The 272,762-nt window shown below is 43.5% G+C and overlaps 4 protein-coding genes and 1 long non-coding RNA gene across 15 annotated transcripts; 4 read left to right on the forward strand and 1 right to left on the reverse strand.

Moving 5' to 3' along the window:
- Positions 1–329: 329 nt before the first annotated feature.
- Positions 330–91,942, forward strand: RASA2 (RAS p21 protein activator 2). Its single transcript, XM_053313179.1, has 24 exons — positions 330–662; positions 7,317–7,434; positions 10,985–11,088; positions 12,994–13,088; positions 17,564–17,640; positions 22,351–22,434; positions 23,471–23,543; positions 33,029–33,105; positions 34,349–34,447; positions 41,517–41,673; positions 44,691–44,839; positions 47,278–47,392; positions 49,500–49,574; positions 53,165–53,288; positions 54,074–54,180; positions 57,622–57,708; positions 58,820–58,897; positions 72,447–72,520; positions 73,332–73,438; positions 73,973–74,055; positions 75,670–75,878; positions 78,263–78,366; positions 79,269–79,455; positions 80,687–91,942. Exons 1-24 carry the CDS (start codon positions 365–367, stop codon positions 80,715–80,717), a joined length of 2,712 nt encoding a protein of 903 aa, XP_053169154.1. The 5' UTR covers positions 330–364; the 3' UTR covers positions 80,718–91,942.
- Positions 91,943–94,960: 3,018 nt separating this feature from the next.
- On the forward strand, positions 94,961–136,635 carry LOC128352189 (uncharacterized). 9 transcript variants are annotated; one of them, XM_053312521.1, is made up of 11 exons: positions 94,961–95,125; positions 101,612–101,825; positions 102,399–102,551; positions 105,986–106,134; positions 109,054–109,194; positions 110,597–110,742; positions 113,641–113,733; positions 114,285–114,417; positions 129,772–129,878; positions 130,432–130,544; positions 131,530–133,384. In XM_053312521.1, the coding sequence occupies exons 2-11, from the start codon at positions 101,655–101,657 to the stop codon at positions 131,785–131,787; spliced, it is 1,464 nt and encodes a 487-aa protein (XP_053168496.1). In that variant the 5' UTR covers positions 94,961–95,125; positions 101,612–101,654; the 3' UTR covers positions 131,788–133,384. The 9 variants fall into 9 exon arrangements, 6 of the variants coding, with proteins under 6 accessions (XP_053168496.1, XP_053168494.1, XP_053168497.1 ...); XM_053312519.1 differs by having other exon boundaries at positions 94,962–95,125; positions 113,638–113,733; XM_053312522.1 differs by lacking the exon at positions 131,530–133,384 and adding an exon at positions 135,819–136,484 and having other exon boundaries at positions 94,965–95,125; positions 113,638–113,733.
- Positions 136,636–141,530: 4,895 nt separating this feature from the next.
- RNF7 (ring finger protein 7) lies at positions 141,531–147,795 on the forward strand. 2 transcript variants are annotated; one of them, XM_053309185.1, is made up of 3 exons: positions 141,531–142,081; positions 145,052–145,099; positions 147,285–147,341. In XM_053309185.1, exons 1-3 carry the CDS (start codon positions 141,911–141,913, stop codon positions 147,339–147,341), a joined length of 276 nt encoding a protein of 91 aa, XP_053165160.1. In that variant the 5' UTR covers positions 141,531–141,910. The 2 variants fall into 2 exon arrangements, with proteins under 2 accessions (XP_053165160.1, XP_053165159.1); XM_053309184.1 differs by having other exon boundaries at positions 141,726–142,088; positions 147,285–147,795.
- A 6,756-nt stretch (positions 147,796–154,551) lies between these two features.
- On the forward strand, positions 154,552–237,504 carry GRK7 (G protein-coupled receptor kinase 7). Of its 2 annotated transcripts, XM_053309183.1 has the most exons (5): positions 154,552–155,573; positions 156,576–157,013; positions 206,654–206,928; positions 210,366–210,455; positions 216,325–216,457. In XM_053309183.1, the coding sequence occupies exons 1-4, from the start codon at positions 154,971–154,973 to the stop codon at positions 210,439–210,441; spliced, it is 1,392 nt and encodes a 463-aa protein (XP_053165158.1). In that variant the 5' UTR covers positions 154,552–154,970; the 3' UTR covers positions 210,442–210,455; positions 216,325–216,457. The 2 variants fall into 2 exon arrangements, with proteins under 2 accessions (XP_053165158.1, XP_053165157.1); XM_053309182.1 differs by lacking the exons at positions 210,366–210,455; positions 216,325–216,457 and adding an exon at positions 235,677–237,504.
- LOC128350681 (uncharacterized) lies at positions 221,895–231,179 on the reverse strand. Its single transcript, XR_008319386.1, has 3 exons — positions 231,084–231,179; positions 223,257–223,410; positions 221,895–222,021 (listed from the first exon to the last, which is right to left on the reverse strand). It is a non-coding gene; the product is annotated as an uncharacterized LOC128350681 (long non-coding RNA).
- Positions 237,505–272,762: the final 35,258 nt, after the last annotated feature.

Consider the following 272,762-nt stretch of genomic DNA (forward strand, 5'->3'; position numbering starts at 1 on the left):
AAAGTTACGTCTTGAATACACGTTGCAAGCAAAAAGGGGGGTGATTAAGGCTACCCGGCATCTATGCTTGTTTATTGGCTATTGATATTGCCTTATTGCTGCTAGAGTGGATAAAAAGTGCGTGGGGCACACACTGATCGTACCGACAGACAGCGACAGGACCATCACCATCATCCCCCATGCTTAGACGGTTCCACTTCGGCGGCAGCGGTTTCCCCCGCGTCAGTTTCACTCAATGGAAGGCGAGGCGGATGATGCCACCCAAAGTGGGCGGGGCGACGAACTTCACTGAAGACGACTCGGCGCCACAGAGCAAGCGTCGTTCGTTCCTCTCAGAGACGAAAACGCAGAGATAGGAGAACGCATGCGCGCTGCTTCCTACCGCGGTCTCACTTTTCCGCCCACTCGCGGTTCTGAGCCTGTGATTGGAGGGAAATGGGAGGAGCCCCGAGTGATGGGCGGGGCGGCGAGGCTCAGGCCTTTGCCGTCGCCTGTTGTAGCCGGGAAGGGGCAGCCGTCGCTGCCGCCGCCACTGGCTGCACAGTTGCGCGAGGGAAAGCGCGTGCGGGAGACGCTTGGCCCCGGTGTCGCCCCCACCATGGCCGCTGGCGAAGGGGGCGACGAAGAGGTGCGGGTGCTCCAGACTCTCCGCGGGAAGATCTGTGAGTCATTGGGACGGGTCGGGTGAACGAGAGCCCGGGGAGGGAGAAGGAGGAGGAGAGGGGGGGTCCGGACGGGGAGGGCAGAGCCGGAAGGAAGGGCCTTTGCCTCGGGGCGGCATCTCCTCTGACTCACCCGCCGCGGCAGTCCAGCCCCGGCTGTGTTGTTCCTTGGAGATGCTGCTGCTGCGCCTTGCCTTTTCACTCTCTCGCGGGCGCCGAGGGGAGGTCTGCACCCCCTCCTCCCCCGGCGAAGGGCCGTGGGCTGGGCAGGGCAAGGCAAGAGGGTCTTGGGAGGAGTTGGTGGCTCATGTGGATTGGGAAGCACACCTGCTGCCGCCGCCGCCGCCTTAGTGGAGGGTGGGGAAACCGAGAGGGGCTTGAAGTGAGCAGGAAAAGCCTGAGCGACTTCTAGAGGGAAGGCGGTGCTGTGTGGATGTGGGCATGCATGGCGATGCCAGTAAGGGGGTGGCAAAAGCATGCGAGGTAGGCGATGGAGTATTTGCGCAAGGAGGGTCCTGGGGAGTGTATCGCGGGAAGTCGTTCTGCGTTGGACAGCAACGAGCACAAGGGATTCAGGCACCCAGCAAGGCAACTGCTGGCTCGGAGTGAGCAGAAATCGGACTTGGCTTCACCTATCACTAGGAGTGAGTCACTCCTAGTGATAAGTGAAGCGAAGTCCGATTTCTCCCACCCTTACCTCTATCCTTGTTTCACACATTAGAGGTTGGCAAATGCGTGTTTGTCACTCAGTCTACACTTGACAGAGAGCCCCTGCCAATCTTGGCTACCTGATGAGCCTTGGTGCGTAATATACACATTTGAAAATACTTGCTATCTTGTTGCACTAATATATTTAGATGTATGCTGTGCTCATTCTGTGTGTACAACTAAGATTGTACCCTGTTTCCCCGAAAGTAAGACCTAGCAGTAATTTCTGATGTAGCGCTAATTGCCCTAGTGCATTTTTTTGGGCTAAAATTAATATAAGACACTGTCTTATTTTCGGGGAAACACGGTATGTGTCAAGTAGCCTATAGATATAGATATAGATAGATAGATAATATATTCTTTCACTTCATGCTGGGCATTTGTGTAATATTTTGTTATGTTCAATGCACTTCACATATGCAATCAGTATATTGGGAGCATTCGTATATGTTGGCCGTGCCAGAAAAAGGTCTAAAAATTGAATTGCCTGAAGGAGGATGGTATACTGGAGGATTTTTTTGTTTGTTTAGGATGTGAAGAATATGGGCAGTGTGTGCTTAAGAAGAGAGGGAGGCTTGTGAAGAGCATGAGACATAGAAAGCAATAGTAAGATAGAAGATCTAGTTCTGTGTATGTTTCCTTGGGACAGATGGCATAATAATCACTTGCAGAATTATTTTCTAGATAAGCGATGTGTAGGTTTAGATATGTACAATGAGAGAGCAGAAATGGCATCATGCTGCATGACTACATGCAAATGATCTGGAATGAACTGATAAACAATGTGCTGAAGTCTAAACACCAAGCATGAGAATTGTGCACCTCTCTGGTGATGTGAAATCATCTGCAGTTTCTGGGAGATATACTAAGGATCTGTTATTCTCTGTGTTAATCTCTAGGCCAGGTTTTCTTAGCCTTGGGCCCCCAAATGATGTTGGACTACAACTCCCAGAACCCCCAGACATGGTCTTTGTGGCTGGGGATTCTGGGAGTTGTAGTCCAACAACATATGGGGCCCCAAGGTTAAGAAACCCTGCTCCAGGCCATGTCATGGTAAAATATTAGGGCTGTATTGGACTGCAAGCCACCAAATGGCACAGCGGGGAAATGGCTTGACTACCAAGCCAAAGGTTGTAGGTTCGAATCCCCGCTGGTGTGCTGCCCACCTATATCAGGCAGTAGCGATATAGGAAGATGCTGAAAGGCATAATCTCATACTGTGCAGGAGAAGGCAATGGTAAACCCCTTCTGTAGTCTACCAAAAACAACCACAGGGCTCTGTGGTCACCAGGAATTGACACCGACTCAATGGTACACTTTACTTTACCTTTTTTGGACTGCAGGTGTGTAATTTCATTGGATGTTGAAACATACCTACATTATGGTAGGAAGCATAGTGGAGATTTGGATGTGTGCCTTAGCTGGTGGGCTGGACTGACCTTAGGGCTGTGGCTGTAATTGGCATAGTGGCTGGGCGACCAACTAACATGCTTTTAGTAGCAAGGGAATGCAGTAATGCAGATGAAAAGACTGGCTGCAGTTTAGGTGGTAAATATTGTGCTTTTAGTACCTTGATTTGGAGAAGCATTGCACTATTATTGAAGTGACCTTACTTGGAATGAAAATGTCATCCTTTGAAGGTATAGAACATAAAATCAAATTGTGTATACAGAGTGTGGTGTATCATTCAAAACCAACTGATGGACAGAAACTGAAAAGCATAGGATTGTTGTGAAATGTATCATGTAACAGGAAGTTTGTACAGGATGTTCTGTAAGTGGTCACTTGTTACTCTTTTGGGTACCTTGATGGGTTGAAGATGTAGTAGCATCTTTATTAGCAAGGACAAATGTGGGCAAGGAAACTTACAGATCTGAGAAGCTTGAAAACCCAAAACTGAGTGATGGAAGATATGCTAAGGAGCAAGAAAGTGATGTTGTTATGAGATTGATACAGATTTCAGGCAGCTAGGACAAACAGGATGTAGTGGTTTTCTGAAGGTGGGAGGGATCGAAATACATTCATGTAAGTCAGACATTTACCCACTTCCTTTCTCACGCCTTTATTCAATCTTCTCAAGAATGACTTGGTTAACTTCCATTTTGATACGGAACTCTGTTTCATAACGTTTCAGTTGAACAGCGTTGACTATAGAGATGTTCTTGCAGATAGCTTATGTATTCAGTGTCAAATCTACATGTTAAATCATAATTCTTTGATGAATTCACTGTAACTTAATTTTCTCAGGATAAATGTATTCTCTGAAAACTTTCTCTGAGAAGCTGCATATGTTAAAGATTTCATATATGCTTTTAGGATTGGGGTCAACAAAACAAAATCTGTTTTGTAAACTTTGTGATAATATTGTTCTTGAAATGATTCCTAAGGTCATCAGTCAATTAATATTGATTTGTCTATTCAATCTAAATACCTTTTGCATCTTATCCCAAACCTCAATATTAGTGCTTTGATATAGTGAAGGAATTCACAGTCGAATAAACAAAAGCCACTAGTTGCCAATGGAAGGAAAGACTTTCTTTGATTCCCCCCCGCCCCGCCATTCCTTATTAGAGTAACACAGCAGAACTAAGAGAGCTTTTAACAGAACTATAAGTACAGGTACTACACTGAGCCATAGACATTCCCAATATCATATGGCCATGAACTTAATTTGATCTTTCTTACCTGTTGCAGTAATTCTTATTAGAACTGCTTTTAATTGTGCAGAATACATATGCTCCTGTTAGTCCTTACAACATCTTTGTATAGTATGTCAGTGTTCTCCCATATTTTGGGTACTTCTGGGAATGGCTGAAGCTCAGAGGGACTGTGTTCTCTAAGACTGTAGTACTGTGCATGCCTCACAGTAAATCTCAGTGAGCTCAGTAAAGCTTCTTTCTGAGTAAACATGCATAGTAATAGGCTATATGGCCATCCCAGGAGTTCATCGCTAAGCTGAGAACTTGATCTGGGGACTTGGCAATTCAAAACTCACTTTCTTAGTGAGCACTTTATGTTGTATTTTAACTACAGTTCATATTTTAATTATTGTTGATTTAAATAACAGCCCAACTTTCTATACACACTCCTCTACTTCCAGAGAAAATGAGAAAAGAAGTTTTACTTTGGGGGGATTTACTGAGTGTGGAATGATACATCTGTGGTAGTGGATGGGATAGTGACTTTCTTGGTGTATGTCTTGTACACTTCTTGGTTGTGACCTATCTTTTAAAGATACAATAAAAAGCTGCCTAATATTCAGCAGGGGTTCAATCAAGTTCTTAGGGTTCTGGGAATTTGCGTGGTTGGCTACATATGCATATATGGTAAACCCCTCCTGTATTCTACCAAATAAAACCACAGGGTTCTGTGGGCTCCAGGAGTCGAAATCGACTTGACCCACACTTTACCTTTACATATGCATATACTGCCCATAGGGGGAAGAGAGCAATCTACCCCTTATCCACCAACCAGTGTTCTCTCTAATGTTTTTCATGTGTGTGTGGAATTAGTTTTGTTCTGGGCAGCAGTATCAACACATGCATTCAAAGTGGGACCTTCCTGATCTAAAATTAACTGAAGAAGCATGAGTGCATATATGTGCACGCCTTAGAAAAAACACTGCCACCAACCAGTATGAAGCTGTAGGAGGGTACAAGTGAAAGTTTACTTTACTTGATTATCCCTTCCATCTGCTGAAAAAAGGACTGGTGAGTTAGTAAGGGCTTGTGGAACCCTATCTATCTTAAGATGCCACCTCTCCCTCCTCCCATTCCCCTCCTTCCTCCTTACCTGGACTTAGGCAGTAGAAACCAGCAAGCTTGGCTGACATTAGCTTGAGCTGCTGGCTGCCTTCTTGAAAGGCATGGCCAGCTGTGAAGAAAAAGAACTGAAATATCTGTAGCATGTCAGGAGCATATGGAGGTGAATGCCTTTTAGATAACTTGGGAAACAGTGACCTGTTTACCTGGCCTCTGAAACCTCTTTGCATTTCTGGAGATCTTGGTGCTCTGTCCAGTGTTCCCTGTAAGAGGGATTCCCAGACCTTGTTGAGTATAATTCCTATATTCCCCAGCCGAAGGCTATTGCAGCTGTGGATTGTGGGAGTTGTAGTCATCAACATCTGGGAATCCCTCTTACAGGGAACACTGACTTTGTCTTCTATGTGTGCAACTAGTTTTGAACCAGTTTAGATACATTTCATTCAGAATGATGGCAGACTCTTTGGTTTGCAAGAGAACTCCATAAAAATATCTTTTCCTCAAGTTAAATAGATATTTAAACTTTCAATGTTATTATAAACAATAAATTCAGCAGTTCAAGAAACGGGAAAATTAAACAATACAGTTGAAAGCTGTGTTGAATTAGTGAACCACTTATTTTGAACCTGTTACCTTTTTTGTTTTATGTTTTTGTCTTGTAAGGTTTTATTCATATTCAAGACAGCCAAGAGATGTTAGGTCCAGGTTCAGCTCCGTTTCAGTGGAAGAACTCTCTCTGAACTATGTTCTGGGTTTGGGTTCAGCTCAAGGTGGAGACAGGGCTAGACAATGCCTTAACTGTTTCAAAGAAAAACTGAAGTGTGCTGGAAAGCTCATTTTCTTCCCAGCTGTCAAGAGAATGCAACTCAAATTGAGAACTGGTACTTTAATCAGTCAAGCACAATACCTGCAATGCTGCTCAAGTGCAGTATTTAGTTAGAATGTACTGTTTAGCAATGGTTATTGTAAAAATAATTATTTTATATGAAACAACTATTTTCAAACTTCAGGCAACCCTTCCTGCATTAGCTTGTCTGCCAAGGAACAGCAGTGCATTGCAGAGGATGCTGGGATATGCTCTATTGAGCACACTTGGTTTATGTACATCACTAGTCAGGCTTGTTGGGACTCCCTCTTGCCCCATTTGAGCTGGGAGTATGACCACAAACACACGTAGTGCTCTTGTGCAGCTGCACGCTACATGGCAAGTTCAATGGTGGTGCATCAGCTGTCCTCAGGGAAGCTTGTTTGCCATTTTTGTCTTCTCATTGAGAAATATCTGATAAACTTCTTTCTGTCAAAACCCAGGGTTCCACAGTTTGAAAACTACTAATGTAAAATACTTAGACCATGCTAAATGATTTACTTTCCTTAAAAAAAAAAAACAAAAAAACACAGAACTTAGAAAAGCTATCTAGTTTTAAAGCTGCTTTATTTTATCTCCTAAAGAAAACAATATAGTGTCTTTTTTAAAAAAAAGTTAAGAAATTAGGTGATCCTCATGGTAATATGTGAACAACTCAAGGATCTGATTATTCACTAGTACAGTTCAGATAATCCTATAGCTTCTCACTGAACACACCAATTAAATAATCATGGACATATGGTAAGCGAAGCTTCAGTTATCAAGATCTTTATAATAGACTAAAATGGATAATATTTGGGGGGAAATAGTAGGAGAGGGTTAGCACCTAAGTTAGACTGTATGTTTGTGTTATGACTTGCAGCCATGTTGCTTTGGGATGCAAGCATGTCTGATTTGACAAGCTGTGTCAAGCCTAACCGGTTACCAAGATGGGATTCCTTTCTAAGGAAAGTGCAGGTGTTGCAGGAAGTGATGTTAATGAGGCTGTGGGAGGAAGCCTTCCCTTTAGGTCAGTAGTGAACCTGTTCTTAGCATGCTGTGCTATGCTGGAGGAGTGGTTCCTGCCCGAAAAAGAAAGCTCCTGACTATGATGAAATATAATAAAGGAAATCTGCTATAACTACATTTCCTCAGTTTTTGTAATATTGTAACTTGTTGCACTGGTGCTTTTTGTTTTATCCACTTAAATTGGAAAAGAATGAATGATAGAATGATAGAGCTTTTCTTTCTGAACAAAAATGCTATTGTAGCTATAGACAATGTTGTTAATGGAACGCATTATGTTTCTTCACATTCTTCCTAATTATTGTGTGTCATTAGGTCAAGCCAAAAACTTAGTGCCATATTCTGGACCAAACAAAATGAGAGACTGTTTTTGTACAATCAATTTGGATCAAGAAGAGGTTTTCCGCACTCAGGTAGTGGAGAAGTCTTTAAGGTAAGTTGTGAGGAAGAAACCCTTGCTGAAAATGGGATACATAAGAACAGCCCTGCTGGATCAGGCCCAAGGCCCATCTAGTCCAGCATCCTGTTCTACACAGTGGCCCACCAGATGCTGCTGGAAGCCACAGGCAGGAGTTGAGGGCATGCCCTCTCTCCTGCTGTTACTCCCTTGCAACTGGTACTCAGAGGCATCCTGCTAACCAATCCATAACATCTAAATTATAGTGCTGTATTCTAACTTCTAATTTTTTCTTGCCTGTCCATTTTGCCTTAACTTTTGACATGTTGATGTTAGTTGCAGAAATGGCTCAGTAAATTAAACATTAGTAATGCTATGAAACAATAATCACAGGAATTGTGGTTGAATGCTGGTTATACCCACATTGGTATGATAACATGAACCCATGCCACACCAGGAATCTCAGGTCTGTCCTGGGGTGAAAGCCACTATTGCTCATCTAGGATCTGAAGTCAGGTGGCAGGATGCTCCAGATCAAGATCAACTGATTGTGTGAACCCACACATTTCACCTATCTTGATTACTTGCATGTGACACACCCTCACCTGTACATCTACTATATACATTTCTGGATAGAACAGATGCCACACACTGGCATACTAGCATCACAACTCTACTCCATGGTTCCCAGGTTCAAACACCTTCAGCTACACTCTGCCTGGCAACACACCATGTTGTACTTATCTGCAACACCCACTCACACATGCCTCACTGCCCATACTCCCATCCCTTCAAGTTACAGTACAGAATGCCATACCTGGCAGCCCCATACCCTGCCAGCAGAAGCTGGTGGGGGACCTAGCCACTTGCAGCCAGCTCTACAGCCTGTGGAACCAGTGGCATGGGATGCTTCTCACCCACTTGGGGGGATATGAGGATGTTATGTGACTGTTCAGCATGTGACCAGGGAGGGAAAGTCCTGGAATGTGTTGGACAGGTGGCTCTTGGCCCTGCTTCTCTGAGGATGCCCAGAAACTGTTGACTTATATCCATACACCAATGAAGCTGGGGACCAAAGCCCCTTTCCAAAAGCTGTGTATGGTGCCGGGGAACATGCAAGTCGGGTAGAGGGCAATTAATGTGTGCTGATGTAGGGAGGAGATGCCAAATAGATGGGGTGGGGGAAATGGATGAGAGGGCATACTCTTCCCTTCTAAGCCAGCCAGAGAGCGATGTGTCCTTGAAGAAGATGCTCTCTCCTTGCCTCTGACCAGCCATGGCCGGCAGCTGGGGTGGTGTCACTCCACAACCTCCCCTTCCAGGTAGCACCCCTGCCCATCCTGCCTAATAGCAGTGCCCCCATAGAATGGCAGACACACGGCAAGATGCTGCCCAGGATACCCCAGGGCCATTGGATTTGCCCAGTTCAACTCTGAGGTTCAGGTGGGGCTTGCTTTCTGCACAGCTTGCCAGCTTGTATTATCTTGAACAGCCATCGGTACATAAGAAGCTGCCTTCTACTGAGTCAGACCACAGGTCCATCCAGCCCTGTATTATCCGCAGTGACTCACATCAGCTCTTGAAGGTTTCAGGTAGAAGTCTTTCCCAGTCCTACCTGCAGATGCCAGGAATTGAATCTAGGACCTTCTGCATGCAAAGCAGTTGCTCTACCATTGAGCTACTGCCCCACCTGAACTGCTTTCTGATTGATTGACTGACTTCCCTCCCCTCCCTCCCTGCTGGGTGATCACCAGATCAGCAGGGTTACGACCTGGTTGAGCAACAGGCAGCAAGGAAGGGGTCAAGGTGCCTGCTGCTCACTCAGATGCTTTCCCCACCTCCCTGTATAGGTCAAGAGTTCTGAAGCACTCATGAAGGTCCTGCGGGCACCCAAGAGTTCTTAGAAGTGCTTTGGCTGCCCACTGTGTCTTCAAGGCCAATAGAATTGGGACTGGTGATGTTATGAGCCCATGCCTGACTGAGGCCAGGGCGGAGGTTGCTGGGAAGGCATCCAGGCCCTGGGAGGTCCAGGCGGGGCCTACAACTATGTGGATCCACCACCCAGCCTAGAGAAGCAATTGTGTGTGGAGTGGTGGAGGGCTCCAGCTGGGATGGTGCTCTTGGATTGAGTCCTCCTACCTTCCCAACAATTGTGTGAACTAGCCTAATATGTGATTTGGTTGGAGCATGACCTCCGCACTAACCTTGCTAATGGATTCTGACATTTCCACCCGCATACATTAAAGGAATTATATCAAAACATTATGCCATCAACACTAACATAAAAAAAACCCAACCTTCTGCTTTTATTTTATTGTAATTCCTGCATATCAACTGAAGATGTTATCTTAGGATCTTTCAGTGTAAAATCTGATACTGAACAGGAGCTTTTAAGTGCATAGATAGTAAGAGGCAGGATATCCTTGAACAGGCTTTCCTCTTTGAGGCATAAGTCACTTGCAGGGGAAGGAGTGTGTATTTTGGCCGGGATGCCCTCACAATATGCCAAATGTCAATCAGAATAATCCCTACCCTGGTTGATCCCACTTCCTTCACTGCACATGGAGGGCTGAGAAAGTAGGTAAGAGCCAACCTCATCAACTCCAGCCAGGCTTCCTGCACACTGAAACTTAACTCGACCAAGAGAAGATTACCATGCTTTCTCTGTGATATGAGTAAAAATAGAATCATTTATGCTTAATCTGGAAAAAAACCCAACTTTATTACATTTCCTTTCTTGTGAAACATATTTTGGGTGCAGTCTATAAATATGAGATTGTTACTGTATTGGCATTGAGCAGGAATAACATTGCGAAGATAGAAGCAAAGTACTGAATTGCTCTCTTTAAAGATGCTAGAAGTACTGGTGTTGGCACCTGAGAGAGAGGGAGAAACTCAAAGCCTCCTCTTACATGGGCTTCCATCTAAGGGACAGACTGAGTTCATACCTGCTTAGTTCAACGGTGTTACTGTATCAGGTAGTTTATAATCAGACCATTTTTTAAAAGGCTAAAGCTTAACCATGTTTAGAATTGTGACAGATATGAATGAAAACAATGGGAGAAGGAAGCCTTTTGATTTATTTACTTGCAGAGCTACTACTTATTGACTTACTAAAGTTATTTTACAACTGAGTAGTTTGGATGCTAATCAAAGCACTGATGATCGTATTACACTTGGCCATGTTTTGCCCAGTGTTTGTATTTATGGAGTTAGGCATTCATGGGAATAACTTACATGAACTCTTGAGCCCCAAAATGATGATGTAGGTTGCAAGAGTTGCTGGAATTGAGAATGATGAGCCACCAGATATGAATAGAGCACAGAACCCATGAGGACAAAATAGACAGTGCACAGCATTTCAAAGAGTCCTAACAAAAGTAGTTCATCATATTAAAATCTAATGAGATTACCCCAGACTAAGATGGAAGAAATACGTATTTGTTTGTCTGTTACATGTTCAAGATCAGTCATTTTTACCAACTTTTAAAAGTTTGTATTGTAAACTAGAATTCTAGAAGTTATAACTATGGTATGTTTCAGGGTAATCTGTTTTGCTGAGCTGCTCTTTGTCTTTGTTTTCCAGCCCATTTTTTGGAGAAGAGTTCTACTTTGAGATACCACGGACGTTCCAGTGTTTATCATTTTATATTTATGACAAGAATGTTTTACAGAGGGACTTGAGAATAGGTATTTAACTGTATCCCCACCCCCACCCCAATCTCTCTCTATCTCTCTCAAAATTCTCTAAGACATACCCATTGCTAATTGCATGCATGGCAGCTCTTGTGAGAGTTCACGAATGAGGGGAGGGGAAGGGGAAAGTGACAGCAGCAGGGAACATAAGGCCAATGGACAGGCCAGCGAATGGGTGGGCAGGTGGAGGGGAGAAGAGGCGGCGGGGGGGGGAGAAAGCGGTGGGCGGGGGGGAGAAAGCAGCGGGTGGCCCAAAAAAGTGGCTGGCCAGGTGGCCGGCCAGAGAGAACAAAATTGGAAGGGGATGAGGAGGGGGGAAGGGCTGAGAACGAGGAGCTGAGAATGAGGAAGGGGGACCGAGAACTAGAGGCACAGATGCTCTGTGCCTGGGCCAGCTAGTTTAAATTAAAAATAACGTTCTTCATTATTTATCTTATTTATATACTGCCTGTTGTGTATCCCTAGGTGGCGTACATAATTTAAAATAGAAGTATAAAACAAGAGAAGAATGATTAAAATAATACGGTATTGCAAAATAAGCTAGATTTAAAAATAAACTAAAGCCTGAGAGATATGTCTTAAGCACCTCTCTAGAATTGTGATTTTATTGAGGGTGGAATAGGTTTAAAACCATACTAAGCTGTCTTATTCTAAAGCTTTTCTATTACCCTGTTTCAAAGACGGTGTGAGCACACACTATTATTGTGACTGCATTAAAGGAAAGATGCTTAGAATGCAAAGGCCTGGTACAGACATACAAGCAAACCTTGTTAATCATGGACTGGACAGCCACAGTTTTGTGTATCCGCAGTCAGGTAGTTGCCACCTGACCCCGGTATACGCATGAAAAAAATTGGCAACTAAAGGGTTAAGATACATGTATCCATGGGTCAGGGAGGGTGGGTAGAAATGACCTTCTGCCCACCATTTTAATTAAAGGGAACAATGTTCTGGCTGTTTTAAAGTGATTTTTTGTGGGGAAAACCCAGCATTTTCAATGTTTTGGAGAGGGGAGGCATTTGGAGGCATTACTGGACAGCTGGGGCACACAGAGCATGGTAGGGCACTTCCCTCACAATTTCCCCCACTTTCTGCCCTTTATTTCTCTCCGGCTAGGGAATCTAACCACCCAGTTCCTATTGCCCTAATGCCCAGTTTTCCTTGGTTTTGCTCTCCGCACCCCACCCCCGCATGGAACTGAACCCCTGCAGATAATGGTGTTATCCCTTATAATGCTAAATCATGGCTTATTGCTATGTGAATGAGCCTTAGGGAGCTGCTGGCTTCCATGCTCCCCTCTCCTCTTGTGTGCAAGAGGAAGAGAGGTAAAGTTGTTGCTTTAAGTACTGTAAAAGAACAAGTTGCAGCTCTGCATTGTATGTGAGCTTGGGAAATATGGTTTGTTCTTTAAGCAGAAACTTTCATTCTTGTATGTCATGGGGGAGAGGGAGCCTGCAGCTCCTGTAGGCTTGTTCATGTAGGACTAAACCATGGCTAATGTTATAACTGGGTCACAATATAATTAAGATCATAAGAGTAGCTCTGCTGGATCAGGCCAAAGGCCTATCCAGTACAATATCCTGCCTTGCACTGTGGCCAACCAGCTGCATCTAAGAAGCCTACAAGTGGGGGAAAGAGGGTAACCACCACCTCCTGTTGTTCCCTAGAACCTGGTGTTCAGGGACATGCCACCTCTGATCCTGATGGAAATATATAGCTACCAAGGCTAGTAGCTGTTAATGCTTTTGGAATCTTCTCTACGAAACTCTGATGAGTGTTAAATTCTTTTTTAATTGACAATTTCATCATGTTATCACAACCAAAACTTATAGCTCGCACTTGTTTAACTGTATGAGAAAGGTGATTGTATTCACATCTAATTTGTATCTTTTCCTTTAGGAAAAGTAGCTATCAAAAAAGAAGACTTGAGTGGACACTCTGGGAAGGAAACATGGTTTACACTTCAGCCTGTTGATTGTAATTCAGAAGTTCAGGTAAAATTAAACAAATATATGAAAGTTAATGCTGTATGGGGTAAATTGAAAGTTGTTGTGTTAAGCATTCCAAAGTCTAGTAATATATGTTTTGCAAGTTAGGAGACAAGACTCTTCCTTTTAGAACTGCAACTGTTTCAAACAACCATCGCTTGGTCACCTTCACCGGCTGAATAGCTAAACATTTTGGAAGCAATCTGTAGTACATTAATAGCAGTTAATTATAGAGTTTCTCAGTGTCTGAATCCGGAAGTGTTCTGACAGTGACTTATTTATTGCTTCCTAAATAACAAGTCTGTCTCACTTAGGGTGTGTGCATTCATGCACATAAAGATACTAGCAATTTATTTCTTAGGTTTTGTATGAAGCTCCTTTTTTTTAAAAAAAGTAAGGGTTATGAATTTATTACATAGTAGGCTCTTTGCCTGGAGACATTCTGAGGCTAAAGATTTGGATCTTAAAATGCATTGATATAAAAGCATAAGATCCTCCTTGACTATTTTATAGGAGGAGTTCTTCACTTTAAGGATAGCACACACGCTCATCTTCTGTTTTTAAAAACTTGCTGGCATATAGAAACATAAGACATAACCCGGCAATCCTTATAACAAAAATGATGTAAAAATTGAGCATAAAACCTTGAATAGAAGTAAAGCCCAAATTAATCTTGTAAGTCAGATTTGACATTTAAAACTTTTGTAATGGTTCCATACTTGAAGGTAACTATCTGTGTAAGACTGTAAAATAAATGCAAAAGTCTAGAACTTGTCTGATACCTGCCAGGTTCATAACAATGGTATATAAAATCTATTTGCATACAGCTGTCATCATCAGTCTGGTGGCTGGTGCTAAACAGGTTGTTCAATGCTCACCCTTTGCTTGATTATAAAACGGATGTTAGGTTTAGTGTAATGAATCATAGTTTGTCTGGAGAGGCAGGGTTAGCTATAACAACTTTCCACCCTTAGCTGTAGGACACATCCGCCACTACATTTAAAGCTATGATAGCTATGACTGTGTGACAAGGTAGTCACTTAGCCCCCTAGGCGTGCAGTAAGCTTTTAATTATAATGTTTCCAGGATGAGGTGAGGCTATGTGTGAACAAGATAGGGACTGACATGTACCACAGCATAATGTATACAGTGCAAACCTGCCTGTGCCACTGTGGGACTCTTAACATATAAACAAACAAACAGCAGCCCTGTTGTGAAAGAGGACTGTTCCAGTATAGCTTACCATTGTGCAATCACAGATTGCATGCTACTTGCACTGGGAAGAATACAATCCTATACTGAACAGCTATCTTTTGCAGCAGCATCACCATGTGTGCTAGAGCCTGTAGTGGGGCAGGTAGGTCTGCACTGCTTGCGTCATGCTGCAGGACATGTCAGTCAGTGCTAGTGTAGGCCAGCCATGTCTAGTTTAACGTTGATTTTTAGGTATCCTGTGGGTAACCTTTTAGAAGGCTATTTGCTAGGTCTGTGCAGTCAGATCGCATGTTGGCACTGTTGGCAAAAATTCTGCAACCAATAGGAAGGATCCCCCAAAGTTCAGAACTCCCAACCAAATTATCTCCTATCACTGTGGAATTGTAGTTATGACATGCTTATTGGAATTAGCCCCCATCCTTATCTTTTTAAAGTTAAGAGAGTCGCCACCACTGTTCAGGGTTACTACCTCTGCTGCTTGGTGCTCCTGGGCTGCATTGCCAGGTCTCTAGCAGAGGCCTCCAGCATTCATGCAGCAGCACCAGCATTGGAGGCTTCCAGTGGAGGCCTGGCTGCTGGCAGTAGCAGCGCCAGTGCTGGAGGCCTCCAGTGGAGGCCTGGTGGCAGCAGCAGCAATGGTGACTCTAAACTTTAAAATTGGGGTGGGGATCTGTCAGTAAATTGTTGGGTCAATTCCAACCCAACGCTGGTGTTGGGGAGGCCTCCCCAGCACTTTGGGGGTAGGGAGATCAGATTGGGTCAGAATGAATCCAACATTTTTGATGGTGCACAAGCCTACTAATTGCAATTTTCCCAGTTGCCATTTTCCACCCTAAATGATAGTGTTTGGGTTTGGTGTGTATTGGAATGAACCTATCGATGGGTGGGGGAAACTGCTTCTTTTGCAAAGGGAGTATGTGTAGTTTTGTCAGCTAGTAGTTGCTGTAGTATGTCACAACACTGTCATATATCCTAGTGTAAGATTTATTTCAAAAAATATAGCAACGCTCTGTTTACTAAGAACACAGCAATCATCTTGCCAGATCCTACCAAAGATCTATCTGTTCCAGCATGCCGCCTTTAACTGGCCAGCTCCTTGTAGGAAACTTGGAAACTTGCAAGCTTCCTGTTACTCCCAAGGACTGGACTAGAACCAATGGATTGAACAATCTGTCTTGCATGGTGCGGCTCTCTGTTGCTAGAGGTTTTCAGGTAGAGGCTGGATGACCATCTTTTAGGAATGCCATAGCAGATTCCTATACTAAGCAGAAGATAGGGCTAGAATTTTCTCCATGTTCTCTTTCAACTTAAAGTTCTTTGCAGAGTGTAATTGTGGTAGCTGTCCCTTATTACTCCCCCCACCCTGACCCCTTTGTTTGGCATAGGTGATAAACTGGCATAGGAGATAAACTGCCTCTGCACGTGGAGGTTACGTCTACTCATATTGGTTATTGGTTACCAGCCATTGATAGACTTATCCTTAAACCTTCCGGAGGTATCTGATTGATTGATTGATTGATTGATTGATTTTGTGAGTGAGTTAGTCCATTTTTATACAGATTTATTGATTTGATTTCTATACTGCGCTTTCAAAAATGGCTCAGGGATTAAAACACTAAAACATTAAAACACTAAGATCACCATGAGGAGCCAGCGTGGTGTAGTGGCTAGAGTGCTGGACTAGGACCGGGGAGACCCGAGTTCAAATCCCCATTCAGCTATGAAACTAGCTGGGTGACTTGGGGCCAGTCACTTCTTTCTCAGCCTAATCTACTTCACAGGGTTGTTGTGAAAGAGAAACTCAAGTATGTAGTATACTGCTCTGGGCTCCTTGGAGGAAGAGCGAGATATAAATGTTAAAAATAAAATAAAATAATTAACTGTTAAAATCGAAAAATGCAGAAACATAAAACCATTATTTAAACAGTTTTTAAAACCCTGGCAAACCAGGCCAAACCTTTACAGTTTTACAAACCCTGGAAGGCCAGGCCAAACAGATAGGTCTTAAGGACTCTCCTGAAGGCCAAGAATGAACTCAGATTGGAGATTTCTGCTGGGAGGGCATTCCACAGGCGAGGAGCAGCCACAGAGAAGGCCTGCCTCCTGAGTCTCCACCAGATGTGTTGGTGGTAACTGAAGACGGACCTCCTCAGATGACCTTAATGTGTGGTGGGGATTGTACTGATTACATTTTTATACTGCCCCATCCAGAAGGCTCTGGGCGGTGCACAGCAGCAACAACAAAACACTTCACACTTTTGTGACCATTTTATTTATTGAAAATATTTATACCCTGGCCCTCCACTGCAATAATGCTCAGGGCAGCTCACAAAATTAGTAGCCTTTTTGGTGTAATGTTAGTGGGGAGCCTTAAGGCACATCCATGGATACTTATTTGCAGTTATGCCTGCTTAGTTCATTCCTGTTTCTGAATATTTTTTAGATGTCAAATAGCCCCAGTCCTAGTTTGTATTAAAACCAAGTGGTTGTTTTTTACTCCATTGTAAAAATGGAGTAAATGGTTTCTGCTTTCCACTTTCTGTATCTCTGCCAGGTACTGATCCATGATGAGACACACACACACCCCCATCATTTATCCTTTGGATATGTTTCCTTGGACTTTGAAGCTAGACACATTTCAACATGTCAACACATTTTTGAACATTCAAACCACCTGGATCAATCCTATCTAGTGCTGCTTGACACTCTTAATGTCTCTTGTATGTGGGTTTTGCTACTGGTAGTAGTAGGGCCTTTTCAGCACCACCATCTTTATCAGAGTGGCAAAACCAAATGGGTGAAGATCACTCCAAGAAGATGAATTATATATAACATTGAACTTTGGGGAAATGGGGCTATCATGTACTGAGCAATACAGCTTAGTATTGCTAATTAGCTCTTTGTGTGTTGATTGTGAATTTCCATGTCATGAGTCATTACACACACAAGGTAGAAGGCATAACTAAGGTACAGGGTAAGAGTTCTACATTGAAATGTTGCAGTGTTTGGTCTCGTGAATAGTGGGAAAACCACTATACACCTCTATTCTTGTTAGCCACAGTTCACTAAGAATTTGCAGAACGCAAATTGCAATGGTATTTTGGTTTTCGTTCCTATTTAAGAATATTATTTACGTTGTGTGACACTTCTGTAATCTGATAATAGTGACCAAGGAACCTTTTGAAAGCCCACAGAACATTTGTATGACAGATGATATGATTTGACTGATTTTTTTTCAGCTGAAACTCTTTCCTCTTAATTTGCAGGGGAAAGTTCACCTTGAGTTGAAACTGAATGAACTGATTACAGATAATGGATCAGTGTGCCAGCAGCTAGTAGTACAGTAAGAATATTTTTCTATTCTAGTTTTGCTTGTTTATGAAAAGGGGATAAAACAATTTCAGCAACAAATGGTTTTGTGGAGCTTGTCTAAAAGACTTGTATCTTTCAAGAGTTCTCCCAAACGAATCCTTTGTGTTTACTGACAAACTGTTAGCAATATCACTGGCCTTGAATTATTTCAGTTATCTGGGATCCCAGCTTCAAATCCTGGTTTATTTTGAAACTTATCTAGACTAAGCCAGGGTCACTTTATTCATATGTAACAAGAGATCCTGGCTTATTCTAATGTTAGGATTAGAAATAAAATTCTTTCCCCCCCTTCTACACAAAGGTGAGGAGGGAAAGCACATACCCAAGGCTAGGGGATGTCATGCAAATCCAAGATTCAATTCTGACCAGTGTTCCCTCTAAGGCATGTGCATGCGCTCACAAGTTTTTGGATGTCCACTCAGTTAGTTTTAGATCCCGCACAGATTGAATCAGGAAAGCCCCATTCTAAACGCACATGCACGCACACTGCCTTGATAATGCCACCAAGAACAAAACTCATTCCACATACACATGAAAAAAATTAGAGAGAACGTTGATCCTGACTTTGCATTGCATCTGAACTGGGCCAAAGGATTTCAGATTTGTTGAGAGATTATCTTGACACTACCTGATTGGAGAGCCATGTCCTCAGTTTATAATATTTGAAGCACCTTGGATCCTGAAATAGATGGCGGGTGGGGCAGGGTGGGGGAGAACTGGATATTTTTTGTGTCTCCTTTAGTAGTTGATTGACCCTGGTCCTCCCCTTTGTTCAGCCTGAGCTATGAAAAAACAAAAACAGAGATGAGAAGCAGCCCCTGCTTCCCTTGGTGACTCTGATCCATGTCTTTGAGGGTGCTTCAGAACTCTCGGTAGTCTGAGCCTGGCTTATATATAGCTCTTGAACGTAATGAATGTAACATGTAGCGAAGCTCTAAGGATGGGACAGTGGCCACATACTTGTTAATGTTTAGTGAAAGATGATGCCCCACTGGTGTGTGTGTGTGTGTCTGTCTTGTTATATTCCCTTTACTGGTAAATGTATACATGTCAAATTTTCAACTGCTTGCTCAACTTTTCTATGCATTCGGCTAACTGATTTTGCACTATGTGGGCCTAGCCTTGTTTTCGGTGAATACATTGATTTCTGTGCTTTCTTCATGGTTTTTAAAAACTTTCTGATTGACTTCTTGTTTAAAACTTTGAGAACTATGAGCACAGGAGAGGATTATCTATTGCAGAAAGTTCTTGGACTTTTTCTGTGAATCTGATGGTACTATATATAGAGCTGCTGCATTCTTTTCTTTTTAAATGCTGCTCTTTCTACAAGGAACTCAGGGCAATATACATGGTTCTCTCATCCTCCCTTCCTATCTTCTATAGTCCTCACTATAGAGCTGTAAGATAACTTAGGCTGAGCGGTCAGGGTAGCCCAGTGGTCCAGCGCTCTAACCACTGCTGCACTATGCTGGCTATGACCTGTGTTCCCTCTAAGAAGGATTCCCAGATGTTGTTGACTACAACTCTCAGAATCCCCAGCTGCAATGGCTTTTGCTCACACAAGCATCTATTTCCAATTTAGGTTAGAATAAACTAAGAGTGGGTGTGCTGTCCAGCTGATCTTGGTTTTCTTCTAACCTGCTTACTTGAAATAAACCATAATCTGTAACTTGCTTCGAACCTTGATTTCAGGTGTAGGTTAGAATAACCAAGATTGATCAGTTAAGATGCTGATCTTATGTTCTAATTTAAATTAGAAGTAGATGCACAGGTTGGAGAGGGCAGTGCACATGCTACCAAGGTTTAGAGACGTCACATAGCACCAGGCTTTAACTGTGGCTCTGCATGACATCTGAACCAGCCCATAGGCTTTGGATTTTTAAAAAATCAATAGTTAAGCTGTATTAAAAAGTGCAGTTACAAGTCTGCTTTGTAATGGCGAAAAATATTTGCCGTATACGTACACATATTCTTAATCTACTAAATACTGATTTTGATTCTCTGCCTTAGAATTCGGGTCAATAATTAAGAAAAAATTGTCCAAAAAATCTTCAGGAAGCTCCTCTCTGTCAGTTTCCCCAAAATATATATAACTAATCAGTGTATTCATAGAAAGTGTTCCAGGTTTTTTATTTGGACTATAATGGGATTGAGCCAATTCCTGATATTGTCTTTGTAGGGGAAAAGGAAAGGTTGTGCCATAGAGTCGGTGTCAACTCCTGGAGACCACAGAGCCGTGTAGTTTTCTTGGTAGAATGCAGGAGTGGTTTACCATTGCCTTCTTCCAATTGTCTTTGTACTTGCTGCTAATGTAGAGTGGTTAGGACCTGCTTACTGATTATAAGACTCTAAAAGCACAATGGGGAAATACAAGGCAAAATCAAAGCTCCACAAATTGTTGCTGAGTTCAGTAGCAACTGCTACTAGCCAATTGTAATGTCCAATCCCACCAAAGTACTTCCTGGAACTGATAATCTTATTCATTTATTGAGTCTTGCATGTAAACTTAGCGAGGCAGCAACTACAACACCCTGTAAATACCCTGACAATTTTCTAGCCACCCATCCCTGCATCACACACACACACAGGCAGTAGAGTCAGTGGTGGCAGCATGGTGCACTTGTAAAGGGAATGATGGGCTAAGCAGAACAAGCTCTTTCATCCCCCAACTCCTGACTTTACATGTATGGGAAACGTTCAGTTGTTCAGGGATTCCCAACTTGTGGTATTCCAGATTTAGCTGAACTACAGCTCCCATCATCCCCAGCCACAATAAATTATGTATGTATTATAATTTATAATATTATATATAATATAATGTATAATAATATAACTTAACTTATTATGTATAACTTAATTTATTGCATAAACTATAATTTATGTAATTATAGTTGGGGATGATGGGAGTTGTAGTTCAGCAACATCTGGAGTACCACAAGTTGGGAACGCCTGAGGTCACTCCTCTTACATCCAGCTGCTTGCCACCAGCGGTGCTGAGCTAAGCAGCACAAGCATCCTCCCAGCCCAGCTTCCAGTGTTGCACATACCTGGGGAAAAGCTGTTTTGAAGGGCCCGCTCTCTTGCCTGATGTTGCAGTGGCATGGAGTCCAGTTTTGTGCATGCCTAATTTGCATAGGAAAAGGGACATTAGCCCCTCAAAACAATGGCCCTGGTTGAGACATAATGGGAAACCATGGTTTTCTGCTACATGAATAAGTCCTGGAAAGCCGTGGGATCTCTGTTTCCCTCTTCTCCACTTGTAGTGCTCAAAGAGGAGCCTGAAAGCAGAAGCTTTCAGTTTTATACTAACCACAGCTCTGCCTGTTGTTTGAACTTGAGGAACTGTGACTAGTTTTAACTGTTTTGTTCAAGCAATCCAGATTCAAACTCTGGTGCCAGATCTGGTTTGTGAACAAAACATAGTTAAAAGTATCCAGAATTCCCTGAGCTTCGATAACATGCAGAACTGTAGTTGGTCTAAAAGTGAAAGCAGATGCTTTCTGTCTTTTCCTTTTGGCATGCTGAGGAGGGGAAATTATGAACTCATGGCACTCAGGATTGCTCACACCAGGCCCTCTTCATCTGACCCTTTAGTCTTGTGTGTGAGGTTTGAAAAATATACTTGCTGTTAAGTGAATCACTGGGCAAGTCATAATCGGTTACCATGATAAGCATTTTTAAGCTGACACAAACAGAATGTTTTATTTTTAGCCACACCTGCAGATACATCCCCATTCTTTCTCAGTCATTGAAAGTTGATGGTTTCCATTATGATTAAGTTCTGCTGCAATTTTTGCAAAAATTGGTAGATCATTGCTAATGCCCAGTTAAGTTGATGTAACTGATGGAATACATCTGACTTGACTTTCTTTGAACCTGGTGCAGAATACAGTTTGAGTGTATTCAGAGGCCTGGACCTTGCATCTGCAAAAACAGTTACTTGTCCTCTGTCGAACACTGTTGTAATCCTCCCCAGTTATGGTAGTGTGCCACTGAGAGACCTGTGCCCCCAATACTGTATTGGCTGTGCTGCTCAAAGAATCAGATACCAAGTTTTACACATTATTTTTGTCAGTTTCTTTACCAAGCATATCATCAATGTATTGATTGCCTTCAGAGGTGCTGTGGTTCTTGTAAAACTTCAGTCTTGAGGTCCGAGCTACATGTTAGATTCTCACAGGTTTTGGAATCCCCGTTGTGAGCTATGAAACAAAGTTGATATAGAGAGGTCTATTATCAGGTGGTATAGAAATATAATTTTAAAAATACTCCAAATTTTAGCTTTCTTGCTAGGGCAACCACTAATGTGGAATTGGTGCAGGGAAACTCACTATGGCACTAAATCACACCTTGGCTAACTTTTACAACCAGAGGGTGGGGAATTCACCATGGGGATATTGAGCTCTGTGATAGATGTAAATAACCTGAGCCTGAATATTCAGCCAGCTGGTATTAGGATTACCAGTGCAATGAAAACTAGAGATATGAAAGGCATCTACTCTTGTAATTTTTTCTTTTTAAAATTTTGTGGATGTGAGTCTCATCAGAGCAAACATTGCACAGATTCTTCTGTATTTTAATTTTCTTAAAGCAGTGTGCCTTTGTCCATCAGAACTGGAACATTTTAAACAAGCTGCAGCTGAACTAATTTTGTCACTGTGTTGTTGTTTTTTATTTGTAGCTTGAAGGAATGTCATGGGCTGCCTCTTATCAATGGACAAAATTGTGATCCTTATGCTACAGTTTCTGTTGTGGGCCCTTCAAGGTAACTTTTAAAAATTAATGAAGCTGTCAGAGTGTAATAGATTAAAATAAGACTGAAACACAAATCAGTGATATATAGATGAAACCAAGCTGAGGTAGAGAGGCTATATCAGTTTTCACTTAAGCGATGAATCTATAGAAACTTCATTGAAAAAGGGAATATAGAGTTAATACTACTTTGAGAGAGGATTTATTTACTGATTCATTTCTTTGTGTATAACGTACCTTCTATTTAGGTTTTTTTAAATATTCAAATATTAAATATTCAGGATTTTATTAAAATATTAATACTTATGATTAATATAAAATCCTAATATAAAAAGAATATAAAATATTAAATATTTTTATTATTAAATAAAAATAATATTAAATATTCAGGATTTTTTAATATCCAACAATTTTGTTTAAGTACATAAGGATATATTGGACTGAGAAATACTATCATTGCTGCTTTAAAAATATATGAAATTGGCAGGGGGTGAGTGGGGACATGTGTAGAGAATGCCAGCAGATGAGGATACATGCTTTGTATGTTCAGGCAGATGGGCAAAAGCTGACTCCTACATCTTGTGCTAGTATTTCAAATCCACTTCATATTGTAGTATAGATGGCATATATGGATGCTCTAAGGCCCTCACTTTAGAACATAATAGAAGCCTTTTGTGTATGAATTGGGGCTTTAAACTCCCACCCCCGATCAGCATCCCACAAAAACATTATAAGTCATTTTTAAAAGCCTCACTACACAAAGCTGTATGTGACCAAAATCTACAGATAAGTTGGCAGCAGCATTGGGGCATAAATTGTACTCTGATGTACAGGTAGATCTGCCAGTTCTAAATTCTTATCACTTGCATTGACTTTAGTGAGGCTAAGAAGTTCAAGTGGTCAGTAATACACTCTGATTACCAAAAAAATACCTCTTGTTTTTTCACAAAAACAGATCTTTAACTGCATGGTTCATTTGTGTCAATACAGTATTTTTATAATTGTGTTTTAAAAGTTCTGTATGGTAAAACTGTACCATATTGGAACAGGAATGACCAAAAGAAGACAAAAGTAAAGAAGAAAACAAGCAATCCGCAATTTAATGAAACATTTTATTTTGAGGTAACTAATTTCCTATCAAAATAACCTGTTGGTGTGTTGGCTGCCTATTTGTGCTATCAAGCTTTTCCTTTAACTGCATATCTCTTATGAAGCAAAAAACATTTTATTATCAGTTATATAGGAATCTGGCACCCCAGTTTCATGACCCTATTCCCAAGGAGTTTATAATTTAAAACAAACAATGAAGAAAACAGGGTAGAGAGGGAAAGGGAAAAGATGGGTAATAAATATGGGCAGATGCAATTCTGCATACTTAAAATCTGGTTATAGTTGGGAATGAGGATTAACTGGTTAAGCCAAAGGTCTCCCAGAAAAGGTGTGTTTTGACGGAAGAAAGGTAGCCCTATGTTCAGGGAGGGTGTTCCAAGCATAAGAGATAGTAAGGGAGAATGGGCAAATATATGATAGAGAATAGGAGTGTTCTGGGTGGCTGAGGGTGGTGGACTTGGAGGAATGGAAGTCATGGGTAGGAATATAATGAGAAATAAGTTCTAAAAGAGTATGGGAAGGCGATGGAGAGCTTTTAAGTGTAAGCACAAGGAGTTTGTGCTAGATTCTGAAGAGGATGAGAAGCCACTGAATAGGCTTAAGAAGTATTGCATTTGACATTGGGAAGCCAGTGATGAGATTTGAGGGGTATCTGAATGACAAGATATAAATAATTTTGAAAAGAGGCGAGAGGAGAAGGTTGTAGTAGCCAAGGCAGGAGAACTTGAATCTAGACATGAACCAGATTTTTGGCTGAGGAGATGGAGGAAAATGAGTTTGGGTTTTTGTAATATTACTAGTAAATGAAGCGAAAGAGAGAAAAATCAAAGGTTGGTTCCTTGTTAATATGGTGGATGGCAATATTGACGGATATGGAGAGAGATCAAGGAAAGGAATGCTTAGGAATAAAGATGAGTAGTTTGGTGTTAGACTAGTTGAATTTGAGATGTATGAGTGGATGTATCAGGTAGACCAGGTAGACAGGTAGACCAAGATGCAAGACTTGACAAAGAGGGGAAAGGTTTGTGGCAGAGTGGTACAGTTAGATGGTATGGGCATATAGGTGGGACTGAAAGCTATGGGATTTTATGCAGTCATCCAATGAGATGGTGTAGAGATAGAATAGCAGAGGACAAGAACAGAATCCTGAGATACTTCAAGAAAGAGAAAAGACCAAGGAGGAGCTCCCCGCCCTACTGGAAACATTGAGCAAGTAATCTGACTGATAGGCACAGAAATCTGAGGTATACAGGGATTCATGAAGAGAGGATTCTCCCTCAGAAGAGGGTTGTATCCGTGGATCATGGGATCGCTTACGACCTCCTGCTCCAAGACAGGGCCAATCAGAGACTTCTCCTCCCCTAGGAGGGTGGGGCGATCCCCTCAGTCTCCAGTTCTTGCCCCGTCTCGCTCCGAGCAGGGTTGAATCGTGTCGCTCCATTTCCTTTCTCTCTGTCTTCTGCTGGCTTCCTTTTTCTGATTGCTTGGCAGGGAAGCCCATATCTAAAGTTTTTTTGGGGAGGCAGAAAGAGGCGGGAGCACAAGGAAGGCTCCTTAAAAAGGGGAAGTCTTCTTTACAACGCGCCCTCCAGCTCGCCCTGCGCATGGTGATGGAGTCTCCTAGTGGAGAGAGGGAGCTTTCCCTCTCCCTCTCTGAAGATTCCGTGGCGCACTCTGTGTGCCATGCCAAGTGGGCTGCGGCGACCTCTCTCGCACCCGTGACTTGGGCAGGCAAAGCTGCAAAGGCAGCTAAGGCTGCAAAGCACAAGAAGAAGGGCTCAAAGAAGAAAGAGTCCGGATCCCATGCAGGCTCCAAGACTTCCCCGAGGAGGCACGGGGTCAGAGACAGAGGCCACGGCAGAGGGAACAGCAGAGCTGGCCGCGCAGGAGGGTGAGTCTGTTCATGGGGTCTTGGGTGCGGGTGCTTCCCTCCCCCCCCGCCGACAAGCGCTTCTGCGCGTCAGCCCTTCCCTCCTCTGCTGCTGCTGTTCAGGGCGACAAGAACACTGACGGCGAGGAGCAGATTCCTCCCGCTTTCGCCGCCCTCCTCCGCTGGGTGATGGCAGAGGAGTTCAAAAAGCTCCCAAGGCTACCCGTTCCCCTCTTCGCGCTGGGCCCTTCTGCCTCCCCTGAGGTGACCACCATTCTGGAGGCTGCCCCAAGCACGTCTGGCCCAGCAGCGGCGGCCATTTTGGCAGCGTCCAGGGCACTGGCGGCTCCTTGGCCGCTTCTGACAATTGGCCCCCCCCCCAGCTCTCTCTCCCTGCCGCCCGATCACCCTGATATCAGGTGCAGAGCCTCCCTGACTCCCCTTGCCGCCCACTCACCACCACAGCAGGCTCTGTGCTCCACCCACAGGGTGACTCGTCGGAGTCCTCTGACTCACACCACTAGGAGGGGAGCTTTCCGGGGACGATGAAGACTCCCACTCATCTCAGCAGCCCCAATACCTCCTCTTCTCACAGACGGACTTTCCAGTGCTACTGCACAAGGTGCGAAAGGCGCTGAGGCTGCAAGAGGATCCTCTACCCGATACCAGCAGGCCTGAAGGGGACCCTGCAGTGCTTCCCTTGTTGCAAACGCAGGAGGTGACTGTGCCCTGCCCACAGCTTTTCTTGGATATTTTTCAAAAGGAATGAGACAGGCCCACCAAGAGTAAGGGGCCCCCTCCGACAGTGAAGCGCCAGTACACTTCCACTAAGGCCCTCATGGAAAAACTGCAGGTCCCACTGGTGGATGCCAAAGTGGCCTCCCTTGTCACAGGCACCGTACTCCCTAAGGATGGGGATAAGACCCTAAGAAACATTGACGACAAGAAGTGTGACGCTGCCCTACACAGATCACATCAGGCTACCGCCTTGTCTATTTGAGCCTCCACTGCCAAGTCCATGTTTGCCAGAGCCGCTGTCCTCTGGGTCAGGGAACTCCTCCCCTTGGTCCTCCGAGACTCAACTGCCTTAAGGCAGGGCCTCAGTAAATTGGGCAAAGCAGCAGAGTTTATGGCCAATTCTTCCCTTTACGCGGCACAACTGTCCGCTAGGGCGCTGGTGTCAGATATCACAGTCAGACGTCAGCTATGGCTCAAGAACTGGAAGGTGGACCAGAAGTCCTGGGCGAACCTAGCCAACTCAGCCTTCAAAGGGGGCAAGCTGTTCAGGGAGATCCTTGACCCCATCTTGATAGACACCAAGGACAAAAAGAAGGCTATGCTTTCGGGAACCCAGCAGCAGGAGCACCACTCCTTTACCTCTTTCTCTTATAACTTCAAAGACTACAGGTCGCCCTTTCGCTCGTGCCAGAGCAGGCAGGACAGGTTTGCCAGCTCTAGATCCCAACCCTCCTTTCGGGACCACCAACCATGCCGTGCTCAACAACATGCACAGCAGGCCAAGCCCGCCTTCAAGCGCAACCCCGCCCAGTGACTATCTTCCGCAGACCCAGGTATCCCAGGTGGGGGGCAGGTTGCAGGGCTTCGCCGAGGCCTGGGCGCAGACCTGCTTGGACACATGGGTCCTCCAAGCCATGTCCCTTGCGTACTCCCTGGAATTCACCAGCCAGCCCCCAGATTGCCTCCTCCCCTAAATCCCACAAAGGGCCAAAGCACCTCCTGATGAAGGAGGCCATCCAACATCTGGCCAACATCAGGGCAATCGAGCCCATTCCGCTGGGGGAACAGGGCCAAGGAGCCTACTCAATCCTCTTCCTGGTCCCCAAAAAGAACAGCGAGTGGAGGGCAATCCTAAACCTAAAGTATGTCAACAAGTTCCTGCGGAAGAGGAGATTCCGCATGGAGACCCTACGGTCCATTCTCCAGGCCTTTCAGAAAGGCAATTTTCCTGGCATCAGTAAGCCTCAAGGAGGCTTAACTCCATGTCCCCATTCATCCCCAGGACAGGCGCTTCCTGCACTTTTCCTATGGCCACCACCAATTCCAGTACTGGGCCCTCCCCTTCGGTCTCTCAACTGCCCACCGGGTGTTCGCCAAGATCATTGTGGCGCACTTCAGGACCAAGGGCGTCCATCTTTATCTGTATTTGGATGATCTGATGGTCCGGTTGCCTTCACTACTCAGGGGTCAGAGGGACATCTGCTCCACCCTGCAGGTCCTGGAGGCACACGGTTTCATGGTAAACCTCCAAAAGATCTCCCTAGTTCCCCAGAACAAAATCCCCCACCTGGGGGCACTCATAGACACAGTCAGAGGGACGGTACGCCTCCCTCCTGAGCGCCAGGCCAAGCTGATCTCCAGGTGCTGGTCCCTGATTGTCCAGCCAAGGTCGGACCTGCTCTCCCTGAGTCAGCTGCAGAGTCTCATGGTGTCCACCATAGGAATAGTGCCTTGGAGTCGGTTCCACTCATGCCCCCTCCAATGGTTCCTTCTGCCCTTCCAGGACCTCATTGCACAGAGGTCCCGGCTGAAGGTTACTCTGCCAGCTCCCGTCCGACGGTCATTGTCCTGGTGGGTCTCACCAGCGATTCGAAAGGGCACAAGGTTCCTCCAGGTCGACCGCATTCAGCTGACCACAGATGCCAGCCTCCTGGGCTGGGGGGGCCACTGCTAGCAGCAGGTGGCGCAGGGCCTGTGGTCAGCAAATGAAAGGGACAACTCCATAAACTGGCTGGAGCTCCGGGCAATCCTGAACTCCCTCAGGGAGTTCTCCCCACTGCTCCAAGGCCGACATGTGCTAGTTCGCACAGACAGCACCACGGCGAAAGCCCACATCAACCGCCAGGGAGGAACCAGGTCTCACTCGCTGATGCAGGAAACCAAACAGCCTGATAGGCTGGGCGGAGGTGAATCTCCTGTCCCTCGAGGCGGACCACATCAGCAGGACCCAAAACACGATAGCAGACTGGCTAAGCCAGTCCCAAATAGACCAGGCTGAGTGGTCACTGGACTCTTGTGCATTCCAGAGGATTGTCCTAAGGTTCGGGGGCCCAGTGATGGACTTATTTGCCTCCCCAGAGAACGCCAAGCTGGACCGCTTCCTTTCCAGATTCAGTGCCCCGAGGGTGGAGGGGGCGGATGCTCTGACTCACCCCTGGCCCGCGGGCCTTCTCTTCGCCTTTCCTCCAGTAGCCATCATTCTGCAAACGGTACGAAGGATTTGCCTGCTCCAGGCGGAGGTCATATTGGTGGCCCCACACTGGCCACGCTGCCCTTGGTTTTCAGACCTAGTGGAGTTGTCCAGTGAACCGCCCCTGCCCCTTGGAAGCCACCCACAGCTCCTCGGACAGAGCCCACTGTTTCACCCGTGACCGGACTGGCTCAGTCTCTGCACCTGGAGGTTGAGCAGGGGGCCCTAGGGGAATGCGGGTACTCCGAGGCAGTCCAGCACACCATACTGCCTTCTAGGCGCCCTTCCACCGTCAGGGTTTACCAGTTGACCTGGGGGACCTTTTCCAAATGGTGTGCCTCCCAGGGGGTGGTTCCGCTATCCGCAGCGTTGCCCCACATCCTGGGCTGTCTGCAGAAAGGACTGGACGAAGGGCTTCGCCCCAACACTGTAGGCAGGCAGGTGTTCTCCATCTCCTCCGTCCTCCAGGTCCCCGGGGTTCCCTCCTTGTCCATGCACCCCCACGTCCAGAGGTTCCTCAAGGGGGCCGCCTTGCTGAAGCACCCTCCAGTGCACAGGTTCTCTACATGGGACTTGAACCTGGTTCTCAGAGTCCTCACGAAACCACCCTTCAAGCCACTGAGGTCGGCACCTCTGAGAATCCTGACCCTTAAGATACTGTTCCTGGTTGCCATCACCTCGGCCAGGCGAGTCTTGGACTTGGGGGCACTCTCCACACACAAGGAACTCTGTCTGGTCTTCCCTGGTCTTCTACTGTGCACGGACCCTTCCTATATCCCCAAGGCAAACTCCGTTTTCCACAGGGCTCAGGAGCTAATGACCTTCCTTTTGTCCCAATCCATCCTCTCCCAGGGAGAAGGAATGGCACTCCCTGGACGTCCGCAGGGCGGTGCAGATATACCTTCGATGTACCAGGCCCCTTAGACAGTCTGATTCCCTTTTTGTCTCGTTCAGGGACTGCTCCCTGGGCAAGAAGGTGTCCTCGTCCGCATTCTCCTGCTGAATTTGTGCCTGCATTCGAATGGCATACGAGGCATCAGGCACACAGACACCGGCAGGAATCATGGCGCCCTCCACTAGGAGCACTGCCACTACCGCTGCCTTCTTCACCCTGGCTCCCCTGGTGGATATCTGCCAAGCTACCACTTGGGCTTCCCTATCCACCTTTGTGAGGCATTATAAGATCCATGACTGGACCTCGGCCGACGGGTGCTACAGCAGGTAGTGCCTTAGTGAGCCTAGACCAGAGGTCCCACCCAGGACAGCAAGGAGCTTTGGCAGGTCCCATGATCCACAGATACAACCCTCTTCTGAGGGAGAATGAAGCGTTGGCACTTTCCTGAAAGGTCATTCTCCTCAGAAGTATGGGTTGTATCCATCCCCACCCTGTCTCTGGTCTGCATCCACGCTCACCCGTAGGGTACACCTTTGGGCACCAGACAGTTTTACGCAGCGCACTGCAATGGCTTGGGTGTGATTTGTTTTTAACCTGTACATGCGTTTTTCTTTCGGAGCGAGTAGTAGCTGGCTACGAACTGGAGACTGAGGGGATCGCCCCGCACTCCTAGGGGAGGAGAAGTCTCTGATTGGCCCTGTCTCGGAGCAGGAGGTCGTAAGCGATCCCATGATCCACAGATACAAACCATACTTCTGAGAATAATCTTTCAGGCAAGTGCCAACACTTCATTATCAATTATCAAAGGAAGCAGAGAGGCCATGGAGAAGGACACCTTTTGGATTTAGCAGCGAGATTGCCTGACTTTTAGTGGGGACAGTGTCAGTTGAGCCTGATTTTAGAGGGTGAAAATTGAAGTCGAAAGAGGAAATGTTTCAGGCGTTTAGAGGAAAGTGAAAAGAAACAAATTCCAACATGATTGAGAATTGAGTGCAAAGGTAAATATCTTCACTTGCTCTCCATTATGTTTTTTGCTTCATGTTTTTTGTGTGCAACCCTCTTGTTGGAATAAATGCTAATTATAAGTTAGTGGAAATCTCCATTGTGGCTTCTGCTGTATGTGGTTGAAATTTCTAGCTTGAAATGCTGCCTATACTATACACATCAGTGATTTGATTCCATGGCTTTCTGCACAACCTAGCTTTGCTTGGGTTTCTCAGGATTGCTTTTGTTATCGAATGCTTGTTGCTAGTGGGGTGGAGAGGATTAAGTTTTACAATAACAAGGATGAATAACTTCCCAAATCTGACTTCCCAATAAAAATGTGCTAGTTATACAGTCAAAAGATTTACTACTTCTAATTAAATATTTTGGTTCTGTAAATTGTATGCTGGATTTTAAGTACAATTTAGTGTTTAGAATTTTAATTCTAAGTTTAATGAGAAAAATGAATAGTCCACAAATCAATGCCTCCCTGAAGCCTTTGGCCAATTTGCAGTACTTGCCTTGTAACTGGTGTATCATCAGTTTGCTCTTCCAGGGTAGAAAACTGTATGTTGAGTATAATAGTTTATACGTGGGTAGCTTTAAAATTGGGGTTTAAATGCAGTTACAAAGGCTGTTTTCTGCACAATATTGACACTGCCTAACATGTTGTACAGCATTATGAGGACGCAGAAAAGCTGCTCAGCCAACGGCTTGTTGCACTTTTCACTGCTCTCCCCTCCCTCCAGAAGTACTACTTGCTTTCCAGGAATAGGTCCCTGGTTGCACAACAAAAATCATTCCTCCTTCCCCCTGCACATGTGATCAACTGTGTGACAAGCTTTTGGCTGAGCTCTACAACAGCCTCTCTGGGAGGGCAGAGCTCTTGCCTCACCCTCATCACATTATAGAACATGTCAGCCACTACTTTGCAACCACTTCCCAATATGATTAGCTTACAATATATATAGGTATAATTTTAACATTTCCTCTTTACTGCTGCTACTACTACAATGAATATTTATATACAGCTCTTCAACCAAAGTTCACAAAGTGGTTTACAAAGAAGAATACATAAATAAAATGGTCCCCTCTCCCCAAAGGGCTCACAGTCTAAAGAGAAATATAAGGCAGATACTAGCAACAGCCACTGGAGGGATGCTGTGCTGGGGCTGGATAGGGCCAGTTGCTCTCCCCCTGATAAATATAAGAGAATCACCACTTTAAAAGGTGTCTCTTTGCTCAGTTACCACAATTTACCTTTATGACCAACTATATCTATGTGTGTCTGTGACTTTCATCTACTATGTTTGGAACATAGGAAGCTGCCATATACTGAGTCAGATCACTGGTCTATGTAGCTCAGTATTGTCTACACAGACTGGCAGTGGCTTCTCCAGGGTTGCAAGCAGGAATCTCTCTCTCAGCAATATCTTGGAGAGGCCAGGGTGGGAACTTGGAACCTTCTGCTCTTCCCAGAGCTCCATCCCCTAAGGGGAATATCTTACAGTGCTCATACATAAAGTCTCCCATTCATATGCAACCAGGGTGGACCTTGCTTATCTAATGGGACAAGTCATGCTTGCTACCATAAGACCAGCTCTTCTCTCTTTATGTAATTTGGCACTATTTGACTCAAGTAGAGAGTCCTTTATCAGTAATGATGGGGGAAACTGATAAATTGCAGGGGGGAGGAAGGAAAGTCAAAAGAAGCCACACCTCATTTCCCCTATCCTTCCTGCCAAAAGTTACTCCAAGGCCTCAGTTTTCTAAGTGGAAGGGATCTGGGCTTGAGCTTATCAATAGCCACTCTGTGAGTACAGTTTTTCTTCGTAGTCCCTGCCATTGCTTAGGCAAGAAAGGAAAGATTCTACCTTCTTTCTCCCTCAAAGCTACCGGTGGGAGGAGGAACTGACTCCACGATTCCCCACACACACCCTATTTCTGCTTATACTGCCCTCTGCTGTACTCATCACCCATTCCTAGAGCTGATTGAGAGCATGAGGAGGCTGGAGACGCTTTGGCTTACTCAGTAATTTCCTACAAGGATAGAAGGCCCCTACCTTGCATGCTGCTCCCTCCACATTTAGGTTCCCAGTGCATCTCTACGTAGATACCTTACTTTAGAAATAAGTAAATAGGGAGACCTACCAAAGTAAATAATACTTTCTAATAATTTCCTGTGATTTGGTGGCAGTGCAGGTCAGATTCTGGGAACATTGTCTCAAGATGTTTCAGAAATTCTTTGCACTAAAACATTTATAATGAGTCACCATGATAACTGGAATGAAATTGAGTTGCTCTTAGTGAAATATGGTAGCCATGGCAACATGTAACAGCAACTAAAGTATAAAACTAAATACTTGTGAAATATGTGGTACCTTGCTTATATTTCATGATATATTGAAATATAATTGTCTTTTTAGTTTAAATGTGTCGCTCCCATTTTCATGACTAGTTTTAGGAAGGCATCATTTTAAATGTGCGGTAAATGGGTATTGCAAAAGGAGAAGCAAATTACTTTGAGTTTTACTTAACAGGTGACCAGGTCAAGTAGTTACACCAAAAAGTCACAGTTTCAGGTGGAAGAAGAGGATATTGAAAAGCTGGAAGTGAGGTATGGTTGTCAGTGTTTTTAGAATATTCATACTATTTTTAAAATAAAAGTAAAAAGTTACTGAATGGCTATTGAAAACTATCAAGCATCTTTAGTTGAGGTGGGGAAGGAGAATCCACTAGTCTAAAACACAAATTCCCCTTAGAAAACTAAAGAATATATATGTATGCTTGTGTTACAGTTGCTTTCAAACACTGAATAGTTCAGTCAGACTAACGCTTTGTTCATAACTTGTCAGCAGCTGTATGGCAATTGTAACATTCAGAGTCACTTGATAAAAAATAAAGTACATTATCTGCATCCTCATTTATGGTTAAATGTAATTAACTTGGCACCTGTAGGCTTCCTTCCCTTTCTCTTTGTTGTGGAGCGAAAGGTAGTTATAAGTTTACTCGGTCATTGACCAGCAAAAGGAGGGAAAGGTACCAAACAGGATCTACCTGTTTGGTTCAGTGTTTCTCCAAGCAGGGAGTGTAACAGAGTGCCTGAATGCAAACCCCATTCCAGTCAAGTAGAATCCTGAGGAGAACATCTGGATAGACCCTAAGTCAAGGGGAAAGGAGTATTTCTCTTGACTGAGGGAGTACTTCTGGGTTTGCCTTCAGCTAAATTTCACAGGTAGAATTCTTTGGAACGCCTCAGTTAATATTGCAATAGATGTATCATTTAGGGAAGCTACATGACATCAATCATGCTACAACACATCTGGATTTTATTTTCTTCTTATATGTGCAGTTCTAACAGAAATGTTGGGTGAGGTAAGAGTCAAGAACTCAGACAGAATGCATGCCTTTGGAAGTCTCTTCTAGGTTTTTAGGTGTTGAGAACTAGAGCTGTTCTAGCAAAAATTAAATTAAAATTCAGTGCATGTGTCAGTGAAGTGTTGCAGTTAAACCAGAATGAGCTATAAAATAGGTATATTTGAAAAAGTAAAAATGAAGTCTAAATGCCTGAGAAGAAGAAAATGTAAGTATTTTTGAATGCATTGGTATCTACCAGTATTCCATTTATCTTACTGATACAAGCCCTACTTTTAACCAGTATGCTAACACGTACCCTTGGTTGTCTCTTATCAGAGATGCTTCCTCTTGGAAATATTGGGTGTGAGATTCTAACTTTTGTTTGTGTGCATGCTGAGTTGGTGTGGTGCTCTACATGATGCCATTAAATAAGATGTCTTAACTTTTCATATACTTTTAAGATGGTTACAGAAGTAAATGACTAACTATGATTTAACTTCTAGGGTTGACTTATGGAACAATGGTAACTTGGTGCAGGATCTTTTCCTCGGAGAAATTAAGATTCCTGTCAAGGTATTAGGAAGTGATTCCTTCCAAGCATGGTAAGATGTGAAGAAAAAGGCAATTTGTCAAAATAAAGCATAACATTTGTAGTGTGCATATGACATTGTAAACATATAAATAATTGGAAAACAAGCAGTCATACTAGCAGTTGTTCACTACAGGAAGCTGTATAGCTTTTTCTTCAGTCCCATATATTGACTTCAGTCCGGCTAAAATTAGTCATGTCCAAATCTCATTAAAACAGCACGAGATGGCTGTGATTAACTTTAAGTCCCATTGCTTCCAACTGAACTTAGTCATGACTAAGTTTAACTGGAATAGGGTCAGTTTTGGAGAAAGGACATCTGTCCATGGCTAACTTAAGCTCTGCCCACTTTGTGTGAAGCAGAGGTACCACAACTGTTAAGTGTTTAAGTGTTTCATAAGCTTGGGATAGATACTTCAAACTGTAAATAGCACACAGCCAACAGTACTATAGTAGTGTATGCAGCTTTCCCTTTCAATAAGCACGTTTCATCTTTGAAGTGATAAAGAGCAGTAAATTGAAGCTAAAAAATTTAATTTCTCTGTTTTATTTTCAGTAATTTCTTCTATGTGGTCTCAGTGCATTCCCATTCTTAGGTCTTGTGCCTGTGCAGAGTCCATGTTAGAATCTTCCAGAGCTTTCCTTTCGGACAGTAGCTAGTGATATTCCCAGCCCCGTGTACAGCTTCACACTTCTCACTTATTCTTCTCAGTCTTTGACTGCCACTCTTAGTGCCTCGTTGGGATCTTCTTCTGCTTCAATCATTTCTAAATTTAAAAAAAGAGGTTATTCTTCTTTATTCCCCTCAGATAAAATGAAAGAATGTGAAGAAACTATCTTCTCATTTTTCACTTACTGTTTTGCATTTTCTCATGTTCCCCTCCCCATTTTCCCTCCCCCGCCCCCAGTTCCTCGTTTTTCATAGGACCGCAGCCTATGGCAGCTAGGGTAACTTTTTTAAAGGGTACTCTATGTGGGGCTAAGATTCCCTCTACTGCGGGCATAATGTTGACATGTAAGCCTGCCTCTGAGAAATCATCAGGACCGAAACAGTCAACATGATCTGGGAAGTCAGAAATTCATCTGAAAAAGAACCAGAAGCACAATCTGGCTTCATCTGACCTGAAATCCTTGGTAACAGGAGGGAAAGCTAAGGGGAAATGAAAACATGTTGAGGAACTTGGCCTTGTCAACTCAGAAGAAAAGAGTGAAGAAGTTTCAGGATGCTTTGTGTTCCTGCTATTTACCCCATACCTTGATTCTGAGGATGCCCAGCCAGGTGCTTTGGAGGTATCTGAACTTCTGCAGCTTTCTTTGGTCTTCAATTATGATGGGCACTCCACTGTGGAATCAACTCTTGTTAGCAACAAGACTGCCTTACACTCCCTTTCAGAGCAGGAGGACTGAGGAGACCCTGTTGTTCTTGGTTCCCGGAGCAAGATTGGCATGAATACTACAAACGAGCCAGGGAATTATATTACCAGGAGCTGAGAAATGATTTCTTCTACCCTTACCCAGCAAGCTGGCTACCACCAGAGGCTTGGGAGAGGGAATTGTGGTTATGGATGGTGCTTTTAGTCCCAGACCCACTCTTCATACTGGTCCTGCCATCAATTCAGATCAAGGTCCTGCTCATAATTTTGAAAAAAATCAATCCAGTTCTTAGAAGTGATCCTGGGCTATAGTCCATAAGGACAAGACTTCTAAGGGGAAACTTCTAAGGCTGTCTCATCGATTCCTACATCAGATACAGGTGTGGGTTGAACATCCTCTACAATCAAGATGCCAGTGCCAAAGGCTGCTACTCAATCAGATGTGGCAAAACCTGTTGGGAAATAAGTGGTCTCCCACAACCCATGATTCTGAGGCTATAGCTGGACCCAATGCATCTGCAGAGTTGCCTTGGATTTTGAAGCTGATAACATTAATCCTTTGGACAGACTGGAAGGTCTTTTGGGATCCTCTCCTTCTAAATGGCTTGTGGATCAAAATCAGGAGTCTCCTTTGGAGGATATTCATTGTATTCTGAGCAGTTACATCATCTGGCCTCAGCCCTGAGTTTGGAGATCCAGCAGCCTTCTCAGTGAATGAATGATCCTATTTTCAGATAGATTCTGAAGCACATACTTGAATTGCTTTATCTCTGGTTTCAACTCTTCTAGAGGTGGTTTATTCATTATGGGGGGGAAATAGCATCTCTAAATGGTTTCTTTTCAAAGTCCTTTATTTCCAAAAGACAGGGAACTCCCGTCTTTCCATAAACCTCAGGGATCTAAACCAAAATGTTACATACAGAAAGTTTCGGATAGTTACAACTTCGATCATCATTCAACTACTCTGCAATGGAGGCCGGTTTTCATTGCTTGACTTAAAGGATGTCTGTATTCAGCTTTCAATTCAGCCTCATTGCAGAAAGTGCTTGAGATTCCAGGTGTGCAATGAAGCATTGCAGTATGCAGCACTCCAGTTTAGTTTGGCATTCACTGCCATCTTTACAGAGGTTATGGCTGTTGTAGCATTCCTTCACTGCCGCACCATAATGGTCTTCCCATACATAGACTACTAACTTCTCGTCTCACCCTCAAGGGAACTCCTAGAGGAACAGATAGACTTGAACCTGTTGGACACACTGGGTCTACAAGTAAATCAGGAAATATCACAGCTTTGTCCCAGAAAGCTGATAGAGTTCATTGGACTACTTTTAGATTGAGAAAGGTCTAGCTTTTCTTCTGTGTGCTGAGACAGCTCCATCCTGACTTGTTCAGTGACTATCTCGAGACATTCATCCTCATCAGCACACAAGATCATGGCTCTTCTAGGGCATATGGCATTCACTGAAACAATCTTGCCCTATACCCGTTTGCTTTTATGCCCACTTCAAAATTGTGAGCAGGCATTCAACTCTTCATAGGATGGTCCTACAATTCTTCTCAATGCTCTTTCATATGTCGACACTTCCCTGATTTGGTATGTCCCTGACCATCTTATGACGGGCTACTCCTTTTCCACTATGCAACCAGAACTTACTATCACATGTAGGATGGGGAGCCCATTGTGGAAGCCAGACCATAGGAGGGCTCTGGTCAAGAAGAGAAAGTTGGTTCCATATCTGTGTTCTTGATATTGTTGCTCTCAAAGTATTTCCCTATTCGTGCAGGACAGGAGATGTTAATGACACTGCTATCGGTGGAATTGGCAAACACCCTTGACAGCTTTGGGGTTTGTGTGGGGAACTAGAAAAATTAGATCGAGCAGCTCATTTTCAGAATAAACTTGTGCAAAGCTTCGGTCTTGGAAGTGATTGACAGAGAATTGAGGTACAACACAGAATCGGGTTTATTTTAGGATTTTAGGGTACAGGAAAGAAATCTTCATTAGCAAGCAAAACAATAATAACTAGCAAAGCTAACCAAGCTGATTATATTAATAGTACTAAACTGAAACACACAAAGAGGCGTTTTGGCTTGAGATCAGAATTAAATCCACTCAAGGCTGACCAGAGAAATTGTCTTAGAGAACAGCTTTGGATTTAAAGAGAGCAGAAGAAGAGGGGAGCCAGATGCTTTAGAGCAGAGATTAGTTATACCTAAGTCTGTCCAGTAGGAGTGTGTGTGGACTCTTGAAACTCGACTGATGTCACAGGACCTCTTTCTTCCGGGACAGGCAGGAGTGGGGACCCAAGTGCCACACACAGCTCAAAGAACCAGGAAAAATCCAAAGAGGATCATGAGACCAGTATCTGGATGCAGCCAAGCACGCTGCACAGATCAGGCTTCGAAGCAGGGCCGATCTGGAAGCAACAAGCTGGATGGGAATGAGAATCCCAACACAGCAAGATGGGGTAGCTAATGCCCAAATGCACAAACACGCAACAGGTGAATACAAGGAAGAGACACACGGTTTGGTGGTCTCAAGGGCTGAAATAGGCAGCATCTTCCCCTGAGGCAGAATGCTGACCACACCTTTCTGCTGGAAAGGGTGATAATGGTGATGAACAAAGGAATACATTGTGTCCGGTTCAAACTTCATTGGGTGTACTCTACCAGCACAATGAGGTGAATAGGTTAAGATATCTGTGTAGGGTGGAATGAAATGGGCACATCAGAGCTTATCTCATGGTCATGAAGGACCTTGGGAATGCCTAAGAATGTTCTAACAAGCTTCCTTCTTGTGCCCAAAGCCAGACATTAACACATTTCTTAAGGAAGGAGATGAACCTATTACCTCTTATCTAGCCCTTCCTGCAAAGGTAATAAGCTTGAGGTGGTCCAATGTGCCAACATAGGGGGAGAGCGTTTGGCTAGTTCCTTAGAAGAATAGCACTTAATTATCTCATGTCTACTTCTGCTTTCTCACCTGAGTTGCAATCAGGAAGGCAAGTAGAGAGAGAGTCTTCCTGCACTCATAAAAGACACTTGACCTAGAGCCACTTTTCCCATGCTACGTGTCAAGTGACATACCCCATGAGTTAGGTCATGTGGACCAAATGATTAATCCCGTGGGTTCAGAGACAAAATGGAAACTACACGCCTGTAACTCCAATTCAGGGGTAGGGGTGCTCCTGGGAGCCACTAAACAGGCTATCTGGATAAGAGTCCAAATACTCACCACCAACACAATGGAGCTTATATACATCATTTGGTGCTCACTCAGAGCCACTACTTTCCTGCAAGATTTGGAAGTGTCCTCCTCCTTCCTCCTGTCTACACATATACCAGACACCAAGAACTCCCTGACAGATGCTCCAAGCAGAATAGCTACCTCTTTCCACAAGTGGACATTGCACCCTGGAGTACTGGCCTCTGTCTTCCACAACTGGTGTTTCCCCAACTGTGGACATCTTTTCCAGCAGGGGAAATGTGTAATGTCCTCACTTTTTTACTGGGGAAGCCAGGATCCAGACTCCTTAGGAGTCTGGGGTTAGGAATTCCTGTATGTTTACGACAGTGCCACTGATACTTTGAGTGTTAGTGAAGATGAAGGAACATGCTGCATCCTCATAGCACCATGGTGGTCCCACCGGGCCAAATTCCTGCCGCCTCCTAATTTTTGTTTTGCTTTGCATTTAAACGAGTGGTTTCAGTATTTCTTTACTATGTGTCAATTTGGCCAGTGGCCACTGTCGCCACCAGTCATGTTATAAAATAATTGTTTACATTGGATGATGTTAAACGTTTCTTTAAGGGACTGTTGCATTTGTATTCTCCATTGCTAAATTATTTACTCCTTGGGATTTGAAATTAGTGCTTGTCAAACCAATGTGTGGACCCTCTGAACCTGTAGCTGCATGTTTGGTACACTAGTTAGCAAACAAGTGTTAGCTTTGAAAGTAGCCTTTTTGGTAGCCATTACATTTGCTCACCGAGTGGTTGAACTCCAAGCCTTGAGAACTGACCAGTCTTATCTGATTTTCAGCCAGACAAGGTGTTCTTCTGCCTGGATATTTCCTTCTTGCCCAAGGTTGTTTCATCTTTCAATTGAGAAAATGGTTGAGAGCCAGCATAGCATAGTGGTAACCATGTTGGACTAAGACTGGGAAGACCCAAGCTCGAATCCCCACTCAGCCATGAAACTCACTGGGTGTCTCTTGGCCAGTCACGTATCTCTCAACCTAACCTATCACACAGGGTGGTTGTGAGGATAAAAATAATCATGTATACTGCTCTGAGCTTCTCGGAGAAAGAGCGGGATATAAATGTAAAAATAAATTAAAATAAAATTTAAAATGTCACTTGTAGCTGTGGTCTTCTAGTGGTTGAATACACATACACATGACCTGCCTTCCTTCCTGCTGCTATTTGCTCAGCAGTGGTTGTCTTGAACTTAGGAGACTAATCAAGAAATGTGAAGCCATACATGGGGGACGGGCCTGTTGTCTGAGGGGAGAGCTCTGGAAGATTCTGACATGGACTCTTGGCAGGCACAAGACCCAGGAGTGGGAATGCTCATTCTGCCACTAGAAGAACCACATTCAGATTAGTAGCTTGAATATCTTGTTACTTGACTTCTTAAGTCAGAATTGCTTTGATCCAATATGTCACAAATGTACAATGCAAGAGTGCATATTCTTAATTATTCTTAGTAATTAAGGCATAACTATCTACATTAAACTATTCTGGTTATGCACAGTTCTGAACACTAGGCATGATTCTAGAAGTCAACCTTGTCTAGCAATCTTTACTAGAATTCCAACAACCAATAGGTATTGGGTAGCTTACCAGAAATTGGCTAGTGGGCTACCAATTTGGTGGCCACATTTGGAGTACTCTGTACAGTTCTAGTCACCGTATCTCAAAAAGGACTCTGTAGAACTGGGAAAAGTGCAGCAGAGGACAACAAAGATTATCATGGGCCTAGATCACCTTCCTTATGAGGCAGAGCTGCAACATCTGGGGCTTTCTAGTTTAGAAAAGAGACAACTGAGGGGAGACATGATAGAGGTCTATAAAATTATACATGGAGTGGATAGTTCTCCCTCTCTTACACTAGAACCAGGAGTCATCTCATGAACTTCCTTTCATGCCAGGAAATTTAGGATCAACAAAAGGAAAAGGGGGGGGAAGGAAATTTATGGAGGACAGGTCTTTTAATGGCTACTAGTCTTGATGGCTGTAGGCTACCTCCAGGCTCAGAGGCAGGATGGCTCTGAATACCAGTTGCAGGAGAGCAACAGCAGGAGATTGAGCATGCCTTCATTTCTTGCCTGTGGGCTTTTCAGTGACATCTGGTGGGCCATTGTGTGAAACAAGATGCTGGACTAGATGGGCCTTGACTGTTACAGCCAGGCTGTAATGTTCAGTAGATTCTAGTCTATCTTGTGTGCATTCCTGATTTTATAGGATAAATGTCAGATAGGCATAGGTATTTCTTAGTAGTGCTTAAAGGACTTATTTGAAACTGACTGTGTTTAATTGGAAATCACCAAGATTTCTTATCTAATAAACAAATTTGCTACAAAAAAGCAATGCTGGTACTTCATTCTAGACCTTACCTTACTTGGTAAGTTGTACACAAACTGTAAACTATACTACGCCACTGAAAACATGCTTTCAGTCTTGTATTGCTTTCCATTTTATTTTTAGGTACCTTCTGCAACCAAAAGATAATGGAAATAAGCCCTCTAAAAGTGATGATCTTGGATCACTTAGACTTAATATATGTTATGCTGAAGACTATGTACTTCCTTCAGAGTACTATGTTTCCCTCAGGAATTTGCTGCTAAAGTCACCGGAAGTTGAGGTACTTTGCTTTTGGGGGGTTCTTTAATAAAGGAAATGAATGCAGAGTGTCAGTTCTTGCAGGGTATCCAGATTAGCAACTGTTGCAATTCAAATATCAATGTGAAGAATACTGCACACCTGCTGGAGGTTTTAACTCTCTTTGAAAAGCAGCCTCTTGTGCACCATGAAAAGGCAGACTTTGAAAAGCCTTTTTGTGGCTGTTCTGGCAGTTGAAATTCAAAGGCAGCCTTCTAGCTGTGCATAAGCCTTTACAGAGCCCTAAACGAGCTCTCTGGATGTTACTGATCACAGGGTTTCTTTATCTCATTCAGGTCTTTGACTAATATAAAGACAAATACAAAGTATATTTCTGTGGATTCTAAACAGCAGCTTCACACTTTTCTGCCTAGGTCTGGTGCAGTAACAACTTAGTCAAGGAGCAAATGCTTTCTCAAGCAGGCAACAAAGAATTAACTTCTGCTCCTCTTGAAGGCAGGGGCAGTAACCTTGATATTTTATTTGGACAGGAGAATAAAGGATGGTCCTAGTTCTAGTTTCTGGCTCTGCCTTCTTCTTGGAGAACAGGGTCTTTCCCAAGTTCTGGTCCAGGAGAACAGCCTTCCTACCTAGAAGGTTTTCAATAGGTGGTATGGGCACAAGCGATCTAGGCCACTTCTGCTTTAGTTCTGGAGAGTGTTTCAGACCGAGCACGCTTGAGACCAACCACAGCTTTGGTATATTCTGATTAGAAGGGATTTTCTGTCACACTATTAAAATATTAAATTTAATTCTCCTGCTTGGGATAGGTCTTTAGTGTTACAGCAATTGTAGGATACTCCCTCCTGCCCCCGCCCCCACACACACTTCAGACCTCTGAGAACCATTCAGATTAGAGAGATTACCTGAAAAGTATTGGTTCTGGTGATGCTTACCTTTGCCAGAAGGAGAAATGAAATTGAGGCATGTTCAGTCATGAAAGATCCACAGTTGTTTCCTAAGGACAGCATTCTTCATACTGACCCCTTCATTCCAAAGATAATCTCCATTTTATACTGCAGCCCAGAGGTTATCCAAATTCTTTCCCTTCCCATCCAAAAGAGCAACTGTGACATAAGCTTAATGTGCCCTGTGACTATAGGACATACAAGAAAACTGAAGGTGTTCATGCACTTTGCCAGTTCGTTTGGTTCCTATAAGAGATTTCATGAGAGCAAAGGCAATGAAATCTGTTCTCAGTAGATGGTCGCAAAAAACATTGACTTACAATTCAAAAGGGCAGTCTCAACCTCCTGGGGCAGTGCCACTTCAGTGTAGGATGACTACTTCAATTGCTTTGAGCATTGTTTCTGTAGAGGATGTTATACAATGGCCATCGGAGGCACACATTTGACATTTGTAAGGTATTGCTTTTATAAGGCCCTGTATCCAGAACACCCATTTGTTTTCTGTGTAAAAAGAAAGGGTGGCAGTAATGATTGGGGCGGGGGCAGGGATACAAAATCTCTCCTCTAGCTGTGAGGAGTCCTAGGTAGGCTGCCACCATCCACCTTTTTATAGGAGCAGATTCACCCTTCCAAGGGAATATTCTGGGAGAGTAAAGTGGAAAACCCCTCCCTACAAGAAAGGCTTGAGCAGTCTTAGGCCTTCAAGAGCATGTGAAGAGGTATTGCTGGGATCTAATAAGGAGTGACTCTTTAACAAGAAGAATTAATAATTGGATGATGGGGGAAACTATAGAGGCATCACAATAACTGCTTCCATTCAAGTAAAACCCTTTCCCGGGAATTATAAGAATGAAGAAGTTGGATCCAAGCACTTAAACAAAAATAAATTACCTGACATATCTAGCTAAACTGGTCCCTCTCCTTCCTATTTACTTCCAGGTAAGGAATTCCCAGTTGATTCCCAGCCCAAGGCTGTTAGATTCCCTTTGCCTTGAAGTAGTTGCTGATCAGATCTCCATTGGAGGCCTCCAAGGAAGAACTGAACTCTAACACACCCTTCCGCTAATTCTCTATAGGTTGTTGTCCAGTAAACCCTTCCCCTCACTCTGGACTGGGCCCCAGGGATTTGATTCTCCCGGGATTTCTTCCTTATTTGGAGAGGCCCAACTTCCAAGCAGTTACTTTAATTGAGGCCTAGTTCTCCCTCAAGCCTGACTATCTCTACAGTTGCTCTTATAAAATGCAGTTCCTAAAAGAGGGGAGGAAGGCTGGTCTTGTGATAGCAACCATGGCTTGTCCCTTTAGCTAAGCAGGGTCTGCTCTGGTTGCATATGAATGGGAGACTACATGTATGAGCACTGTAAGATATTCCCCTTAGGGGATGGAGCCGCTCTGGGAAGAGCATCTAGGTTCCAAGTTCCCTTCCTGGCATCTCCAAGATTGGGCTGAGAGAGATTCCTGCCTGCAACCTTGGAGAAGCTGCTGCCAGTCTGTGAAGACAAAACTGAGCTAGATAGACCAATGGTCTGACTCAGTATATGACAGCTTCCTATGTTCCTATGCGGATTTTGCAGCTGCCCCTTTTTTAAACCCACACTGCTCTGTGATGTCATATCACAGGACATGTGACTGCAGATATATATATTTTGGGGAGGAAGCAGCATGGTGGAATTCCAACCAGCAGCTGCTTATTATATTCCAAACAAAAACCCATATGGAAAATAAACCAAACCATATATGAAAAGTGAGTTATCCTTTCTGGATGAGATGTCAGGTTTATTCCTGTCTGTTAAAGGGGAGTTGACTCTTTGTTTCCTACACTCCTTTCCACTGAACAGAGGGGAAGCTCAGAGTAAGCCCAGCATTCCATTAACAAATAGAACATTAATATCTTTGATGTATTTGGAATGCAGCGATTGAACATGAACACTTAATAAATGTGATGGGTTCTGCTTAAAGAGACTTATCTATCTTTCTGAGTACCAACTTAGAACATTACTTTTCTGCACTTACATTTTGATTTGAATTCTCGTATTTATACTCCATGTTTGTTTCCAACTTGTACTAATTCCATTCATATCTCTTTTTATAGCCTATTTCTGCTTCTTCGGCTTACATTTTGGCTGAAGTGTGTCGAGATAAATTTAATGCGATTTTACCTCTTGTAAGATTATTGGTACATCATCACAAGCTCGTAGAGTTTATCACTGCAGTGGCAGAACTGGAACTGAAGGATACCCAGTAAGTGCTTGGTTGTCTTCTTCTGCTCTTTTTACCCCAATACTCATGTTCGTGGCAAGTGTATATCTGTGTGAAATTTGTCACACAAATGTTTCAGTGATGTTATTCTGTCAGTAGGCATTGTAAATCTTTGGCTGTTTGAGACTACATGCCATCCTTGGCAAAAAGTACAGATCAGATTATTCAGGATCCTTTTTGAGGATTGAGGATTTTTTTTTTTAGGGTTGTATTTATATTTTGCTGGTGCAAAATAAGTACTTGATTGGGTCCACTAACACACTAGCCAGCGGTGACACTGTATTTGTTCTGGCAAGATCTCCCAAGCTTGGAGAAAAGTGAGGGTGGAATATCCCACAAGTTTCCCTTTCAGCCGTATTGGGCCTCGAAGGCAATTAAAACACTACCATGAAGCTCAGTATGACGTTGTAATTGGGATCCACCCCTTGTCTTGGGAGAACAGGGATGGTGGTAAGCACAAATCTGGGTGATCACAAAGAACATCCAAAATGTGCAGACCTCAGGTAAAGTATGGGTGTTCTTTTAAAGACATTCCTCTGGATAAATTTTTCCTGAACCTTCATTATTAATTGCTTATTAACTTGGCTCTGATACACTTCTAGATACATTAAAAATATATATATAAATCACCAAGTTTGGATTGAGCCAGAAAACAGGTCAGGAGTTGTTATTAGGGATGCGCAAACAGGTTTGACTGTTCAGGGTCATGCCAGGTCACACAGAGGCCTATTCTGCAGGCACAGCAGCCTCCAAAATGGCCGCCACACCGAGGGGGGAAGGCCGGAAACTGGTTGAAGAGCAGCTGAACAGCTGATTTCAGGAATGAGGAAGACTGTCTGGGGGAGGGGAAACCTCAATGGACCCCCCCTCGGGCAACTCCCCCTGAGGGAATAAATGTAAAAAACAATTTTAAAAGAAAAAAACACGAACACACACACACCCCGGACCAAACCCAACCGGGGGGGGGTTGTGGGGGTGCTGGACCAAACTGGTCTGGTCCAGTTCGCATCCAGTTTGGACTTGAACCAAACCAGACCAGCCAGTTCCGTGCACACCCCTAGTTGTTACCAAATGTGGACATCCTTGTGTGAAGAATTGCCGTTCCTGGGTGCATTTTTGAAGAAGTTTGTTTTATTTATAGTTCGATTTCTTAAAACAACCAATACAACCATAAAAAACAGAAACAGTGCAGCAGAAAAACAGAGAAAAAAGCACTCCCTGGGGGTCAAAGGTCTAAACAGCCAGGTTTTTACTTTTTAAAAGCAGCAAGTAAAGTCACAGAATGGACATCCACTGAAAGAGCATTCCAAAGCCTCGGGGCAGTAATCAGAGGCCCAGTCCCATGTGCATGACAATCCAGCCTCATTCAGTTTCTGCACATAGAGCAGAGCCCATTGTTACATGTCAGCCAGGCAGGAACCTTTGTGAACAGATGGTCCTTCAGGTATCCAGTTGTCAAACTGTTTGGGGCTTTGAAAGTGCCAACCAATACCTTGAATTGGATCTGGAAGGAAACTGAAAGTCAATGCAGCTCTTTCAAAATGGGTGTAATATGCTCCCAGCTGTAATATGCTCCCAGCTGCTGGCAGCACAACACTTGAAAACTGCAAAAGCACCCCTGGCCACCACCTCACCCAGCTCTTCAAAAGGAGAGCTGGGTCCAGCACTACCCCCAGACTGCATCCCCACCCTTTTAAGGGGGATGCAACCCTTGATTTGCACTCCCCTTGAAATCAGTCATTTGATTTCCATTAAGGGCTGCTCAAATCCCCATATCCTGATAGACTCTCTTGCTGAAGGGCAGCATCTATGTCTTATCTGGATTCGGTCTCTGCTTACTAGCTCGCATCCACCCCGTCATGGCTTCCAACCCCCAATTCAGAACATCCAGTGCCCTAGGACCAGATGATAAAGTGAGGTAGAGCTGAGTGTCATCTGCATATTGATGATACTTCATCCAACTCACCAGACAACTTCTGGTTTTATGTTGACGTTAAGCAGCATAGGAGCATTATGAAAATTCAATGGACAGTCCTGTACAAATAACAGTAAAGAGTGCAGAAATGGTTCAGAAAAGGAAGACATTGGATGTCTGGGTTCTTCTTTTTTGTCAAACTTATGACCTTTGCTAATACATGTTGCTTCATGTCTTGGTGGCTTTTATTTGTGAATAGGATAGATGTTGGCTTAGTTCAGATTTTTTCCCCTTGCAGTTCATAGAGTAGATGTGAAAATTAGCTAGGAACCCAGTAGCGATGGACATCTATTTAATGCTGCTTGAATATAGATTAGCAATATGTTTTTAAAAATCTTGTTTGAACAATATGTGAGTCTTCAAGGAATTTGTTAGCATATTTCTTTTGTGGCTGTGATTGATTTCTTCTTTGTCTAATTTTTGAATTATTTAACTCCTATTGCAGAGAGGCAAATACAATCTTCAGAGGAAACTCCATAACTACTCGATGTCTAGATGAGATGATGAAAATAGTGGGAAAGCACTACCTGAAAGTTACCTTGAAACCAATTCTGGATGAGGTATGATAACACTAATGCATGATAATCTTTGGTATCTTTTGGAAATACTGGAGAAAACCCAGGTGCCAAAAAATGCTTACTAGTACCTAAGAATCTGAAGGGAAAATTCCAGATTCTCAGAGAGGAGAAGTGGTCTTGTGGTAGCAAGCATGACTTGTCCCCTTAGATAAGCAAGGTCTGCCCTGGTTTGCATATGAATGGGAGACTAGAAGTGTTAGCACTGCAAGATATTCCCCTCAGGGGATGGAGCCGCTCTGGGAAGAGCAGAAGGTTTCAAGTTCCCTCCCTGGCTTCTCCAGGATAGGGCTGAGAGAGATTCCTGCCTGCAACCTTGGAGAAGCTGCTGCCAGTCTGTGAAGACAATACAGAGCTAGATAGACCAATGGTCTGACTCAGTATATGGCAGTTTCCTATGTTGCTGTGGGATGGAGCCACTCTGGGAAGAGCATATAGGTTCCAAGTTCCTTCCCTGGCTTCTCCAAGATAGAGCTGAGAGAGATTCCTGCCTGCAACCTTGGAGAAGCCACTGCCAGTCTGTAAAGACAATACAGAGCTAGATAGACCAGTGGTCTGACTCAGCATGTGGCAGCTTCCTATATTCCACATTGTACCAGTCCTAAGTCTGATTATATTACTGTTCACAGATTGGATGTGTGTGTTTAGCTCTGATCAACCAGTAGGCAAAGCTTTTATGTTCTGGATAAGAATTTGCTAATTGGTTTTTCAGAAATTTAGTGATTATATTTATGAATCACCTGATATAGTCACCTCCAGGCGACTTATATACAACTTTTTTTAAAAAAATTAACATTGGCCTGTAACAAACCCCAGCCCACCTGAGAGGAGACTCTAACTGAGCCACGCCTCTCTGAGCCTCATGGGCTGACTGGGTTTAAAGTTAATTAAAAATAATCTCTGGTAGATTATTTCGCTGCCACCAAGTGTTCCTTAAAAGTTACCTCTGACTAGAATGGGAATGCTTAAACTTCCAGTCCCCTCTTTACTTTACTAACAGGCCAATATAAAAACCTGGTTCCACTTATCTATGTTTAAGTGGGGAAGTAGCATGCTTAGAGATCCTCGTTGAGGCTATGTGAACTAGAAGCTTTCCCTCCCACTCTCCCAGAGCCAGTCAAACATTCTGAGAGGGCTTGTAAAAACAAAGAAAACAATTTATTAGTTTACTACAAAAAAATAGTTATCTTATGCTTCAAGCATAACTGTTGCCAATAGGATTAGCTTAGTGGTTACAAGAGTTTTTCAAAATGTTCAGATGGTCTCAGGTGGTACTTAACTTGATCATTTACTAGACTGATGTTGAAGATAGGTAGTTGCAAAAGCAGATACTTGGGTCTTCACGCACACATGAAAATAACTTCTAACGCACATCTGACTAAAATACTTCCTCCTACATCTAATCTTCTGAAGCCATATGCCTTGGCTTCTGTCCCTTAGATCTCACCAGGACTTAGGTGAGATCAAACCCCTGTAGCCCTGACCCCCCAGGGACTTGAAGAACTCATCCTGAAAGAACCTGGCAAGTCTCCATTGCGCCCCTCTCACCTGGGCACACCTTTCTTCTTCCCAAAAGACCCTCAGGAGCCCTCCCCCCCCCACACACACACCCAACTTGTTAACTGATTGGGTCATGACCTAGAGTTTACAGACTGTCACTCAAGGAAACCCCCTTGCAGCATTAAACCTGTAATTGCTGGCTGGTTGCCCACTACACAACCAACCATAAAAAGTTAAAACAATATAAATTTTGAACTAAAAGCCTGATCTTAGTATGTAAGCTGTGTAAAAAGGCTGTTTTGCATATGCTATATTTCCAGACTGTGTATTGAGCTGTCTGTCTATCTACATACTATATAAACTTGCTTCTAACTATTTAAACTTAAACTGGCTACTGCTGCCCTAAAAATATAAATAAAAAGCACCTACAGGCGTGGTTTTTTTTTTTTTTTTTTTGCTGTGATGTGCATTCATGTATGTTCTTAGTGGGTCTTCTTTTTTGCCCCTCTTCTTACCGCTGCCCAATATTGGAACTGAAATTGGTACTCAATATTTATTTATCCTTGACCAAAACTTGTATATCTCATTTCAGATATGTGAGAATCCTAAATCTTGTGAAATTGATCCCCTGAAGCTGAAAGAAGCTGAAAACGTAGACATGCACAAGGTACACTAGTAATGTGTGTTGGTTTCTTGCCCCACCCCTACCTTTCAGTTTAGATTTGGGACATTGGTATCATTTACATTGTATAACCAATTCTTTAGAGTGGTGACATTTGCTGATGGTTAATAGGAGCTAAATGACTGAAAATCCAAACTCATTTCCTTTCACTTGCTGTGTTACCTTCTGGTAACCAGAAGGTTACCAATGTGCTCTGCTTCTTAGCTTCATTATGTAGTGCTCAACACAAATAATTGAGAACCAATGTGATAATAGTAGACAATATTGAACATGGACCTTTTTACTGCTGGAATCATCCAAGTTCTCCAACTTGGGTCTTCAGATGTTATTGGACTACACCTCCCATTATCCTCTGCCACATTGCCCTTTTGTCCTTGTGGCTGGGTATGATGGGAGCTCAACATATGGGGACACAAGTTGGAAAATCCCTGCCATAGACCATATGGCTTTTGAAGTTGCTACAGTCTCAGTTCCTTTTTGATAGAATGGGAATATTAGCAACCTACAATAGAAATGCAAATTGTAGGCCCCACTGTACCTTAAAAATACTCTGGAAATAACGATAAATTATAATATGGCAGTGGTGAAGCATAAGCTTTATTATGATTCACTGATACATCTCAACTGCATGAAAATACAGGCCACTACAAATCTACTTGTCAGTGGTGAGTGCCCCCAGCCCTCTAATGAGCAGGAAACTCAGCACCACACAGATCCCCTCACAAGAGGTCTCCTTTCCACTGCAGTTTTTGCGAAAGTAAAAAAATGGAATCATTTGAGCATTAAGAGGATTCCTACTATTTCTTACCATCTCTATATCCCAATGCAAATGACAGAAGACCCTAAGACCTCTATTTATGTGCCAGAAAACTATCTGAGGGAAGAGAGGGAATTGGTGGCAACTACAAAAAATGGTTGGGAAGCCCCAAAACAGTCCGAGATTATTATCTGATTCCACCTGGAAAATGGGAATTCCACTTTCGTGCCCACTTTATGGCTGTTGCAGATGGTCCCAAAATGATAGATGATACGGTGCATCCTCCCATCCCTGAATGGTCCCCTGTTACTCCTGAGGAGATTAATGAACTGGTTGGGAAACAAAGTTCTGGGAAAGCACCTGGAGGTGGTTTTGTCCCCCATTGAACTGATTAAGTCTAATTTGGAATGGTGAGCTCCAGTATTAGCATCACTCTTTACATCTATTAACCAAACTGCATGTATAACCCATGATTGGGGCTTGTCTATAATTATCCTGATCTTTAAAATAGGAAACAAAACTGATCCCACGAACTATAGACCAATTAGCTTTCTCTCCATAATCTGTCACATTTCTCAAGATAGATTATGGATGAAACTATCAAATTCTTCAATCGATCAAAGGTTGCTTTTGTTAATTAAAAATCTTCACTAGGGCTCCCACTTAAGAGTGTGTTGCAACCCACAGGGCCATTTAACAAGCCCAATTAGTGCTGAGAGGGGGGTCAGGCAGGGTTGTATATTAGCCCCACTACTATTTAATTATTAGTTCAATGACATGGTAGATAGTCTCTCTAATCTAGAATTTCATCCACTAAAATTGGGCAGTAGATATTTATCCATCCTTCTCTATGCAGATGATGCCGTGCTCCTGTCACGGTCTTTGGTGGGGATGAGAAAAATGTTGAGAGCTCTGGCTGACTATTGTCATGAAAACCTGCTTTCCATCACCCATCAGAAGACAAAGGTCATGATGTTTGCCAGGAAACCCATTATGCACAAATGGCAAATAAATGGGGTTAGTATAGCCCAGACAACCCAATATAAATATTTGGGGGTCATTTTCCAGGCGTCAGGTAGCTGGAAGGAGCAAACTAATTACACTGTTACAAATCAGAGATCAACCATTGCAGTTTTGAGATTCTTTTTCTCTTCTGGGGGTAGATACGTCCCAGCTGCCATCAAGGTTTTTCAAGCCAGGGTTATTCCCCAGCTTCTTTATGGCTCTCAGATCTGTATATACAGTGATTTCCGTCCACTTGAGAGAGTCCAGTCTAAATTCCTTAGGGCTATCCTTTCAACCCCCTGCTACGTCTCCAATGCTAAGTTGCGTTTGGAAGCTGACTTGTCAAGCTTGGAGTCCTGTGCCTGGACTTATATCTTCAACTTTTGGCTGAAATTTATTTATCCCCCTCCTGGCCTAGCTCCCCTAATTTTTAAGGATGAACATCCCTCTGATTAGATGCATCACATTTCTGAAAAGCTAAAACCATATGGGTTGTCAATGGAATATCTTCTTCCTCCGGGCTTTGATAACGCTATGGTGGTCCTTAAGAGGTGTATTACTGATATAGAACACCAGACAGATTTAAGCCAGGCACCAAGCCTTGCAAGACTTGGAGCTTCCCGGTCCTCACAAAAACCAGCTAAATACCTGTATGACCTGATCTATCCAGCACACAGAAGAGCCCTGACATTGCAGTACTAGAGGGTAGGTATAAGAGAGTTCCCTATTTGGAGAGACTTTGCCCTTGTGGAGATGGGAATATTGAGACAGTTGGCCATGTGGTTCTGTATTGTTCTATCGTGAGCTGCATTCCAAATATATTGCTCCTTTCATTCTTAGATACCCTGAGAATTCGGATGAATTTTATCTATTATATTTAATTCTCCTGGGTGTGCCTTGGAATGTGCGTCCCAGAGCCCAGCTGATTGGCTGAGGCGCACCCAGGAGGTTTGGTTGCCGCGGTGGCGGCCCGGCCATGGAGGCCAGAGGTGGTGGGCCCGGCCCGGCTGCGGAGGCAAGGCCCAGGAGGTGGGAAAGAAAGGGGGAGCAGAAGTGGCAGTGGGGAAGAGAGGTGGCTGGGCCCGGAAGCAGAGGGGGAGGTAGCCGCCGGCCCCCAAAAGTGCACAGATGCTCTGTGCGGGGTCAGCTAGTATAAACTTATTTCTTTCTGATAAACACACTTATGTCTCTCACTCAGTAGCCAAATTTTGTACGGCTGCGATTAAAATCTGCTCATGGTGTGTCAGAAATGGTCAATTTTAATCGCCCCTCTTTTTTCTTTTTAATTTTGTTTTATCCTATACTTTTTTTATCTCAATCTTCTATGTAACAGATTCTACATGTGTATATGCATGTATGTGTTTATACTGATATCTGTCCTCAAAGTTCCTTTTATTTGATCTGGATTGTGTATTCGATGAAAGATTGCAATAAGCTGAACTGAAATAATGGTTGACTATTGAGCAAACGCTACATTTGTGGATCCCTGAAAATAGAAAACATTGTCAATGACTTGTCTGATCCATATTGTCACTGTTGCTGAATGATGGTTTTAACATGCTTTTGTATTATGTAACTTTCCCCCATCTGTCACACACATGCTGATCTTTTGTTGACCATTACATTTATTTTACAAACCTCTGTGTCAGTATCCCATTTGCATTTGCCGTTGTCCTCAAAGGGCTAGATTATATGGTAGTTTGGAGACTGTGCATGAGAAGCTTCTCCGTGGAAGTAGACTCAAACCCACAAGAGCTTTTTTATATTAATGTAAAGACCATGGCTTTCTGAAATCGTTTGTCTATTCTTGCAGGAAAATTTACGCTACTACGTTGACAAAGTATTCAATACAGTTGTACAATCAAGTATAAGTTGCCCTACGTTAATGTGTGATGTATTCTGTTCTCTAAGGCGCATGGCTGCTGAAAGATTTCCTAGTAAGTATATCAGTTTTTTGGATAGTAACTTCGATAACGTTCAAAGTCCCTTGAAGTCCATGAAAATGTCTCCAAAGAACCAGGTCTGGTGGCATTCACCAGACTGAATGAAAGGACTGAAGCCCTGACCTGCTATTCTGCAGTTTTCCGGGGGGGGGGGGGGTGTACATACACTGTAGATACAGCTTGTCTTCTGTAGATTTTATATAAAGCATATGTCTATGTTAATAACTAGTACTTGGCCTCAGCAAAAAAGGCACACTTGTTACATCAAAGTACCAGTATGAAAGGAATGGCAGAGGCAAAGAGATGATCAAAGATGCACAATGAATTGATCACAAAAAATCAAGCACAGGTGGTGCTTTAGGAGATTTTATTAGGTAATATTTTGAACTGCACCTAGGTGTCTCTTACTGACTTTTTAATATTTTGTGGTTATATGAATAGCAAGTAGTTTTTCCGTGTAAAACAACTTCTACAAATATAATAGATCTCAAAAAAATAGAATTGCCCCCTCTATAGAGGAAATAGTTGCTCTGAAAAATATTAGCATTTTGAATGTATTTAATGAAGAAAATGCATAATAATGGTGCTGGTTTATGCCCCATAACACATAGCAAAGCATTTTTTTTAATCATAACCACACTTTCATTTCATGCTACTTGCTGGTTCTCTATTCTGCAGAAGAATCCTTTCCTACTGACATTGTCCTGCTAAGGTTTTTCACTGTCTTCATTTCCTACTAAGTTGTAGTACATCTTACATTTCATGGTTTTTCTCTGCAGATGACCCTCATGTACAGTATTCTGCAGTGAGCAGCTTTGTGTTTCTTCGTTTCTTTGCTGTAGCTGTAGTATCTCCTCATACTTTCCATTTACGACCTCACCATCCAGTAAGTTTTGATGATGTTCTATTCAAACTTTTTAGGCTAGCTTAGCTAGGAAGATGTATATAGAAGTATGTGTGGCATTTGTAATGTGAATGGTGAGTTGAATCGGTAGCTTGTAGTTTCCCTGGAACTTTTAAAAATTCATTCTAACTAACTAACTACTCTCTAAATGTTGAACTCCTCTGGGTGTCTTTATTTATTTGATTTATATACTGCCCCTCCAAAAATGGCTCAGGGCAGTTTACAACAAATAAAAACAATTAAAATCAATTAACAGTTAAAACTAAATCAATCGAACAATTAAAATTATTTATGTATGAAAGCACTTCTTATTAGACAAGCAAACTGACTAAAAAAAATTAAATGGGAAGGTTTCTGAAACTGACCACTTAATACCGCCTTATCTTTAAGTGCTCACCTGGTCTGGGACCAGGGATTATGTCCGGTGAGTTGCAGTGACAAAAGCTTTTCTTCTTTTACTTGTTTATCTCTGCAGGTAGTGGTGGCTTCAGCATTAATGATATTTCTGGGCTAGTCACCCCCCCTTTTTTGCCATCTAGAATGCACCCAGGAAACTACCTTATAAAGTGATGTTGGGTAATTCCTTCCCCCCCTCCCCTGTGTATTCTAAAAGGGAAAAGGTGATCAGCAAGAGCCAGCCACCAGAACCTTTTTATTAGCTCTTCAAGCCTCTGCTGCAACCACTATCCCAATAGTAAGCCTGACCCACCCACCAAAAAACCCCCCCAAACCTCCTTGGAAGTTCTTAAGCAGGCAAGTAAATGCTTTTTAGACTGCTAACTTTCATGGACTCAATTACAAGACCAACATAATTTGGATGCATTTCACATTTATTTGAAAAGAGTTTTAAAATGACCAAACTAAATCCCATTGAAACAAATGAGATTTTCGTTATGACTAACTTGTCTTATTGATTTCAAGGGTGCTTCATCATGGCTAACTAGTTTAGATCTTACCCAGTGACTGTAAACCCAAAAGGAAATGTTCCGGTTATACTATTTAACGGGTTATACCTGTTGAAAGTATAGAAAGCTTATCTTGATAATATGGTAGAGAATATCAGATGGAGCAGTTATAATTTGATGTCAAAAGCAGCAATTTACATGTTTACACAAATATTTTTTAGTATAGGAAAGACATAACATGAAGTGACCCCAAGGCCTCATTGTCACATGCTTCTTAAATTTTTGCTTTGTTCTGTTCACACCAAAACTGCAAGATTATTCCAATGTGAATTCACTATTACAGTGGTCAAAACAAGCGTGTCATGCTCTTGTTCCCTCTAAGGCTTGCGCACACTCACAAGTTTTTGGATGTCCGCTCAGATAATTTTAGATCCTGCTCAGGTTGAATCAGGAAGGCCCCATTCTGAATGCAGGTGCACACACACACTGCCTTGATACTGCTGCCCAGAACAAAACTCATTCCGCACAGAGATGGAAAAAAACTAGAGTGCCCACTGGTGGTGTTCACTGATAATCTCAGAAAGGGAAATACTCTAGAATTTTAGGGTTTTGTTCCTCAACAATTGGTATACATTTTGTTGGCATAATTCACAACGTGCATGCAGAAGTCTTCAACAGCCGAATACACCTAAGTTGCTTAACATTTTGGCAAGGCTATTATGAATTGATGTTCTTGTTGTGACAATGAACAATTTCCTTTAATTTTGAAAGGTACTTAGTGCTGACTGTGTAATTCCTGGCTCTGTGTTCTTGGAGTAGTGTGCTTTCAGTGCTTTATTACATACACATAAGCACTGTACCTGCAGACTCATTTTTACTGATTGCTCCACTGTCTCTGTTCACACTTGGCCTCTGCTTAGGTTTCTGTCCCCTATTAGCAAAAGAAGTTTGGTGTCTTGAAGTGGCAGTGCAATGTTATTAGGTAGCAATTTGGTTTGTTTACATCAGGGCTGCACAACTTTGGCCCTCTGAAACTCCCATCATCCCTGGCTGCTGGCCACTGTGCCTGGGGATGATGAGAGTTATAATCAACAACTGCTGAAGAGTCAAATTTGTGCAGCCCTGGTTTAGCCCATGGATGTCTACAAGCGGGGTGGGCAGTCCACCCACTGGATTCATAACTAGATTAATATGGAGCATTGAATGCTTTTATTTACCGAAATCAGAGGTAACTGTGAATTTAAGATGACCTCCTTAAAATGTTGAAGTTAAATGCAAGTTATATCTGCATTTACTCAAAAGGAACAGGAATCTGAATTTAAGATGACCTCCTGATTTCTAATATCAAAAAACTGGGTGGAGGGGATTAGTCTTGGTTTCAGTTAAATACTGTATATATCTGTACATCCTTCCACATCCACTGGAAAAATTCCTGCAGGCATGCAGAATTCCCATGGTTTAGGCACTACTCTTACTGCAAAAAAGGCTGAATAAGAGTAGTAGAGTCACTAGCTGGGTGACTCTGGGCCAGTCACTTCTCTCTCAGCCTAACCTACTTCACAGGGTTATTGTGAGAAGAAACTCAAGTATGTAGTACACCGCTCTGGGCTCCTTGGAGGAAGAGTGGGATATAAATGTTAAAAGTAAAAATAAATAAATAAATATTATTCTGCTCTAAATGAAATATTTTTAAATTCTGTGTAAAAAGGAGCAAAATGAAATGTATTCCTCTTTCTTGGTTACAAATATCACATTAAAGTAGAATAAATTTGAAAGTTCAAAGTTGATTAAACTTTTGAAATGTTAAGTACTAGTTCTGTGTGTTGCAAGACTGGTACAAACTCTTAATATTGTCAATACATTTTATTTATTTATTTATTTATTTTACATTTATATCTCGCTCTTCCTCCAAGGAGCCCAGAGCGATGTACTACATACTTGAGTGTCTCCTCATAACAACCCTGTGAAGTAGGTTAGGCTGAGAGAGAAGTGACTGGCCCAGAGTCACCCAGCAAGTCTCATGGCTGAATGGAGATTTGAACTCGGGTCTCCCCGGTCCTAGTCCAGCACTCTAACCACTACACCACGCTGGCTCATACATGTAAGATTATCTCTGTTAGAAAGCTTAACTGCTTTGGAAACAATAATGTGCACACATTTTGACACTTCTTTGCAGGGTGAGGGCACATCAAATGTAAAATGACAGCGTTCTGCTGCTTGAATTGGAATATATAATACAAAATGGTTTCATATAAGATATTATTGATGAACACTAGGCAAAAAGTGAATGTGTAGACTGCATCTATCTCCATCTCAATGAGGCTTATATGAGAGCACCATTTAAGCCCCACTGTCTCGTGGAAGTTGTGCACCAGAATTCTAGGTAGTCTCTCATTGTAACAGTGTGGTACTAGTTAAGACATTTGCTGGCCATGTTCTGCAGTCCAGTTAAATTGTCACCTCCTGTTTAGGAAAAATAAAAAAGCAACTTTACCAACTATGTAAATGTTTCTTTCAGGATGCACAGACATCTAGAACATTGACGCTTATATCAAAAGCCATCCAGACACTGGGGAGCTGGGGAAGTTTGTCCAAAAGCAAGCTAGTAAGTACAGTATTTATTTTTGTATTTGTTTCTAGAGGAACTCCTCGCCCCCTCCCCTTCCTCTCGTCATTCTGCTCGGCAGCATCAAGAGGAAGAGGTGAGACAGTGAGGCCCGCTCCATTGACCTGGAGCGTCAGTGTAGCCACTTGGCTACTCCTCTCCTAAAACTGCTTCTCTCAGGAGCTGTTCCACTTGGTCATATGTAACTTTGAAAGAAATTGCATCTGAATATTTCCTGTCCCCTCACCAACACTTTTAAAAGTATCATTTATATTGATTCATAAGCTTGTAAGCAGCATCAATGTACATTTAATTTTTGTGCAGCACCTAGAAAACTTCACAATTCAAAGTAGGTAATGTTTTGTTAGGATCAATAAAAAAGAAAAGTTTTTGGACAATGTGATTCTTCAGTTTGTCTCCCAGGACTGGAGAAAGACTCTTGGCATGAGTAGAATAGTCCTTTACCACCAGACTTTGAAACTCAAATGTTTGAGGTCCTCCAATACTAGAGAAACACCCAATTTGGCTTTAATTGATTTTCAGCCTAATGCCGCATCGATTGGTTTATCTCTTGCTTTGATAATCAAAAGTCTACCTTATTTTTCTGCTTTTTCATAATCTCTGCCTTAGAAGGATTCTGTGAATTTCAAGTAAACACTGTAGACAGAGACTGGCTTCAATAAACTTCCAGATACGGGGGTTCTGCCAGTTTTTGCTTCCTTTATGCAAGCAGCCTTATATGTGTAATGAGACTGGATTGAAAGACAGTCCAGTCTTTCAGAGGCTGATTCAAGACTGCCTAAGAGTCCTCTAAACGACATCTTTAGACTTGACAAACTGCATCATGTTGGGCCACATTCAGAATGTCCCCTCTCTTTCCTCTCCTCACTCCCCAGCGTCCTCTTTGACGAACATCTGGCCTATTTAAAGTTTCTGTAAAACACAAAGGCTTGCTGACTGGAGGCTTTATTAGTTTTGGGTTGGTCTTGCTAACAATCTTATCTTGGATTGTGGATTTTTCTTCTAAAGTATCAATATAGCCATCTATGATTTTGCAATTTACATAACTTTAGGCACTTTCTAATCACAATAATCCATATTCTTTTTTTAGTCGAGCTTCAAGGAGACATTTATGTGTGAATTTTTCAAAATGTTTCAGGAAGAGGAGTATATTGAAGCAGTCAAAAAGGTATTTTCTTACAATATATACATAATACATGACCTTTTTTTAAAGGATACTTTTTATTTATTGCAACCTTTGTCTAAGACCTCAGGACAGCATTGAGAGTTATTCCATTGGAGTCTCCCAACAGTCCTGAGAGGTAGATTAGGCTAAGAGCATAGCGGCTGGTCAAAAGTCAGCTGGTGAGCTTCATGGCAAGGTAAGGATTGGAATCGATGGTTTCCTCAGCCCAGGCCCTTAATGTGCTGCACCATGCTACCTGGGATGTTATAAATATGCTATGTTCTGTGTGGTGTTTAAATTGCAAAAATGAAGAGAAAATATAGACAGAATTTTACCACTGCGAACTGAGCAAAGAGCCATCTTTTTAAAACAGTGTCTCTATTATATTTGGCAGGTGGAGAGTGTGAAGGAATGAGGCCTGGACCTCCCTCTTTTTGTATATAATATTTCTGTATCGAAATTGCTTTGCTTACTCCCTCTGTTAAAAAGCTGTGCAGGGTCAGAAGTTCATAGCTCCTGTTCTACAGTTTGCTTTGGGAGGGAGAAGAATTGTATTGGTTTAATTTTGGAGGAAAGAGGAGACTTGATTTGATTGGTTATGTTTTTTTAAAAAAAAAATGGAAGGGAGGGAAATTGAGTTGTAGTGTTTGGTTTGTTTGAAAAAGTTTGGAGCGAAAAAAGAATATAAGCAGGCTGCCTTGAGCAGAGTTTTAGTGCAGTGCAAGTTGGAGAGCTGTTCATATGAAGAAGTTGCTGTCACAGTCAGAGAGAAACGGAGCTGGTGCTAGAAAGAGAGCTGAGAAATCACTAAAAGAATGGTGACTCTCTGGAGGACTGAATCAGCAGCTGAAGAAACAGTCTGGGATTGAATCCCCAGAACTGAGAAGGAAGAACAGAACTGAGGCTAAGCAAAGGACAAGCCAGGCTTGCTGCAGAAGCTAACCAGGAGTGAGTGCAAGAGGACTCTTGGTAAGGACTCCGAGCGAGGGCCCAATATTAGTACAGGATAGATTGGATGTCCTCCTCCTACCGCCCCAATTTTAAATAAGGCAGAGGTTTGGAAGGCTGTTTTGATAGACCTAGCCAGGGGGGGGTGGGGCTGTGACACATGGTGGCAGCACAATGGGTCTGTGACTGAGCAACTGTTTGTATTCAGTCCCATCATGCATTCCTCCCAGTGGCTGTTGCTGATGTCTCTTGTGTTCCTTTTTAGATTGTGAGCCCTTTTGGACAGGGAACCATTTTCTTACTTTTTCTATGTATCACTTTGTCAACTCTTTTCTTGAAAAGTAGTGTATAAATATTAATACTTTTTAGAGTAATAGAATTATAGTTCTCTGCTGCTGGAGTCCAAGGGTGTCTCATATGTGGGTTATGGGATCCCACATGACTCCAAAGGCAGAACTAAGTCAATTAGGAAAGCTTTTAAGACTGGGAGGAGCAAACCCTCCTCAGTTCTATTTAGTCCTGCAAGGCTCCAGGCAGCTTCCTTTCGTCTCTCCTTGTTTCCTCCAGCTTGCCTCTCCATATCTTGTACCCCCCACACTTTCTGCCTCACCTTTTTCCTCCCCAATTCTGCTGCATGGAAAAGGCTGGCAGGATACTCCACATCCAAGTACTGAGGGGGAGGCTTCACTCAGGCCGCTCCATAGCCTGTGGAACAGCCACAAGCCCGCCTAGCAGGCGGAGCTTGTCAGCATGCTCCCTGACCAGCTTCAGCTCTCCGGAATGCACCGCTGCTGTCAGTCAGCTCCTCAGTGACATTGCAGAGCTTCAGCGCCAACAAGCGGCCATTTCTCAGGGCGGGGAAGTGGGCCGAGCATCAACTCCATCGCCGCTCCCCACCAGCTCTCCCTACCTGCTACTAGCTGCAGCAGCGTCCCCGCATGTCCATTGAGGCCTTGTGGGGTGCGCGGAAAGCCGAGTGGGCCTGATCCTGCCAGCTTTGGCATTGGCCAGCTAGAACGCCGAGAAGCAGTCAACACTGCCCAGGACCTGGGCAACGTTGGAAGTAGCAGGGTTGGGCCCGGCCCTCCCAAAGCAGACGGCAACCACACCACCCCCGCACGGTGTTGACGAGGAGCTTGGCTGAAGCGCTATCTTCCTACTCGGTGAGCTCAGCCCAAGCTGGGTCTCTTCCTTCTGCATCTGCTGACCAATACCTGATGTAACTGCCAGGGGATATACCACCTACCTGGGGGTCATGATTTGAGGGCTTGTTAGCTAAATCCTTTGAGATATATGATTTGAAATCCAAAAGGCGGAAATGGTCCAGAACAGTGCACGCCCTAGGGTTTAACCCACCCACCTCCCAGGAAACCCAGCCCACCAGCAAAAGTGCTCCGGTGTTCCCAGGGTCAAAGCTTTCTAACATGTCTCTTCCACTCACGAAACATTGGGTGGAAGCAGTAAAAACGGAATGGTCCCTTTCTACCTCATCTAAGAGAGCCAATGCGGTGGCTAACAAACTCTATTCCTTCCAGCAAGAGGGGAGTGAGATCTTCAATATGCCCCCTACAGATGCTCCAGCCATAGAACTAATTTCCAGCTAGATCCTGACCAGGGACGGGGAATCCGCCAGGGACGGGGAATCCGCCCTGAAGGACAATACTGATAAATGCATTGAGTGGGCCTTCAAACGTGCTCATGAGTCAACGGCCTTATCCATGAGAGCTTCGGTGGCTGTCTCCATGGTGTCAAGAGCATCTCTAACCTGGTTGGATGATTTAATTCAGGATCCTTCTACTGATCCAGCCAGATTGCGCCAAACACCCTTAAAGTTAGATAAGGCGCAAGCTTTTATTTCGGACGCTACTCTGGATGGCCTACGTTTTGCGTCTCACACGGCTACATCCTCCGTGGTAGGCCGCCATAATTTGTGGCTGAAGTACTGGCAGAAGGATACCACCTCCAAGTCCAATATGGTCTCCATTCCTTATGAAGGTAAAAAATTGTTTGGCAACACGGCATTGAATGACAGCTTAGTAGAATCAAAAGATAAAAAGAAATCCATGCCTTCCTCCTCAAAGAAATCGGACCGACCTCTAGGAAGATGAGCCTTTCAGCCCTTTCGTCCCTTTTGCTCATCTGAGACAGGGGCTTCAAGTCTCCTGGAGTAGATCTAGGGCATCCAGACAGGGTTTGGGGAGCAAAGCTTCCTTCAACACCTAAGCCAAGCAGTCCAAGCAACAGGCATGACGGGATGCAAGAAGTGCCCCTCAGTGGTCGCCTCTCCTCACACTGGCACATCTGGGGGACCACCCCTCAGATAAGTGGTTGCTCTCCACCGTAAGGGAGGGCTACTCCATAGAGCAGGCCTGCTTAACTTAGGCCCCCCAGATGTTTTTGGACTACAACTCCCATAAGCCCCAGCCACAGGGGCCAATAGCCAGGGATTATGGGAGTTGTAGGCCAACATCTGCAGGAGGGCCGAAGTTGAGCAGGCCTGCCATAGAGTTATCCAGCCGTCTGACTCACAGATTCCTCCCCACTCCAACCTCTCACCATCCACACAAGCACCAAGGCCTGTGGGAGGCAATTTGACATCTTCTGGCAATAGCGGCTGTAGAACCCATCCCATCCCAACAGCACAGCAAGGTGGTTTACTTCACTGTACCAAAAAAGGATGGTTCCCTGCGAGCAGTGTTGGACCTGAAACATCTAAATCAGTTTGTACGTAAGTGCACGTTCCATATAGGATTCCTGAGATCCATCACAAAGGCACTCCCATCACCTCAATCTCCTCATGTCCATTGACCTCAAGAAGACCTGCTTGCACGTGCCTATTCACCAAGACTGTCAACATCTTCTCAGCTTCCTCTATTCAGGATGCCATTACCGATACAAAGCGCATTCCTTCAGCTTCTCATCAGCTCCGCACATATTTACAAAGATCCTAGTGCCCGTGATTGCACACCTACGATTCCAGGGTGTGAGGATTTGGGGTACTTAGACAATCTTCTAGTCTGGTCTATGACACTCAGACAGCCCAGAGGGACCTATGGCTCACCCTACAGACCCTCGACCAGAGGTTCCTGATCAACATGGCAAAAAGACAGTTACAGCCAACCCATCAAATCCTGCATCTCAGAGTTCTCATAGACACTCAACGCGACAAGCTGTTCCTTCATCTGGAATGCAGGCACACCCTGGAGCTAGCGGTCCACAAGAGCCTGAGCTCAAGACTCGCCACCTTGCTGTCCCTAGCCAGACTCCTGGGTCTGATGGTGACATGTCTGGAGTCGGTCCCGTGGGCACGTTTTCACCTGAGGCCTCTGCAGTGGTTCCTTCTCCCATTCCATAAGGACATTGCAATGAAATCCAACAGGCAGTTCCCCTGACTCAACAGGTCCTTCGCTCCCTGCGTTGGTGGGTCAAGGCACCACACTTGTCGGTGGGTAAAGAATTCCTGGATCCTCCCAGGATCATAATAATGACAGACGCCAGCAAAAGGGGCTGGGGAGTTCACTGCCTCCAGCAATTGGCCCAAGGGAAGTGGTTGGCACAAGAGTGCCAACACAGCATCAACTGGTTGGAACTCAGAGCCATCCGCTTGGCCCTACAGGACTTCAGCGCCATCATCTATCACCACCATGTGCTCTTCCACACCAACAATACCGCAGTGAAGGTGCACATAAATCGCCAGGGCGGGACCAGATCCAGATCCCTGCAAGTGGAAACAGTCCTTCCAAAAATGGCTCAGGGCGGTTTACACAAAGATATAACAAACAAATAAGTGGGCAGAACACCACGTGGCATCTCTCATGGCACATCACGTACAGGACGATCTGAACACAGTGACGGACTGGCTGAGTCGCTTGGATCTCCTCCCAAGGGAGTGGCATCTAAAATGGGAAACCTTCCAGCAGATCATGCTATGCTTCGGACTTTCGGTGGTGGACCTTTTTGTGACCCCAAGCAACAACCAGGTCCCTTGCTGCTTCGTGAGGTTCCCCTGCCACCAGGCAGAATCAGTGGACGCACATTCATCCCCGTGGCCGGAGGGCCTTATTTACGCATCCCCCCCCCAACTGTGCTCCCAGCAAGGATATTCCGCAGGAAGATCCTGAGGGGGCAACTGCTTCTGGTAGCTCCATTCTGGCTGAGAAGACTGTGGTTCGCAGAACTTGCCAACGTGGCCTTGGAGCCGCCCCTCATCCTACCCAGACCTTCTTCAACAAGGCCTAGTCTGGCACCTGGATCCAGACTGGTTAAGGCTAGCCGCCTGGAAACTGAACAGCGCATCTTAGGGTAACATGGCTACTCAGCTACGGTGCTCGACACTATGCTAGCATCCAGACAACCTTCCACCAACAGGATTTACCAATAGACCTGGAGGGCCTTCCTGAGATGGTCAGTGCATCACAGGGTGCCCCGGGGATCCACTACCATGGCTCACCTGTTGTAGTTTTGCAAGATGGGCTAGACTGGGGACTATTGGTGAATACCTTAAAACATCAAGCCGCCTCCTTCGTGGGCCTAGTTTCAGGAACACCACATAGCTCCATACACCGCCACCTTCACCTGAAGGGCACCATCCTGCTGTCAGCTCCGGTGGTCCACCGTTTTCCTGATTGGAACCTGCATACTGTCCTTAAGGTGCTCCAGGGTCCCCCCTTCGAACCCTTGTCATCTGTTCCACTCCACATGTTGTCCTTCAAGCTGGCCTTCCTCGTGGCCATTACCTCTACCAGCTGGGTGTCCCAACTTAGGGCCCTCTCCATACACAAGAACCTTGGCGGGTTTTTCCAGAGGACTCTTTTAAACTCATCCCAGACCCCTTTTTTTTACCCCAAGGTAGCCTTTCCCTTCCATGTATCTCAAGATGTTATCCTACCTTCTTTTTGCCCAAAACCGGATCACCCGGAGGAGAAGGCCTGGCATAAGCTTGATGTCTGCAGGTGCCTTAAAGTATATATCAAGCAGACAAAACACATTTGGACTTTGGACTCCCTTTTTGTGTCTTTTTTGCCCCAAGCCATGGGACAACCTGTCACGCCCGCTACCACAGCTAGTTGGTTAAAGGTGTGTATAATCTTGACGTACGAGGCACACGATCTTAGGGCACACACTAAAATATTGGCCCATTCCACGAGAGCTGCAGCGGCCTCGGCAGCTTTTTCAATGAACGCTCCTGTCCAGGACATTTGTAGAACATCCACCTGGCAGGCGCCTTCCACTTTTACTAAGGATTATAGACTCGACGCCTTTGCCTTTGCCCAGGCGGCATTTGGAGGGCAAGTCCTTCAACAGATTCTCTCTGCAGAGTAGGGAGAAAGGTATCTGGGAAAGGTATCTCGTAGTCGTCTCCTTCTCCTGTTAGCTGGAGGGTTAGCTGGAGGACCATGGTAATGTGTTGATTAGGTTGTTTAACTCTTTGTTTTGTCTTAGTTGTTTACCAGACCAGGGTTTACTCGAGGTACTATCACCTCCTGGCCTAAAAGAACTGAGGAGGGTTTGATCCTCCCAGCCTTAAAATCTTTCCTAATTGACTTAGTCCTGCCTTTGGAGTAATGTGGGATTGCATAACCCACATGTGAGATGCCCTTGGACTCTGCAGCAAGAAGGAGCCTTCACGGTGAGTAACCAATGCTCTGTTCTGTCTTCAGTTGTTGGATGCCTGAGCTTTTGGGGGAAGGGGTGAGAGCACTGTTGTATCTTGGCCATGGAAGAGCTCCTAGGCTTGTGAAACACTGTGCAGATAGATTTGCTCTCATTTGTTCTAATGAGGACTCCAGGCTTATTTCAGTCTGTGGATGTGCTGAGATTCCTGCTCGTTCTGTTTGTATGGACACCTTTTAGCTTGTGCAGCCTGAAAATGTGGACAAGTTTCTCAAAAAGTTTGTGTTTCACCCTTATCCATCTTAGCTCATTAGAGCTTCCATAGATGGGCAGTTCTAATATTTCTTTAAGGGAGGGCAAAGTTCTATCAGTTCTGAAGGAAGCAGTAGTAAGACTACTGTTGAAGCCCTCTTTGAATTTCTCCATCCTAGACAACTATTGGACAGTTTCTAATTCCACTCAGGCAAGGTGCTTGACTGTGGTGTGGCAGTCCATCTCCTGTTGTTGTGTGAAATTGATTAAACTATTTCAGTTGGGCTTTCACTCTAGTTTTGTGGCTGAGACTGCCTTGATTGCCTTGGGAACTGGCTAGCGGGAATGCATCTCTGTTGGTTCTGCTGGACCTCTCAGCCATTTTAGATGCTATTGACCATGCCTTCTTTAAGGATCATCTGGCCAGCTTGGGGCTAGGTACATTGTTTGGGGGCAGATTTCAGTCCTGTATGGAAGGCAGATTTCAGAAAAGTAGTGCTGGGAGATTCCTGTTCTTCTCCTTGACTATTAGCCTGTGGAATTCTCATTCTGAACTCCTTGCTGTTTAAAATCTACAAGGAACCACTGAGAAAAGTTGTCCAGAGGCCTAGTGTGGTAGCACCAGTATGGAGATGACGCCCAACTCTCCTTTTCATCAGATTCCAGGGAGGCAGTTGGGATCCTAAATGGTTACTTGGGGTCTGAGATAGGCTGGGTGTGGGTTAATAATGCTTTTGGTCAGCAGAAAATCAATCTAAGATTGGTTATACAGCCTATTTTAGATGGTGCAGGACTCCTTCCAAACAATCAGATTCTCACTGTGAGGGTGCTCCTGGAACTAGTTTTGCTTGTGGATGATCAGGAGGCAGCTTTGGCCAGGGATACCTTTCTAAAGCAGGCAAGCCTGGCCACTGTAACACATGTTTTGGTCACATCCCAATTAGACTGTTGGAGTGCACTCTATATGATGCTGTGTTTGGGAACTGTAGCTAGTGCAGAATGATACTGTCAGGTTGCTGGGGGCGTGCTCAGAGCAGTGGATTCTGTTTTCTTTTTAACCTACTTTCCAGTAGGCTTATGAGCTCACCCAGCATAGAGTGGGTGTATGTGTGTCCGTGTCCCCTATTAACTTTGCAACACCTGGACCAATATGAACCAAATCGGGTACCGTGGTAGGGACATCTCAATGGCGTAGTTTGTGATGATGTCATCCACCCCAATCCAAGATGGCGGACACGTAAACTTTTGAGACACAAGTGGGCTGACTTGTGAACTGCTTAACCGATTTGAATCAAATTTGCTACAGCTGTAGGGGCACCTCAACAGCATAGTTTGTGATGTCATCCACCCTGATCCAAAATGGTGGCTGTGTGAACTTTTGAGGTGCAACTGCACTAACCTGAGGACTGTCTAACCAATTTGGACCAAATTTGGTACAGTTGTAAGTGAGTGACACACAGGGACAACTCAATGGTGTAGTTATTAATGATGTCATCTACCCCGCTCCAATATGGCGAACGCATGAACATTTGAGGTACAAAAGATCTAACTTGTGGACCTCGATTTGAACCAAATTTTGTCCAGTTGTAGATACAATGAAAGAAAAGTAGGCTGATTAGTTCTTACTAGAACAACTTGTTTTATTGTTTTTACTGGTTCCCAATCTTCCCAAGCTCTGTTCAAAGGGCTGGTTAATTCCTTTAAAGTCCTAAACTATTTGGGACTGTATGTGGCAGCTTCCCATGTTCCTATGACTGGCATATTTAAAGGACTGCATGTACCCATGTAATCCTGGGTAATGACACTTTACTCCATGTCCTACCACCATCTGAAGTGTGGTTGGTAGATTTGAAGGATAGGTTTTCTCAGTTGTGATACTGCGGCTCTTCTAGCTTCTTCCCTCTTAACTTTCTAAAGATGGTGAAAATTGGCTTAGTCAGATGGCCCTATAAAGGCTAATTTTTGTTCCCTTGAATGGTTTGTCTTTCTCCCCCAGTGTAGGAGGGTATCCTTTTACTATGGGTTGTCATGCTCACTTGCTCCCATCCCCACATCCCCGTTCTCTTTAGCCTTAGATTTCCTTCCTCCTTGTTGTGCACTCGCTCTCTCCTGCTTCCTTTAGTCCTTGCCTGTTCCTGTATTTTCCTGCTTCATTTCCCTTTAAAAAAGAAAAAAGAGATCCTTTAAGTGCCATGCAGTGCACAGAACTTACAGCCACCTCATCAGAGACCAGGAGCAGGACTGGGCGGATTTTGCAGAGTGCAGCAGGGACGGTGTAAAGTAAAGGGACTGCACCCAGACATCCCACAAGTGTGCACGCGGCCCACCCTTTGCAGATATCGAAGGCCAGAACAAACACCCTCAGACCTGTCCACAGGCCTCTCCATTGTGCTCTCTTCATACCAGGGCAGGGGCCTCGGCAGAGCATAAGGAGCTTGCTTCCCCAACTGGGACAGCCCATTCCACACCAGGTGCAGCCCAGGCCTCCAGTGTTTCCGGGGGTCTCACCAGAAGTAGCAGCATTGGAAGACTCTGCTGACCCAGGCACACCCCCTCCAGTTGCTGCACCATGAGGAGCCCACAGCCCCTTCCCAGCACTCTGAACAGGACTTTGTTTGTTTGTTTGTTTTTCTATACCACTCTTCCAAAAATGGCTCAGGGCGATTTATACTGAGAAATAATAAACAAGATGGATCCCTGTCCCTGAAGGGCTCACAATCTAAAAAATGCTAATGCTGGGTAGCTAGATGATCAAGTGGAGTCCCTCTCCTCTTTGGAAGTGGATGCTCCTCCACAGCAGTTTCTGATTGTAACCATGACCCTCAGGAGTGAGTTGTTGGTAACCGCAATTCATAGAATCTGCCCCCCCTTGCCTCCCCACAAGCTACAGATCTCCTGCTTGCAGCCTTCATGGAGAAAGGCTACCACCAGATCTCTCCCAATGGATTCAGGAGCTGGTGGCCCAAGAACTGTGGAGGAGGGAACCCTCAGCTCCAGCCTCACCACAGCTCCTGCTTTACTCCTTCCAGCACCAATATTGCCAATGGAGCCAATGCTTCCTCTAGGACCGGCTATCCAAGAATGGGTTATTCCAATTACCTCTAGGGGGTGCTCCAATTTTAGGCAGGAAAGTTCTCAGTGCTCCATTTTGTCTAGCCTTGCTAGGCTTCCTGAACCCAAACATGAAAGAGGCAGGTTCCACCCCAGATCTCCTACCAGGCAGCACAGAACTAAAAACAGATCATCTGACTCGGAGGATCAGCAGTCTCTAGATCATCTGGCAGTGACCATAGACTAAAAAGAAGGCACTGTAATGCTTTTTCAAGAACACAAAGACAAACTCCGAGATTAGACACAACGGATCTAGCCTGGCCCTCAGCAGACCTGCTGGGCATCATGATCTCATGCATAGACACTGTCCCATGGGCATGATGGCATTCCAGACACCTACAGTGGCAGCTGCTCCTTCACCAGGATCAGATCATGGCCACAGCTCATACACATATCACAATTCCTGCACACCTCCACCAGTCTCTTCACTGGTAGACTTCTCCATGCCTGGATCAGGGAGTACTCCTCAAACAGCCCCCCTCTGATCCAGGTCATGACAGACACAAACAACTTAGGATGGGGAGCTATTGCAGCAACTGGATGGCTCAAAGCACCTGGTCTGTCACGGAGATACTTCACAGCATAAATTCGTTGTAACTCAGTGCTGTTTGCCTCGCCCTTCTTCAGTTTGTGGACCTTGTGCAGGGCCAACATGTCCTCGTCAGGACAGACAATGTGGCCACCAAGGGTCACATAATTCGACAAGAGGACACATGCTCCTGTTGGTTGATGCAAGAATCCGACAAGATTTTCACCTGGGCAGAACATCACCTCGCTTCCATTACAGCAGAACACCTCAGTGGTGTAAACAGTGTAGAAGGAGACTGGCTGAGCAGGCACCAAGAGGATCCAGTGGAATGGATGCTTCACCCTGGAGTATTCGCCATGATGGTTCAGCACTTTGGTCTCCCAGTCCTCAATCTCTGTGCCTCTCAGACCAACACCCAGATGCAGAGATCCTTTGCCAGGTTTGACTGCCCCCCTGTGGAACGGATAGATGCACTGACATCCCTGTGGCCTCAGGGGCTACTGTATGCCTTCCCTCCATTCTCACTGACTCAGGGAACCCAGCTGATCCTTGTAGCCCCCTTCTGGCCAAGATGCCTGTGGTTCTCTGATCTCATAGCTCTGGCTGTGGAACTCCCATAGCCCTTTCCAGACCTGCTCAAGCAGAGTCCTCTATTTCACCCAGAACTGTTGTGGCTTCGCACATGGAAATTGAGCGTACCCTACTAGCTACCAAGGGGTACCCTAAGAATATCCAAGATACTATCCTGGCTTCCAGCTGTTGATCCACAGTCAGAGTATATCGGTCAACATGGGTGCCTTTCCTCAAGTGGACAAAGTCTAAAAGGCTTCGGTCTCTGAAAGTATCAGTATCTCAGGTGCTTTGTTTCCTTCAAGCAGGCCTGGACAAGGGCTTATGGCCTGGTACTCTCCGGAAACAGATTTTGGCTCTCTCATCTGTACTTCATCTGTTATCAAAGACATCCCTGGCCCCCCGTCGTGGCATCTGGAGGTTCCTAAAAAGGGCATCTAACATTGCACCTCCCTCAGTGCATAGGTTTTCGTCATGGAACTTAAAGTGCTTAATGCTCTGACTAAACCTCTGTTTGAACCTCTCAAGACTACTCCACTCAAGCTCTTGTCTTAGAAAGACTTATTCCTTGTGGCCATAACATCAGCATGTAGGGTGTCTGAATTGGGGGTAATTTGCATCTGCAAACATCTCTTTTTCCAGCCAGACTCAGTGGTCCTTAAGATAGACCCAACCTTCTCCCTGAAGGTTAACACTCCATTCATTGCACAGGAACTAGGATATCATCCTGCCTATCTCTTGCCCTTCTCCTCATCTGGAGGACATCTGGCATACCCTCGATGTGAAACAAACACTCAAGATTTACCTCAAACACACTAAAACGTTGTGTAAGACAGATGCTTTATTCATCTCCTTTCATCCTGCATCTATGGGAATAAAACGATCAAAGACGACCCTGGCACATTGGATTAAGGCTTGCATTTCTCTCACCTATGAGTCTTTGTCTCTTCATCCTCTGTACACAATGGCAGCACATTCAACACGAAGTACAGCCACGTTGGCTGCTTTCTCAGCAAATACACCCATCTCAGAAATATGCAGGGCTGCTACTTGGTCATCAGTATTGCCCTTTGTCAGATATTAAAAGCTAACCATTCACCAATCAGCTCAAGCCACTTTTGAGTGGAAAGTCCTCCAACAAGTAGTCTCTGCTTAACTCTATTTTTCCTTATAAACCTACACTCCCAGAGACAACCACTTTGATATGTCCCATGGTAAAGGATACCTTCCTACACTGGGGGATAAAGTAAAATACCAAAGGATTGGTATTACTTGCTATGAAGGTTCTTTCTCCCCAGTGTATGGAGGGTATCTGTCCCACCCTAGGTTTATGGGTGTAGTTCAGATATAATTTGGTCTTTATTGCATCTTACCTCATTTTTCTTTTTGGGTTAACGTCTCCTGTCTTTGTTCACTATTGTGGCCTCTGGCACTTGTCATCCTGTTTCCCTTTCGTGTCACCCTTGTATATGTGTACTATATCATTACATATTCTCTTGTGGTGTTTTATTTGCCTGTGTTTCTTCCTCTGGAGCCTTCCACAGTGACAGGTTTGCAAGACAGTCCCGGAACTGGGAGGAGCTTGACTAGGAGCGTCTTGAGATGGCTTCTGACTGGCATAAAGAGCAGTGTTCCCTGTAACAGGGATTCACAGATGCTGTTGACTTCAAGTCCCAGCGTCCCCAGCTGCAATGGCCTCTGGCTGGGGATTATGGGAGTTGTAGTCAACAGCATCTGGGAATCCTTGTTACAGAGAACATGGATAAAGAGACCTGTCTAATGGGAGCAAGTGGGTGTGGCAACCTGTAGTAAAATATATCCTCCATACACTGGGAAGAAACAACCTTCACAGTAATATCAATGTTACTTTCTGCCTCTCTTGCTGGTGTGTGTGTGTGTGTGTGTGTCTGCTCTTCGGTGTGGCTTTTTAAAACTGCATTTTTAATATGCTGCTTGTGGCGGGAGGGGCATCATTCAGGCCAGAAAAGGACTGTAAGTAAATTACTTGGCAAATAAGAGGCTTCAAGAAAGTGGGTAGGTTCAAATGTCCCACAGAATCACAGTTAAAGCCTGGTCCCACATGATGTCCCTGATCCTTGGGAGCATGTATTCCCTGCTCCCTTCTCCCCTGCCCACGCAAACATCTACTTGTGATTTAGGTTAGAATAAACCAAGATTGGTCATGACGTCCAAACCAACCAATCTTGGTTTATTGTAGTTACTTGAAACAAACAGCAATCTGCACCCAAGGTGCATAGTGAATTACAGATCATGGTTTATGTCAAGTAAGTAGGTTAGAATAAGCCAAGACTGGTCTGTTCAGATTTGTGCTCGTTCTAACCTAAATCTGAAGTAGATGCTCATTGGGGCAGGGGAAGAATAGCACATGCTTCCAAGGCTTGGACATGTCACATGGGACCGCACTTAACTTTGGTTCTGTATGACATCTGAACTGGCCCAGCCCTGTCAGTTCAAACTTCTATAATGTATACTTAGAACAACTCACATGATTCTGTCTTCCATGTTTAGTTTTTAGATGAAGTGTCATCTACTGAAAGTAAAGAGCCAAGCGTCATGAGCGAGGCAGTACATCTGAAGGAAGGGTAATTGTATTATTTTGTATATGTATACTGGCAAACGGTTTTTCCTGAACATAACTTTTGTCATGTCTCCCTTGGAAGTAGCCCAAACCTAAAGCCTTTGGTTTCCCTCATTGTTTAGGTGCAATCCATAGCCTTGAGTCTCAATATCGGGGCTACATACATTTGCATGACTGCAGCTGTGCACAGTGCCCTGCTTAGCTTGTTGTGCACAAACTGTCTCTTCTGTTCAGCACAATGTTCTTGTGTGAGAGGCTAGCCTATTGTTGCTCACCTTCCGCCATGCTTCCTGTAAATTAAAGCCTAGAAAGAGTTTTCAAGCTGGTAGGACTACAACCATTTCCCTGTACCCTCTTGTTAAAATTACCTGTGAAATGGAATATGAGCAAGCTGTTCCTCTGTACTGAGAAACAGAAAATCAAGAAAAATGTATTCTGCAAATTAAATCTGTTTAGAGCATTGTGTTGTGTTCTCCCAGACTACAGTATGGGTAGGTAAAACTGCTAATCGTTGGTAGTTCTGGTTGTGTTCACACTTTGGTTATCTTTTAGCTAGAATTCTAGAATTTAGCTAGAATTGTTTAGCTAGAATTCCTGAATATTCTGTTACATTGTCCAGACAGTAGCTTATTTCAGACCTCAACCTCTTGTGTGCTTGTCCATTTTATTTTATTTTTTCTGTTCTGGATTTCCTTATCTTACGAACAGGGTTGAGTCCATTAATTCAACATGCAAGTGGATACATGTGGAAAGTCTGTTTTGGGCAAAGGATTTTAAGAGCGACTGCATTTTATTCCTCTGTGTTCTTTCCACAGGGAAATGTATAAAAGAGCACAAGGACGAACTCGTATTGGGAAAAAGAACTTCAAGAAGCGTTGGTTCTGCCTTACAAGTAGAGAGCTCACTTACCATAAGCAACAAGGTAGTGATACTACTTTTTTGTAATTTTAACATTTGGTGTTACAGAACATGTCTGCATATCTGGGTTATGTACGCAAACTAGCCTTTTTTGTTTCAGCAGTTCAGTGAGATAGAATATTTTCCTGTTCATGTTTAGATCTCAACAAAGTAGTAAACATATTTAACTTTGTATCACCTTTCAACTCGCATTATTCCAAAACCTACTTCTTGCTTCCCCAACAGGAGTTTACTCAGAGCTCATGTCTGATTGAAATTTTGTTCATGGGACACAGGTCTGTAGCGCATGAGCTAACAGAGTTAACTGCTCACATTTATAGCGAGTTAGCCATAAACAGGCATATGCATTTACCAATAGCTTGCTGTGAAATGAAAAGTGGTGGGAAGGGTGTGTGTGTGTGTGTGTGTGTGTGTGTGTGTGTGTGTGTGTGTGTGTGTGTGTGTGACCAAGCATTTATCTCCTACATAGTCCTGTGATGATGATGGGGTATGTCTGTTTTCCCAGTTTATACTAATCCACTAATTCTTCTTTATGCAGAAAAAGAACCAATTTACACCATTCCAATCAGAAACATCCTTGCAGTGGAAAAACTTGATGAGAGTGCTTTTAACAAAAAAAATGTAAGTTGGATTCAGTTTTGAAATAACAGATTAAAATACACTTGTGTTTGTGGACCTTATACATGTGCCTCATGGACTTAACAGGCTTGCCTGTGCCACTCCCTGCCCCTAAAGCTCCCATGCCTCTCAGCTGCTGCCACCCCCACATCAGTGCTGAGTGGTTGGTTAAAGGACCCCCACCACCCCACATTCTGCTGCCTCCTGGTGGAGATGGACAGGGATTTCTGACATTGGTAATCCAACTTTACCAAAGCGAACAGTTCTACTCAATCTGTGTGCTGGTGTCAAGAGTAGAAATGCCTCAAGTGTTTAGCTGATGCTTCTTTGTAAGACGTTTTTACAAAACGGTGACATAATTTGTTGCAAAGGACTTGTATATTTTCAGAATAGAACCTTTGGATCAGGAAAAAAAATGTATTGGACTCTTATAGGGATTTGCACTCTCGCTCTCTCATTCATATATACTAGCCAACACCGCACAGAGCATCTGTGTGGCGCTTTGGAGCCGGCTGTTTCCCTCTCCCTCTTGCCCCGGTATATCCTCTTTTCCCCTTCCCTCCAGCTCACGCTCTCCAGCCCTTCTCCCCTCCCGTTCCTCCACGTTTTACTCCCTCCCATCCGCCTGCTGCCGCCTTTCTCTCCATCCGCCCGCTGCCGCCTTTCTCTCCTCCACCCGCCGGCTGGGCGGCCACTGCCGGCACGTTCTTCCCCCTCTCCTCCTCAGTCCTCACTGGGCACGCATGTCCCACTCACCCCCTCTGGCGCCAGGCCAGGGCCAGTCCTTCCCACTGCCTCCCACCTCCCAGCCCAGGCTGCAGCCGAGACGGCCCCTCCTCACAACAGCCAGGCGCCTCCGCCGGCCAAACAGAGCTCTGCCAATCAGGCGCCTCCGCCGGCCAAACAGAGCTCCGCCAATCAGGCGCCTCCGCCAGCGGCACGCATTGCCTTGCCACATCTCCACGCTGGCTGGCTAAGAGAATTAATTATAAAGATGCTTCCTAGCAAAGGAGGTTCATGGCTAGTTGATGCTGCTGCGTTGAGAATGTTTCTATCAATGCTTCGTCTTAATGATTCATTCCTATAAGGAGCTGCTTATTTAAAGTGTAAGGATAATAGATGGCTGAGCATACTGTGTAGTTCTTTTCCCTGGCTTAAAATGAAAGATAGAGATGCATAGGGTGATAAATAGGCATGTGATTGGAGAGAGGGGAAAGGAGGTAGAAGATACAAGATGTTAGATATCAGGCCATTTAAAAAATAGGGCTGTACTCCATTACAGCATTGAAAGTGGGTTGGAAGCCGCACCCTGGTGCTTCACTCACCCCCTCCACTGTGTTGTTCATGGTCACAGCAGTTTTTGTCTGAAGAGGCCAATGCCATAAACCATGATGGAGGTCACATCCATGACTGGCAGCCTGAGGTGAAGCACCCCCCCTCCTCTTTTTTAAAAACATCTGAATTAGTGGTGCATGTCTGCAGGTGGGCTGATGGGACAGCAAGTTCCAAAATGGTTATATAAAACAGCCATGCAGAAAGTTTTGTGATGTTTATAATTGGAGTTGTCCTAAGTGAACTTAATTGGTTGCTGAATGAAACCAATATTTTCTTTTTCAGATGTTTCAAGTGATACATGTTGAAAAGCCGCTCTATGTGCAGGCAAATAATTGTGTGGAGGCTAGTGAATGGATAGAAGCACTCTGCAGGGTGAGCAGATGCAATCAAAAGAGACTGAGTGTTTACCATCCTTCTGCTTTCTTGAATGGGAGCTGGCTTTGCTGCAAAGCCACATCAGAGAACACTGTGGGTTGTACACCATGCACTGCGTAAGTAATTTCTGCAAAGAAAGGTGTATGCATGTTTTGGAATAAAGTTGAGGTGTGGATTTTGCTTGCATTTTTCCACACTTGGTATGAAAAGAGGGCCTAATATTAGAATATTGTTATGTGTCTGTGGGCTGTTTGTCAGTCCCATTTCTTGATTCAAAATCAGCCCTCTGTCACTCATTAGCCCTTGTGCTCTTAATTCTTACTAGCGTGGTGTAGTGGTTAGAGTGCTGGACTAGGATCGTGGACACCCGAGTTCAAATCCCCATTCAGCCATGAGACTTGCTGAGTGACTCTGGGCCTGTCACTTCTCTCTCAGCCTAACCTACTTCACAGGGTTGTTGTGAGGAGAAACTTAAGTATGTGGTATACTGCTCTGAGCTCCTTGGAGGAAGAGCAGGATATAAAATTTTTTAAAAATACTAATTCTTATAAATAACCACTATCCTTCACCCTGGTTACCAAACTACAGGATCTTTGACGCATGAACTGGTCTTGGATTGCCATCTTGGAATGGCAGTTTTCAACTTCCAAGCTTTTGTTTACAAGCATGTAAATATAATTCAGCTCACTGGTGCCTAGGCATCATTACATTGAGAATTTCTCTACCAGCAACAATTGATGAGATGAGAGGAGGAGATTTGACAGATTTTCAATGGTGTCCCTGTTTCTCCTAACACAGAATCATATTAACAAAAGGATATGCAGAGCAGAAGGTATCTGCTATCTTCATTATAGCATGACAATATAATCAAATAATAACCAATACAGGAAACAGCTAGATGGATAGGTGTCTCGCCCTGAGCCATTCTTGGAAGGGCGGTATATAAATCAAATAAATAAATAATTAGGATCTCAGTAGGTCCTTTCTTTTTTCTTTTTTTCTTTTGGAGATAAAGGGTCAATAAACATTTTGGCCTTGATTAATTGGAACAGATGCACATGCATCCCTTCTGAAGCCACAGAGCCAAGCTGTGTGCTTGGCAAAATGGCTCTCTTGCTGTGCTCGCTCTTTCGCTCTCGCTCTCTCCTCTGCACTGCTCCATGATTTAGTTTGTCCAACTTACAAGCGTCTGTCCTTCCCTTGATGGAAAAAATCAGCCCCTCTTACTGGCTTGGGAGTCTTTTCAGAGTGCCAAGAATCCTTTCTCAATTCTTCTTGGTGCTGTGCAGCCCAACATGAGGCTGAAAGCTGGCATCTTCCCACACCCTCAAGTCCTGTACAGTGGCAGCTTCAGTCTCTCCATTGCAGAAACATCCATATATACTTATGTACTTCAGCTGATCATCCCACTCCAGCCTTCTATCCTTCCATTTTCAGGAACAATAACAGTAAAGCCAGTGTGCTTAGGCCAGGCCTGCACAACATAAGTCCTGGGGGGCCATGTGGACTTTTTTCTGGCCTGCGGGTAGGAATATCCTACAGCAACATTAGGAGCCATAAAGAGCTCTTGGCCTGTCCTGCTTATGAATAGCCACAGCTCAATACAGTTGGCCACTTGAAACCAGTTGTCCTCCACCCCTAGGCCAGAGCCCACTGACACCATCCCTCTTTTCCTGACTCTAACCCTTTGCTCCCTCACTTTTTAAAAAAAATTGATATAATAATAATGACTGTGCTGAAAATTGCTCTTGGCTCCCATACACCAAGTCATGGTTGGTTGTGCCCATAAGGACATCTAAGTTGTGCATCCCTGCCTCAGACCATTGGTGATCTAGCAAGGCATTTATCATATTCATTAGCCTCCATTGATTAGTTGAGGGGAAGAAACTGATGATTTTCTCACCTTTTAATCCTTCTATGTAAATATTAAAGGCATGAACCCGCAGTAGGAGATGACAGTAATACCAAGTCAAAACCATTCAGGAGGGATTAATTTTTCATCGGAAAACTTGATTTTATAGTTATTCAAGTTTAATTGATCTGTCAACTAAAATTAATTAAAAGAATACTTTAATCAAATAGCAGCCTTAGTCTCTCCCCTCAGATGTTCTTAACTCATAGGATAATGAGTGCTGTACTAAAGGTTTTACACTGGTAACTTTAATCTTCATTCTCAACATTTGGTGTGACTCCTTGTTTGCAGTGTTTACATCCCCCCCCGTCCCCCTGAAACTCATCACTTGCATGTTTTGTAGCACCTTCTGTACTATTGCCCATTGGAAGTATGTTGTGGATTATAGTTCTGTATCTGTCAGATTTCAGTAGTTTTAGCCATATGTAATGCTAATTGTGTAGAATAATTTGAATATCTGAATACGTGTGTGTGTGTGTGTGTGTGTGTGTGAGAGAGAGAGAGAGAGAGAGAGAAACTTCTTTAAAGAATTGCATCGCATGTACTATAAGCTGTATATATCTTCACTTTATAAAAATTTAATTATAGAGGTGTGCCTGCTGACATTCAGCTAGAGATTGATGGGGACAGAGAAACAGAAAGAATCTACTCTCTTTTTGCTACCAACATGCTAAAGCTGCAGAAAATGGAAGGTACTGATATGAAAATAATAAATAAATAAATAAATAAAATTGAATGTAAATGAAGTAGCACCAGCTCCTCAGCAATTATTTAATAGCCCACCTTGGTTTGCTATAATATATTCCACACACAACTCTTACATGGGAGCAATCTGTTCAGAAATGTTTCCACCAGAACAAATCTGTTACTGCATTAAATCAGGCTTTATGTGCACATAATTTGAATTCAGTGCATCTTCTGGGTTTAAAGACTTGATAAGAGAACATACTTAATGTTCATTGCAGTAAGTTCTGCAAATAGACTCAAACAGCTTCTCTATATATAATTCTCCTGGGTGTGCCTTGGAATGTGCATCCCAGCGCGCAGCTGATTGGCTGGGCAGCGGATGTGCCTGATTGGCTGAGGCACACCCAGGAGGATTGGTTGCAGCGGCAGTGGCGGGTCTGGCCATGGAGGCCAGAGGCAGTGGCAGGCCCAGCCCAGCCCAGCCGCGGAGGCAAGGCCAGGGGGGCGGGGAGTGGGGGGGCAGATGTGGCGGTGGGGAGGAGAGTTGCCTGGGCCTGGAAGTGGAGACTGGGGCAGAAGGTTGTGGGAGGGAGAGGTAACCGCCAGCCCCAAAGAGCACACAGATGCTCTGTGCAGGGTCGGCTAGTTTGTTCTTAATTCACAACATTAAATACGTTAGAAGTGATCAGCTCTTTACGGGATGCCAGATTTAGAAAATGGTTAAACTTATAAGGATTAGCTGCAGAGTAAATGAGAAATAGCTTCCTGTTACATGCAGTAAATAACCTTTTTCCTCTTCCTAAAATCCATTTGCCTTATAAAAAGTTCTATTTGTGCAGCTTAAAATGTTACAAAAGCTTTAATGAAAATTTAAAGTTTATCTAATACTGCTGTATTTTATTTTTAGAGGCCTGTGAAAGTATAGCAGTCTATCAAGGTCCGCGGAAAGAACCGGATGACTATACTTTCAAAATTGAGGATTCAGTAGCAACTTTTCAGACTCTTCAACAAATAGTATCTGTAGTGGAAATGTTGACAGAACATCATGACAGGTATCGGAAGAAGAGGTCATCTAGTGCTAAATATGGCAGCGAGTAAGTATTGTAGACACGTCTACTTTCAGTTCTTGACAAACTGAGGATATATCTTAACACTATTCAGTCATTAAGCAGTCACTTAATACACTCTGAATAACAGCCATATTAACAGTTTGATTCAGTTTTTCACACGCAGGGCTTATCTGCATGATTTGCATTGACAAGAATTTGTCATGCAAAGAAGTCTTGCTTATGAAAATCAGTTGAAATCCTGACATCAGTCTTGCACAGCTGCATATATAGTGTAGAGTAGTTGTATCAAGTAGGCTGTCTGTACTTGCTGTTTCTAAATCAGTGGCAATTCATACACCTCTTGGGGCACGTCAACGAACATACATCCTATGCTATTTATACATTATGCTGTACCTGCATACTGCTGCCAGTACATATGCAGTTTTTTAAACTATACATGTGTTCACTTTAAAAGTGAACCTGAGTACAGGTCCTTCAAATGCAGTCTACGGATAGGAAGTGAACTGCTGTGCATGCATTGAACATAACGTGAGAAGGGCTTGTTAAGTTGGCAGTACCCACTTTTGATGGCCCAACCCCATGCTCTTTGGGCAGTGCTTTGCATTTTGATTCTTTCCAGATTCAGATACATGAATGTTTTTTTGAAAGCATTGGTAAAGCTTAATGTGTGGTGGTGTTTGGACTACAAGGGCCAAAAAGGGACGGAAATGGGGGTGGGAGGTAATGTATGCACCCTATAGTGATAGGAAGCTAGTTCCCCTATATTAAGGAAGTTGGGGCCACTTCAGATATGTGTAACTAGTATATGTATAACTAGTCATGACCTGCTGATTCAGCTTTCACATGAGCCCTGTTCAGGTGTTCAAAAATCTAAGCACTAGACACAGGTACCATACCCAAAGCAGGCCCAGAAATCCCACCCCCAGTGTGTCAATCATTCTCACACCTATGCTCTTCATGCTTAAAACATTTGTCTGGCGAGATGAATGCCCTAAGCGTGATTGCTGGTACTTCTGTGATTACCACTCTATCGCAAAAAATTGGGAAGAGTATTGGCAAATTGGGCGTATCCTCATGCTAATTAGGGTGGTATGCTTAGAAATAGGGATTGTAATGCAGGAACACATGAAGGATTCAGCAAATGATAACAATTGGGAAGCAAAACTAGTATTGTAAGTGAAAATGAAGAGAACTACCCTAACTTTTAAGCAACTGTTTCTACCCAATAGTGAGTGCAGTTTTTTGTTCTTTACAGAGACAATCCAATTGTTGGAAAGATTTCCTAACCAAAGACACATTACATCAGAGATGGATTTTGAAGAAACCGGAGTAGTTTTCACTTTTTAAAAATCGTGGTATTGCCATTTCCAAGAATTTAAGAATATATGTTGGCTGGAAATTAGCTGTGTTCACAATGTATTTAGTATTTAAAAGTGGGGGAACCAGCCATGAAATCTAGCTGGAAGGTGGGAATCTCTTCCATATGACTTAAAACAACAATGCAATTTCCAGACAATGCAAGTAAACAATTTTCCTAAAGCTAGAAGGAACTATCAAAAGGAATAAGCTTTCAAAGGGAGGAAAGGGAAAACTACTGTTGTGGATGGGATTATGTGTCTGCCAAGATCATCTTTTTTTCATTTGTGAACAATCGGTAGCTATTCTATGGACAGCAACTCTTGGCACCAGAAATTCCAACAAGTGACAAAAGGATTTGAAGCTTTATATTCAGCGCACAGCCACTTTTTAAATTGTCCTTTCTTAATCTGTTAACCTACGGTAGACATTTTTGTAAAAAAGAAAAAAGGAAGAAAAAAAGAAAATTGTACTTTTTAAGTGTGTGTTGACAACTAGCAATGTTGTATTCTTATTTAAAAGATATTACTGAAGCAGGACAAGTCAGGGAGTCTGTGCATCTTGTTTACAATTGGAGTGAGCAGTGAAAGGAGTGACATGGGACCACTGTCTGTATTTTGTCTTTTTGAATAACCAATTACTGATATTTTCTTTAGCAATCAGGGGCTTTTTGGAAGAACAAGAATTTCATAGTGTTGGGAAAATATTGAATACCAGATTACAGTCACCTACTTATAACTTAAAAACAGCCCTAAAGACTGGTGTTATACTTTAGGCAATGGTCACATCCAATTGCAATTAGTTGCTTTTGAAAATCACTCCAAGCACTTTAGATATCTGGATAGCCCCAGATTATGTTTCTAGATACTTTGTAGTATCTAATCATTATGATATGATCAGTTGAATGATCACTATTGTGGCTTAAAACAATGCTTTTGTGAACATTTTTATATCTAGTTTTTTACTTGCCAGGTGAAGTTTGGGACTCAACTTTGCCTTTAGAAACTCTTAATCTTGCCTTCTTAATATGTTTCCAGTCATAGACTGATAGAAATATCTGTATGTAATAAAAAGAAGCAAGCTACCACTTGGGAGAAGAAAAGGTTATGCTTCCTTTTATCAGTATTATTGACTATGGTACTAGAAAACCTCATCTTGGGAGCAATTTGCTAAGCACTATAAAACTGATAATTCCCAGTGAATTATGGCCATGATTTTGAACGTGTCTGTTTATTTCCTAGGATTTGTCCCAATTATAGTTAATATTGTTTGATATAAATATGGAACAATAATTTTTGGAACATATAAGCTGCTTAAAATACTACATAAATTGCTAAAATTATGACACTTCCTAAGAAAGAGTAAAGACTTTGCTGCAGGACTGAACAGCGTGATTCCAGGTATTGTGCACCAACAAATAAAGATTTGCAGTCCATTGATCTACTTTAGGCATGCCCAAGGGGTTGCATACTCCTGGTAGAATTTTCCATTTTTGAATATCTAACCTCCATGCCTTATAACTAACTGCTTTTGAGATTTCCTTGAGTTTCAAAAAATAGTTTGTCATGGGGCATAGAAGTCTGCTATTCGAGAAACCAATCGAAAGCATCACTGGGTCTGTGCTCCAAAGTCTTTGGGTTATGACTTTAGAATAGAGCATGAATGGGAACCTAAGGGGATGTGCAATACAATAAATGACACAGTGATTGTGCAAGAAGGGAACACTAGAAATATGAACAAGTCCAAAAAACGTAACTTAATCGTAACTGGAAGTTCGAGAGAGAGGGCCCATTTTTAATAATAATAAACTTTATTAGCTGCCCCATAATAAATTGTTTTCTCAAATACATAACAAATTCTTGTATATGGGAACCAAATCCAAGGCAGAAGGAGGATCATAGATAGCTGAGGGCCTTTCCTTGTCATTGTATTGAAGATTATGCTTTCATGTTGTACTGTCAGTGTTGGATAAAGCCTGTGGTATTGGCTGAAATGCCAGTGCTGGACTACTGCTAGATGAGATTTTTCCCATCAGGATATCTTTGCTATCATCCTGACTTAGGAGTTTTAAAAACAAATAGCACAATTTGTACCCAAGTGCACTATACCTACTAGGTTCGGACTGAAAATTAACTTAAAATGCTGGAAATATGACTGTACAGGGGATCTAGATGTGTGTGACCATTCTTGATGTTCTTGCAATATACAAAGCTACAATTCCAGTTCATCATCTGAATTCATGTTTTATATAGAAGGCATTCAAAGCCATAACTGTAACTGGACCAGTGTGGATATGGTTATGTAGAGGCATTCTGGATGTACACACTGAACATTGCTCAGTCTTGTGAATTAAATGAGAGGCTAGAATTTCATGGTTTCCTGGCTACACTGTGTTTCCGGTTGATCTTACTGTTGTCTTAGGACAGCATGACAAAATCACACAGGCTCTGTTTCATATTTCTTTAAGCATGTTCGAAGTAATGAAGCAGTTCTGTTCTCTGTGATTTCATCTCTGACAGCACAGCAGCAAACCCAGTTTTCCCACAGAGAATTCTTCTAGCTAAGTCCTTCAGCCAGTCGCTGCTCTCTGAGGTGTACCTATGTATGTGTTTACAAACATGTTTTTGCACTTGTTCTACATTTTTAGGTGTATACCTCAAGATGTGTGAAATTGATTTCATATTTGTTTTCTTTTTTCTTTTTAATAAATTTTATTGGTTTTAAAGATATAAAGATACAAAAGTGAGGGGGGGGATGAAATTAATATAAGATCAAAAGAATAAGCTACATCTCCAAACTTACAATAGCCACTAATAAAAACAGTTTTGCATACTTGTTTAGCAAACTTATTATCCGCAAGTAAAGTACATTCTTATCAAAGTTGTCTAGTCCGGCCAAGCATCCTTTTAAAGCAAAATCCAAGAAAAAAAGTATAGTGACAAAAAAGTGGCGACTCTATCAGTTATGAGCTTCAAATTAAACTTGAATCTCATTGGTTTTTATATCATTCAGGTATTTAGCGTATTATCTCCCACAAAATATTGAATAATTACATCAAGGCAAACAGAAAAGGAAAAGAAAAATGATAGTAATAATAATAATGAAAGAAGATGGCAGAGTGAAGAATTCTGTAATTAAATACAGTTTTTCTCTAAACAATTGGATTTTAAAAGGAAAGAAAAGGAATGAAAGGACTACCAAAAATATGGCAAAAGCTTTGTTTGGAAACCTATCAGATTAATTGGAAATAGATAATACCAAAGTGGAAAAATAACAAAGATGTTCAAATTAGTAAATATAAGAAACTTATTTCCTACTAGACAAAGGAAAACTAGTAAACTAAAACATTGTAATAATCTATACTGGAATAGGGAGTGGGAGGAAGCCTTTTATCATCAGTGACCCAGGCCAATTGGTAATGCTATTAAACTAAAATGAAAATAGTAAAATGCAGGAACAAGAAAAAGCCATAACATAAAGTAATCAAAGACTTGTCAATAAACCAGTCCAGTTAATAATCCAATAAAAACTGAAAAGAGAGAAAATAATGCAGTTAAGACGTATTTTGAATCTAAAGACATATGTAGCCAAATCTTTTTAACTTCAGAGAAAGGATAATGCCAGGCAAGTAAAACCCGTCTGTACTTGAATGAGTTTGTGAAACATTTAGCTGTATCGAAGATTGAATATGTAATCTTTCCCCTAAGTCCCATCATATAGTCATTTCCAAGATCGGATAGAGTAACACGTGGATCCCCCAGTGTTTGTTTATCAATGCAACTATCCTGGGAAGCCTTATATTGTTCAGATTGCATTGTCTCACTAGAAGTCATCTGAGATCTATCCTCTGAATTGGTCTGAAATCCCTCCTGTTGAAAAAATAACTTTGCAGTCATACTATCTATTTGTGAGGAGATCTTATTAAGCTCTCCCATAACTGAAAGAAAAAATTGGTTATAGGACAACATTTTGACAGACATGTTAATCTCTACTTTTTAAAACAAGTTGCTAAATTCCCTACTTTGTTTACCACCAAGCTATTTCACAGGGAATAATAATGTTCAGTACGTGTGATCTTCAAAAAGCAACTTCACAAAGGAATTTCCTTCAAGTTAAAAGTAAGCCCAAACTGAATTTCCTCTTAACAGTAGTACCAAGCAGAATAGACAAGGGAATACTTGAGCTTGACTATACTTTGGTAATGTAGAATTCCTGAATAATGAGTTACCAAGTAATGTTTACAGGGGATGCAAGAGTTAATACAGGAATTTACCTAACAGTATAGTTCCTCATCTAATATCAGGCACTAAAGTCCAGATTAACGCATGTCCATTATTATATGACAGTTAAAATAACAAGAACTGTTTTTCCTGGGGAGAGAAGAAACAGTTAAAATAACCCCCACCGTCCTCTGGCAAATTAGAATATGTTGCGTTGAGAAGTTTTCAGCTTTCTCAAGTCCTTTACGAAAACAAACTGGAACCAGGTGTCCTGTTTCAAGATAAGAGAAAAAGTTCTCATGGATAGGTGACGCTCTTCACTAATTGTTCAACACAGTCTCGTGAACCAGTTCAAAGCTTTAAATCATGCTGTCCTGAGACTGATTACAATGGTCCTTATTCGAAGATCGCTTGGGTTATAAATCCACAATAGTACTTGAAAGCTGTAAATATTGTCAATTATCCAGGCAGAGTCTTCATGACCTTTCTAGGAGGTTAACACATTTTGTAAAGATTTAACCATACACAAGTCTTCAATCCCAAGACATTGAAAAATGCTTTAAATTTCTAAAACTATAGTTCTAGATTAATAAGCAGGTCTAAAGACCAAAAATCCATTAATATCTGATGATTAACATATTAAAGGTTCTTCTTCCCAGAGGCAAATAATGGTTAGTTTAAACTCCAAGACAGATAAGAGTGTGCCATCCGGGGGGATGACAGCTTTCTCAGGGTAGCCTGCAGATGTTCTGCATGAGAGATAGGAAGCCAAAACTCGCACAGCCGAGAAAGATTCTTCTTTACCAATGCCATGCAAAAAAGGGAAAGAAAAGAAATCCAGTCCAACTTCAATAATAGCCTTCTATACCCGTCATATAGTATTAGATGGTGTTCATTACTCCAAAATTATTTAAACTGTAAATCCTTAAGCAACGTAAAGTCAATGACTGAAACCTGAGACCGCAGTCTTGTTCCATTCGGTTAATAACTTTAATAAAGTTTAACATCAGAATCCTCAAATAGCCTGGTAAGACAGTTAAAGGTTTCAATATTCCATTAATGTTAGTCATCCAAAAAAGCATCCTTAGATTGTAATAAAATGTTAATCCTTATTAATCTGGTAAAATGTAATAAAGTGTTGATCATCACCAAATTGCCAAAGTCCAGTTTCAGTTGGAATTTGACATCAGAATCCTCAGATAGTTTGATAATAACAATTAAAGGCTTGAATAATCCATAAGAAATCCGTAAATGATAGTCATCCAAAAAAAGAGAAGAAGAAAAAACATTGCCAAACCAGAAAAACGTATTAAAATGTTAAGCATTGTCTCATTACTCAACTACCAATTCATATATTCATATTTTAAAAAGAATTTGTGAAGGGTGGTGTCAAAAGGAAAAAAAGGGAGAAAAAGAAAAGCATCGTTAAGCTTCTTTTTGAGATATGTAGATCCTTTCAGAAGTGTCTAGCAAAATTAAAGATTAACAGATTAGTTATGAACAAACCTTGAGCCTGTGTTTTGATTATTTGTCCTCTTGTTTAACTAAAGTAGAAAATCCATCCCATTTCAAAGTGTTAGATAACTCAAAGGTTGCCTGAGTTGTAAATCCTTAATATCAAATGCTATAGTTAACTGGAAGCTGAGTCTTCTATGCTGTTCTGGTCAGTGATTTCTTTGATAGAAGTAGCATGAATCCTCAGCTAAAAAAAAAAAAAAAAGAGTACCCTGATGATCTTGAAGTTTGGAGAGTGAGAACAGAGAGGAAACAACAAAAGAAAATTACAGAAATTAAAATTGGGGAAGGTAGTCGCTAATAAAGCACTGCAGATATTATTACTCTCTTCTCTTCGGGTGGGAAACTCATGGAAAGTCTCTCCTGAGTTTGTCTGGCGTTTCATGATTTATTTCTGTTTCGATTTACTTGTATGTTTACACCAGTCTGCTCTCAGGTGACAGCTCCATTTTTCCTCTGTGATCAATCTTCCTGATTGATAACAAGCCTAACTAACTCCAAAGAGTTAGTGCAGTTCTTGGCTGAGAATCCGCCCAAACTACTGGTCATGATGCCATTTTCTCCAGAGACTATTTTCATTTTGTTTCGAACTTGAAAACAAAATGTGGATGGCCAAAATGATTCATCGAAACAGTGGCCGAACCGATTGTTTCAGCAAAACAAAATATGAAACATTTTGAGTGTTTTGGTCATAGGGAACAACAGAGAAATTTGAAACACCCCATGGTACTCCATGGTTAGCTGCTAGGGACACCAAAGTGAGTTGTGTAGTAGGGCATGATGTGTGCTACTAGCACATGATGTGTGCTAGTAGGGCATGATGTGTGCTACCTACCATCCACCCACAAAAGAAAGGGGCAAGTGGGTGATTTTAAACAAATTTTAAAACTTTTCCCCAAACCCCCATAGGCTCCTATGGGGTTTTTGATGAAAGGTTTAACATTTATTAAATTGCCCGCTAGCCCCTTTTTTTCGTCGGTGGATGGTAGATACAGCAGCTTCCTGTTTTGTGGGTGGGTTTTGTGGGTCAGCTTCCTGTTTTGTGAGTGGGTGGTAGGTAGCACCCATCATGCTCTATCACACAACCCACTTTGGTGTCCCTAGGAGCTACCCATGGGGTGTTTCAAATTTCCCTATTATTCCCTATGGCTGGAACGAGCTGCACTCACTGAGTGCACACAATTTGCAATGCATTTTGCAACCCTTGAAAAGCCTTGAAAAACACTGAAGAAGCACACAGTAAAAGGGAGTCTGTCCCTCCTACTGCAGAACACACATTTTGAACACAGTCCAAAAATGACCAAAAGAGAATCACTAACTCAGAATCCACTGCCAGCAACAGTACCTGAGCTGCAGTAACATTATTGGCACAAATTGCTCTCTTACACACAATTATGACTCCTTACATTACTTCCTAGCATTGCACCAGCTTCTACAGCAGCATCCTTAGCAGCAGCAAGTATAACCATAAGCAACTTCAACCACATTTTGACTAAGTACACCTTGCAATATAGATTGTTTCAAGCCAACCAACTGAGCCAGAAAACCAAGCAGCAATGGGAAAACAGGCTTCCAAAATGATGCTTGAAACATTACAAATCAAAATGGGGTTGTTTTATTCCAAGCTCAAAACAGGCCTTGTATTTAAATGGCGTTTTATTTTTAACTCAACGGCGCATTTTGAGTCAAAACGTTTTACACATCCTTAGTTGGCAGATAGTTCTTGCTTGTTTGCGATTTAGGAATGCTGCCTAAAAGAATTGTGCCACATCTTACGTGCCACAGTAACCTTTTAAAAAGTCTATTATGCACTTTAATTGGTTACAAATAGTTCTGTCAGTAACTTTATGAAATGCAGATGTTTTGCTTGCATCTTAATTGACTAGCTGTGTACTGTTATATTTGAGAGTCTACAAGGGGGTAATTTTGTATCAACAGGAGTAGCTTATGTGAGGCAGGCATCTATGGCTGTTCACAGTAGGCTCAGGAATAAGATGCCTTTTGAAACAGGCAAAGTGACGGGCAACCTGTAGCGCTCTTCAAAGTTTCTAACTCTACAGTGTAATGTCATCTCTGCTTTTCAGACTTATTGAGCTGTGTTGTTGACAGCTATTTATTAGCCTTCTCCGTGCATATGGGCATAAGAAGCTGGCCATTAGTCCATCTAGTGTAGACCTAGATTTTAGCTCTACACTAGTTGGCAGCAGATCTCCAGAGCTTCAGGTCTTTCCAAGACCTACATGCAGATTCCAGGCATTCAGCCAGAGACCTCATACAAAAGCAAATGCTACCATTAAGGTATGATATGTTGGTATTATGCATCATGTTTGGTCCCTTCTCTATCATATGGAACTTTTCATATATTTTTTCTCTTGTACAGGAGAAGTACTAGTGCTTCTAAAGGGTTCTAGGCCAAACGCTGCATTGGTGCTTGTGTGTGGGGAGGGAGAATGTTGATTACTTCTCTTTCCCCCAGAAGTGCTGTGTGCTACTCAGGTATGTCTCTGAGAGCTGTGCAACCATCAGACATATTTTCATGTGGCACAGAGCCCTTCCATGGAAAGGGGGGTTGTCCAAATACCCTCTCGCACACACATGAGCATCATAGCTGTTAATGAGTTTGACTAAGTGTTCATTAGAACTTCATTAGTCGGCATGTCTACCAGTAACGCTGAGACAATTGCTCAATTATAGTGTGCTATCTTATTGCATAATCACTGTGTCACTTGTTCTAGCACTTGACAAGGTAGGCTCTATTATTATTATTATTATTATTATTTTACATTTATATCCCGCTCTTCCTCCAAGGAGCCCAAAGCAGTGTACTACATACTTGAGTTTCTCTTTCCCAACAACCCTGTGAAGTAGGTTAGGCTGAGAGAGAAGTGACTGGCCCAGAGTCACCCAGCTAGTTTTCATGGCTGAATGGGGATTTGAACTCTGGTCTCTCCGGTCCTAGTCCAGCACTCTAACCACTACACCATGCTGGCTCCTCTACCCAAGGCTTAATTCCACAATAAATGTTAAGATACCACACAACTCTTCATTGTATTCATTCTATTATCCCTTTTGGTTCCTGTTAACAATAATGTTTTGAAGAGAATTCCTCTGCTTTGTTTTTTAGAATAAAACATGCCCCCACTGTACCAACATAATTCACAAAGCATGACATGTTATATTGCAGGCCTTCATGCTGCTGCAATCAGATTGATGCAAATGTTGTTTGCATTTACTGTATATTGGAATAGTTAACATTAAGGAAACTGGGTTGAATCAATCCATTTTCAGCAGGAGGCTAGTGATAATGTCTTCTTTACAGTTATCCATCCCTCCCCTTTCTCCTTAGAATCCATGCTTGCTAGTTACTCCTGCTGTGAGCAGTATTGGATTGCTATACAGGCACACAGCAGCTACCTGTTGTAAATAATCTATCATGTTGCAATCTATGCATACCCTGATGGTTGAGACTGAGGAGGAGGGCAGTAGACTCCACTGAATCATATACGGATGTCCTCCTCGCCATGCAGCAGCATCTAGAGATTCTAGAAGAAGGTAGATGGTCTCCAAAAAGTGAAGCTTGTTATTTACCAGTCATATTAGATCTATACCAAACCTTTCATCTTGTTAAACTATTATGGAAAACAAATGCACTTTGAAAAGTAAAGGTACCACACTGTAAGGCAGTTTAAAAAATAAAGATTTAAAGCCTGTAAGCAGGATTTAAATAATAGTTCATGTTCTGAATGAAACACCACTATCAGTGTGCTAAGTATGTGACCAGGTGCCTGGGAGTTTCCTAACCTTGCCCATGCAACTCTAATTAGCCATGTTATATTTCAAATGCAACAAATATTCCAGAGTAAAGTTATGTACAAATAGAGTGGTAAATGTTGAGAGGAATTTTCATTTGGGTTAGCCTAGAGATGGAAAGCTAATGGCTTACTAATTAGCTTTGGTTGACATACCTTTTTAGGTGTAGTTTTATTTTGTTAGGATGATGTATTGAATGTGCTTTTATTTAAAGTTTATTTTCTTAACAGAAGTATTAAATAGTATTGTTTGAAACTTGAATGTTTGCATCAAATGTTGGTGTGTATTCTTTTGTCCATTTTTAAATACTTATAATGTAAAGATCTATGGATGCTAAAAGGCCAGTGATCAGTTGATTCATCTTAGCTTGTCAAACAGGCTGAAAAAGAAATACAATCTGCATCTCCCCCTTATTAGGAAAAGGAAAGAAAGGTTGTGCCAACAAGCAGAGGCGTAACTATAGGGGGGGCAGGGGGGGCACGTGCCCCGGGCTCCATCTTTTCTGGTCACATGGGGGGCGCCGCCATGACCAATTTTTTTTTAATTTTTATTTTTTTGTTAATACAAATGTTTCCTGCTCAGTGCAGCAGCGCTGCAGCAGTCAAGGGAGCGCGTCGGTGCCCCCTTCCCCACAAGGGGTCCCTTCTGCGCCGCCTGTGCCCCCCCCATTGCTTTGCTGGCACCTGGCGGCCAGTCAGTGGCCTGGCTTGGCGGCGGTGGCGGGCGATTGTGAGGAAAAACCTAAGTATAATGTAGTATGTTGGGGGGGCGGGGGGGCGCCATTTCAGTGCTTGCCCCGGGCACCGTTTTCCCTAGTTACGCCTCTGCCAACAAGTTGGTGTCAGCTCCTGGCAACCACAGAGCCATGTGGTTTTCTTGGTAGAATACAGGAGGGGTTTACTATTGCCATCTACTGCACAGTATGAGATGATGCCTTTCAGCACCTTCCTATATCGCTGCTGCCCAATATAGGAGTTGCCCATATTCTGGGAAACACACCAGCGGGGATTCAAACCAACAGCCTCCTGCTCTCTAGGCAGGCTACTTCCAAACTGCGCCATTGGGTGGCTCACTTAATTAGGCAATGTGTGAAAGAATTATCAGTAATTAGCATGCTACATATACAGTACACAGTTCAGCAGAGGAACTTATATGTCTGGAAAGCTTGGTTATAAAATTAAAACAAACAGATCATGGCAATAAGCCTGGAAAGACAAAACTGACCTCTCAGAATCTTATGACAACTCAAATGGACCAACCTATAAGAGAGCAGCACCTTTATATAAATAAAGATAATTAGAATCCCTTCAGAATAAATAGACACACATCAATGGCCTAAACTAAACAATCATTTCCTTCGGAGAATAAATACATAAAGATGGTATTTCTCAAACAGAACTTTTTGTCCTAAAACATTCCAGTTTGAATACCAGATAAAAGGATAGGAGAATAAGTAATATCAAGATTCATATTACAACAAAACCAAAAGTTTAAAATATGTTTACATAGAAATTTTCAGATTTAAAGGGTAATATTGGTTATCAAATATATATTGCTGATTTGTTAAAAACTAATGTGGATATTGAAATGAATAAAAGGAAAAAACATTAGCCCTCACTTTATTGATTTTATTTGATAATATTTGGGACAAAAAACCCTGCTATCACCAATTGCTTCAGTCATACATGATGAATCTTTCAGTACAGTTCAACACTTAAGAGATTTTAGAATGTGGAAATGGCACAGATCTATTTTGACCATGGCTGACATCCTAATGAAGTGCTTGTATAAGGATGTTGCACTAGCATAAAGCTTGAGTTCCTGACTAGTGTTGCACTACTGCAAGCATGCTTGCACTTGTGCAACAGTGTAGAATTGTGGCACATCTCATTTGTGTCAAATGGAATTTTTGTGCAAATCCCTGGTGGGGGGGGGGCGAGGTGAAGTGCAATTTTGCTTGTTATGCAAATAATTTATTAATATGTCAGCCACTATTCTTGTTATATGATCTCAGATAACAAAATAAAACCATAGTTTTTCCATAGCTGCAAAAATATGATTTTTATCATCATGGAATATATTCAAACTGCAGAAGTTTAAAAAATTAGCACAGGTTGCAAAAAAGGCATCTAAAATATATCCTATTCTCCTTGACACTGAAATGGATGGTATAACACCACATATGAAAAAGTGTAATAGACATCTGCAGGTTGAAATCTCTGTGTGTTGTTTCCTATTTTTGTTCTCAACTTCCAACACTTTTCTCAGGATCAAAGAAAACTACTATAGGATAGAATGCAATGGCAGTTATCTTCCAAACTGCAAGCTGCATAAGATGTATACAAATGACAACAGTAGAAATCTAGGAGATTTAACCATCACATCCTAAGATTGTCTAGGAGAGAAATTCCCAACCTTGGGTCCCCTCACAAGGACATTGTGCCTGGGAATGATGGGAGTTGTAGTTCAACAACCTCTGGGGACCAAAGATTGGAAATTCCCGGTGTAGGATTTTTTATTTTTTACCACAAGTTGTCTGTAACCTGGCTCAAAAGTTTTGGGGAATTGTCATAACACGATTTGAGATTTTTGTGATTTGGATATTGACAGATCCTTTACTATGTCACCTTCAATTGTGTGGCAATGGTGTCACCATCAAGTACTCTGGAGCCCTTCTTTGTACTGGTAGCTGCCTCATTGATTTTGACTAGACAATGTATTGGAAAATGAGAACAGAACCTCCTTGCCAAGAAAAATGATTGACTCAGAAGGATCTGGGGACTGTAAACTGACACCCTATCAGAAATCACAGTCTCTGTCTGTGACTGATGTTTGGTTGTCAGTGATCTATCATCTAGTGAACTCATTTTTTGCATGTTAATTATTAAATTTATGAAGTCTATCTTTTCTGTAAAAATGTTTAAATTTTTACAAATACAAATAAAACAAATTGAGACCTATAAACTGTTTCCAACCAACTCTGTACTTCAGATTCTCTTCAGAATAACTTCTAAAGCAAGGTATTTTCCCAATATTTAAAAGTGTGTGTGTGTGTGTGTGTGTGTGTGTGTGTGTGTGTGTGTGTGTATGTATGTGTATATATATAATCTAATCTAGCCTTACTGTTCAAAATGGGATGTATGCTTGGGTGGGCAGAACAATGTGACTTTTGGAGGAAGTGGGCACCCTTGGGGCCAACAGTATGAAGGATTGAGGGATAATTTAATTGTGAAATGTCTTTAAAGCATTAGGGCAGCTAGGGGTTCAGTCGGATATCAAAGTTAGACCCTTTCTGGACCAGCCTAGGAGGTTGCTAGATAACTGTCAAGCCTAGGAAGTTGCTGTAGTTCTACAGATGCACAGAAGCCTTGTAGCAAACTACATAATCTAGTGCAGGCTTCCACAACCTGCAGCCCTCCAGATGTTGCTGAACTACAACTCTCAGCATACCCAGCCACAAAATTGTGGCTAGGGATGCTGGGAGTAGTAGTTCAGCAACATCTGAAGGGCTGCAGGTTGGGGAAACCTGATCTAGTGGATTGGGGTGAGCTAGCAATATTAAATCATGTATTTTTAAATATATATATGAATTAATATGCTTAAATCAAATTGAACAGCTCAGTGGTAGAGGATCTAAGATAGCAGGACTAGGAAATGCATCTGCCTGAGACCTTAGAGAACCACTGCCAAGCAGAATAGACCTGCAATGACCAACTGCTTCATCATAAGGTGTCATTGTGTGTTTATATGTCCAGCCTTTATGGGAACAGTATAATTGCTGCTCACCTGTGGATCTATCCCATACTATCCTGATATAACCGTGGTGCCATGTAACATCTCTTCTAATAGTACTGCGGCAGCATGTGATGCAGCCATAAATATTTCATTGTCATAGTGCAAGAACCAACTGCCAGTCTGAGCCCCATCTGCAAAACTCTCCTTTTCATATCAATAGCTGATTGGATGAAAGTTTTAGCATTTAATGCAACTTCATTCACATTTTGGAATACTTTGCATATATTTCTATTCCGTGTTATGCCCCACTGTCTTTTTTATTTTATTTTATTTTATTTAACATATTTTATACCGCCCAAAACGCAAGTTCTCTGGGCAGTTTACAAGAAAATAAAAACCACCAATAAAAAGATTAAAACATTTCAACAATTAAAATTTAAAAGTTAAAACTATTAAAACACAATTAAAACAGTATCTAATTAAAAGCCTGAGTGAACAAATGTGTCTTGGCTGCCCTTTTAAAAGTTGTAAATTTATTTTCAATCAAAATAAATGTTAGTGTGGTTAAGTGGCACGAGGCAGATAATTTGGTCATGAATGCAATTTGAAGCTATTTCAGTTAAGTACACAATACATGATTTATTGAGGCTATTAAATTATAAATCTTCCAAATCCTTTTCCTCCTCACCCACTCAGCCCACCCCACGTTTCTTGCCTGACACTACATCTTGGATTGGATTGTTGTGATCTAATATTATGGACTAAAAAAAGTAGAAAGTAAATTCTGGAACTTTAAACTGAGAGAGAGAGAGAGAGAGAGAGAGAGAGAGAAGCTTTGTTTCTCTTTCTCAGCCCTATTATGTGGTTGCTAGGTAACCTGAAAACACTCCATTGTAGGGAGGGCAGCAAGAGTTCTGACATTTCCACAGGGAGGAGTGAGTGCACGAGTGCACAGTGGGTACATATGTGTCTGGTACTTGGCGAAGTCTACAGAGGAGCAAAACTCCTACTCTTGTGATACTTCAACATGTTGGTTGTCAACAGCTTTACTGGATCAGGTAAGTACACTTTGTTTCTTCAAATAGTAAATTAGGCCTTGTTGACCCTACCTATCTGCCAGGCCTACCAAAACCCATAATTGCCTACCCTTGATGCTGCATGTTCTGATTTTCATAAGTGCAAGGAGTGAAATTGTTGCCATTCCAAAGGGCAAGAAAAAAAACCCCGAGCCTAGTCCTTGAAGAGCAGTCTAACTGCTTTTGTGCAAAATAGAGATGTGGAGGCAAGCAGAGGCGTAACTAGGGAAAACGGCGCCCGGGGCAAGCACTGAAATGGCGCCCCCCCGCCCTCCCAATAAACTACATTATACTTACGTTTTTCCTCACAAGCGCCCACCACCGCCACCAAGCCAGGCCACTGACTGGCCGCCAGGCACCAGCAAAGCAATGGGGGGGGTGCGGGCGGCGCGGAAGGGACCGCTCATGGGGAAGGGGGCGCCGACGCGCTCCCTTGACTGCTGCAGCGCTGATGCACTGAGCAGGAAACATTTGTATTAACAAAAAAAAATTATTTTTTTAAAAAAAATTTTGTCATGGCGGCACCCCCCACGTGACCAGAAAAGATGGCGCCCGGGACACGTGCCCCCCCCTGCCCCCCCCTATAGTTATGCCTCTGGAGGCAAGAGCAAAAGGCCAACTGCAGGAGCTGAAACATTAAATGCTCGCCACATTAGTGCTAGTGGGACTAGAGTTTGGTCCCAGGTCTTGTGTGAGAGTTCCAAGTTCACTGCCATGCTAAAAATGATATCCTAGCGCTTCCTTGGCGACTGTTCACGTGCCAAGCAGCATTGGTGACTAACAAAAGCTCTTGTTAAAACTGGCATGTGTACAGTTGATGATGAGGATTAATGATGGAAATTTTTATAAAATCCCATGTTTGGACCTTTTTACAATAATTCTGTGTACTTCTGGCTTGGGCACACAGTGTGTAGTTATAGCAGTAGAAATGGAAAGAGAAATCAATTGCTTCAGGGGCACCTTTTATAGTTGATTGTGTTGGATGTGGTAAAGAACATCTCCCCATGATTTGATTAACTTCTTGTGAAACACACAGAAAATGTCCAACAGGGGCACCTTCCTTTGCTCTTTGAGCTGTAGAATTAAAAAACCCTCTCGGTGGTATTGTGCTCTTCTCTTTACTCTTACTGCTATTCTTTTATCTATCCATTGGATCTGCACACAAGCCATTTAACTATCTTGATTTTTAAAAAATTCTTTGACTTCTTTCAACTTTATTATTCTTCATATGAGGACATTATTATCTTTGCTGCAGTTAGACCCTCCAATATATTATATTGTTTAAGGCCAAAACAGCTGTGATCTAGGAGGTCCATTATTAAGTTGTATATGCATGCATAACTTTAAAAGTGCCAGAGAAATGAGTTTATTTCTTCCTTTTACATAACTTGGCTAGTCTGAATTCCTTCTCTGGAGCTGCTAGACAACTACATAGTTCATGTCTGTAACTTTTTCCTAACAGAGTTAATAGCAGCTTCTCTCTCTCTTTTACTTTTTGGCAAAATTGTTATCAGGAAAAGGGTTAAACATGTCTTGCCCCAGCACTGCTCCAAACTAGAGCCACCCCATAGTTGCTTTTGAGGACAAAAAAATGTTGGGAGATCCAGTTGGGAGATCCAGAGCAATGCCCCCTCCCACTGGTCTTCTGTAGCACCTGGTGTTTAGGGACATTCCCCCTCAAAACAGACAGGCCTGTTTTGACACTTTGTGAATCAGAATGCAAGTATAAAAAATCTACAAAAAAGGAAGCAGCAAACTGGTCGTGCCATTTGGGACAAGCTTCATTCTCAATAAAACACTGCTGAATATCAAACACCTAGTCCACACCCCAACACAGTGTGAATTGTCCAAAATAAATGGATTTAAGCCCCAAATTTCACATGACATTCAGTCATGGGTATCTTTTCTGAGGTTCTGCGCTACGACCAAAGCACCTGTAAAGGCTGAAGTCTGGAGCAAAAGGACAGCACAGAGGAGGAAGACTGACTTTTCTCCTCTGGCAACTTTGTGATTGCAATTTCCCCTCCAGAGTTACTTTTCACCTCAAGGCGAAAAAGTGTGATCTCCCCCTCCCCCTCAGAAAGTGAAAAGTGGCTGAGGGGCATGTGTTTTTTTGCGGGGGGGGGGGACGGACCAGATGTGAAATATAGCGATAGGTGCCTTAAAATCATTGGAATCAATGAGCAATAGCACAATTAATTCTTGTGCTTGGATTGTCATTTGGTCGTTTTTATCTGTAAAGACAGGCATGGTTAGACAGATTATTGTGTAGTGGAACTCTGTGGCAAAGAGTGTTAGCTGCAATTGTCCTGCTGACTGTTCAGATTCAGGGCTGTTATTACCATGGCAACCAGGGTGGCTGCTGTAGAATTCATCTGCCCTAGTTGGTGTCTGCCTGAAACAATGATCACTTCAGCTGGGGGCAGAAACACTGATAAAGGTGGGAGGTTGCTTCAGCTCTATAAACCTGCTTTTGAAAATCGATCATGGGTGTGGAGGGAGGGGGGAGAACAGCAACACGCTTGGGTTCAGCTGTGTTTATGATTCTCCAGTGCTTTCCACTGCCCCCAGTATTCTGTATCTGAGTTTAGCGAAATGAGATATATGAGCATCTTGTGCGTCCAAGGATGAAAGCAGAGTCAGTGTTGCTTTGACTGGAATGCTTTTGATTAACCCTTTGTTCCCTCCTATCAGTAATGCCAAAGTGGGGGTTCCTAACAAGGAAGCAAGCAAGGGGGGAGGAGTGATTAACCATTTGTTGATCCTTCCCAGAAAATGTTATCTTTTTTGCCTAAACCAGAGGTGAGCCGAGCTAAGGGAAGAACGAAGATGAGGGCATTTGCAGGGGAATATTGGCAAGCGCAAAACAAGGTTAAACAAAACCTTCCCTATATGTATATATGACTCAACGACACACTCTACCTTTATTATCTATATATTTCTCTTAGGCGTACCCATCACAAATCCCATGCGTAGCAACTCTCGTGAGAGTTCATGAGCAGCTGCTGGATAGTGTTGGGGACAGGCGGGAGGGAAGAAAATAGTGGTGGTGGCGGCAGCAGCTGGGCCAGAGGCCCAGCAGGGGGGAAAGGTGGTGGTGAACAGCGGTGGTGGGCAGCCGGGCAGAGAAAACTATGGGGGTGGGCGAGTGGAAGAAGGTGGCAGAGGCCAGGTGGGAAGAAAACTACAGCGGCGGGCAGGCAGGTGGGTGGGGAAATGGTGGTGGGCAGGGGGGAAATGGAACTGGGGCAGCAGGGGGAGCAGAGGCAAACTAGAGGAGCAGATGCTTTAGGCCCGGCCTAGCTAGTTTTTATTATTTTATTATCACCTGGTTAAAGAAATCTTAGTTGACTAATCATACAAACTGTAGTCAACTGATGAGCTAAACTAGTTAAACTTGAATATCTGTAAAAGCCAATTGTTCTGAAGCAAAACATCATCATCTGAATCAGGCTACTTTGAAGAAAGTTAACTGATTTCAGTGGCTTTACTTTCAAATAAATCTGCAGAACTGCAGCCTTGCACTGCCTGGTGTGAATGTTTGCCTTGATGGTTGGGTGGGCTAATTTTGCCTTGCTAACTGGGCAAAATGGCACCCTTCAAACTAGTGGCTCTCATATTTAGCAGAGGAATAGTAATGGTCCCTATTCATGCCAGCATTGCATTCCTCCAGTGGCAGCATCTGTTGTCACACTTGTGTTTCTTTTTAGTTTGTGAACTCCAACGGAATAGGGAACTGTCTTCTCCTTCCTTTTGCTATGTAACCATTTGGATAACTCTGTACAAAAGTGGTATATGAAGAACAACAATTGGACTTTTTCTTTGATGTGTCCCCACTCCCCGAAAAACCAACAATGCAGCAGCATGCAGGAGAGCTCTGTGCTTTCATCACACTCCACAGCCATATCCTGTCACCCAAATTTTGGGGGCTGGGTAGAGGGAGAGAAGAGGAATGGCAGGCACTGGTCCAGAAGCGGGGAGAAACTTCATAGCAGAAAGTTGCTTCATAGCATTATATAAAAGGAGTTATCCCTGTCCCCCTTTCACTCCATATTTTACTCCATAATACAATAATACTCAGTTCCATAATATTCAATTAAACTCCCTTGGCCAAAGGAAATCCTGAAGTTTATACACATCCAATAGTCTTAAGCAGACAAACATCTGGTGGTAACACAATAACAGAAAAAGTAAATGGGTGGAGAAGACAGTTGAGCAAGCATAATATAGAAATGTATGTCCCTCCCCAGAAGCACTGTGTTTGGAAAGCAAGACTCTGACCATTTGACATAATGCATTCATTGCAAATAGCCAGCTGGATCTGTCATCCCAAAGCTCTCCACAATTTCCCCCAACCTGTTCTAAATAAGGTAATTGCTATGGCAACATGGTTTGCTTGGCTTCTAGAAGCCCTAAAACTGTTCTTTTTAATTCCAACATATCTAACACTTCAGACAGAAATCCAACAGAACATAGATTTCTTCCTGACACAAGAGAGCCCCATGGAAGTAATGTTGGAATTAATCAGACATTATCTGAAATGGCCAATGTCAGATACGACGACACAGTCTTATCCAATATTGGATACGACAACACATACGATTGCACATACGGTGTTGGATATGACAACACATGCAATTGCACAGTCCTAGCAAGTGCTTCTCCAAACAAAGTCTTGGCAGGAAATGTATCCAGTGTGGTGATTCTTGGGGCTGAGTGTAGCCAGGACCAAAACAGGGTGGGGAGGAGAGTGAATATGTGGGGGGTAGATTATTATTCTATAAGGAGCATGGCTAGGGACAGTGCATATGTTGTCAAAGTAGCATTGAGCAAATGTGGAATTCACTGTGGTGCACAGAATTTTGTCCTGAAAATATCAAAAACCAAAACAATAGATTTCATTTCTTTTAAACACACTATCCCCAGCTGCAACCCTGTTTCTATTGAACATATGAAGTGAGTTGGGCTCTCCAATCATGTATCGTCTTCAGTGGTCCTTCTAATTATTTTCATCTCTATGCGGAATGAGTCTTGTTCTGGGCGGCAGTATCAAGGCACTGTGTGGGCACAGGCATTCACGCGGGGCCTTCCTAGTTCAGCCTGAGCGGGATCTGAAATTAACTGAGCAGACATCTAAAAACTTGTTAGCGTGTGCACGCCTTAGAGGGAACAGCGGTCATCTACCCTGTCAGGCAGCAACTGTCCAATGCCTTTAGCAGTCTTTCTCAGCCTACTACCTGAGATCCATAAATAGGAAATGTGAAGAATTGACTCAGGAACTTTCTGAATGCAAAACATCTGCTCCACCCTGAGCTATGGTCAATAGGAAAGCTCCCATATATTTTCATGGTGAAAGACTGATAGAGAGATGCATATTTAGCTGCTTAAGCCTGCATAAAAAAGCATGTAAGTGAAGTCTAGTGGAATCTCAAAACCCACAGGGGAACGGAGAAGATGTAGAGCTTTTTACTCCATCCCATGGCTAGCAAAGCAGAACAAATAATTTGACCCATTTTAAGTTTTAATAATTTGCACATTTGATCCATTTTACGTTTTAGTTTGGTAAGAGTTCTATCCTGCACTCAGGATATAAAATCTAAGAAATTGTTTAGTGGTTCTTTCTGTATGTTTCTGTTCCCAGTGCTTTCTTACCTATTAAAATATAATTTTAAAAGAGATGTGGGAGAGACTACGGACAGGGTTCAAAGTATTACATTCAACAGTGTAACAGGAAAGCAGTAAAGGTTGGTGAAATGTTAGGGCAGTAATTCTCTTAAAACAGTGCACTAGGTCAAGTGGCAATAAAAGTGGGAATTCTAGGTAAAGAATAATGTAGGCCAGTGCTAAAGATATCTCCATGTGCAAACAAATACTACAGAGGCATGCTTTCAAAAGTGCCTCTTTTTTGTAAAACAAAAAAACCCAACTGCATAGGGGGAGGGATTGGCACAAAGCTGGTGAGGACTGGGGAATGTCACTTTCCCTCTATGCTCTGTTTTCCTGTTGAAAATCTCCCACCCATAGTGGTGAATACAGGGAAATGGGGTACCGGGAAAGAGTGAACCTCCCACTCCCCAAGCACTCCAGTCCTGTTAGCGCCCACCCCCCATCTTGGTCTTTGACAAAAAGAGAGAGGCAGTTCCCATTGGAAGCCTGCCTCTATAATACAAATATGATGAATATTTATATACTGCATTATTTGTGTGCATGTGGTTGGCCCTTAAAATCCCTGTAGTGTTTCACTGCTTTCCTTGCAACCAGCTTCTCTCCCTCTCACCAGTATGGAAATTTCATTTGTGCAAGAGCAAATGATTTATTTAAGGATGGTCTATTACATGCTTATAGGACCTGGAGTATGTGTTCATATCTATCAACCACCAACCGCTGGTGGATGACATCAGAAGAGACAAGACAGTTGAAGTAACCACTATTTTTAAAAACAGGATTGTATGTGTTTGTCTTTTCCAGATCCAGCTTTCTCTGGCAGCTAAAATCTTTAGGAAAAGAAGTTATGCCAAAGCTAAAAGGGAAAACAAAAACAAAACCCAATTCAGATATCTACATTCTCGAAAAGTTTCTGCAAACATATGAAAAGCATTGTACGGGATCCCAAAGTTGTGTCAGTCCAACTATCAAACAGGGCTTACAGAAATGTATAGCAAACGAGATGTTAATTATGAAGGTAACTCTGAATAAAAACAATGATTTGACAGTCACTGAAAATGAGGGCAGGTTCATAAGAGGCACAACTTAATATTTAATTGTTCTTCATTATGATTCCCATTCCCAATACATGATTTCTTTTAGAGGGCAGCATAGGTCTCTGACTACTGATTTGATTTCCCTTTCCCCTGATCTAGGTTAACTGTGGATTTACTTCTCCATTTGTTTTGCATCTTCTCAGGGAACAATTGAATTTGAACTTTGGAGACTTTGCTTCTGATGACTACTTTTTTATGGACCACTAAAATTGTACTAATCTGAGGGTGATTCATGTACATATGCAACATGATACTATATGATGATATGTAGCTGTGGAAACCATCTTAGGGAACGTGTGTAGCTTTGTTTTTATCTGGTGTGTCCTGCCATGGCTTTCTTGTGGTCTGTTTCTTAGACCTGAATAACACCAGAAGAACTTGCACAGCTCTTAGATGCCGTTAGGTTTTTCTTCCCAGCATGTGACATTTACTATAGTTATTTGGTACATTCTTAGTGGTTGTAGAATTATTACTAAGTCTTTTTTCTTCCTTAGTTTGTGCTTACAAATGTGGGGACTTCATCAGGAAACTTGCATCCAGTTTCTCTTACTCCTTTGCTAAGGACTATTCGAGATGAACGTTATCGGCTGGGGAAAGAGCTCTGTATCAGGGGAGTTCAGTTAAATCCTCAAGACATTGCAAATCTTGTAAGTTTCATTCCCCCTGCATTTTAGTGGGAAAGTTTTTTGCATTTTCCAAAATATTAATGAATTTTTCTGGGGGGTTGGATTTCTTTGGTAGTCTGGGTGAGGTCTGGAACCACCCTCTGAAATGGCATGTTTCTGTCTCTCGTGGTTTGGTCTGGGAGTTTCATGTCATTTATTGTGGCCCAAGTATCTATATATGATAAATAAATATATCTATATCTATCATGCAGCAGCATTTAAAGCATCACCCCTTTGTCTAAATCAGGGCTGCTCAACTTCGGCCCTCCTGTAGATGTTGGCTTACATAAGAACAGCCCTGCTGGATCAGGCCCAAGGCCCATCTAGTCCAGCATCCTGTTTCGCACAGTGGCCCACCAGATGCCGCTGGAAGCCACAGACAGGAGTTGAGGGCGTGCCCTCTCTCCTGCCATTACTCCCCTGCAACTGGTACTCAGAGGCACCCTGCCCTTGAGGCTGGAGGTGGCCCACAGCCCTCCGACTAGTAGCCATTGATAGACCTCTCCTCCATGAAGTCATCCAAACCCCTCTTAAAGCCATCCAGGTTGTTGGCTGTCACCACATCCTGTGGCAGAGAGTTCCACAAGTGGATCACGCGTTGTGTGAAAAAGTACTTCCGTTTGTTGGTCCTAGACCTCCTGGCAATCAGTTTCATGGAGTGACCCCTGGTTCTAGTGTTGTGTGAGAGGGAAAAGAATATCTCTCTCTCCACTTTCTCCACACCATGCATGATTTTATAGATCTCTATCATGTCTCCCCGCAGTCGTCTTTTTTCTAAACTAAAAAGCCCCAATATGTTGTAGGCCTACAACTCCCATAATCCCTGGCTATTAGCCGCTGTGGCTGAGGATTATGGGAGCTGTAATCCAAAAATAGCTGGGGGGGGGCCTAAGCAGGCCTGGTCGAGATCATGAATTTTCTCCCATCACTCCCCCTTGTTGCATTCACTATGAGATGTATCAGGGTAGTGGACCTTTTAGAATGGTCTGCACATGAAGGCCGTTTGGAATCCATGAAGAATTCCAAAGGGCCTTGGAGGGTTTTTGAGTTTATGTATTTATTGTACAATTTATATACCGCTTTTCATCAAAATAATCTCAAAGCAATTTACTATAAAATTAAAACTATGCATAATTAAAATACAAAAGTACAGATAATCTCAAAGCAGTTTACAATCTAATTAATATCTCTATTTAAAAATTTAATAACCCATTAAAAACAATAATACATAAAACACAAAGAGCAGCAGTTGTTTCTGCCAGTGATTCTATTGATGCCCTGGTTGATACCTGGAACAGGGAACTTACCAAGGCAGCAGACACAATCACTCCTAAGTGTTCTCTCTGACACGCTCCAAAATTAGCTCCATGGTATATTGGAGCTGAAGCAACAAGGTAGATGACTGGAGTGCAAATGGAAGAGGACTCATCTTGAATTTGATACAACATAGCATAGAGCCCATTTGAAGGCCTATGCTGTGGCAATATGTGCAGCAAGGAAGCAATTTTATCTTTGTTTGTATCTGGCTGTAAACCGCCCAGCGACATAAGTTTTGGGTGGTATAGAAATATGTCAAATAAATAAATAAATAAATTTTATTCTGTGTGTATTTCATCTACAAATTCTCCTCCAGCAGAACTGTTCCGGATTGTTAGGGGTTTAACTCTTCTGTTTCAGATCTGTTTCTGGAAACCATGTCTCATTGTGAATTATTCAGTGAATTCTTTGCAGATAAAATCTCTCACATTTGGGCTGATCTGGACTCTAGTATTTTTGCAAGGCCAGTGAGGGAGGTGTCCAGTAATCCCTCTTGCGAGATTAGATTGGATCAGTTTCAATTTGTGATTCCTGAGGATGTGGATAAGCTGCTTGGAGCACAATGGCCTACCTCATGTTCTTTGGATCCTTGCCCAACATGGCTGATTTCAATGTGGTAGTTGAGCTCATGGTGAGGCAGGAAGAGATGTGTTCCATTTTAAAAAAATGAAACTTGTTCTAGTTGAGCCACTGCCCAGGATAGTGGGCAGCATCCAAACTAAGCTAGTCATGACTAAGTCCGATTGAAATTCATGGTACTGACTAACAGTGTAATTGATTTCATTGGTCCTTAGACATGAATGTTGCCCAGTGTGGATAAGCTACAGTGGGAAATTACAGTATGCAGATATGGATTAATCCATCAGTCACTTGTGTGTACTTGGGTGGAGGTACATGCACACACCTGACAAAGTTATGCAGATATATCCAATCTTTATACCTGTTGTAGAAACTGGGCCCACCAAATACTGAGCACTAAAGAATTTGCCTGTCTGTGTCTGTCTATCTCCGTTGTAAAGGGTGGAAGGAATGGAATCCATTTTCTGTTTTTATTTAAAGTCTTCACTATTTCATCATAATGGAATAGCACACATTTAAAAGAAATTAAACTAAAACAAACGGTCACTCTGGCTGCAACAAGGAAAATCGGTTTGCATACATACCTCTCTTTCTTTTTCCCATTCTAATCATCAGGCTTTGTAAAAACAGCTTGGCCCCTAACCCCTCTCCCTCTATTTTGATTGTTAATATAAGGGGCAGAAATGATATCTGTCTTCAAAATCTGAAGGGCTGCCATACAGAAGGAGAAGTGGACTTATTCTCTATTGCTTCCAAAGGCAGGACTTGGACCAATGAGTTGAAATTGCAAAGGCAGATTTGGGCTAGACATGAGGAAGAATTGTTTCTAACTGTAAGAGCTATTCGACAGTGAAACAGTCTGCCTCATGCTGTTGTGGACTCTCCATCAATGGAGGTTCTCCAGCAGAGGCTGGACAGTCTCTCAGAGATACTGCAGCAGTTTCCTGAACTGAGCAAGTGGCGGGACTAGAACACCTCTACGGCTCCTTCCAGCTCTAACATTCTATGACTGTACAGTGGGGAAGGTGGATCTCGTATTCAGTGCCTCCCCTGAATGACTTTAATGTCTTGTTCTCTGTGTAAATGGCAGGGGTGGGGGCGGTTGTCAAACTTGTGATGCTGCATAAATCTGATAAACTGGAAGTGCACTCATTTAACAAAACAAGCAGAGAGAGAGTAACATAACCCCACAACAGCAATCTGGGAGTAGAGAAGGAGCAATTTGCAAGTCTGGCAGAAAAGCACTGGCCAACAGTTATGTTACAGCTGCTAGTGTATATGCAACATAGCAGAATATGCATCAGAACAAAAGTACGATATTGACTCTCATGTGGAAGATCAGTTGCTATTGTGTATGTAGTTCAGTGTAGGAATGCATGGAAGGAAATGCAGTGGGGGGGAGGCTCTCTGTCTGGAAACCCCATGTGTAAGAACACATCTAAAGCAAGGAATAATAAATCCAATTAGGATTGTTAAAATCTTTGATAAATCTTAATTTTATTTTTTGTCCATGTTTTTAGGCAATCTTACTAGAGCTGGATGGACGTACCATCTATCCATTTTCTAAATTAGAAATAACTCATTATGTGTTAGACCTTTGGTCAATGGAAAGACTTGGAGTAGCTTTGCCTTACAGCAATTTGAGTTCTCTTGTTCTGGATTATTCCAAGTAAGTTTGCTGTTGTTAATTTAGCTGCAGCCTAAACAAAAGGAGCACTGTGCAAGAAAGTACTGTAGGCACAGTACAATAAACTTATTTCTAGTTATTATGTATTACAACTAATTTTAGTTTGTTCCTAGAATACAACAAATTATAATTCTGAATGCCAATGCAAGGAACACCTAGCTGTAAAGCAATCTCATCTGGATGTAGTAATCCTCTGTGAGGAGGTCTGCTCACAGGGTGTATAAGGGAAAGTATCGTATCTATCCTAACTCTTTTTGCCCTTGTTTAACCCTTCTCAGATTATACATGTAATTAACATAATTCAGTGACAATGGCCCCAGTCTTCACCAACCAGTGAGCTAAGAGCTGCCGAAAGGCTGCATCCCCACCCTCCCAGCAACAACTCTTCCAGATTATCCTAGCGCCAGCCACTGGCCAGAGGCCAAACAGTAGCTGGGCCCTAGATCCCTTTCCATTCTAGTGAGAATTCTGCTGCACTATTGGTTGTGCTGTGGCTAAAAGGCAAAAGGAAAGGCAACTGTGGACCAAGGTCATTGGCCAGAAAAGACCAAGGGCTGGTAGGAGATTGCCTGGCCCGACAAGCTGGCATTCCCTGCCGGCTACCCCAACCTCCCTGCATGTGCAGACACAGATGGCCTCCGCATATGTGCAAACTCCACACATGTGTGGAGCCCATCTGAGCCCTGGGGGTAGGACCGAGGTGTATGCCAAACTGGGTGAGGATGTCTATGTGTGGCTGCAGTGTGTGTGTGTGTGTGCGTGAGTGTGTGTGTGTGTGTGCGTGAGTGTGTGTGTGTGTGTGTGTGTGTGTGTGAGAGAGAGAGAGAATATTACACACACACACACACACACACACACACACACACACACACACACAGTAAGGCACATAAAAGTACCATAATATAAATTGCAATGAGAACCAGTACAGTTGTAAAGCTATATATTCATAAGAGGGAGTCAAACTCTACAATCAGTAGAGAGAGATGGAAATGGAAGGCAGGTTAAGAAGCTTCAAAAGCTGACTGCCAGTTTTTGTACAGTTCTGGGGAATCATGCTTATCTTGTGATGAAAAACTTCACCTGCTAATTTCTGCAGATCGAATTGCTGTTAAAGATAAAAACAGGCTGCGCTAGTGGACAGAGGTGTCGCCACCATTGGGTGACCGGGTTAAAAGAACCCGGGCCGCGCTGCGCAACCCTGACATACCCCCCGTGTCTTATGTCAGATGCAGGGGGCTTGGTTTAGCTCCCAAACGGGGCCGCACGGCCCCGTTTGGGAGTTAAATGGCCAGCGCTGAGTCTGCACTGCCCTGTTTGGGAGCCAGACCATGCCCCCCATGTCTGATGTCAGATGCGGGGGGCATGGCTAACCACCCACGTCTGATGTCAAATGTAGGGGGCGGGGTGAGGGGGGCCACAGGAGCGGCCGGACACGGGCCGCTGCTGGCCTCGTTCTGCTAGTGCTAGTGGAGGAGAATTGCTCTTGTGGTAGCAAACATTAATTTCTCCCCTTTGCTAAGCAGGGTCCACCCTGGTATGTGTTTAATGGGAGATTACATGTGAGCATTGTAAGATACCTTTTTAAAATGAGTAGAAATTCAGTAATCCAAAAACCTTAGGTTTAAGATGATTTACATTTTAACTTGTACTCTAAAAAGAATGGAAATTGCAAGTTAAGGTGCCCGTCTTAACTTCTGTGCCATATAAGCTGTAAAGACTTTGTACAGTATAGAATATGATGATGGCTTTAGAAATGAGGCTCCATACACCCATACTTTCCCTTGGTCTTTCAGCTGGATATTGGGCTGGGGAAGGATGCATCCAGGCAGACACTTAAGAGGTGCAGTTTCTTTAATCACTTCCTAGAGATGCCCCTGATGAATGTCTTCCTCATGCATCTCTGATCAAGGCAAAGTGGAAGATAGGAAGCTGCCATATACCTAGTTAGATCATTGGTCTATCTAGCTCAGTATTGTCTTCACAGACTGGCAACAGCTTCTCCAAGATTGCAGGCAGGAATCTCTCTCAGACCTATCTTGGAGAAGCCATGGAGGGAACTTGAAACCTTCTACTCTTCCCAGAGTGGCAGCTCTATCCCCTGAGGGGAATATCTTGCAGTGCTCACACATCAAGTCTCCCATTCATATGCAACCAGTGTGGACCCTGCTTAGCTAAGGGGACAAGTCATGCTTGCTACCACAAAACTAGCTCACCTGTGGGTGCATGGAGCCTCATTTCTAAAACCAACATAGGGACATGCCATATACTGAGACAGACCATTGGTCCATCTAGCTCAGTATTGTCTACACAGACTGGCAGAGGCTTTCCCAAGGTTGCAGGCAGAAGTCTCTCTCAACCCTATCTTGGAGATGCCAGGGAGAGAACTTGGAACCTTGTGCATGCAAGCATGTAGGTGCTCTTCCCTGAGCTGCCCCATCACCAAGGGGAATATCTTAGTGCTCACACATGTAGTCTCCCAGTTAAATGCAAACCAGGGTGGACCATCTTTAGCAAAGGAAACAAGTCATGCTTGTTACCACAAGACCAGCTCTCTTCCCTATACTAGACTGTACAGTCTTTAAAGCTTATATGGCACAGAAGTTGAGATGGACACCTTAACTTGCAATTTCCATTCTTTTTGGAGCACAAGTGAAAATGTAATACATCTTAACTTTCATCTTAAACTAAAGGTTTTTGGATTACTGAATATAAATAAATGGTAGTATGATGGAAGCTACTATAGATTTAGAAATCCCTACTAAATTTAGCTTATCTCAAGTTAAGAATAAATATATGTAATGTATATACTTGAACAAGAGCTAGATAAGTACATGTTTTAGAATAATAGTAGGCAAATTGCTTTGAAGACTACACCTACCTAATAAATTGTCCTCTTTACAGATGTGGAGATAATGGCGTCCATAAACTAACCTCTGGATTAGATGGGAATAGAAAGCTCTTAACTCTAAGTCTCTGCTACTGTGATCTAGGACCTGTAAGTGGGTCAATACTGGCAACCATTGTAACCCAAACTGCCATTTGGTAAGTCATGGTAGCAAATATTTTTAGGACAGTAGTAGTATTAAGTTATATCTTATTAATACTGAACATAAAAATGTGTGTGTGTTTTATGCTCTACTAATTAGGCAAAGTGGCACCTTTTTAACATGGTGATTCTCTTTATTTAGCAGGGGGAGAGTAACTGACCCTATCCACCCCCAGCACAGTACCTCCAGTGACTGTTGCTGGTGTATGTCTTATGTTTCTTTTTAGATTGGGAGCCCTTTGGAGACAGAGAGCCATCTTGTTTGTTTATTTATTATTTCTCTATGTAAACCGCTTTGGAAACGTTCGTTGAAAAGTGGTATATAAATATTTGTTGTTGTTGTTGTTGTTTAGTGTGTTTTTAAAAGGATATTTCATTGCCCTTTTTTTTTTCAATATGGAAAATCCTATGTAAAACCTAAAGCTACAATTGATCCAATTTAGTTTTTAATAAAATAATTCTAGGAACTTCTGAAGTTCTACTAATTAGAGACTATTTTTTTCTTCTTGGGCAAACCCAGGTTTGTTCCACTTTTCCTCCACACCTACCATATTTTCTTGCATATACCCCATCCATGGGAAGAGCTTGCACCTGCCTAGAACCCTCAGTTCATTAGTGTCATTAAGTCAAATGGAAAGCTCACACCTAGCTACTCCCTGAACCTTCTGTTGCTGCAGAAATCCCGGGCAGCCCTGTTGGGGCAATAGAGCAAGGGGGCTGCCGAACTTTCCTTCCCAGCACTGGCTAAGAGGATGCAGGGGTGCGTAGTGTAGCCAGCACAGACCTGCATGCCCAGAGGGACATGGTGGTGGCAAGCAGGAGAAATGCTGCCCCAATGGCAGGGAGAGAAATGGGGTAGGAGAAACAAGGCAGCAGGGAAAGAAATGTGGCTATCTGTGTTAATGAATTGCTAGAAAGCCAACCACTTTAAGTCTTCACCCTGCTTCCGTTTGCAAAAATAAAATAAAATAAATAACCCATGGGCTATATGCATGAAAATACAGTATTTATCCTAGGTTCTAGAAGCAGACCCTACCAGCCTGCTTTTCAACCCACTGACTGTGTCTGGACATATTCATAGCATTGTCTAGTAAGAAATGTGCATCTACAATGTGGTTAGTCTTAAGAATGAGCAAGCCAGGCAGTCTCCCAAGGTGCCTACCTGAAAGGGACGTTGAGCTGATATACCAGCCACGAATAATAGATATGAATAAAAACGCAGTGCTATTAAAACAACAGTAGCTATTGAAATAGCAGTAAGTGCAGTAACTGTTAAAATAACTGTAGTTATTGCAAATCTGTTTCTAAATTCCAAAAAGAGAAAAAATGTTTAAATGTCAGTTAATCTTATTTTTAATCAATGTCTGTGATATATTTCTGAAAATGTGTTTATCACAGCAATCTGTTCCTTAATGGTAACAACTTGCAATGTCTGGGTGCTACAGAACTCGTCAAACAAATAGTAGACTACGCAGAAAGCCTTGGACAAGAAAAGAAAGCAAATGCCTTTATGTACAGCAATGATACTGCTCAACAAATTCTAGGTCAGATTGTTTCGGGTTGTTCACTCATGTAAACTAATTTGAATCTAAGCATTAAGATCATTCTACATGAAAAATTTCTTGGTGAAAATATTATCTTCAGGAATATTGAGAAGCCTTACTAGGTACACATGAAACACAAAACAGGAACAACCACATCTTCTATGGGAACAACTTGTTTAAAGTTAAACTTGTGATGTTAACTATCAGTCCCAAGAGGTGGTTTCTCAGAAAAGCGTGTTTAAAGTAATTTTAAAAATAAATAAATCCAGCAAATGTTTTCAGTTGAGAAACCTGGGTTTCTCTGAGGACAAAAGGGTTGTGTGTTTGGCTGATTTAATTGGAAGTTAAGCCTGACCAAGATAGATTACTTTTTTTTTAAGGGGACAAACAAACAAACAAACCATATGGGGATTGAATAGGAATGTTTCCATTTTGAAATTGGTAGAAATACTTTTAAAGAACGGGTTGGTCTCAAAATATATCAGTTTATCCAATCTGTGTACAGGCTCATGTTTGCAGAAGCGAACATGAATCTGAAACTCCACAGTAGGTAAAAGCAGCAGGAGAGAAAGGTTAATAACTTCTCCCAAAGCTGCTCTTCTTGAATAGCATTTTGTCAAATTCAAGAACAGCTCCATGGCGTGCAATGATAAAATGTCATCAAGGTTGTGCAAATTAGTTGTGCTGAGCAAATTTTTTTCTGCAAAGTGCATTCACACATTAGATTTCAGCAGATACCATCTGCAATATTAGGTGGAAGTATAGAAATACCTCTTTTTAACTTATATCAATACATGTGTGGGAAGATATTCCATGTATCTATTCATATGCATCATGTATAGTTCTATCTTAATCACTATACTGAAGTCACAACTATGTAGAAAGAATAAAGAGGAATACAACCATTGATGGGAACTGATGCAGGAAACAGCATCTGCCCAAAATTTTAACAACTTCTTAAAACTCCAAGCAGCTACACAGAAAACAATAGGCTTCGAGCAGGTAGTCTGATGGTGACAAGTATTGATTGACCTTGGCTACTAAAGAGAGGGCAGGCTACACACCAGCTCAAGCCAGCAGGTGGGGCTGCAGCAGTGAGTGAACATGGGCTGCCTCTGGCCTCCCTATGGAGCTGCTCATAAGCAGTCTTACTGAAATTAATGGGACAAGTATACATGTCCCATTAATTTTAATGGGAGTAAAGTAAAGCGTGCCATCAAGTCAATTCTGACTCGTGGCGCCCACAGAGCCCTGCGGTTTTCTTTGGTAGAATACAGGAGAGATTTACCATTGCCCCCTCCCACACTGTATGAGATGATGCCTTTCAGCATCTTCCTATATCGCTGCTGCCCGATATAGGTGTTTCCCATAGTCTGGGAAACATACCAGTGGGGATTCGAACCAGCAACCTTCTGCTTGTTAGTCAAGCATTTCTCTGCTGTGCCAAGGTGATTTAATGGGAGTACTCAGTGCTAATTTTCTGAAGCCTGTCAGTCAGGCTGAGAGGAGGGATATGCTGAGCTTCAGCATGTAGTCAGCCAATAAGGAACAGAGGAGGAGGGCCTCCTGCCACTCCTTCTGCAGCAGACACATCGCTGAGGACGCACCAGCTTCAAGCCAGCAACCCTCAGATGGAGAACAAATAGTGTGGTTGCAGTGTGGGGAAACAGGATGACTGAGTCCCCCCAGGAGCCTTTCAAGTATTCCTAGGGGTATATGTATCCCATTGGGTGCCCTTGCTCTGGAGGATGCTCCTGTTGGAGATGAACTTCCAGTGCATCGACCTTTTGCACCAACTGTCCTAATGACCACTAGGGACATTGGGAGTAGAGACAGTGAGTAAGGGTCTCCCTATCTGTCCCTACTCTATGACCCCTGAACTGACTCTGCAGCACTTCCTGTGCTGAGTCACAATCCTTCCTTTCCTCCTAGAGAGCAGATGGAAACATCTCTCTCTCTCTCTCTCTCCTTACCTATCCACTATGTAGTCCTTTAGATTAGATATAGGTCTTTCCTGTCTAAGTGTATTTAACCAATAAATGTTTAGTGTTTAGTCACACAAGGATCTCCATGTGTTTTCTCTAAATAGCTGCAATAGCCAAACCATCCTCTGCTACCTACTCTGTAACTGGGGTGTGTGCTCATTCCTTAGTGCTCTGCTGTTTTACCTATTGTGGGTAAAAATCAACAACCTCTAACAGCTCCTTCCATTGGAGGAAGATCCAACACTGAGTCTTTACATATGAAAATTACAATGTATACCTGTAGTGTATAGAGGTCATATTCATAGTACATTGCAGCTTGCATGTATGTTCAAATGTATACATGTCAGACTCTCACTTGTTACAATCTACTTATAAGAATCACACAGTTTTGGGAATTCTATGGGAACCTTGATAATGCTGTCTTGAGGAAGCAGTTTCTCATAGCTTACTGGTAACATTGAACATTTTATTTTGTTTGATTTTTATCCCACTCTGTTCTATTGGCTCAGAGCAGGTTACAACTTCTATGAACACATTTGTTAAATAAATTTATTCTCAATAAGTTGCTGGTCTTTTAAGATGCTGTAAAATTCTTTGTTTTAATTTTTAAAGTAGATGTAGCCAATTGTAGGGATGAAGGAGAAATAGAAAATACCATTAACATTGTACTCTCTTCTCATTTTCTTCCTTGCAGGAAATCCTAAACCAGAGTATGCCCTGTCTTATGTAACTCAACAGACTCTGGAGGCCTATAGACTACAATGAAGGCAGCACATCTATATAGTGGTAGATGCACTCCCTCCATTGCTGAGCACTTTTCACAATCCTGGGCAATGTGGGATTTAGATATGTAAATAGGAACCCCAAAAATGGGAATTACCGGATAATTTATGTAATCTTTCATTTACAGCAGCAAACAAAAATGCAGAAATGGATTCAAATGCTGCTTCCAAAATGGATGACTCTACATCATTGCAAAGCACTACGATGGGGAAGAAAAGAAAAGGTACTGGAAATTTACCCAATTAGGCAGTCTGTAACTGGGGTTATATAGTGAGTTTATGTATCATTATGACTGAAACTGCTTTAATTTACTATCAGTGTAGCTTAAGAGCTCTTACAGTCCCTTAGATATTCCTTTAATAACCCTGTCCTCTACCTTCACTATGTTGTCCAATCTACCTACCATATTTACCCAAATAGAAGATGAACTTGGAAGCCCAAAACTTTGGAAAAAAACTAGTCTTGGATTTAGGTAAATACAGTATTGTTCTCACTAAAAGGGTAAATCTGTTGTCTGGGCTTAATGAATAGGGCAATAGATGCAATAAGGTACAATAAGGCAGTGCAAAGAAGGGAAAGTATAGTGGTCCAGGGAAGACATTTCAGAAGTTGGCTTAAAACAGGAAATGTCAGAAACAGAAGGAGCTGGCTTGATTTATAAGAATAGAATTAACTGTTCTGAGGCAGAGACTAGAATGACAGAGGGCACTAAAGCAGAAACTGTATTTCTTAATTGCACCCAAAACAATCCTTATGTGCTTACACTGGTTGCAGGATTAAAGAAAAAAAGTAAGAAACCTGACCCTGGCCCCTGGTTAGCTAAACTGCATTTGGCTGATAATGCCATAGATGGAAGATTTAACGAAACAGAACAAAGGATCTGGGAGTTCATCCACCATTTGACACGGTAAGGCAATTGAGACCAGGACAGAAATCACTTTTTTCTGCCATTTGTGACTCTTTGAAATGCTCAAATATTCAGATTAAGAACAGGCATAGCTTCTCGAACTCTAGATTTAGCAACCCGAGCTCTCAAGCACACTACAGATATCACTTTATCGGCATGAAAGGAAATACATTATTGAAAATAAATAGTCTATTCAGTCAATCAATCATTATTTATTACGGCCATAGAGCAGCATAAAGTATAACGGGTGATTACACATAGCCACCTAAATGGTGCAGCGGAGAAATGACTTGATTAGCAAGCCAGAAGTTGCTAATCAGAGGTTATTTATTTATTTATCAAATTTATACCCCGCCCAAACTTACGTCTCTGGGCGGCTAACAATTAAAACACATATAAAAGTTAAAAGTTCAACATATAACACATATAAAGGCAAAACAATACAATAATTTAAAAAACATAAAATTAAACAGTGTTTTTTAATTTAAAAACCTGAGAAAGCTTGGGTTAAAAAAAGCATTTTCAACTGTTTTAAAAAAAAACTATCCAGAGATGGGGAGGATCGTAACTCGACAGGGAGCGCATTCCACAATCTCGGGGCAGCAACCAAGCAGGCCCGTCTCTGTGTGACCACCAAACGAGTTGGCTGTAGCTGGAGACGGACCTCCTCAGACAACCTCAATGGGCAGTAGGGTTCGTAGCGAAGAAGACGCTCTCTTAAATACCCAGGACTTAAGCCGTTTAGGGCTTTATAAGTTATAACTAGCACTTTGTATTTTGCCCGGAAACCTATTAGCAGCCAGTGTAATTCCATCAACAAAGGAGTAATGTGGTCTCTCCAAAATGACCCGGAGATCAAACTGGCTGCCGCATTTTTAACCATCTGAAGTTTCCAGATTACATACAAAGGCAGCCCCACATACAGCACATTACAGAAGTCAAGTCTGGAGGTTACCAACAAATGTACCACTGTTTTGAGGTCGCTGATCTTGAGAAACGGGTGCAGCTGGCGTATCAGCCAAAGCTGATAGAAAGCACCCCTGGCCACCACCTCAACCTGAGAAACCAAGGAGAGGTGTGGATCCAGAAGTACTCCCAGACTGCGGACCTGTTCCTTTTGGGGAAGTGATGGTGTGACCCTATCCAGAACAGGTAGATCAAAATAATCTCTGGAGTTCTGACCCCACACAATAAGTACTTCCGTCTTATCTGGATTCAGCTTCAGTTTATTCTCCCTCATCCAGCCCATTACTGCTTCCAGGCAAGCATTTAAGGAGGATATGCCATCTCCTGAAGATGTTGACACAGAAAAGTAGATCTGGGTGTCATCAGCATACTGATAACACCCAGCTCCAAATCCCCTGATGATCTCTCCCAGTGGTTTCATGTAGATGTTAAAAAGCATTGGAGAGAGTATGGAGCTTTGAGGGGCACCATACTTAAGTTCAGATTTTGAAGAACAACAATCTCCAATCAACACCATCTGGAACCTGTCCAAGAGGTAGGAGCGGAATCACTGTAAAACAGTGCCTCCCACCCCCAACACCCTCAGACATTCCAGAAGGATACTATGGTCAATAGTATCGAAAGCCGCCAAGAGGTTGCCAGTTCGAATCCCCACTGGTATGTTTTCCAGACTATGGGAAACACCTATATTGGGAAGGAGCGATATAGGAAAATGCTGAAAGGCATCATCTCATACTGTTTGGGAGATGGCAGTGGTAAACCCCTCCTGTATTCTACCAAAGACAACAACAGGGCTCTGTGGTCGCCAGGAGTCGACACTGACTCGATGGCACACTTTACTTACTTACATATGGTAAAGGTAATAAACATTAGAGTACATTAAAAATACACAAGAAGCATATGGGCATAAAAAGTCTTAAAAGGCATAAAAGTCTGTAGCGGATTTAACCCAGCCTTTGCCTCAAAGCAAGCTCACGTGAGGGGAAGAAAAATGCTGAATCATCCTCTCTTTCTTTCACCCACAAAGGCTGTTCCTTTAAACTTAAAACTATTCCTTTAGTAACTCAATCACTGCCACCACAGCACTTTCCATATTAGACCCTGCAATGGGGTCATGTCGTATCTCAGAAGTGTGCTTCCACATTTCCTGTATTGTGACACCACAGTCCCTACATGGACAACAGGGTGCCGTTCACATTTCCAATGCCTTGTTTCAAATTTAATCGCTACGATATAGAGCTAGGATGTTGTATATCCAGTGTAAGGAAGTTGCTGTTTGGGGGGGCTGTTAGTTTCAGCAAGATTGCTCCCCCTGCTGTTTACGTTTTGAATGCAACTTGCCTGAACGGAGGCATTTTGCTGCTTTTGAGCAGCTGGTCTGGAAAGCACCCACACTCACTTTTTCACAGAGTTTAATCCCCCACTGGTGTGGGCAAAATTCCGGGGAACTTTCCTTCTCTTTACTATTGGAAAAGAACACAAAAACCTCCACATGCAAACCTACATGTGATAAGAAAACTCGGTAAAGTTGCTGAGCAATCAAACTTGAGATGTGTTGCACCAGAGTAAAACCCCTTTCAGCCCTCCTTTCTTGAGTTAAAAATCCACTCAGAGGCTTATCAAAATTGCAAAGAACAAAAAATAAAGGAACATAAACTTTATTCAAAATACTACAGACTGCTTCAATCTGAGGCTTTTAGTTACAGGTAAAAGAAACGCTCAGTAGTTGCAAGAATACTTCAAAAAGCACCCCAGTTGCAGAGAACTGGGATATAGGAAACTTTAAGCCCCTTTAAAGGTTACAGAGACTTTTGCAATGCCCTGTTGGAATGACTCCAGCTCAGTTTCTCTTAGCTTGTTACATTACAGATAAAACACAGTAGAACAGTTGCAAGGTCATGTGCTCACTCGTGAACACATCGGGAAGCATGTTGGAAGTGACTGGACGTACCCGGCATGTGTGCACATGCATGTCAGGTATTTCCAGTCACTTCTGGTCCGATGAGGCAACAGGGCAGCAGGGAGGTATGCTGCTGCTCCGACAGACCCTTTTAAAGTGTTGTGCCAGTGGGGGAAACATGGTGGGAGGGGTAAGAGCACTCTTCCCCACTTTTAAAGGTATTCCCTCCGCCTTCGTGTACATCCCTTACAGCCACTGGAAAAATGCTATGCAGGGGTTGGATAGGGGTAGTTACTCTCCTCCTGCTACATATAAGAAAACCACCACCTTAAAGGTGCATATTTGCTCAGTTAGAGGGATTAATATAATTTGTTATGGGGCAGCTAACAAAGTTTATTATTTATTATTATTATTATTGGTGTCTGCTATATGCAGTTGTTTGTTTTAGAAGATACATTCTTCCTTCAGTCTCATTCAGGAAGGTGTGTTCCTGTGAGGAGGAGTGCAGGGATCTAAGTGGGTGCAGGTTATATAAAATTTATTCTCACTCCTTGCTCAGCCTTCCTACTCCCCCCCCCCTTCTATTTTTCTTCCTCTTTCTTTTGCAGGAATATAGACGTGAGCTATATGTTTCTTTTAAATGAGCACTGCTGTACTAGCAAGCAATTTTCAGAAAGGAAGGTGCAATTGTCCCATCTCTCTTTCTTACCGCGAGGCTGCAGCTCGTGGCCACTGCTTGCTCCATCTTTACCTCCTGTTGGCAGAGGTGTACCCAAGTAATTTTGGAGCCTGGACCTAAAGGCCTTTGGCAGTTCCCAGCCTGCTGGTGTCCTCCCACCCACAGCAGTGGAAGTTAAACATCATCCCCTGCACTATCCCCTGCACACACACACCCCATCACACACACAGTATTTTTAAAACATGGATTATTGAGGGCACAAACAGCAACTGAACTCACAAGAAAGTAAAAATTTAAAACAGGTATATTTATGAAAATATGCATTCGCAGAAACATTGCAACACGGAACTTAACAAGTTCTCATTCCACATACCCCCCCCCCTTTCTCCTCTGTCTCTAAAGATGATTTGTTTGAGGGCCTCGTGGGGATGTGGAGGCCCTGGACTTGGTCCGGAAATCCAGGGTTAAGAGTGCCTCTGCCTGTTGGTGCCGCTGCGGTTCCCTCTTCCAAGGTGTGCGCTTGCTCTTTTCCTTCCTTCCTTCACCCACTGCCAGAATCAGCCCCTTCAGTTTCATCAGAGAGTTGGCTTGTAGATTAATTATGCCAGTGTGGGAGAGCACAGGTGTGGGATATACAAGGTTTGGGTTTTTGTTTTTTTTACAAAAATGCTAATTTTTCATGGGGTGCAGGTTATATCAGTGTGCAGGGTATATCTGCGAAAGTACAGTTCATAGACTATCTTAAAAACAAAGACATGCTCAACACCAATGTTCCCTGTAACAGAGATTTCCAGATGTTGTTGACTACAACTCACAGCATCCCTAGCCAAAGGCCATTGCTGTTGGGGTGATGGGAGTTATAGTCAACAACATCTGGAAATCTTACTGGCTGCACTGCTCAACGTTATTTTTAGTCCTATGCAAATTTAATAAATTAAATTTATGATTGAAATGTGATTAGTAAACTAAAATGTAATCAAATGCAGGGGTGATAAAATAGATATTTTTTTAGTTTTTAAAAATTGGATTTTTTTGTATTTAAATTGGATTTTAATTTTAAAAAAACAATTTATAAAAAAAGAACCTAGGTTAAAAATATAATCATGAATGTTAGTCATAACTCCTAATTATATGCTATGAACATGTTAATAGCAGTATTTGGGGATGAGAGATAACAGACCTCATCAGTCCTATTCTGCAGGTGGTTTACATCTCTCTCTCACACACACATTCATTCTCTCTCTCTCTCTCTCTCTAGCCCTTGCCCCTCACTCCAAAGTGCAAAGACATTTGTCCCAATCACAGGTTATATATCCTCCATTGTAGAAGGGAAACACCTATCATGGCAGCAGGCTGTAAAAAAATACCCCATTTGAAATATTTTAATGAAGTTCCTGTACCTGTGGATAAGGAAGGCATGTGTGCAAAATGCAAACAGTGCAACAAAGAAATGCAAGGCCTGGTTGCCCAAATGAAACAGCATTGTGAGATGTGTGCACCTATTATAGTATGTACCTACCTTCTAAAAATGAAATCTACATCTATCCCTGAATAAGTATTAAGGGTATATTAAACAAGAGTGTACTTTTACTAGAAAATGATGATTAAATAGAATCTTCCTGGTTAGTGATTTAAATCATTACAATTGTCCTGCTGTGAAGTGACTTAAATCGTGATCAATGGTAGTCCTAATCAAATAGTAGACCTAGTTCTCTCCATCTAAGTAGTAAGAAGCAAAATAATGCATTTATGCTTTCTAGCATAGGTTCCTGACAATGACATTATTTGCTGCTAAATTTTTGCAATCATCCTAGGTATTAAAAGTTGTATCTATAATCACAAATGCCCATAGAAAAGAAACATAAATATACAGCCATATTTTTTCATCCAGTAAATAATAGGGATGTGCACAAAACCGGTTTGCCCGGTTCAGTTGGGATCCGAACCGGGTCCGAACCGGCAGGGGGTGGTTCGGTTTTGGTTTTGGTTTTGTCCGAACCACCCCCTGGTTCGGTTTGGATCCGAACTGGTTCGGACTGATTCGGATCTCGAAAAGTAGCTAGAATTAAAGCTGACCTTGTGTTCCACCTACCATCCAAACCTCAAATCGATTGGACCTTCCTCTGATTTTTTACAATTTTTAAAAATATTTTCAATTTTTGCCCATAACTCCCCATGTGGAGCACTTCGGGGCAAAAGGTTGGGGTGGGTGGTAGACACCCATGGGTGTCCTCCACCCCACGAATCCTAAGGCAATTGGTTGCTCCCAGTATTATTGGTGAATTTTTGAAAAATAAATTCCCATTGGCTAGAATGGGGATTTTGGGCAGCCCTGTACCCACCTCTGTGGGGCGGCAGCACCCCCAAAGTGGGTCTGGGGCCATGGCAAAAATGGCCTCAGTCCCTCCCGGCAATCCCCGGATAGATAGGAGTGATGGTTTTTTTTATTAGGATTTCCTAAGGCATTAAATAACTATCTAATTGGAAAGAATAGAATGTGTGTCAGTGGGTGAAAGGTAAAGCCAGCAAGCTCTGAGAGAGAGAGTTATTTAATGCCTTAGGAAATCCTAATTAAAAAAAACCCATCACTCCTATCTATACGGGGATTGCCGGGAGGGACTGAGGCCATTTTTGCCATGGCCCCAGACCCACTTTGGGGGTGCTGCTGCCTCACAGAGGCGGGTACGGGGCTGCCCAAAATCCCCATTCTAGCCAATGGGATTTTTTTTTTTCCTTTTCAAGACATCCACCAACAATGCTAGGGGCACCCATCAATTGCCACCCCAGCTTTTTTGCCCCTCTCTCTGGGTGCCCTAACACTTAACACCTTAATACCTACCTACCACCTACCCAAACAACTAAGATGACACTCAGAGAGACAACACCAACTCTCTGATCTAACAAAAAGGCCACTGCTGCTGCTGCCAGCCAGCAGTGGAGCAGCACACTAAGCACAGCATACACACAGAGAAGAAGCAGGAGGCGGAGCAGAGCAGCAGATCTGCTGCTCTGCATGATGGATGATGTGATGCCCAAAGAAGCCACCGCCTCGCTCAGTGCCTGCCATTGAGGCCTGACAGACAGAAGCCAGCCAACCTGCTCTGCTCTGCTGCTCCTCCTCCCCATGGATGATGCACACACACCCTACATCTGCATCCAGGCAGGCCAGAGGGACCGATCCAAACCAGACCAAGCACGCAGAGTCAGCACAGGCCAGCCCAGCCAGCAACAACAACAACTACTACTACTACTACCCCCACAACCAGTGTTGCTACGCCAACATTGCCAGTCACACGCACCACAGCCTGAGCATAGCACACAGCCAACAGCTGCTGCCAGCCAGTGCCTAGCAAGCCAAGCCAACAAGAAGAGAGCTAAGTAGACGGCACACGCACACCAACTTGTCACGACACAACTGCAAGGGGAGAGGGCACAATTACAGGCAGGAGGAGGCGAGGCAATCCTAGCACAGATTTGAAAGTTAAAATCCAGGACATCTTCTACCACCAGCTGTAGTGTCTAGTGTAGTGAGTGCAGTGAGTGCAGCTGAGCTGAGCTGCGTGTGAGGATGATAGTTAGTTTAGTTTCAGCAGATTGAGCATGGGCAATGGCATTGGCAAGCAACACAACACAACACTCATCTGCTGCTGCTGGTTCTAGTAGTCTCTTGTCTTCACCTCTTCTTCGTGTGTGCGCAGTGAGTGCATGCCTTTTGCCTTACTTGAAATACATGGTTCTCTGGTCCACCACATATTTGCTCAAGGACACAGAGAGGCCCAAGGCAGGTGGTGGCACCAGTGTGAGTGCATGTGTGCTGGTGTTTGCCACCAGGTGGTGTGTGTGTGTGTGTGTGTGTGTGTGTGTGTGTGTGTGTGTGTGTGTGCGCGCTGCTAGCTGGGGGGGGAGGGAAGGGGGGAGGAAAGGGGAGGGGGAGTTGGAGGGGGAGAGAGATGTAGCAGAGGGGATTGAAGGGGGAGGAGGGTCCGGCTCAGAGTTGGTCAGCCACATATTATGCACACACGTGATCATGTGTGTGTTTCGGTGGGAGAGACCAGATTCTCATCATCTTGCCAGACCGGGGTTTGGGGGCAGGTGAGGTGGGCATGGAAGGGAGGATGGATGGTGATGAAGAGGGAGAATGGGGGGAGGGATGGAGGGAGGCATGGGGGGGAGGGAGTCTTGGAGGGGGGGAAGGGGGAAAAAACATGTAGACACACAGCACAGACAGACAGCACACTACAGAAAGCATCCACACACACAGACAGTGCTAGGCATCCATTCACACAGACAGACAGACACACAACAGAAAGAAACAGCCTACACCACACAGACACACACACACAGACCCAATTCCCTCCCCTGCATAGTTATCAATCAATATGTTGTGTTGGCAGCCAGTTCATTGCTATTCTGATGGTTTTTGTTTTTTCGCCATCAGCCAACATCAACAGTGACCACAATCAAGAAAACAAGATGAAAATTCATTCGTTCCATTGAAAAAAAATATTAAATTCTTTTTTTCATGTAAACCAAGCCCCCCACACATGATTTTTGGTAACATTTTCAATAAAATCAATTCATTCAGCATTCATTTTGTTATCCCTTTGTTACCAATTTTTTTTCTTTTGCACAATTTTGAGGGTTGATTTTAACATGGGATTTTAAAGAAAAAATTATTTACATGTTTATTTACATACTAATATTTACATATTTACACTGCATTAGAACGTATACCTGCCGCTGCCGCTGAGTCTAGTACTATTAGGGCTGTGCTACTTTGGGTGTGTGTGTGCCGTGCCCACGCCAGGTCCCCAAATGCTGACAGGTGGAGATAAGGGTCTGTGCTGGTCAGCAAGCATTGGGTTTCTTTTTAGGTGGGCGTGGGCGTTGAAAACGTTTGACCAGTCGTAGCACTACTACTACTCCTACCACTGCATCTGCGTGGGCACAGCACACGCTGCGACTGGCTGGCACGGCTCAGCATCCGTCACATCAGCTCAGCTAGAGGTAGAAGGGTAGGGATGAGCACAGAGGTTGAGCCAGGCAGGTGACCAACCATGGGGCAACCACGGTAATCACTCACCCATCTCAAACTCCAGCTTGGGGTAGCCCAGAAGGGGGAGGTTGACCTTGAGGAAGACCAACTGCTCCACCAGACCAGCGTCCAAGCGGGAGCAAGAAGGTGTCACCACGTCCCCGGCATGTGAAAACACCCGCTCGCTCTGGACACTGGTTGGGGGGCAAGAGAGGAGGCGCACAGCAACCACCGCCAGGTCCGGCCAGACTTGGCGGTGGGTCGCCCAGAACTGTGCGCAGTCCACGCCGTCTTCCTCCACAGGCTCCTCCAAGTACTGCGCAACGCATTGCTCAGCACTGGAGGGGGACCTGGCAGGTCGAGCCTCCCGCATACCAGGCAAAGTGCCATAGCAGACCCGCTGAAACCACTGGGCAGATTTCGCGGCGGGAGCAACTGGCTGCTGCGATGGCGCTGCCTGGGATGCCACGCTGCTGGACTGGGAAGAGGGAGGGGAAGGGGAAGCTGACGCCAGCTGGCCACCCATGCTGCTGCTGGGTGCGGGTTGGGCAGCGGGGGCTGCCCCTGCACCACTACCAACATCCTGGTCTCTGAGGGCCCTAGCGGCCTCCTCCTCCCTCACCTTCTGTACCAGGATGTCCCTTCCCCTGGGCAATTCGTCGGCACTCACGGCATTGCCCTTGATGGCTGGGTTACAGAGACAAGCGAGGACATACTCCTCCCTGTCTCCCAGCTCACCAACGAACCGCCTGTCAACCCCAGACTTCAGCCTCCCAGCCAGAGCACGACCCTCTGGTGTGGTCAGAGAAATCTGGAGTTCGCCCATCAGCTTATCCAGACCCATAGCTGTGGGCAGTGCCTGGCTCAAGGGAGTGGTGTCGCCACACAAGCCCTTCGTGGCAAACTGGAAGGGCTCGAGTGCCGACACCGCCTCGGACATCTGCTTCCACTCTGCGTTCGAGAGGTCGCAGACGTCCAAGGACTCATCCCTCACCAGGGCGACAAGGGCTCTCTCCTGCTCCAACAGGCGCTGGAACAGGAGGAAGGTGGAGTTCCACCGTGTATCAACATCCGTAGGGATGAGATGGCAAGGAAGCCCAAGGTTATCCTGCTTCTGGCGAAGCAGTCTCCTGGACTTCTCGCTGCGGTGGAAGTGGGCAGCCAGCTTGCGAGCCTTCTCGACAAGCGTGGCCGTGGCAGCAACAGCACCTAGGAGCGGGCGTCCCTTCTCCTGGGACGCCTTGAGCTCCTTAAGGCCGAGGGCGTCCCTGACGGTCAGATGGAGCGTGTGTGCCATACACCGTATGTTCACACAGCCCATGACTGTCTCGACAGCGGCGGTAACGTTGGATCCATTGTCTGTGACAATGAATCCCCTGGAGAATTGTGGATACCCACCAATCCACTCCTCTATCTGGCGGTCGAGTACGGCCACCACCTCCTCCCCGGTGTGCCTCATGTCCATCATCTCCACGTGCAGAACGGCCCACCTGTGCCGTAGTGCAGCGGGAGCCGCACTGGACCCGGAAGCATCGCCCGAGGAGGTCCCCTCACTCTCCGGTCCCCACCAGTGGGCAGTGAGGGCCAGGAAAGCAGCGTGCATCCCACTGACACTGGTCCAGAAATGCACGCTGTTGCCCGCCAGAGCCGCACGCAGCCTGGCCGACACGAGCTCCCTGCACTTGCGGTACAGGGAGGGGACCACGTTCCGGCTGAATGTGGTCCTTGAGGGGATGACGTAATCGGGAGCCAGGTACTGGAGTATCCGGCGGAAGCCGGAGTTCTCAACCACCTGAAACGGCTGGTCATCGGTGGAAATCATCTCCCCTATGAGGCGGGTGAGGTGATGATGGTCCACACGAACAGTACGCTGGCTGCCTGAGAACTGTGTCCACCGCTGGACTGGCAGTGCAGCCTGCCTTTTGGCTGGTGCAGGCACACTGCCGCTGTCCGCCCTAGTGGCAGATGCACAAGGTGCACTAGCGCTGCCAGCCTGTCCACGGAGACCTGGGTGGTGACGCTCCATGTGCCTCCACATGAGTGTCGTACCCAGGTGCCCAGGATCCTTGCCACGGCTGACCTGCATCCTGCAGTGGACACAGCGGGCATGGGGTGGGGCATTTTCAGACAACTCAAAATGCACCCATACACCACTGCCCTTGGCCTCCTGCGCCCTGGGCACTGTCCTAGGCCGTTTCTCTCTGGGTGGCTGCAGTCCTGGGGGGGGGGGCGGCTGCTGCTGCCTGCCCACTGCTGCCACCCAACCCGCCCCTTCTGTCCTCCACATGAGAGGAAGGGCCTGGCTCCACAGGCAGAGGAGCGGCAGGCCTCTCCTCCACCACCTGGGCAGACCGTTCCCCAGAGTGGTGGGCTTCACAAGGGGGGGCCCCACTGAGCGGCGAAAGGGCTCGGGGAAAGGGCCCCAGAGGAAGGGAGAACCTGGCTGCACGATCCTCACCACCCTCTACCTGCTCTTCCACATCCACAGTCTCCTCCACCACAACCACTGGCGGTACCCCAGCAGCACCTGTTGCCGCCGAGGAGGGACCCGCCACAGCCCTACCAGTGCCTATGCCCCTGCCGCGATTGCCAGCAGCAGGCGGGGGGAAATCAATCCTGCGGACCAAACTCGGAGCTGGGGCGAAGATTTGTCCAATGGGGAGGAGCGGGGATCCACAGGCTCCCCGCGTCCTCTCCAAATCCTTCTCCGCGCCGCAGGTGCACCCCGCTCCTGGCTTCTCCCACGTCCTCTGCCTGGCAACCTTATGCGTGGCCTGGCCGGCAAACGGCACTCACGTTGCTCAGACATGCTTAGGTAAGGAGGAAGACTTTAAGAGGAAGGCCAAAAGGGGCAAGAAAATAATTTGGAGGAGGTTGGAAGGGGCAAAAAAAAAAAAAGCCAATTGATTGGGAGGCGGCGGGGGGAGATTTGGTTTGAAAAAGCCAATTGGGGGAGACTTTTTTGAAAGGAAGACTTTTTGATAGGGGGGGGAAGCCAATTGAATTGAGGGGGGAGGGTAACCTTTTGAAATTGGGGTGTTAAGCCAATTGGGGAGATGGGGCTGGGTTTGTTTGTTTTTAAATTGGGGAAAGGGTGGACCCCTGGGGTGGGTGGCACGGGCAGTTGGGTGGAGTAGTCGTGGGGTGGGGGGCAAATCTTTTTATTATTATGGGGAGAATGGATGGGGGGAGGGCACAGCACCTACCGGGTGGGGGGAGGGACGCAGTCAAAGCTTGGGAACCTGCAAATCAAAGGAAACCCTTCTTTAGTGAACTGAACACAGTGTGGTTCTGGGGGGTGGTTTTCAAGTAATGCTGTGGGGGGAGCATCAACCTTGCAATGCAGCCTATTTAGTGACTTTAAATTTCACAAAACCCAAACTGCACTTCCAGAACCCAGTCGCACTTTCACAGAACCCACCCACTCTGACTCTGCCTGCCCATGACAAGCAAGCAGCAAACACTTGATGGCACACTTGGCAGCATGGAACATCGTCATATATCTTCCAAACATAACTAAAATGACCCCAGGAAGAAAACCCTTCTTTGGTGAACTGAACACAGTGTGTTGTGCTGGGGGGTGGTTTTCAAGTAATGCTGCTGCTGTGGGGTAAGCAAGCATCAACCTTCTTGCAATGCAGAGCCTATTTAGGAACTTTCAATTTCACAAAACCCAAATTGCACTTTCAGAACCCAATTGTACTTTCACAGAGAGAACCCACCCACTCTGCCCAAGGCAAGCAAGCAAGCAGCACTTGATGGCATGATGGAACATCATCATATACCTTCAAAACGTAACTGAAATCAGCCCGGGACAACCTTCTCTGGTGAACTGAACACAGTGTGTGTGGTTTGGGGGGGGAGGGTTCAAGTAATGCTGCTGCTGTGGGGTAAGCATCAACCTTCTTGCAATGCAGAGCCTATTTAGGAACTTTCCATTTCACAAAACCCAAATTGCACTTTCAGAACCCAATTACACTTTCACAGAGAGAAGAACCCACTCACTCTGCCCAAGGCAAGCAAGCAAGCAGCACTTGATGGCATGATGGCACATCATCATATATCTTACACACACAATGACCTGGGGTGTGGTGTGTTGGGGAACCTGTTGGAAAACCACCTGCATGCAATGCAACAACACACACAGCAGCAATTTCTTCATCAAGCAAGACAGGACACAGGTTACAACAGTAGTACATCTCCAAGGGCCCCTCCCTCCTCCCCACACACAAATGCATTTCAAAATAGGGGTGTCCCTATTTAAAACCGGCCGCCAACTAGCTAGGGAGGGAAAGGGGGCAACAAAAGGTGCACAATTGCACACGCACTAACCCCTCTTCTTCCGGTCCTTCTCCTGCCGCACACTGCTGGTCACGGATGCGCTGCCGCCAGCCAGCCACCCTGGGCTGGGACACAGACAGGGCAGCTGCACGAGGCACAGGCAGCCGGGGTAGGTCAACGATGGAGGGGCAGAAGTGAGGAGACAACACTATTTGTGTCGCTCAACTCACCCTCAAGCAGAGACAAATGAAATGAACAGCAACTTTCAGAAAAGAAAAAAAAAAAACCCGATGGCAGGGACCTCCAGGTGAGGTCAGAGGTGGTAGGCTACTGTGTGGCTGCAGCTGTGGGAGGAAGAAGTGAAGGGATGGAGGAATGAGAGAAGAGAGGAGGAGCAGCACGGAGGGGGGGAGCTGTGATGTAGCAGCAGGGAGGGGGGATTCAGGTGTGGGGGGAGGACAGCAGCAGCAGCGGTCCCAAGAGGAGGGACCAGAGGGTGTGTTTCCGGGGGGTTAGTGTGGCAAGGGGTCTGGGGTGTGTAAAGGGAGTCAGGGGGGCAAGAAGAGGAGAGACCAGAGGGTGTGTGTTGTGGCAAGGGGTCTGGGGTATGTAAAGGGAGTCAGGGGGGCAAGAAGAGACCAGAGGGTGTGTTTCCGGGGGGTTAGTGTGGCAAGGGGTCTGGGGTGTGTAAAGGGAGTCAGGGGGGCAAGAAGACGAGAGACCAGAGGGTGTGTGTTGTGGCAAGGGGTCTGGGGTATGTAAAGGGAGTCAGGGGGGCAAGAAGAGGCCAGAGGGTGTGTTTTGGGGGGTTAGTGTGGCAAGGGGTCTGGGGTATGTAAAGGGACGGGAGTCAGGGGGGCAAGAAGAGGAGAGACCAGAGGGTGTGTTTCCGGGGGGTTAGTGTGGCAAGGGGGGAACAATCTGGGAACAGTCAATGAATCAAACGAACCAATATGCAAAGTTAAACAAAGAAAACCTTAAACCAATTAAGAGAATCAAAACTTGGTGGAAAGTCTCGAGGGGGGGGCAGGGAACCAACAAACAACAGGGAGGAAGGGACACACACAACAAAACCAGAACCAAAGATACTGATCACAACTAAAATCCTAAAGAAAGTGGAACTCGGGCAGGCAGCAGCGAGGATTAGGGAAACAATCTGGGTGGGAGGGGGCAGGGCAGGAGTGGAGGTGGTGGTGGTGGGTTTCTGGATGGGAGGGAGGGGGAAGTTAGGAGCAGGGCCACACAGAGGGGAACAAATTAACAATCAGAATCCAATGAATCAACAAAAGCAGAAACCCAATTTAAATCAATATAAGAACAACACAGCCAGCAACTAAGGTCAGGAAATCTCGGGGGGGGGGGGGCAACCAAAAACTAAGAAAGACCACTCAGAGAAGCAAAAAAGACAATAAATCAATTGCAACAATAATATAAACTAAATCCTCAGTCTGAACAAAAAGAAACAGAACTCAGGCAGCAACAACACAGGCAATGGCACAAATTATTAATTAACAATCAAACCAACCACCAAAGCAGCAAATATATAAATTAACACAGAAGCAATAAATAATCAAATTGAATGAAAATCAAAAGGTGGAACAAAAACAAACCAGGCAAGGCACAAACAGCAATAAATGAAAGCAATGCAGATGGGTGGGGGAGGGGAAGCCAAAAGGAGGAGGAATGAGAGAGAGAGAAAGGGTAAAGGGAGGGTGGGGAAAGGAGGAGAGAACAGAAGAAAAACAAGTACAACAGGAAAAGTTGGGAAAAGTTAAGAAAAAAATAAAGTAAGTAAAGAGAAGAGACAGACAGACACAGGGCAGATGGACAAAAGGAAGGTGGCACAACAACACAGAGAGAGAGAGACACACACAAAGACACACACTATAGGACACAGTCAGGGACTCACACAGACACCAGCAGCAAAAGCAAGGGTCTCAGATGATGATCCCACAACTGCAGCCAAAGAGAAGTTTCTAGGCAAGAGGCTTGGGTTTATATAGTTTTGAAATTCCCTCCTTTGGGAGCCCCCACCTTTGCACTCCCCCCGGCCAACAGGGCCAACAGGGCTGCCAGGTCTCAACAGTGCAACAGCCAAGCAGCCTACCTGAGCGCAAGACTCATTCTGGCCAATCAAAGGATCAGTAGCACAGCCAATGCAATGCATGAAAAATAGCCTCACAAAATGGATGCCAGGAGCAAAAGTTGCAGGAAGGAGCCACAAAATGGAGGACACACTTTAAACTTGAATGCAAGTCAATAGAAGCCTAAGGGACATCCGAACTGGTTCGGATTTTCCGAACCGGCCCAGATTCGGTCCGGATCCGGACCGAAAGAGCCCAATTCGGTCCAGATTCGAACCTCCGAATCCAAACCGGTTCGGATCCGAACTGAACCGCACATCCCTAGTAAATAAATTAAAATGTTTAGATTTTTGTACAAATATAAAGATTTAACATGTAGCAATGTTCAATTTCACATTTTTAATCCTAGTCTAATCAAGAATTCAGACCACCTAGTGGAAATCGATATCAATGGCAATGCTATAGGAGAGCAGTGTGCAGCCAAGATACTGGACGCTCTTATTGATCGAAAGAAAGGTGGGATGTTCCTAATCAATACAATTTTAAATATGTCTGCTGTAAATACAGTACATTAATGCCTTCTTTGCATAGCCCTGGAATTCTCTCTCTAGGTTAACTAACCTGTGGCCTGGTTAGTGTTGATCTGCTATCCCTTTGTTTTTCCTTTCTTTCCTTTAGAATGTGTGTTACCTGCTGTTATCAAAATAAAAAACAAAATATTTCTAAAGTATCAATTATGATTTTTTTTTAAAGTGTAAGTTGCTTTGGGCATCTCATGAATGAAACAGGAAAAGGATGCACATGTTTTAAAGTAAGATATCACACAATTATTCCTGTGGTAGGCAGAGTCCAGGTAAGAAAGTTTAAGGCAACTTTAAATTTCTAAGTTCCTTATGGCCTCACATACATAGTTGAAATTTTTTTAAGCGATATATAACAAATCCAAGGGAAAATGCATCTGTGAAGACAAGTCCTTCATCTTTACATCAGTAAGCATTGCTAGGAGATGGTTGTTTAAGGCATACTGCCTTTTCTCTTGCAAACAGGAAATTCTAATTTGTTTCTACAGAAGAAATGCCACGCTTAAAAATTACGGTAACTCCCCAGATTTCATCAGTGACCTTCACGGCAATTTTCAAGAGCGGCTCAAAAATCAGTCCAACTAAAAAAAGAAAGAAAAAGGTAGAGGAATTTACTATCTTCTTTTAAATTAAAGGGGTGAGGGTGGGCTTTAATGTTTTGTTTTGCTTTTTAAAGATATAGTATTATGTTATAAAGTGAAGATCAATGCCGGTAACATAGTCTCTTGCAGTCATCATCACTATAATCACAATGCAATCAAATAATAAAGATATAACCATAATCTAAGATCTCTAAAATAATCTTTGAACAGCTGCACTGTAGTACAATCAGCAGGGGCGGAGCCACCATTGGGCCAACGGGTTCAAAGAACTGAGCCGCACCCAATCAGAGGCCGCGCCTCGCGGCCCTGACACACACCCCTGACGTCAGATGCGGGGGTGCTGGTTTAGCTCCCGAATGGGGGCTGCGCGGCCCCCGTTCGGGAGTTAAATGGCCACTGCATTCGCAGCGCAGCCAGGAGTGGCTCTTCCTTGCCTTTAAGTCAGGGAAGAGCCGCTACTGGTTGCACTGAGAGTGCAGCGCCAGCCCTAATCTAACTCCCGAATGGGCTGCGCAGCCCCTTTGGGAATTAAATGGCCAGCGCTGCATTCGCAGCGCAGCCAGGAGCAGCTTTTCCCTGCTTTAAGGTAGGGAGGAGCTGCTCCTGGCTGCGCTGAGAATGCAGCGCCAGCCCCAGACTAGCTTCCGAAGGGGCCACATGGCCCCTTCGAGAGTTAAATGGCCACAGCGCCAGCCTGACACACACTCCTGAATGGAGCCGCAGGGCTCCGTTCGGGAGCCAGAAAACGCCCCCCGCATCTGATGTCAGACGCGGGGGCATGGCTAGCCCCCACATCTGATGTCAGATGCGGGGGACGGAGTGAGCAGGGCCACCACCGCGGCCGCACATGAACTGCTGGCGGTCAGGCTCTGCACCTGATAATCAGATTGTAATTATGTGACTTCAGGATATAAATATTATATGTGACTTAAGAAAATAAATATTATTATTATTATTAATCAATACTTGTGTTCAATGCAACAGAAGGATCCAAGGACATGCATGACCAAGGATTGCACATTTCCCTCCAGGCTGAAAAGTCCATTCCAGGAGTTGGGGGATGCACAGAAGTGGTGGCGAGAGCTAGTGAATGACCTGATTCAATCAGTCCTCCCCATTCCCTTTGAAAATATTATTGATTATATCAATTTGACTAGGGCTGCACATTGTAACACCAGCTCCTGGACTCAACATTTAGTTGAAAGAAATGCCGGGGCAGTGACAGAGAAAGCCCAGTCCTAGGTTGCCACCAAACAAGCCGGTGGCAACCATAACCGGATCTCTCCAGAAGATCTTAACAGGCGGCAGGGTTCATGACAAAGGAGGCGCTCTCTTAAATACCCTGGACCCAAGCTGTTAAGAGCTTTATAGGTAATAACCAGCACTTCGTATTTCACCCGCAAACATAGCAGCAGCCAGTGCAGTTCCCTTAAAACCAGTGTTATGTGGTCCCTTTGAGTTGTCCCGGAGACCAATCTGGCTGCCGCATTCTGTAGCAATGGTAGTTTCTGGACTACATACAAAGGCAGCCCCATGTAAAGTACATTACAGTAGTGAAACCTGAAGGTTACCAGCATATGCACCACTTTTTAAAGGTCATTTACCTCTAGAAATGGACATAGCTGTCATATCACCCAAAGCTGATAAAAAGCACTCCTAGCCTCACCTCAACCTGAGAAACCAGGGAGAGTTTGGGTCCAGGAGCACTCCCAAGCTATGTACCTGATCTTTCAGAGGGAGTGTAACCCCATCCAGAACAGGCAGATCTAAACCATCTCTCGGGTCCCGACCCCCCACAGTCAGTACTTCCATCTTATTTGCATTCAACCATTTGTAATCCCTCATCCAGCCCATGACTGTCTCCAGGCAGGCATTTAGGGAAGTTATGACATTTTCTGATGAAGTTGATATGGAGAAATAGAGCCCGGTGTCATCAGCATATTGATAACACCCTGTACCAAACCATCTAATGATCTCTCCCAGTGGTTTCATGTAGATGTTAAAGAGCGTTGGGCAAAGTATGGGGCCTTGTGGAACTCCATACTCTACCTCGCTTTGCAGAGCAACAGTCTCTAAATGACACCATTTGGAATCTACCAGAGAGGGAGGAATGGAGCCACTGTAAAACAGTGCCACCCAATCCCACCTCCCTCGAGAGACCCAGAAGAATAGCATGGCCAATTGTATTGAAAGCCACCAAGAGATCCAAAAGGACCAGCAGAGTCACACTCCCTCTGTCAACAGCCAATTGGAGATCATCCATCAGGCTGACCAAGGCAGTCTCAATCCCATAGCCTACATGACAGACAGTTTGAAATGGGTCTAGATAACCTGTTTCCTCCAAGACTGCCTGGAGCCGAGCGGCCAGCTGCTCCATCACCTTGCCCAACCAGGGAAAATTATAAACAGAACTGTAATTAGCCAGCTCCAAGGGATCCAATGTGGGTTTCTTCAAATAAGGTCTAATAATAGCCTCCTTAGGACAAAGAGTCATACTGCCCTCCCTCAGGGAAGCATTTATAATATATACCAGACCCTCTATGATAATACAATTACCAGATGAAATCAGCCAAGTTGAGCAAGGGTCAAGATAACAGGTTGTAGGATGTACTGTCTGAAGCAGTTTGACCACATCCTCAGGAGTCACAAACTGAAAGTGATCCAATCTAATCCTATAAGAGGAGTTACTGGACACCTCTACAATAAACTCTGCAGTAACTGTGGAAACCAGTTCAGCCCAAATATGAGATTTTATCCGCAAAAAAGATGTCACAGTGAGTGACTGATTGTTCAAGTTCTAATTCAAGGAGAAGGGGGCATAAGGTAGCCCCCTCACAACCCTAGACAAAGGACGCCAATTGCCGGAGGCCTGGTCTACCCACCGGGAAAAGGCCGGGTAGACCGGGCCTCCAATCGCCGGAGGCCCGGTCTACCCAGCCTTTTCCCGGCGGGTAGACCAGGCCTCCGGCAATTGGCGTCCTTTGCGGTGCGCGCATGCGCGCACGCAAAGCCTTAGTAGCCTGCAGGACTTGAAAGCGAGAGGAGCTCTGTTCGGTAGCTCCTCTCTTTATTTTCAACAGCATCGGTGAGGACTCGGGCGGGCGGGCGGCTGGGAGGGAGGGAGGGCTGGCGGGCGACGGCGGCGGCAGTGGTAGTGGTAGCTTTTAGCTTAATCTGCTCGCAGCGGGGGGGGGGGGCGGGCGGGCGGCTGGTTTCCAGCACCCTGTTACTCTGTGACATACGGGCGCTGGAGGGGACAAAGAGGCGGGAGGGGTAAGCAAGCCCTCCCGCCCTTAAAGAAATACCCCCCACCCGGACCCGGACCAGCCAGGTCCGAACCGGTCCGGAGGCCATTCTAAAGAATGGCTGAACTGCTGGACCGGTTCGGACACACCCCTAATTGGCAGCCATTGTAGCTCTATCAGCAAAGGAGTAATGTGGTCTTTCCGAGATGACCCAGAGACCAACCTGGCCGCTGCATTCTGTACCAACTGCAGTTTCCAGACTACGTACAAAGGCATCCCCACATAGAGCACATTGCAGAAGTCAAGTCTGGAGGTTCGCACCATATATACCACTGTTTTGAGGTCTTTTATCTCAAGAAACAGACACAGTTGGCATATCAGCCGAAGCAGATAGAAAGCCCCTCTGGCCACCACCTCAACCTGAGATACCAGGGAGAGGTGTGAATTCAGGAGTACTCCCAGACTGCGAACCTGTTCCTTTTGGGGAAGTGTGGCCCCATCTAGAATAGGTAGATCAGAATCGTCTCTGGAGTTCTGACCCCGCACAATAAGTACTTCTCTCTTATCTGGATTTAGTCTGAGTTTATTCTCTCTCATCCAGCCCATTACTGCTTTCAGGCAGGCATTTAGGGAGGTTATGCCATCTCCTGATGATGATGATGACATGGAGAAGTAGATCTGGGTGTCATCAGCACACTGATAACATCCCACACTAAATCCCCTGATGATATCTCCCAGCGGTTTCATGTAGATGTTAAAAAGCATTGGAGACAGTATAGAGCCCTGAGGGATGCCATACATAAGCTCGGATTTTGAAAAGCAACTTTCTCCAATTGACACCATCTGGAATCTGTCTGAGAGGTAGGAGTAGAACCACTGTAAAACCGTACCTCCCACCCTCAACACCATCAGATGTTACAGGATACTATGGTTAATAGTATCGAAAGCCACCGAGAGATCCAGAAAGACCAACAGAGTCACACTTCTTCTGTCAGTTCCCAATTGGAGATCATCCATCAGGCTGACCAAGGCAGTCTCGACCCTGTAGCCCACCCAAAAGCTAGTTTGAAATGGGTCTAGATAATCAGTTTCCTCCACGACCAGCCCATAGTTGTCATGACTACTATTAACTCCTGAGCTGCCCCAGACAAGTAGGTCCCGAAATGAACACTGAAGTCCCCCAGCACCAAAAGTCTGGGAGATGCCAACACAAGTTCTGCAACCAAATCCATGAGCTCAGTAAGGGATTATGTTGGGCAGTGGGGTGATCAGTACACCAACAGAAGTCCCAATCTATCCCTAGTCCCCAGACTTAAGTACACACATTTAATATGGTCAGATACTCCACCAGGGACCCTGGTAAGGGAGATGTTGTTCTTATAAACCACAGCCACTCCACTTCCCCACCCGTGTCCCTTCAGCTGTTCCTCTACAGAATACCCTGGAGGGAAAAGCCGTGACCAGACTGGGCCACTAGCCTCCCCCAAGTCTTGGTGATACTCACCAGGTCGGCCCCTTCATCCACAATCAAATAATGGATTAGTTCGGGTTTATTCTGGACCGACCTGGCATTGCAAAGGAGCAAGGTGAGGTTCCATGGGTTGTTGGCAGTGCTCCCCGAGGTCAAAGAGCTGGCAGGACAACCAGAGAGGAAGACAGATATTAAATGTCTGACTGCCCTTCCCCTGGAACGGCCTGCTGACCTGCCTATGTTACTTCTTCTATTCCCCACCACCACCGGTATAGCTGTCCCACAGTCAACGAAGGCGTCCTGTCTCTCCATCTCCAGACAAACCCAGACACATTACAAATTAACTTCAACCCCGTCTCAGTAACAAGTGGGCAAACCAACTGTTGCAGCTCCTAAAATAACCCCAGCCCTCAATCCCACACCGAAGGCCAGGCACCAAAGGCTGGCCCCCTTTGGTGGCCGGCTTTGGTGACCGCCTACAGGTTGGCCACTGGCTGCACCACTGGAGCTCTCTCCATCTTTATAGGCTCCCAAAAACTGAGTCACCTCTCTCACAGGTTACTCCAAGCTGGGGCAGATGAAAATTAGTGCTCCCAGTTGGAAATAGTTGCCAGCACTCAGGAAGACGAAAGGGCAAAGCACAGCTACACAGACTGACCGAGCTGTCCATGCCGAGCTGGGAGGAGGTGAGTGGCTAAGGAGGCTATGAAATATCTCCAGACCAAGGTCAAGGAGACAAGCTGACACAGTCCAAGCCCCTGTATCATCTTCATCTCCCTTACACTCCCATTTAAGAGAGCATCATCTTCATTATGAGCCCCATCACCCATTTAGATCTGGATAGGTCCATCTGCAGCTGCTACCAGTTCGTCTGATAGCTACTCAGGGATGGGCCTTCTCTGTTGCTTCTCCAAGAATTTGAAATGCACTTCCTGCTGAAACAGCCTCCTCATCTCTGACAGCTTTTTAAAAAGTCCTTAAAGATGCATTTCTTCACCCAAGCTTTATAATTAGAATTGTGGTTTTAAACTGTTTAAATTTGTTTTGCTTGTTTTATGTTGTTGTAAACCACCCAGGACGTATGTTTTGGGAGGTATAAAAATATGATAGATAGATATTTTTCTCCTGTTGGATTGATGTGTTATTCTTCAGTATCCAGTTAAAATTCCAGGTAGCGTCTTCTTGTGCAATTCAGTTCAGAAACTAATCATGCTGGAATCCGCAGAAGTGTTTTGTGTTCCTTTTTTTTTGCAGAAAACCAAGTGACTACAAAGTCTGCCTTTCTGAAGAGACTGTGTTCAAGGAAATTAATTTAATACTTCAGCTTCTTCAGATGTTATATTTGTAAATACTACAAAGAATCTTTTGAACAAATTCCTTATTTGTCTTGTTTTTAATGTTTTATATCCCACGTTTTCTGCAAGTTTATAGCACACAGCAATTTACATTAACATAAACCTAAAACAAACAATATATAATCAGAACTTTCTTATGGAAGTTCAAAATAGTTTAATAGACATATTCTACAGGCTTTATTTATTAGATAAAAATATGCAACTGACTAAAAAGAATAAACACACTACTATTACTTACAGTTGGGGCTGCTTTCCTCTATAGCAAGAGTGCACAACTCAGATGCCCCAGTGGGCCAGAACCAAGCATGACTTAGTATGCTGGGGCCAAGGTCAATTTTCAGCACATGAATTATTACATTAAAGTTAATTATATTAAAAACATTAATGAAAATGAGGCAGAGGGTGTTGAAGTCAAGGGGGAAGGCGAGGGGAAGGGTGTCAGTGTGGCCTCCAGGCCAGGGGTGGAGACATCTGATCTCAAGTGGCCAGCTGCACTGAGCCACTGCTGTTCGTCAGAAGGACAGGCCAAGGGCTCTTCGTGGCTCCTGCGTAGAATGTAGGATTATTTCATGTACACATACTTGAGTTTAGATATTTTTATTTTATATTTATTTTATTTATTGTTACATTTATATACCGCCTTTTGTTAAAAGACAACCCCAAGGCGGTTTACAAAAGTTAAAACATACAATAAAAAGGCAATAAAAACATCAAGCTAAAAAATATAAAAACATATTAAAAACAGGCATAAAAACAATACAACAAGTAAAAACACACAGAAGCAGCAGTAAAAACGATTATGTAAAAGCCTGGGTAAAAAGCCAAGTTTTAACAAGCTTTCTAAAAGCTGTGATGGAGTCCGAGGAGCGAATGGCCACTGGGAGAAGCAACAGAGAAGGCCCTGTCCCGAGTGCACGACAGCCAGGCCTCTCTCATTGTCGGCACCTGGAGCAGGGCCCCCTCAGATGTCCTCGTCAAGTGGGCAGCAACCCTTGGGAGCAGGCAGTCCCTCAAATACCCCGGGCCCAAACTGTTAAGGGCTTTAAAGGTCAAAACCAGCACCTTGAATTGGACCTGGAAACGAACCGGCAGCCAGTGCAAGTCTTTCAGAATAGGGGTGATGTGCTCCCAACGGGCAGCTCCGGATAAATCCCTTGCTGCCGCATTTTGCACTAGCTGCAGTTTCCAGATATTCTTCAAGGGCAGCCCCACGTAGAGCGCGTTACAGTAATCCAGCTGCGACGTGACTAAGGCATGGGTAACCGTGGCCAGATCTGCCTTCTCGAGAAAGGGACGCAGCTGGCGCACTAGCCGAAGCTGTGCAAAGGCACCCCTGGCCACCGCCTCCACCTGAGCTTCCAAAAGCAGAGCAGGGTCCAATAGTACCCCCAAGCTGCATACTTGCTCCTTCAAGGGGAGTGCAACCCCATCCAGAACCGGTAAAATCTCCTCATCCCAATTGGCTCTCCTACTGACCAACAGTACCTCCGTCTTATCCGGATTCAATTTCAGTTTATTAGCCCACATCCAACCCATCACGGCCTCCAGCCCCTGATTCAGGACATCCACCGCCTCCCTAGGATCAGATGACAAGGAGAGGTAGAGCTGAGTGTCATCCGCATATTGCTGACAACTCAGTCCAAGTCCCCGGATGACCTCTCCTAGCAGTTTCATGTAGATGTTAAACAGCATGGGGGACAAGACCGATCCCAGCGGGACCCCACAGGCCAACGGCCACGGGGCCGAGCAGTAGTCCCCCAGCACCACCTTCTGGACCCTCCCCCCAAGAAAGGACCGGAACCACTGCAACGCAGTACCTCTGATTCCCATACTCGAGAGGCGGCCCAGAAGGATACCATGGTCGATGGTATCGAACGCCACCGAGAGGTCCAGCAGAACCAACAGGCACGCACTCCCCGTCTAGTTCCTGGCATAGGTCATCCACTAGGGCGACCAAGGCAGTCTCAGTCCCATACCCGGGGCGGAAGCCAGATTGAAAAGGGTCCAGATAATCCGTATCATCCAAGACCCTCTGCAGCTGGGACACCACCACACGCTCCATCACCTTGCCCCAAAAGGGAAGGTTAGACACAGGTCTATAGTTATCCAGGTTGGAGAGATCAAGGGAGGGCTTTTTTAATAGTGGTCTTACCACCGCCTCCTTGAGGCACGATGGCATCCTGCCCTCCCTTAATGAAGCATTAACGATCACCTCCAGCCATCTGCCTGTCCCCTCCCTGACAGCTTTTATTAGCCATGAAGGGCAAGGGTCAAGAGTGCACGAAGTCGCCCGCACGCTGCCCAGGATCTTGTCCACATCCTCAGGCCGCACCAACTGAAAAGAATCCAACACAATGGGACCAGATGGTACCAGAGGCACGTCTGCCGGAACTGCCAAAATTCTGGAGTGCAGGTCAGCATGGATGCGAACGACTTTATCTGCAAAGTGACAGGCAAACCAATCACAAAGAGCTGTAGATGACTCCTCCATTGTCTGGGGGGGGGGGGGTGTGGAGCAAGGTTTTTACCACATGAAACAGCTCTGTTTGTCTGCACTGAGCAGACGCAATGTAGGCGGAGAAAAAGCATTTCTTTGCCGCCCCCACCACCACAGAGTAGTCCCTAAAATGGGCTCTAGCCCGTGTTCAGTCGGATTCATGATGACTCTTCCTCCAGCGTTGTTCCAGCTGTCACCCAAGTTGCTTCATCGCCCTAAGCTCCGAGGAAAACCAAGGAGCAGATTGGGCTCCACCAGATAGAGTAGATACAATACGATACGATAAATCTTTATTGTCATTGTCCTGTACAGAACGAGATAGAGAATAATATGGGGAATAGAGGGTTTAACCAAAAGATTAATTGGAAAGGTGGGCTGATTTGAGTGCCTTACTACTTTATTAGGTCCTTTAGTATCATAGATTTTAAAAAACAAAACAGATTATATATGAAATTATTTGAAAGGATAGTACACTAATAATATTGAAACAGGAAACAATATGGTTTTATTTATATCCCCTCAAAATGTTAATAGCCCTGTCCCCAAGGGGCTCAGAATTCTTGTGAGTTTTTTGTTATTTAAAAACAAAACTCCATCTCAAGGGGTGGTGGTAATCTAGTAGTGAAAAGTCATAGAAAAATGGGCAAGAGATTTTGACCAGCGCTGTTGTCTTCTGTCAGCTTATGTAGTATGAGACTCAATGGCCATTCAGATCTTTAGTGAATAGTTGGGAGGGATGCAGTCCAAGTGTTGGAAATGTTTGTAGAATTAAAGGAAGGGAAGAGAAGCAGAAGGCCAAGTGTTTGTCTTCTTTCCTCTTCTGCTAGTGCTTGATGCAGTCAGAACAACTTAAACCATTATGTTGAAGTGATTTTCCAGTAGTTCTATGTAGAAACTTGAAACAGTTCAATTTGTTACTAACTTCTGTTTGCGCTGACTAGATACAGGGCCACAGAGGTTTCACGGGGCCCATGGCAAATTGTCTTTACAGCCTCTCAAACCTGGGTTGGTCCAGAGAGAGTCACTCTGCCACACAAAGGTGGGGTGGTCTAGGAATCAGCAGTGGGTCCTTTTGATGTTCTAGCACCCTTGACAACTGCTCTAGGATGCTGACCCTTGATTAAACAAAATAAATAAATGTGTTCTGCTCAGCAGAATGTTGCCTCCAAAATTATGGGTAAAGCATGATAAGAAGCCTGACTTGGAATGGATGCTTGATCTTATTTTGAGACTAAAGGGCAAGTAGCAGTCCCTGCAATATCACCTTCTGCAATCAGCCTTCCATGTACACTATGCTCCAGATCCCCCAACCCAGACAGCCAATCATGAAGGATGTTATGGCCAACTGTTATCAAAAACATCCAGGAAACTTAGCAGGATAACACCCCCACACACACCTCCATCCTCCTGCCAGCAAACCAACTACAGCAGTTTGAGTTAAAAGTTGTTTCTGAAACTAGCTTGAAATGTTCATCTCATCCAAGAGAGTGGGTTTGCATAGCAACCACTCACTCCAGCACCTGGTTTAGTCAGTACTGACTGCTGCTTGATACAATCTGCTGAGATTGCTGGTTTGAATTCCAGTTGGTATGTTTCCGGAAACACCTATATTGGACAGCAGGGATATAGGAAGACGCTGAAAGGCATCATCTCACACTGTGGCGGGAGGAGGCAATGGTAAACCCCTCCTGTATTCCACCAAAGACAACCACAGGGCTCTGTGGTCACCAGCAGTGGTCCCTCTAATTATTTTCATCTCTGTGCGGAATGAGTTTGGGTGGCAGTATCAAGGCACTGTGTACGTACATGCATTCAGAGTAAGGCCTTCCTAATTCAACCTGAGCGGGATCTAAAATTAACTGAGAAGAAATAAAAAAACTTATGAGTGTGTGCATGTGTGCACAACTTAGAGGGAACAGTGGTCACCAGGAATCGACACCAATTTGATGACACACTTTACCTTTTTACCCAGAGAAGCAACCGACCTAGAGAGCAGGAGGCTGTTGATTTGAATCCTGGCTGGTGTGTTTTCTATATTCTGGGAAACTCCTATATTGGGCAGCAGCAATATAGGAAGGTGCTGAAAGGCATCATCTCATACTGCGTGGAAGGCAGCAATGGTAAACCCCTCCTGTATTCTACCAAATAAACCACATGGCTCTGTGGTCGCCAGGAGCTGACACCGAGATGGCACCACCTTTCCTTTCCCACGCATACTACTGCAAGTTGGCTGTAAAAGGTGAAGCTGCGTGTCCTACAAGCCGGGCGTTGTGGTAAAAACATGGCGTTTCTCACCCTTTCAATGTGTGGCGGGAAAGGGTTTCTTTTTAATAATTTTTAATTCAAACAAATATCAGAGCCATTCATAGCCTCTTATACTCGTTTCGGGGGGGGGGGACGGGACCTTGACTCTTAGAAAATAAGAAGGATAAATTAGACCTTAATACTATTCTTCCAATCAAGAAAATCCATTTATTTCCCAATTTTCTCAGTTATATCATTTTATTTTGCATTTTTGTAATATAATTTGATCAAAAATACTGGGGAACGCGAAAGGTGGACCGAAAGAGCGAAGCCGGGGCCCCTCTTTCGGCGAGGCCCACCTACGTGCCTGTGGGCGTAGCGCGCGGAGTTCCGGCTCGAGTCCTAGAGAGACGCGCCATCTTGCCGGGCCTTCGCGCGTTGCCTCCGCTGGGTGGAGCCGGCGTTCCGCTCTGCGGCGACCACAGCAGCCTCTGAAGCCGGGCGGGGCGGTTGGGCTGCCTGCCGCTGCCGCCCCCTCCTCCCGCCCCCAGCCATGGCCGACGTGGAGGACGGAGACGAACCGGGCGTCTCTGCGCCTCACGCGGGTTCCTCCGGTTCCAAAGCGGGCGGTGCGGACAAGATGTTTTCGCTGAAAAAGTGGAACGCCGTGGCGATGTGGAGCTGGGACGTCGAGTGCGACACCTGCGCCATCTGCCGGGTGCAGGTTATGGGTAAGCCGAGAGGCCCAGCAAGGCCGCGCCGGGAGCAGTCAAGGCCTTGCTCTGCAGCCCCCTCACGCTGCTGCCTCTCACAGCCGGAGGAGCTTGCGGCACCGGGGGCGGGGTTGGGCTGGGCCGGGCCTCATCGCAGTCTCTCCTCCTCCTCCTCCTCTGGATATTCCTTTTTCGTCCCCAGTTTCTGGGAGCCCGAAACCGTCGTCTCGTTCGTGTTCTGTCACGCCAGTCGTTGCGGGAGGCAGCGGCATTTCTCCGCCGCGTCTCCCCTCAACCCCCCCCCCCGGGGAGGGAAGAGAAAGCTGCCTTTGTCTTCTCCTCGGCGGCTTCCAGAGGGCCTGTCGCTCGTGTGGCCTGTCCTGCATTACCTTCTGGACAATTAAATGTGTTGTCAGTAGTTTGCACTACGCACTTTTCCTACAGCGGGCGGGGGCGACTCCTCTTCTTGGGGAATATTAAATATCTGGAGAAAGGAAAGCTTCGCCGTACGGAAGAGGAGTGATATGCTCGCTGTCTGTTTCTCTCTCTGCCAGAGTCCCAGCGTTAAGAGCGATCCTTTCCCCCCAGACTGAAGGTGCCCGTGCTGACTAAAGTAGACTCTCTCCCCCACCGCGGAAAAACATCTACACGGTTCCTAGGTGTCCGCCATATCTAGAATTTGGCTACGAGGGGCCCATAAAATTAGATTAAGGGCTAGGGTAAGAGGAACCACCTGACCGGAGCAATTAATTTCGATCCTAACTGGACATCTCAATACAATGATTGGATTCTGTGTTCAGGTGCTTTTTAAGATAACAAAGAGGCTTGTCGCACTTTTAAAAACTCACACATTTATTGTAGTCTGAGGTTGCACAAGGCTCTTCATTGTTTTGGCTGCTGCAGAGCAGACTGCTCCTCTGGCAGGTACTAGGGAGCTACTTAACCATACAGGGAGCTAATAATCATCACTTCCTCCTCTTTGCAATATTTGAGGCCTCAGGATAAGTTAGGATTCTGTTCCATGGACTCAAAGTAAGGCTTGGAAATACGTATCTGTACGCAATCTGTACGCAGATTTAAAAACTGCTAGGCGAATATAAACTAATTATGGAGGATGCCTCTAAAAGCCCCTATTCATAGACACTACCAGAAAAACAACACTTTTTGTGTACACTCAAGAAAATGTTATTATATGGAAATAGATGATCAGTCAGGTGTACTTATGAACAAGTTTGTATGTGATCAGGTAAATGGATCAGCCACCCTTTGAGTGACCAAATGTCATGATTGTGCATTGTGTGACTTATGTTTATATAACTGAATGACTAGCTTCTACGGTGCATTTTTACAATTCTTCCCCAGTGCATATTTTTATCTGAAAATATCTGTGTTTTAATATAGTTGAAATAAAGATGCTGTCTGTGACTGAATAGCATTTTTATCTTTCTCATGTTATATATCTGGTTTCATTGCCCTCCTCCACCTGCTTTTTGGTTTTTCTGTAATCCAGACCTTACAATGCTCCCACAAGAGGTGAGACAAGGTGGTGGTGGTAAGGCTTTGTTTTACTCTTTGATCATAGCTTCAAATCAGCCAGTTCCCCAAATGGTTAGAATGGCCAAGCCATAAGTGGTTGGTTGCTTTCACCCACAGTTGTACTCATTATTCTGCCAGAGAAACAGAACTTTATTTTTCTCTTGTTTTAATATTACACTGGCTGGGTGACATTTATGAGTGCACATGCCATGTATGGTTTCCAAAGTATTTGTGGGATCCACCAGTAACATTCTGTCTCTATGTGAGATGTGCTGCTTGTACCCCTACAGTTAGAAATCAAGCTTTGTCTCCTCATGGCCAGTTCATGCAGGTTTTGTTGTTTTTCGTTTTAAAAAACATGTTTCTCTATGCAATCCTGTCTCTTCTTACAGATTGCATAGCAAATGTTGAGTGCTCTGGAATACATGTTTGTTCTGTTTGGCAGTTTCTAATCACAACTGCAGGGATTGAATTTATTTACTGCTGGGGCACATAGTATGTTTCTCCATGAAATCCTGTACGCACAGATCACAACGTGAAAACCGACTGTTCTTGAGGTGGTGTGGCATCAGTGGCTAAGAGACTGAACTGCAAATCAAGACTTCTCTGGTTTGTCTCTCGCCTCTGCCATGAGCTCACTATGTGGCCTTAAGCCAGCCATTCTCTCAGGCTCAATTTCCTAGCTGCAGTATAAGGAAAATAATATTTACTTGACTTAACAGAGTTGTTGTACGAATTAGAAAAAAAATAATTCATGCAAAGCACTTTGAATACTTGAAAGCTCTGTAAGGAACATAGGAAGCTGCCATCTACTGAGTCATACTATTGGTCTATCTAGCACAATATTATCTATTCTGACAGACAGTGGCTCTCCAGGGCTTCAGGCAAGAATTTTTCTCAACCCTAGATGGATATGCTGGGAATTGAACGTGGGTTCTTCTGTACACTAAGCAGATCCCTCTATTTACTTGCTAAGTTGTATTTGTGTGAAATGTCAGATGCTTTTGCTACATTGTTCCTAATAAACATTGTTTGCTTACTCTCAAAACTTCTAAGTTATACCAAGTCTTCCATAATATAGCAGCTCCCAATATAACATATAGAAATTGGTCTGCTTCAAATAACTCACTTGCCATATGTAAGCATTGTGCTGGATCAGACCAATCATCGGCTCTTCCTCTCCCTACAAATTGTGCTGCTTTAAAAACAATGTTTAGTACATGAGTAAGCTGAAAGTACCAAGATTTTTGTCATATGGCTGAGGTTTAATGAGTAGGAGATTGTGCCTTAGGATGCTATGATACATGATTTCTAGCTAGTTTAACCATATGACAAAATATGAGCACTCCATAAATGTTTTTCAGAGATTGTAGATGCTTTGGAAAATGAGTGATTAGAGCTGCATCCAGAACATCAAATTTAGTCTTGTTCTTGTTTATATCTAGATGCCTGTCTTAGATGTCAAGCTGAAAACAAACAAGAAGATTGTGTTGGTATGTTGTGATTTTGTTCTCTTGTTATTCAACCAAAGGTTTTCTCCTAGTGGGGTGCTTTTTTAAAGTTTCAAGTAAATACCTCTTATTTTTGCACATCATTAGCATTCAGTAAAGCTTCACTAATGTAAAAAGACATACTGTTGTATAAAAAACTTGGACATAGCAAATCTTGGACGTGATTAATCTTTTATGTGTGGGTATGTGGTCATGAACAACTAGTTACATAAGGTAGTACACTTTATTTGGCAATCTAATAGCTGCTACGTTCTTTGTTCTGTCTTCAGGCATTTCTTTTAAAAGATGGTTGGTTGAAACAAGAACAGGATGTTTGTATAACCAAAAAGCATTGCTTGTTTTCATAATTTATTTTCATTGGTTGAGATTCTTCAGGATTCAAGGATCTTACTTTTTATTATTAATATGGTTTTTTGTATTAAGATATACCAAAGAGCTGATATTTTCAGCTCTTTGATAATATCTTTGGTAATGGTGTAAATAATTTAGTATAGTTTATTATATGGTTTAAAACTTCGGACATGATTCCTTAAGCTTTTAAAGTCCTGTTGATTTAAATAAAAAGATAAGTGCAAGCTTAAATCTCTTCCATTGAAATAAGTGCCTGACATCCTGACTAAATTACTCAATAGTACTACTCTGGAGTTGCTTTATAGCACTACTAAATTCCAATAGAATTTCCTCTGGTAAACTTAGTCAAGATATCAACCACTGTTACTTAAGGGTATGTTTTGTATTTTTGGTTTTCTGTGTGTATGCTTAATTTGTTAGTATATTGTACCACACTGGAAAAATGAATCTCCAGCTTTGTTTGGATTTTTGAAATATTGTAGATAATACAATATAAATGCACTTACACATTTAGGAGCAGATCAGTGTCAACTGATAAAATAATCACATTAACCATATCTCAGTAATAGTGGTAAAATGTGAAGAACTTCAAAACTGATGCTGGGTTGACATCTTCTTCATATAGAATTCACAATGCTGATATTGTAATACAACAGAAAATGTATACTTGTCCACTTCTCGAGCATATATAGTGTAGGGGCTCAGCACATTAAGGATGTGCATATGGTTAGTTGCCTTCAAATATTAGGGCCCTTATGTGGAATGCTGCCACCTGGAAGAATTTTTGGTGGTCTTCATGCAGACCATAGAAGTTGAATTGACTATGAGAGGAAAACCTGTGAGAATACAGTGTTTGGGTGAAAAATGCTCTAAGCTTAAAACATTAACCTTCAGTGTACAGTACTATAAAGCTTTCAAGGTAGTTTGAATGAGCTACTGTACTTTGGTGTACCCAAGGACTCACTACTATTACTACTACAATGAATATTTTTATATACTGCTTTTCAACAAATGTTTTCAGAGTTGTTTACACAGAAAAATAATAGATAAATATAACTCCCTGTCCCCAAAGGGCTCACAATCTAAAAAGAAACATAAGGTAGGGAGACACCAGTAATAACCACTAGATGCTGTTTTGTGGTTGTATAGGGCCAGTTGCTCTCCCCATGCTAAACAGAAGAGAATCGTCACTTTTTAAAGCTGCCTCTTTGCTCATTTAGCAGAACTCACATGTGTCTGATGGAGGGTTTTCTGTTTTTTAAACTACTTTTGAACCATAGATATCTCCCACTCACTCACTTCAGTGTCACATCACAAGCTTTTAAAAATTACAAACGTGGCTTGCTGGATGACTAGACCTGTTTAAGTGCTATAAAAATTGGGAATGCTAAACTCTCATACAGCATCCCTGAGAGTGCAGTAGCAAGCTCAACACTTGCTGTCTATGGTTACAGTGTTTTGTTTCTGCAAACAGATACTGTAACCATGGACAGCTGGGGGTAGGATTTCAGAGCACACTAGTGCAGAGGTGAGGCATGCACACTCCTGGGGACATGCATGCAAGTGCAACATTCCCAGTTTTCATAGCTCCTGAACAGGACTATGGAGGTGCTCAGGAAAAAAGCCCAAAGTTTTCTTGATATGCAGAACTAGTAGCACATTGCTGGCCATAGTTGTTGGCTATAAAATGTGCATACTATCTTTTTATAGCAATACCTAAGGAGCACAGAGAAGAATTTTAATATTTATTTTGAATGCCATATCTATTGCAAACCAATTTTTAACTAGTTTTTCTCCCTTTTTTTCTTTCTTTCAGTGGTCTGGGGAGAATGTAATCATTCCTTCCACAATTGCTGCATGTCACTGTGGGTGAAACAGAACAACCGTTGCCCCCTCTGCCAGCAGGACTGGGTGGTTCAGAGAATAGGCAAATAAAAGTTTGCACTGGCAGTTCTCCATTGAGCTTGGAACACTAGCTAACTGTTGCCATATTCTCCAGCGATAGAGGGGAGCATTCACCATGTGGCAGAACCAGTTTTATTTATTTAGGCCTGCAGAGCCTTACGAACTTGGATTTCACTTATTTGTGTTCATTTGCTGGACTCTTGGATCCATCTTCAGAACTGTTCATTAGGGACATATGTGCACGATATTGAAGGAAATATCTAAATGTTTGGTGTGAACTCTGCAAATGTGTCTAAGAATGCTTTGAGATGTATGACACCCATGGTTACCTATGCTCAAAGCTATTCCAGCTAGAAATACCACTATTTATCCCCAAACTGAGGAATTTAACTGAAATAAAGTTGCTGACGTGCATTGTTTTACTTTTTGTGTTCCTTCATTCAGATAAAAGCTTTCCGTTAGAGGTTTTTAAAAAGTATATGTTTCTATGGTACTTTTAAGGATAAATGGAATTTACTGACGTTTTGGAAAACATGTAAGTTGCTTCCTCAAATTCGTGTATTAGATCTTTTACCTTATTTATTTTATTATCTATTTCATTTATATACTGCCCATCCCTGAACGACAGGGTGGTTTACATCAAAAATTCAAACCATTTAAAATTTAACTTGAAACCTAAAATAAATAGTTAAAATATTAACATAAGTCTCATTTTAAAAACCAATTAAACATTAAAATATTAAGTGCCCAGGTTGTTTGTTTCTATAAAACAACATAATTGAAAATTAATCAATTAAAAAATGCATTCATGAGGGTCACAAAGGAAAAGGAAAGCAATTTATCACCTTTGCTATGTGCTATATTTGTTAAATAGCTTTTAAGACATATGCAAGTGTTCAAATAAGCTTGCCTGCAAGCAGAAAATGCTTGTGCATGGCATTGGGGGGCTTCCCCTTCTAGCTGCATCCCCCAAGGGATAGTAGGAAAAATTGTAGAGGAAGGAGAGGTAGAAATATCTAGTGCATTTCTCACATACTCATTTGGATCAAAGCCATGATATTGGTTGATAATTAACAATTTACCTTCTCTCATGTTTAGCACCAAAGCTAAAATTAGGGACAAAGCTGAAAACAATGTGAATATATTGGTAAGTACCATAGTGCTTTTATATGAGCACCAGAATAAGGAGTCAAAGCAATGATCTGTGTAGCTCAGTATTTTCTCCAAGTGACCAACCAGATTATTTTTTTAAAGATCTTACTCTCCTATCCTAATTCTTGTACAGGGCATACTCCAGAAAATGCTATGAATTTTAACACATTTCAACAAGACTTAAATGTATATACTGTTTACTGAGTTGTGCTTACAACCTTAAAAAATTATTTAAAATATTTCTATTGCTTCTTCACTTGCCTCAGTGAAACCTTTCACTATGTAAGCCAGGGCTACACAACCTTGGCCATCCTGCAGATGTTGAACTAAAGCTCCCATAATCCCTGACCATTGGCCACTATGCTGGAGATGATGGAGGTTGTAGTCCAAAAACAGCTGGAGGGCCAAAGTTTTGCAGCCTGGAAATAAACAAATCAATACTGAAGGTGTGATAAGAGATACATGATTAATAGTCTAACAATGAATAATGGGATCTCTCTTTATTTTAAGAACCATAAGAGGCTTTTTTTTTCTTTTTTCTTTGGTAGAAAAAAGGATAATCCAAACTGCAATCTAGCAAAACATTGGGTAAGATCACAGCATGTTTTGCTGTATCAAAGGTTTTTGGATATTGTATTCAGGGTAGTTGTAGTAAAAATGAGATTATAACAAGCTATTTTTCTATAAGAGTTGCTGCTGCAAACTGGGTAGGTGGCGTCGCATCTGTTAACTGAGAGCTAATTTCACATGGTGTGAGCTAAACTCATAATAATCATCATAGGGCCGGCCTTACCTTTAGGTGAACATTGGCCTCTTTCTTGAGCAGATTTCATACTATGGAAAGTCCAGTTTTGCCAACCACCAGTTCCCAAGTGAGTGCATGCGCCTGACACAACTCACTAAATCCCACCTTTCATCTCATCCAAACTCACTAGTGTTGGGTTGTCAAGCAGCATTACCCTTCCCCACTCAACATCTATCACCCAACTTCAAATCTTGGTTACAGATGTTGAGTGAAAGAGCAAAGTGCTGCTTGGCAGCCCAGCTACAGAGAAGCATGGGCTCAGAAGGCAGGGAACTAGTGGTTTTAAAATGTGCTAAGGTTTTCATTTTTAATCTGTTTTATTATGTTGTAAACCTCAGAGATGGAAGTTTGGGGTGGTCTACAAGTTTAATAAATAAAATAAAATAAATAGTGGCTTGTGCCAGGAGTGTGCACTTGCTGAGAAACAGATTTGCTGCTGATACATGTGAAGCTGCCCTGTGCTAGTAGGTAGGAGGGACCTCTATTTCTCATGGTCCTCTATTACATTAACACTTTCTTCTTAGATGTAGCACAGGCCCTGATGCTACAGAGAAGCATGGAAGAGCCAGGGAAGCGGTTGCAATTAGAGAAAAAAATAAATGCATCTGAGCCAGTGGGATTCGTTGGATTTATCCCTTTGGGGATGGATAAATATCGTGCATGGCTAATACGGATGTGCGAACCGGTTCGAATTCGAACTGAACCAGCCATCAGGTTTGAGCTGCAGGTTTGAATTCGAACCAAACTGGGGAGTTCGATTCGAACCAGTTTGAACCTCCAGAAGTGGGGGTGGTGGTAGCTGGCACCCATGGGTATCTACCACCCAAAGCAATCAGACACTTGTACGATTTTTTAATGAATTTTTTGGGGAAAAAATTCTCATAGGGAATAATGGGACTCAAACCAGCTCGTGTTTCCCAACCTTAGTGAGATCATTTTGGCCTGTGGTGTTTCATTCCCGCCTTTGTATTTGTTTGTTTTTAATTAGCATGTACTGTGATAGAGTTGAGGTTGTTTTTATGCCAAATTCCACTGAATATGAAATTGAAACTGACTAGTACATGTTCAACGTCATTTTTCTGGGTACAAAAATGTCGCTCGGACACCATTCTGTTTGATTGTTGAACTGCTAAAAAGAAATTCTTAGAAGGGTTGATATTTTTCTTTGCAGCTGTTGTCATCCTTAAGGCAATCTCTCACATTTCTTATTTCTTTGACTGACTTCAGGGTTCATTTTACTCTTGCATAAGATTCACAAAGTACAAATTTTATTTGGGCAAGGGATAGATAGATGAAATATTTCATAACACCTTTCTGAATCAGGCCCAAGGCTAATCTAGTCCAGCATTCTGTTTCCCACAGTGCTCACCAAATGCCTCTGGGAAGCCCATAGGCAAGAGGTAAAGGCATGCCTTTTCTCCTGTGGTTGATGCCCTGCAATTAGTATTCAGATTTATCCTGATCCTGGAGGTACCCTATAGTCATCAAGACTAGTAGTCATTGATAGACCTGTCTCCCATTAATTTGTCTAAGCCCCATCTAAGTTGGTGGCCATCACCACATCCGTTGGCAGAAAATTCCATCAATTAATTATGCACTGTGTGAAAACATACTTCCTTTTGTCAGTCCTTAATTTCCTGGCAGTCAGCTTCATGGGATAACCCCTTATTCTGGTGCTGTGAGAGAGGGAGAAAAAATTCTCTGTCCACTCACTCCACACCATGCATAATTTTATATATCTCTTAGTCTAAGCTATGATTAGCTTACTAAATCACAAATTATAGTAGAAGTGGAATTCAATTTCCCGCGTTTAAAGGTTTATCACACTGTCTTCTAACTCAAGCAACAGAATGGAGAAAAAGGGACTAGTCACTTTCCTGGTTGGAAGTATCTCTTCTAGCTTATGTCCCCATGGCACTCACTTATTAAAATTACACTATTAATTTTACACCTGCTTTAATTAATTAATTAATTAATTAATTAAATTAATTACACCTGCTGTAGAAGTGGGCCGGATCAAATGGAAGAAGTTAGCTAGACAGTGTGAGTTTTGCACTTCTTTGTACCAAAAGGTTTTAATTTGGGGTGATCAAAGACTTTAAAAAGGATTTGTCTGCAATGCTATGGGAGATGGGAGCTGAAATGCCTGCTGGATTATTACCTGTTCATCATCCCGGATTACCTGCACCTTTTGAGTAATTTAAAGTGACATTCAGACCAGTGTTGTCCTCTCTGGTCTTATATTCAAATATGGCATTTCTAAACGCAGTGTTCTGCCCAATGGAGAATCACCACTATAGCAATGTAGAGCAACTCCTGCCTGTAGGCTTTCAGCGGCATCTGGTGGGCCACTGTGTGAAACAGGATGCTGGACTAGATGGGCCTCCGGCCTGATCCAGCAGGGCTATTCTTATGTTCTAATGATGCAATCATTAGCAGTGACTGAGCTTCTGTGAGCTAGCTAGCAGCGTCGAAAAGGTTTGGGAATATATGGAGTGGGCAAGTGTGCCCTACTCTTGGATCAGCAGGGCACTGTGCTATATGCAAGTGGTTAAATATTTGAAACCTTCAGGTTTCAATTTACTGAAAATGGCTAAAGGGGCATATTTTTTCTGTTGTAAGCACCTTACACACAATCCATGAAAGCATTGATTAGTATACAGCCTAAGCAATGGCAGAACTTAACTGCCTTTAACCTAAATGTGTGCCATTAATTGTAAGTTAAAGTTGCTTCAAGTTAACTTGCTGCATAAATATATCTCTGATCTCTTCGTGCCTTGAAAATGGTACATAATACAGTCCTCTCCCCATTTGAAGTAGTATGAACAATGCCCAGTCAAGATGTATATAATACAACAGATATTTAGAATGCTGCTTTTCAACAAAAGTTCCCAAAGCTGTTTACATAGATATAAAATAAATAAACTGGCTCCCTATCCCCAAAGAGCTCACAATAAAAAAACGCCAGCAACCACCACTGGAAGGATGCTGCGCTGGGGATGGATAAGGCTAGTTGCTCTCCCCCTGCTAAATAAAGAGAATCACCACTTTAAAAAGGTGCCTCTTTGCTCAGTTAGTAGGGGACAGAATGAATTGGCAATACAGTAAAAGGCTATTGCTTCATTCTGGAATGACATTGCATGATATGTCATTAATCTTGCCCTAAATGCCCCATATATGTTCATATTTTAACATGTGAGCATTTATATCTCAAGGAGTTCTCTGGCTGCCAAGAGATGAGAATTAACAAAGTGGAAACCTCACCATACTTCAGTTATTCAGTAATGGCTGTTGCAATTTGCTTTCTTATCGGTCAAAAAATGTCTTTTAATCACATGAGACAAATTTGGTAACAAAATCAACAAATTTGGCCCTCTTTTACAAAGGGTTTTGGAAGCGAGTGATGTTTGGCTTTTGTAGTCACTTGCTTAATTCTATGGTAAATTTGTTGGGATTTTTTTGACAAAAGTTTATCTCCCCGCCACACACACCCTGCATAAATGAGGATCCTGATGCATTTATCCTAAGGGTGGATGTGTCATCAGTGGCTGGAATGAAAAAATAATAACTGGGACAGACAGCCTCGAAACTGCTCTGGTACCAGGTGTTAAGCTCAGAACACATCTATACATAGCCAAAATTCAGACATCAGTGCCAAACCATGACTAAGGATGCTTAATGGTGGTTTGCTGTCCAAGGAAAACCCTGGGCTGTGATTGACTGGCAGAACAGAATTGGAAATAATGATTTGAAGTGGGTTTGCAAATCATGGTTTGTGTTTCCAGTGGTTTAGTGTGATGTCTGATTTGGCAAACAATAATCATGGCCCTTGTTCCATCTATGGGGGCTGATACATTATGGAGTTTGGCATGCTGAGCAGACAAGCAGCACTAACCCCTTTGTTTGCCTATATGGTTGGGAGTGCAAACTCTTGATTGGGTTCTAAACTATGCTTAATGGAAGTCATGGACATTTGAATTGAATCAGTGACCAGTTTGTAGTAGTATTAGTCAATTTATTCTTTGCAATATCATCCACTGTCGCTTAGCACAAAGTGGCTGGCATATTGTGCAATGTTCTGTCTGCCTTTTAATGAAATGTGTGCACAGTTGCACAGGAATGCTCTGTGCAAATGCATGAAATTGTGCAATGGCAATTGCATGATGGGCACCCATTATTTCCAATGGCCATCCATTGTGTAATTTCACACATTTGTCAAGAGCAGTCCATTAAAAGGCAGACAGAATATTGTACAGTGTGTCAGCCAGCGTGCCTAAGCAAAGATCAGTTTCAGGAGCTATATACTCACTGGAAACCATGGTGGATGTATAAGGGCTTTGGCAGCTTCCCCAAGATTGTACTTTTCAGTTGCTTAGAGAGGTCATCGTTAGCCTGATAAATACAAATGAGAACAGGAAAATTGACAGGCACATTTTTCTTCTCCAATTTGGAATAAAGTAAAGGATAGGCCTGTTGTGCACAGTGGTCCTCTTTGAATGATCAGAGTGTCACCCTCCACAAATGCCCAAGGTGTGAGAACCATTAAAATAAATTGCAGCAATCCTTTATAATGAAGTGTTAGGACATCTAAATATAGGGATCACTACCAGTTCCCTTCGTAATCCCATTAGTTTTGTAGAATCATGAAGAGATGAAGCAGAAGCTTAGTTGAGAATACTTATTTTATTTTATGAGTCAGAGCTGTAACATTGAAATTAGGTTTTGATAATGAGAACTGTAAGGAAGCATAAAAAATAATAAGCTTGTCCTGTTAAGTGATTCAAGTTATTTCCACCTCTGCCCTGTTGTAAGGAGGCAGAAACTCTCCTGGTTGTACATGAGATCATTATTATTTATAGAGCAGCAGTCATTCGTTGCTTGCTCTTTGTCTAAGCCGATTTGTGTTCCTGCAGAGGGAGTTGTGTATGACAGCAACAAGGGTTTTGTGCAGCATAAAAGTGCAGCTCACAATATTGACATTTCACTGGGTATGAGATCTGGATGAAGGGATGGGCTTTTGACTCCAGGACTAATTGATGATTTTAAAAAATAATAATCCCAAACAAACCATATTGGCTTTCTCCTATCAAGAACACCCATTTCACAGAATATGGATACAGTGGGCATGCTTCAGCATATCTGTAGTGAGCAGTAGATTATAACAGCTCTTTGAAAGGAAATGGTGTCATGTGTTCTCTGTGTACATGGGGTAGTTACGGAGGTCAGGGTGGTGTAAGAGGGGTGTGTGTGTGTGTGCGCGCACACACACACACACACACACTAGACATGCATTAAATGTAGGAAGGGGTTCTGAGCTTAGAAGTGCACACCTAGGTAGTGATGGCAGTGAGTAGGTTTTCCCGGGATGTCATCCATTTAGCTATAGATAGAAAACCCAAAGCTCCTTAGAGAGAAACCTCTTACCAGCCACTTTCCACAAATGGTACATACACCTAAAAGGACTTAGTGAAAATCCTTGTGAGGTATTTAATGCTAAAGCACTCAGTCTTCCTACCATTTCTCAGAAGCCCACACATACACCCAGGCAGTGGCGCAGAGAAAGCAGTATCAGGGCTGCTGCCCCAGGGCTAGGCAGCGTTTTTGCCCCAGCTAGGTTCTGCCATCTAACAGATCGCCAAGATGTGTGACATGGGGGGACTGGATAACCTGATCGCCAATACGGCATACCTGCAGGCCAGGAAAAGTGGAGATGTTGACGCTAAAGAGATGCAGAAAAGGCGCAAATGCCTTGTACTGCCCAAAATTGAGGAGTGTGCTGAGATCAAGCAGTCCCTTTCTACAGATTATGAGAGCATTTGTGATCAACAGCCCATTGGCAAGTATTTTTTCAAGGAATTTTTGTACACGGTGCCTGAATACCTGTTGGCCAGGGACTTCTTGGAGGAAGTGTCCAGCTGGGAGCTGGCAGAGGATAATGTCAAGGAGAGCCTCTTGGAGGGCTTGGTCAACATGTACCTGAAGACTGGGTGCAATAGCTACCTGAAATATATCAGTGCAGACCTGGCTAACAAGTGTCAGTCACTTGCCAAGGGTGATTTTCAGAATGCCATACAGTTGGCCAAGGAAGAGACAATTGCCTTCCTTAAAGGAAAACCCTTCGAAGACTTCCGAACCAGCCCATTCTATGATAAGTTCGTGCAATGGAAAGCCTTTGAGCGGCAACCTGTGAATGAAAAGCTCTTTGACGATTTCCGAGTGTTGGGCAAGGGAGGCTTTGGAGAGGTAAGGAGCAGTTTTTCTATCTTTTGTCCAAGCTATTAAGCCTAGGAAGTGCAATGAATATCTTTTAGTAGACAGAAGGCACTGAGTAGCTGGTTACACACTGAATAGCTGGTTACACACTGAGTAGCTGGTTAGCACCTCAACTGCTCGTCAGTACAGTGTAACCAGGAGCAATGGGCTCTGTTTGCCTTCCTTCAAGTTGTTCAGGTGGTTTATGTGGGGCTGGCCTCAGCACAAGACATCCTTGGGCAGCTGCCAGGGGATCAGTGCTCCAGAGGAGGCCCTTCCTGATGCCTGCCCTGACCACCTGGAAAGGATTGAGCCCAGCTAACAACTGGCAGCTCTCCTTATTGTAGTGATGGATATGGGTTTCCTTCATTCTTGGTAGGCTGGCAGCAGCATTTGCATTCTATCTGTTGCCCACCATGGTCCTCCCCCCCACCATACACCACCCAAGGTCACATGGGGAGGAGCATCCTACCTGAGGCCACCTTGCCAAGTGCCCCTTGAAAGCTGGACCAGCCCTGTGTCGGATTGTTTCATTTTATCTGTTTTGAGATGATGTAGGTTTCCCACTGGAAGCACTTATGCAAACTGAGCAAAGAGACACATTTTTAAAGTGGTGATTTAAAAAATATTTAGCAGACAGAGAGCAACTGTCCCTATCCAGCCCCAGTACAGCATAGCATCTCTGCAATGATTCAACCCTTATGTTGAAAAGCAGTTTATAAGTGGTGGTGGTGTGCTGCTACTGCTACTATTTAACATTAATTAATATTAAACAGTGTACAAAGCATGGTAGAAAACCTTTGGATGATCCCAACCAAGAGACCTAAGGCTGTCATCCTAAATACACTTTCTAGGGACTGACTTCTGAGTAAACATGTTTAGGACTGCATATAAGTAAGGTGTTAGCAATGAAGGACAGCTGTTCTTTCCAGTCCCCACTGCATGTTGCTCATGTATACTCTTTTCCTCTCTCCTGGAAACTTGCTACTTTAGGTTTCTGCCATCCAGGTGAGAAATACTGGCAAGATGTATGCCTGTAAGAAGCTGGATAAAAAAAGACTGAAGAAGAAAGGTGGTGAGAAGATGGCACTGCTAGAGAAAGAGATCCTTGAGAAAGTCCACAGCCGTTTCATAGTTACACTGGCCTATGCTTATCAGAGTAAAGCCGCCCTGTGTCTTGTCATGAGTCTCATGAATGGCGGCGATCTTAAATATCATATTTACAATGTGGGTGAAATAGGCTTGGAAATGGATAGGGTCATCTTCTACTCGGCTCAGATCACCTGTGGGATCCTGCACCTTCACTCCATCAATATACTCTATAGGGACATGAAGCCAGAAAACGTTCTCCTGGATGATGATGGCAACTGCAGATTGTCTGATCTTGGTTTGGCAGTGGAAATCAAGGAGGGCAAATCCATCAACCAGAGGGTAAGTGAAAATTCACCATACAGGGATGCATGGGGGGTTGGGTGAGTTTGTTCTATTTCCAATGTACTGAGCCCAGGCTTTAATTTCTTTAGGATTTGTTCCTCACTAAAGACCTTATGCGGTCATTTCATTCTAAGTGACAGGTGGTAAGAGGATTTGGTTAATTAACTATTTCACTGTACCATGCAGCAACTTGGCTGGTATGCCTGCTTGAAAAGGAATGTGCACCTTATGAAATCATCGTCTTTTTTTTTGAGAGGGAGAGAAAGAGGCATTAAGCAGATTGACTTTTTCTGTCAGTAGAGACTTGTTGGCCTACAAGGAGCCACAGTAACCAAGGAAATGTTGAGAAATAAAGGTATTAATCTAACATGTTCTCATTCTACCTGAGAATATAGGGCAAAGACCAGTGGGAAGTGTTCTTGTGCAATCCACATTTAAGTGAATGGAAACGGCACAAGAATACTACTGCTCATTTCAGTGAAGCTTGCACAGAAAAACTTCCTGCTGCTTATGCCTCTGTATGTAAAGATTGTCTCTGTCTGTCTGTCTATGAATGAACTATGATAGATAGAGTGCTGCATACCAAGTAAAAATGTGTAACAAGCAGTGGGGGGATGTGTTTGACAGAGAGAGTGGAGTACAGGTCAGCCGCCCAGATAATTCAAGTAGTAAGCTAAGCCACACACTATAAGGAAGACGTTTCCAACTCTAGGTCCCCAAATGTTGTTGGACTACAATTTCCATCACTTCCAGCTGCAATGGGAATTATGGAGTTGTAGTTCAGCAACTTCTGGGAACACCCCCCCCCCACACACACACAGACACACTATATAAGAGACTGGAAAACAAAAACATTCTCTAAGACCACTAACCAGATCCACATTGTGATGATAACAAACATGAGCCAATTTGTCTCTAGGAAGGTTATTGAGAAGCCTGCCAATATCACTTGACCAGATGTGATGGTGATTTCTTGATATCTCAGAGGAGGGCAAGTCCCCACCGACATCAAGGAAAACACTCCTTGATTGAAAGCAATATGCAGTTCCAAGATCTGTGAAATTCTGAATAAAACAAAAACATGACTACCTGCTATCAGTAAATTAAGAGAAGTACCAGCTGACCATTTTGTACTATTGCAGTCTGAAGAATGTATTGTATTAGTACTACCTCTGGTAATTTTGAGCTGTCCTTGATATAAAGCACTCAATGGTGGTTACACAGGAAATATATATTGGATGATTTAAATATGGTTCTTATAACTATATATGTCATATTTATGTTTTCTAATGCACCTTTCTTGTGTAACTGCTTTTAGATGGTTTAAATAAGGATCAGTTCATAATCACCACAGGTAGTGCTAGGATGCTAGGCACTTTTAAATTACAGCAGCAAAAATAGCCTACAGAATTATTCTCATGGTTTGTATACAACATATAAGCTCAAATGGTGGGAGAAAGACATGTACCACATCTACATTACGCACTGCTCCTTTTTAATGTACTCTTTCTCGTGCAACCACAATTTCAGACATGATCAAATTAGGATAAGTACATAACTGTTAAAGCTAACATAGTCCTAAAATAAACAACACAAATGGAGCAATAAAAAAGCTAATTCAGTTAGCTACTTCACAGGAACACAGAGAGTATTTCATTATTATTTGATAGCAGAGGCGTAACTACTATTAGGCAAGGGGAGGCGGCTGCCTGGGGGCCCCCACACCTCGAGGGGCCCCCCAGAGGCAAGTCACATGACTATATATTGTGAAGTGTGTGTGTGTGTGTGTGTGTATCAGCGAGGGGCCCATTTTAAAATTTTGTATCTGGGCCCACTGCAGCCTTCTTACGCCCCTGTTTGATAGTATGTTGTTTCCTGAAATTCCCAAATAAAACTTTCATTAGAAGAAATTTCAGTATATATTATGCTATTCAGACTTTTCTCATTCATGATCTAAGCCCTTCCTCCCCACTGGGGTCAGCTTGGAGTAACTTTTGTTTAAACAAACATCTAAAATAGAAGTTATAGAAAGAACTGCCCAGAACATAAGATGGCCTTTGGAATTCTTGTGGCCCCATGCCTTATGAATGTGTAGGACCTTCCCCAGGTATAGAAATGACTTGTTATGGCACTAGTTGACAGTGGTGATGCATGAAACAAGTGTGTTGTGTGTGTATGCTAACAGTTATTAATATAACATTTTTTCATTTCTGGTGTACAGTTCTAGTGTGCTCAAAAGCAGAAATGCAATAGTTGAGTGTTTCTAGTCCAATTGTAAAGTGTGGTTTGGATCCATGTGAGGTGTTTGTGGGGTGCAGGGAAGTATGTGTGTACATGAGAGAACATATCTGTATTTATTAATTTTAATTTTATTTTTTATGAAGTCTTCATTGTATGAAGTCTTAAAACATGTTTGCCCTGCATGGTAAATAGATGTATCTTGAGAGAGATTAGGGGTCCTTTGTGATAGTTTCTATAATGGTGTGGGGCATTAGAAATCCTTCTTTCCCCCGCCCCTTCTTCTGTCTTTTTTTCTCCAGGCTGTTTTCCTCTAGGCTGGAGGAAATGGCATTATGAAAGGGAAAGAGGCATCTTAGATTTTAGTGTAAAAACAGGCACAGCTTCCAAATTGAAGTTCTTAGAGTAAGGACCTGAAGGCATCTCTGAACAATGCTTTGTGTTGAACAGTTATGTCTGCTTTCATTAGACAGAAGGGGAAAGGCTTAATGTTTCAGTATTTGGCATACTTTTTTCAGTATTAAGGTGTTTACGGTGCTTTCTGTTTTATCAGACTGTCTTCTCTGATTTTTATTATGCAACTAGGGAAAGAAATTATTAATGGCCAGTGAGTTAAACCTTGGGATACCCAAATTGTCTAGAGAAGAAAATCCAAATTAAGTGCCTATTATGGCTTTATGAAACTTTGAGGGCCTATTTGACTTTGGCCCAAAGCAAAGCATCATCTGTTTGGGGTCAAAGCAGGGCCAAAGAAGAATAAACCAAACCAACCCTTTGGCTCCCTCACCCTAAAAGTATTTGAAGGACCAGGCAAAATACAGACCCTTTACTGTGTCTTGCTCTTGGCAGCAAGGGAGAAGATAGTGTGTTCCACAGTCTTCTTTTTAAAATAAAATTTCCCATTTACTTCTGGGAATTGTAGTCTTTGGTGAGGCTGTGACCATTGCTGTGGCCTCGGGGGGGGGGGGACCACTACAGTTCCCAGAATACCTACCCCATTCCCAGGACTCCAGGGGGAAAGGAATTTGCTTCCAAACCACAGAAGATGCTGCCTGCTTCCCCACTGCCAAGAGCAAAGATACAACTCAGTCCTGAATGTACTTTTAGGGATGGAGTGAGAATGAATTGAAGCTTTGGAGGGTTGAAGGGCTTGGCTTGGAGTGAAGTGGGACCTCTCTCCAAAGCTCCGGAGCAAAGTGGGGACCCCTCCAAAGCGTAAAGCCAGATCCTGAATTCAAACAGACTGCTTCACACAGCCTAGTGCCTATGCTGCTTGTTTGGTCCCAGCAGTGTAGTGACCACACCAGGACTGGATCTAAAATTCTGAGGGAAGGAATGTGCTAAATCATTCACCACCTGATCCTTCTCCAGCCCTGCCATAAGCCCCACACTCTTCCTTTTTTCTGCCAGATCATTATACTCACCAGCATTTGCCAGAAGAAAATATGAAATTATTTTGTGTGACATGAACAATAATATAATAAGATGGCATTCAGCAAAAGTGAGTCATCTTCATAGACTTATTTTATATGTCAGAAATTCATTATTCACATTATTTCCGGAGTTTTGGAATTTAATGAATATTGGCAAAGTTGAGAAATCTAGTTACCAAGACAAGCAAGCGGGTATTGTTATTCCAGCCAGTTGGAAAGGTGCTTTTATGAAGTCTGTTCTATTATTAGTTACAAATTTTGTACATACCAGTAAGTGGCATACATAGTGAGATATTAAGTTCTGTTCCTGTTAAATAGATACAGTTGGAGACAGCTTGTATGGATAATTGGTATTTTATATTCGCCCTGTGTCTAAACACAAAAATAGATTCCTGGGTTCTGAGCGTAATTTAAGCTGCTGCTGGTTATTATTTTTAAAGTTGTGCCGCCGAGTCGGTTTCCGAGTCAGAGCTCTGTGGGGTTTTTTTGGTAGAATACAGGAGGGGTTTACCATTGCCATCTCCTGTGCAGTATGAGATGATGCCTTTCAGCATCTTCCTATATCGCTGCTGCCCGATATAGGAGTTGCCCATATTCTGGGAAACACACCAGCGGGGATTTGAACCAGCAGCCTCTTGCTCCCTAGGCCGGGTGTCTTTTCCCGCATCCCAAGATCTTGTAGGAAGACTGCTCTCCACATACCCACACGAGTTTGGTGATGACAGAGCTTTCTCTGTGGTCACCTCTACCTTGTCCAATTCCCTCTCTTCTGATGTGTCATTATCACCTTCTTTGCCTACTTTTAGACACAGGCTGAAACTCCTGTGATGATCTGGGCTATTGACTCTCTCTCTCTAATATTAGTTGTTGCTCTGCTCTGCTTTAGTGTTATGTTTGCTGCTTTCATTTGTTTTATTGATATTGCTATAATAATCTTTGACTTCCCTTGCAAGAAAAAAGTGGGGTATAAATGGCTCTATATATAAATCAAATAAAAATAAATAAATAAAATGGGTACTGCTTTCCTGCCTTTTGATAAGAGGGCAGCCATCAATGTTATGAACTGCAGAAATTCAGGGACATCATTATAATTGAATGGGGAGGAGGTTCTGTGGGTCCATGAGGGAGTGGGGGCCACTGTTTGGGAAACAATCTGCTCTTTGCTTCCCCCTTCTGCCTCCCTAAGTCAGTGGCAACCTGCTGGCTCCTGAATGGAGTGTGGAGAGGAGAGCTGGTCTTGTGGTAGCAAGCATGACTTGTCCCCATAGCTAAGCAGGGTCTGCCCTGGTTACATATGAATGGGAGACTTGATGTGTGAGCACTGCAAGATATTCCCCTCAGGGGATGAAGCTGCTCTGGGAAGAGCAGAAGGTTTCAAGTTCCCTCCCTGGCTTCTCCAAGATAGGGCTGAGAGAGATTCCTGCCTGCAACCTTGGAGAAGCTGCTGCCAGTCTGTGAAGACAATACTGAGCTAGATAGACCAATGGTCTGACTCAGTATATGGCAGTTTCCTATGTTCCTATGAGAGTTTGTTATTAGTTGCATAGCAAGAGAAAGGGCATGTTGAGAATCTTTTGCTTTTCACCATTTCCATATAGTTGTTCTGCAGCAATATGGGGTGGGCAGGGGGCCCAGGGACCTCCATCTTCACTTCTTCTCTAAGGACCCACTCTTTAACATTGTTACATCCCTGCAGGAATGTTAAATATTTGGTCAAGGAGCTTGACAGGAACCATTATTTTAACATGGAAAACTATCATATTATTAAACCATCACAGGGACTCCAGTTTTATTGAGTCCCTACTCTGAAATGTATGGCATAATGGCTAATTTAGCTCCAACTGAGGTCAATCTATTATATACTGTACATCAATAATGCCACCAAAAAGATCAGAAGGTGGCTCTATATAAGTCAAAAGAAATTAGGTGAGTTCAGAACCATGCTTTCCTTGGTCATGAATGCATCCTGAGCCCGCTCACTCCCTTGTCCTGCTTCCCTTTACTTCCTCAGTTCCATTGTTGAACCATGATGATGTCAACTTATGGTTTGTTTAAATAATTCTGAGGCTTGTCTAGATCTGTGCTTTAAATGCAGTTTACAAACCATGATTACACATCAGCATCAAAAACAGGGAGTTCAATCTCTCTTTCAAATTCTGGTTTAATCATGGGTTGCAAACCACATTTAAAGAATAACTTCAGGTTCAAACAAGTCATAGAGCTATGGTTTATACAATGTGATGTCAGCAGACACAAGTGAAGGTGGTATGAAGAGTGGGAAGAAATCTGAGGGTGAGGGCTGCATTCACAATTGAATGAACCGTGGTTCATTCTGCCATCTGAACCCACCAAGGGTCAACCACCTGTGAACCCCACTCAAAAACTGTTTGTGCAAATCAATAATTAGCATGCTTGATTGGTTTGTGAATCCAAGTCAGGTTTGTTCCACTTTAGGAGGGCAGTGTTAGGAAGCTACCACTGAAAATTTGAGCTTTGGTGTAAACATTTTCAGTTGAAATACCTGAAATATGTAAAGTATATTCTAAATAATGGTTTAGATAATGCAAATTGAGCACTTGCTTTGAATCTTGTTTGTGATAATACAATGCCATAATGTGAACATCACATTAAACATGATCAGTTACGATAATAGTGAAATGTCAGATGTTTTGTCATTTTTCTTCCTTGCATTAACTCTGTGTACAATGTCACTATTATGATATGGGAAGGGTGAGGAATTCTGAAGCAGAGTCTATTGCCTTAATAACAGAAACCAATTTACAACCCTTTTCTACAGAATTCCGAACTCTCCCTCAGTCCTCACCAACTATCTGCCTATGCAAGTGCCAGCAGGCCTTGTGACTGACTGATTTAAATACCAAGATTCTATCAGGGCAAAATTGTAGTCCAAACCTTGGGACCCAGGTTCACCATATTATTATTCCATATTGCAGATGAGAAACCAAAGTTGATAGAAAGTGACTTGCCAATGGAATCCACAGTTCATCCAACTACGAAACTAATACTAGTTCTTGTCTTCAAATCCAGCACTTTATCCACTGAAAACGGATCTCCCAGGTTGAGGCAGTGGCTAGAGGTGCTTCCTGTCAGCTTCGGCTGATATGCCAGCTGTGTCCGTTTCTTGAGATAGACAACCTCAGAACAGTAGTACATCTGCTGGTAACCTCCAGGCTTCACTACTGCATGTGCTCTATGTGGGGCTGCCTTTGTATGTAGTCTGGAAACTGCGGCTGGTATAGAATGCGGCAGCCAGGTTGGTCTCTGGGTCATCATGGAGAGACCATATCACTCCAGTATTGAGAGAGCTACACTGGCTGCCAATAGGTTTCAAGGCAAAATACAAAGTGCGGGTTATTACCTATAAAGCCCTAAACAGCTTAGGCCCTGGGTATTTAAGAAAACATCGTCTTCGCTATAAACCCCACTGCCCATTGATATCATCAGGGGTGAACAAATCCAGGCTTTTAATTAGATACTCTTTTGATAGTATTTAACATTGTTTTAAATTTTAAATTACTGTGGTTTTTAGACTAGTATTGTGGTAATTTGTAATTTATTGTGAGCCACCCAGAGACGTAAGTTTTGGGTGGGATATAAATATGTCAAATCAATAAATAAAAGCTGCTTCATAGCCACGTCCATAGCTCCCTCAGTACAGGCATAAGATATTGTTATGCATTACATTGTAAATAGGGCCAAAATTTTCCAATTTCCTTTTAGTTTTCAAAACCAAATCTTGAGGACAGATATACTCTTACAGTGAGGAACATCTTACATTTGGCAAATTCAGTTTGAGGGTATGAGTCCTTGTACCTGTGTAATGCCACTGAAGTCAAAGAGATAGTTGTGGTGATACAAGAAGAGAGATTTTTTTCCAGTCAGAAAGGTGTGGTATCAACTCAGCCACATACAGTGATTACTGTAGTTTAAAAGACATTGGGCCCTTTCACACGGCTGTTTGGGAGGGCAAGAAGGTAGGTGGGGAGGATGGCTGCATAACCTCATCTTACCCACAGATGATCACCAGGATGTTTCTGGGTGTGTGAATTGCACACCCAGATGCTCCACTGCTACACCTGGCAACATGGAGGCATGGGGGGCAGGATGCATTGTCCTGGCCCCCAGGAATCCCACAATGCAACGTGCCAGTGCGCAGTGTATTGTGGAAATCCTTCCCAGCGATGGGCAGGTACCCATCAGTGTGGCAGCACTGGGCTGAAAGCAGCCAGTGCTGCACACGGTCAGGTAAATGGGGGCACCCGATCCTTTAACCTCTTTTAAGAGGGGGCTCCCTAGGTGGGTTTGCCACCGAGGTGCCACCAGGAGCCCCGGGGCAGCCAAGCCCAGTCTTGATTGATCATAAGAACAGCCTCTATGTAGTTTTATTTAGCAGTTTTATTATAATACCCAAATAACCTAACATATACCTTTTTAAGCAGTGGAACCTGGTGGTAAACCATTTTAGGGAAAAGCCTGATTTTTTTTTTTTTAAATGGATATTTCAAGCTTTCCCTGAATTTCAGATATATTTTCACCTTTATATAATCAAGCAATTAGGAGCGTGAATTGTGACTTTAATACCATTTGATTGTGCATTGCTCCATGCAGCTGATGATGTTTTATTCTATTATCATTAAATATAATGTGACATTGCTTTGGAAAGTTGTGCAGAGCAGAGATATTCTTGCTACATAGTCATTATTGAGAAACTTACATTTTGTATTTTGCATAACCCTTATACAGCATATGGAGACAAAAATATATGAATTCGCTGCATTTTAATTTGCTTTATTATGTTTTCTTTTCATTGTGAGCTGCCTTGGCTGGTTTCATGCTCAATCAGAAAGGCAAGATTAAACATGATTTTATATACAAAGAAATACATACATGCATACATACATACAACACAAGCTGACATTTAGATTAATGCTGTGCTCATACTAGCAAATAAAGCACGTGTGTAGTGCTAGCATCCATGTTTCTGAAGTACAGGTGCTCATGCCGGAGCAGCAATTCTCACCGGTTCCTCTCTTGCCTCAGAAGTACGGAGGGCACTTCCACGGCCTGAGGACTGCATGACAGGTATGCACATGATGAACATATGAAGCTCCTTTATTCTGTGTCAGACCAGTGTCTAATCTGAGTGGCAGCAGTTCTCCAGGTCTTAGGCAGAGGTTTTTCCCATCCCCTATTTCCTGATCTTTTAAAATGAACATGCTAGGAATTCTGTTTTGTCCTGACAGGCAGAGAATGCCTGTCTCTGCAGCTTTCTTTATGCAAGCATGTGCTTCACTCAGTGGTGCTCTTACCCCTGGACTTTGGGGCCAAAGTCCAGGGCCTCCACACCCTCTGGGGGCCCACAAATCCTCTTTAGTCTGTCCCGGGTGGTGTGGTCACTGCTGGCCCGCACCGCACTGGGCGTCCAAGTGTAATTATGACCTGTGCCAGGTGGGACACACACGTATGTCACGGGGTATGTGTGTGTAGGGGAATGCAACTTGCAGTGATGGAGCAGGGGCCTCCAGCAGGCAGGAGGGCCTCCAAATAAATTTGGTTTGTTTGTTTGTTTATTTAATACATTTCTATACCGCCCAAAACGCAAGTTCTCTGGGCGGTTTACAAACAATAAAAACAGCCAATAAAAGATTAAAACATTTCAACAATTAAAATTAAAAAGTTAAAACTATTAAAACACAACTAAAACAGTATCTAATTAAAAGCCCGGGTGAACAAATGCCTCTTGACTGCCCTTTTGAAAGTTCTAAGAGATGGGGAGGCAAATGCCTTTAGGTCCAGGCTCCAAAATTACCTCGGTGCACCTCTGGCTTCACTACAGAGCTATGGTTCTACCACAAAGGAACAGGGAGGTCCACATGAGCTGGAACATGCAGCTTTCACCCCAAACTACAGAAGAACAGGAATAGTCCATAGATTGTTTCTAGAGCAAAATATGTTAATTAGGACCCTGCTGCAAAACTGAGCTAGTTTCAATGGGAGGAAGTTAAACATATGCTTAACTTTCCTGTTGAAACCAGTAGGACTTTAGAATGTTTAGATTTAACTTGGTTGTGCCTTTGATTCTAATGATTATCCATTTAGGATTTGTATCCTAGACCACAGCACATGGTGGCAGCAGGGGAGTCCACAGTGTGTTTTAGACAATTGCCCTTATTTATTTATCTTGGAACATTTACATTTTTCTGGACATTGAACTGTTAAATCCACCCATCTCTGCATGCTTAAGGGAACAATCAAACTAGTGTTTAGAAGTGGTTTTTCTAAACTTTATTGCAAAGGACTCTGATGCTCTCGGAAGCTTATCAGAGATTTTTCAGTTAGAAGGTCAGTAATGACAAACATACTTCCTAAAAGTTTGCTTGCTCACTGCTACTGATCTTTTCTTGCAATGTTCAACTTCAGAATTGCATTGAGTGCAATTAAGTGGTTCAACCCCACATGGATAAAAATCCTTGATGGATGCACTATGTACAACAGATATTTATGCAAACACGAACATTTAACTAATGAACCTTTTTTCTCAGGATCAAGCTGTAAATTGGTAAATATGAACAACATAATTATATGCATTATAAGGTTCTCTTGCCAATGTACAATAATAAAACATCTTCGAATCTCAGCACAGATGTCTTTAACAATTTTTACAAAGCTATGCTTTATATGTTTTGAAGGACATCATAATATTTGAAAATAAAAAACATGTTTTGGTTTAACTTGTGTTCAAAATGCTCCTTTGCGCCCCCACCCCATGTTTGTTTGTCTGTGAGGTTCTGCTTCTAGGGAAAAGCTATGTTTATGTTTTAGGAGCTTGCTATTTAATTTCAAGAGGACAGTGGATACAGGTCACGATTGTGAAATCCCAAGTGTATTCTAACCCAGCAGGGCCTTTGCTCATTAGCACATTGCATACCTATTGGCTAAGATCCTGCATGAGCTATTCCTCAGTCTCTTAAAGCTATGAATGTCACAGAAAGCACATTTAGCAGCAAATGTACCTGTGCTATCTTCTGCTGCTAGAGCGTATAGTATTTTTGTTTTCCTTGTCCAGCAGATAGAACCTTGTCCAGAATGACCACTTCTGGGTTTTTAAGACTGTAGGGAAATGACTTGACTACCAAGCCAGAGGTTGCTGGTTCAAAATCCCTCTGGTATGTTTCCCAGACTATGGGAAACACCTATATTGGGCAGCTGTGATATAGGAAGATGCTGAAAGACATCATATCATACTGCATGGGAAATGGCAATGGTAAACCCTTACTGTATTCTACCAGAGACAACCACAGGGCTCTGGGGTCGCCATGAGTCAACACCGACTCGATGGAACACTTTACTTTACTAGTCCCAGATGAGGATGTACATTTCCATCTGCATCCAGAGAAGCATTCCACTTCAGTGGAGCCCAGAGGAGCACCAGTGAGGATGTTCATCCAGATGAGCATCTGCATAGGATGTCTGTAGGTTGATTGATTTATATATTTATTATGGATATTTATATCCCCCCTTTCAATCAAAATGACTCCCAAAGTGGCTTAGAACAAATAACAATTTAAAACATCCCAGAATCCCTTTAGTCTCTGGACAATGGCAGAGGCCAGAGAGTGTTTCCTTCTACTTCTCCATTGGCAACTGGGAGTTGGAACAGAATTCTTTCAGACAGGGAGGCCAATTCCTGAAGCTGTTCCTTCTCTGGCTGATGATGGGTATGATAGACTTCCCTTGCCATGAACTTCCTGGGAAGAAGGAGATGCAGCCTCCTAGCAGTCCTTAGTCCTCTGGCTAATGGCAGAGACAAGTGTATTTCCTTTTACTTCACCAATTCCAGCAACTATATACAGGTTTTTTTCCTTTAGAGGGCAAGCTTCTCTCTAGGGAAGATTTCTTCATAATAATTTATTTTAAAAGTTAGTCAAAGTCTGTTCCAGGATCAGCTATTTAGAATACAAATCACCTGAAAATGTGAGTTGTATACCTGACATTTCATTATCTGATTGTAAATAAACAGTACAATTGAGAGCTTTGGGGTTGGTTTTTGGTAGTTGCCTACATTAATAATAGACATATGATGGCTTTTGATGTTAAGGTTATCTGAAAAATGTATTTATCAAGGCCTTGGTGTTTGCCCTGAGGACTATATTAGTATTAACTGTGTGTGTTATAGTTATTTATTAATTAAAATGTTTAATTATAATCCAAACAAAAGTTGTGTTTACAGGCTATTGATTGTGAATTAGCTACATGATGTATGGAAAGAGAAAGGAGAGACATACACTAAGGCTGGAGGTCGATCATTTTTAAAAGTATAATGACAGAGTCATCATTGCCTACGGCAATGTGAAATGGCTACACATTTCAGTCCTTTGTGCTGCAGTTGGATGGTATCCTAAGTCATTCTGTCAACAAAATCCACTTCTGTTTGTGCAAGGGGGCAGTGGCTTTCATCAATTTCCCCTTCCCTCAACCCCCTGCAATTCCCCCCAAATGTTCTTCTGACAGTTGGGAGACCTTCTAGAGCAGAGTAACATACAGTGGGATCTACAGAAAGAAGAGCCAGCTGGCATAAATTATCCCAAATGGAACTGTCTTTGCTCAGAATTAGGACACTACACATTACTTCTGGTCAAATGCATTTCACAAAATAATAGTAGGATGGGGGGTGGGATTAGTATTCATACTACCATAAATGGTGCCTTCATCATACCAACAACTCCTAGGATGGGGGGGAGAATCTGTCTCCAGTCATTGAGAGGTGAGGGATGCTCACTATAGAGTCATTCATCCCCCACAAGCTTTGAGGAAGTCTTCCTTCAGTAGAGTACAGAGGGCTATGAATTTTGTATTCATACATTTTTCCAAGTTATCCTTTGTACAAAAGCATTGCTTGCTTGGGAAAGGTGCAACAAGCAATTGCCATGGTAGGGACTGGATCTAAAGTCTGTAGCATACCACACTAACTGCATTACATGTATAAATTCATAGTTAACTTGGTGGGGAAATCATTGATGCTCCTCTAGCAGGTAAATTAAACTGCCTATATATTTTCCTCAGTACAGGTAAAAACAGCCTAAGAGGGTGACTTTCAGTTAAAAGAATAGTACAAGCTTGGAGAGTTATGAAGCAGACTTTTTCTCTCCCCCCACATTTCAAAATGAAGCCTTGGCAACTGTATTATACTGTTAAAAGTCTTGGAAAAATGGATATAATATATACTTCTAGCCTAAGGCAGGAAATTTCTCTTCGAGCTTGCATTTCAGAGCATTGAACCACAGATCTGAAAAGCAGTTGTTCAAGACTGGTGATTTTATGGGAGGAAGTTTCAAATGCATCGGAATGTAACTCCTCTGTTTGCTTGATATGTATAAATTTTAATATTGGCCTTGTGGTTTGTTGGATTATCATATTTAATTGTAATCTCTTCTTGTCTAATCATGTGAACAAGAGTCCACAAGGTCTGGAAGGTGATAAGGCAAGTAGAGTTGCAGCACCACAGATAGCTCCGTGGAATAAGTTGCTCCTGAAGCATTTGGAGAGCTCAAATACTTGTGAGCTCAGGCTACCCTTCCTGGACTCCAGCTTCCTGCTTGGAGTTTGGAAGTCTTCCAAGAGCAGTCTTCTAGCTTGTATCTGACACTTCTCTTCCTCTCAATCTGATCCTGCCTATCCTGTTGCTGGCACTGATGTGCAACAGTGGGAGGAGCCAGCTCTTAGGAGGGCTTAGATTCCAAAGATGCCATTTTGGGGGGCTCAGGTTCTAGGGGTGATGTTTCGTGGGGTTCCATCCCCCCACCCCTGCTCTGGCCTGGTGATGGGTCCAAGAACTGCATCTAGTGCTGGCCCTGCCTCCTCAGGATCAAATTCAAAACTTACTAAGGGAGGGGTCATGACAATCATATACAATGTCTACAAGTAGGCAGAATCCAGATTCATTAAATGTTTTTTTGAAATCTCAACCCACCCTAACCTGCTAGAGAAATCACCCAGGTTGCTGACTATGAAAGCTGAGGAATACTATATGGAACTTCTAAAGGACTGTAAGAGTTCACTAAGCAAACAGAGTAAATCTAGTGTTGCCAAGATGGTCACAATGAAAAACAGAATGGAAATTGTATGTGTGCAACAGGTCTTATGCTGTACTTCAGATTTTGCTGCTCCAATGATGCCCAAATGAGGATCACAGTGAAACATCAATCTTTGCAATCTTCTGCTTTGAGGACCCAAACCTGAAATGCCTAGGGCAGTTGTAATCAAGGGTTATCATTGACTTGGGCCACCTACCCATTCTATCACAAAAAAGCACCTCCCCCACCAAATCCCTCTGTGTCTTTGCTCACATTAATCGTATGCAGAGGTTTTAGAGGACAGTGCAGAACAAAATAATAAGGAATTGCAATAGAACCTACAAATACATCCTGAATTGAAACAAAATACCATTGGTGGGGCACCTAAGTTTGCTTTTGCAGTTGTACAAATCCATGGGTTTAACACTATATTAGATACATATTACTATTACTACCATGGCTACAAATATTTATATACTGCTTTTCAACAAATGTTCCCAAAACAATTTTCATAGAAAAACAACTAATAAGATGGTTATAAATAATAACACAAACAAATAATAGATAAATAAGAAATTCATCCCTTAAGATTAGCCTTTGGTTTGTTGCATGCTGAATACAAAATCAAGCTTTTCAATCTTTACTGGAAACATTACAAACAAAGGACGATACCATGGACTCTACATTAACGCCATCATCTAAAAAGGTTCACTGTGAGAAATCTTTAATAAATGAATGTTATCTGTGTTATAATTTTGATGAGCTTCAATAAGATGTTAATATACATTGCAATTAACATACTATACTTGCATGATCTCTTTCATACAACACTCTTTCTTTTGTGCTCACTGTAGCAGCACTAAAGTCTTTGTAGGCCTAGGCAGTCTCATAATCCTAGGCCTCCAAGATGGATAGATCTCAGTAGATAAATATTTTCATTGTGTACAATGTATAGGTCCCCTAATATGTTCCATAATATGTCTAATGTGGCCGTATGGTCTGGATTAGTAGGATAATTTCCTCACAAGAAGGTGTATGGTGGGGTGGGGAGCAGTGCTCCCTCTAACAGTAATTCTTGTTGACTACAATGTTGACTACATTGTATGTAGTCAATGTTGTTGACTACAACACCCAGCATCCCCAGCTGCAATAGCCTTTGCTTGGGGATTATGGGAGTTGTAGTCACCTAATAGCACAGTGGGGAAATGACTTGACTAGCAAGTCAGAGGTTGCCAGTTGAATCCCTGCTGGTATGTTTCCCAGACTATGGGAAACACCTATATCGGGCAGCAGCTATATAGGAAGATGCTGAAAGGCATCCTCTCATACTGCGCAGAAGATGGCAATGGTAAACCCCTCCTGTATTCTACCAAAGACAACCACAGGGCTCTGTGGTCGCCAGGAGCTGACACTGACTCGACGGCACACTTTACCTTAGTCAGCAACATCTGGGAATCCCTGTTAGAGGGAACACAGGTGGGGAGAGTTTGACAAGTCTCCCAAATGTTAACATTGCTTTTAGAATGTATCTTGCCATTTTTGGAACAAACTGTGAAGGGGGTGCTCCTTCTAAAAAATGAAAAATATAAAGAACTCTCTCGGGTCAACCACTGGAGTGCCGATCTTCACTTGCACTACTCTCAATTGATAATGAGCTTTTGCAAAAACTGAAATTGGAAGATGTAGTCCATGATTTTGCTAACAAAAAGAGCTGCCATGTTAATGTTTAATGTACATGTACTTAACGTAGAGCTAATATCATTAAACTTAATTCAGTTATCCAACACTCTACGTTGTACTATTTTGTTAGGGTTAAAGTAATTCAATTAAAATAAATTAAATTCCATTTTGCAGTTTTCTTTTCTTATATTTTGAGACATCTGAGATTTTGGGGGTCGTAAAACTTTTTTGTAGGCCCTTAGGAGCTTCATAGACCCTAGGCACTGTGCCTATTGTGCCTAGTGGATAAACCAGGCCTCAATAGCAATAATAATAATAATAATAATAATAATAAATAAAATAACACCAATAATAACACCAGAATTAATAAGTGAAAGAGCAAAGAAAATAAAAAATTGGACTGTGCCAGGCGACGATGAACTGCATGGCTTTTGGCTTAAACACCTAACAAGCCTTCATAAACAACTATCAAAACAGTTCAATCACATTTTGCAAGGAGGTGATATTGAACAATGGCTAACAACTGGGAAAACTCATCTCATCATGAAAGACCCAGCAAAAGGTGCAGTTCCAAGTAATTATAGACCGATAACCTGTCTGCCAACCATGTTCAAATTATTAACTGGAATAATAGCAGATGAAGTGATGCAACACTTATTAACTAACAAACAGCTTCCAGTTGAACAGAAAGGAAATTGCCCGAACACCAGAGGCACAAAAGACCAGCTGCTGATTGACAAAATGATTTTAGAAAACTGCAAGAGAAGAAAAACAAATCTAAGTGTTGCATGGATTGACTACAAGAAAGCCTTTGATTCATTGCCTCACACATGGATACTAAAATGTTTAGAAACAACTGGTGTCAGCAAAAACATTCAGATATTTATTTAAAAAGCAATGAGCATGTGGAGTACACAGTTAAAAATCAATGGCGAGGCACTTGGACAGGTTAGCATTAGAAGAGGCATTTTCCAAGGGGACTCACTATCCCCTCTGCTGTTTGTAATCACCATGACCCCACTTTCACAAATACTAAACAAAACAGGCCTCGGATACCAAACATCTAAAACATCAAGTCAAATCAACCATCTGCTGTACATTGATGATCTGAAGTTGTATGGAAAGTCCCAGTCAGAAATCGAATCACTGCTAAACACAGTTCGTATATTCAGTAACGATATAGCAATGGAGTTTGGACTAGACAAGTGTGCTGCATTAATAATGAAAAGAGGAAATAATAACAAAAACAGAAGGAATAGAACTGCCCAATGGAAGCAAGATCAAGAACCTGGAAGAGAAAGAACCTTACAAATACTTGGGCATTCTCCAGGCTGATAACATTGCACACACTGAAGTTAAAAGAAAAATGGGAAGTGAATACATCAGGAGAGTTCGAAAAATCCTCAAGTCCAAACTCAATGGCGGGAACACCACACAAGCCATAAACACCTGGGCTATGCCTGTTATCAGATACACTGCAGGAATAATAGACTGGACCCAGGCAGAGCTAGAGACGCTAGATCGTAAGACCAGGAAAATCATGACCATCAATCATGCTCTGCACCCCCGCAGTGATGTAGATAGGCTATACCTCCCTCGCAGCTCAGGTGGAAGAGGAATGCTGCAAGTCCATCAAACAGCAGAGGAGGAGAAAAGAGGCCTTGAAGAATATATAAAGGACAGTGAAGAAGATGCACTTCAAATGGTCAATAATGAGAAACTATTCAACACCAATGAAACAAAGCAGGCCTACAAGAAAGAACAAGTCAAGAACCGAGCAGAAAAATGGAGAAATAAGCCCCTGCATGGTCATTATTTGCACAATATAAGTGGAAAATCAGACATCACCAAGACCTGGCAATGGCTTAAGAATGGCAACTTGAAGAAAGAAACAGAGGGTTTAATACTGGCTGCACAAGAACAGGCACTAAGAACAAATGCAATAAGAGCAAAAGTAGAAAAATCCACAACAGCAAGTGCCGCCTTTGTAAAGAAGCAGATGAAACAGTGGACCACTTGATCAGCTGTTGTAAGAAGATCGCACAGACTGACTACAAACAAAGGCATGACAAGGTAGCAGGGATGATACACTGGAACATCTGCAAAAAATACAAGCTACCTGTAGTCAAAAATTGGTGGGACCATAAAATTGAAAAAGTTGAAGAAAATGAAGATGTAAAAATATTATGGGACTTCCGACTACAGACAGACAAACATCTGCCACACAATACACCAGATATAACTGTAATCGAGAAGAAAGAAAAACAAGTGAAAATAATCGACATAGCAATACCAGGGGATAGCAGAATAGAAGAAAAAGAAATAGAAAAAATCACCAAATACAAAGTTCTACAAATTGAAATTGAAAGGCTGTGGCATAAAAAGACCAAAATAATCCCAGTGGTAATTGGCGCCCTGGGTGCAGTTCCAAAAGACCTTGAAGAGCACCTCAACACCATAGGGGCCACAGAAATCACCATCAGCCAATTACAAAAAGCAGCTTTACTGGGAACAGCCTATATTTTGCGAGGATATCTATAATAACCAACAGTATTGATGATAAAATCCAGCCATCCCAGGTCCTTGGGAAGGACTCGATGTCTGGATAAAACAAACCAGTCAATAACACCTGTCTGACTGTGTAAACAAGAAATAATAATAATAATAATTCGATTTCTATACAGCCCTTCCAAAAATGGCTCAGGGCGGTTTACAAAGAGAAATAACAAATAAGATGGCTCCCTGTCCCCAAAGGGCTCACATTCTAAAAAGAAACATAAGACACACACCAGCAACAGTCACTGGAAGTACTGTGCTGGGGGTGGATAGGGCCAGTTACTCTCCCCCTGCTAAATAAAGAGAATCACCACGGTAAAAGGTGCCTCTTTGCCCAGTTAGCAGGGCAATGAAAACAATACCAGTAATCCATTTTTTAATGATACTTTAGACATGAACATAGGACATGTGTACTTGCAGGATAAATGTAACCACATGTCTCCAAACATATTATGTGCAACAATTCAGAGCTGATATGCCAACTCAAAGGCATAATGTGTGATAATTCAGGGGTGATATACCATTTCATCAGCTTAGTACAAATTTGCAATATACTCAAAGGCAGTGAAACATCCTCACCCAACTGCCAAATTTATTTCCAGATGACAGGATAATCAACATCTTGTTTCATTTAGTACTAAAAGCATTTGCTTATTCCTCCTTGCAGAAAATGTTTAACAAATGCTATAGATTTTAGACTAACAATCTTTTAGAATCTTTAATCATTATTCTGACAAAAAATTATGTACTACTTTTCAAAAAAATAATAATCTCAAAGCAGAAGCAGTTTACAAAGAAAAATAAGATAGTTCCCTGCCTGACAGAACTCACAATCTAACAACTAGTGAAAGGATCTTGGAGTTGGATAGGGAAAGATGCTTTTCTCCTGCTAAATATAAGAGAATTGCCTCTTTAAAAGGTGCCTCCTTGCTCCATTAGCAGGGGAGATCATCGTGGTAGACTAATTTAAATCTATTTTAGAATGGAGCTACACATTGTGTGGAATTCCATGATTCTTTCCCCCAAGGTCTGTCTTTTTTTTCAGGTAAAGCAGCTCTGAGCAGCTTCAGATTGAGCAGTGAACCAGCAGAGCCAAGTATGGATTTGTATTTTTTCCTCATCAGGGTCATTTAGATTCAGAAAACAGCAAAGTGGAGTGTGGGGAGAGTTAAACTACTCTGTGTTGCTGCTGCAGTCAAAATAGGAGTGCAACTGCTTTAAAGTGAAAATAAGATCAAAGATCCAGAGATGGTTTTCCATATTATGTCTGTTTTGCAAGAGTCTGCTGTTGAGAACAAGAGAAAGTGTGTGGTATGTACAGACAAAACATTGTGAAATAGATGGCTGCTGGCTCTCTGCCGCAATGAATACATCTCATGTGATGCAATTTTTGTAGTACACCAGATATTTTGTTTGCAAGCGCAGATCATGGGTTGCATCCTAAGGTTATGTTCCTTCAGAGGAAGAAAAGCTTTGGATACAACCCAGTGTCAATCTGCATGTGTTTAACTTGTTATTATCTTCCTTAAGCTAATATGCTCAAGTCAGTGGTGGGTGGTGAAGGCAGAGCCATGTGTTGCTGACTACACAAATGGCCTCCACACATGCACAGAGGCCAGGTGAGTGCCAGAGCCATGCTGCTGCTGTGCGGGATGCCGGGCAGAGCTCCACTACTCCAGGTTGCCTGCAGGTGCAGCAGTACCATGAGTAAGCACCTTCTAATTTACTTTTTAAGGTCTCTCTCACTGCCCCCTTTCTGTCACCCTAACTGGTCACCACTGGCTTAAGTGGACATGAAGGGCAGGGGCTCCTGCTCCCCAATGGCTCTGCCCACCTGACAAGGTTACCCAAAAGGGGTCTGCTCCATGTGCATTGAGAGAGGCTCAATTGTTGTGCACAAGTGACAGGACTTTCTCGGTTATTGCCCCCAGGCTTTGGAATTCTCTCTTGGTGGGTCTCCATTCCCTGGCTTCCCTTGCTGCCTCTTAAGAAGCAAGTAAATACCTTGCTGTTGGTTCTGGCCTTAGGGGTTTCTGATTTCTCTGTTCTTTTGCTGCCCTGTTTCTATATTTCTATGGTTTGTATTATTGATTTTTTAAACATTCTTTAACTCTTGTATTTTAATCTTGTAAATCACTTTGAGATAAATTTATGAAAGACAACATAGAAATTGAACTATAAATAGGTAAATACATGAGGGGCAAGTCTTTTCTGTTGTGGAACACCATCCTCCTCAATTGGGTCCATCTGGCTCCATCTTTGCTCACTTTTCTAGCAGACTGGGTGTGGGGGGCATCTTTTAATAAATTGGATTAGGTTTATATGGTGACTGAGGAAACTTATTAACTATGATGATGTTTTAAACTCATTTGTTTTTTATACAATAGCTGCTTTGAGCATTTTGGAAATATAAAGGGAGGACAGAAATGCTTGGAAATAAATAAGAATTACACATTTTAATGCTCAGCCCTGTCATTCTTTTATTACAAATTTATCATCGCAATAAACTTTTAAAATGTATTATTCCTTTGAAACTGCTGTATGCTGTCTAATAGTCTATTATGTTTTGTCTTTTAGAAGTTTGTCCCAATAGAGATCAGGTAGGGACAGTGTGGTGGGTGGAGTCAGAAAAAGAAAAAGGAGATAAAGGAGAAGGAGAAAATGGAGTTGACACTGAACAAGGTCTTACATGATTTCTTTGTGTTTATGAGGGAAGCAGTTATAAAACATCTGGTGATGAGATTCTGAACCAGCTGTGTGTGAGCCTGCAAAGCTTGTGAAAGTTTTTGCATCTTCTTTTCTGGGCCTACATTACTGGGCATGCATTCTTGAACTGCTGCATTCTACTGTTGCTGTTACTGATTGTTTCTCCAGCTTCCTGATATGCACAATCCTTGAAGATACTTTTTCCTTATCAATCTTGGACTCTGTTCATGGACTCTGTTTTCCCAGTCCTGGACTCTGTGGATACCCACTGCAGCATGACTCAAATCCCACCACCTTTTTTTCTTGTCCACCCCAGGAGAACCTACACTTCCTTGGAAACAATGGAGATCCTATTTCTGCAATTACCTCCTCACTATACAGGCCCCTGACTTTATTCCAGCAAAGCAGAATGTTACATTGCTTCAGTGCATGGGCCCCAAAGGCTAAAGAATATATAATCATTTGCCCTTTCCTACCAACTTGGAAGGGGATGCCAACCCTTATGAAGCGGCTCTTCAAGCCTTAGATGATCATTTCAGCCATACTTTGAATGTGATTGCTGAACATTACAAGTTCTATTCTAGATCCCAACTGCCTGGTAAATCTTTTGATCAGTATTTCACAACATTGTGTGCCTTACTTGTAACCTGTGAATTTGCCAACTTTACTGATGAAATTATCAGTGATCAGAATGTTAATGAAAACAAACTTCTCCAGACTATGTGAGAAACTGCTACTGGAGTGGAAACTAAACTTGGATATGGTTACAGAGATGGCTAGGAGGGTGGAAAATGCTCTTCACTGTGCCAAATCACTCTCTTTGGTACCCCAAAACCAACTTCCTGAAATCCAGGCTGTTCAGCCTAAATCCTTCTAAACCCTTTCATATGGCACTGCCCCAGGAAGTGGCAGCACAAGAAGGAAAGAGCTACCAAAAAGCTACTGCTGTGGAGACTCTGCCCATAAAGCCAATTTTACTCACTGTCCTGCACAGAAGATCACTTGCAACAGGTGCAAGAAAAGGGGACACTTTGCTAAGATTTGCAAGTCTGCTGTCCACTCCATTACTTGATTCACTATATGATAAGTACGAGGCAGATAAACCACTTCCTGACAGTGTTTAAAGTGTGACTCGGAGCCTGATTCTCCACATTGTCAAATAAGATTTAATGGCCATTAAGTTTGGATGGTGGCTGATTCTGGTTCGCCATAAACGATCATTTCCCATCTGCTTTACAATAAATTACTATATCAGGTGGATGTCTGCAGCCTTCAGACATCCACCCATGAGAATATGGAGGTTCTCCTATTGCTATAAACAGATACTTCACTGCTGTCCTGGAATACAAAGGAAGTATTGCAGAAGGAAAGTGTATGGGTCACAAAGGGAGTCTTAATATTGGGCTGGAAAAATCAGAAAGATCTACAGATAGTGTAGCATGGAATTTGTATTACAATGATGGAGAATCTATATGCTGATATGATTGCTGATTTCTCAGACGTTTTTGTTGATACTCCTGGCACTGTTATACATTTCAAACATAAAATTCAGATGAAGGCAAATGCAATACCTGTACAGCACAAAGTGAAGAACATACCCATAGCATTGACCACTTAAAGGGGAGCTTTTAAGACTACAGCATGCTGACATCATAGAGCCTGTTGATTCATCAGAATGGTCTCTCCCATTCCTCTTATATAGAAATCAAACAGTATACTTAGCACATGTGTAGATTTAAGAGATGTGAACTCCAATATGGTAGTGGATTGTCTTCTATTACCTATTACTTCAGGACTTACCTGTGGAGCAGAAAATTCACATTGCGGTCAAACCATAAACTCCTATCTGCTTTATTTACCACTCGGAGATCAAGTCAAGCAACCCCAAGAATAGCCAAATCGATCACTAGATTTATGGACTTTGATTTCCAACTGGAATATCTTGCAGGTATTCAGATTACAACTGCAGATTGTTTATCTCAGCTTCCACTACTAGACGTAGAGGAGATCACAAAAGCAGAGGATGAAGGTGTAGTAATTGCACAAATAGCTTCATCCACTCATGGAGTGATCATGTCTTCTGAATAGGAAGTGGCCCTCAGTGTTGATCAAGTGCTTACTGAACTTGAACTTAAACCTTACATAATGAATGGATGGCCATGCAAAAACTAGGTACCTGAACATCTTCAACTATACATGCATGTAGTGAGTGAGTTGACCCTTCTCAATGACCTGGTGCTGAGGACTGATCGTTTGGTGGTGTCAACCTCCTTGCAAGCTAAAGTGGTCAAAATTACCCATGAAGTCCACCTGCGCATGAGTTTGACTAAAAGGCAAATCAGAGAGAGCTTTTTGTTGCCAAGTATGGGCAAACACACTGAAGATGTAATCAGGCACTGTATGGCTTGTGTTGTATGTGACAAATCACAAAAGATTTACCATGCCCTTGACTCTGGTAGAGTATCCCAGTGATCCTTGAGGAAAATGTGCTCTGGAAATAACAGGGCCTTTTGATAACCAACCCATGAAACAAAGATTTGTTATAGTGATGGTGGATTACTATTCCAGGTTGCCAGGAGTTTCCTTTGCTAACAACATTACTACAAAAAAGGTGATCCAGTTCATAGCTGCAGTTTTTGCAAGAGAAGGTCTTCCTAAAGAATTAGTGACTGACAATGGGATGCAGCTTACCTCATTTAAAATGAAGCAATACTTGCATAACATGGGATAAAGCACAAGACTCTTTCCTTGTACCATCCTCAAGGGAATGGTTTAGTGGAAAGAATGAACACATTAGTGACAGACGTTTTATAACTGGCTACTAAACAACACTGGAAAGAGACAATCTGTGAAACTCTATTTGCTTATCAGTCTACTGGGAAATCATCTTTTGAACTGCTGAGAGGATGCAAAGCTACTACCAAACTTACCTAATGGCAACAACTGATAGGGCTTTCCATGCCATATCACCCTGAGGATATATAGATTCATGATCGAGTAAGGGCGGTCAAAAATATAAATTGTATGCGGATCAGAAACAGGGTTTGAAACAGTTAACATTTCAGGTGGGGGACTTGGTTCAAGTACAGCTGCCTTTAAAAGTTAGATAGGGATGTTCCCGTTAATCTGGACCAAAACAAATAATTGAAGTCCAAGGAGATTCTGTCATATTGGATGATGGAAAAGAAGTGGAACAGTTCGTGACTTTCCAGCATGCATACTAGGAGAAAAGAGGGAAGGGAGTCTGATCTCAAGAGAGGAACTGGAGAGAAATTTGATCTTACCTCCAGTTTTGCCCTCACAGATGAGGCTGGTGAAAGTGATGGACAATCCTCCATACCAGAAAACAAATGGCCAACAGCTCTTGTGCAAGAAAGCCCAAGAATTAGGTGAAGTGTGCACAACAGGAGACCACCTAAAAGACTTCAAGACTTTGACACTAAATTTTAAATCAACTCAATTCTGTTTGTTATAAAGGGAAGGGATGTGTTGTATTCTATCTAGTAATCTTTTATGTTTTGTCTTTTAGTTTTGTCTTTTAGAAGTTTGTCCCACACTCTCCCTGCAAGGAGAGTGTGATGGGTGGAGTCAGAAAGAAAAAAGAGGGAAAGGAGAAGGTTGTAAGAATAGTGCCTATGCAAACAGTGATGGGGATGCTGAGCCCAGGATACCAGATCAGAAGCGGAGCAGGGAGGGCAGTAAATAAACTGCAGGTGCAGCACTTTCTTACTCTCCTCTCCCCACTCTGGCCGCCTCTCTGTGCCTTGTTTCTGTGTTGCTGTATTAACCCCAGCACACATGCTGCTTATTTGCCCAGCTGGGGAACTAGGCAAAAACCAGCCTGTGTGCTGGGGTTGACACAGTGGTGGGTAAAACAGGGCATAGTGAGGCAGCTGGGGTGGGAAGAGGAGATTGTGAATGAGCCGCACCTGTGGCTTGTTTAACTCTATCTGCTCCGCCTATAGAGACAGCTCCTGTTTGAGATACCCTGTTTTGAAGGCATACAGGGCTTTAGAAGGACATTAAGCGGTTCCTAGAAATGCACAGGAAGCCAGCAAAACTGTTTTAAAACTGACAAAGTATGTTCCAGTTGACCCATGTCCATCAGTAGTCTTGTTGCCTTATTTTAAAGCAATTTAAATTTCCAAGTAGACTTCAGAGGCAGCCCAATGTACAAACACACTGCAATAGTCTACTCTAGATATGATCAAGGTATAGATAACACTAGCCAAGTCTTATGGCGGATTAACGTAGTAGCAAATGTAGCAATTGCTATGGGCCCCGTGTTTTCATAAGAACATAAGAACAGCCCTGCTGGATCAGGCCCAAGGCCCATCTAGTCCAGCATCCTGTTTCGCACAGTGGCCCACCAGATGCCGCTGGAAGCCACAGACAGGAGTTGAGGGCATGCCCTCTCTCCTGCCATTACTCCCCTGCAACTTTCGAGGGCCCCACATGCCCGGCTTCCAACTGGGAATTAAAGTTAAAACTTTACCTGTTTTATTTGGTCCATGTTAGATAAAATATCCCTTTTCTGCCAAATGTGCCTTTTAAGAGAAGGCCCAGCACAGCATTTTCCAGTGGCTGTTGCTGGTGCCTACCACATTTTTCTTTTTAGAGTGTGAGCCCTTTGGAGACAGAGAATCATCTATCCACTCTTTATTTTTCTGTGTAAACCACTCTGAGAAGTTTGATTGAAAAGGGTATATAAATGTTCACTGTTGTTGTAGTAAGTGTGAGTTTGTGACTTGGTCTCCCATACTCCAAAATATAGCAAATTAAAAAAATTGAATTACTTTACTATGCAAGTAAATAATTTATGTTTTAATATTTATGTGCATTTTTAAAAATTTAGGGCCTCTTTATAACATATGCTACAGGCCCCGCACTAGCTTAATCTGGCCCTCAAGTCTTCTTGTCCAGGAGGGGGTCACAGTTAGTGCAACACCGCAAGGTAATGAAAGGCACTTCAGATGACAATCTGTTCTGGATGTAAGAAATATCACTTATGCAATTGCAGTGTTGGTTCTACACAGTATGAAAAGTGGAAGGTCATCCTGTGCTATATTCCTTTGTAACATGTACATTTTGTCATCATATGATTTGGGGAGAGAGTATAGATTCAGGCATTTCCAAATGTTTGGAAACAGCTGCTCAGAGTCTCTTATTACAAATGGAGTCTGCATCACTGAGAAGGAAGGAATCGGAGGAGTTCACACCTTCCAGTCCTCAGGCTTTAGCATGAACAAGATTTGCCTTTGCATATTCTTTTTTTAAATGGAGGTTTCTCACCTCGTGACAAGATTTTTCTACAAAAATAATGAACACATAAACATACTAGCAATACAACTGCATCTTGCTTTCTTTTATAAGATATGCAGTAGGAAATGGAACATCCAAGGTTTTATCTAGGTTTTAAAATCATCACCCTCTTAATCTAATTGTACAGATTCTACTTGTAATGGGGAAACATTTCAATTACAGGATAGGAGGAAATGATCACACCTTAAATTGTTGGACTAAACCCAAACAAATTATTACCAGTGTGTTGTCGTGAAATGAAAGGCCAAGATTGCTGCAGTACATGGCAAAGTCAGTCATATGCTGAAGGAGAGAGAACTTTGAAACCAAACACATTGGACAGCTTCCTGTGGTCCAATGTTACATTCCTCTAAGGTCTGTTAAGGCCACTAGTGAAGGGGAAAACGGAGCAGCTGGAATGAAGAACAAAGCAGTCCGTGGCACCCCATGAAGGAAGGAAGGAGTGAGCTCTCCAAAACAGCTGATAGGGCTAAATTCAGCTTGTTTTCCCCCCCATTCAACAGTTCTTGTGCCATGGCAAATAAAGGATGGACACACAGATTTGCATTTCTGTTTGGTTTATGAGACTCATTGAATTTGTTTTGTAAAGAACTGGGAAAAGGTAGACATATCCAAATCACATTTTCCCTATGCTAATAGCACCCGTAGGTTGTGTTTGAGAGAACTCATGGTGGGAGAGTAGCATTGTGACCTTCCCACCCTACGCAGTTCTCTGAGCTTTAAATGCTGCAGTGCTTTAGCCAGGACATTCGACGAACAATGCACTTGCAGGACACTCCCCCCCTCCCCATGTATAAAACAAATTTTAGTTCTGAATGCCTTGGCTTTCTGAAAAATCATTTCAGTGTGCTGAGTTTCTTTAGTGCCCCTAAGTAGGGCCAACAGAATTATCCTAACATCATGCTATAGAAAAATAAAGCCGCCTGAAAAGAGAGAGAATACGTGCATTAAAAATGTGTACACGTTAATATTTCTAAAATGTCTGTTGTTTGTCCACGTTGCAATAGCTGAATGGTGAATGTTTCAATCATTCATTTTGAAAATATATTTTGGGAAGAACGTCAAAACTATGTAATTTTGTAATCCTAGAAGGATCTGATAGAATTATAAAGCAAGCTAATCATGATTTGCTGTGTACAACAATTAATGTACATAGAATCATATATGTGAAAGCAGTTGTTTTCTGTCTCTTTTTCACACTTCAGTGTGACCAAAAAATAGAACTGAGGTCAGGGTTATGAGAAAAGAGATTGGTTCGTTTTTCAGTGATCCCACTGAGTGGTAAAGGACAACGTAATTCGGTGGCAGTTCGGGACACACTTGGTATAGGCAACAAGGCTGGTATGGTGTAATGCAGGGGTTCTCAAACTTGAGTCCCCAATGGCCAAAGGCTATTGGGGCTGGGGATTATGGGAGTTGAAGTCCAACAACATTTGGGGGCCCACATTTGAGAACCCTTGGCATAATGAGTGTTTAGGACTGAAGAGACCTGGGTTCAAATCCTCACTCACTGAAGCTCACTTGGTTGTCATCCTAGGCCCCTGCCCCCCGCCCCCAACAAACCTTGTAGTCTTGTTATGAAGATAAAAAGGAAGGTGATCACCCTCAGACAGAGGATGATCTAAGGCAGGGCCTAGTTATAATTTTCACCCTAACAGTGCACTCCCTTTACCTCCTTATGAGTGAATGGCTGCTTTCACCCTGATAAGAAAAGCTAAAACACTGCACTTGGAGCATCATCCTTAAAGTATATCTATGTGCCAAGTAGACAGGGGCCTTTGCATACTGCTAACAGTCCCTGCTAGTATAGGTTTTACCTCACTTCCTTATCTCTGTTGTGATGATGGAACATTTTGCTAATATTAGATTAAAGGCATCGGAAGAAGAGTAATAACACAAGCAAGGGTGTGATCCTGGCGACTTGCTTGGAAATATATTCCATTTAAATAAATTATACATGATATAAGCATATTTAAGACTGAATCATAGATCTCTAACTGGCTAGCAGTTTAAGAACAGGAACATTTCTGTCCATGTTCCTGAGAGCAGTCTAGCTTACCGGGTGAATTGTGCCCTTTTAAACATGTCGTCGTCTCCGTCTTCTCCTTCTCAGAAGAAGTCAAGAGGAGGAAGAAGGTGAGGCCCTTTTGAACCTTTCTTTCTCTTGTCTCCATATGTGTGCATCTCTCTCTCTTCCCCCCTCTCTACAAGGAGGGATGGAGAAATGGTCAAGGCATACATATTTATAAGTTAGGAGAAGGCAGGCAAAGCCCTTCTTTGCAGTGAAGGAAGCAGTTTAAATTTCCAGCTAAGGTGAGAATAAGAGACATAGATCATGCCTTCCTCCAACCTATGAACCACTTATTATTGTTAAGGATATTTGTGTAATGCTTTTTAGCAAAAAAAAAAGGGGGGGGGAAGAGTTTTCAAAGCAATTTAAATAGGAAAAGACATGGGAGTGGGGGAAGGTTCCCTGTCTCAAAGGGCTTACAATTTTTAAACATACACACACAAAGGAGACAACAGCAGCAGACTGTTGTGGACAGATGGGAACAGTCACTCTCCCCATACTACATACAAAAGAGTCACCATGTATAATAAACATGGTGACTCTCATATTATTATTAATCCCCATTCAGCCATGAAACTCACTGGGTGACTCTGGGCCAGTCATATATCTCTCAGCCTTACCTACCTCACAGGCTTGTTGTGAGGGTAAACGTAAACATGTACGTCTGGGCTCCTTGGAGGAAGAGTGGGATATAAATTTAATAAATAATTCATCATCATCATCATCATAAATAAATAATTAGAGATGTACATATCAGGCGGTATAGAAATATGATTGATTGATTGATAGATAAATAAATAAATAAATAAATAATGAAAGTGCCTCTTTGCCCAGTTAGCAGGAAGTGAGCTACATCTCTTTTCTTGTTCTTGTCCTTCACAATGCTTGCAGAAGTGGGAGACGCAGGGTCATACCTTGTCTCCATTCTTCTACTCTCTTCTATTTCTCACCCCTTCCCCATAGCCATAGGAAGAGTGGGAAATATATTTATTATAGATTTATCCTGCCCTTCCTCCAAGGAGCTATCATTACCCAGAGCTATGATGAAGTGACAGCCTGTCTCTCTCTCTCTCCCTCTCCTCTCACCCCCATGGCCAAATTCAGATGTAACATGAAACCTGAGTTAAACAGGGCAGAGAACTGTTGGAACTCTGTTGCATCCAAATGCTACAACCACAGTTTTGCAGCAAAAGTGAGCTGTAGTTTGCCTCACCAAACTCCAATTTGAACCGCTCCAAAGTTCACCGCTGAGACCTGAGGTTTTCCCGTTGAAGCATTATTTCAGATGGTGCCATAATGGCGGTTCCATTCCATTTTTGAAACCCCAGTCATAGAGATGGCAGTGCAGACCTGCCCGGGATTGCACACACTCTATGCCTGCAGCGCTTCTCACTGGCCGCTTCTCCAAGCACCAGCCCCGCCCCTCCTGTCTCCGATGCAGCAATGCAGTTGCCCAGCAACAGGAATGCCACCACATCCCATCCCAAGCTTGTCAGCCTGTCAAGTGGGACTGTCACACAGGGGCATTCCCTCTTCCCACTCTGTCCCTTGCTCCCCCCCCCACCTGGCAAGCAGGAGGGGAAGGAGATGGGATGACAGGGCAGGCTGCAAGTGCTTTGCTCCCTGAGAATAAAGTGATAATGATGTATGTTCACAAGCACAAACACTCCAGGTGGAAACATAAACAGGGCACCCCATTAGAGTGCCAGGATACAGCAGCGGGGTACCCGGGGTCAGCTTCAAAAGGCAGGCCCAACCAGGGATTCCTGAACAGCCAATTTCCTTTTTTTTTTTTTGCACACAAAGGTTGGGGAAGTGAGGGGCAACCTCTTCCCCTTGGCAGTACTTGAGGATTACTCATGAGAAGGCTCAGGCAGCAGGAACAGCATTGTCAACACTGAGAAGGGAGACTCCTCCTCTGTAATAGTGATGGATGCTAATCCAGAGCGTACTGCTCACTCAAGAGAACGTAAAGCCATGGGGATACCTCCTCACAACTCATAAGAAGAACCATCCGTAGAGACAGGGCATTGGACAGAATCACTAATAATGTGTGATGACAAAGCAACCCCTTCTCCCACAGACCCCTCTCTCACAATAGTGTCAGGCCATGGGGGCTCTCTATCAAGCCAGGTTGCTTTATACAGGAAAGCTGCAGGGACAGGTAACCCAGCAACTGGTCTCCCTGTCTGCCACTAAATAGCAGTCAAAGCATGCTCCCCTGCCAGCCCATATACCCATGTGGATGTGTGCACACTGGCTTGTGCCCCCAAATGGCGGCCACACTTTCCTGGGGTTGCTGGAAATTAGGGCTCCCCTCTCTTGCAATTCGCCATGGTGGCAGATCTGCATATGGCACAACGCTGGCCCAAACCCAGGAATTTTGAATGGGAGTAAAGATCTATCCCTACACACAATGTTCCCCCTTTCCGCACACATGGCTAGGCTCTGACACATGGAGCATCACAACCACCTTTGGGTCAATGCAAGGCTTCCCAGGGCTTGAGGGGGATGCTGTGCAAAAGTTATATTGTTAACTAGAGAGAGCAGGGCCCACACACAAGTGGGGGACCCTTTGTTGGGTTAGCTCAAATCATGAGTGTGCAGTCCAGCGGAAGACCAGCAGTGTTTAACCTAGTGGTCCTCCCCAGTAGACTCGCCCTCTCATGAGAGTACTAGTCCATCAACAGCAAGCTGCCAGGGGAGCAGGAGTGTGGTTTGATTTGTATGGACTGCTTTTCTGGGATGAGCCCTCACAAAAGCATCCTAGGTCATGGCAGGACAGACCCTCCATGTGGATCCTTTGCCCGCCCTCATATACATATCCCCTCCTAGGAAGTTGTCATGTTCCCTTCCCTTTCCTGAGTGACAGAAATATAGTGCACCCCAAGATCCCCCCCCCAAGAAAATCATGCTTGTGCGGGACAGTTTTGTTGCAGGACTCTTGGGAAGCGGGTGGTGCACTTGCCGTAAGAAGAAGCGGTGGCATGGTATGGCATTTAAAACAATTTATTTAAATGCCCTTTTCCTGCCAAGGGTGGGTGGACCATTTGAAAAGTCATGATCACGCTTGGCACACCCCTTTCAAGATCAAGGCCAATTGCAGCCACTCTGGTGATGTGCTGACACTTTGCTCACAGTCTGGCGATGCAAGTACTATGGAGCTTGCTAGGATGCGGTCTTGGTGGACCAGGAAAAGGGAGGGGCTCCCCTCTCCTGAAACCGGAGGTTGCCGGACTGTTGCAGGACCAATGCGATTTACGGTTTAAAACTGAAGCTCCAGTTTCACAGTATGTGGAATGCGGCCTCTCTCTCTCTCTCTCTCTCTCTCTCTCTCTCCCCCCACCTTCCAGGTTATATATAAAAAATAGTACAACACACAGGGTCATTGCTAAGGAAAACCCTAATCTGTCTACAGTTTCATTCTTTCTTTTCCTCTGCCTTGCAGGAAGAGGAAGCAAGAGGGCAATTTGGGAGGTAAAGGAATGTGGGCAGGGGGCAGATCTAATTTTACTGCCTGGTCAAACAGGAGCCATATTTGGACAGCCCAAACCTTAGACATTAGTAGGTGCCATTTTGAAAGTTACAATAGGGTAAATATCCCCATCATCCCCACTCACAATGACTGAAGGGTCATTAGGGTCACTATTGGCCACAGTGACCAATAGCCAGGGATGATGGGAGTTGTAGGCTAACATCTGCAGGAGGCCCAAGTTGAGCAGCCCTGGCCTAACCTCACTGAAATCAAAGTATTTAGGCATGCCTAATTCTGGGTAGGATTGGGCTAAACATCTCTAACTAACACATTCCTGATTTCTAGCCCCCTGCTAGCTGAACAAAGAGGCACCTTTTAAAAGTGGGGATTCTCTTTATTTAGCAGGGGGAGAGCAACTGGCCCTATCCATCCCCAGCACAGCATCCCTCCAGTGGCTGTTGCTGGTGTCTATCTTATGTTTCTTTTTTAGATTGTGAGTCCTTTGGGGACAGGGAGCCAATTTATTTATTTATTATCTATGTAAACAGCTTTGGGAACTTTTGTTGAAAAGCAGTATATCAATATTTGTCGTATTCATATTTGCCTGATTCTTATCCTTGTTCAAATCAGGAGCAAATGACTTTTGCTAGCACTTGATTTTGGTACAAACTACTTTCCTACGTACATGTACCACTGTAGTACTATGAGAGAGGAACAGATGAGAGGAAAGGTGATGTAAAATATCCTCCCTTTCCTTCATGCCACAGTGGCCCACATGATGCGTGTCATCAGGAGCTGCAACTGCACACACACACACAGACACACACACACCCCAATACTGTTTTGAAGTAGTGACTGTGGAAGCAGCACTTCCGCAGGTTTTCACATTGTCATGAATAAGGAAACCTCTGGAAATGCTGCTTCTGCAATAGCTGCTTCAAAACAGTGTCAGGGCTGCCTTTGAAGTCTGCAGCAGCCCCAGGGTACAGCTTTATGGCTCAGTAATGCTGCACATCCTCTTGGCAAGCATCTTTATGCCCAATTTAGGTGTAAGCGGGCATGTTGGTGGATTTATTACTATATTTTGCAGATTGCCAGTGGTATCTTGTAAAGAATGCTGATGTTTTCTGCAGAAGTGGTCAGATGTCATAATCCCAACACTTTCCTTATCACTGATGACTTTATGATGTTTGAATTCTCCAGAGACATTGATAAGCTGAAAGTAGTCAATGGTATCTCTGCCTGAGTATACTGCGGTGCAATAGCTAGAGAGCTTGGGAGTGTTTTCAATGTTCCATTTTAACCCCTGAATGTTGGATTGCTTATCAAATCAAAACCATTTGTCTGATCTGCCTGACCATCAGCACACATTCACTAGGTGACAACAGACACCTCCCCTGCAAATTTGGTGAAGATCCGTTGGAAAATGGCTTACATAGAGCAGCTTAAAGTTTTTCTCTTTTGAACAGAGGTTTAAATGGTTGGTGACAGTTTTTTGAACTCAAGAAGTGTTATTTAAATGATTTAGTAATCCACTTGCATAGTTTCAGCTTTTAGACTGCATGCCAGAATAGTGCCTTTTGTATATCATCCTGGGACCCAATTGACTCTTATTTTGCAATGGATCCTCAAAGCTGGGTTTTAAGAGGCAGAAAAAGGCATTTTTAGTCCTAACAGAGTCTGTGCAGTAACAGGTTTGAGGTTACAGTGCCCACAGCGCTGCAAACGTAGCAGCTAACCCGCTGCCCCGATCCTGCTGTCCACTGCCGCTGCCCACTGCTTCTGCCCACCACTGTGTTCCGCTGCCCTGACCCTGTTGCCCGCTGCTGCGCTCCCCAGCCAAGCAAGACAGCATTTCTTGTCAGCTGCTCCAGCCTCCTCCCCCAGGGCTCAGATGGCCTCCATGCAAGTGTGGACTCCACACATGCACAGAAACTATCTGAGCCCGGGGGTGGGGGGCACAGCAGCCGGCAGGTAATGCTCCCACCTGCTGCTCAGTTCAGGTGCGTGTCCCTCACCTGTTAGGGTGAGCACCTTGCCCAGACCCCAGGAAGCTGACGTTTCCTGCCAGCTGCCCCAACCAACTTCCCCAGGGCTTAGATGGCCTACTGAGGGAGACGGTGGCGGGACAGCCCTGGCCCTGCGGTAGGCGGCTTGACTGCATTTTTAAAGTGAGCTGAGGCGGCGGGGGTGGGGAGGATTTGTTACGGTGTGGTGTCCGGATTTTGGTGCATTCTGGATTTCCAATGTCCGGATAAGGGATACTTGACCTGTACCTGTTTCTTGTTGTGTCCTTATTTACTGCTGGATAATCATGAGGTGGGATCATACTGTCACTATTACTGAATCCACTAATTTAATTTACTTGAGTTTTCTCAGGTGGGGGGAGTGAGTGTGACTTTATCTTATTTGAAGGTTTTACAAAGTTTTTGGTTGGTGTTCAACATCAGAAAGTTTTTCCTTTTGATTTGGGTAAGCTCTTCTCCATAGTGTCTAATCACATTTGACTTTCCAAAAACCTTCGGTTTGAAATGAGAGTTAAGCTGCTTTACGTTTTCACTCATGCCCTAAAAAGAATAGAAATTGCAAGTTAAGCTGCCCATCTTCTTCTGCACCATATATACTGTAAAGACTTTGTACAGTCTGGGATATAATGATGGCTTTAGAAATGAGGCTCCATGAATCCATACTTTGCCTTGGTTTTTCAGTTGGACATTGGTCTTGGGAGAGATGCATCCAGGCAGACATTTAAGAGGTGCAGTTTCCTTAATCACGTCCCTGATGAATTTGTGCCTGACGCATCTCTGATCAAGCCAAATAGTTGCATGGAACCTCATTTCTAAAGCCATCATCATATACCAGACTGTACAAAGTATTTGCAGCTTATATGGAGAAGAAATTAATATGGGCATCTTAACTTGTTTGTTTGTTTAACACATTTTTATACCGCCCAAAATGCAAGTTCTCTGGGCGGTTTACAACAAAACAATAAAAACAACCAATAAAGAGATTAAAACATTTCAACAATTAAAATTTAAAATGTTAAAACTATTAAAACATAATTTAAACAATATATAATTAAAAGCCTGGGTGAACAAAATGCATCTTGACTGCCTTTTTAAAAGTTGTAAGAGATGGGGAGGCTCTTATTTCAGTAGGTAGCATGTTCCAAAGCCTCGGGGCAGCAATGGAGAAGGCCCATCCCCAAGTAGCCACCAGATGAGCCAGTGGCAACTGCAGATGAACCTCTCCAGATGATCTCAAACTTGCAATTTCCATTCTTATTAGGGCATGAGTGAAAATGTTAAACAGCTTAACTCTCATTTTAAACTGAAGGTTTTGGGATTACAGAATATATATGTGCAGCTGTGTCTAAAACTGGTTTATTAAAATTTTCCAAAACACAGATGTGTGTTTAATATATTTGCCTGCAGTTCAAGCAAGCAAAGCCAGCCAACATGTATTCAGCCAGAGAATGTTGATGACAATGCTTAACTTGCAGCGGGGAAGCCTCCAAAGGCCTTTAGGTCCAGGCTCCAAAATTACCTAGGTGCATCTCTGAGCCCAATATAGTGTACTCTGACTGGGTGTCGTTCTGCAAGGTCTCAGGTAGAGATCTTTTCCCATAACAGAAACTTTTAAGATGGAAATGCTGGGGATTGAATTTGGAATCTTCTTTATGCAAAGCATGTGCTCTACGACTGAGCTATGGCTTCTCCTGAAATGCTCCCCCCGACACACACACACACACACACACACACACACACACACACACACCTCTGCCATACCCTTACTATTATTATTTTGGTAATCAATCTGCAATATTTCTTTTCTCTTTAAGACAGAGTGGAGAGTAACCTAACTAGCTTTCTTTGGAAACCAGTGGCTATATTCCTAATACACTGTCTCTTAGCCATGCAAATCCCATTAACACTAATGAGACTTAAGCAGTTAAAAATGTACTGCTGCAACCTGTGAATGTGACCCCATGATACTATCTCTGCCTTCTTAAGCTTCTACTATTTTGAGAGAAAAGGTCTATAGTGAGTATGGACTAGCTATCTACCCACCAACATACCAACATAGGTGCCATGTGGGCAGAGAACAGAAGAGAAATATGTGCTGCCTTTATTAGCAATGGGCTCAAGTCCACAAAAGCATCGTTAATGCCACAATATATCCATTCACCTTTAAGATACCACAAGACTTTCTGTTGCTTTTGCTACAAAAGACCAAGCCCTCTGAAAGTTACTATGAAACAATATTCTTTATGTCCCTTATTGTATCTTTAGTGAATCCGTGCTTCTACTAGGAATCCAGATTGGATGATAGGTCCAAATGATCCTGCTCATCCATGACGAGGGACGTGAATGTGTCTCCCCCATCCTCCTCCTGATATGTCATCCTGCAGCCATATAATCACCATTTAAATATTAGTTAAATGTTGGTCCAAACAGACCCTACATGACGATGTAGCTGTGGGACAGTGCACCAGGAGGGGGGACACGATATGTGTGGTGGGCATATCATCTAAACCAGCCCTTAGTTGATTGTATGAGGTCTTGTCCCTTGGTACGTTGTCTTTCCCATGTACCACCCACATCCCACATTATTTCCTTACATTTATTGGGCTAAGAGATAGCAACTGGTCCACTTCACCCAGTGAATTCCGCAGCTGAGTGGGGATTTGAACCCAGGTCTTCCCAGTCCTAGCCCCACTCTCTAACCACTGTGCAACACTGGTTGTCACACTAGCCTGCCTCCTATTCTGGGGAAGTATCAAAAGTAGCGTGGAGACAAAAGGCCCTAAGAGTGATGCACATTCAGCAGATCTGGTGCACACATATTGTAGGACTGCAGCCTAAGTCTATGATCACAAGATACTGAAGCCCACTGTATCTCCTGAACATATGTTCCTGAGGGTCATATGACCATCAAGGACATATTTTCAGGAGACAGTGAGCCTCAGAGGGAAAATTGCAAAAATTCCCCCTTCCCTGTAGTGCCAGCGCAGAGTTCTTCTGGGTGGCAGTCACTATAAGGGGATATAAGTCCTGTCAAATTTTTTTTAAAAAAATCTGTTATATCTATTTGGTGCTGCTTTATACTCATTTATTTATGTTTGTTTCATGTATTTTATTACATCTTGTGAACTACCTTGAGCATTTTAGTATAAGATGGAAAATGTGATATGAATATATATAATAAAATAAATAAGAGCTGACATCCTAACATTGGTTTGCTAAGACATTACATTCCTGGCTTGCTGTGGGGTGAAAATTAACGACTAGAGAGAAATGTTATACAAAATGCTAATCCGCTTTGCACATAAGGTAATAGATTATACAAGATCAAGAGGTCATACTGCACATTAAGGCTATTCTCATGATTAAAATCCCTGGTAGCTAGGCGGGGGGGCGGGAGGCAGGGTTACCTTCCCCCAGATGACCGTTGCTGTTTTCTTCGGCATGCCACCACACACCCACACAATCCACTCTGCTCCCAGCAGCATGGCTCACAGGAGGCTAGGAAAATGACTCCCAGCCTCCAGGAATCCCACAATGCTCCAAGTGATTTGCGTAGTACATTGTGGGGTTCCCCAAGAGTTGGGTGCTCTAGGCACTATCCCAGCCCCAGGATGGAGGGTGCACTTGTCCCCTCTAACCCCAGTAAAAGGCCAGGCTTCAAATGGACTTGTGGCTGATAAAGCGTTGGGATTGAGCTCGATCGTGGTGCTGCACGCGAGCAGCCCAACCCAAGCTTGGCTGCCCTAAACTGGGTTGGGCTGCTCTTGAGAATAGCCTTACCATGTTAAGCATGTGTTTAATGCTGATGGGCTGGTTTTTTATGAATTGATTCCCTTTCCCACCCCCACAGATTGGGGCCACAGTGTTGGGGAGGGAATTTTAACCCTTCATTCATTCATTCATTCATTCATTCAGTTTATATACCACTTTTCCTAAAGTGGTTCAGGGCTGATTACATTAAAATCAAAAACACGTAATAAAACAATTAATTATTTTTAAAAAAAAATTAAACCAGATTAAAACTCATTCAAATCAAAACTAAATATCATTTACCCTGCCAGGGCCCAATCCAGATCAGATCTCACTCCCCCACACACACAACAGATACTATTAACAACCATTTACAGTCCAATTCTATGCAGGTTTACTCAGAAGGAAGTCCCACTGGCCTACATCAAGACTAGTATTACATTACTGTAATGCTGTTGCACTAGCACAAAGACATTGTGCAAAGAAAGGAACATCTGCTCCATAGTAGTTACTGTGCTAGTGGAAGATGTTGAGTTGCACAACAGGCTGCACAACTTAAGTCCTGTCAGATATTTTTTTTAAAACCCCTTCAGTAAGATGAGTGGTAAGATTCTAACAAAGTTGACTCAAAAGCACCGATGTCAGGAGTTAAGGCCTCCGCCTTAAGTTCTATATGTTAGCAGTTAACACTTTGTTCAGTCTTACATACTGTATTATGTTGACTTACAAATTAGCATGCACCCACCCTTTGCCTTGGTATTTCAGCTCAGTATTGGGCACAGAGGGATGCATTCAGGCAGAAATGAAACAGATGCAGCTTCCTGAAACACTTGCTACAAAGAGTGGGTGGGGAAAAAATTCAGTGAGCATTACATGAGTACATGTATGTACATAATAAGAACCTGGTCTATAAACATATGAAACGTGTACCAGACAGACTTAAGTCCTATTGATTTCAAGGGGCGAAATTTAAGCACATGCTTAATTCTCCCATTAAAAATTGTAGAACATAAAAGTGCTTAGATTTGGGTGTGCTGTGTGCTTACATTATTATTGCACTCTTGGATGGCATCTGAATAGGTACTGAACTTACCCGGAAGTTTTTCACACCTGGCTTTTATTTCGCATCTCCTCCAGAATGGATGATGTGTGTTCACATATCAGTCAAATTTACCTGAAGTCCCTGCAAACGATTGGGGAGCACTTCACAGACAATTCAGGTTTTTTTATTGTGCGTTAGAGTGTAGCCCAATATATCAGAGGTACTAATTGTGCAAGGTTGGAACTCGGGAGATGATTTTGATCTACCTCTTCTGGATGGGGTCACACTTCCCCAGAAGGAATAGGTATGCAATCTGGGGGTGCTTCTGGACACAAAACTCTCCCTGGTGTCCCAGGTTGAGGCAGTGGTCAGAAGTGCCTTCTATCAGCTTCGGTTGACACGCCAGCTGTGTCTGTTTCTTGAGATAAATGACCTCAGAACAGTAGTACATCTGCTGGTCACCTCCAGACTTGACTACTGCAATGTACTCTATGTGGGGCTGCATTTGTACATAGTCTGGAAACTGCCGTTGGTCCAGAATGCGGCTGCCAGGATGGTCTCTGGGTCATCTCGGAGAAACCATATCACTCCTACCTTAAAAGATCTACATCAGCTGTCAATAAGTTTCCAGGCAAAATACAAGGCCTTGGTTAAAACCTATAAAGCCGTAAACAGCTTAGGCCCTTGGTATTTAAAAAAACATCTTCTTCGCAATGAGCTGCACTGCCCACTGAGATCATTAGGAGAGGTTCGTCTGCAATTGCCATTGGCTCGTCTGGCGGCTGCTTGTGGATGGCCCTTCTCTGTTGCTGCCCCGAGGCTTTGGAACGCACTTCCTGCTGAAATAAGAGCCTCCCCATCTCTTACAAATTTTAAAAAGGCAGTTAAGAAGCATTTGTCTTGTGTATTTTAATTAAATACTGTATTAATAGTTTGATTATTTTTAATAGTTTTAACGTTGCTTTAAATTTTCAATTGTTGTAATGTTTTAACCTTTTTACTTGTCTTTATTGTTTTGTTGTAAACCGCCCAGAGACTTGCATTTTGGGCAGAATACAAATATGTTAAATAAAATAAAATAAATAAATATAACGATTCATCTCCTAATAAACATCTTGAAAGAAGGCATGAAGGCAGAGGGCCAATTCAGACAATCTTAAACCTGAGGAGAACTGTGGGTGTGCACATCATCCCCGGCACATCACCAAATAATTCATTAATAAATGGAAGCATTAATTAATACATTAAACATTCATTAATGAATAGTTCATAATATATTCAAGAACAACAACATTCATATATATTTGGTGGTTCATCCAAATAGTTATGATATGTAATTCATACACTTAAGAGGCAGTGCAGTGGGAGAGGTATGCACGACTATCCTCTCACTCACACATTTAGGGTGGGCTGGTTAGAGTATCGTCTGAACTGGCCCTCTCCCCTGAAGGCAGCAAGAAAGGAGGTGCCATGTGGGTGTTCCGTAAGGCAGTGCAAAGCATTGTTTAAGGGAGCAGGAGACCTCTGTAAGGTTGAGAGTAGATGGATTTGGGGGAGCAAAACATGGGGTACGAGAAGTGAGAGGGATGGAGGGCCAAGGCTATGAGGGGCACTGAAGGTAAGGACAAAGAGCTTATGCTGGGTCCAATAATCAATAAATCCACAGGTGCTGGTCTAGGCTACAAAAGCTTTATCTTCACCCTTAAAACACACACACCACACACACACACACACACACACTGCCGCAGTGGAGAAGACCCAGGAGCTGGTGGGCACCCAGCAAGTTTCTAGTGGTGGCAGCACCCACCAAAGCATGATGACCTCTTTGACCTCTCCTGATGACCTCAGAGTCCCAGGAGGGCAACATACAGAAGGAAATGTTTCTTCAGATAGCTAGGACCCAGCCATTTTAGGCTGTAAAGTTTAAAACTAGCACTCTGAATTGAGCTCAGGAAAAGTAAAACCTAGAACACAACTCTTTTAGTACTGGTGTCTTGTGGTTTCTCTGTCCGGTCCACGGCCTCATAGCAACCTTGCCACTGCATTCAGAATCAGTTACAATTTCTGAATGTTTTTTTTTCAAAGAAAGCCTGTGGAGATTCTAGGATACACACAATTAATAGTTGGTTGAGGGACAATTGCTAGGGTTAGCCTTGTTGTCAAGGGGGTGTCGCTGTGTTCTGAGTGGATCATTCTGTGGATGAGTGACAGCAGAGGGGAGTTGGAAAATGGCAGTTGGGGACTGAGAAGAAGGGTTAGTGGTAAAGAGATGAAATCATGCTGTGAGGCAAAGCAGAGGAGGGAAATTCTGAAGGTTTTAGGGTGAAGGAAGGAGTGAAAAAGACATCCCTCAAGAGACACTTTGGGAAAGTTACAGTTTTCTTCAGGTCTCCTACGGCTATCATATTTAGTGACAGAGAGTACACACTATGAAAAAGTGAAGAAAGTAACTTTTGCTAACAAGGCCTACAGCTGAGATGCTGAAAGACATACTCGCTCACATACTGGGTGTCCTGTTGCACAACTACATTTGCACAACTTTACACTGGGGAAGAGCTACCCTGGAGCGCAACAGCATTTACATGTGTGCAGCAGCATGGGCGGGGCTCCTGATGCCCAAGTCTATACACTTGTACATGTGTTTGTGTGAATGACTGTACCTGTGTTCTTTAAAAAAGTGAACCTGGACACTGGCCCTTCAAATGCATGGTACAGACAGGAAGTGTACTTCTGTACCTGTACTCAACATAACATGCAAATTGTTGGGAATTTTCTCTGGTAAGAGAATCCCGTTTCCATTATAGCAGAGTGCACAGAGGCACAACACAGCGGAATTTAGTAGGCATGCGTGCATGCTGAGAGTAAAGTAACTTGGAGCCAGTTCATAGTTTCAAATCAATATGTATGGCATTTATTAGAGAACTCCATTCTGGATAGGAAAGTGAGGAGTTAGGGGATGCAGATGGATTCTGCATCTCTGCACACATGGTGCAGGGAGAGGAACTTGCATGCTGCAAGGTAGAAGGAACAGGAAGAGAAGGGAGAGAGGAAGGAGGAAGTGTCCCTGAGAATAGCAATCTACATTCCAAAGGGATAGAGTCAGAGCAGTAGAGAAGGGATGACCAATGTCTTGACCCTCTAGCCCTCTGACTCACTAGTCTGTCCTCCACTGTTTTTGAGACAAGAGACAGTGCAAAGTCCTTCACTTCCAACATGAATGACCATACTGGTGTACAGATGTATACCTATGTATATTGTACACTCATAGTATGTGAATGTGAAAACATGTGAATGGGCCTTATATTAAAGAGAGAGAAAAAGATTTAAGTCTTGGCCTGAGTGGAGAAGAGAACAAGCTCCAGAGACCATCTTGTTGCCTCGATGGTGCCCCAATAATCTGCTGTCTGAGGCAACAGTCTCACCTTGTCTCCATAAACAGACTGGTAAGGGAATAACAACTGAAATTCTGGAACCAAACTTATAAATAGCTATATCATTATTTGGAACAGAAAGGAAAGCAACATTTAGAAAAATCTCTATATATAATTCTCAAAGACATACCTGTGGCTAATCCTATGTGTGGCAGCTCTCACAAGAGTTTGCAAGCAGAAGCACCATGGTGATTGGACAGTGGAGATTCCATATGTAGATACAGAGGAGGAGCCTGTGAGAGCAGAAGCACCATGGTGATTTGGCAGTGGGGATTTCATTTGCAGATAGGAAGAAGGAGCTTGTGGCACCATGGTGATTGGGCAGGATGGATTCCATATGCAGATAGGGAGGAGGAACCTGTGATGGTTAAGGTCAGTTGAAATGTAACTGTTACTGGTTGGAAGATGTTCTTGGTTGTGGAGGAGAGGAATCTCTCTATATAAAAGGATAAAGGGCAGGGGTCTGTGAAGAGAGGGGGTCTGTGAAGAGAGAGGAAAGAGCCCCTTCGGGAGAACATAAGAACAGGCCTGCTGGATCAGGCCCAAGGCCCATCTAGTCCAGCATCCTGTTTCACACAGTGGCACACCAGATGCTGCTGGAAGCCACTGGCAGGAGCTGAGGGCATGCCCTCTCTCCTGCTGTTACTCCCCTGCAACTGGTACTCGGAGACATCCTGCCTTTGAGGCTGGAGGTGGCCCACAGCCCTCCGACTAGTAGCTGTTGATAGACCTCTCCTCCATGAAGTTATCTAAACCCTTCTTAAAGCCATCCAGGTTGTTGGCTGTCACCACATCTTCTGGCAGAGAATTCCACAAGTAGATTATGCGTTGTGTGAAAAAGTACTTCCGTTTGTTGGTCCTAGATTTCTCAGCAATCAATTTCATGGGATGACCCCTGGTTCTAGTGTTATGAGAGAGAGAAGAATTTATCTCTATCCACTTTCTCCACACCATGCATTATTTTCTAGACCTCTATCATGTCTCCCCACAGTCATCGTTTTTCTTGGTTGCAATCATTTGGTTGCCCTCTTCTGCAGCGTTTCCAGTTCTATAATGTCCTTTTTTAGATGTGGTGACCAGAATTGTACGCAGTACTCCAAGTGTGGTCGCACCATAGTTTTGTATAAGGGCATTATAATATTAGCAGTTTTATTTTCAGTCTCCTTCCTAATGATCCCTAGCATGGAATTGGCCTTTTTCACAGCTGCTGCACATTGAGTTGACACTTTCAACAAGCTGTCCACCACGACCCCAGGATCCCTCTCCTGGTCTGTCACCGACAGCTCAGATCCCATCAGCATATACTTGAAGTTGGGTTTTTTGTCCCAATGTTCATCACTTTACACTTGCCAACATTGAACTGCATTTGCCACTTTGTTGCCCACTCCCCCAGTTTGGAGAGATCCTTTTGGAGCTCCTCACAATCCATTTTGGATTTCACTACCTGAAAGAGTTTGGTATCATCTGCAAATCTGGCCACCTCACTGCTTACTCCTGCTTCTAGATCATTTTTGAATAAATTAAAAAGCACCGCTCCCAGTACAGATTCCTAGGGGACCCCACTTCTTACTTCCCTCCATTGTGAAAACTCTCCATTTATACCTACTCTCTGTTTCCTGTCTTTCAACCAGTTAGCAATCCACACATGTACTTGTCCTCTTATCCCATGACTGCTAAGTTTCCTCAGGGGTCTTTGATGAGGAACTTTGTCAAAAGCTTTTTGGAAGTCCAGATATACAGTGTCAACTGATCACCTTGATCCACACACTTGTTGACACTCTCAAAGAACTCCAAAAGAGTTCCAAAAGAATGCCAAAAGAACTCCAAAAGGATGGTGAGGCAAGATTTACCTTTGTGGAACCCATTCTGGTTCACTCCCAGCAGAGCCTGTTCTCCCAGCAAGGCCTGATAGGAGGCTATCGTTGTGTGAATGAGATGTAGAAACAAGATGAGCTCAGGGAGAGAGAGAGAGAGAGAGAGAGAGAGAGAGAGAGAGAGAGAGAGAGAGAGAGAGAGAAGGGCGAAGGACGGGCCCGAGCCTGTCACTGGCCTGAGGGGAATAAGTGGGCATGGCGGTGCCTATTGGCAGCAAGAAAGGGCCCAGTCAACCACTGCTGCTGTTTGGGGCTGCTGAGGCCATTGGTGGTGGCAGACAGGCAGGCAAGGGATAGGCCCAGGCCTGTCAGCGGCCTGAGGGGAATGAGCGGCCATGGTGGTGGTGGCAGTGAGGAAGGGGCGATCAACCGCTGCTGCTCCTGTGGGGAGGAACAGGAACAGGGCTTAGGTGAGTGTGGGAAGGTCTCTGGGGATAGGGGGCTGCAGCTTGGCCAATAGGCACCAGCAACGCTACAGCCACGACCAAGAGGGCTGAGGGGGGTGGAGTAAAGGGATAGAGGAGTGACCAAGCGGGGTAGGGGGGATGGAAGCAACTGGATGGAGGAGGAGCAGCAGCAGGAGTGCGGCTCAGGTGAGAGTGGGGAGATCTCTGAGGTGAGGGAGGCTGTGGCAGGGGGTGAGGGGAGCAATCAAGTACTAGTATGCAGATGCTCTGTGCAGGTTAAGCTAGTAAACTGTAAACCTTTCAGTTCAGCATGGAACTCAGCTCTGGTAGGTTCTTTCCAATGCCTAATGTTCTTACTCACTACTGAGGAGAAGGATCAGTGTTAGACATGAAATCATGCTGTGAGGTAAAACAGAGAAGGGAAATTTTTGAAGGGGGAAATCGTAATCAAGTAAAAGGAAGTAACTGCTAAGTAAACAGGGACAAAGATAAGTTTAAAGAAAGTGGTAGCATTGATAGACACAAGGGTAGAAAGGGAGAGGAACTGAAATGAAATGTGCAAGTGAGGGGCAACTTTCACACAGCCCCACATACAGTGTATTGCAGTAGCCCTAACTTGAGTTTGCCAGGTTCCTGATAGTTGTTAGGTCCATTTTTCCCCAGGAGAGGGCACAGTTGGCACACTAAGTGAAGTTGAAAAAAGGCACTCATGGTCACAGAGGCAATTCAGATGCACCCCTGAACTATACCCCTGAACCTCCCAGGGGAGTGTCACCATCCGGATCAGGCCTACTACCAAATCTAGTTCAACCGGGCCACCCATCATTAACATCTCAGTCTTAGAAAAACTGAGTTTCTGTCTATTGGCCCATTCCATTCCTGGATCCAGAGAATGGTTCAGAGACTCCATTGTCCCATTGGAATCTGAGGGAAAGGAGAGATATAACTGGATGTGATCAGCATACTGATGGCACTGAACTGCATATCCTCAGGACCTCTCCTAACAATTTGTTGTAGATATTGAATTACATAGGATGAAAGGGGTGACCACAGGGCAGCTCCCAAGAGATGGAGCAGTAGCCTCCTAGCAGCACTTTCTGGAACCTGTCTGGCAGACAGGAGAGGAAGCCCTGTAAAACAACTTCCAGGAAAGATGGCTGTGTTTGTCTCAGGAAAAAAATCCCCCCAAAGAGGCTTTTGGCACTAAAGACTAACACATTTATTGTAGCAAAAGTGTTAATGCTTCATTACTGGAGAAGAGCTCACTTCATCAGATTCATGAAGTACTATCCTCAGTTCAGTGGTGACTCAAGGCCTCTGTGCACTTGAGATGAGGTGTCAAATATCACTCCCCTTTATGTGACCCATTTTCTCCCCACCCCTAAAAAAAAGCAGGTAGCAGTAGGGCATCATGCTGCCTCAGTGGTGCCCTAATAATCTGCTGCCTGAAGCAACCGTCTCACCTTGCCTCATGGAAGGCCCGCCCCTGCCTCACTTGGCAGTTGTTTGCAATTATCTATTTACTTATCTATCTACCTATCATTGCCAATTCTGACTGAAGCTATTCCTGAAGATTTCCCCCGCAACATTTTTCATCATATCAAGCCATTAAATCTCCAGGATTGCTTTCAACAATGATGTGGAGATTGATGACAGTTCCTGGAGATTTCGGGCCAGTCCTGGCAAACCTATCTGTGATAATTCTGTGAAACAATGCATCTAAAATAAGTGCAGTGACAATTCAGTAATTGATGGCAACACCATTTCCCTAGTTTTAGCAAATATGCTGTGAGAAGTGGCAGTGGGGGAAACCTGTACCTGTTCTTAAAAGTGGACAACCTAGAAAATGAGAAGAATGGGCAGCAGAAGGAAGCCCAATGCAGCTTACAATACACCCAGCACTAAGACTTTTCTTGAGCGAAATGGCAGTCTTCACTCTTCCCCACAATCCTGCCATTCTCTGCCTACCAGATGAGACATCACAAATGTGGCTCCCTCCCATGAGGGAATATGAAGGGCCACATTTATCAACAAGTTGAGGGAAGAGTAGAACAAGCTTATTGATGACATCTGCTGTGAGAGGCCACAGTACTAGAAGAAAGGGTCAACTATTTGACTCAAAGAGTATTACTGAATGTTTTATGATCTCTAAGTCAGTACCCATGAGCATCTACTTACTTATTGGTTGCCTGACCTTTCTTCAGCCCTTATGAACCCCAGTCAGTGTTCCCTCTAACAGGAATTCCCAGTTGTTGTTGACTACAACTCCCACAATCTCCAGCCAAAGGTTGTTGCAGCTGGAGATGCTGGGAGTTGTAGTGAACAACATCTGGGAATCCCTGTTAGAGGGAACAGTGTCCCCAGCTATCTTTCCAGATCACACAGATCCTCCTTACTCTAAACAAAAGAAAAGAAGTGAACCTCAACATAGCACAGGAAACAAAAGAAAACTAGCCAACTGGGTGCATGGCATCTGCACCCCTAGTTCTCCCTGACTATTCCCCCCCAGCCCCTTCTCCATAACTCTTGCCCCGGGTGTCTCTGATGCCCGCCCAGCCCACTTCTCTCCCTCGCTCCCTCCTCATGGTTTCTGGCCAGCTTGCCAGCCCATTTGCTCCTGCCTGTCACACCCTCGATCTCAGACAGCGAGGAGGAAGGGGAAGCTGTCAACTTTCCAGCCGATGCAGGAGCGTCTGAGGGGCAGAGCCCGGCTGTCAGTGTTCATGAAATGGCTGTGGTAGATCCAGCTAATGATTCAGAGCAGGAACAACAACCTGAGACAGCAGAAATTGTGAAGGACCAATCCAAAAAGGAGCTATGCAATCAACCCCCACTGACTCTACAACAGCGGCGTCTTATGAGACGCAGGACTCAATTAGAGACTATTAGGAGGAGCAAACGCCTCTTGCAGAGGGCTGATAAGCCTTGAATTCCTGCCAGCTGGGAGCTCTTGGCTTGCACTATAAATTACGTCACCAGCCTTCTACTCACTGCTGAAAAACAACATTTGTCAACCTCCGTGTCGACAGTGTGCAGCCAAGTCTGGTCAAGACGAACTTTCCGAGCCGTGTCCTGTTGCAGCAGCTCCGTTTTGTCCCGTGATCTTCCCTGGCAGTTGGCCAGACCCTGACACTGCCGCTGCCGCCTCCTCTTCCTGGCGGCCTAGATGCCTCATGACCCCAGCGGCCACTCAGGCTCCGCCGCCACCGCCTCCTCCTCCTCGCCACGGCTGGTCCCACTGCCTGCCTGCTGCCCACCACAATTTTCCCTGACAACAGCTCAATGGCCTCCTGAGTCCTGCCATGCGCGAGCCTCCGCCGCCCAGCCAATCCGCTGAGTGTCGGGACGCATCCCCACACATCCAGGACAGGCACGTCTTCGAGAATTAATAATAATGATGGAGTGTTGGGTGGCAGAGGCTGGGAAGCTGCATGGGGGAAAGCTATAGAAGCAAGATGGCTGAAGGAGGGAATATCAGAGAGACAACTTTCCAGAGAAAAGAGATTTTTCTTCGAGTGTTTTTCATGTTCTTGAACACCCTTCTTCCACCCCCTCCCATCTTGGCCTGCCAACACTTCAGCAGTTCCTGAGTCTGTGTGAGACTATTCTCCCAGTCACTCTGAACTTCCACTGGTCTACACTGTATGTTCACTTTCTGTTAATATCACCTTCACCCTGAGTAGCTAGAATGTTCTCTGAACAAGACAACATAAGAGGAGCTCATCCAATTTCTTATATTATTATAAAATCTAACTGGGGACAGATCTACGGGGTGTTAGGGCACAAATCTAGTAAGTTAAGATTTTTTAAGTGCATTGGTTTTAATGCAAGAGTCAGGCAGGTGCTTAACTTCGGCAGCACTGTGTCTTTAATTTGGATGTTTGTCTTGTAATTTGCTTCTTTTCTGTGATTTGGTAAAATCTATGATCCAACCAGTTTCAATGGGAGAGATATAAGCAAGTGGTTAAGTCTCTCATTGAAATTAATAAGATTTAAAAAGGCTTAATGTTTGCTGGATTATGTCTCATGGCTGACATCCTGACTAAAGAAGCACCAGCACTTCTCATTGTCTGTGCTACAGACTAATGAAGCTCTGCTGCTAGGTAAAGAGGCAACTTTCAAAGTAGTGATTATGTTATGTTTATTTGTATGTATTTATTGTATTTCTATACTGCCTGATATAGACAGCTCTAGGTGTACAATGCTGTAGCAGCAGCACGCATGCAACACCAGAGCTTTAATGGAGGATGTGCTGGTGCTTCCTTAGGCCCATTTATTTACCAGTTAAACTAATAAGCAACAACCTAACTGCCCTTAACTTCATTGGCTTTGATCAATAGTAGTTCTAAGCAGAATTTCAACTATGATTAATATGTTCCTGTGGGATTTATCAAGATATGGTGTACATTAGACAAAACTTCCAATTTTTCATGCTTTCCTTTCCTTTATTTATTTATTTGTTGTTCGTTTGTTTGTTTGTTTTACTTTTAAATGGTTTCCTGCCAAGAAACTTGAAGGGGTTTCTGAGGTCATCATGTGTGTGTGTGTGTGTGTGTGTGTGTGTGTCTTGCTAACTACTGTTGTGTTTATAGTCTGATATAAGCCAAATTCACAGCACATGAGATAACCCATTAGCTTACACCTTCCAATGTACTGGGGTAAGCTGATGAGGATATTCTGTTCATCTGCCAACTTGTTTCACTGAAAGTATAAACATCATCCCTTTATAATTCATATGTAACAGTCTAATACAAACAAAATTCACAACATGGGTGGGGGTCCTGGAGTATGCTGATGAGGACAATTTCACCCCATCCAGCATCCTGAAGCAAGATGACAGCCAACCACAGTATAAGTAATACTCCTTTAGAAGTCAGTTGATAACAGTCCAAATCAAACCAAAATTAGTGCACATGGGAAGGAGTCCTGAGGAATGCTGATAGGGATATTCCCCCACCCCATCCGCCACCTTGAAACAAACTGGCAACCATTCAAAGCAAAAGTACCACCCCTTTAGAATTCATGTGTTTACAATCCAATGCAAGCCACATTCATAGCACATAGGATGGGATCCTTGGGTTTCCTGATGGAGACTTTTCATTAAATCTGCCATCTTTAAAATGGATGGAAGTCATGCAGATTATAAGTTCCTGCTCTTTAAATATGTGTTGAAAAAAACAGTGGACAAGGAAACTATTTCCAAGAATAGTGATCAAATACTATCCCCTGGATTTCATTCTAAGCCCTTAACGTTGAAAGAAGCAGGAAGTAGTCTCCATTCATTTTCCTTTAAAAAAATTAAATCAGATAATATCATGCAAAAATGATGCAAAATCATATATTTAGATCAGATTAATTTGTCAAAATTATTACAAAATACATCTGTATTAAGGTATTATTGTATTTGTTACTTATTTCTGCAGCTAAAGCACGAAGTGATGTGAGTAATCAGAATAATCTACTTTTTTCTAATTCAAAGGCATTCTTTATTAGGATTGCTGTTATTAAAGCTATCTGTTTGACTGTCACAGGCTGGAACAAATGGCTACATGGCTCCTGAAATACTAAGGGAAGAAGATAGTTACCTTTACCCTGTGGACTGGTTTGCTATGGGATGCAGCATTTATGAGATGGTTGCTGGACGAACTCCATTCAAAGATTACAAAGAGAAGGTGAATAAAGATGAGGTTAAAAGAAGAACCTTAGAAGATGAAGTGAAGTTTGAACATGCTAACTTTGATGACCCATCAAAAGATATCTGTAAAATGTTCTTGGCTAAGAAGCCAGAAAATCGTTTGGGAAGCAGGTAAAGTTTAACTTCCCTTGATTACTAAAAAAGCTAATCAATTATGCCACCATTATTTCCTAAGGCAGATAAAGGGTGGGTTCCCATGATCACAGATATTCTGGCCATATAAAGCTGCCATTCAGCCCAGGGAACCAATCATGTGTGTAGAGCAGTGATCGGTTTCACAGGGATGGTGATCGTCTGTTTTGCCTTTTCTCCTGCCCTCCCAATGATCATGTGAGCATGCCCTAAGTCTAAAGGTCCTCTAAGGATTTCTAAGTGTTTCTGCACTTGACTCTAAAATGTTTTGAACTTCTGTTATATGGGTATGTGTAAGAATATTGTTAATGAACGCTAGGAAGCAGAAGAGAGCAATCTTGAATCAAGTACAATACTAGCTGCCCTGGGGGCAGAGCATCTGTGCCTTTAGTTAGTTAGTTAGTTAGTTTGTTTGTTTATTACATTTATTTATTTTTAGTTGTCTCTTTTTTCTCCTCCTTCCCCCCTCGTTCTTGGCTCCTCCCTCCATTCTTGCCCCCCCGGCTGCCGCCGCTTTATCTCTCTCTGGCCGCTCCCCCCCAGCCGCCACCACTTTCTCTCTCCTCTTCAGCCTCCGCCACTTTCCTCCCCACCGGCCGCTTTCTCTCCTCCCACTGCAGCCTCTTTCTCCCTCCCGGCTGCCACCACTTTCTCCCCTGCCCCGGCTGCCGCCTTCCTCCCCCAGTCCGCCACCGCTTTCCCTCCCCTGCCTTCTTCCCCCCCACACCACCCACCCTGCCGACGCCACTGCTTTTTCTCCTTCTCTTGGCAACTCACTCATGAACTCTTGCAAGAACTGCCATGCATGGGATTAGCCACGGTACATCTTAGTGAATTATAGATAAATAGTGTGCTTCCAACTTTCCCCAAATGGTGAGAAGTTCCAGGGGTAGTGCAACAAGATTTGATTTCCTCTAAATGAGAGAGCACTAGAAACTTTTGGCATCTTTGTAACATTTATTGTATTTACAAATACACAAGTTTAGTACAACTGGAGGCAAACTGTAGGCACTATACAAGACAGCAGATCCACTACCCCATCACATCTTCAGAGAGAGGTCTTGCTCCCTACATGTTTTCAGACATTAGCCAGGGGGCTTTCCAAATTAGACACTGCAATGGGTCACAACGAATCTCTGAAGTGTACTTCCACACTTCCTGTGTTGTGACACCACAGTTCCTACGCTGACAGCAGGGTGCCATTCATATTTCCAATGCCTTGTTTTGAATTTAATCACTGCAATTTATTGCAGAACATAAGAACAGCCCTGCTGGATCAGGCCCAAGGCCTATCTAGTCCAGCATCCTATTTCACACAGTGGCCCACCAGATGCTCCTGGAAGCCTACAAGCAGGAGTTGAGGGCATGCCCTCTCTCCTGCTTTTGCTCCCCTGCAACTGGTACTCAGAGGCACCCTTCCTTTGAGGCTGGAGGTGGTCTGTAGTCCTCTGATGAGTAGCTGTTGATAGACCTCTTCTCCATGAAGATATCCAAACCCCTCTTAAAGCCATCCAGGTTGTTGGCTGTCACCACGTCTTATGGCAGAGAATTCCACAAGTTGATTATGCGTTGTGTGAAATAGTATCTCTGTTTGCTGGCCCTAAATTTCTCAGCAATCAATTTCATGGGATGACCCCTGGTTCTAATGGTTTGTAAGAGGGAGAAGAATTTCTCTCCACTTTCTCCACACCATGCATGATTTTATAGACTTCTATCATGTCTCCCCACAGTCGTCTTTTTTCCATACTAAATAGCCCCAGGTTTTGTAGCCTTGCCTCATAAGAAAGGTGCTCTAAGCCTCTGATCATCTTGGTTGCCCTCTCCCACACATTTTCCAGTTCTACGATGTCCTTTTTTAGATGTGGTGACCAGAATTGTACGCAGTACTCCAGGTGTGGCCACACTATTGTTTTGAATAAGGGCATGATAGCATTAGCAGTTTTATTTTCAATCCCTTTCCAATGATCCCTAGCATGGAATTGGCCCTTTTCACAGCTGCTGCACATTGAGTTAACACTTTCAACGAGCTGTCCACCATGACCCCAAGATACTACTTCTGGTCAGTCACCGACAGCTCGGATCTCATCAGCGTTTATTTGAAGTTGGGGTTTTTCATCCCAATGTGCATCGCTTTACACTTGCCAATATTGAAGCGCATTTGTCATTTTGTTGCCAACTCACCCAGTTAGAGAGGTCCTTTTGGAGCTCCTCACAATCCATTTTGGATTTCACTACCCAAAAGAGTTTGGTATCATCTGCAAATCTGGCCACTTCGCTGCTTACACCTACTTCTAGATCATTTATAAATAAATTATAACGCACTGGTCCCAGTACAGATTCCTAGCGGACCCCACTTCTTACTTCCCTCCATTGTGAAAACTCTCCATTTATACCTACCCTGTTTCCTGTCTTTCAACCAGTTAGCAATGCACACATGTACTTGTCCCCTTATCCCATGACTGCTAAGTTTTCTCAGGAGTCTTTGATGAAGAACTTTGTCTAAAGCTTTCTGGAAGTCCAGGTATACTATGTCAACTGGATCACCTTGATCCACACACTTGTTGACACTCTCAAAGAACTCCAAAAGGTTTGTGAGGCAAGATTTACCTTTGCAGAAGCCATGCTGGTTTTCTCCCAGCAGGGCCTGTTCTTCTATGTGCTTTACAATTTTATCCTTGAGGATGTTTTCCATCAATTTGCCTGGAATGGACGTTAAGCTAACCAGCCTGTAATTTCCCGGATCGCCTACGGATCCCTTTTTGAAAATCGGTGTTACATTTGCTACTTTCCAGTCCTCTGGTACAGAGCCTGATTGCAAGGATAAGTTATATATTTTATGAAGGAGGTCGGGAGTTTTACATTTGAGTTCTTTGAGGACTCTTGGATGGAAGCCATCTAGCCCTGGCGATTTGCTAGTTTTAATGTTGTATGTCTGGCACAAAAAGGTTGCTGCTTTTTCTGGTTTTTAGTTTTCACGAGACTGCTCCCCCTGCTGTGCGCTTTGCTATTTACATTCTAAATACAATATGCCTGAATGGAAGCATTTTGCCACTGTTGTGCAGCTTGTCTGGAAAGTGCCCAGCTTGCTTACATCATTTCCTTTCTTACCTGAAGGTGGGAGGAGCTCTGTTCGCGGGCTCCTCTCTTTTTTTGGAAACAATGTGGTGAGCAACTTCTGACTGTTGTCTTGTTCAAACACAGAGAAATTAGTGAGGTTGTGAGACATGGCAAAGGACTGGTACAGGCATATTGCTTAGACTTGAACATTTGTTCTTATAAAACCTGAAGAAGCTATTTCATATTTTTGTGGTTTGGTGACCTTCAAAAAACTGAAGGGAAAGGAAATCATCAATAAACATTTTACTTTCCTGAGGGCATGGTTAATTAATACATATATTTCTATTTGTTCCCCGGAGTCTTTCCCAATGGAACTTGAGAAAGTTGAAAGAAACAGTTGAGGAGGAGAAAGTGGCGAATCTGTTGAAGCAGTAACTGGAGAATAAAACGTACGTGTGTGTGTGTGTGTGTGTGTGTGTGTTGTAGGATCTTAGGAATATTCTGCATCATCACACTCAAAATGTTTTTGTTTGTTACTGCTGTACTGCAGGCACACTTGAAATCTGTCAGGATAACAGCATGGCCAGGCTCAGATCTAAGTTTCAGAGGGCCCTCAGAAAACGGCCTTCCATGACCCTCTCCTACCTATAGTAGTTGGGCCATGTTTCTCTGCAAACCACCAAAAGAGGTGGTGAGTAACTGTCCCTACCCAACACCAACTGGTATCTAACTTGCATTATCTTTTAGCTTTTGAGCCCGTTCTGGGACAGGGCTCCTATTTCTTTTTCTGTGTAAGTGCTTTGAAGACTTTTTTAAAAATAAAAAGCAGTACAAATAACAATATCAAGAACAACAATGGCTATGGGCATGGGGGTGATCTTAGAGATCAACACTGGATCCTTCTGAAGACCCTGGGCCCACACCAGCTGCCCAATTATTCTGACCCCTGACACCAGCCCTGGACACTGCCATTCTGTTTCTCATGTTGTAAAGATACAGCTTATCAGTATTTTTGTGCCAGCTCTTTATTGCTTAAAACCGAAGCCATAACAATGTGAAATGAAAAATACATTTACAAAAATTTTAAACAAAGGCTCACAATAAAAAAATGAAGGTTTATGGATTAAAATAAGAAGTTAAAATATAAAATGAGTTAAGAAGTTAAGAATCATAATATATATTTTAAAACCCTTAAAAAATAGTAAAATTTTCCAGTTGAAAAAACTGATCTGGAATATCCAAATCCATTCCTACAATTAATGTATCTGCTAAACTCTTCCTCTCATACTTATATCTCAGCATTATTTCCTTTGCAGTAATTAGAAAATGCAATTATTCTGCAGTCCTTAATTTTTACTTTTGCACAACTGGAAACTGGGATATCACTGCCTACTATGAAAATAGGGGAAACAACCATATTCTGAGATCTGGAGCATTTTAAAGAAGTCAGCACTGGAAGGCAAAAAAAAAAAAAGTACACTGTTGCACAGGTGCTGTCATATAATTACCTAACAGCAAATGCTGTGATTTGACTAACAGTCGCCTCTATAATAAACTTAGCACAATGCTTAACCCAGCCGTCTAAATAATAAGTCTGTTCTCATGATCAGCCTAGCCTGCATTGGGCTGCTCATGTGCAGCGCTAGGATCAAGCCTGATCCTGGGCTGCACACAACCTGAGTGCACACAGAATCGGGTCCCTAGAGTGTCTGACTCACAGCGGAATCCCCCAATGCACTGCGTTTGTCGCCTGGTGCGTTATGAAATTCCTGGAGGCCGGGACTCATTTTCCTGGCTGCAGCGGCTGCCCACACAACTGCCGGCTCCGTCACAGAGCTGGCCGGGGCTGGGGAGTTCAGGGGTCGCACAGCCCACAGAAGCTCCAGCATGCCCTGCACAAGCGCGCAGGGCATTCTGGAGAGACCCCCAAGCCGAGAGGCTGCTTTTCAGCGCAGCTTTTCAGCCTCCTTTTCAGAGGCTGCTTTTTGGCATGGAGCCGCACCGCAGCAACTCACAATTGGGAAGCCTAGGTTAGCAGAGCACTCGCTCCACTAACGCGGGCTTAGGGAAGGACTACTTAAGTGGGTGTCCTGCGTAAGAAGCACCGGGCTCGCAGCCGAGCCCGGTGGTTCTCACGATGGGATGAAATCAGGCTAGCAGAGGCTAGCCTGATTTCGTCCCATCATGTGAAGAGCCTCAGTTTGTTTGAAGAAACAAACTAGTGTGTGAATGCATATGAATTCTGAGTCAGATGACCGTTCCATCTAGCAGTATTGGCTAAACTGACTGTCTGATAGCAATCCACAGTTTCAGACTATGAAATTCCATGGTTTCACGTTGACGGTTTTCCTCAGCCCTACCTGGAAATATCAAAGACTAAACCTGGACAATTGAACAGAAAGCTGTAAAATACCAATGTATGCAGAAGACCTTGAATATTGGTGGGGTAACATTCCATGCAAGTTAAATCCCTTTAACTTTTATATCCCCACCCCTGCAGCTGCTTCTCAGCTGAGAAGTGGCATGGGCTGCTGATTTGCAGGGTTGGGGATTTAAAAGTTAAAGGGGCTCTTCCTTTTAAATCTCCACCAGAAAACCCCATGAAAGACCCAAATCTGCAGTATTCAAGGGTCTCCTATTTTCATCTATTTAAATAGTATTTAGAATTGAGACTGTCTAGAGAGCTATTTTTTTATAAGTGTGTGTGTGTGTGTGTGTGTGTGTGTGTGTGTGTGTGTCTACACACACCAACATCTACACCTATATCATGCTCCTTGTCTTACTCTTACTGGGGGTCCCGGAAGCCTCTCATCCAGGGAAATAATTAGGTCCATATCTGCTTAAGTTTCAGCAATGTTAGAGCATCAGGCTCTCACAGACCTTGCAATAGGCTCCTTTATGGAACTACATGTTGTTCTAGCCAACCTGCAATATTAGTCTGATATTGTTTGCAGTGAGGCTAAACTGGGTATATGCTCAAGGGTAAACATGTATTATAAATATACCAATATGCTGTTGCTGTACTAGGAAATATAACAGAGGAACTAGGGAATTGTCAGTGCACCCTGCAGAATATCACATAATGTTGCACAGTATGTGTTGGGGTGTGTGTTGTAGCACATGTTTAAGTACTGGTGATTTAATTTTTCCAAGGTTATTGCAGCAATGACTGTGTGACTTTTTGATCTCATGAATTTTCAGTCCAGTAGGAGTAGCACAATAGCATCATAGCTATTTGACAGATAGATGTCCAAAATACACAACTTTACGTGCTGACACATAGCCTCATTTGATCAACCCATCCTGTTTCTGTGGGGAATTCTAGTATGTCCAGAAGATGTGATTCCTCTTTTTCACAGTATGAGGAAGCTCAACAGATTCTAGAATTGAGTGAAAACTATGCATTTTATTTGATGCAAGTGTTAAGCAACTTCCCTTGTGCCAGTTCTGTCAATGAAAGGCAAGCATTCAAGTTTTGTTATCTCTGAGCTACCTGTACTAGAAACATCCATAGCTGAAAATACCCATTATAACTTAATTTAATTTTAATAGCTTGCTTTAATATAAATGGAAGCTGGCCTCTGCCATTAGCCAAGGGGCTAAAGGTTTTAAGTCATCTATGGTGTGAAGGTTTTAAAAATTATTGTTATTGTTATTGTTGTTCATTGTAAGCTGCCTTTAGGGTCATTCTGTCAAAAGGCAGGGTATTAATCCTCCAGATAAATAATTAATACATTTATTTGTCACTCCAGCTGTATCATCTGGGAATAAGGCCATACCTCAGTGATAGAGCATCTGCTTTATATGCAGAAGGCCCCAGATTCAAACACTGGCATCTCCAGGTAGGACTGGGAAAGACCCTCCCTGTCTGAAACCTCAGAGATCTGTTGCCAGTCAATGCCGACAATTCTGAGCTAGATGGACCAATGGTCTGACTTGATATAAGGCACCTATGTACCTATTGTACATATGTACCTATGTACCTACAAGCTCCTGGACACTTATTTTTAAAGTGGTAGACAGCCCAATCTTATTCAACTTGGCAGTCATGATGAGGGAAATTACTCAAAGTAGTTTCACTGCAATTAAGAAGACAAGATAACTTGTTAAGAAGACTATGTAACTTGTTCTTTCAATGTCAATAGAATTACCTGGAGTAATTTCTGTCATCGGCCAAGTTCAGACATAATATGAAACCGGAGGTCCTTTCACCTCCTGTTGCACTAACCAAATATCCAAATGCGGCAAACTGCAGTTAAAGGGGGTAGGGGAAATGGACCCGCGGTTTCCCTCCCCAAACTCAATTTGTTACCTTTGGTTCTCTAATTTTCATTGTCCCAACCCCTGGTTTGGCAGGGCTCAAACTCTGGCATCACTGTTAGCCTTGTCCCAAACCAGAGTTGAGGGAGGAAGTTCCTCCCTTGCTCTGGCTGCTATTGGCTGCATGGGCTTTCCTTCAGGAAAGAAGGAAGTCCACACAGCCAGATCCCCCACCTCTCTGCAGTCTTGCTGACTGCAGAGAGGCCTCTCTCCCCAACATCCGAACGCAGCTGGGAGAGCAGGGGAAGGGGGCGCGGAGCCCGTGTTACGTCTGAACCTGGACTCTTTGTCAGCCATTTACTTAGAATTAAGTCCTACTGTGTTGATATGTGATTGCTGCATAGGTAGCTAGGACAGCAGTCCTAATCACAATTACCATAGGCTCCATTGTCCCTGTTTAGTTTCTAGAGACTCTGGGGATGGAGCTGAATTATTAAAAAACAAAAAAACAAAACCCAACTCTAGCAACTCATGTGGAGTAAAAAATTGAAGAAGGCATCCCCAAGAGACGAAAACAAATATAAAATGGGGACCATGATTTACCAGATACAGATTTCAGCAATATGAGAGTGTGCCTGACAAATGTCCCAGAGGGTGTAAGGATGGATGCATCGTGTCTCCAGTGCACCTGCATGTAAATGGGTGCGCACAACACTAAAGCACTAAGTAGAAGGAGGAATCCAACCTTCAGCAATATGTAATCATGGACTGAAGACTTGGGCAATAATCCTTCGTAGTTACAAGAGTCTCCCTATTTTCACTTGTGAAATGTGGGAGATTATGGGCCTGACTCATCGGCTTTGGTAATCTGGGACAATATGCTTTATATGCTCTTTATTTATTTTATTTATCATTTTTTTATACCACCTGATCTATACATCTCTAGGCAGTGTACAAAATTTAAAATAATATTTAAAAATCAGCACAGATTAAAATACATGAAACAATTAAATCAGTTTCATGAAACATAAATAAAAACAGTAGCATAAAACAATTATTAAAACAACTTATTAAAATTAATTCAAATTAAAAGCCTGTGAGAACAAGTGAGTCTTGAGGTTCTTCCTGAAAACGAACAGAGAAGAAGATGCTCTTATTTCAGCAGGGAGCATATTCCAAAGCCCCAGGGCAGCCCCAGAGAAAGCCCAGTCCTGGGTCGCCACCAAACAAGCCAGTGGCAACTGTAACCGGACCTCTCCAGAAGATCTTAACAGGCGGCAGGGTTCATGACAAAGGAGGTGCTCTCTTAAATACCCTGGACCCAAGCCATTAAGAGCTTTATAGGCAATAATGAGCACTTTGTATTTCACTCAGAAACATATCGGCAGTGAGTGCAGTTCCCGCGAAACCAGTATTATGTGGTCCCTTCGAGTTGTCCCAGAGACCAGTCTGGCTGCCGCATTCTGTACCAAATGTAGTTTCTGGACTACGTACAAAAGCAGCCCCACATAGAGTGCATCACAGTAGTGAAGCCTGAAGGTTACCAGCATATGTATCACTGTTTTAAGGTCATTTACCTCCAGAAAGGGACGTAGCTGTTGTATCAGCCGAAGCTGATAAAAAGAGCTCCTGGCCACTTCCTCAACCTGAGAAACTAGGGAGAGCTTTGGGTCCAGGCGCACTCCCAAGCTATATACTTGATCTTTCAGGGGGAGTATAACCCCATCCAGAACAGGCAGATCTAAACCATCTCTTGGGTCCTGACCCCCCAAAGTCAGTGCCTCCGTCTAATAATTGACTTTATTATCAATTTTCCATTTTGTGGCATGCTTGTAGTCAAAACGTTATGCCATATTGTTTGGCCACACTCCCTACGCATTCACAGGCATATCCCTATTTCCATCAGTGAAAGGTTGGAAGGCATGAGTTGGTAGGGTGTAAACCTTAATGAACTGAGGGGTGTGGCAAAAGTTGTATATAGTTCTGGACCACTAGGTGGCACTGTATGAAGAGGGAAGTGGTTTGGAAAGGGAAAATAAACTTTGGTTTCTGTTTCAGCTCAACATGGTATCCTGGCTCTTTGTCTCCACAAGTTGGGTGTGGGGGCAGTCCTTACTTCTGAGGAAATACATTTAGGATTGTGCCGCAGAACTGCGATCACAGTTTTGAACAGAACTACACAGAACTGAAATCACACACTAATAGGGTATACTTTCAAGGAACTTTTCATAAAATTGCGCTCTAAGACTGCAGTCTTATTCACATTTACTGCAGAGGAAGCCCCACTGTTGGACTAATTCTGAATAAATATGCATATGATCAGCTGTAAATTTGTTGTTTTGAGTATCCATCCAGCCCACCTATGAATTTTGCTTTCAAGATGCACATAATATAAGTTTAAGTTTTCTTCCAGGACAACAAATATTTAGATCTTACAAGCCAAGATGTATTATGATAGTTTTAATCATTACCAATGGCAGCTGAAGACCTCCCTTACCCCTTTATGTTTTTTGTTTTTGTGTTAAATCAGAAATGGGTTGCTTCACTGGCACCCCAGTAATCTGCAGCCTGAGGTGACTGCCTCACCTCATCTCATAAAAGGGCCACCTCTGACTGTTACTATAAGTGCAGAACATTTTGGTGTATTGCTTAAAATTCCCTTTTAAGCATTTTGCGTTCTTCTTGAAGAAGAGACTCATATGGCATCATCTTTCACAAAAAAATAATTTGATGCAGTAAGAAGTATAATCATTTAATATTTCATATCTAATTCTCTGTGACTGACCAACCTCTTCAGAGATCATGATGTACATGTGTACATACGCATGTACACATGCACATGTTTGTGTATGAATGACTGCATGTGTGTTCATTTTTAAAATGAAACTGGGAGCAGGCCTCCTCAAATGCAGGATATAGATATGGAGTGAACAACTGTACGTGTGTTGAATGTAATTTGTGAATAACTGTACATGCATACATTGTTCGCAGACTGTACATACATTGAACACAAAATGTGAATAGGGTTAATGTGACAACACTTTCTAAACCAAACATACAAGCAACACCAAACAGAACAAAAAGCAAAGGAAATATTTTTTTAAAAATGTTTGTATGCGTAAATCCTTCTACTTGTGTTTTATAATCTGTTATACAACCCTTACCCATCCGCCCTATATTTTAAAGATGGAAAGCTGTTCCAATGACTCATCAAGTCTGGAGAAGAACAGAGATTTCTCTTAATGCATCGCCATTCCTGCTCCTGTACCATTCTGCTCCAGCTTGCTGAATGTTATATCAACCTCTGAGGGAGCAGAGAACTGTCTTGCAACAGTTATTTGTGCAGATGTTTTTCATGCTGCTGTTGATATTCTAAAATGTGCTGCTTTAGCATTCTTTGCTAGTTGTGATACTTTTGTGCGGCTGCGAAGAGGCAGCCCCCTCTCCCGTGTCTCAATAAAACAGTGATCTCTTAGTCTGTCAGATGCAATGGATGGAGATGCAGAGACAGGAGATAAGGCACAAGGAAACACTGGAACAAAATAACTAAATTATAAAATATATTATTATAGCATAAATCTTGAATATTCTATTAGACATTGTTGCTAGTACCAACTGGAAATGCAGTAGTGTGTGTGTGTGTGTGTGTGTGTGTGTGTGTTCAGTTGTTTTTTAACCATAGTCCCAAAAGTGGAATGTAATTAGAAATATTAAGAGCAGGGGGGAGGCCATCCATTGTGTACTGATAGCCTACATAAGAACATAAGAACAGCCCTGCTGGATCAGGCCCAAGGCCCATTTAGTCCTGTTTCACACAGTGGCCCACCAGAATCATACAGGCAGGAGTTGAGGGCATGCCCTCTCTCCTGTTGTTACTCCCCTACAACTGGTACTCAGAGGCATCCTGCCTTTGAGGCTGGAGGTGGCCTATAGCCCTCTGACTAGTAGCCGTTGATAAACCTCTCCTCCATGAAGTTATCCAAACCCCTCTTAAAGCCATCCAGGTTGTTGGCTGTCACCACGTCTTGTGGCAGAGAATTCCACAAGTTGATTATGCGTTGGGTGAAAAAGTACCTCCGTTTGCTGGCCCTAAATTATGTGGCAATCAATTTCATGGGACGACCCCTGGTTCTAGTGTTATGTGAGAGGGAGAAGAATTTCTCTCTGTCCACTTTCTCCACACAATGCATGATTTTATAGGCTTCTATCATGTCTCCTGTCCACACAGTCACCTTTTTTCTAAACTAAATAGCCTCCAGTGTTGTAGCCTTGCCTCATAAGAAAGGTGCTCTAGACCCCTGATCTTGGTTGCCCTCTTCTGCACCTTTTCCAGTTCTACAATGTCCTTTTTTAGATGTGGTGACCAGAATTGTATGCAGTACTCCAGGTGTGGCCACACCATAGTTTTGTATAAGGGCATTATAATATTAGCAGTTTTATTTTTGATCTCCTTCTTAATGATCCTTAGCATGGAATTGGCCCTTTTCGCAGCCACTGCACATTGAGTTAACATGTTCAACGAACTGTCCACCATGACCCCAAGATACTACTTCTGGTCAGTCACCGACAGCTCGGATCTCATCAGCGTTTATTTGAAGTTAGGGTTTTTCATCCCAATGTGCATCGCTTTACACTTGCCAATATTGAAGCACATTTGTCATTGTCCAACTCACCCAGTTAGAGAGATCCTTTTGGAGCTCCTCACAATCCATTTTGGATTTCACTACCCAAAAGAGTTTGGTATCATCTGCAAATTTGGCCACCTCACTATTTACCCCTACTTCTAGATATTTATGAATAAATTAAAAAGCACTGGTCCCAGTACAGATCCCTGGGGGACCCCACTTCTTACTTCCCTTCATTATGAAAACTCTCCACTTATACCTACCCTCTGTTTCCTGTCTTCCAACCAGTTAGCAATCCACATATGTACTTGTCCCCTTATCCCATGACTGCTAAGTTTTCTCAGGAATCTTTGATGAGGAACTTTGTCTAAAGCTTTTTGGAAGTATTCTATGTCAACTGGATCACCTTGATCCACACACTTGTAGACACTCTCAAAGAACTCCAAAAGTTTTGTGAGGCAAGATTTACCTTTGCAGAAGCCATGCTGGTTCTCTCCCAGCAGGGCCTGTTGTTCTATGTGCTTTACAATTTTATCCTTGAGGATGCTTTCCATCAATTTGCCTGGAACGGATGTTAAACTAACCGGCCTGTAATTTCCCGGATCGCCCCTGGATCCCTTTTTGAAAACCAGTATTACATGGCTACTTTCCAGTCCTCCGTTACAGAGCCTAATTGCAGGTATAAGTTATATATTTTATGAAGGAGGTTGGCAATTTCACATTTGAGTTCTTTGAGGAATTTTGGATGGAAACCATCCAGCCCTGGTGATTTGCTAGTTTTCCGTTTTTCCAGACTGTTTAGAACATCATTAATAATCCTTTCACTCCCTCATTGTCTAATGGTCCAACTGCCTCCCTGGCAGTTTCCTGCATCTGATGTTTTTAAAAAGTTTTTGTTATTCCCCTTGATGCTTTTAGCTAAATGTTCCTCAAACTCTCTTTTCACCTCCCTTATTGTCAACTTGCATTTCTTTTGCCAGAGTTTGTGTTTCTTTCTGTTCTCTTCATTTGGACTGGCCTTCCAATTTCGGAAGGGTGTCTTCTTCCCGTTTATGGCTTCCTTGATGGTACCTGTTAGCCATGCTTGCACTTTCCTAAACTAGGTGGTACCTTCCCTCCTTTTAGGTATACAATCTAACTGGGCTTCTAGTATTGTGGTTTTGAGTAAATGCCATGCATTCTGGAGCGAAATGACTCTCCTGATTGTCTCTTTCAGCTTTCTTTTCACCATACTCCTCATTTCGGAGAAGTTTCCTCTTCTGAAATTTAACGTGTCTGTCTTAGACCTCCTTGCTGATTCTCTCCCCGCATGTATGCTGAATTTGATCACACTGTTCCCTAAAGGGTCAATGACACTGACATCATGCACCAAGTCCTGGGTGCCACTCAGGAAGGATTAAGTCCAAGGTTGCCTTCTCTCCAAGTTCCAAAACCAACTGTTCTAAGGCACAGTCATTCAGCATATCTAGAAATTTGACCTCTGTCATTACCTGACTGTGAATTTACCCAGCCTATGTGTGGGTAATTAAAGTCACCCATTATGACAGCCCTGCCTCTCCTTGACGCCTCCTTGCTTTCCTCCTCCAACTCCCAATCACTGTGAGTGTTTTGATCCAGAGGGAGATAGCACGTCCCCAGTAGCACATTTCCTTTCAGGCCTTTTTTTGCCACCCACAGATTTTCTGTGGAGGTCTCCAGTCCACCTAGGTTTTCTACTTTGTTAGATTCTATCCCTTCTTTAATATACAGTGCTACTCCACCTCCAAGGTGCCCCTCCCTGTCCTTTCTATAGAGTTTATATCCAGGGATAACAGTGTCCCACTGGTTCTCACTGTTCCACCATGTTTCTGTTATACCCACTGTCTCTATTTCTTTGTTAGCAACCAAGTTCACCCATCTTGGCTCAGAGCCTTCTGGCATTGGCATATAAGCTCATATATGTTGAATCTCTTATCTGGTGTATACTATCTTTCTTTGGACTCTTTGACCAGCTGGCACAGCCTTCTGTCTGCTCTTTATGTGGTTCTGCTCTGTCTCCTTCTGTTTTATCTAAATCCTTTGCACCCTCACACTTTAAAGGATGGCATTTGCCGAACCAGATACTGCCCAGCTCCTGTCGGCTATTTTCCAGGCATCTTTTTAAAAGCTGCTCTGCAACCTTTTTGATATTAAGTGCCAGCAGTCTAGTTCCATATTGGTTCAAGTGCAGCCCATCCCTTTTGTACAGCTTCCAGAGTCAGGCAGTATATAAATTAAATTAAATAAATAAACAAACAAATAAAAAGCAGGCAAGCTTGTCTATGCCTATTACACTAAAGATATTGTTGAAGAACAGCTCATCCTTCTGTAAAGATTAGCTAAAGATTCTGCTAAGGTCATTGAGACCTTGGGTTATCTGTTTAAGTACCTGTTGCATAAGTTAAAGCTTTTCATAGGCAGCTTTAATTTGCACACCTGACCCTTTAAAAATGCTCTTTTGTTTGTGTTCAAGAGCCAGCATCAAAAGATCCTGGGTCAAGAGAGATTAACTATTTCATCTGCTGTGTTCAGATGTGAGGGATTTGTATAACCATCTTTTGCACTACTGCTATTGCCATTTAAAGAGAAAGAAAGCTCTTTACACAAAAATAAACATGAAATCAGTTAGGCAAGTCAATTTTTCTTTGATAGGGAAGAATTGTAGGAAATTGGAAATCAGTTTTAATAAGTTTAATAAAAGAATTTATTGTATTGGTTTAACCACTTTTCAGTATTAATTTACAAAGTGGTTTGCAATTTAAAACCATCATAGCACACTACCACCCAACTGGGTCTTAGGACAAAGGGCAGTATACAAATGTAAATAAACAAGTAAACAAACAATTGCAACACTAAAAGGTCATGTTAAGAACACTAAGAAGCCAAAATTAAAATAAGTCAACAGCAATTTATCAAGTAACAGACTCAAAGGCTAGCTGAAATAGATTCATTTTGGTTGGTTTTCAAAAAGCAGCCAGTGATGTGGTCAAGAATAACTCCCAAGGTAGAACATTTCACATTGTTGGGACAACTACTGAGAAGGTCCTGCCAATCTAGAATCTCTAAAACATGGAACTCTGAGCAGGACTTCTCTGGCAGATCTCAAAGTGTCCTGGAATTAATTAAGAATGACACATTATAAATTTGATGAAATAGACTGTAGACTACAAAGGTTTATATTACAGACAATGCATGTGTTCACAACACAGATACAGAGAAAAGGGGGGGATGAAAAAATACCAAATGACAATGCTATGAACAGCTTAAATGTTTACCTTAAGTGGTGCAGCGGGAAAATGCTTGACTAACAAGCAGATGGTTGCCGGTTCAAATCCCCACTGGTACTATATCGGGTAGCAGTGATATAGGAAGATGCTGAAAGGCATCATCTCATACTGCGTGGAAGGAGGCAATGGTAAACCCCTCCTGTATTCTACCAAAGACAACCACAGGGCTCTGTGGGCGCCAGGAGTCAAAATCAACTTGACAGCACACTTTACCTTTAAACATTGTGACAATTCACCACAGTTGTAGGTGGTAGTGATAACAATATCTTTCTAGCTCTAATTTACAAGAGCTATATTAACAGCATAATGTAATAGGAAATCACTGAAGCAGGGGAAGCAATTTTTGCTGATCTCACCTTCCTCCAAAAGTGCTATTTGGCTTCCAGAAGTATGTCCCTGGGGACTGCATAGCCATTATGTTTCCCTCACGATGGGGGGAAACTGGGCTAAATGAGCCCAGCCTGGTTTTCCCCCATCGTGAGAACCACTTGGCTCGCGGGCGAGCCCGGTGGTTCTCTGGCAGCTAGCCCACCAAAGAAGCCCTCCCCTTAGCCCAGGTTAGCAGAGAGAGTGCTCCGCTAACCCGGATTTTCTGGTTGTGTTCCATTGCGGTGCGGCTCCGCACCACAGCAACACACAAGGAGACCCCTACCAGGAGACTGAAACAAGCCTCCTGGTCCTGGGGGTCTCTCCGGGATGCCGCGCAGACTTGCGTGGGGCATCCTGGAACTCCACCAGCTCTGTGATGGAGCTGGCAGTCATGTTGGCAGCTGATCTGGCCGCCTAGGGCTTGGAGGCTGCTCATCTGCGGATATCACCAGTCATGAGAAGAGCTTCACTGTATTGATTCAAGCCTGTGCAGATTAGACTCTTTGATAAATTCTAATGCAGCAGCCTCACTGCAGTCTCTCTTTGAAGTTCCTTTTATTATATAATGGTGACTTTCTGACCAGCAGCAATATGCCCTGGGACAGTGAAATATTCTCTCACTGGTTTCTGAATTTTGCCATTTTTTAAATGTCAGATGAGTATCCATTAATTCTTTTGTGAAGATACTGACCTTGTTCTATGTAGACAACAGAAGGGCACAGTTGACAATGATGGTATGTGTCATGTTGGAGGATGAGCAGTTGAATGATCTCCTGATGGTATGGCTGATGTTATTAGGTCTTGTAATAATGCTGCCTGAATGGATATGGGGACAGAGTTGGCATCTAGGAATAATATACATTAATACAGTTATGCATACATTAGCAAACATAGTTTCTGTAGGGGTTGGGAATATAAGATTTAAGCCTTTAAGATGAATGAACATCTAGGAGTAAATAAAAATCAAAAGGCATGAGACTAAATTATTATTATTAGTGGCCCAAATGTTCTGCAGAATTAGGGAAACAAGGCAAGAGCTGTACCCTCACACTGAAGGCTCCCCCAGTTCAGCTAAAGGCTTGTCATACAGCGGAGTGAGCATGTGAAGAAGGGGAAGCAATTTTTGCTGATCTCACCTTGCTCCAAAAGTGCTATTTGGCTTCCAGAAGTATGTCCCTGGGGACTGCATAGCCATTATGCTTCCTTAAAATAAAAAAAGTGCAGGCTTTATGCTCCCTTTTAAAAGCCTGTTCTTCAGTAGCAGCTTGCAGAGCCACATTAGGTTTGGTGAGCATCTCATCCAACCTCACACTGCTTCACTGGCTGACATCCAGGCTAGCATAGCACTTGCACAATTAACAAAGCTGCACTAGTGCAAAACAATTGCGTAGCTGCATGACATCTCAGAGATGCCCTTAAGTTGCACTCTTGCACAAAAGTGCCCTGTGAAACAATGAGGAAGAGGCTTTGCAGCCAGAGGCATGCCACCTTGTTGCACAAACACAAAGATGTTTGCATGAGTACTCTTGTCTGGAAAGCAAGCTCCAGTTTTAGCACATCTGGCTAGCACAACATATTTGCACATGTACTGCATTCGTCTGGATGTCAGCCCTTGTTTTTTATTCTCCCATCAACAATTCCATTGCATATTTCTTTGCTGATTCCCAGTTGTGCATAGCCCCAAGTCCTGTGCAACAAGTTTGCTTTTGGTGTGAAACATGGCCATTACCGATAAGCACAAAAGAACTTAGAAAAGCTGGTCTGCCTAATAATTAATTAAGAAACAGTGGCTGACATACTGCACAGTGTTAGGTGGGTGGTAGTGCATTGCCTGAGCTGCTGTATGGGTCGGAAACACAACACTGATGCAGTTGCACAGGAGCTGTATAGTGGCAAGAGTGTTGGAGCTGGGCTAGGGATAACTGGGTCCACAGTGGTGTTCAGCCAAAGAGTTCACTAGGTGGGCTTAACCGTGTTATTCTACCTCACAGGGTTATTGTGAAGATAAAATAGGATAACCCCATATACTAATGTTATAAATAAATGAAACAGCCATTTCAGGAAAGTTTCAGTAGATGATGTTCCCGTAGCTTCATTCTTACAAAGGTCTGGTTCATATGTAATGCGAAACCGGAGTTAAATGTGGCAGAAGTTGGAACTCCAGAATGTCAGAACATTTGAAACTGCAGTTTTGCGGCAAAAGCGACTTCTGGTTTCCCTTGCCAAACTCCAGTTTGAACCTTCAGTTTGCACAAAGGTTCACCATCAAGACCCAAGGTTTAGCCACTGAGGCATTACCTCCGACTCTGGACAGCACCATAACCACGGTGTAGTGCTGATTTTCAAACCACAGTCATAGAGGCAGCAGCCCAGGGACTTGCCAGCAGTGCTTTTCACTGGCCACCTCTTGGAGAACCAGCCTCGCTCCTCCTGTCACCTATGCTGCTATGGAGTTGCCGAACAACATGGACGCCACAATGCCCCATTGCAGCCTTGCCATCCTCTCAATGGGCATTCCCTATTCCAACTCTGCTCCTTGCTCCCCTCACCTGACAAGCAGGAGGGAAAGGGTACAAAATGACAGGATGGGCACAAAGTGCTTTGCTCCCCGAGAAGCAAGCGACCGTGATGTATGTCCACAAAGCACAAGCACTCCAGGTGGCAACATAAGCAAGGCACCCCATTGAGGCACTGGGAGGGGAACATTTGGCATGTGGGGGGTGGGTTTCCCATGGTCAGGTTTAAAAGGCAGTCTCAAGCAGGGATCCTGGAGAAGCCAAGTTATATTTTTCTCACAGGAAGCCCCTTCCCCATGGGGGTTATCCTTAGGCTTACTCATGAGAAGAACCATCAGTGAGGAGTAGGCACTCTGAAGTGCTCCTGTTGCATTCCACAAGACTGCTTGTATGTGAGCACTGATTTCAAATTTACTAGATGGTACTTGAGCACTTGCCACTCATTATCCCACAGACTGCTTTCCCCGTCCTGGCAAATGCCGCTGACTAGCGGTCAGAGCATGCCCCCTGACAGCCTGACCACCGATGTGAACATGTTCACCCTTGGCCGCTCCCTCAAAGGGTGATCCCTGCTGTCCTGGGGCAGCAGGGAACCAGGGCTTCCCTCTCCTATGAATCCCCTTGCCAGCAGATCTGCATACAACACAATGCTGGTCTGGACCTGGGAGTTTTGAATAGGTTTAAAGGTATATCACGGAACATGGTGTGTTCCCCACCAGCACAAATGCTTTGGCAGGGCATGCTACTCACTGGGTGAAAAGGGCGGCCCCAAGCAGGGATTCTTGAGTCGCAAAGTGCTATTTTTCTCACTGGAAGGTTGGAGAAGGGGGCCCAAGCCCCATCCCCTTTGGGGGGTATGCACTCCCTAGGCTTACTCATGAGAAGAGCTGTTTGGGAGCACAAATTTAAAATGTACTAGGTGATACTCAAGTGCTCGCCACCCATTATCCCATGGACCACTCTCTCACAAGAGTGCTGGGCAACTGGAGGCTTGAGATCGAGCGAGGATGGGGAAGCCGCAGGGATGGGTACCCCAGAGACTGCTTTCCTGATCCTGGCCACTGCTGCCAAGTAGTTGTCAGAACATGCCCCCTGCGAGCCCATCTGCCCATGTGGAAATGTGCACCCTTGCCAGCGCCCCTGAAGAGCAAACCCACTGTTCAGGGGCAGCGGGGAACCAGGGCTCCCCTCTCCCACAAATCCACATGCCAGCAGATTTGCATACAGTGCAACACAGGACCAGACCTGGGAATTTTGAATGGGTTTAAAGGTCTGTCACAGAATCCAATGTCTACCCCGTGGACAGAAATGCTGTGGTGGTGGTGGTGGTGGTGGTGAAACGGCTATTGGCCGTGTGTAAAGTGCAGCCCAAGCAGGGATCCTGGAGCAGCCGAGTTCTATTTTTATTTCTGAAAGGTTGGGGAAGGGGACCCAGCACCTCCCCCTTTGGGGGTTTGCACTTCCTAAGCTTACTCATGAGCAAGGCCAGTTGCTGGGGTCAGTGGTGCTCCAGCATTTTAGAAGTGCATTACTGCTGAGAAGATAGAGTCACCTGACCCAGGGCACACTGCTCAATAATGAGAGTGAAAGGCCACGGAGACACCTCCTTGGGAAGATCCATCAGAGACAGCAAAACTACCCCTTCTCCTACTGATTACTCCCTAATGGGAGTGACAGGCCATTAGGACACTATAGCAAACAAAGTTTCTGTATGGAGGAAAGATGTGTGGTGAGGTACCCTGGAGACTGCTTTCCTCATCTTGGCAACTGCCAATGGGTAGCTGCTCATGCATGACTCTTGCCAAGCTCTCTGTCAATGTGGACATATGCACCCTTGCCAGTGTCCTAAAATGAACATAAGAACACAAGAACAGCCCTGCTGGATCAAGCCCAAGGCCCATCTAGTCCAGCATCCTGTTTCACACAATGGTCCACCAGATGCCGCTGGAAGCCTACAGGTAGGAGTTGAGGGCATGCCCTCCCTCCTGCTGTCACTCCCCTGCAACTGGTACTCAGAGGCATGCTGCCTTTGAGGCTGGAGGTGGCCTATACCCCTCCGATGAGTAGCCGATGATAGACCTCTCCTCCATGAAGTTATCCAAGCCCCTATTAGCCATCCAGGTTGTTGGCTGTCACCACATCTTGCAGCAGAGAATTCCACAAGTGGATTATGTGTTCTGTGAAAAAGTACTTCCATTTGTTGGTTCTAGATTTCCTGACAATCAATTTCATGGGATGACCCCTGGTTCTAGTGTTATGGGAGAGGGAGAAGAATTTCTCTCTGTCCACATTCTCCACACAATGCATGATTTTATAGACTTCTATCATGTCTCCCCTCAGTCGTCTTTTTTCTAAACTAAATAGCCCTCGGTGTTGTAGCCTTGCCTCATAAGAAAGGTGCTCTAGGCCCCTGATCATCTTGGTTGCCCTCTTCTGTACCTTTTCCAGTTCTACAATGTCCTTCTTTAGATGTGGTGGCCAGAATTGTACACAGTATTCCAGGAGTGGCCACACCATAGTTTTGTATAAGGGCATGATAATATTAGCCATTTTATTTCCAATCCCCTTCCTAATGATCCCTCACAGCTGCTGCACATTGAGTTGACACTTTCAACGAGCTGTCCACCACGAGCCCAAGATCCCTCTCCTGGTCAGTCACTGACAGCTCAGATCCCATCAGTGTATACTTCGTTGGGGTATTTCTTCCCAATGTGCATCACTTTACACTTGGTAACACTGAAGCGCATTTGCCATTTTGTTGCCCACTCCCCCAGTTTGGAGAGATCCTTTTGGAGTCCCTCACAAGCTGTTTTGGATTTCACTACCTGAAAAAGTTTGGTAACATCTGCAAATCTGGCCACCTCACTGCTTACCCCTACTTTTAGATCATTTATGAATAAATTAAGAAGCACCGGTCCCAGTACAGATCCCTGGGGGACCCCACTTCTTACTTCCCTCAATTGGGGAAACTCTCCATTTATCCCTTTCCTCTGTTTCCTACCCTTCAACCAGTTAGCAATCCACACATGTACTTGTACCCTACTAGGTTTCCTCAAGAATCTTTGATGAGGAACTTTATCTAAAGCTTTTTGGAAGTCCAGGTATACTATGTCAACTGGATTCCCTTGATCCACACACTTGTTGACACAGAACTCCAAAAGTTTTGTGAGGCAAGATTTCCCTTTGCAGAAGCCATGCTGGTTCTCTCCCAGCAGGGCCTGTTGTTTTATGTGCTTTACAATTTTATGCTTGAGGTGCTTTCCATCTATTTGCCGGGAACGGATGTTAAGCTAACCGGCCTGTAATTTCCCGGATCACCCCTGGATCCCTTTTTGAAAATCGGTGTTATTGACTACTTCTCCGGTACAGAGCCTGATTGCAGGGATAAGTTATATATTTTATGAAGGAGGTTGGCAATTTCACATTTGAGTTCTTTGAGGACTCATGGATGGAAACCATCCAGCCCTGGTGATTTGCTAGTTTTCAGTTTATCCAGACAGTTTAGAACATCATCTCTTGTCACTTCTATCTCAGTTCTTTAGCCTCTAGCCCCGAAAAGGCTGGTTCAGGAATGGGTATATGCTCAGTATCCTCTGCTGTGAAGACAGATGCAAATAACTCATTTATCTTCTCTGCAACCTCCATATCCTTCTTAATAATCTCTGTCACTCCCTCATTGTCTAATGGTCCAACTACCTCCCTGCCACCTCCCTGACAGGTTTCCTAATTCTGATGTATTTAAAGAAATTTTTGTTATTCCCCTTGATACTTTTAGCTAAAGGTTCCTTAAATTCTCTTTTTGCCTCCCTTATTGTCACCTTGCATTTATTTTGCCAGAGTTTGTTTTCCTTTCTGTTCTCTTCATTTGGACAGACCTTCCAATTTTGGAAGGAAGTCTTCTTCCCTTTTATGGCTTCCTTGATGTTACCTGTTTTGGAATGCTGGCATCCTCCTGGACTTAGTGGTACCTTTCCTCCTTTTGGGTATACAATCTAGCTGGGCTTCTAGTATTGTAGTTCTGAGTAAATGCCATGCATTCTGGAGCGAAGTGACTCTCCTGATTTTCCCTTTCAACTTTCTTTTCACCATACTCCTTATTTTAGAGAAGTTTCCTCTTCTAAAATTCAAAATGTCTGTGTTAGACTTCCTTGCTGATTCTCTCTCTCTGCATGTATACTGAATTTGATTGCACTATGGTCACTGTTCCCTAAAGGGTTGATGACACCGACATCACGCACCAGGTCCTGGGTGCCACTCAGGATTAAGTCCAAGGTCGCCTTCTCTCTGGTTGGTTCCAAGACCAACTGTTCTAGGGCACAGTCATTTAGCGTATCTAGAAATTTGACTTCTTTGTCCTGACCTGACTGTTAATTTACCCAGTCCACGTGTGGATAATGGAAGTCACCCATTATTACAGCCCTGCCTCTCCTTGATGCCTCCCTGATTTCCTCCTGCAACACTCAGTCATTGTCAGTGTTTTGATCTGGAGGGAGATAGCACGTCCCCAGTAGCACATTTCCTTATAGGCCTTGCATGTCACCAACAGGGTTTTTGTGGAGGACCTAGGTTTTCTACTTTGTTAGATTCTATCCCTTCTTTAATATACAGTGCTACTCCACCTCCAAGGCACCCCTCCCTGTCCTTTCTATAGAATTTATATCCAGGGATAACAGTGTCCCACTGGTTCTCACTGTTCCACCATCTTTCTATTATGCCCACTATCTCTATTTCTTTGTTAGCAACCAAGCACTCCGGCTCACCCATCTTGGCTCGGAGGCTTCTGGCATTGGCATATAAGCTCCTATATGCTGAATCTCTCACCTGGTGTATACTATCTTTCTTTGCACTCTTTGACCAGCTGGCACAGCCTTCTGTCTGCTCTTTATGTGGTTCTGCTCTGTCTCCTTCTGTTTTATCTAAATCCTTTGCACCCTCACACTTTAAAGGATGGTATTTGCCGAACTGGATACTGCCCAGCTCCTGTCGGCTATTCCCCAGGCATCATTTTAAAAGCTGCTCTGCAACCTTTTTGATTTTAAGCGCCAGCACACTGGTTCCATCTTGGTTCAAGTGCAGGCTCTCCCTTTTGTAAAAGCCTTGCTGGCCCCAAAATGTATCCCAGTTTCTAACAAATCTAAACCCCTCCTCCTGGCACCAACGTCTCATCCATGCATTGAAGCCCCTCAGCTCTGCCTGTCTCACTGTACCTACGTGTGGAACAGGTAGCATTTCTGAGAATTCTACTTTGGGGTTCCTGGACTTCAAAACGCTACCTATCAGTCTAAATTTGGATTCCAGGACCTCCCGACTACATTTCCCCACATCTGTCTCTTCCCCAGCACTGCCTAAGAGCCTATCTAGATGCTGTGTGATGTTCCGCAACTTCGCGCCAGGCAGGCAAGTCACCCTGCGGTCAACACTTAGGTCACAACCCCATCTCTCTATACTTCTAATGATCAAATTGCCCACTAAAAGGAGGCCCCACCCCCCGGAGGAGTATCCCCTGTGCGAGAAGATATTGGTTCAACATCCATGGAAGGGGTCCTTTCTAAAGAGCATTTTCCTCTTCCTCAGACCGATGTCCTCCTCCCCCAAGACCTTAATTCTCTCTGAGGACTGCGGAGCTATCAGCCCTGAAGTGGGATGCCTCTACTACGTCCCTGAAGGTCTCGTCCACATGCTTCTCTGTCTCTCTGAGCTTCTTCAGATCCGCCACCTTGGTCTTGAGGGAACGAACTTGTTCCCTGAGAGCCAGGAGCTCCTTGCACCGAGCACACACCCATGACTTCTGCCCATGGAGCAAATAGTCATACGTGCAACACTCTGTGCAATACACTGGGAAGTGCCCTCTCTTCTGGTTTTCTATCTTCATAGTGGTTTTGTTGGCTGTTTACAGTATTTAGAGATAGTTTATTTGAAAGATGGGTCTCAGCTGTAATGGTCAGCTATTTAACTGTCCAAAAAGCCTTTCTCAAGAATATGAGGGAGAGATTTGTACTTACCTTCTCTTCTCCACCGGACTCCTTGTGATCACAGGGGCTTGTTCCAGGCCCCCGTGTAAACTTCCCACTAAACTCCTGCAAAACTCCAGTGTCCTGTTTGCTATCCCTGTTCGCTATGTTCTCAGGCCTACACCTATTATGTAGAGAGTAGGCTTCCAACTGAGACACAGGATGTGGGTCAAAGGAATATGGGGCCTCCCCCAACCCTAGCTGACTCCACCCCCTCCAGGCAGGAACAAATAAAAACACTGGAGTTTGCCAGCCCTAGCAAATGCTAGCCCTGGCAAATAACACACACATACTTATCCCTTAAAGAGAAACCAATCAAGAAGAAAGAGTTTAAGAAGAGAGTCCAAAAGTTCATTTTGGAAGGAGGAGACTGTAGAGAGACTACAGAGCTGAAGAATTGCTGGGACAGAGCAGAAATCACTGGAAAAGAACAGAAACTGTGGCTGAATTAAGGAAAAGCAAGAGTTGCTAGAGGTGATAATCAAGGACTTTAAGTTAGGGCTCAGTGAGAGTTAGGTTAGTGGATGAGTTTTTAACCACATTTCTTTTTTTGTTCCCTATGCTCTTTTGGTGGGTGGGGGCCGTGGGGGGAGTTGTACTTAACTTGTGAAGCAAATTTTAATTTAAATTGAACTAATTGCAAACTAAAATTTTTTGTTTACATCTAAATGGAAAATGTAGCTTCTGTTTTCTCTACCCCACATCTATATGCCTTAGTATTCTACCAAAGGCTGTTGTGGTAGACTCAGCCTAGAGCACAAAAGTCTATTTGGTGGCAGTGGTTACACTAGTAATTGTCAGGGAGATCCATGTCTCATGTTAGCAGCAGGGTGGATAGACAGCTATTCCTCCACCCAGGTCAAAGTAACATCAAAGTTGGGAGGCAATGTGAAACAGCTGTGATAAGGACTGGGGAGAGAGTGAAATATTTCAGGATTCCTTTTTAAAATATTCACCAAGGTATTTACTGAATAGCGGTATAAACAAGTCTGATAATTAATCTGGTATATTATAACATCAAAGGTCCCTGGCTATCATTCAGCCTGTGTTTTAGAAGTGGTACATTTGGTAGTAACCAAAACAGATGCATTGATAGAGCTGGATCTCATGCAAAGCCAGGCAGTAAACAGATTGTGGGCAAACATACTTGTGAGGTCTCAAATAGTTCTGATCCACATCAAGAAGAACTCCTTCAGTAACTCAACTCTGGGTTGTCCATATAGTCCCTTGGTTGGCTCTTTTTATTATAGGCACACTCCCCTTCTGTTTGTTACTTATAAGGGTTATGTGCCCTTTGTTGACTTTTGTACATACATGAAAAAACCTGGAGGTGGTGCTAAAATGTCACTTGCTAGGAGGCAGTAGGCCATGGCTACAGACGTGTATCTAGAGAAAATAGCGCCTAGGGCAATCACTGGAATTGCACCCCCTGTCCAAACATCTGACACCCATCTTTCATATTACTTTACCATAATATCAGCTGAAAAATACAAGTCAAGCTTGTTAATCTTTTTAATATTTCAAAAACTATTTAGCAGTAGACATAGCCAGACCAAAAAATGCTGGAAAACTACAAATTTCAGTATGCTGGGGCTCAAATACCCAAATACTATGCAGAGGTGTACTTGGAAAACTAAACAGAAGTGCCTGTCTAATTTTATACTATGCACTGTAGCATCACTATTACATAAGTTTTAATGGAGAATTTGAATTTTCCCAGATATTCTGAAAATAATTAAAGGATATGCAGAGTAAACTGTGTCACTGCTTGGAATATATTCTAGTATTTCAGAAAGACAGTTAAAATGAGAGAAAGAGAGCAAGAAACTCTCAGTGGGCCTTAATATTAAGGATTTCACACTGATTCAAAGACAAACTCACCATTAATAGCCATATTATTAAGACATCATATTTAACTCACTTATCACAAGAAGCAAAGTAAGAGCAAATGAATACAATCCTAGCTCATAAGCTTCAGCTCAGTATTCACAAGCCCTGTTTCTCTGTACATAGTGCAAAACTGTATATGTGTACAGTGACTTATATCATATTAAATTAAAATTCTTTTTACCTATAGCCCCTTTGGGGGGCTTCCTAAAGGCCGGGGGGGGGGGTCTGCAAAAGTTCCCGCTCCCCTCACCAGCCTCTTAATTCACCGCTGCAGCCCATCCCAGGCTGAGGACCTTGCAGGGACCATCTGAGCATGTGCGGTGGCCATTTTTAAAAATAATCTTTTTTAATAAAATGTCCGCTGAAAACAAAATGGTCACCGCTCATGCTCAATTGGCTTCTGCGAGGCCTGGCATGGCCTAGGGCCTCACAGAGGCCATTTGAGCATGCATGGTGGCCATTTTGTTTTCAGTGGCCATTTTTTTATTTTTTGTTTCATTTTAAAAAATGGCGCCTCTCTTCAAGTGGCGCCTGGGGCACGTGCCCTGCCTGCCCTACCCTAGATATGCCCCTGCATGGCTATTCAAAATGTGGCTCCCTACTACAAGCAGCAAATAAAGCAGGGGTGTCTAAATTAGAGGATCTGTGGGATGTGCATGGAAGTAAAAGTTAAAGATGCCAAGATTACATAGGCCTGTGTTGATGTTTTTATCATACAGATGAAAACAACAAGCCTTTGACAGAAGTGTAACCATATTTAGCAGAATTATGTCCATAACAAATCATGTTTTTTAATATTAGTATATTGCATACCTCATTGTATGTTTTGTAACATTTGCTCTGTAAAAAATCTGATTATTTTCTGGAAATGCAAATAGCCACACACACACACACACACACACACACTCCAGTTAGTAAAAGTAAACAGTGCCAGCCCATGATATGTTGCTGTCTGAAGAAGAAAACCAAATGGCACCCCTCCTTTCTGTCTCCTTTTCCCCACATCCTAATTCCTTTCTCTATTGCCCTTCTTAACAGAAAAGGAAGGAAAGGGCTAAGGAAAAAGAGCGTAGTTCAATTTCACCTTCCTTTTGCTACAGCTCATCCATGGGGCAAGTGTTGGGTGAATTGCTGTGCCCATAGGCAGAAGAGGCATCTGCCTAGGGCGACAAAATTTAAGGAGCGGCAAGGTGCCACTCCTCAAATTTTGCCAGGCACCTCTGGAGGCTGCCCTGGCCACGCCCCCTTTGCACAATGATGCAACATGATGGTGAAAAGGGGGCGTGGCCAGGGCTCCAGATTGCCTGAGGAGCGAGCTCTTCCCCCTCATCAGGCAGCCATTTGCTTACTGAACACTGTTTATTTTGCTTTCTCTCCCTCACTGGAGGGAGAGAAAGCTAAATAAATGGCATTCAGGCAGCAAACGGCTGCCTAAAATTAGGGGGAGAGCTCTCTCACTGGCCGCTTGGTCACTCCCCCTTTCCAAGGAAGGGAAGGGACAGATGTTACTGGTGGGGAAGGGCCGCCACACCGCTGCTGGGAAAAACCATGGGTGACACTTTAGGAGGTAAAGGGGGGGTACTCTTCCCTCCTTGTCCCCCTCCACCCTCTTGCAATTAGCCAACAACAGTGCACCCCATCCCGCTGTGGCAGCAGCAATTTTTATAGACAAAAAGGGGGGGATTTCCCCTCGCGCCCCCATCCCTGTGGTGGCAAAAATCCTCTTTGCTTATGGGCGGCAAAGAGGTTAATCCACCCCTGGCTGTGCCATTCCTGAGAAGTGGCCCATAGTCTGTTGCTTGTGGCAGTCTGCTTCATTGCACTTCATGGTAGGGCTGGCCCTGGAAGTAAATTCTATGGTTGGTTGTGAGACTGAAGACATTCTGAATGCAGTCTAGCCTCTCTGTAAAGGGAGGCAAGGGCAGGAAGCTTCATTTTCTTACTAATGTTCTCAGAAGCTACCGATCATGCCTGCTGTCTCCTTGTCAGCTAGGAATAGTGTTCTGTGAATCACTTCTATGATTTTCTGGCCTCTCATTTTATTCCTGGCCTGTGGTCACATCTCTGAGATTCTTTGCATACCCAACAATTTTACAGATGAAAATAGAAACCAGGACTGGAGTCAAAGGTCATTGAACTCTAGCATTGGCTGAGGGCTTAGGCCCATCAAAAGGCCCATGGCCAATCCTTGAAGCCCTGGTGAAAAAGATGGCATGTCTGCAAAGAAGTTCTTTAAGTTGCTGTTGCTGTAAGGCAACCCTCTTTTAAACTCTTGTGAGAGCTTTCCTTAGTGGTAATCATGGTTTGATGGCTGATGTTCATGCTTACATTTCTTAACACAATTTATTGAAACCAATGGGACCTAATTGCAAGTAAACAGGATGTTATGTTTTAAAAAAAAATATCTATCTATCTATCTATCTGTCTGTCTGTCTATTTATTTGACATATTTATATCCTGCCCAAAACTTTGTCTTTTAGCCTGAGTAATACCTTGTTCATAAAACAGAACCTCTTGTGTTCCCCAATTTTTCTAATTTCTTTTAAGAGCAAGGAAGAAAATAAATTAAGCTCTTTTTGATTACACCTCTCTAATCCTATAGCTAAATTTACCTAAATATTGTGCATGACTGAGTTTAAACTTGTAATTCAGAACTAGCTTTCTCTTGCTTGATGGTCCCTTGTCTTGTTGCAGATCTGCTGATGATGATCCCAGGAAACATGCTTTCTTCAAGTCAATAAACTTCCATAGGCTGGAGGCAGGACTTATAGATCCTCCTTTTGTGCCAGATCCATCCGTTGTCTATGCCAAAGATGTTGCAGACATTGCTGACTTCTCTGAAGTTCGAGGGATTGAGTTTGATGAGAAAGACAAGAAATTCTTCAAGACATTTTCAACTGGTGCTATCTCAATCCCCTGGCAGGAAGAAGTTATTGAAACAGGACTCTTTGAGGAACTGAATGATCCCAACAGAGTAGCTGGAGGGGATTCCAAGTCTGGAGTCTGTTTGTTGTTATAAATGTTGCATCAAGAACACAAAAGGTAGGAATGCACCACTGAACCTTCTATTATTTCAAAGAAGTTTAGCAAGAACTCAATGACATCATGAAGCCAAGCTGAATAAACTGTTCTCTTCCATGTGGGACTTTATTGGAAATGTTTGCTCTGAAGAATCAGGATTCTTTTAATACCAGGAGAAGGTCTATCATGGTTTCTGGGTAAAATACACAAAACAATATTGGTCACTTGGATTTAAAATTATCTTGCTTGGAGACTACAATTACTTTGGTAAGGTTCCATAGGAATACATCCAAGTTCTTTGTAAAAAGAATTTACCATTGGAGTGAGGAATGAGATCATGGATCTAAGATCATTTAAATTCAGTAGAAAAGTAAGAATATTTATATTGGTTAATCCCTTCATATTATGCTACCCCATATGTTAAACATTAATATAATTGTCAAGACACATTTTTGCTACATATTTCAACTTTCTATCAGGTTTCCTGATAATATCTTTTCATTTTGATGAAAGCTGTAGTTTAAATTAAACTACAATTCAATCACACCAGTTTGTAACTGGTCTTTAAGAAGAGAAATAATACAAATGCTATAGGAATGATCATTCAGCAAGTAATGTGATTAAAACAAGTTAAGTATTTTTATAAGTGCTTTCAATGTGGGAAAATAATGTACATACTGTACATATGTATAACTTAGATGTTTACTCCTGCTGGTTCTTTTGCAAAGCTTTGTAAATGTCTCACTTCAAGAATCTGTTCTTTGACATTCTGAAACGATTTCACTGAGGCTGTAATCCTAAACACACTTACCCTGGAGTAAGCCCCAATGAACCCATTGAGACTTACTTCAACTAAATGTACATAAGATTGTGCTATTAGTCTGGCAAGTCTGTGCTACAAATGTAGAGATACTGGGAGCTGGTCAACAGTAGAAAACTATTGTTATTAGAAAGCAAGTGCTTGAGGTTGTATTTGCAAATTCAAGTCCATGGAGCACATTTATACAAGGTATGGTTTGTTCAGCTCTTCCCTCCCTAAATTCTCAATGAAATTATTCATATTCAGCATCCCACAATGTCAGAGGAATGTAAAGGCAAATATGCAGTTGAACAAATGGGGGGGGGGGGTTTATGACCTGAGAAAGCAAAGGACTCCACCTTTATTCTTAAGATGTAAAAGAAGAATTTAAACAGATGCCACTAAATATTTATCAAGGATTTTAATTACCTTACATATTGATCCCTCTTCTGATATAAACATATAGCTTAAGATGTTTCTAACTCGGTACAAGAACCTGTTCTCAGGTAAGAAAATAAAAAATGTGTAATTTAAAATCTTGAACAAAAATCCCTCTACGTCAGTTTATTCATGAGGTTATCAACTAGTAGTGTGATTCTAATTTAGGTCACGTTCTGATTTTCATGCATTAAAAAACAACATTGGAAATTATGTATAAATTACATATTGTTGGAATCCAATTTTTTGTATAAAGCGGTGTAAATGTAAGAACAGTGGTGTCTTTCCATTTATTTATTACCCCTCTGTTGTTCATTATTGTTTTGCAAAATGCACATATGATACTTAATCCTTGATACTTGGAAGGGAGGCAAGGCCCTGCATCAGACGGAGTGGCTGGACAGAAGCTTGTCCCAGAAAGGGAAAATGTTATTTTAGAACATAAGAGGATCACCTCCAAGGCCTATCTGGTCCCGTATCCTGTTTCCCACAGTGGTGAATCAGGTACCTCTGAGAAGCCCACAAGCAGGAGATGAAGGCATGGCCCCTCTTCTGGTGTTGCTTCCCTACAGCAGTCAATAGTAATCAAAACTAGATATTGTTTCTCCGTGTCCCTCTAATTGAAGTGAAAAGCATTACAAATGTTATTTCAAACTTGCTCCTGTTTGTGGCTGTTGGAATTACATGTGTATAGAACCAGCATTTAGGCCTATGTTAAAACCACAGTAGACCTGCTTATTATGATAGAACAAGTGTTAGTATACTATGCCAAGTTTTGTATTTTGTTCAGTGTTCTGCTAAGTCCTATTTTCAGTTCCATATTAATCATACTTATCTCAGAAGCAAAGTATTACATTTGTTGTGAGTAGTCCTTCCAGTCTTCTACATGGCCCCAGTATCCCCTCTGGGGAGAGAGGATGGGCAGACCCAAAGACAACCTTATTCTGGGCCTGGGGTAGGGATTTTGATTGACAGTTTCAATGGCAAAAATACTCCCTGCCACCAGAATGGGGGAGCTGTTCTAGGTAGACTAGGAAGCAGAGCTTGGTGGAGTATTGTAGGTTATGGGGCACATCCACCCAATGGAATATCAGAAGAATGAGCCTGTATGGAGAGCCTTACGTGTGTGTGTGTGTGTGTGTGTGTGTGTGTGTGTGTGTGTGTGTGTGTAAATGCACATGGGGCAGGGGGAAGACTTTCCTGTTTTGCCTTCTGTTGGTGGCTGCCTCATTATGGGTGCTTACCACATCAATCAGATGTGCTCAGGCCAGCACACATGAAGCCATCCTTATAACAGCCCTGTGAGGCAGATTAGGCTGAGTGTGAGTGATGGTCCAAGGTCACCCAGTGAACTTAATGGCTGAGTGGGGATTTGAATCCAGCCTGCCCAGGTCATAGTCTAACACTCTAACTACAACATCATACTGACTCAGCATCCAGAAAAGTCCAGTTATGCCACAATGGAATTGTTTGTCTTTACCCACAAAGAACGACAGGACTCTTAGTTGTTTCACATTTCAGCGCAATTCCAAGAAATGGTAAATTGTATTATTTCACTACTTGTTCTAGTGTGCCAGTTCATTCTCACTAGCAGCCTGTACTTTGTGGCTTCAACCTGGTGTTTTGAACCTATGCTTTGTCCCAGCATACCTATCTGAACAACAGAGTGGGTGGTGGGCGAGCAATGATTTGTGAAACTGTGCTGGAGAAGTAGACAATGCATATGCATTTACTTTTTGCTGCAAGAAAACATAGGATCAGGTTGCCAACTCATTTTTTGGTTGAAATTTTTATTTAGTGCATAATTCAAGTGTCATGTACATACAAAAAGCAGAGTTGAAAATCTTCTTCTTCACTTCTTCACTACATCAAAGATTATTGTGGTATTGAAAACCCAGCTGAGCATGTTTATGAGTAGCTGCATCTTCAAAAACAATCTCAGCTAGCTGATTGGACTGTGCCCTTTGAGCAAGCAGCTACTGTGGCAACCCACACATTTTTATTATTATTGACTGACAAATAGACATTTGCGTTGGACAATATACAGATTCACATCAAACCTGCAGCTCTTTAGTAAATTATGTTTTCCATGCAACCCTCTAAAAAGCTGAGGTTGTTTTTGCCCCACCTGCTTTCTAACTAAAAAGGCCCAAACATTCTAGTCCTTCCTCTTAGGGGAGTCACTCCAGCCCCCTGATAACTTGGTTGCCCCTTTTTTGCACCTTTTCTAGTTTTTAAATATCCCTTTTAAGGCATAGTGATCGGAACTGTACATAGTATTCCAAGTACGGTCACACCATAAATTTATATAGGGGCATTACTATATTGGCAGTTTTATTTTCAATTCTTTTCCTAATGGTCCCTATCATGGAATTAACCTTCTTTACAGCTGCCACACACTGGGTTAACATTTCCAGTGAGCTGTCCACCACACCCCAAGATCCTTTTCCTAGCAGTCACTACCAGCTCAGATCCTGTCAATGTATATGTGGATTTTTTGCCCCAATGTGCATCATTTTACGCTTAGAAACACATAAGAACACATTTCCCCTACAAACACATAAGAAGAGCCTTGTTGGATCAGGCCTGAGGGCTGTCTAATCTAGCATCCTGTTTCCCCACAGTGACCCACCAGATGCCTCTGAGAAGCCCACTAGCACAATTTGAAGGCCTGCCCTCTCTCCTCACATTGCTCCTCTGCAACTGGGATCATGAGATGAAGCTGGGATTCTGTTGGTATACTATCCACCCTGCTGTCTAACAATCTCCCTGCCTGAGCTGCTTGAGGTGGTCTTAGATGTGGCATTAAGAACCTAAGAAGAACAGCCCTGCTGGATCAGACCCAAGGCCTATTTAGTCCAGCAACCTGTTTCATACAGTGGACCACCAGATGCCTCCGAGAAGCCGACAGGCAAGAGGCGAGGGCATGCCTTCTCTCCTGCTGTTGCTCCCCTGCATCCAGGGGCACACCAAAGTAATTCAGGCACCCGGACCACCCAGCCACAAGGCCCCCCCACCCCACACGAGGCCCCCGAAATCTCCTTGGGGGGGCCAACCCCGCCAAAGCTCCGCTTTAAAAAAAATGCTTACTGCGGCCGAGGGGTGCCTGCTGGGGGAGGGGAGCAGTCCTTCTCCCTTCCCCCTCCCCCAGCGGTGGCAACCAGGAGAGGCGCTGGACTCATCCATTTGGACCAGTGTCTTTAAGAAACTGCAAGGCACGCCTGCACAGTTTAGAAATCATCACAAGCCTGTGACATCATGGGCTTGCAACGATCTCCTCTGCACAGGCACGCCTCGCAGTTTCTTAAAGACGCTGGCCCAAACTGATAGGTCCAGCATCTCTCCTTGTTGCTGCCACGGGGGGGGGGGAGGGAGAAGGACTGCTCTGCTCCCCCACCCACCCACACCTCGGCCACAGTATGCTTTTTTTTTAACGTGGACCTTTGGTGGGAGCGGGTTGTGGGGCAGCTGCCGGAGGCCCCCAGTCCCGGCCATTTGGAGGACACCTGGACCTTGGAGGACCAGACCCAGCTCTGCTCCCCCACCCACCCACACCTCGGCCACAGTATGCTTTTTTTAAAAAGTGGACCTTTGGTGGGAGCGGGTTGTGGGGCAGCTGCCAGAGGCCCCCAGTCCCGGCCATTTGGAGGACACCTGGACCTTGGAGGACCAGACCCAGTCCCCAAGGTCTGGGGGTTAGTGTGTCTCTGCCTGCAACTGGTATTTAGTGGCATCTTGCCTCTGAGCCTGGAGGTAGCCTATAGCCATCAAGACTAATAGCCACTGATAGAGCAGTCCTCCATGAATTTGCCTAAGCCCCTTGTAACCACCAACCAAGGTGGTGGCCATCGCCACATCCCATGGTACAGAATTCCATAAATTAATTATGTTCTGTGTGAAAAAGTACTTCTTTTTGTCAGTCCTAAATTTCCTGCCAATGGGTTTCATGGGATGACCCCTGGTTCTAATGCTGTAAGAAAGGGAGAAAAACTTCTCTTTATGCATTGTATCGACACCATGCATAGTATTATAAACCTCTGTCTCCCTATGATAAAAAAACAAGCACCAAATGTTGTAGTCTTACCTCGTAGGGAAGGTCCTCTAGACCCCCTGATCATTCTGGTTGCCTTGTTCTACACATTTTCATGTAGTATAATATCCTTTGAGATATGGTGGCCAGAACAATTGTTAGCCGCCCAGAGACGTAAGTTTGGGCAGGGTATAAATTTGATAAACAAACAAACAAACAAACAAACAAACAAACAAACAAACTGTACACAGTAATTCAAATTTGGCCACACCATAGATCTGTATGGCATTATAATATTAACAATTTAATTATCAGTCCCAGATGCGTATCTAGAGACAATAGCGCCTAGGGCAAGCACTGAAATTGCGCCCCCTGTCCAAACATCTGACACCCATCTTTCATATTACTTTACCATAATATTGGCTGAAAAATACAAGTCAAGCTTGTTAATCTTTTAATATTTCAAAAACTATATGGCAGTGGACATAGCCAGACCAAAAAATGCTGGAAAACTACAAATTTCAGTATGCTGGAGCTCATGAAATACCCAAATACTATGTGGAGGTATACTTGGAAAACTAAACAGAAGTGCCTATCTAATTCTCTACTATGCACTGTAGCATCACTATTACATAAGTTTTAAAAATAAATGGAGAATTTGACTTTTCCCAGATACTCTGAAAATAATTAAAGAATATGCAGAGTAAACTGCGTCACTGCTTGGAATATATTCTAGTATTTCAGACAGTTAAAATGAGAGAAAGAGAGCAAGAAACTCCCAGTGGGCCTTAAAACTAAGGATTTCACACTGATTCAAAGACAAACTCACCATTAATAGCCATATTATTAAGACATCATATTTAACTCACTTATCACAAGAAGCAAAGTAAGAGCAAATGAATATAATCCTAGCTCATAAGCTTCAGCTCAGTATTCACAAGCCCTGATTCTCTGTACATAGTGCCAATCTGAATATGTGTACAGTGACTTATATTATATTAATTTTTTAAAAAACACACAATTCACCTGCAGCCCCTTTGAGGGGCTTCCAAAAGGCCATGAGGGGGTCTGCAAAGGTTCCCCTCCCCCCTCTGGCCTCTAGGGCCTCGCAGGGACCATTTGAGCATGTGTGGTGGCCATTTTTAAAAATATATTTTTTTAAATGGCTGAAAACAAAATGGCCTCCACGCATGCTCAAATGGCCTCTGCGAGGCCTGGCATGGCCTAGGGCCTCACAGAGGCCATTTGAGCATGCATGGTGGCCATTTTGTTTTTGGTGGCCATTTTTATTTTTATTTTTAAAAATGGCGCCCGCCTTCAAGTGGCGCCCGGGGCACGTGCCCTGCCTGCCCCACCCTAGATAAGCCCCTGATCAGTCCCCTTACTAATGATCTCTCGCATGGAATTTGCATTTTTCATAGCTGCTGAACAGAGTTGCAGCATAAACCCAAAATCCCTCTCCTGTTCAGTCACCAACAGTTCAGAGCACCCCCACCCCCCGGCCTTTTTTTTTTTTTTTTTTGTCTCAGTGTGCATCACTTTACACTTACATTGAACTGCATTTGTCTTTTTGTTACCCAGTCACCTAGTTTGAAGACGTCCTTTTGGAGCTCCTCACAAACTGTTTGCAATGTTACTACCCTATATAATTTCTCTCTGTATCGCTGCTGCAGGGCTCTGTGGTATTACTCATTATTATTGTAATTCTGTGGTATTACTCAGGCTAAAAGATTCGACGGCACACTTTACCCTATATAGTTTACTGTTGTCTGTAAATTCAACCACCTCGTTGCTTACCCCAATTTCTAGGTCATATATGAATAAATTAAAAAGCACTAGCTCCCAACAACAATGAGAAGCCTCCCTCTCATTCTGAGAAACATTATATTTAGGAAATGTATTCACAGTGTTTGCTCAAATTGCCTAAGAACAATAATATCTACTAGAGTAGATATTCTGATTCAGTATACTAACCACAATGCTGCATGGTTTGTGTCATGGTACAGAGAAAATCTTGTGCACTAATCTGATTACATCTTGTTCCCATTCTCTTCCTCATCAAACATACACGTCAGTTTCCATGATCTGATTTTAATGCATTACACACATCTTTAAAAGGTGTCCAGTGTATATTTTGTCCACACTCTGTGGGCTGGATTAACATGATTGCAATAGATTAATGTTTTTTGCAATGAATACCAGAAGGATGACTCTGGACACTTGTCATAACTTGTAACCCAGTCCACAATAGTAGGCTAGTTGTTTAAAACAGCAATTATTGAAAAGGGTGGTTCCATTGTGTTTTTTTCTATGGTGCTCTGTACAAACATGCTAGATGGATTTGCTAGATGTGTCACCTGACTCTGATTCCCTGCGATGAGAGAAATCAACTGTATGGCTGGCATTCTTGCCTGCCAAGTCTTGTACTAACTCACACCATGTGTGCAGGAAGCCCAGTTCAACCAACTTAAGTAACCATGTTAGGCAATACAGGAATATTCCTTCTAACAGCATTGTTGCTCTTAATTCTGCCTTTTCTCATTTTTAGTTATAGAGCTGTTTGCACAATGACACAGCACTAAATCATTTCTGTAAACTAATTCTTCTTAAAGGTAGAGCAGTGGGAAGGCTTGTGTTGCTTCATGTTGTTCCCATAATCATGTAAATATTCAAAACTGCTGTGCCAAGTGGAATAAGACCAGTACAAAATGGAAAGAGAAAATCTAAAAGCATGGGAGGTAAGGAGACTTAAGGTCATGAGACCATAGGCCAGAAAGGCAGGGAATTGCGTCAAGATGCTGGAAATGAAGAATAAGGGCCACATTATGTATGATGGAGGAAGAACTGTGTTTTTAGATGTTGGTCTCCCAAATCACATGTAAAGCAGGATGTGGAGTGCAATTTATAATGCAAAAGGGGCCGTTGCGAGGAAGATGTCAAACCCTCCCCCGCCCACCCATCCCCCCCTCCTGCAACACTTTTCTCTCTGCCAGGTGATCAGTTGGAATCTGATGGAGAGGAGAGCTAGTCTTGTGGTAGCAAGCATGACTTGTCCCTTTAGCTAAGCAGGGTCTGTCCTGGTTGCATATGAAAGGGAGACTTGATGTGTGAGCACTGCAAGATCTTCCCCTCAGGGGATGGAGCCGCTCTGGGAAGAGCAGAAGGTTCCAAGTTCCCTCCCTGGCTTCTCCAAGATAGGGCTGAGAGAGATTCCTGCTTGCAACCTTGGGGAAGCCACTGCCAGTCTGTGAAGACAATACTGAGCTAGATAGACCAATGTTGGTCTGACTCAGTATATGGAAGCTTCCTATGTTCCTATGTACTAGAGGAAAAATTACCGGGGGGACTAGGGTTATCAACTCCGAATGAATCTGTTCCAAGATAATTTCCCGCAAGATTTTTCACAATATCAGGCCATTACAATCTCCTGGATTGCTTTCAGCTGTTACCGGGAGATCAGTGCCAATTCTGGTAGATTCCAGGCCAATCTGGGAGGCCTAGGGACTGCAGAGGGAGTACCCCAGTCTCCTGATCACAGGAAGGTGTGCAATCATGCTTACAGAGTTTGTCTTTTCAGACAAACTCTGCAATAAGCATGAAGAGCAGGGCTGGGAGGCTGAGTGATGGGCAAGGGGTGGGACTTTCAACCTGTTTCAGGTCCAGTGGTGTTCTCCTGAACATCTGAACAGGGCTAATGTGTTAATCAGAGTTCTGTCATCTATCGATGCACTTTCCAAAGCTCATTCCATTCACATATAGCATTAGCATACCAGCAATCTGTGGCTTGGCCAGATGCACCACTGGCTGCTAATTCTACAGTATACATGAATAAGCCAACATCCATGGTAACTGTGTTCACATGTGCCTGAGGACATGCAGTTCTTTACACAGACCAGAGCATTACTTGTGTGTGTTCTCCTGCCTATTCCATCCCCAAGTAGTTACACAAAACTTCTAGATGGTTAGCCTTGTTGCAGCAAAAACAAAGAGTCTTGTGGCACCTTAAGGTCTAACAAAATAGTAAAAAGATCTGTTACATCTTTTGCCCCTCAGAACATACCATCAAAAACAAAAGAGGGAAATTCTCGGCTCAATGCTGTATGGACACACAGGTCCAAAGGAATGTTTTGTTTATTTGTAGCTCAAACATCATTGTCTTACATATTCTACTCTGATAAATGAAGAAAGTATGTGTATGAGACATTTAGAGAAATGTGTGGTCAGAAAAAAGTGTGTTTACAAAAATATCATCCTAATAGGCAGTTGTCAACGGAATCCAACAACTCTCTTAGTTTCCAGTGGGATTAATCTGTAGCAGCAAAAACAACCAAGAATATTGAGACTAACCCAATTCTCTCAATGCATGATATTGCTGTTCTCTGCAACTATATGTTGCAAAAAATAATGCAGACGGGAGGGGGACTTGACGAGTGATGCTAATTATACTCTCAGAAGGCCTTTTGATCCCCAGTGATGAATTAAGCACCAAAATATGAAATCATTTAAAGTGAAACGGACTGAAATCTAAATCTGTCCCTATAAAACAGGTGATGGGCAAGTAGGTCTGTGCCTCAGTATTATCTTCTTCCTAATTCCTCTCAAGAAAAATAAGGGACCGCCCCCACCCCCAATTTTATTTAGTATTCAAGAACCAGAGCCATCATTCACTTATCTCCTGTGGTTTTCTAGGGTAGACATTTGTGGGGAACTTGACAGAGGAAAATCAGTCTGGTGAAGTGATTCCTCAGTAAGATTAAGCAACCCCACCCCTCTCTGCTTCTCAGCCCCAAACCGATACCTCCCAAAGCTGCTTTTTGCTATGAAAAATGTGTAAGGCAGTTCCATATTCTGTATAATACCCACCTGTCCAACCATAAGTGGTTAATGCCAGATGGCTTTGCTGAGGCTTGGGCAATGCAAGTTTGGCAGTCTTTTTAGAATAAGCTTTGACTAATTCCTATATGGACTGACCCTTGGTCAGTTTAATCGTCTGCATGTTTAATCTTCTGCATGGAACAGCATGGCTTCTCCATGGCTACTAAGGAGTGCATAAATGCAGTTGTGATGGTACTTCCATCACTGCCTGTGCAAGCAGCATGGGTGTGCTTTAGGCTTCATTGGAGCAGGGAGTGCACCTCTACCTTAGAGCTGTGGATTGCTGCATGGCATGGAAGTCACTTGTGAACAGTAGGGCTTACTCCCAGGTATGCATGCAAAGGACTGCAATCTTAAATATTTAAGCTAGGGCCAAAACAATCAAGGTTGGGTTCCCAACTAAACTTCCTCATTGTCCCATGCAGAGAAATCTGTGGAAACTTTGCTCACACAACTGCCTATTTTGTGCAATCCTGATGCTGCCTTTGAATTAAGGACACAGCAGCTCCTCAGTACAGCATTATGGAGATGTAATACTGAGTTGAATGTTAGTGAATATATATTATTATTTATCGTGGATTACATTCAGGCTAAGCAAGGATGAGTGCTACATGATAAGGAGAAATACTTTTGATGGCTTCCTGACTTACACAGGACCGGCACTCATGGTTGGCAGATGAATTTCAACTATCTCCCCTTCTGCGGCCCTCAGGAACATATTTAACAGAGCACTTCCGGTGGAAAGGAAGTTGCCTAAATTCTTCCCAACACACATACACAATCACTGCTTCTGAGTTAGTCAAAGCCATCAGAAGTGCCTTCACCTCATGTAGGAGCAGCACCTCCTTAGCCTGGATATCTGCTGTTGTTATTAAATGATAGTTCACAAGCAGCAACTATCATGGGTCAGTTTGTATTTATAACATGGATTTTAGAAAACTTCAAGCTTCACTGTGCCTTGAGATTTAAGCACATTCATTCATTGTTTGGCATAAATGGTTTTTAAATATCTGCTATTCGCAATATCTTCCTGTAAGACAGAAACAGCAACTATTCAATTATTTGCAAAGAACAATGGCAAAGAATAACAATAGTGGAGAGGAAATATTATTGTAATGATAAAAAGAATTAAAATCATTCCTATTTTTCTTTAACAAATCTGGAAAAACATTTAGACATCATTCACTTTGTATTTTCTAGATAACTGAGCACAATGAATACTGCTATTAGTTTTCAGTTAAATAAGAGGGAGGAATTCAAATTTCATGCTTTAGTATACTACAGAGTTATATGATAGGAATATTGCATTATAATTTGCAGGGTACTTAAAGCCTTTCATAAATGGCTGCAGTAGATCTGTTCTAGGATCATAGCCAGAACATGTATTATCATAAAACTCTGTAATTAACTGGAGAGGCCATTATCCAAAAAGAAGCAGTCAATTAAAATAAATGTTGTAGTTAGAGCACAGATTGTAATTTGGAAACTATTTTCCTTCCACTAAAAATGGTTTTTGAATCAGAACTTTGACTACTTTCACAAACAATGCTTAAATGATTCTTTTATATTTTGTGCATCAAAACAAATAAAAACCCTAGATTGGCTAGAATGTAGATTTGGTTTAAATATGACATTAATACTGCTATTAATGTAATATATTACGATGCACATATTATTAGCATTCACTGCCCTTCAGCAATAGGATAAATTGGATGTAGTAAAGCACACTCAAAAGCCAGTTCATGCACAATCCTTGCTATAGGGTATAGAATCCTGAAGAAATAGTTGTGGTATGCAAGGACAAGGCAGTGGAGTAGAATGAAGAATATTAATTTTTTATTGCAATAGATATTATTTACAGAGAGGCAAGTGCAGCCTGCTTTCAGTGCTCTTGCTGCTGGCCATTTGTTAGTCCCGCTTCTACTCCAGGACTGGAATAAAAGTAACTAAAACCCCATTCAAAAGTTGGCCTGGATCAGGGGCGTAACTATAATAGGGCAAGGGGAGACAGATGTCTGGGGGCCCACTGCCTTGGGGGGCCCCCCCAGAGGCAAGTCACATGACTGACTCCCCCAGCTGCGCACCCTCCCAGGCTTCCTTCAGTTGTATTCATCCTCCAAAAATGATGTGAGTGTTAAGACCTGGAGGTACCAGAACACTATGTCTTTCTCTAGTACCATTAAGTGACTTGCATGGTCCACAATTTACAAAACTGCTTCATTGAGTGGGGGCCCCATTTTAAAATCTTGTCTCTGGGCCCACTCCAACCTTGCTACGCCCCTGGCCTGGATCAAGGATCAAGGATTAACCAGAAGCACCACATAGGGTCGAGTTGGTACATTATTAAATGCTTGCCTAATCACCAACGGCTACCAGGAATTATGGCAAGTGGGTGGGGCTTTTTCTTCCCTTTTTACCCTGCTCTTCTGTGGACAGTGGCAGCTTCAGCAGGGCTTGAAATGCTGATACTGTTCGAGCCAGCTGCCATTTTTCCTCTCTAGAATGTGCCAGGAAGCAATCTTACGAATGTGACATAGGCTCATTTCCTGCATTGCTGAAACCACTGCTGAACACAAAGATACATATTAAAAACTCTTTGGATTGTGTCCAAACTCTGCCTTCTGCTCATGCTATCTAGTACGTGCACAAGAGCAAAGGGCTGTTTTGGTCCCTTGATTCATAGGAGCAGATTTTCAGGGGTGCAGGGGGCTGGAGAGGAAAGGGGAAATTGCCCAAAACTACACACCCATACCTGCCAACATGTCCCTACTTCCCCATGGGGAAACAGGGACATGTTGGGATGTATGCACACCAGCTTTGAGCAAGTGCTGGATAGCATGAGCAGAAAATGGGATAAAACCCCAAAGAAAAGAAGAACACACAACCCTACTCTCACCACCCTCATTAGCCAAGTAAATCATTTTGCAGGCTGGTGGTTTGGGGGTGCTTAATTACAAGGCTAATGGAGGGTCATCTGCATGCAGTGACATGCAAGCGTCCCTCCTTGCATACTTATAGCGTAGAATATATGACAGGATGCCCACATGTATTCCTGTAAATGCATAGGCCCCATGTAGGCAATCTGCTGCCACTGAAAAAGGGGCAATGGATCATGAAAGCAAGACCTAAATGAATACAAGTACATGCATGTGGGTCATGTTATGCTAACAGGAGGGAGGACCACAGTGTTGAACAAACAATCAGTGTTGTCAGCTTTCACAGCACTAGTTACCGCTTTGGAAAGGAGTCTGAATCCAAGCACTTGGCGGGAGACAGAAAGCAGGGATTGGAGACTATTTAAAAACCCATGGGAAAGCTGGGGCACTTCCAGAGGTTGTGCCACTCTGCCATTGCTTTCCCTCTATGAGTTGCAAGTTAGTGGAATTGTATCACTACTTCCACATAGAGTTGCTAATTCTAGCTGAACCTATTCCCAGATTCCCCCCGCCCCCGCGGACCCACCCCATTTCCCCAATATTTTTAATAGCATCGAGCCATTAAAATTTACTCTAGGCCTATTCTGGAGGGTTGGCAACCCTACTTCCAATCCACACTGTTGTTGAGGGGTGTGAGAAGAAATGTTAAAACCCTCACACAGCAGAGTATGCTCTGGTGGTAAATACGTTCAGGCCAAGAGATTATCTGCAGACATTAGGTTGAGTTCAAAAACCAAATAAAGATTTATTAAGAAACTAAAACATCACATACTGAAAGGGAGAGGGAGAGGGAGAGGCTGTTAGCATGCGCAGGCTAACCCAGGCTAGGGAGACCAGCCTGGGTTAGGCTGCGCTTGAGAACTGCCGGGATCAGGCCAGATCCTGGTGGGCCAATGCCACCTAGCCCAGCTTTTTAGCCCAGCTGCTAGCCAAGGTTAAGGGAATGAGCACTCCCTTAACCCAAGCTACTTGCTTGTGTGGGAGCCGGGCTGCTTTCAACCCAGCTGCACACAGAGACGAATGCCTAGAGTGCCCGTCCCTTGGCCGGCCTCTGTTTACTCACACTGCTGGGAGCAGCCCAGAGATTCTTCCATGCTGCTCCTGGCAGTGCTGATCATGTGGGCGCGTGGCTTGTGGGCCTTTGGGGCTGTGAGTCTGGGGGAATGTAGGTTGAACTCTGCCTCCCCTCACTGATCTGACCACACAAGCGGTTGGGTGAGCAGCCCCAGAGTCATTGAACAACATATAGAAACAGGCACTAGCCATCAACAACAACTAAACAGTTCTAACTAACTCTAACTGACCAAGTAAAGTGTGCTGTTGAGTTGGTATCGACTCCTGATGACCACAAAGCCCTGTGGTTGTCTTTGGTAGAATACAGGAGGGGTTTATCATTGCCATCTCCTGTGCAGTATGAGATGATGCCTTTCAGCATCTTCCTATATTGCTGCTTCCTGATATAGGTACCAGTGGGGATTTGAACCAGCAAATGGTTCAATGGTTTGTTGACCAAGCCAGACCTATTAACATCTCATCACACCTCTAGTGGCCAGAAGAGTTTACTGCGGTGCCAAGAGCAGTGCTTTAGAATTCTCACTTCTAACAACTGCAACAGACATTGTGGGGTTTTAGACTTAGTAAATTGATCCTACTCCTCCTAATTCTCCTGTTTCTGTTGTGGTCTGTTATATCTGTTGGAGATGAACTTCCAGTGCATCGACCTTTTGCACCAACTGTCCTAATGACCACTAGGGGCATTGGGAGTAGAGACAGTGAGTAAGGGTCTCCCTATCTGTCCCTACTCTATGACCCCTGAACTGACTCTGCAGCACTTCCTGTGCTGAGTCACAATCCTTCCTTTCCTCCTAGAGAGCAGATGGAAACATATCTCTCTCTCTCTCTCCTTACCTATCCACTATGTAGTCCTTTAGATTAGATATAGGTCTTTCCTGTCTAAGTGTATTTAACCAATAAATGTTTAGTGTTTAGTCACACAAGGATCTCCATGTGTTTTCTCTAAATAGCTGCAATATCCAAACATCCTCTGCTACCTACTCTGTAACTGGAGCGTGTGCTCATTCCTTAGTGCTCTGCTCTTTTACCTATTGTGGGTAAAAATCAACAACCTCTAACAATATCTGGGCATGCACCTCTCAAAAAAAGACAAAACAGTGGCTTACATGATGTGCAACTTTCCAGTGACAGAAGGAGGGCTGTGGGTCCACATGAAGCTTTCAGCAGCATTGAGTGAAGTCTTCTTTGCACAGTGGTCTGGGTTTGGTGGAGAGGGGGAATGATGTTCGTGTCTTTCCCATCCCTCCAAAAGCCATTTCCATCCATATAAATATGTTCCTTTAAATAAATCCTTTAAAGGATTTATATGAGTGCAAAGGGTTTTTGGAGGGCAGGAGAGATGCAAAAATTGCTCCCCGCTGCCATCCTCATGTAAAGGCCCACTGTGTAAAGGCTTCACCACAGGGATGCTGAAGGCCTCTTGAGGACCTGTAGCCCTCCTTCTGGCAACAGAGTACTGCACATCATGTAAGCCACTAGCACTAACATTTGATCATTGTAAAGCTGTCCTATTGTCATTGTAAAGCTGGCAACAGACAGATGACAACATTGTATTAACTCCCTATAAAGAGTAAGTGAGCACAGTGTGACCAGAGGTGCACCTAGGTAAATTTGGAGCCTGGAACTAAAGGTCTTTGGAGCCCCCCCCCCAAAGTTAAGCATCATCCCCTACACACACACACACACACACACACACACACACACACACACACCCTGTGACACACACAGTATTTTTAAGACATGGCTTCTTGAAGGCACATATAGCAACTGAACTCACAAGAATGTAAGATTATTAAACCAGTAGCATGGGGAGGCCTGCGGTGGCCCATGTGCAGCTGCCTCCGTGGCCCCCTGGCCCTGCCCCCCCTGCATCTGACATCAGATGCAGGGGCCTGGCTAGCCACGCCCCCACATCAGATGTCAAATGCAGGAGCATAGTCTCCCTGCCAAACGGAGCCATGCAGCCCCATTTGGAAGGGAGATCAGCCCATGCTGCATTGGGCAGTGTGGGCTGGAGCGACTCTCCCTGCCAATGCAGCGCGGGCCAATTTCTCTCCCAAACGGGGCTGCAGGGCCCTCTTTGGGAGGGATATTGATCAGCCCCAGAGAATTACTCTGGCCGCGCTGCCAACGCAGTGCAGGTTGATTTTGGTTCCAAATGGGGCCGCACAACTCCATTTGGGACCAAAATAACACCCCCCATGTCTGAAGTCAGACGCGGGGTGTGTGTCTGGAGCCGCACTCACGGCCCCTGATTGGTGGTGGCCTGGGTTCTCTGAACCCGTTCATCCAGTGGTAGCTCTGCCCCATATTAAACAGGTATATTTATTCAAATATGCATTAGAAGAAACATTTCCACACTCAATTTAATGTATTCCCATCCCACATATCCCCCCCCTCCCAACTCTGTCTCTAAAGCAGAGGTCACACTTGGCCGCCTGGCACAGCTCAAAGTCTTGTTCGGCTGTCTGGTGCGGCGCAGGCCGGCAGTGCGGTGACCACACCACCCAGGACAGAGTAAAGAGGATTTGGGGGCACCCAGGGGGTGTGGAGGCCCTGGACTACCACCCAGAAGTCCAAGGGAAAGAGCTTCTCTGAATGTGACAGTCCTGGACTAAACTCCCATCTGGAACTATCCCCCATCACAGTTGTTTCATTGACTCATTTAGTTTGGTTTAGTCAAGTCAAGATAACCCTAAATCCCCATTCTAAGCCTATTTTCTTAAGTACTCTCCAGTAACAAAAGAAAACTCTAAAGCCCATTTAGGACTGCACACCTCAGTATCAGGAACAAATTCTTTCAACAACTCAGAAAATCTTTATGGAGTTCTTTTTTAATGTGTTTTGCACTGAAAAGCAAAGTAACATTACCTGGATGAAGACCTGACAAATTAGTTATTGTTTCCTGCTATCCTCATATCAAGCAAGGACCAGGTAAAATTTGTTAGTCAATACAGTCAGCAGTACCGGCGCAGAGCCAGACCACCAGCGGCCTGTGTCTGGCTGTGGCAGCAGCCCTGCTCACCCGCCCCCCACATCTGATGTCAGACGCAGGGGCTAGCCATGCCCCCATGTCTGATGTCAGATGCATGGGGCGTGGTCTGACACCCGAATGGAGCCATGCGGCTCAGTTCGGGAGTTTAAGTCTGGCCGGCGCTGCGTTTGCAGTGTGGCCAGGAGCGGTTCTTCCCTGCCTTAAAGGCAGGGGAGAGACACTTCTGGCCACATTGCAAATGCAGCGTAGGCCATCCAACTCCTGAATGGAGCTGCATGGCCCCATTCGGTAGCTAGGTTGGGGCTGGCGCTGTGTTCTCAGCATTCCTGGCCACACCATGAATGCAGCAGCCATTTAACTTCCTGAACGGGGGGCCACATGGCTCCTGCTCAGGAGCTAAACCAGCACCCGCGCGTCCAATGTCAGACACTGGGAGTGTGTCGGGGCCGCGAGGCATGACCCCTGATTGGCGGCGGCCCAGGTTCTTTGAACCTACTCTCCTAATGGTGGCTCTGCCCCTACAACAGTACTTTATTGTTGAGTCTGAATAAAATGATGACGATATTCCTAAATAATGAACAAAGTAATCAGTTTAGAAAGATGTAGATATTCTCTGCCTTAAACTTGTTGTTCGGCACCATTATGATCATTTGGCTTCAATGTGAAAAGCTTTTACTACAACCTTTACTGAAAACCTTTTTTTCTTAGTTTATTTTCTGAGCAAACCATTTAGCAAATTAATAAAAGATGAGGCTTGAATAAGACTGTAACAGCACATCATCCATTAGACTTACCACAGGGGAAAGTGCTATTGGAAACCAATTTAGAAAAACATGACACTATGTATAAAGTTTTTTTGGTGTAGAGATCAAATGTGCATTTGTCAAGGTGGGACTGTAACTCAGTGGTGGAGCACACCATTGAATGCAGAAGGTTCCCATCCATCTTCAGGAAGAGCTGGGAAAGACACCCTTCCCTTTGAAACCCTCTAGAGCTGCCTCCAGTCAATGTAGACAATACTGAGCTAGATTGACCAATGGTCGGACTTGGTATAACCCAGTTTCAGATGTAGCAGCTTTAGAAGAAGGACCACAGCTCAGTGGAAGAGCATCTGCTTTGTATGAAAAAGTCACAAGTTCAATCCCTGACATCTCCAGGTGAGGCTGGGAATGAAACCTGTCTGAAACCCTGAAGAGCCACTGCCAATCAATGTAGACAAATCTGAGCTAGATGGACCAATGGTCTGCCTTAGTATAAGGCAATTTCCAATTAAACCTAAATGGATACAGAAACAGGTGTCCACCCTAGGTAGCAACCCTACTCTTAGGGATGGGGCTGTAGCTCAGTGGAAGAATATCTGCTTTGGGCAAGGCAGGTGTGTTAGAAAATAGTCAAAGGGAATGAGAGCTGATCTTGTGGTAGCAAGTACAAATTGTCCCCTTTGCTAAGCAGGTTTGCATTAGAAGGGGAGACTACATATGTGAGCACTGTCAAATATTTCCCTTAGGGGATGGGGGCACTCTGGGAAGAGCACCTGCATGCTTTCATGCAGAAGGTTTCAAGTTCCCTCCCTGGCATCTCCAGATCGGACTGAGAGAGACTCCTGCCTGCAACCTTGGAGAAGCTGCTGCCAATCTGTACAGACATTACTGAGCTAGATGGACCAATAGTCTGATTCAGTATAAGCAGCTTCCTATGTTTCAGTCCAGGAGCCAGGAAGCAATTGTCATGGGCAAACTAATCCAGAGTCAATCACAAGCAGGCAGTCAAGAGCCAGGTAGTCAGTCCAGCAAGACAGGAGCAAGCTAAGCCAGAGTCCACACAAGCAGGCAGTCATAAGTCAGGAAATCACAAGAGCAGTGAACTACCAGACCACATCCACAAAAAAGTTGCTTCAGCGGGAGGCAGAATCAAACTGAAGGCTTAAATAAGGAGCCAGGACTGTGGCCCTGCCTAGGCAAGGAATGCTTCAACTTAAAGGGCATGTGTCTTATTTTTCAGGCACTGGCTACAGTGAAGCTGAAGGTACCTCTGCTGACCTGCTTCCTTCTTCAAGCCTGAGGGCAGCGGAAAAGGGGTGTGGAAGTGATTGTGAAGTACAGGGTCAACAAGTGGCAGTGGTGGAGACTCCTTGAGCTCTGTTTCCTCCTGTAAATCCTTAGTCACACTTGGCTTCAGGCTTCGAGATAAATGTTGAGCGAAGCCACTTCGAACTACATTTGCAGCATTGAGGGAAGCAGCCCCTCCTCTCTGCTCTCAGTTTTCTTTTGAAACAAGTCCACATGCAGGCGTCAGTGTTTTCCTTCTAGCCAGTGGGCAGGGTGGGAGGAGAGAGAGCTCCCTACAGAGATAGATCTGCATTTCTGAAGAGAGCATGCCCTTTATCATGCTAATTATTCTGGGTCAGCTCCTCTCCCTGTTTGCTCTGGTGTTTTCAGAAAAAGTACCCTGTTTCCCCAAAAGTAAGACCTACCCCGAAAGACCTAGCAGTAATTTCTGATGTACCGCTAATTGCCCTAGTGCATTTTTGGGGGCTAAAATTAATATAAGACACTGTCTTATTTTCGGGGAAACACGGTAGCTTAAAACCAGCATTTTAAAAATCCGGAAATACCTCGAGATCAGCTAGAATTTGTAAGACAAAGCCCGACTTGTGCATGGAGTGGATGCAAGAATCTTGATGGGACTTCGGGGTAAATTTGGCTGCTGTGTGAATGCACACGCTCTCTCCCAAAGGAGATTACGGGCAGAAGGCCTATGTGTAAAGCCTCCAGATGCCAGAGGAGGAAGGCCCTCAAGCCCCACCATGTCCTGTGAATCTTTGGTATCTGATCCAAGTGCTAGAGGATCAGGTTTGGGTTTCATGACAAGAGCAGCCCAAACTTGGCTGGTGAAACTGTGGCATATGAAGCTGCTGCTGCTGCTGTCTCCCTACTTGCTGCTGCTGTTTCTTTACGACAGTAATCATGGGTGGATTCAGCTTTTTGCCACCCATCAGCAAAAAGACTTTTGCCACCCTTTTACCTTAAATAAAAAAGTTTGCCTTTTAAAATATAATGTAAAAGGGGGGATTTTCTCCTCTCCCACTCCTCCTCTCCCACTTTGCTGCAGCCACCGCTGCCCACAGAGAGGGGCAGCAAAATTTGAGGAGGGGCAAAATTTGCTGCTCCTCAAATTTCATTGCTGTAGGCAAATGTCTACCTTGCTTCTCCGTTAATCCACCACTGACAGTAATTATGTTGCCTGTCTCCTTATATATTGTCCCTTTGGCTTTTCGAATAACTGAAAGATTCCTGTTCGTGCAGCTCTTGTGAGCCTTTTTATCTTTTCTTTTCATTTAAATAGATTACAGTTGTGCCACAGTTAGGATTTGTCTCCAAACACCCAAAACCTCGCCAGTGTCCTTCTGTTGACCTTTCCCCTTTCCCCAGCCATCTTCTTGAAATGGCATCATCTGGTATAACCTTGGGTGCCGCTGCAGCATGCAGAGATCAGCTAAATGTTTCAGCAAAAGCACATCTTCTTCCAATAGGCAGCATCTGGGCAGTTGAGCTGCAGTGAGCTGACTTGGAAAAACTCAAGCATTTTGACATCCACACTGTAGTGCTTATTCAGTTGTTACATGGTATCATTCATTACCATATATGATAAAACATCCTTAATGGGTGCACCTTTACAATGCATAGTTCAACAACTAAAGAACAAACCTTCCAGACTAACAGCCTATAATGCACATCTTACAGTTAAATGAATACATTTGATAGAGAACAACTCATGCCAGTGGCTTATTCAGCACAGTGATCTTCCTCCTGAATAAAAGCTACCTTGCACCAATTAAATCCTTGTTAGGGATTTTTGCATGCACGCAGGGACTATTAATAGGTCCTCATGACTCACAAGCATTCATTTAGGGTGCCACTGTCACTAGATCACTTAGTAAAAACAGAGCAGTGAAAAGTAGGATATTTGACAAACCGAATTTGTATGACAAATGGTTCACGTTGAATTCTGCGAGTATTGTATAACATACCAGGTTGACTGTCTGTTGTTATTATTTAGTATTATTTAAAATATTTATACCCCATCCCTCCAGTACACTACTGCTCGGGGTGGCTCACAACATTAATAAAACAGATACAATGTAAAGTAAAATATTAATAAAATTAAACAAGAAAAAAGATAAGGCTAAAAGTACATTTAAAATTACATATTTTAAAAGTTTCAAATTAAAAGTTATTAATAAAAAGCTAAAAACTGAGAACTAAAAATTCTTAAAAACCTACTTATATAAGCAGCAGATAAAACATTGAAAAGCCTCTTTTTAAAAATGTGTTTTAATCATTTTTTTAAAAAAAAAACACTGAGGGAGGGAGTATGGTGAAGCTCTTCGCTGAGGGTATTCCAAAGCCAAGGGGCAACAACCAAAAAGGCCCTGACTCTAGTCCCCACCAACCAAATCTCTGTTATTGGTGGGCCATCAGCAGGGCCTGAGATTCCAAGGTCCTGGTAGGTTCATATTGGTGAATGCGGTCCAACAGGTACCCTGGCCACAAACCATGTAGAGCTTTAAAGCTTTTTTAAAAAGAGCTTTTTCATGATCAGCACCTTGAATCTAGCCAAGAAGCAGATTGGTAACCAATGAAGCTGCCATAGGGATGGATATGACACTCATGAAATGACCTGCACCCACAACCATCCTTGCAGCAGCGTTCTAGAGCAGCTGAGGCTTCCAAACCATCTTCAAGGACAGCCCCACATAGAGTGCATTGCAGTAGTCCAATCTGGATATTACCAAAGCATGAGTGACTGAGGTCAGGTCTGACTTCACTGAATAGGGTCACAGCTGGTGTACCAGTTGTAGCTAGTAAAAAGCACCTTTGCACACTGCTGCCACCTGTGCCTCCAAGGACAGCATCATGTCCAGAAACACTCCCAAGCTGCAGACTTTGTCTTTCAGAGGGAGTGTGACCCCATCCAAGACCAGATTTACCTCACTACTTGGGTGATCATACTAACCCAGAGCACTTCCGTCTTATCTGGTTTAAGTTTCAGCTTGTTTGCCACCATCCAGCCCAGAAGTACATCATCCAAATCCAGGGGCATAGCAAGGTTGGAGGGGGCCCAGAGACAAGATCTTAAAATGGGCCCCTCAGTGATATACACACACAAACACACTTCACAATATATCGTGCACTCACATCACCATTATGAATACGGTGAATATCTAGTTCACACTGAATCTAGTTTTTTTACTCTCTGCTCCTGCTGATCTCCAAGAGACTCAACATAATTCATAGGGGGTGCAACATGGGTGCATGGGGAGTCAGGTGATGTGCCTCTGGGGGGCCCCCTTGAGGCAGTGGGGCCCCAAGACAACTGCCTCCCCTTGCCTAACGGTAGTTACGCCCCTGTCCAACTCTCAGTTCAGAGCAACCACTGCCTCCCTGGTGTCTGCTGACTTAAAAGATAGGTAGAGGTGGGTGTCATCAGCATATTGATGGCACCGCAGCCCACACCCATGGATGACCTCTCTCAGAGGTTTCATGTAAATGTTTAACAGCATGGGGGACAGAATAGATCCCTGTGGCACCCCACAGGCCAAAGGGCACAGCAGGCACCCCCCAGCACCATCTTCTGAGTACGACCCTCCAGATAGGAGTGGAGCCACCGTATAACCATGCCCCCAGATCCCAACCTGGAGAGACAACCCAGAAGGATACCATTGTTTATTATATCAAAAGCCAATGAGAAGTCCAGGAGAATCAAAAGAGTCACACTTTCTCTATCTTCCAGCATAGGTCATCCACCAGAGCAGCCAAAGCAATTTCCATCTTATATCCAGGCTGGAAGCCAGACTGGAAAGAATCTATGTAATCAGATTCATCTAGGGATGCCTGGAGCTGAGACGCCATCACACTCTCCAACATCTTGCCCAAGAAGGGGAGGTTAGAAACTGGTTGAAGGTTATTTAAATCATCTGGGTCCAATGAGGGCTTTTTAAGGTGGAACCTAATGACTACCTCCTTCAGCTGTGGGGGTACCATCACTTCAGTGAGAAATTCACCACACCTACCACCCATGGATCCAGTCCCTCCCGAGCAGCCTTCACCAACCATGAAGGGCAAAGGTGGAACACATACATGGTAGGCCTCAGCCTTCTATGCAGCCTGTCTACTTTCACAGGCAAGACAGTCTGAAAACTATCCAGTATAACGAGATCATATGGTCATCTGGTACCGCAAAAACCTTAGCATCCAAGTCAGAATGGAAATGAGCAATTTTATCAGCAAAATGTAATGCAAATTGATCACAGCAGGCTGTGGAGGGTTCTGTTTGATGGTCTTTGGGGCCCTCACATAGGAGGCAACAAACCACTCAAAAAAGCTCCACTGGATGAAATTGAGCAGAAAAGTAGGTACCTGCTATATGACTGTTAAACATGACATTTCCCTTGCCAGATGCATTAAAAATGACCACATTATTTGTGGGGCTGATCACTTTATTTTTGAAAATGTATCATTATTTTGGAAATGTATCTGCTCCCCCCTCTTTCTGTTTATCACTTAGATGACAACTTATAATTGCAAATTACATAATTTGCCCCAGCAACAACCTGGTAAAGTAGGTACCTTCCATCACGGCATTCCTTAACTGCAAATAGAGATGGGGCAAGTATTTCAAAGCAGGATAGTTGTTACATTCAGCTAAGTGTCTGAGCCAACATTTTCCCGCACCGACATGGCTTTCTCACCATTGTTCTGGTGCAGGAACAGAATCTTGCCTCAGTGCGTAGGGAGTATTTGTGGGAATGTATACAATGATTCTATTTAGCTGAGCACTACTCATCTGATTCATTGGCAGCCAGCCAGGCTTTTGCAGTCGCGTTGCTTTCACAGTGACACAGACGTTTTCATCCTCACTTTCTAGCGGGAAGTCTTTTATTATTTTGGATAGCTTGTGGAAGCATGTGTCTCATAACTTTTGTGAATTTTATACAAGGCAGCAGAAAATAATTTTCACAATTTCTTTCTGCGTCACATTCAGCAAATCCTTCCGGGTTGTGCCATGTTCCTTTCTTTTTCTGCCTCTGAGAATAGAAGCTAGAATACATAACAACAGAGGATACATTTATTCCTTAGAAGAGAATAGGCAATTATGCTGACAACAGAAGCTCAAAGATAAGGGTCACTTCATGAGTGGAAAGCACTTCTGTGTAGAACCAACAGGCAATCTGTGTGCAAGATAGATAGATGGATAAATGTTATTATGGTCTCAGACCAGCAAAACATAAATACAAGGGGCCTAGAGCACCTTCCTGATGGGGCAAGGCTACAGCATCTGGGGCTTTTTAGTTTGGAAAAGAGGTGACTATGGGGAGACATGATACAGATGTATAAAATTATGCATGGAATAGAGAGAGTGGACAGAGAGAAATTTTTCTCCCTCTCTCACAACACTAGAACCAGGGGCCATCCCATGAAATGGAATGTCAGGAAATTCAGGACCATCAAAAGGAAGTATTCTTTCATACAGAGCATAATTAAGCTATAGAATTCTCTGCCATGGGATGTGGTGACGGCCATTAGCTTGGATGGTTTTAAAAGGGCTTAGACAAATTCATGGAGGACAAGTCTACGTGGCTGCTTGTTCTGGTGGCTATAGGCCACCCCTAGCCTCAGGGGCAAGATAGCTCTAAATGTCAGTTGCAGGGGAGCAACAGCAGGAAAGAGGGCATGCCCTCACCTCTTGCCTGTGGTCTTCCCAGAGGCATCTGATGGGTCCCTGTGTGAAACAGGTTCCTGGATAGACCAGATAGGCCTTGGGCCTGATCCAGCAAGGCTGTTCTTATGTACAATAAGGAACCCCAATACCAACTTATATAAGTCTTAAATAAGACAGATCATAAAATGGAATAAAATGATTAAACCCATTAAGCCTCATACGGCTGTCCTTAGAGAGCCCTGGTGGGGTGTGGGGCCCAGGGCAAATCAGCCAGTATGGGGCCCCATTCCAGTTAATTCTAATGGGGGTTAAAAGAGCAGGGCCAGGGGCAGTCACCCTGCTTGCCATGCCCTACAGACAGCCCTGCTCATACTACTTAATCAGTCTACTATGACAGGCAGAATCAGCACACAAAGCTTAGCAACTCTATCTGTAATACTCAAATTCTCAGCAGCAAGCAGAAAAGTTATATAAAATTCCTCAGACCTGCCTGGCATTTTTTGTAACATAGGAGGAATAAAATCAGAACAAATATCTCGATAGAAGGAGCAATACAGGAGGACATGAACCACCATCTGGACCTCTCCTCCATCGCAGGGGCAAATACATTCACAGCAGGGAATACTCCAGAATCTTACCTCCAAGAGGGCAGATGACAGAAAACTAAACTGAGCCAAAGTAGAGGCCCAATGAAGTTTCAGGACTGTTAAGTTAAAAAGGGATCTTGCTGGGGTAGCTTTGCGCCCCAGAAAGCAGATAATTAGAAACCAAACTCAGATGTATTTTCCCCTCCATATCCCAGAAATGTTGTTTGATTATCAATCTGGGTTTACAATAGCCAAAATATATTAGAGTGCTAGGCATGAACTCATAGGACAACAGATTATCATTCAATGCCCTTCTCTAGTAGATTGGAATGTATCTACTAGACCTAAGGAGGCCAGGACATTTGGGGAAAATATAACCCCAAACGGAAAATATAGAGCCAGGCTTCGGCCTCAGGAGAAATTAGACCCACCTCTAGATGCAAAGCTGTATTAGAGATGCAGCTTGGGACTGAAAAAATGGCTCTAAAATTTTTATTCTGTGCCACTTCAAGGGAGCCAAATGTAGGATAGATCCAGTGTTGAGAACCAGCTGTGTTATAGTCTTTGCCACGAAAACACATATGGCTGAAATGATATAATATCCACCTTTTGTATGAAAATCTCTAGCCAAAACACTCCTGTGGGCAGTTTCTATAGCATTATTGATTTGCACTCTCCAGGAACTAGAAGAATGAAAAATGACCCCCAAATGCTTATACCACACCACCTGCTCAAAAATATTCCCTCTGTGTGCAGGTTGTTGTGTGTGATAATTCTACACATATGAACTGAGCTTTGGTACACATAGCAAAATGTGTGTGTGGTTTCTTACTTGACAGTCTGCATGGATTTCTTCATTACCATCCTCATGGAAGATGCATGTTATTACTCCATAAAGTAAAGTAAAGTTGTGCTATTGAGTCGGTGTCAACTCCTGGTGACCACAGAGCCATGGTAGAATACAGGAGGAGGTTACCATTGCCATCTTCCGCGCAGTATGAGATGATGAGGTGAGTCTCACGATCAGTGAGACCCACCTTAAGAGGGTTTGTAGGAAGAGTGGGCTTACCCCGCTCTCCCCGCAGGCGATCCAGGCTGCAGCCCTGGGCAGCCGAATCAGCCGCCCACATGACTGCCGGCTCCATCACGGAGCCGGCAGGGACTACTGGGATCGGGGGCCACATGGCCCCGGGAGGTTTGTTTCAGCCTCCCGGCGAGGGTCTCCTCATGTGTTGCCGTGCCATGGAGCCGCGGCGCGGCAACACACAATCGAAAAGACGGGGTTAGCAGAGCACTTGCTCTGCTAACCGATCTAAGGAGAGGGCTTGGTTAAGCTGGTTACCCGCTTTGAGCTTGCGAGCCCGGTGGTTCTCACGCTCCCCCCAAAATGGGCTAGGCTCCCTTAGCCTGCTTTTTGGAGATCACGAGAATTGCCTTGATATCTTTTAGCACCTTCCTATATTGCTGTTGCCTGATATAGGAGTTTCCCATATTCTGGGAAACACACCAGCAGGGATTCAAACCAACAGCCTCCTGCTTTCTAGGCAAGTTACTTCCCCACTGCACTATTAGGTGGCATAATTACTCCACAGGAAGTGTATAATATGTACAAAATGTATAATATATACACTTTGTGTCAGGATCAAAAGGTGCAGACAATCAGTTGCAATTGGGAAAGAGCATTTAAAACCAAAATACTTGGGAAGAGGCTATGGCCGCATAATTATAATGCTGAGCCTGAAATAAGCCTGATTCCTTCTTTTTTACCAGGATCAGGTGTTTCTGATGCAGTACTTGTTAAATGTTTATAAATATGCATTGTATTTGTTAAATGTTTCAGTTGTAATCTTGCTTTTATTATTCTTCTCATCACTGTTTAGTCTGTGACTTACAATTCCAGTACTGAAGCAGCTCCTGGAATGTGAGAACAAATTCCTGCTGCTGAAACACCTGTGCCTTGCTGAGCTTCTAATTAGTGCTCAACTCTGTGCTTTGCTTGGTATGCATTTTTAAAGAGCACGAGAGAAGTCGGAGAGCAAAAAGCTGATTGCAAATTGCTGGACAGGATCTTTCACAGGTGCATATATCTTTCACGTGCTATGGATATAGCTGCACTGAACCAGGAGAGGAGATATTTCAGGGGTGCTTCTTAAAATCTGTTTGTGGATTCCTTACATCTGAAATCCAAATATTGGCTGAAATGTTCATACAATTTAAACCCAACTTTCCTTCCTGTAGTAACAACATTCACAGGTGATGCCTTCAGGAATGAAAGGAGTTGTTAGTGTCTCTTGTGAAATGTCTATTCTTCACCAGAAAAGAGGAAGGGAGGTTTTGCAGAGAGAGCTGCTTGCCAAGAGATGGGGGAGGTAGAGCTCTCTATTTTTAACTCGTGCTTTCACCCCTGGCAGTGTGTGTCCTCCTGCACAGCATAGGGTTGGATTTAGGGTTGCTGGTTGATTGGGTCTATAGGTCTGCAACCCCCTTAATCCATTGGTATGTTGAGTCTTTTAGCAACAGTAAAATGCAGGGAATTCTATCAGCTGACCTAGTAAAAATATTTTAAATCATGTTTTCAAATATTTACTCTTTGTTATTCCTTCAGATATTTTTCACATTGGAGCAAAGAAAAAAGGCTAGGGAGGATTTGATTTCATTTTCTTTAGGGAATTTTGTTTGTTATATTATATTCTCTATGTTGCTTGGTTTCCCTCAGATATAAAAGCAAATGCAATTTAGATCCTTGTAGTGCCTCTCCCCTTTGACCAGAGATGAAGCCCTAAATCTCCAGTATGAAGTCATCTAAAAGCCTTGGGAATGAACTGAATATAATATATACACAGGATCAAGAAAGAAGAAATAGGGAGGAACCTGTTATTTATTTCTTTTTTTTTTAAGAACAGCACAATCATTGTAATAAAATAGCTATTCTTTTAATTTAAGTACCCAGGCTACTTGGGGTCATAAATATAAATTAAAGTATATGCCTTCAGGCATTCTAGTCCAAAAATGTCTTAAGTGTCCTTTCCAAGACTATAAACAAAGCGCTTCCTTCTCAGCTGCATTTTAGCTCCCTCCCTATTTTTTCCACTAATTGTCAGTCAAACAAATGAACTTCCTTTGATTATGGCTTCACTAAAAGTAGCTTAATTACTGTGGCTTTCTTCCATGATCTGTCTGGGCCAGTTTGGACGGGACACCCAAGCCAGTCTGCCCACTATGTAATTAGGGATGTTCACTTCATGTGATTAGGGATGTTCACAAGGAGCTGTGCTCCTTTTCTAACACATGTTCCCCTTCTTCTAATTGCAGGGGGGAGGTCATTCAAATCACTCCCTTGCATATTATCTAAATACTGCATTGTTGTTTGATTCAGATGATATCCCCCCACACCATGATTAGAAGAAGGGGAATGTATGCTGGGAGGAGTGCATGGGTGGATGTGCCCTAGTGGGATGTGCTCATGTATGTCCCAAGTGGGTGGACCAGCCTGGACATATTATCCAAACCAGCTCTGACTATTTCACATGCAAAGCAATGCTGACAGGGGCGCTGCTTCTCACAATGAGGGCTTTGTAAACCTCCCCCCCAACCCGGTGTAGTATTTGGTTCAGGCTGGTGGGTGTGGTCAATTAGCTACTCTGCTGTGAGTAGTAGACCCAGAGGGAGATACTGGATGGATGTCTGTCTGGTTTATGAGACAGAAGTTGAACCAGCCCTAACCCCTTGCTTAGGTGAGCAGATGCGTATGTAATTATAAAAGGGAGGGGGTGTATTTTGTTTGGCTGTTATTATGTGTATGTATTATTTAATTACAGAGCTGTAATTCTTGAGTTTGTCTTGTGGGCCTTCGTGGAAAGCTGCAAGTAAAGTGCTTGAAAGCAGAAGAATTGGATCAAGCCAGGAGTCCAAGTTGGACAGTTGTTTTATTTTCTTTCTTCCCAAAGCAGATTGGATCACTTGAACACTGGACTTTTTAAAGACAAGGGGGGCGGGGAGTGGGAAAGACATGTGAGAAGTGTTGTTAAATGTTTCTGTTAATGAATATTTGCATACACTTGGCACTTCATCCACAGATAATCTGTTGTCAAGTGGTATCAATCCTGCACCAGTGTAATACTACTACAACTTATGAAGCTGTAGTGATGTTCCAATTTGCTCCATGACAATGTACACCCATGGCATCTATTGCTGCATCTGCAATTTCCCTCAGTGAGCTATCAGTGCTGTGCAAAGCTTTTGTTGACCATCTTCAGAGAAAGCATGGTATCTGCAGAGAGAGATTGAAAGGAGTAGCTTAATATAATATTTTATTAATAGAATATCACAGCATATAGTAATAATTATAACTAGCTTAACCTGCACAGAGCATCTGCGAGCTAGTACTTGATTGTTCCCCTCACCCCTGCCACAGCCTCACTCACCTCAGAGATCTCTCCACCCTCACCTGAGCCGTACTCCTGCTCCTCCTCCTCCATCCGGTTGCTTCCATCCCCCTCACACCTCTTGGTTGTGGCTGCAGCGTTGCTGGTGTCTATTGGCCAAGCTGCAGCCCCTATCCCCAGAGACCTCCCCACCCTCACCCGAGCCCTGCTCCTCCTCACAGGAGCAGCAGCAGCAGTGGTTGACCAGCCCTTTCCTCACTGCCACCACTGCCATGGCCACTCGTTCCCCTCAGGCAGCTGACAGGCCCAGGCCTGTCCCTTGCCTGCCTGTCTCCCGCTGCCAGTGGCCTCAGTAGCCCCAAACCACAGCACAGGGGCGTAACAAGGCTGGAGTGGGCCCAGAGACAAAATTTTAAAATGGGCCTCTCGCTGATACACACACACACTTCACAATATACAGACATGTGAATTGCCTCTGGGGGGCTCCTCGAGACATGGGGGGCCCCAGGCAGCCGCCTCCCCTTGCCTAATAGTAGTTACGCCCCTGCCACAGCAGTGGTTGACTGGGCCCTTCCTTGCTGCCAATAGGCACCACCATGCCTGCTCATTCCCCTCAGGCCTCTGACAGGCTCGGGACCGTCCTTCACCTACCTTTCTTTCTTTCTTTTCTCTCTCTCCCCCTCCCTCCCTGAGTTCATCTTGTTTCCACATCTAATTCACACGACAGCCTCCTTCTCCCGAAGGGGCTCTTTTTCCTCCCTCACGACCGCTTCTCTTCACAGACCCCTGCCCTTTATCCTTTTATATAGAGAGATTCCTCTCCACAATCAAGAACATCTTCCAACCAGTAACAGTTGCATTCAAACTGATCTTAACCATCATAGGCTCCTCCTCCCTATCTGCATATAAAATCCCCTGCCCAGTCACCATGGTGCCACAAGCTCCTTCTCCCTGTCTGCATATGGAATCCCCACTGCCCAATCACCATGGTGCTTCTGCTCTCACGGGCTCCTCTCAGCTATCTGCATATGGAATCTCCACTGTCCAATCACCATTGTGCTTCTGCTTGCAAACTCTCACGAGAGCTGCCACACACGGGATTAGCCACAGGTGTGCCTTAGAGAATTATATATATATAGAGAGAGAGAGAGAGAGATTCACTCATTTATTAACCACATAAAACACCCCAAAGCTATGTATATGTTATTTAATCACTTTAACAATTACAATTTAACCAACAATTTTGTCAGTTAAATTGGCTCAATATGCTATCATATCAAACCAATTGTTTAATCCAGGGTTCCCAACCTTGGGTCCCCAGATGTTGATGGACTACAACTCCTACCATCGTTGGCTACAATCATTGGCAAAGTGTGCCCTGAGAGGGGAAGATGAGTGGAAAGAAGGAACGGGTGGTGTCAATGTAACCCTGCTCTTTAAGGGTTAAAACGTTGGTTGATATCGGCTTGTCTGTTAGAGGTTGCAAGTTGAGTAGGTACTACTATATATGGTAACAAGTTGTTATGGAAAGAACTATCATGTTCACATCCGGCGGAGTTGTTCAGGGTCGTGAAGGGGCTAATGTGCACCCCTTTCCCCTTGAATCAGTACTTAGAACCAACTATTACTCACGGTGACATTTTTAATGAGTTCTTTGTGGACAAAATCTCTCGTATTCGGGTCGACGTAGAGTCATACTCCACAATTGTTACAGAGTCTGATGCTGAGGTGTCCAGCAACTCCACTTATGTGATGACCCTGGATTAGTTTCAGTTTGTGACTCCCGAGGATGTGGACAAGTTGCTTGGAATGGTGCGACATACCACCTACCCTCTTGATCCTTGTCCAACATGGCTTATACTATCTGGCAGGGTGGCTGTTGTAGGGGGCCTGGTAGAGATTATAAATGCTTCTCTGAGGGAGGGCAGGATGCCTCCTTGTCTTGAGGAGGCAATCATTAGACCGCTTCTGAAGAAGCCTGCCTTGGATCCCTCAGAGTTAAATAATTACAGGCCTGTCTCCAACCTTCCATGGTTGGGCAAGGTGACTGAGAAGGTGGTGGCCTCCCAGCTCCAGGTGGTCTTGGAGGAAACTGATTATTTAGACACATTTCAAACTGGCTTTCGGGCAGGCTATGCAGTGGAGACTGCCTTGGTCGGCCTGATGGATGATCTCCAATTGGGAATTGACAGAGAGAGTGTGACTCTGTTGGTCCTTTTGGATCATTCGGTGGCTTTCAGTACTATTGACCATAGTATCCTTCTGGAACATCTGAGGGGATTGTGGCTGGGAGGCACTGCTTTGCAGTGGTTTCACTCCTACCTCACAGGCAGATTCCAGATGGTGTCTCTTGGAGACTGTTGTTCTTCAAAATCTGAACTTTCGTATGGTGTCTCTCAGGGCTCCGTATTGCCTCCGATGTTGTTTAACATCTACATGAAACTGGTGGGAGAGATCATCAAGGGATTTGGTGCAGGGTGTTGTCAGTATGTTGATGACACCCAAATCTCTTTCTCTATGTCAATATCATCAGGAGAAGGCATAACCTCCCAAACGCCTGCCTGGAGGCAGTAATGGGTTGGATGAGGGATAACAAACTGAGGCTGAATCCAGATAAGACAGAGGTACTTCTTGTGTGGGGTCGAAACTCAGAAGACGATTTTGATCTGCTGGCACTGTATGGGGTCACACTCCCCCAGAAGGAACAGATATGCAGTCTGGGGGTGCTTCTGGATCCAAGCCTCTCCCTCGTGTCCCAGGTTGAGGCAGTGGCCAGAATTGCTTTTATCAGCTTTGGCTGATATGCCAGCTGTGTCCGTTTCTTGAGATGAATGACCTCAAAACAGTGGTACATCTGCTGGTAACCCCTAGGCTGGATTACTGAAATGTGCTCTATATGGGGCTGCCTTTGTACGTAGTCCGGAAACTGCAGTTGGTTCAGAACGCAGCAGCCAGGTTGGTCTCTGGGTCATCTAGGAGAAACCAAATTACTCCTGTTTTGAAGGAATTGCACTGGCTACCGATACGTTTCCAGGCAAAACACAAGGTGCTGGTCATTACCTATAAAGCCCCAAACAGCTTAGGCCATGGGAATTTAAGAGAACGTCTTCTTCACCATGAGCCCCACCACCTTCTAAGATCATCTGGAGAGGTTCACCTGCAGCTGCTGCCAACTCATCTGATGGCTACTCGGGAATGGGCCTTTTCTGTTGCAGCCCCTGAACTTTGGAATGCGCTCCCTGTTGAAATAAGAGCCTCCCCATCTCTGGCAACTTTTAAAAAGGCACTGGAGACACAATTATTCACCCAGGCTTTAAATTAGATTTACAGTTTTAAATAATTTTAATACTGGGTTTTACATTTTTTAAAATCTTTTAAATGATTTTAATTGTTAATTGATTTAATATTTTAAATGATTTTAATTGTAAACCGCCCAGACACGCAAGTTTTGGGCGATACAGAAATATTTTAAAATAAAATAACAAATAACTAATCTACCTACTTTCACTCTCCCTACAAGTGGGTTAAATTTGGTCCAAATGGGTTAGGCAGTTCACAAGTTAGCCCACTTATGCTTCAAACATTCATGTGACTGTCGTCTTGAATTGGGGTGGATGACATCATCACAAACTATGTGTTTGAGGTGTCCCTATGTGTCCCTACAACTGTACCAAATTTGTTCCAAATTTGGTTCAGATCAGTTAGGCAGTTCACAAGTTAGCCCAATTGCGCCTCAAGTGTTCACATATCCACCATCTTGAATTGGGATGATATCATCACAAACCATGCCATTGAGGTGTTCCTGTGTGTAACTCATTACAACTCTACCAAATTTGGTTCAAACTGGTTAGATGGTCCATAGGTTAGCCCTCTTGCACCTCAAACATTCACATATCCACCATCTTGGATTGGAGTGGATGACATAACAAAATACACCACTGAGGTGTCCCTATGTGCCACTCACTACAGCTGTACCAAATTTGGTTCAAATTGGTTAGCCCAATAGTGCCTCAAATGTTCACATGTCTGCCATCTTGAATTGGGGTGGATGTCATCATCACAAACGATGCTATTGAGGTTTCCCTATGTGATCCTACAACTGTACCTAATTTGGTATATATTGGTCCAGGCATTGTGAAGTTGATGTGTGTGTGTGGGGGCACATACATGGACAGACACACACACTCATGGAATGCTGGGTTATTTTACAAGCCTACTGGAAAGTACGCTTTAAAAGGCACAATTCTCAGAGGATCCAGAGGCCTGCAGAAGAAGGACCTTGCCTAGAGAGCTCCCATGAGACTAGCTGGTTGTTGATAAGCCTATATTTATTAATTTCAGGTATGAGGGGTTTTTATCTGGTTGATGTTTAAGTAAAGTTATAATTTAAATAATTATGTGTAGTGAATAACTGTGGTGTATGAAAATATCTTGAGAGGATCCAGAGGCCTGCAGAAGAAGGAACCTGCTTAGAGAGCTCCTGTGAGACTAGCTGGTTGTTGATAAGCCTATACTTGTTAATTTCCATTTACAAGAATCGAGTTAAACAACATCAGACTGTGCCTCAACACCAGCCAAGAAAGATCAAGATAGAGAACTCTGAGATTCCAGATTTTGATTGGACTTTAATGAGGAAGAAAGAACTCTCAGACAAACAATCCAACAACTAAAATAAACCCTCAGTTTGGGACATATGATTCTGAGCAAGTCCTTTCTCACAATTGTGTGAAAGGGCTTGAGGATGGGTGGCAGAGAAGGCAGCAGAAGTTTATCCACCTGCTGGGACTGGGCGGGTCAGGGTGTGCAGAGAGTGCACCCAGATAGTCCGCTGATGCCCCAGGCAGCGCAGAGGTAGAGGGGTCAGGACACATCATCTGGGCCCCCAGAAATCCTACAATGCACTGCTCAAGTGTGCAGTGTATTGTGGGGATTCCCCTAGTGACAGCTGGGAGCTCTTTCCTGTGTCAGCACCGGCTGGGAGCAGCTGGCACTTGTACATGAGCAGTTAGTCAGAATTAAGGGCACACTCGTGCACTTAACCTTGGCTAATCAGAGGGCTCTGCAGGCAGGTGTGCCACCCCAGTGCTGCCAGGAGACATGCAGCTCCTGCCAGTTCTCACGGGCAGCCAAGCCTGAGCTTAGCTGCCTTAGCCCAGTCTTGGCTGCTCGCTCTATAACTTTATTTCTTATGGCAAATCCTGTTGTTCGGTTGTGATAAGAAAAAAATAAACTTTGAAGTACACATTTATTATTTAATTGTCGTTATATTCATGATCATTTATATGGGAAGTTAGTGGGGAAAGTAATCCCACGAAGCAGGATGATACCGCCATTGAGAAAGAACCCATCTATCGTGTACAGAAATGGTGATAGCCGCACCCAGGGTGCAAGGTGAGAAGAGCATGCTGCCTGTAGGGGAGGCAAAGGGAAGAGGAGGGAAGACGGGCAACGGAGAGGACAAGGGGCCGTGGCAGCAGATCAGCCGCAGCAGGCAGTTGTATGATGCTACAGCAGGGGGCAAGGTGGGGCACCTTCACTTGCTGCCCTGTGGTACACTTGCACACTTCACTTCAGTTCGCCTCATGAGAAAGCCACCCCTGATCTCTCACGTCACTTCCACTTTGACCTAAGACATAAATACATATTTGATGTACAGACTCTTCCTGTCATCATTCAAGGCGTGGACTAGCGCCATGGGAGCAAAAGCTGCTGGAGTCACATGCACATCAAGGGAACAAAGACCCAGACAGTTCCAGTAAGACAGGGTTAGGAACCAGATGGGCTATGACTGGATTTTCCTGTTAGAAGAGGGGAAGAGTGTTACACCCTAGCCCTTTTAGAGTGTTGATGAGTTGTGAGTGACAGGAGCATTCTATGACAGTTAGGATCTGTTAGAATCTGAGGGAGAGGGGCAGCGAGAGGGATCTGGAGAGCCAGTAAGGAAGGGTTGCTCCAAGGAGGATGAGAGAGAAAAAGGAGATCTAGAAAGACTTTTCAATTATGTGTAGTCTTAGAATTTGCTATTAGTTATTAGTAATACAGGGGGATTATTGGTTAATTTCTATTCAGTGACAGTTGCTGGTGTCTATCTTATGTTTCTTTTTAGAATGTGAGCCCTTTGGGGACAGGGAGCCATCTTATTTATTTATTATTTCTCTTTGTAAACTGCCCTGAGCCATTTTTGGAAGGGCGGTATAGAAATCATAGAGGAGAAAAGAGGCCTTGAAGAATATATCAAAGACAGTGAAGAAGATGCACTTCAAATGTCAATAACGCGAAACTATTCAACACCAATGAAAGAAAGCAGGCCTACAAGAAAGAACTAGTCAAGAACCGAGCAGAAAAATGGAAAAATAAGCCACTGCATGGTCAATATTTGCACAATATAAGTGGAAAATCAGACATCACCAAGACCTGGCAATGGCTTAAGAATGGTTACTTGAAGAAAGAAACAGAGGGTTTAATACTGGCTGCGCAAGAACAGGCACTAAGAACAAATGCAATAAGAGCAAAAGTCGAAAAATCCACAATAAATAGCAAGTGCCGCCTTTGTAAAGAAGCAGATGAAACAGTGGACCACCTAATCAGCTGTTGTAAAAAGATCGCACAGACTGACTACATACAAAGGCATGACAAGGTAGCAGGGATGATACACTGGAACATCTGCAAAAGATACAAGCTACCTGTAGCCAAAAATTGGTGGGACAATAAAACTGAAAAAGTTGAAGAAAATGAAGATGTAAAAATATTATGGAACTTCCAACTACAAACAGACAAACATTTGCCACACAATACACCAGATATAACTGTAGTTGAGAAGAAAGAAAAACAAGTTAAAATAATCGACATAGCAATACCAGGGGATAGCAGAATAGAAGAAAAAGAAATAGAAAAAATCACCAAATACAAAGATCTACA

Source organism: Hemicordylus capensis, chromosome 3 (genome assembly GCF_027244095.1).
Source record: "Hemicordylus capensis ecotype Gifberg chromosome 3, rHemCap1.1.pri, whole genome shotgun sequence".
NCBI classification, from domain to species: domain Eukaryota; kingdom Metazoa; phylum Chordata; class Lepidosauria; order Squamata; family Cordylidae; genus Hemicordylus; species Hemicordylus capensis.

What these genes read in the sequence shown, in the direction of transcription:
- RASA2 (XM_053313179.1), top strand. Translation starts at nt 365, where the DNA reads ATGCGCGCTGCTTCCTACCGCGGTCTCACTTTTCCGCCCACTCGCGGT. An exon ending in GACTCTCCGCGGGAAGATCT is followed by an intron (nt 663 to 7,316) that starts GTGAGTCATTGG and finishes GTGTGTCATTAG; the next exon opens with GTCAAGCCAAAAACTTAGTG. An exon ending in GGCTGCTGAAAGATTTCCTA is followed by an intron (nt 53,289 to 54,073) that starts GTAAGTATATCA and finishes TTTTCTCTGCAG; the next exon opens with ATGACCCTCATGTACAGTAT.
- LOC128352189 (XM_053312519.1), top strand. Translation starts at nt 101,655, where the DNA reads ATGCCAAAGCTAAAAGGGAAAACAAAAACAAAACCCAATTCAGATATC. An exon ending in TTCATCCACCATTTGACACG is followed by an intron (nt 114,418 to 129,771) that starts GTAAGGCAATTG and finishes TTTTAATCCTAG; the next exon opens with TCTAATCAAGAATTCAGACC. An exon ending in TCTTATTGATCGAAAGAAAG is followed by an intron (nt 129,879 to 130,431) that starts GTGGGATGTTCC and finishes TTGTTTCTACAG; the next exon opens with AAGAAATGCCACGCTTAAAA.
- RNF7 (XM_053309184.1), top strand. Translation starts at nt 141,911, where the DNA reads ATGGCCGACGTGGAGGACGGAGACGAACCGGGCGTCTCTGCGCCTCAC. An exon ending in CTGCCGGGTGCAGGTTATGG is followed by an intron (nt 142,089 to 145,051) that starts GTAAGCCGAGAG and finishes GTTTATATCTAG; the next exon opens with ATGCCTGTCTTAGATGTCAA. An exon ending in CAAACAAGAAGATTGTGTTG is followed by an intron (nt 145,100 to 147,284) that starts GTATGTTGTGAT and finishes TCTTTCTTTCAG; the next exon opens with TGGTCTGGGGAGAATGTAAT.
- GRK7 (XM_053309182.1), top strand. Translation starts at nt 154,971, where the DNA reads ATGTGTGACATGGGGGGACTGGATAACCTGATCGCCAATACGGCATAC. An exon ending in GCAAGGGAGGCTTTGGAGAG is followed by an intron (nt 155,574 to 156,575) that starts GTAAGGAGCAGT and finishes TTGCTACTTTAG; the next exon opens with GTTTCTGCCATCCAGGTGAG. An exon ending in GAAAATCGTTTGGGAAGCAG is followed by an intron (nt 206,929 to 235,676) that starts GTAAAGTTTAAC and finishes GTCTTGTTGCAG; the next exon opens with ATCTGCTGATGATGATCCCA.